Here is a 276,789-nt window from a genome sequence, read left to right on the forward strand (position 1 = left end):
CTTTTGGTGTTTCCCCGGGAATATAGACACGTGATTCACGATTAGAGGAAGAGAGAGTTTGATTTATCGAAGGTGGAACTTCCTTGGACAGAGACACGGACACACATGAGGAAAAAAAAATGAAGCTGTCAGAGATTATCTGGAAGTAAATGCAGTAATGATTGCAATGTGTATATATACATGATGTATTCTTTGTTTACATTCACAAAACTTTCTTTACTACCTAGAACTGTAACTGTAACGCCACTTTAGCCGTTTTCCCTTTAATGGATGTTAAATGTTGACCAAACCTGCAGTTCAGCCCATAAAACAGTCAGATTCAGCTCCGAAGATCCAAAGTGTTCAATAACAGATAAGAGAAAACTCCCATTTTAAATCTGCTCCTTTTTTATTTGTATTTCAAAATTCCCCCACCAAAGTCTGTTCCTATTTAGTTTTCAGGTTGAGCTCCATTTTTAAAGATTGTACATTTTGTCTGTATTTATTTGTAACATTAGTCATTTCATTCATGTTTTATTTATTTGATATTGAACACTTTGGGTCTCCATTTATGAAATCTCAGCAAATGGAGGGAAACTTTGTGTCCAAAGGCCAGTTGTTGTTGTTTTTTCTCCCCCAAATTTTTTATTTTTATATGTATATATATTTTTTAACTTCTGATCTCCTAAAATGAAGAACCGTCACAAAAATGACAGATCTCACTGTGAGCTGGTTGCGTCCATTCATTTCGACAAAAAAGATCCTATTTTTAACGCTCGTCTTTAGTTGTGCAGTGATGTTGTGTATTGAGTGTAGTATTAAATCATTCAGAAGAAATCTGTCTGAAATCTGAATTATCAGCCGTCGTTGTAAAAGGAGCAGCAGGGTGCATGTCTCTTCGGAGTAACCTCCAGCCTCCCCCTGCATGTAGAAATAAAACAGCAGGAATTCAGTTTTCCGCAGCAGAAATCCCTTTAACACTAGAGGGAGACATTCAACCACACGACGGAGTGTAAAACTGTTTTTAGGTTTGGGAATAGTGCCAAACAGCTAGAAACTGGACAGATGTTTGTTTCTGGCCTCTCCTGTCGTCGTACAGATTTCCCTTCATCGTGCTATTGTTGTATGTCTTAACCACAAACACAGAAGTTGCACAGTTACTGTTCTTCATTCTGGCAGGTGAATTTATCATCTGTACTTTTGGGTTCCTTGTGGAGAAAACAAGATGTATTTGCTTAGTTTTTTTTTTTTTTGTCAGTGAAACTTTTTCTATATCAAAGTGTGTAAACGACCTGAACCGGATGATGTATCTGCCGCCAATTAAATGTCAAATTCCCGCCACATCGTTGCTTGTTGTTGGATCTGCTTGGCGGGAGAAGGGATTAGGGAGTCAGTCATGACTTTTGGTCATACTTTTGGCATCTGAAAAGCGATAATGTGAGTCAGAGCAGATGATCTCATCCCGAGCACGAGATGCTGCAGAGTTAGTTTGGACTTTTACTCCAGACAAATCTGCAGAACTTAAATCTGCCTGTTTCCTTTTAGTAGGAAATGGTTTCAGCTAAATTGAAGCCCTTATCACAGCAAAAAGGACAGGAAAGGGAAAGGAAAGAAGACAACAGAAGTTTTCTTTCTGAATTTTTATTTTATTTCCATCATGGAGCCTCATCGTGTATGTCGAAGTGCCTCCCTCTGTCAGCCTGATTCTGATTGGCTCCTTTGAGATGATGTAAAGGAAATGAGGTCACTCAGGTGATTGGTGGTGTGATGACCAAATTTAACTGAGATTTGGAGGAGAAAAATGTGCCAAAAAAGAAATAATACCTCAAACTGAAAGACAAATGAAACAGCAGCAGAGACGAGATCGTTACCTCCATCTTCAAAACCAGGTCGTTTTATTTCAAACAGTTTGGACATCGTCAGAAACAGCCGTCGTTCCCAAACATCACATCTAAATGTATTCAGACTGAACTTCAGACAGCAGCTGCAGCCCCACAAATACAAACTTTGTCATCTGGATGTCTTCACAGCAAAGAAACTAAATTGAACCCAATTGTTATTTTTTTTCTCCCCCCCAAGTTCTTTCAAATTCAAACTTGAAACAATTTAAACTTGTTTCCTGAAGACATGCAGCTGTTTTGGTCTTTGGTGTAATTTCATGTAACTAAGTTGTTTGTGCACGTGAGGCTGCCGTCGCACACTAGTTTCAACAACAGAATGTTGGCGTGTCAAATGACGCATCGAGTCGCCTCTCGTCCATCCGTGATGTTCCAAACATTTACAGTCTTGGCGAGTCTTTAGTGTAGGTGACCGAAGCCCAGAAGGGACATAAGAGAGAATGTGAAAATCAAAACTGTTAAAGGAAAAATCCATCCAATTTAAAATGTTTCTTACACTTTCTCTGTAACCACAAAATGAATAATTTGTTTTGTCTTAATAATGATCACGCAGGACGATAAAGTTACTGCCAATGTTAAACTTTAACTTTATTTTCTGCAGTTTCTGGAGTGAATCGATTACTGTTGGTAGAAAACTAAAGCTGATTGCAGATGAAACCAAATTCTAGATCATAAAAACCTCAAAAGAAACCAGAGGTGAGTGTTTGACAAGTCGCCTCCAAGAAAAAGTGACATCAAATAACAAGTTACAAAACAAGCCGTGAGACAGAAAGAAAAACACCAACATTTGTGTAATTTAAAGTGGATTTTTTTCCTTTAACGCAGTGACACACAAGTTATTTTCTTGTTTTAAATAACCTCAATGAAACTAGACAGTTGCTTATGTGCGATACATTTGACCGGTCAGATTACATGTGTGCTTATTTACTTGGGGTTGTTTGGTTTAGGCTGCCTGTGATGCCAGATGGGCGGTGCGTCTTATTTTTTAAGCACTCGCTATATTGATTGACTATCAGAATGAAAGTACTGTTAAAGACATAATGGTCGCTAATATGTTGTTTTTTTTTGTTTTTTTTTTCTTTAATCTAGGTCTGCTGATTATTTCAAGCAAGCAATTATTTATATTCCAATAATAACATCTGTATTTATGTACACATCAGCATCTCTCATCACATACTCCCAAAAACAAACAAAATTAAACCAAAATAAATCCTCAAAAATCCAGAGTTGCCTACGCAAGAATGGTAGACTATTAAAATTAGTAAAATATATCAAAAACAAGTGAAACATCTAAGAAAAAGAAGTTAACATAAACATTCATAATAATAATATTAATAGTATTTAAATAGAAAAAGAGCCTTGTTTCAACATGAGTGTCCAAAGCGTCGTCCGGCCAAAAACTTTCAACCGACATTTTCGGCATTAAAGACTTAAATGAGATTAAAAACCAAGTCCAGGCTGAATCTGGGGACTTCCACCTCCCAAATGATGTCTTTTTGTGCTTGCTTTTCTTCATTTGTCCAAAGAGTGAAGGAAAATTTAGCTTAAACTATAATCTCATCATTGGGTAAGAACGGAGAGTGCCCAGATACAACCTGCATTTCAAGTCAGTGGCAAGCAACAATTTCTGTAAAATACAGAACAGGTGGAAACAAAAATGGGTGACCCGACCACCTCCACCCCCCCCTCACGCAAAAATACGTTGTTGAGTTTAAGAGCAGCACAGACAGGAGAGGGAAATAGTGTTGGCTGAACCGAGTTCAACCCAGTTGAAGTGTTTGGGGAGCGTCAACTGTCGTCGCCGCCTCTCCTTCCGTTTTGTTAAATTAAGACATTCAAGAGCTTCGCCACACTGTTCTGGTTGTGACAAGCGGAGTTTAACTGCTGGGATTAATTTGAGACGCTCCTGGAACCATAACTGTCATTTAGTGCTTGTTAAAAAAAAAAAAAAAGTTCCTGAAAAGTTCTTTTGTGGTCTTAAAAGGAGAGAGAGCGACTCGAGTCCTGAGACGCACCCAAATCCAAACGGAGCTTTAGAGGTCGAGCAGCAGCCATGTTTCTATTTTACTGTATTTTAACATTCAGATAATACTTGACGCAGCGCCCGGGCCACTCAACTACTGTAGAGTATAAACAAGCTAGGGAGCGCCTTTCCAGCCACTTTCCATCCGCTGCAGCTCTGCTACGAAGGAGCGACGGGGTGAGCTTGCTCTGGTAATCCCAGACAGCCCGATCAGGTGGAGTTTCGCGAGTGTGAAACAAACGTCAAAAATCGTACGTTAGGATTGTTTGTGCGTGTAACAATAGAGGAAGGAACGAGGCTTAAGCTGAAAGGAGCGAGTAAAAGGTTTTAAAGTGGCTTAAGGTTTAAAATGCTGATTTGTGACCAAATTTTCTTAAAGACACAAAAGAAGTCACAAAATAGATTTGAGTTAAATTTGTTTAACTAATTGTTACCAATTAATTTGTCTTTAAATTGACTGATTGATATCCTTGTTTTACTTTTTAACTAGTTTAGAAAAGCTACTCCATCCGTCCAACGTTAATAATGATAATGTGGCTCTTTCATATTACGGGTAACCGGATGAGTCTACACTGACTCAGATGTTCTTACAATCCTGAAGTCTTTCATAAATTACATTTTAAGAGATGTGGCGGAGGAGAAGCCATTTTAAACTGCTGAGGCCAGAACAGACGGAGAAGGTCGCGCTGCATTGAATGTGCCGCTGGATTAGCTCCACGTCAGCGGACCGTTAGCGTCACTCAGCCTTACTGAAGGCGCCGATTCAAGACGATTCTGGAGTGAAAAACATGTTATGTAAAAAGGTCTGAGCGCCTGCCAGAGCTGCAGCTGCAGGAAAAACACTTAAGCCAGAGCTGAAATTTGCCAGCCAATGTTACGAAGTGTACTGTACGAGCTGCAGCGAGACGTGTGTGTCCACGGAAGTGTTAAAGAGTTTGGAGTCCATAAATAAAGATTTACACAGGAACTAAGGAGAAGACACACTGAACATAAACATTCAGACAAGTTGTATGTAGTGCGACTGTTTGGATGTCAGAGCTGACTTCAAGACGGAGAACTAAGTCTTTACCGCTTTGTGTGTCCGTTTAAAACGATACAAATGTGCATGTCTGGCATAAAAACATGAGGAAGTCAAAAACACGAACCTTGAAAAGCAAAATGTACTTTCTGTCAAAAGCCCACTTCAATAAAAAGTTAGCTTATGTTGTTGAAATGTCTTCTCTTCTGGACTTTTTTTTGTTTGCTGTGGCACCGACACATGACCCGTAATGGCACGACACACCAGGAAATTGAGAACTAAAACTTTCGCCAAACGCTTTCACTGCTCTGCAAAATAGTTTCTTTAAGCCTCCCCTTCCACCAAAAATACAAAACCCAAACAAACAGGATTGTCAGATCTTTAAGCTCATAGTTTTTTGGGTTAATACCACTTTTAGTCTACTCATCCAGATCCAGTTTAGTAAAATCTATTAATAAAATATCCCTGCTAACACGGAGTGAAAAAAGAAAACTAAAAACAGTTGCTGCTAAAACAGTAAATGATTAAATTACAGATACTGCAGTCAAATTTTCACTCGTTTCCAATATTTCAAATAAGCTAATTGGTCTTTTTTTTTTTGTAAATAATGAGCCCTGTTTGTCCGTCAAAGAGCAATTTCTAAGATGCATGAACGCCTCTGCAGTGACCGCTGGTAAGTCCCCGTCCGTGTCTATAACACTGAATCTTATTAGCACCACCTCATAATATACACACTGCAAACTAGCAACTGCATCACTGTGCCGCGCTCAGAGAATGCACTTAAGTTAATCCGACAGCAAAAGGTAGTGTCTGCGGTTTTGTTGTGACGGGGGGGGGGGGGTATTGAGGAATATCAGGTGTTGGCGTAAAGCTAAGAAAACGCTCTACGGTCACTGTGAAAAGCTAATTTAGCACGGTATATTAAGCACACAAAGAACATTAAAGACAACTGCGACGTCACCGATGGTAACCATGACAAGGAGGCTCGCCATCTTCGGGCACGAGTTAATCATGCGTGTCATCCGAAACAGCTGATTGGTCAATGTGCATCATCATCGTCATCATGACAGTCCCAAACGAGTGCTTTCACCTCCAAAATGGACCGCTGCGCACACAGCGATGTCAGCCTCTTGGATTTTGTCGTTACTCTTAAGTCTTCCCAGCTGATGCCACAGTGCAAAGCGAGTGTTACACGATTCGGCCATCTTGTTTTGTAAGGTGCGTGTTGCAGTGTGGGCTCAGAGGATTAGAACGGTCGTAATCCAGGAGGCTGGCATGCAACGTGCGCACGTCTCAACCGATCCGAGCGGCGCTCCAGTGCAAATCTCCGCCTACAGGGAATAAAGCCTGGATACCTATGTGAGCGTACTGGGCAGAGCCGGTGGCAGCCATAAGCCCCTCCCCCTCTGTTGTGTGACAGTCTGTTTGGGGATTACCGCAGGCTGGTTCAGTCTCTGGACTGGTAGAACAGGATGTATCCCGACTCAGAGTTCTTGGAAATGTCCGACGTCAGACCGTAGAATTCCTCGATCGCCTGTGCGTCAATTTTCTGCAACAGAAGGAGACAGAGTTGTGTTTTCATCCGAGCAACAGCAGTGAGATGACTCAACAATGACACATCGGTGAAGTCTTATTTGTTTTCTTGGGACTTGGGACACATAGTGGAGGCTGCTTAGGCAATTAGCTCAGCTTAGCATAAAGACGTAGATAAAGGGGTAAACAGCTAGCCTGGCTCTGTCCACAGCGCCGTTACACCTGCCAACACCTGCCAACACCTGCCAACACCTCAATTTGTGGTTTGTGGCTTTCTCATAATGGTAATAGCACTTGCACAGGAGCTCTGGCTGTGGCACAGGCAGCTAACGACAGTCTGTCTGAGTGCAGGTAGAGTCTGATCACAGATCAGATCTAACGCTGGGGGGAAAAAAAAAAAAAAAAAAAAGATTTATAGAGTCCCTAAATTAAGGCTCAATAGATTATAAACCAAATTTACTTCCCACTTTACAGCTCACACTCTGCCTGAACTCTTTTTCTGATTATTTTTTATTTTGAACCAAAAACATGTATCATATAAAGTCGACTCTTTTTGCCTTTCAATGAATCGCTGTTTCCAGTTTCCTGCTCACAGAGTGCAGGAAACTGATGTTTTACCAAAAGTGAACATTTTGTTCATATTTTTTGGTTGGAGAGAGATTCTTGGATGAACCAGAGCTATTATTTCTGAGTTCATGATGTTTGAGGTGTTTTTTTTTTTTTTTTTCTTAAATAAAATTAAATATATCAGCTGGCAGCTTAGCTTAACCCCCACAGAAAATAATATAACTCTACATATTTCAGATAATTTATCTCCACCGACGGGCCAGACACAAAAACAAGAAACACATTTCTCATCGGGAGATCGTTGAGCTCTCCGACCTTCAGTAAACCTATGCATAAAGATGACAGCTCTTTCAGGAAATCTGTCTTAGCACAGTATAAAACCCCTTCCCGAAGCACAGCTGTAACTTGTTGTGCAACTGTTTCACTGCGGCTTTTAATTTGCCACGCAAATCTCCATTTAAAATCTGGCATGTTGACGAGTAAGTGCTAATGTCTGTTTCTCATTCTGTCCAAAGAGGGAAGGTAGAATGGAACTTTGAATGAATATGCTTTAGTGGTTGAGAAGAAGTGGCCAAACTTGACCAAACAAAAGGAGATGGATATAACCTGTAAGATAAAGTTGCTGAAGTTAAGCAGTGAAGCAGATGGGACGGCTGAATCTACGCAAACCATAAGAGAGAAATGAATGTTTCAGCTCTGCAAACTCGGTGGAATCTTCCACAACTCATCCAGTTTCTGTCTGCCAGACCAGATGTTCCAGCAGGCATCTGTCCCATCATAGTGGAAAAATACACCGCCGCTGTGTTCAGAATAAAACATTAGCCCTCGATGACTGTGACTGGGCAGTTGTCTTTGTATTCAAACAGGGAGGGGTGGGGGGGTTTAAAGTCAAATAGACATCCAAACTTGTGCATCTGATTTCAACTTATGTAATTTATTACTTTAGACTATGGAGAGTGCTTATTAAGATTTGGAGATGTTGCTGTGGTGATTTACTAACATTTATCAATATATTGGATAAATGTACAATAGTACTAAGCAAATTCATATATCCAATATTAAGTGACTATAATGGTCATTTACTTCGGTTTAAACTCAAGTAAATTTCTCCATAATTGAGATAAAAATCACATAATTCTTTCCAGACGACTAAGAAAAGCCTGTATGTCTGCAGACACAGAATAAACTTGTATAGCAGTGCAGTGAGAGAAAATAGTTACATAACTTGAAAATCTCTAATTGCACTGCAAGACTGGCTCGCGAGACAGCGTGAACCCTGGATCATTTCACCACAGTCAGTTAATGGTTGATAGCTGGGTTGCTGCGACATGCTGATCTTTTTGGCTTGAAGGAAGAAAAATAAACTGAAAGCTTATTTGGCTGCAACACGCGGAGGCTTTGGGCTACTTACCGCTGTGCAAAAGACCAGCGTCATGCTAAGGAGCTACGAGTAAAGAAATACTTTTAACCTCGCATACTATACTTCAAAACGTTGCATAATATTATTCAATTGGATTGATTCATCATCACATTATCGCCAACTGTCTTTACGCAAAGCTGTGGAATCTGTCATTACGGCAGCAGCGTGCTGAGAGAGAAGCCGGGAAACCGTTCAACGAGCGGCTGAGCGCTATCACACATGTAGAGGGTCAGACTGTCAGACTGTGTTGTTTCTATGAAGGCTGCCATGTTCTATCCTGTCGCCACATCAGACGGGGAAGCAGATGGTTTTGTAACAGGAGCCATGGGGGAGATCAGCAGAGCAGCAATTTTATGACTATATATACAAGCACAAGTCTCAACATCAGCGCCACCTATTTGCAGATAGCGTAAATTAAAAGATGAAGAACGGTGGCTGAATCAGAGAAAGAGTGTCAGATTTAAAATCTGAACACAATGTGCCGACCCGGTTTTCCTCGTCGAAGAGCCCTAAGTTTATGATTGTGTAACTGAGATGAAAAATGTCTCAGGAGGTTCAAGCTGAGGGGAAAAGATCAGGAAAGAAGAGGTTGGTAATGCAGGTCCAGATCTCGTCTCTGGGCCTTCAGTCCAATCCTGCTTTATAATCTAAAGCAGGTCTCTGCTTCTTTCGTCTGATCTGGATGCTTCCACACAAACCTCCATTTTTTCTAACCGTATCCCGATCGCTCCTCATTATTTAGCAAAGGTTGAGGTATCTAGGTCGCAGGAAATCCAGACACAACATTCGAGGCGCCAGGCTCTAAAGTGATGCCTGGAAAGACGGCCGATTGACATTCCTGTCTGGTCAGAGTAGAGTTGCCTGCTTGTTCCCTAATTGAGTTTAAATCCAACACTCCAGACGAGAAAAGACCAAGAATCAAATTGAAATGTAAATATAAAAAGGCCTTTATCATCCTGATAGGCTTACTTTAAAAGATATGCAGATATACATGTTAGGTGAGGTGACAGAGGGCGAGGGCTGCTGCTCCCCGGACAGGCCACCGCTCTATCACAGGGCTGACATATAGAGATAAACCACTGACACTTATATTCATGCTCACCAACTGACCTACACAAACAAGAAGACGACAACAAACCCCAGACCTGGGGCTAAAACCCAAAACCTGATTTAACCAGAGTGGGAAGGCAACGAAAGAGGCTCTGCAATTAAAGAAATTAGCCCTTTTCCAGTTTAAAATCTAAAGATCAGGATTATGAGCGGCAGAATGATGTAAATAACAGCTTGTTGTGGCCCCATTTTAGGTACTTTTAATAAAGAAACTGTGGAACTAGAATAAATGTCAAGGCTTTCTCATCTTTGACAGCGTGTGTTCTCACCTCTACGATGTCGTCGTCAAAAAGCAGCCAGAAGCCGTGGCTCTTGACGATGGTGATGTAGTGTCCGCGGTTGGGACCACTGCAATGCAAATACGTCGGGGAGGCACGCAAGTTAGCGGTGCGCATGTAATTTTTACAATTTCAAAAGATACACCTGCACAGAAGCGGCTAAATGTGTACCTGAAGATATAGCATTACATTTTTTTGTGAAAAATAAAGAATCTACCTGCCACAGTGAACAACAACAGCCACCAGGTCGTACATGCGGTCAGGGTTGGTGGCGTCCCCGGATGTGTTGAAGAGGCGGAGCTCCAGGGGGAAGACAACGCGATAGGACAGTTTGGTGTAACGGTGCAGCTGGTCCATGTATTTAAAGCGCTTCAGGTGGAGGGCGAGGATCATAGGCAGCTTCTTCACCCTCATCCTGATAGAGAGACACAGGCAGGTTGGGGGGGGGTTACTGGTGCCATTCATTCTGAGATCGCTTTGTGTTTGCTCTCAATGCAAAATAACAGACAAGCATGAACTTTAATGGAAATAAAAATCATAATAAAGAGCACAGCTTGTAAAAAGTCAGTGGAAAAAGCACCAGGAGGGAGATAAAAATCATACAAAGGACAGGCAGCAAAAGTGTATAGAGGGCTAAAAGCCTTCCATGTTGGCTCCAGACCCCCACCAGGAACAAGATGTGACTTCTGGGTCACTTTGTGGCAGCGTGTCCCTTTAGAGCTAACGGATGTTACAGTCTCACTCATCGAAGATGGTAACAATACAGATGCTCCGTCCAGACAACGCTGTGTGGTGTCAGTTAATAATAGTTAGCCTCGCCTAGATGATACACTTCTCAGAACCAAACACAAACCCCTCCCAAGTAACAACAGATGTGGTCAGTTGAGAGGAAATGTAACTGCATTTGACCAATTGAAAAGAAAAAGAAAGAAACAAAAGCTTTCTACATTTCCTCTGAGCTTCGCACATATCTGTGTTACTGTCATGTAGAGGCACAGTTAGGAGCTTCTCTTTCCATGACAGCCAGAAGACTTGTGAAGCAGAAAGTTTAAAAGAGACAGTTTGGTGAGGAGCTGCAGATCGAGGTTTTTAACCGGAAACCTCAAACCTCCAATGATGACTGTCAGTCCTACAATAGAACGTACTTATTACTGATATTTAATGAAGCATTTTAAAACATATGTCCTTTATCACTGTTCATCTAGATGAGACAGCTGTGACTGTGCTCAGTTATTAACCAGCTTTGATTCAGTAACATTTAAATTTAGGTTGAGGCTACTGGAGCTGAATGGGAGCTCCCCTGTCCGACTAACAGTTTCCTGTCCTGTCACTCTGTATTACACTATCGATTAAAAAGTGTTACACAATTTTCCTCAGACAGTGTATTGGGCCAACGTCAGCAGCGCCCACTAAATACCGGTTTATGATCCCTTGCAGCAGTGAGCTGATGCAGAGGGAAGAAAGAGGAAAGCTTGACATTAACTTTGGGACTTTTTTTTGTTCAATGTGAATAACTGATAAGAAATAAAACAAGAATGAGTTTGTTCATCTATCTCTCTATCTTATCTCTGCGCTGCACTGAGCCAGTTTTTTATAAAAAAAACCCACAATCACATTTTGGAAAGATAGTTCAGTGCTAGCTGGTTTTAGTACCCTGAGAAATAGATTCAGAAATAAGGGAGAGGAACAAAAGAAAGAATAAAAACACTAAGAAAGTCAAAAAAATAAAGTAAAATAAAAAAAAAGGAAAAGTCAGAAAACAAAGGGCAGGAAATAAACAGTAGCTGAGGCCACCCACCTCTTCTGGGCTTCCTGTTTGCTGCGACACTGCTCACAGTAGTATTTGTATTCACTGCATAATGTCTCTGTGTTGCTGAAGCCCCTTTTCAAAAGAGACACACACATACACACATTACAAAACACAGCTCCACAACATAACACACTCCTGAGACAAACTGTGAGCGTGAGCTGTTCAGATTTCATCAGTCCTGATGTAATAATCGTCCACTTTCCTGTGATTTGAATATAAAGTGAGCATAAAAGACCTGATTACCTAAGACAGTGCGTGATGGAGGTGTTCTGCTCCACGTCCACAGACAGATCCAGGAAGTCCTCGTCTTTACTGCTCACCTGGAATAACAACAAGTGAACACACTCAAGGTCACATCTGCTCTTTTTGTACCTGATTCCTTTATACCCAGAAAAAGCTACGGGTAGGTTTAAAGGCCCACACTCACAGCTTCACAGTTGAGGCATCTGGTCTCGTTGGTCAGCGTTCCCTGGAAGATCTCGTGGACCCAAGTCTGTTGTGTCTCCTTGCCTCCTTCGCTTTCTCCTCCTCCCTCACTTCCTCCTCCACCTCCTCCACCTCCTGTACTTCCTCCTCCGTTCTGCACCAGTTTTCCATTCTGCTGCCGCTCCTGGCCCTTCTCTTCTTGGAGCAGGTCTGCGATGGTGTTGAGGAGGTAGTTGAGAAATTCGTGTGCATCCTGCTGCATGTAGTTGTCAAACAGCTCTGACGGGGGACACAGGTAGAAAGATGATATAGTAAGTATAAGATAAGATAAGATATAGTACAGAGAAGAAAATAGAACAGAAGAAAATAAAATAGAGTGGGAGAAGACGTCAGGGAAAAGGAGAACAGAAAATAAACATCATCAGCACATGCTGGCAAGAAGAAATAAGCCAATCAAGACCGCCTCTTTTACATCTGCTTTCCTCTCCAGCATTTGGCTGACAATTTTATTTCCTCCACACACGCATACTCTTCATCCATTTTTTCTTTTTCTATTCATCCAATATCTCAGCTGTGTCGCTCCAATGGTGCATTGAAGTCTGAATGCTAATAGAACTGATGAAACTACTGTTTTACCACCTGGTGTGGAAGGAGGGAGGGAAGGAAGGAAAGCAGGAAGCCATGCTTTAAAAAAAAGGTATTTGACAGGTGCAACAGCAGCACAAAAAAAAAAAAAAAAAAAAGCTTTCACATTGTGTCGTTACCATTCTCTTTTCTCAGCCGTGAGATGAATTTCTTGGGAGGAATGACGCCGACCTTCTTCTTCTGTGTGGCAATGCTGTTGAACAGGTCGGCCAGACAAGTGAGAAGGGACTCCTTACGGCGTGGCTGCACCTGGCGAGAGGACGACGACTTTTTATAAAGCTGTTTAATCATTTCAATCACATACAGATAGACGCACACAGGTGAGGTTATCCAGTCAGACTGAAACTTGAGATTTTATCTAATCTGAGAAAAACTATAAAATACCAGCACACCTAATTTGACACAGATGACCTCTGAAATGTATGATTTACTTATTAACCAGGATAAGAGGTAACATCTGGAGGGTTAGAAGACTCTTTGAAGACACTTGAAAGGTGGCTCTCCATGTGTTTCTGGTTTAGGTTCTGTATTAATGCAGTCCACAGAGAAATGCTCACAGCCAGGATTCAGAAACTGAATTGTTAGGATTTCTGTAACTTAGCCAATCAGAAGACAGGCTTCGATCCTTTATTCTGATTGGCCGACTGACCTGCTGCTGCAGCAGCTCCCAAGATAAGCCTGACAAAGGTAGATGTAAAACTGAACTGATGGTTGTTGTTTTTTTTTTCTTCTTCTTCTAAAAAACCACAAATATATCTTCATATAGATATCAGCACTAGAAAAGTTAGAATATCTGAACTTTAAAGGCTGCACAATAACAAGTTTTCCTCTCATTGACGTCAATAAAACAGGAAAACTGTAAAATATGGACCTTTAAAATCAGACTAATTCACTTTTCTCCTCAAGGGTGAACTCAACCTTCAAACAGCTGTGTTTCTTTTCCCTTTAAAAAAAGGAAAAAGAATCAGGTCACTACTGTTTGGAAATTTTGCCCATGATACTACGAGTCCAAAGATAAGATAGCCTTCTTCCGTTGAAGCCTGATCCTAATAAAAGAGAGATGTGAAATTCTTCCATTAAAGCGTAACATGCTGTGAAATCCACATTCGGGTGGAAGCTGTGTCATTGCTCTCTCACACTGTCTACTGTCACTCTGTTGAAGGAAACTGTAATAGCCTTTTTATTTATTTCTTTTTTTGCATTTTTGAGATGCTAATCATGACATGCAATGACACTAGTAACTCTTGGCTGCTTGACAGATGATTTGGTTCCTGTCAGTTTCAGCACTAAAGATGTCAGAGGTGCTTTGTCTGCGGAAATTTATTTCCTTTTGGCGACAAAACACATTACAGGAGCCACTGATTTCAAATATAGGACAAGCCCTCCAGAATAAAAATATTTTTGAGTGCTGCTGTCCTCTGTGAGAAACTAGATTAAAAAGGTTTATTATAACTCTGGTATTTTTGTTGCCTCTGCCATCAGTTCCATCTGTTAGGATAAAACTGTATCTGTCAACTTAATTCCTGAGGTCTTGTAATCTGGCTAAAAATAGGTCTGTCTGGGCAAGAAATAAGAGTCCGTCAGAATATGAGACCAAGTTGGTCAAAGTTACTTAAAAGAGAGAAAAAGGTCAAACTGTAAAAGATCCCGACAGGTCGTGTGTCACAGTCTGTTCAGCATCCCCCTCAGAGCTGAGGACGCAAAGGGGACTGTTCAGATTAGCATTGCTCTGCGATTAGCATCCCAAAAAAGTACAAATAAATGTTGGGGGGGTTGAACTACAGCGTGTTGTCAGGACCACGATCAGACTCTGTACGACAAAGGGGGGTGTGCTGAAACAGATTAGGCACCAATCCAGGATAGGATTACACTTGATTTGAGTTTCATTGAAGTAATGTGGTTGATCTGGTGGCTATTTTCAATATTCTTATTTAATCTAACAAACATCACCGTGATCCTACAATTTAGTGATGGAAGGGCTGAACAATTGGTTGGTGGTTTTCTGATATTTAAATCAAATACAACACAACAGATCAGAAATAAAGACCCAATCAACAACTTCTCTTCTAGGGTTGTATTGCTGTAATGAAATGAAAAATTTTGAGCCATTCTAATGAATGGCTGATTCAAAGACAGCACAAGATCTAAATGTCCTGTCCTGTCAAATATATAAAGTGCATCCAGCTTCTTCAAACCAATATCCAAAAAAATGTTGCCTCTCAGTCAGGCCAATGTGGTATTTAAGTGCATTCTTGAAGCATGTGCCGTCGGTCCAGCACACAAATCTGCTCTCCGTTACAGCTATGGGGTTTCGCCTGTCACTTACCTTGTATGCCAACACCTTCTCCCTGAACGGTCGACAGAAATACAGAGCCTGCAGCACTGAGTTACAGTAGCAGGTGTTGCCAAACTGGAAAAAAGAGGAGACAGGGAGAAAGGACTGAGTGGAGGGTGTAATCATGGGGTCAAATGAGAGGCCATGGCATCAGCTGAGCGGTCTCAGTGGTGATAAACATTGACATGAGCAGAAACTTCTTGGAAGGACGGTGCATGTCTCTACAACAGTAGTCTTAGTCTACATCGATACATGTTTGACGGACACTTACGTTGACCAACCCAAAGTAGTGTTCATTAACGGGAAACTGTTCCGGTCCAATCTCCTTTTCCAAGGCAGAGGCATTGGCGCCCTGGAGGAGGAAAAAGGAAGAAGTGATTGACTGTAAAATAATAACCATTTGCTTCATCAGCATCAATTTTCAAACATGTAAAATGATCCATTAGAAAACTTTGCCCTTCCCTTCCTCTACATTGTTTTCTGGCTTTCCTGTTCTATTTTTTCTCGCTCGGCTCTGAAATATTGTCGAGCATCTGTTTGCTGCAGCTGTGTCCTGCTTCGTGTCCTCTGGACCGACATGCACAATTCATTTTCTCTGTTTGTTTCATTAGTCATATCTAACATATTAAAAGGCACCTTTGTTATAGACTTTTATATTCTCTCCAGATAAACAATCATCCAGGTCTGCTGTATATTATTAAGATTATCATTATCAGGGATGTCTGACGTGATTGGCAGTCTACTTCAATGATTATGTGATCAACAGAATCAAACTTTCTGTTATGTATAACAGCCTGATATCTTCATCTGTTTAACATGCAGTTGGTGTTTTTGTCCTTAAAAGGTCACTTCTTGATTTGCTTTTTCATGTGACCCAATGGTGACAAAATTTCCCTCCATGATTCAGCAGAGCTGAGGAGAGTCAAAAAGTGCCTTGTTTTTAACTTGTCTGTTCTTTCCACAGAGTTTTTAAGATTTAAATGAGCACAAGATGTTTTGAGGCTAAAATTAAAGTAAAAGCTTGAACGAAATAAATGTCAATAAGAATCTGAGCTTTTCAAACATAGAACATCTGTTGTCTGTCATATCTGTTGTCGTATGTCTCCTGTAAAATTAAAAGAAAAATAAATATGATTTTTTCACAAATTATACTCCCAGTGAAGAGAAAAACTAAATGGATTGTTTATGAACAGAAAAAAACTAAAACTGTGTGAATTTGAGCCCTATAAATTCCCACACTGTGTTTGGCCCTGAAGCGACACATTTCAGCAACAGATCAGAAAACATACGAACAACTGAAGAGTGTGTGTGTGTGTGTGTGTGTGCGCAGATAGTGTTGTTTTAAAGACAAGCCTGTTAAAATGGAAATCCTGCTTCCATTGTGTAAACACTGTGTGTCAATATTAATTTAATATTTGTCTGACTTTCATGAATGTGAGTCTTTCTATTTGGGTTTGGCCCGAATTTCCAGAAATCAAATGTCACATTAAGTCAGCAGAGAGACACGGGGAGGGGATGTGGGGGTATGATGATGATGATGCAGCTTTTCCTTCTGACTATGTGTGAAGCCCCGCTGATGCTATGAAGTCAACAAGAGGCGATGCAGACGGAGGCTTGGTGGAGGTTATTTATCTAACAAACGCTGCCTCTGAACAGAACAGGGTTGTAAACAAAGCCAGCGCACACTAAAACACACTGTGTGGTATCAGAGCAAACACACACCCAGCAGGGGTGGCATTATCTGGGGAAAAAAAAAACAAAAAACAGATTAGCTCAGCATGGGCTGTAAATTTCATTGACGGTTTCAGCAGCAGTTTGATGTGGCAGCTTTGAAATGACTCGGCTTCCTGAAATGATGGAAATTAAAGTGAACTCTGAAAAACTTTACATACACCAAGGAAATGAGGTCAGAGACGGGGCGGGTTAAGTGGCTGCTGTGCTTTTTGAGTGTATAATATTTATTAATCATGACCAACACTCCAACAGATGTTGCAGAGAAAGGCATCTTGGACGTTTTCTCTGGCTGAGTTTGTATCGTCTTTGGATTTATTCTTTTATCACGCTACTAAATAAGTCAAAGGTCTCAACTGCGACCACATTATAAAAATTCTCAATAGCAAAATAAGCAGTCAATGCCACAACTAAGTGATGTGTTTTCCTTTGGAACTGCAATGATCCAACAGTCGGTGCAGTCTTATAAAAACAAAGGTTAAATAAAACAGAGGAGTTTTCATTAGCTCAACCATTAACGCTACATCAGCCGCTGCCTGTTACGACCTAACAAACTAAATGTTTACTAGCAGAGGATTTGCAAATCGTTTAAAACATGTCTGGAGGAATTTACTGCGAACTAAAGTAACATAATCAAATTAACCATGTGGTGAGTCTTTCGTGTCAGCCAGTGTTTCCAATGTCAAAGGTGAACTATCATTCTCATCCGATGTGGCAGAAAAAGAATAAATCTTCATCTCACACAAATTAGTTCTACTGTGAAGTTATATTGGAAAACACACAACCACACAAGACTTTTGTCTGAATAAAGGAATCGAAAACTGACTAAATGCTGACTAAACTGATGAAATACCAAATACACAAAAACAACAACATGAGAGACATTTGTACCATTTTGGTCACAGTCACAGCAGAACATCCTCCTAACAGTACTGACAACTGTCACCTGCAAAAGTCACCACATTACAGATTCTGGGTGATTTTATCAGCGCTGCCTCTGGTCTGCACTGCTTGAACAGCGACTTTCACATTTCTCCAGCCAAAATTGATTTTCAGAAAAACACAAATACCTTCCAGGCAGAAGCTGGTAGGCTGCCAGAGAGACTAATAGACTGAACAAACCAGCCAGCCACAGCTCATATTATGCCTTATTAGTGTTCGTCTAGTGGGTGCTGTTAGATGATGCTTAAATGGGTTACATGTCCCGGTGTGTGGTCTTTTAACGCCTTGCATGTGCCAGAAGTATAAAACACACACACACACACACAGCGGCCGACAAATTAAAAAGACTGCAGCAGCATCTGCTTTATCCGTCTGTCAGCTCTGAAAGGTGCAGGATAAGTTGGAGTCAGAAGTTAATCTTCTAACCGTCTGCCTGTGTGACTTCACCCAGACAAGAGACGTTTAATGCATCCAGAGCAGCTAAAGCAGGGTCACATCATTTGACCTTTTCACTCGCTCCAACAACCTGCCAGACAGGTTACGTCCTTCACCTGGAGAGATCCGCGTATTAACTGCTCATCCAGGTGTGTTCTTTGTTAGGTGGCACACCCTGACCTCTGTGCTTGCTGGATTACTGAGCAGAAAATTTAAATATTAGCTTGTCAAACTTATTTAAGTGGGGAGATGATTTCCTGCAGAAACACACAGCAAAAGGAGGGATTCCTCACATAACTGAATCACAGATTATTCTCTTATTTAACCCCAAAAATACTATAAAAAAGGCCCCTAAGAGTCTATAGGGTGTGTTGTAAAAAGAATAAATAAAAATCTGATGACTTTAGCTGAGAATAGAGGAGGAGGAAACACTCAGGGTGTATCCCATGACAGGAAATGCTAACATTTCTCCATCAGCTGGCTGGACTGTTTACATTCCCCCCCCATTACACATTTTATCTACTCGATTGGATTTTATTCCTTAACCTGTGTGTTTGTTTGTTCTTTTTTTTTTTTTTTTTGCTTGTTTGTTTGTTTTTTTTCCAGGGCAGCTGATAAAAGTAATAATAACCCAAAGTGGAGATTTCAGCCGGAGCTTCCAACCGAGTAAACTTTGTCCAAAAACAGACCGTTGGGCTAGCATGCTAAGCTAGCTAGTTTTTTTTTTCTGTTGTTGTTTTTTTGCCCTGCCCTTTTTGGATAAATAAACAAAAACAACCGACTAATAAACCGCCCCATCAGCTTGGTTAACGCCTAATAATGCCGTCTGTGCTGAAGTAAAGCCCGACTATCCAGCCTGCTGGCCGCTAACAGGCGGGGCTGCACAACTTTCTGTTATTATCACGCTGCTAGCCGCGCAGCTAGCTTTAGCGTCCAGCCCGGGCACCGGACCGGAGCCCCGGGGAGCCCCCCCCTCCCTCCTCCTCCTCCGCCGCCGCCGCCGCTTACCATCGTACAAATCGAGGCGATCTTTCGGACTGTCATCAGTATTTCCATCCGTAAGCCGCCATGGTGGACCGAACCCCGGTGGTGAAACGGTGAGAGCCCGACGTGCGGCTGCAGAGTTCCGGGAGAGCCGTCCGCCGCTGCTCGCTGCCCGCCGTCAATTCGGACACGACGGCGACGGAGACTTCCGGTGAGGTTTTTCAAAATAAATCATCACTACCGAGCTCTCCTCTTCATCATCAACGTTGCTGTTGTTGTTTTTAAGAAGAATACTAATTACAGTAATACTGATTATAATAATCTGAACCCGAAACATGACGGCAGGAACGACTTCCAGATTTATTCTCCCAAAGAAATAATTATTGTGAATGTTTCATTATTTTTATTGTCGTTGTTGTTTTTAAGAACAATTCTTATTATAGTAATAATCTACAAGCCATTTAATTCATCTTCTGGTAGGAGGTTAAGAAAAGGACATATAACAAATATATCGAATAAATTGATGTTGTGTAAAGTTATGTTTTTGTTTTGTTTGCACTGCAAATGAAGCTAAACACAATCTTTACACAAGAAATAAAATCATGATGGCTGAATAATGTTCAGAGCGTGCTAAAATAGATTAAAGATTCGGTATTTCGTTGCTGAAAGTTATTGTATAAACGTTTTTGTTGTCTGTCAGTAAATTAAACTGATTCTGATCAGTCTTACGTAACTACGACAAAAAAATATGCCTTTTTGTTTTACTTTGAAGTAGAAAGTCATGTGGCTTCCGGTAACACTCGTCATATTTCAGTCTGACTTGACGCAGCTTCCTGTCGTCCAGCCTGGAGAGTTAGTCAGTTCGATTGCTTAGGCGGTGACAGAAGAGGCGGGCGGTGCTTAGCGGCCCTGGTGGAGCAGAAGTTTCTCTAACTCTCGAATCACTTCCAGTTTCACAAAATGAACTAAAACAAATAATCTGGGGAATCTAGTCCCTCCGTTTGAGCTCGTTTTGGATAAAAACGGGTCGGGATTAAGAACCAACACCACCCGGATGAGTCGTAGCTGTTAAAATATCAAGTGTCTTTTTCAAAGACAAACGCTGAAGAAGGTCGAAATATTTTATTATTATTATTTAATATTTTATTTTATCTTCAGGATCAGAGGTCTCGGACACATCCTTAAAAAACAAATATATGACATAATATATATATTTTTTTAACTTTCTACATCAAAAAGTGAGAGTTTGTCTCAATTTGGATCTAAATTTGTTGAAAACACGTTTGAGGTTCAAAGTCTAAATTTCACTAAAAGGTCAAATACAACTTAATCTCGAAGTGTTCTCTTTTTGATTAAGACTTTGTTTTACATAAACTTTCTCGTAAGTGTGGCATTTTCAAATATTATTTCACTTCATATTTTCCCCTAATGAAGTTAAAAAGTCAAAAATTATTCGAACTCTTGATGAGTTCACTTCCAAAGTCACAATTTAGATTTCCATGATTGACTGTATAAATTCAAATCAATCATCATATTTATTTTGTGTGATACTCTTTGTCTGGCAGTTCTGGTCTTCCATACAGCGGATCCTGATCCTTGTTGATTTTATTACTATTATTTTTATTTATTTATTTATTTATTTATTTATTTATTTATTTATTTATTTATTTATTTATTTATTTATTTATTCATTTATTTATTTAGGCATTGACACCAAAATATCGTCTATTTATTACCAACTCCGTGTAGCTTGGTAGATGCATTATCACAAACCTCAATGCAAAACAGACTCCAGACTGGAAAGAGGATCCAGGTCCAGATCTGGTCTGACTTTTTAAGGGGATGGTTCAAAGTGTGCCTTCCTCCCTCTCCGGCTGTGCGCTCCGTGCGCAGTCAGTGCGCAGTCAGTGCGCACCAACGTCTCCGCTCCGCTCTGAGGCTCAAACTTTTCTCATCCAGGATTTGGGATATCTGATCCGGATTCCTCGGAGAGATCCAGAATCGTCTGTGCTGGGTCATAATGGGAATACTGGAGTGATCTTTTTCACCCCCCCCCCCCTCCACCATCCTCGCCGCAGAAGGCTGTTGTTTTTTCCCAGACCGAGCGGAGCCGATCCGGAGCCAGAGGGAGCTAAATGCGGCTGACTGGCGACCCTGCACCGGGAACCATGAACAGCAGCGGGTCTGGGAACTTTCTCCTGGTCCCCATACCGGAGTATCCCCTGCTGGACTGTGTGCCCAACAAGACCGTCAAGATTGTCGTCCTGGGAGCGAGCAACGTCGGGAAAACCGGTATGGAAGGAAATCCTTTAATCCTGTTTTTTTTATTGTGATATTCATGAAATGAATGAAAACAGTTGCTGTTGCTTTGTTGGGATGAAAAAGGAAAACAGAAGATCAGATTTAACTTGTCGCCGGGAAGCTTGTTCTGGTGAGGATGATGTTGGTGATATTCTCATTTATCTGCATCACAGAGGTGGAAATAAAACATCTGTGTTTGATGTAAAACAGTAAAAGTGATGGAGATAAATGCTGAACAGCAGGGGGAGACAGTTTACATCCTACATACACTCATTCTTCATTTTATCAGATTTCTACAAAGTGAACTGTGAAGCAGTCTTTCACTGTTTAGGTCGTTATTTTCTGTTAAATGTGGCTTTGTGAGATAAGATTGAGCTGTAAAAATAAAGATTAATGTGCTAAAGCACACGAATACACTTTAATAAATGTCATAAAATTGTTATTAAGAGAAACAAATTAAGGTCACAAACAAATAAATATGAAACATCAATAAATAAGGCCAAATACTTTCAGTTTCGATTGAACAAAACGACAAAGAGTACAAAAAAAGAGATCAAGGCAGAAGGAGAGATTTATATTTCTGTTAATTTCGATCACCGTAAAGTGTGTGGATTGAAACTTAAACACAACAACAGTGTGGTTGTTTGTTAAATCACAACTGTGAGTTTATGACAGAAAGTTTCTATTATCTTGTTGCATCGAGGTCATTGTTGGAGTTTGTGTCAAAAGTCTGTAAGTCATTAAAAGAACACACAATCCAGAAAAACAAATGACAAAGTTCTAGATTCGGCAATCATTTACAAGCACGAGGTGATTGTGACATCAGATTCAGAGGATTTGGTGGATCATTTTCTCAGCTCGGCTTTGTTTGTCTTTAAAATTAAAGGGAAATTCCGCTTATGGAGGTCATATTTTATACCATCCTACACAAATCTGTTTTCTCTAAACAATCACCAACCTCACGCTGATTATTTAGAGAAATGTGATCATGTTGCTCCTCCGGTTTGGCATTTCCTTCCACTCGTTGGGTTTTGTTTGTTTTTGTCAATTTTTTAAAATGTTTATATTCAGATTTTTCTCCTTTCCTTTCAGCTCTGATCGTCCGCTTTCTGACCAAGAGGTTTATTGGTGACTATGAAGCGAACACGGGTGAGTTTCTTTCTCTGGGAAAGTGACCGTCCACCCCCGGCTCTACAGAGGAACCCCACTATTGACCTCCTCATGTGTTCACTCATTCACCCCTCCACCTTCCTCTTTCGCTCTCCCCAGGAGCGCTCTATTCCAGAAAGGTCACGCTGGAGGGGGAGGAAGTGTCGCTTCAGATCCAGGACACTCCCTGCGTCGCTCTCCAGGTAACTGATGGAAACACAGAGAGGGCGGCCATGTTTCCGCCCCACAGCCTTCACCTGAGGCGCGGAATGATTCTTCTAACGTTTATGTTGAAATTTGCGCCTTTAGTTGATGAAATGTGTGAAGAGGCTCAAAAGTGAAGCATCTGCGTTACATCAAAGCTGCTTTCCTGTCTAGAGGTCGAACCAAAGCCTCGAGACAGCCGAGAAAAAACTCCATTTTTATCTCAAGGCAATTTCAGGAATGCATTTGAAGTGAGAGGAAGTGACCTTAAGGCCGTCTCCTCGCTCATGATGAGCATAATGAGCGCAACGTGCTCGACACCGGCGGTCTGTTTACCAAACCAGGCAGCAGAGCTGCTCATTTCCTACACCAGCTGTGTGTGTGTGTGTGTTGTGGGGAGGATGATGATGATGATAACAGAGAGGGTGAGGAAGTCGGCCCTGGCAGGATGGACCATGATGGAGATTAGAGGGAAATAATTGGTGTGCAGAGCAGAGAGGTCGAGGAGTTACTGAGCTTCTGGAAGCTGCAGCGTAAAACTCAAGTCACAAGATTGTCCGTAGTTACACAATTACAGGTTTTGATTACAGTAAACATGTTTTGCTTTTTAGTTACGATGAAGTGAGTGTCAGTCCTAATATTTCTTGTTATTTTAAGCCCAAAATGAATTTGTTAAAATGTAAAAAAAAAGAAAAAAAAAGTCAATAATAAGAATGATCAGTGATTGGCCAGTTTGCGACCTCCTCTTAGTGTTTGTGTGTCTGTCTGTGTGCAGGATGATCCAGAGGGCCTGTACTGTCAGGAACAGATCAACAGGTCAGACCGAATTCCGAATTCCTTCACACCAATTGGAATCTTTGCACTAAACTAATAATGGTCCCATAACTGGGCTTCCAGGTCGATCTACTGGGCCGACGGTTACGTGCTGGTTTTCTCCATCACCGACCACAACAGCTACCGAACCATCCAGCCGCTCTACCAGCACGTCAGACGGATCCACCCCTCCGGAAACATCCCCGTCATCCTGGTCAGTAATCTTCCTCGGATTGGTTCCTTTAGTTTATTCGGATTAATGATTACGGCGGGCCACTAACCCTAATCCCTGTTCATGTAATCTGCTCAATCATCTGTAATCTCATGCAGGTTGGAAACAAGAGCGACCTGCTCCGCGCCCGCCAGGTGCCCGCAAATGAAGGCGAGACGCTGGCAGCCTCCTTAGGTGGGGCGTCCTCCTCTCCCTCTAAACCTCTCATGTCGCTTTGCAGCCGTTAATACTTCAGAAATGACACCGAAGTACGGTGAGATGAGAGTCTCGCTCCACTTTGGAGAACTTGGCTGCTACCGCCACGAAAACACGAACCAACTTCCAGTGTGTTGTGGTTTTTGTTTGCACCGAGTTGAGCTCTCGGGGCCACCATACTTTTGTTTGACAGGAAATTTCACTCAAACATTTATGTTTCCCAGAAGATCAGAATCAGAAGTACTAATTAATCCCCAAAGGCAGATTGTGTTTGTTCCAGGTGATCCAGAACAGACCTACAAATGGAAAAAGAAATATTACAAGACTGAGTATACACATGAGCTATAACAAAAATAGATAGAATGAGGTTTACTGGCCAGGAAGTTTATCCTCAGAATAAACTTCTGTAGTAATTCAAAAGTTCACATTTGTGGTTCGTTGTGAAAAAGGCTGCAGTCACATCCGGCTTTCATTCAGTCGGTTAAATGTTCCTAAACTTCATCCTGCACGAAGGAGGAATGCTGACAGTTATCTGGAAGATAAATCTCGATCTAACTGCCGCCTCTTTTCACAGGAGGAGTTTACTTTGAGGCCTCGGCCAGAGAGAACCATGAAGGAGTCCACAATGCCTTCCTGCACCTTTGTCAAGAGGTGGGACTTCTTTTACTTCTTCTTTATGGGTTGTATGGTTGTCGAAGGGGGGTGAGGTTAGGGCTAGAGTTAGGGTTAGGGTTAGGGTTAGGAAGATGTCAGGACATCGGGCATTTTGAAGGCACCAAACATCAGGAGTTTCACTTCCTGTGAGATTTATATATATATAGATTTATATATAATATAAAGATTATTCCACCTTGAAAATGAGTTTATATCTACGTCGATCTCGTGTCATTTGGAGGACGGACCAGCTGAAGCCTCCAAACATTGCTTTGTGTTCACCGTGTTTCCTGTCCTGCAGGTGATCCGAGCGTTTGGAGGAGGTAACGGGGAGAAACGGAGGGGAGGGCTTCACTTGGCCCGGCCCAAATCTCCCAACATGCAGGAGCTGAAGAGGAGGTTCAGGCAGGTCCTCTCCTCCAAGGTCAAGTCGGCCACGACCCTCTGATTCGCAGGAAACGGGACCCAATGACACACGACGGCGATTCTTTGGAAAAAATAAAACATGGATTTGGGTTTTTGTTTTTGTTGAAAAACAACAAGAGGAAGTGTAAAATGTTGAACTTCTCTTCAAGTCGTCGTCGTCAGATCGTTGAGTGAAGACCAAATGGAGATTCCTTGCGGATGAGCTCAGTGTTCAGGGTCAACGAGACCTCTTATCGGGCTCAGGAAACCAAAAAGATGCGGCAGAAACTCACCATGTTTATCAGCATGGATTCTCAGCGTGTCAGGAAGTTAACCAACAGTGGATTCAATAATCAGTAAAGATTTATTGATTTCACCCAGTCAAAGAAAAAGCAGACGATACTCTCATGCAATATTTTGTCTCTTATTTCAGCTTTCTCATTTATCTCGGTTTTAGTTTTGTGTGTTTCAATATGGAACTATTTTTGCTATTTTTTGTGTTTGCTTTTTTTTTTTTTTCTTTGTACAATTCACGGATGCCATGTCTGAACGTTGCTGATCCAAATAAATGAAATGACTTCTCTTCTGCAGAGTTTTAATAAGAAAGTACCAAACAGGAAATGACCCCAAGATGCGAAGGTTGGAGCCTACACGCAGAGACAGCTGGAAATGAGGCCAAGTGTGACAGAAAACGAACCGGGAGGAATCCTGATATCCATGGAAGTAAAAGGTTGGAGCTATTTTCCATCGGATGGTGTACAATACGGAATAAAAAGTTTAAGCCAATTACGCTTTTATGCTTGAAAATGTAATGGCAAAAAAAAAGTAAATTTAAAATGCAACTTATATTGAATGAGAAATCAAATTCGGCTTTCATTTAAAATTTTTCTACTGAAGGAAAACGTCACTACAGCAGTGTGAAAAAGAGACATTTTAGTTTTAATATTTTCATGAACAAATAGAAAATTACATTAGAAGTCCCGTAACCTTCACATGAAGTCCATTAGTGCTTTCTGGAAATTAAAGATGTCATCATTATTGTTTTGAACTCCCAATTCCATCACCAAATAATTTCATCTGTTGGGACGAGCCAGAACTTGACTCAGTGTTTGAGAAATGATATGACAGCTCAGGCCGGAGCGTCCAAACTGAGGGTGGGACTCCTCCTTTAACGGTCTGGGGAATATTTCATTTCAGCTAAAGCTTCTTTTCCCAACTAGAAGACATTTTGGTTGCAGCTTTTTCACCCAGCACTCTGTTCAAGGGTCAAAATCCCAAACTGCCAGTGAAGCTAATGTTACTTTGTGTGTGTGTGTGTGTGTGTGTGTGTGCGTTTTCTGCTGTTCTCATGACCTCCCCTCTCATTGACACACAAAAATTCCCAGTAAAGACAAATTCCTCAGCATCTGGAATTTCTTTCCCGGCCACTGAACCACCACTCTCACCCTTCTACACACAGACACACACACACACTGCTGACCCCAACCTGTGACCTAATGCCCTTTGACCTTTAAAAGCAGCAGGGCTCCATCACAGTCTGGAAATAAGATGAGATAAAACCAGGCGAGACGCTTGCTGTGCATTGACACAAAAATCCTGTGATGGTATTTGACAATAGAGTGTGTGTGTGTGTGTGTGTGTGTGGTAACGGGGAGAAACACACACACACACACACACACATCTCTGTGCCTTCCCTCCTAAACTTCTCTTTCTTGTGTACCACTGGACAAACAAACCTTTCCTACATTATGAAATGAGCATTGAAGTCCTGTTTCCCTCGAGGCCAACTTTCATGTGAGAAACGTTAAACATGACTTTATTTGATAGATGACGAGTTAATGTGGCATTTATGAGACTCCATTTAGAAAACCGAGCTGCCGCTAAGTCTTCCCTTTTTCGGTCTGAACTTAGGAAGCCGATGTTAACTTGCAGGCTCGGCTCTAGAAGTTAGAAAAAAAAACACCTAAAAATCAAAATAACGTTCATGCTGTTAGCAAATCTGCAGCTTAATCGCACCCAACAGCGTGTCAGATTTTCCGAAATGGCCAAAAACATCAACTCTTCAGGAAGAACAGTTCAGCATAGAAAGTCATTTCACCAAAAAAACTACAGGCCTACAGGAAAATGTCCTCAATTCTCAAAAAGCATTAATGCTCTTAAGTGTTTTAACATTTCTCCTCAATTTGATTCAACCTGTAGTCATTTAATTACGTTTTGGGAATTATAGATGAATCGATGTAGATAAAAAAAAAAAAAAAAGATATTTAGGAAGCTACATTTTAATTTTCCTTTTTTAACTTCCTCAGAAAATTTACTGTCTATAGATTTTCCCTTCAGGCTCCTCCTTTTAATTTTTAACATGCTCACTTATTGTGATAACAAATCACAAATGACGGCTGCCTGGATGGATAACAAGAGAAAAACAAAAAGGAAAAAAAAACTCCAAAAAGTTTGACGACTGCTGGGAATTGATTTTATGTGAAAGTGCGTTGGAGATCAGAGTGCCTCTTTCTGATACGAGTTTGAGTTGGCAGCGTGCTGATTGTAGAGAAATATGAGCATTTAGGTCAGAGTTACAATTGTTTCCACATTACTGAAGACCGTGGAACAGACACACACAGACACACACACCGTCAGTGAACCAGTGTATGGAAGTCATTCATCTTTCCAGGTACAATAAATTCCTCAGGACTTTCCTCGGAGTCCCCACGCTGCAGTCAAATATTTACATTTCCGTGGCCATCAGAGCGTTTAAAGTATTCACAAGCAGCTGTTGGCACATCGATCCGCCAAAAAGTCAACAATGACAATATCTATTCTTGCCCTTCGTTGTTCTTCTTAGGTTCCTTTGCATGATAATAATAATCCCAAATAAGAAAACATGTCAAACTGAAGAATACAAACAAGCACGGTAAAAATGGGAAACAAAAATGTTCCCATCATGTGCCAACTTCTCCGATTTGTTTAGTCTGAGTTTGTGACTGCAGACGTGAACAAACTCAGTTTTTTCTTTGATATTGATGCGATGAATGATCTAATGACTGACAGCTAAAGATGAAATTGGTTTTGTGCCAACCCATGACGTCATCTCTGCACATTCAGGTTGTCAGCATCTCGCTCTGCTGCACCCCAAAGGAGGATGCGTAACAAAGCTCAGCCTGATTGCGGCGTCTGCTATTAAAAACAAACTGTGGCTCTTGCTAACGTGCTAAAGATGAAGCTGAAAGAAAACAGAGTGAAAGATTTTGACCCACGCGAAGGTTAATGACCTCACAGTCGTCTTATCAGCAGCGAAGCCAAATATAAGTGAGTGGGTGTTCTTGTTCTGGTGTCCGCTCTGGGAAAGCACTTCATCAGCAGCAAGCAGCACTGCTGAGGACATAAACCAGCTGTGTGTGCGCCTTCGAGCCTCCTTCTTCTTATCTGTAGATGGCGGCAGGAAGTCAAGGTCCCGTCTGGGATGAAGTCAAGACCCCTTAAACTCCAGAAAGAGGAGAAGAGAAATGTTCCAGGACGGGTCTGAGCGAGAAGGATAAAATAAAGAAAGAGATGCAGACAGCAGGTGCTGAAGGGAAACAAGCCGTACTGAACAACAAAGAAACAGCCCGTTTGTCCAAACACAACAGAAACAGCAGCTAAGTGTTGCTCTTTGATGACAGATATTGAGAACGCCCTTTCTTTCCTTAGGAAGGCCTCAATAAGGCGGAAAGAAGAAACGACTGAAAGCTCAAAACAAACACATTCAAGATCACAATCAGCTGGCGCCAACAATTCAAAACAAGGGCTTGCTTTTTTTTTTTGACCAGCGCTCATCTTTTAGCTCAACATGGATGCAAAGTGGCCAGAATCAGGGAAGTCTCACCTACTGAGAGATGTCAAAAGGTGGAAATGATCGTTAATACAACTTAAACAGAAACATGTTTCCGATCACTCATGATGCTCTTCATCAGTCAAGTTTGTGCAGTTGACGTGAGTCTTTAAATCCTCCCAGGCCTTTTGGGACATTTATCCAACGTTAGCGTCATGTTGGAACTTCCCAGTCCGTCTGTGACCGCCTGAGCTGCCGCTGCAAACTTCAAACGTGGTCAGTTTTGCTAAGAATCAACTCGTTTGAGGGGAAAGTTCAGCACCAACATGGACTGTTGGCAGGAAAAAAGGAAAATGATCTGGAAACAATGCCCAGCCACATCAAAGATCCGATCCCGTACCACAGCTTCCTCCGTCATGATGTTTTGCAGCGCTTTAACCACACCACCGTTTGACGGCCCGGTGAGGTAGAGATGTGGAATTCAAACTCCCACCAGAGCTGTTTTGGTAGTTTCTGGAGACCCACTTCCGTATAATTACCGTCAAATTATTTTCAGACCGTCGATGTGATGATGTTCAACCTCCGCTGACTTTTGAAGGATGAAATTTCAGCTCCTCTGTGATTTTTTATGCCTTTTCGGTCTCCCCGTCTACATGCCCGAAAATAGAGTTCATGCACGAACAATGTTTGAGGTCTGTTGTTTCTATTTTTGGCTCCGAAGCTCCCAGTGGGGGGCTCATTTACCCTCCCACCCCCCACCCTCTTCCTCACCCATCTGCAGACCTTCAGGCCGCAGACTGGACTTCGCTCTGCCCTTGCACTCTTCGTCCTGGCTTGCATCGCTTTAGCGAGATAAGCTAATGATTTTTGAAGAAAGCCCTGATTCATCACCGCAGATCCTTTCTGGTAATAAGTCACTGTAGCGCTCTGAGATTGGAGGCCGATCAGCTGATCCATTAATCACCTTAAGTAACCGTTGGAAAGCTGTCTGTTTCTGTTTACACTTGGATTAGTTACATCTCAGGAATAGTTTCATTAGAGGAGAGAACATTTTTGCTCTCCAAAATAACTCGTCATCATTACTGTAATAGGCGTGCTGTGTTCAGAAGCTTTTTATAGCGTTTCATAATCGTTTCCATTTGGAGTCCTCAAAAAAGAAACAAACTTACACTTGCTAGGTAGCTACGGTTAGCTGCATGGTAGCTAGCTTAGCATCAAAGTGGAACATGTTTTTTTTTATATTTTTTAAGGTATAAGTTGTATTAATGTCACTACTGGTGAGAAAAGAACATTTCTGGCCAAAATGTTGAACAAATTTTAAACTTGTTTATTAAATTAAAAGAAAAGCAGTTCAGCTAGATTACAGTATATTTGATGAGATGAGTTCCTCCAACTTATTTTCACCATGTTTTTAGATAAATAAATAAATGAGTGGAAACGCTGCCTAAACCGTCTTTCCAAAGCTGGATGTGTTTTCTTCTGTTTAGGTTTTTCTCCTCAACCTGGTGAGCTCATAAAACGAGCTGTGAGACATCTCGGTTTCAATGATGATATGTATCAGTGTTACAGCACAACTCTGAGATTAGACAAAAAGTTTTACAGCTCCTCCAGCCGCCATAACAAATAAACAGAAACTTTATTGGTTCATGCTCTCTGCCTGCTGGATGCCATCTGATGGAGCGATAGGCCGCTTAAAGAAAGACAACCGTCGCGAAAGAAAATAGGAATAAAAGCTACGAACGTTCGAGGAACAAACACAAACCAAAAGTTGTGTTAGCCCTTCTGCAGGCATGTCTGGTTGCACATTGGTGCGTGTTTTCCTGCCAGGCTATCAGCTCGACACGCCTCTGTCTCTGCAAGATAAACAGACAGATGGGAAGCAGAAAGGAGTCGGCTGGTGAGTTATCAACACCAAAACGCATCCTACAGCAAAAGAGGAAATTCTTCCTTTTTTTTGTGCTGCAGAGCCCAACTTCTGAAAACCTCAAGACGGCCTTAGTTTTTATTAATAAAGCTAATTTGAGGCCCTGTGGGGGTCGTTCTTTTACCACTCTCCTTCTTATTCTTCGTTCATGTCACTGTGCTTTTCTGCATTTCAGCCTTCCCTACTTTGATGTGCGGTCAAATTTCAAGAGCACATCAGATAAGAGGAAAATTTCTTCGACTGACAGAGGTGGGGCCGGAGAAAGAGAAGAGAGGCTCTGAATGGACATTTCAACGCACGTTGATGTGGAGTTGATTGCCATTAAATATGGTATGTACTTTAAAAGAAGTAAGGAAGGAGAGCGGTGTGTGTTGAGCTTGAAAGTTAAAGCCGGTCTTGGTTAAGTTCAGATGTGTTGCCTCTCACAGATTAGCAGAATATTATTAGTTAGTGAGTAAAGATGTGGCTGCCAGCTGAAAACTAGCTCATTAATATCAGAATAAATCCCACAGTCCAAAGACCAGCAGGCAGACTTGTAACGTAAAAACTGCCTGTTAGCTTGTAGATAACGGAGGGAACACAACACATACACAGCATTTACTGTTGTAAAGTCAACATGACAAACTTCACCCTTTAACTCCTGATAAATGTCAGGATTCTCTCTCCTTTTAGCTCCTTTTTTGTTCTCCACCAGCCCATGAGGAAAATCCACCACCACCCGCTGTGGTGCCGGCCAGTCTTGACAACGAGGCACCCTTCGTCGGGGACCGTTAAACGGCCGCTCCATGAAGGCGAGCACCATTCAGAAAAAAAAGAGAGAGGCCTTGTGATCAATTCAGAGAGACTGTCATCACCTGGACATAAGAGGAGCGCTGGGGTCGGTACAGTAACCTGAAGATGAACTCTGCTGTGGAGTCACAATCGACTCCATGGACAAAAAGAAGCTAAAAACATTTGGACAAATCTCAAAGTTTGAAAGGATCGATGGTTTTAGTCCAAACAAGTCCGATAGTCTCATAAGCTATGACTAAGTCAACCAAAAGGTAAAAGTCATGATGATGAACGTTATTTATTTAAAACTATTTACAGCAAAAACTGAAGGTTCATTCCATTGATGTGTTGTAACATTACAGTATCTCTCTGTGGCCATGATGCCCCCTCGGCTGCTGCCACCGAGTGCTGGGTCTCTGTAAATAATTTCATTTTGAGGATTTGGAAAGAGCTTTGAGGTAATTTAACCATAAAAAAATCTGACTTGACTTTGACTTTTAGTGAATCATTAGTCGGATGTTTTCTAACTCACTGCCGACCAAATGAAGTTCTTTGAATCAGTGAAGCTTCTAAAGGACGAGTTGGGAAATCCGAATTCAGAAGAAGTGAAACACTGGCATGATTCATTTTAAATGCTGGAACTCACATTTCATGACCTCAGCTACCGTCTCCACAAATATTCCCTGCCACGGATATTTCATTTTCTGTGCTTTGTTCTCCCCAAATGACTCGCACCTTTTAAAAAGTAAAAGGCTTCAGGTGTTAAGGTGTTACGGTAATCGAGTCAAAGGGTTCATCTGGCAGCATTGAGACTTCACATCTGGATTGATTCGTCTTGGTTTTGACATAATGTTGGCGTCTGAGTCAGATTCAGAGAGCGAGCACGAGGTGGAGGACATAAACTGGGATGCAACTTAAACAGCAGTTTATTCTCACGTGAATGCTCAGGAAGGTAAAATAAAAATGGCCTTGCTCTTGTAACAACTTCACTCCGGCATTAATCCATCAGCTCCCTGAAAAGACCAGCTGTGACGTTCACAAATGTGCAGTTTGCATTTTCTGCCACATTGTGTTACGCCTTGTAACTTTTTATGGCCTCACCAGCGGAGCGCTGGGACTCACAGGAGGCCAAACTGGGTTTCATAAAGGCCCCATTCAGAACAAAAAAAAAAAAAAAAAACACCTAAAATGGCTGGTTTTCTGTTCAGGACTGTGTTGTGCTGCCCTCTAGTCTTCAAACCAGCACCGTGCTGCTCCTTGGTGAAGAGGAAACACAAAACCTCAGCGTCTAACTTCTTATTTTTATCTCATCTTTGCTTATTATTTATTTTTTTCAAACAAAAGCATCTTTTTCTGATCATTGTTTCTAGTTATTTTAATAGATGGCGGTTTCATTTATTTAAACTTCCTGTCATTTGATGTTTGTGCAGTAGATATACATTTATGATCGATCTGTTTCAACACTTTCACTTCCACCTCTCAGTCAGCTACAAAGGTCCTGATTGGATTTGATATAATCTGACAGGACAGGTCGCACACTTGTTCTAGGTCATCACACACACACACACACACGGTCGAGCTGCAAACCTTCCTGCGATATACCTTCAGCTGCGCTGCATGGATGTTTTGTCACAATGTGAGGAAGCAGTTCAGGGATTTATTCTTCAGATATGAGCAAAAGTGGAAGCGATGAAAGTTTGTCTGCAGCGTTTGTGTGCCGAAGCAGAAAGAAGCTGCCCACCTCCTCGATGCATGGTAGGAAATCTTTGCTGGAAATATTAATAATATCAGAGCGCAGGCAACTGAAAACTATTTTGTTTCTGCACATTTGATTTCTTTTCAGTTTGGTGTTTTTCTTTAAATGTAAGAAATAAAATTGAGCTCATAAAAGGCTTCAAACTGTGTGTTTTAAAAGTTCCTTGAACAATCTTTAAAGTAAGTCCCAGTTTGATGTTTAATGCAGAGCTGCGTTGTCATCTTCAGACCGACACAGGTGAGATGCTTTGCTCATCAAAATCTGAATCAGACGTCTTTGGCCCGACCTTAGTCACAGTTGTAGTCGTCTCCCTCCAGGTTCTTGTGAGGTCTGGAGGCTTTGAGCCTTAAGATGCCGCAGCAGCAGCGTGCCTTCATCTTCGTACGTCGAAGATGGCAGCAGACGCCGCACAACGCTCCCCCTCCTTCCTCTGCTTTACGTCGGCCACATCCTTCTCCATCCCTTCGTGTCCTCCTCTGTGTTCTCCTTTGTTTGCTGCCCTGCCCGGCACAGGGAGCCTGGTTTCGGGTCGGCGTGGTGGGACCCTGGGGGTGCGACCCCCTGTTTGCCAAGGCCCTCCCCAGCGTGGCGGCACAGCTCGCTGTGAACCGCATCAACAAGGACGCATCATTGGCCTACGCTACTACGTTTGATTATGTTGTGCTGCAGGTAGGTGGCTGATTGGTTGATGGATGCTGCAGTTCAAGACGGGGTGGTTGGTTCATTACTGGAACTCTCTCCCCAGGAGCCATGTGAGACATCGAGGGCGCTGGAGGCTTTTGTGGGTCTCCATACAAAGGCCTCGGGCTACATCGGACCAGCCAACCCCGGCTACTGTGACGCTGCTTCGATGCTGAGCAAATCCTGGAACAAAGTAAGTGTAACGTCTGTGAAAGGTAGCTGCGTATTTTCCTGCTTTGACATGTTTCCCTCTTCCAGGCATTGTTTTCTTGGGGTTGTGTCGGCTACGAGTTGGACGACGTTCGAAGCCACCCGACTTTTGCCCGCTCCATGGCGAGGCCCACTTGGGTGCTGCTCAGTGTCCTGAACTACTTCAGGTGGGCCCACATCGCCATCATCGCTTCCAACGAAGCCATCTGGATGGAGACAGCCACGAAGGTTTGAATTTTCGTTGAGGAGGCGGATCTCTGCTGTGAAATGAAATACCAAAGAATGAAACCTTTTGCCAACCTCGTTCTGCTCAGGTAGCTGATTCCTTGAGAAGCCACGGTCTGCCGGTCAGACTGGTCAGTTTTATGGAGAACACACCTCACGGCATCAGACGAACTCTGGCCAGGGTTCGCAAGATGAGAGAATTACGGGGTACGAGGAAACCCATCCGACTCGTGTCACAAAAAAAAAAAAAATTAAAAACATATTTCAAACCGATCAATGTCTGGTCTCGCCCTAGTTGTGATCCTCTGCATGCACTCGGCTCTAATCGGCGGTGGAGTCCAGAAGCTCCTACTGGAGACGGCCTACGACATGCAGATGATTGACAGCTCCCTGGTCTTTGTGCCCTTTGACACTCTGCTCTACAGCCTTCCCTACCGCAACGTCTCCTACCCAGCTCTGAAGAGCAACAGCAAGCTGCTGCGGGCCTACGACGCCGTGCTGACCGTCACCATCGACTCGCCCCGGACGTCCTTCTATGACGCTTACAGGGAGGCCGTGGAGAGAGGGGAGGTGGCAAGGACGCTGAAGCCAGAGCAGGTGATGTATGGAACTAAGGAAGAATTATGAAGGTTTCCTTGAGATGCCCTTGTGCAAAGCTGTTTGAGATGAAATCCCTCTCCCACCCCCCCCATTAGGTGTCTCCTCTCTTCGGGACGATCTACAGCTCTGTCCTCTTCATGGCTCATGCAGTGCATCAAGTTCAGCAGTCTAGGGAGTGGATGTCTGGAGGGAACCTGGCAAGGCGCACCCACAACCTGGCCTTTCAGGTACGGAGAGGTCCGGGGGGATCAGTGATCGCTCAAGATATGATGGAAAAATAGTTTTTGACACCAATAAAGATAGTTCCAACTATAAATCTCATTAATCCTGCAGGGCTTCAGCCACCCAATCAAAACCAACAGCTCTGGAGCCGCTCTGCTGGACTACGTCATGCTGGACACAGACGGACTCCGCTGGGAACTGAAACCCGTGTACAGGTACACAAGAGACTTTGGTTTAAACACCGCCATCGTCGAAGAAACAGCGTCGTCTCAGATGTAACACTTGCATTAATATTGACAGGATCGACATGGAGGCCGGTATGGTCCGCTTCCTGGGTCGGGACATCCACTTTCCTCGAGGTTCTGGACCCTGGAAGGACTCTTCCTGCTGGTTTACTCCTGGAGTCATCTGCTCAGGAGGTGAGGACACACACAGACCCACAAATGTGCACGACACATCTGAGCTGAGGTCTTTTGAACTCTTGTATGAATAAACATTTTTGCGCACGCACTCAGAAAGCTGTTTACTTTGGGTTGTTTACATCAGTGCATGTAAATGAGCAGCTTAATCCATTTTGTCTAAACACTTCCTTTTGCTTTGTATCACACAGACGTTTATCCGTGTTATTTTTTTTTCCAGGTGTAGATCTGTTCACGACTATCGGCATGTTTCTCTGGGCTGTCGCCTTCTCTCTGTTTACCATCGCACTGATTTACTGCCTCAGGTAGAACGTCAGCAGGAAGTCTGTTCGTCCTCAAACATTTAGAACGTCATTGTAGATTAAAACTACTATTTAAGGATAAAGAGATAAAGAACATGCAGACCAATCACGTTGGAGGATGCCTTTTTTCATCCCTACCTGTCCCCTCGTCTTTTGTTGCCTAGGCGACGCATCAATCAGATTCGACTGGTCAAAGGTCCAGACAAGATCTTGCTGACACTGGCAGATGTCACATTTATAAATCCATCACTTAGCAACAAGGTGAGACAGCTACTCATGAAAAAAATCTAAACTAGCGATATTTGTTTGGAGGTTCCTTCCGCTGTTGTTTTTCTTGCGTGTTTCGCCGTCGTACATCCTGAAATTGACTCTCCACAGAAGCTGAGTCTGGAGGACAGCAGAGCCAGCGGCATGAGGAGCGTTTCAGATCGCAGCATCGCCTCTCCGGTCTCCACCCAATCCCCAGCCACCTACGAGAACACCAATGTTGTCATTTTTGTGGTGAGTCGAGTCAATTTAATACGTATAGCACCATCACCAAATGGTTTCCAGTTTGACCAGACTGACCAGTAACCAAAACAGAAGGTCCAGTAGCCCAAAGACCAAATGTTGAGCCAGTCGAAGTATGTGCTTCTCTGAAGGCAACCGCGTTCCCTCCAGGGTGACTGGGCGTGGCTGAAGAGACTTCCTTATGGCACGTTCGGCAGAGTCAACCCAAAAACCATCGATGTGTTTGAGCTGGTGTGTGATGTTGCTGTGAAACTACGTAGATTTTAATTTCATTTTTAACTTCTGAAAAATGTTATTTTATCAACTGTGTTATTTTTTTTTTTAATCGGCAGATGAAAGACATGCGTCACGAGAATGTTAACCCCTTCCTGGGCTTCTTCCACGACTGCGGTGTGTTCGCCATCATGACAGAGTTCTGCTCGAGAGGCAGCTTGGAGGACCTGCTGCTGAACGAAGACGTCAAACTGGACTGGATGTTCAAGTCCTCTCTGCTGCTGGATCTCATTAAGGTCCACCACCGGAGCGCTGAATACAACTCAACTCCAAATCTAAATAGGCCAAATCTTAAACATCTTCTCTAACAGGCACTTTCTGGCAAAATCTGAAAACAATTTGTGCCGTTCGTTTTTCGTTTGTCAGGGTATGAAGTACCTCCACCATCGCGGAGTCTCCCACAGCCGGTTGAAGTCCCGTAACTGTGTGGTTGATGGACGCTTTGTCCTGAAGGTCACAGATTACGGCTATAACGAGGTTCTGGAGTCTCAGAGGTTCCCTTATGTTGAACCGCCTGCAGATGGTGAGTGAGAACGGATCCGATTCTGAACCAGGGTAACCTCCGGTTTTTCCTGGTGGACTTTGTCACCTGGAATGTGTGTTCCAGAGTTGTTGTGGACGGCTCCTGAGATCCTGAGGAGCGGGCAGCCGGGGCTTCACGGGACTCTGCCTGGCGACGTGTTCAGCTTTTCCGTCATCATGCAGGAGGTGGTGATCAGAGGGCCTCCGTTCTGCATGCTGGACATCACTGCTGCAGGCAAGTGACATCAAATACCTCGAAACACATGCTAACAGACTTAGCATGGATGTTGTGCTTCAGTCCATATGATTCGTCCTCTGGGGACCATAAAGGTCATCTGAAGTCCTTCAGGGACATGAGATGTTTAAGTTTGGAACAAACTGATGTTCCAATCCCAGCAGCCAAACTGCCAGCATGGCTAAAACAATGGCAGGCATTGAGCACACAATAAAACCGCGGATGCTTCTCTGTGTTTTAGAGATCGTAGAGAGGCTCTGTAAGCCTCCTCCTCTGTGCCGGCCCGTGGTCAGTCCAGACTACGCTCCGTTAGAGTGCATCCAGCTAATGAAACAGTGCTGGAACGAACAACCGGAAAAGAGGCCCAGCTTTGACGAGATCTTTGACCAGGTACGTATGAAGTATGAAGAATGAAGTAATTGTTGTTCCGGAATAACGCGCTTATACTTTTCCAATCTCCTAAATAGCTACTTGATATTTCTTGTTCTATGTCTTAGTTTAAAAACATCAACAAGGGCAAGAAGACCAACATCATCGACTCCATGTTGAGGATGCTGGAGCAGTACTCATCCAACCTGGAGGAGCTGATCAGGGAGCGAACGGAGGAGCTGGAGATCGAGAAGCAGAAGACGGAGAAGCTGTTGACGCAGATGCTGCCGCAGTGCGTTAGCATGCAAGCATGAATTCAAAGCAGAACTGAGTGTCATTTTTTATTAAACCTTTTCTCCCTCTCAGGTCTGTGGCTGAGGCCTTGAAAGTGGGCGGCACAGTCGAACCAGAATATTTCGACCACGTGTCGCTTTATTTCAGTGACATCGTTGGTTTCACCACCATCTCTGCCAACAGCGAACCCATCGAAGTGGTCGACCTTCTCAACGACCTCTACACGCTCTTTGACGCCATCATAGGAAACCACGACGTCTACAAGGTGCCTGCAACCTCCATCCGTCTTTCAGTCGATGCAAATGTTGTTCCTCCAAGTGATAATTCTACACATCCGTCCTCTAGGTGGAGACCATCGGGGATGCTTACATGGTGGCGTCTGGGGTTCCCGTCCCTAATGGCAACAACCACGCTGCAGAAATAGCCAACATGTCCCTCGACATCCTTAGCGCTGTGGGGACTTTCAAAATGAGACACATGCCCGACGTTCCTGTCAGGATACGTATCGGACTTCACACAGGTCATTTCACTCCCATAAAGGTTTTAGCATGAGACCTGAAACCAGGGACATGGGGAGAGACAAAAAAAGGATTACAAAGAGGCAGATTTGGAGAATACCTTCAGCCCAACACCTTGATAAAACTGGGTTTGCGTGTGTGTTGTAGGTCCGTGTGTTGCTGGCGTTGTCGGTCTGACTATGCCTCGCTACTGCCTGTTTGGTGACACGGTGACCACCGCCTCTCGTATGGAGTCCACCGGGATGCGTGAGTTACTCACATTAGCATCGCTGTTTGTAACATGTTGTCTTATTTAGAAGTCTCACGCTGAGCCATTTTCTCATCTAGGTGAATGTTTTTAATTGGACCAAAATGATTTGAAACAATCGGATAATGTTCTTTGTTGCTAGCATACAGAATCCATGTCCACCAGAGTACAGTGAAGGTCCTGCGGGACTTAAATCTCGGTTACAAGCTAGAGTTACGAGGCAGGACAGAAGTCAAGGTAAGCTCCCCAAGATTTCAGCACAATGAACAGATGACAGCAGCGTGCATATTTACACTTTGTCTTTTTTCTCAGGGGAAGGGAATAGAGGAGACCTTCTGGCTCGTAGGGAAGGATGGATTTACCAAACCTCTCCCTGTTCCTCCTGAGCTCAAGTCCGGGTAGGAACGACCGTCATCCTTTTCTACTCTCCGCACTTAAGTAGATGATAGTGGTGAAACTTACTCTTTTTGGTTCCCCTTTGACATCAAAAAATAATGAGAACTTCACTGGAGTCATTTCTGCAGAATACAAGAAACTACGGAGATAACTGGTTGTTTTCTGTTGCTGGAGACGGTTTGACACGCGTTTAGCTCTTAATGCTGATGATGACATTATGACACACACTTTATGGGATAAACTGGCCTGCAGCTGGCCTGTTGCTAATTTTTTGCACTTCGTGGCCTTCAGGTCGGCTCTGACGCCGACATCTTAGGCTTCCTCCAGGATAAAATTGTAGAGCAGGATTGCAGAGAGCAAAAGTCTGGAGCCTTTGCAGGACTCCTGCGTCTTGGTGCGTGATGTGTTCATGCTCTTTACTTCGTCCCAACAGGCAAATGGCCCAGGGGCTGCAGATGGCCGAAATAGCCCAGTACAAGAAACGGAAAGCCGAGAAACAACAACAGGAACAAATTGCAAAGAAGAAAAACTGAGGTAATGTTATGCATTACAAAAAAAAAATGTATAACATTACTGACTTGGTTGACAACACAACTTGTCCTGAGGCAAACATCGTTCAACATGAACTGTTTTCAGGCGTTGCTGCAGTTTGTTTACATTTAGCTGCATCTTGAACGTGACTCATTTTGAGTTTAGGCAATAACACTGAATTTATGAGCAACCTGCAGATGATGCACTAAAGATTTTAAACGTGTCACGTTTCTGTTCAAGATTGCAACCAAATGCAAATAAAACTCTGCAACATCTACAGACCGTTCATGTGAGGGATTTCAGGAATTTCTTCATAAAATTAAAAACTTCTCTTTCCATCAGAGAGGCGGGGGGGACAAACTATCTTGATTTGATTGTCACTTACAAAACTCAGTTCTTCTACTTTACAAGTTTTCAAAGAAAAGATAAATATCACATGTGGACCTCTGGTGCCTGAAAACCTCAAAGATCTTTTTTTCTGGAACGTGTTTGTGTGTATCTTTATGTTTTAGATACAATTTTTAGATGTGAAAATTCCACCAAAACGAGCTTTTTGTCCAGAAGTGGCACAACGTGGGATGAGATGGAAAGTCCAAATGGTCATGGTTCTATGGTGACTTTGGCTTTTCATTCACGGGAACCTCTATTAGAACAGAAAACACACAAACGGATTGATATTGTTTGTTTTGTTTTTTTTGTCAGGCCATGAATGAGGGTATTTCCCAAAATCCAGAGCCGTAATGAATCCTTCCTATTCAAGTTTTAGGGTAGAACTTTTCTTTTCCCATCTTAATTCTCTTTCTGTCTTTCCTTCCCTGCTCTTCCCTCAGCTCTCTAATCACACCAGAGTCAAAGGTCATAAAGCAAGTGTTTCACAAAGCGGTGAAGAAGATCGCCCACATCCGTGTCGTGTCCCAGGCCTACGCCACCGAAGACGAGGACAACGTCATGATGTCGCACCACTGACGGCTCTGTGATCCACAGATTTTTCATGTCTGGCAGCACCAAGAACATATCGTGACGATCAGACGACAGTCCAACTCGTTCTGATATTTCCTGACGAAACCCAGAGAGATCATCCTCAGAGAAAACTTTAAGGAGAGCAGGAAGGGACGAGTGAAAACGTTGACTCAGATTAACGGCAGTCACCGAGCGTGTGTGTGTGTGTATCTGTGTGCATTAACGGCTTGAGCTGAGGAGATGAAGTCCAGCGTGGATCTATGTATAGAGGCTGTGAGATGGTGACTCAGCAAAGAGGGGATCTCCAGAAACAACGCCGTCAGCGGCCGAGTGGCGAAGCTAATCTGCGGTTGGTTTCCCCCGCCTTCCCTGCTCCTGAGGTGGGAGGAGAAGGAAAGAGGAGAGGAAACAGGAGAGGAAGGAGGAAAGAAAAAAGATGGCCACCTTTTGGATCTTAGCGCCCTCTTCTCTATTCTCTGTTCTTGTTGAGACAATTAGAAATATAACTAATCTTAGAGCTAATTGGATAATTTTATTTGTGACATTAAAATCAAGTGTCGCTCAGTTTTAATCTTTATTTGTACGTTTGGAGATTTGTATCTGTATCTTGTAGATCTGTTGCGATGATTACTTGTGTTTACTTGTGTTGATGTAAACATCAGTTCTCCTCAACATAGAAAACCTGAATGTAGACGGGCGACAGCAGTGTGTGTGGAGTTGTAATCGAACATTTTAATAAAGTCTGGCTGTCGTTTGCTCGTTTTATAAACAACCTCAAAGCGTTCTCTAGTGTTTATCATTTTAAATCCAGTTTGTTCAGGCTACAGATGGCATCCTGGAAGCTCTTGGGGATTATCCTCATTGATCCTCCGGGTGTGTGAGTGTGTGTCCATTTTAAAAACCATAAAACTGAACTGGGACTTAACACAGTCTATGACTGCAGAGATGTGTTTCAGAACTGACTCCTAATCCCACACAAACAGGTATCGGTGCAGGAAAAAGAAGTATGTTACATATTTTAAGGTCCATAAACTGTTTGCATCTCAACCTGAGTGATTCCATTCAATTCGTCTTTGTAGTTTTTAAAAAGATGAGTGAGAAAAAGTCTAAAAATGGACGAGATGTTGTGTTTGATTCTTTTTTATTGAAGTGATCATCCTATGATTCCTCAAAATTTATCTTGCCACCACAAGATTGAATCTGAAGTATCCATAAAAAATTCAATAAAATGTTGAAAATTGCCACATTTTTCAGCTCTGCGTCCAAATTCCCAGCAGAACTTAAGCTTCATTTATTTCAGGACGGGGAAAATGCTAAAAATGACAAAAAAGTATGACAACCAACTGTTGGCCTGGTCAGAAGAGCTAACTTGACTTAAAAACAAATGAATCATTCCTTAATTATCCCCAAAAATAAACGATTTTGAGGCAAAGTACATGAGTAATATTTAAAAATCTAAACTAATAACTAATAATGCCCACATAACTGTATAGTGGTCTGAAATGAATTTGTGAACTTTGTATTTTGTAATACTGCATATAATATATATATATATATGTTCTTATTTATTTGTTTTGAGGGCACGAAAATTGAGCAGAAATAACAAGTTTAATTCACTGATCACAACTGAAGTTACTTAATAAGTTGTAATAATTTAATACAAAATATTTTGTTGTGTCTCAGTATCACACCCAGTAATAAAGTCGAAGTTAAAACTGAAAACTACATTTTAAAAATGAAAATCAGTTTCATTTTTGAATGTGTGCTGATTTGAATAATTGGTCTTCAGCTGTATAAATGAACTGTCTGTGTTTAAACTGCGATGTCAACAGCAGTGTCGCAATAACAGACTGAGTGTGTAACAAAGGAAACCATGCCTTCCTTTGTGTTTCCTGTGTGTGTGGCTCAGCTTTGTTGGCTCTGCTCCTTTGTTGCAAGTACAATGTAATCATTTGTAATCCTGAATCCAGACCAGCAGATGGTGCTCCGCCACAGCGAAGGGGCACTGGGGGGGGAAGGAGCCGTAAAGATGATCAGAAAGACTCGGATATTAATTCAGTTTTTATTAAACTGACAATACAAGCAGCAGAGTTATAACCCATTTCAAAATAATTTCTTATTCTGAAGACACTTCTCCTCCTTTAAGCGAAGTTGGTGCCAGCATCACTTCCTGTGAACATGTGATATCAAAGCTCAGTTCAGCTGGAGTTACAGGTTGGAATCAGTCTGCATTAACTCCTTCGACAGCTGACGTCGATCACGGTCCAACCAAATGAACCTGCTGATGTGAAAACACAGGTGAAACATTTGCATCAGTAAGCACATCCAGTCGGCTGCTAGTTTTTGGAAATGATGCACACACACACAAACACACACCTGAGTGTGCGCCAAATGGATGCAAACAGTGTCTGAATCCCAGAATCATCAGAAAGCAGCTTGTTGCACTCAGAAGCTGATTATCTGTGAAATGACTCTGCAGAAATGCATCATAGGTTCACTATTTTCTGCAGAAAATAAACGGGGTAAAAGGTTAACAGCAGAGTGGGCGGACGAAGAGTTGAGGGGCTTTGGGGGGTCTGTGTCAGCAGAGCAGCTGATCTTTCCCCAGGGGAAGAGTTGGGTTGCCCGTTGGCTCCACTGGTAGCCGGCCTTCTTTGTGACTGAGCGTTTTGACCTTTTTGCTTTTAATCATATGATGACTCTTTGCTAATGTGCATTATTTTCTTTTCCATGTGTTTGCAGAAGATAAAGCCAAGAACAATTTTAGCCTTTCTTAGGGGAACACATTTAATCTCAATCAAAACTCATGAATTGGCTTCTCGTCCCACTGCAAACGTGTCTTATTTACGTCTTAAATGTAGTAAAATAATAAGCTAATTTAGCTAAAGAGCGGATATCAGCTTGATGCAGCCTGATTATCCGACAATTTGTCTGAGCCCATTTTCTTAAATTTATCTTTTTTAGTCACTGAATGACTCCAATATGATATTAGTGTGGGATGTTGTGTCAGTGGTACCCAGCCTTGGTGCTAAGAAATGCTATTTACTGGGTCATTTCTGTGCAAAATGTGCAAAGATTTAATTGTATTTGTTATATAAGATGTATATAAATAGAGAGGCGTGCTGTAAAGAACTGTGAATGACTTTTAAGGTCCTTCTTGTTGACGGTGACGGACTCAGAGGCTCACACAGCTCACACAGACAGGTGGTCCTGCATGCTGCATGGGTAAAACTCTGCCCGGGCCAGCTGCACTACACGTGATCCCACTCATGATACCGAAAGGTGTTTCGGATAAAAGGGTCCAGCAAATTGTTGCGTGCAAAATGTAGTAGAGGCTCGGAAAGCCAAGCGTTGCAATTCTCTGAGGCGTGGAAGGGCATGGATACCTCCCCGGAGCAAAGGGAAGGGGCGGGGGAGGGGGGTTCCACCTCGATTACTCCATCTAGGTTCTTGTGGAAACAGTTTAATACCACATAACATACCACAAAACAATTTAATATGACTCCCTGAGATTTGAGGGGGTGTGGTGGATGGTTAGATGAAACAATCCGAATCCACCACCTGTGCCAAAGCTTTAGGATGTAGGCCATCTGAGGTCACCCCAGCTGGCTTGACCCTTGCTGACGCTATAGTTGGCCAGTGCCCAAACTCACCAGTGGCTTCTCACATGACAGAAGCGGCAATGTATTTCCATAAACCTCCGGCCCTGCAGCTAAGAGGCCCAGAGAGCGGAGAGCCCCCAGCATCCCTTTTTATCCTAAGAGCCTCCACTGGCTTTGATCATCAGGTGGAAACGAGAGGAAAAGGGTTGATCATTTACTGATTAGCAGAGGAAGAGAGAGGATACAGCGTCTGATGAAGAGGCCGGGCAAAAAAAAAAAAAACAAACACATTTAGACCATCAACTCACAATTCTGAGGTACTTTCCTATTTTACAGCAAAATGCTTTTTTCGTATTTATCTGCGGTCAAAGCTGCAGAATATGGACAAGCTCATATATTATCATTATTTGGAATGAGACATGTTGATCGCATTACATTGAAATAGTTTCTGCAGGCTATTCAGATTTTATTTTGCACACTTTTAATATGCAAGGAATTATTTAGATCATTAACAAAAAAAAAAATAACAACCACATTTTGAATTTAATATTTGCAAAAGCTTTAACTTACTCTTATCTTTTCTCTCATTTTATTTTGGTTCTAATATTTGTGCATTTTTGAGACGCACTCTGCGTCACATCCCTCTGCTATTTAAAAAGACTGTATTATATAATATGAAAATACCCCAAAACAAGAGTTCACATTAAGGAGATGTGGCCCAGATCTGCAATTAAAAATAATTATTAACAATAGCAGCCTTAGTAGTTATAGTAGTAGCAGTATTTTATGAAAATGGAAATACACTATAATAATTAGTATGAATGTATTTCCACCACTGATAAAGAGCAGTTTACGGTGTGTGTGGAGTATATTTTAGATTTCGTGCCAGGTTAATGGCTCATGTAAAATTGCTTTTGGGGTTGGACTAAAGGTTTAATGTTAATAATAATAATAATAATAATAATAATAATGATAATGATATATGTATATATATATAAAAGTTAACCCAGGTCCAACAGCAGACTCCAGACATGCTGCTGCAGAGTCACCACCTATTTTTAACTTAAAAAATAAAATAAAAAATAAATATATATATATATATATATATATATATATATATATATATATATATAAATCTGGAGCGTGATTGGCTGGGGCTATTGACGCAGGCGGCTGATATCCGAACGCGGTTGGTCAGAACGCCTGCCAGTTACAAACACGCCGGGCCAATCGCAGCGCAGGACTCGGCTCTCGGGTCACGCCCCTCCGGCCGGTGACGCAGCGGGTCACGTGTTGTTTGTGCTCCGGCCCGTTGAGATGTGTACAGGCGGAGCAGCTAGCCGATGCTAACCGAGCTAGCTCCACCGGATCCTCCCGACTGTAACACGGCCGAGCGTGGTCATGTAGCACACGGTCGGCTCTGCTCCGTGAGAAGGCTGGAAAAAAAGGAAAAATACCGCAAATGAGATAAAACAAAACAAGGAAGGCGTCAAACAAAAAGGAGAAGGAGAAGAAAACTGGAATCCCAATTGGAATACCCGGACAGGAAAAAAGAGGATTTATCTGGTTTTTTGTTTTGTTTTTTCTTCTTCTCTCTTTTTCGGGTCTGTGTGGAGGAATAACAAAAGCCGGTGTTGTGAGCAGAGGAGGATCTTTTTATTTTTTATTTTCTATTTATTATTTTTTATTTTATTTTAATTTTTTCGTCTTCTTGCTTTGCAAAAAAAAAAAAAAAAAAAAAAAAAAAAAAATCTGAGCCCAACGCTAGCTGCTTGCTGGCTGGCCTAGCCGGACTCTGGAGCTCGTCTGCTTAGGAAAACAAAACACAAACAAACAAAAACAAGATCAACAACAACAAAAAAATAACCCAAAACAAAACAAGAATGGGGTCTAGCTCCAGCCGGATTAGCTTGCTAGTAAAGTGACCTTTGATTGTACTCTCTGATGGCAAATTTCACGAATTACCAGGAAGGAATGTTGATGGTGGAGACGCAGCAGAGGGACGTGGGGACGAAGTCTGCGGCCGCCGACGGAGACGGCCCGGTCGGGGAACCCCCTTCCCCGTTAATTAATGTCGGCGGCGGTGCTCGTTTCCATCAACATCTGCCGCCCTCCAACCACCTCCACCATCAGCCACCAAAGGATCAACAGCAGCACCATCACTACCAGCTGGCTCCCCAGCAGCAGCAGCAGCAGCAGCAGCAGCATCTTTCCGGGGAGAACATCGCAGAGTCCCCCGGTAGGAGAGCTCCAGCCGCCGCCACCGCCGCTTCGTCCCTCAGCCAGGCACCGACGGCCGAGGAGCCCTCCGCTTCCTCCGCCGCCGCGAGCGGCGGCCATGTATACGCGGCCGGCGCCTCGGACGTTGTGGAGGATATTCGCAAATGCGGCTACTTGAGGAAGCAGAAACACGGACACAAGAGGTTTTTTGTGCTCCGGGCTGCCAGCCACCTCGGGCCCAGCCGCCTGGAGTACTACGACAGCGAGAAGAAATTCAGGAACAGCCTGCGCTCCGCCGCCGCCGCAGCGGCAGCAGCGGCAGCCGTCGCTAGCGGCGGCGGTGGCGGCAGCAGCGGTGGTGGCAGCGGCGGCGGCGGCGGAGCGGCGGTCGCCCCTTCTCCCCCGAAGAGGGTTATTTACCTCTACCAGTGCTTCACGGTAAACAAAAGGGCAGACTCCAAAAACAAACACCTCATTGCCCTTTATACTAAGGACGAGTATTTTGCCATTGTGGCTGAAAATGAGCAGGAGCAGGAGGACTGGTATGTAGCTGTGAGTGAGCTGATGAGTGAGGGCAAAAAGGGGCACTTGGATTCTGATGATCTGGATGATGGATATGGTACAGTCACCCCCGGTACTGTGTTTAAGGAGGTGTGGCAGGTGAATGTGAAACCCAAAGGGCTGGGTCAAACTAAAAACCTCACAGGTGTTTACCGGCTATGCCTCTCTACTAAAACCATACACCTCGTTAAGTTGAACTCTGAGACCCCGTGTGTGAACCTTCAGCTGATGAACATCCGGCGCTGTGGACATTCGGAAAGCTTCTTTTTCATCGAGGTGGGCCGCTCCTCCTCCATTGGGCCCGGAGAGATATGGATGCAGGTGGATGATTCTGTTGTGGCCCAAAATATGCACGAGACCATCCTGGAGACAATGAAGGCCCTCAAAGCTTTTGCAGAGTTTCGGCCCAGGAGTAAGAGCCAGTCCTCGGGCTCCAACCCCATGCCGTTCATCACGACCCGGCGCCACCTGGGCAACTTGCCGCCAAGCCAAACTGGGCTACAGCGACGGTCGAGAACAGAGTCAGTCGTCGGCACGCTCCCCTCAAGTAAGACCTCTGCGGCTAGTGGCTATCGCTTCAGGACATCCAGCGAAGGTGAGGGAACAATGAATCGGCCGTTTCGCTCGGCCACAGGAAGTCTGGTCCACCTTAACTCAGCACGAGCCCATCATGGCCGCCAGGAAGGTGGTGGAGCTGGCAGTTGCAGTGGTGTTGCCACGGGAAATGCTGGCACGAGTACTGGAAGCGGGCGTTACATCAGAGCCATCCCAGGGTCGTCGTCCACCTACCACGCCCGCTCCGCCTCCCTCCCAGTCTCCCACTTCCCCTCCACCACCAGCCCCGTGAGCGTCTCTTCCAGCAGCGGCCACGGCTCCGTCTCTGACACGCTCACCCGCCCATCAAGCGCCTCAATCTGTGGCTCCCCTTCTGATGGCGGCTTCAACTCCTCAGATGAGTACGGCTCTAGCCCTGGTGATTTCCGCTACTTCCGGGTGCGGAGTAACACGCCAGACTCCCTTGGCAACACTCCGCCAATCCGAGAGGAGAATTGCCTAAATGATTACATGGCCATGGGCTGGAATCGAGAGGTTTTTGGCACCGGTGGGGGGTCTGGAAACAACAGCGGAGGTGACACACCACGAGATGATGGCACATCAACAATGGAGGACGATCGCTTTTCTTCATCATCGTCGCTGAGGAGGAGGACGCACTCTTTCTCCAGACCTGCTGGGGGAGCAACCGGCGGTTCTGGAGTAGCAGTTTACCAGAAAATGACGCAGACCAACTTTTCACTGGAGGAGGGGTCAGATGTGGTTTTGCCATTTGGGGGTGAGCTGCTCCGTGGCGGGCCGTCCTCCTCTTCTTCCTCGCTCCGTTCTGACTACAGCTCGTGCTCCGAGCACAGCCAGCAGAGCCGTCCCTCCACGCTCCCCCGGACGGAGGCTGGCGGTGAGCGCCCCTCCCTTTCCTCCTCCTCTTCTGCCAAGGAAGACAGCGGCTACATGCCCATGATGTGCGGCGTGGCTGCATCACCACGGGACACTCCCCCCGACTACATGCCTATGCAACCCAGCTCTTACGCCCATCACATCTCCCATTCCCCGCTATTCCACAGCCCGGCTTTAGGGGCCCGATCGGCTCACCCCCAGCTCCAGTCTCAATCCTCCACAGACTCCCATGGCTACATGATGATGCTCCCAGGGGGAAGCGGCACCTCCCCCTCCCCGGTGCAGGCTTCTCCCAGTCCTCACAGTAGCTCCAGTTTGGCAGGTGCCAGTGGGAGTGACAGTATAGCAGAGAGACCTGAGAATGGAGAATATATGGACATGTCGTACAGCAGCGGTGGGGGGCGCAAGCTGTCAAACGAAGCGAGCAGTAGCTATTATACCCCCGGCACACCTGAGAGCACCCCAAAGTCTTACAGCCCTTATTTCTCCCTCCCTCGCTCCTACAAGGCCCCCACCAGAGAGAGGGATGAGAAAGAATACGGGGAGTATGTTCCTATGAGTTCTCCTGCCAAGCCAGTGTATTCATCAGTTGCCACAACTTCAATGTCAACACCAGAGAGGAGGGTTGGCGGAGGGAGTAGCACCTCAACCCCGTCTCATCCACCCCCGCCTTATGGAGCTCATCACACGACTGCAGCCATGGCTGACAGACGCATCGTGAGGCCTAACCGACTCCCGTTGGGAAGGAGGAGTTTCCACGGTCCGCTGCGGGTTAGTGAGCCCTCCACAGAGTCAGCAGACACCTCAACTGCAGTCCCTGTCACTGGTATCTCATCTGAGGGGCCTTCCAGTCCTGGAGAGTATATTAACATTGAGTTTGGTGACCACTACCCCCGCCAACAACAGCCCCCCGCCTACCCTCTCTCTGCCCAAGATGAAGCACCTTCCCTGGGATCCAGTGACCACCGTCACTCCCCCCCGCAGCCCCAGGCTCATCAGGACTATATGAGCGTAGAGGTGGAGGCAGACCAGCAGGACAGCGCAGAGTGTCTGAGTAAAAACCAGTCACCGAGACCAAGCCTTGTTGCCCCATGGAACCCTCCCAGCTATATCAGACCCCTGGCTAGCAATCCTGGGGCACTGGGCTCCCCCGGAGTCTCTGCTGGAGGTCACTGGAGGTCAATGGGGGACGACTACACGGACATGACGTTTAACCTCAGCAGAGGTGAGAGGACGCAAAGGAGCCCCACATCCATGCTTCAACATCTTTGTGTAATAGAGGGACATTATGGCCACACTTCCTCTGCCTCCCCCTCATCCATATCCCCCCCTCTTCCTCCGTCAAGCCCAGTCAGAGCACCGACACAGCAGCTGGAGCCTAAGGTGGTTCGAGCTGACCCCCAAGGCAGGAGGAGACACAGCTCAGAGACATTCTCCTCCACTTCCTCCAATAATTCGACCCCCTCTGGAGGAGGACTTGGCCCATCATCCTCAGCCGCCCACACAGCACTGGCGAATCCCACTGCCCCTAACGGATCTTACCTGACGGAGGGTCAGACTTCCAGATGGGCCAGCTCAGCATCTTTTGACAGCGTGTGGATGTCCATGGAGGGTCTCGGGGACTCGCCAGCTCACCATGCTCCAACAAGAGCCGTGGAAATGGGTGGCGCCGCCATCGGGACCCCAGCATCCTCCTCCTCTTCGGGAGCTGGAGTAGGTAGAATGTGCAGAAACATGTCTGTGGGCTACCAGAATGGCCTGAACTACATTGCCTTGGAGCTGAGAGAGGATGGGAGTAACATGGGAGCCATGACGTCGGGCGCCGGTAGCAGCAACGGGAGCTCGGTGGCGGCGGCGGCGGCAGCAGCAGCAGCCATGGGGACGGTGCCTCTGCCGGAGAACGGCGCCTATGCCAGTATCAACTTCACCAAATCTGATGGAGTCACCACCACAACCAAGGGTGAGTTGATGCAGTTGCATGTTTGTATATCTGTGTGACAGGTTGGGCAATTGCTGCTCACAGATCATGGAAGTAAAATTCTGATACTGTTTAAACTTCCATAATCACATTATGCAAAAAAACCTTTCACACAGGCAGTCGGTGTACTAAAGATATTTTTTCTTGCTTTGTGCGTTTGCAGCTTTCATGTGTGAGTCGAAGTGTTGAGGGTATTTTTTCCTCTCTGAAATCCAAAATAACCCTATGTGCTGCGTGCTATTATTAGTGCCATTATATCAATTTGCAGCTCCTCTAGTGAATCTATTTTAGATCAAGTCTCTGTGATCTTGACAAGGCTGCGTTCAGGCGCGCTGAGCGGCCAACCATTGTCTTTTGAAGGCATCTGTCCAGGACGCTGAAGTCTTGGATATAACGGTGCCGGGGTATAGGAAGTGCTACTGATACCTGCTTCAGCTTGAGCTCTGTGTTGTGCATTTGCGTTGTGTGCCAGCAGGCTGGTAGACGATTAGCTCGCTGAATGAACTGAGGTTTATCTGAGGTCAAGTGTGGACTGAATTGCCCCCCCCCAACCCCTCCCCAAAGAAAAAGGCCCTGGCTTCGTTATAGTGTGTCTTTGTGCCTGTCTGAGCATGTGCCGTGTTTTCTTTGTGTCAGCATGTACCTGTAGGCAGAGTGTGTTAATGTGTGGGTGTTTGTGTGTTTCTGTTTTGTTTTTTTTAACTGCTAAGGCTGTCACTTGAGACACTTCTATGCACCTTTGGGGAAAAAAAAAATCTTTTTATTTACACCAAACATGGATGAACTCAGTGCCAGTAAGAGATTGTGAGATGTGATGGGAAAACACCTGGAACAGTTTTAATACCTGTAAAGATTATCTTAATTATTGATTATTCTGCAGATCATTTTCACATTTAATTCCTCAGTCCATAACATGTCAGTCTGTTTCCCAGAGTTGAGGTGATTGTGAGTGTTTCCAAAAAATCCCCAACCTCAAAACATATTATTTAACGTCAACTATGACAAACAAAGCATATCCTCACAATTGTTTATCAGACCCACAAATATTGTTTTATATTCTGGAGAATAATCGCAGATTAACTTCCTAAAACTCTTGTTAACCTGCTAACTATCTTTTTTTTTTTTTTTTTTTTTAACTTTGCCATGCTGCAAAAGCTGTAAAATTTCCATCTGATGAATCAGACTTGTCGTAAACATGCAGATATACTAGTGAATTTTCAGATAGATGTCAGATGTCAGGAACGACACAACCCTCCAACTTGCTCTCAGACTCAGTGATTGACTTCTTTAACTGCTTTGTAGTGTTGATTTACAGTCGGCACTGCCTGAACTTGTGCACCAGTCAGAAATGGTTTGGCTTCTGCTGCTAACCACACACAACAACGTTGTGACACCTTTTACCTTTCTCACAAAATAGCTCCTATGACTTGACAACCTGTGTGAATGAATGCAGCGTGTATTTCCGTCGAATTTCAGTCTGTCGTGTTCATGTTGCAATGAAAATGGAAACATGTCACCGAATCGATTAATTTGGTTGATGATTTCAGCTCCACTGTTGCTGCTGAGTGCTAAACCACCCAATGACTTGTGTGTAGAACAAACAGTCAGAAATTTGTAGAAGAAGATACGGCCTAGTCATCTGGATGTGATTTCACTTAAAGCCCTGAAGGTTTTGTCTCTAATTTCCTCTCTTTTATGCTGATTTGGTTTGACATTTGTTTTGTGGCACTGCCAAATTTAAATGGATATAAATGAGATTCTAATGATGGAAATTGTTCATCAAACCTGGTACCTTATTAAAAATAGGCTAATTTATGAAAGTATCCCAAAGATTGTTGCCTTGATATGCTTCCTGTTTAATATGACCAGTGTGCCATGAAACAATAGGTAGTTAATGTGTTAATGCGTGTTGCTAACGTAGGTAGTGTGTATAAACGACTACTTTTTTTTTAGCCCAGCCTTATTAGAAATAATGTGATAATAATGATGCAGGTCACAGATGCAGCAGGTGCAGTTTTCTGCAGCCGTAGCGTTTTCATGTGGTGATGTTGAGACGTTGGTCGGACGTGAATAAATGCGTCTGTGAGAGAAGGAGGCGGGGCATTGAGACTCTAATGCTGAGCTCAGGTCTGCAGACAGCGTGCATGAGGATCAAGGGGACAAGGAGAGGATGTTTTGACTCCGTTTTCAGTCTTTCACTTCCTCTTTCATCATCTCCTTCTCCCTTTCACCCACTCGCTCTCTTGTATTCAGTCCTCGCCACTCTTTCCCTCGCTTCCTCTCCAAATCGACTCTTTTCTTTCTCTGTGTGTGTGTGTGTGTGTGTGTGTGTGTGTGCGCGTGTGCATGAGCATGAGTCAGGAATATCTGCAAGCGCCGACTGACTCATTTGTTTATCGTTGCACTGAAGGGAGATGAAAGAGCGTGTGTGTGTGTGTGTGAAAATCTACATTGCTGAATCTGTGCCTGCTAGCACAGATCAACTGACACTCAAAGCGCTCAAGCACATCCTATTGTGTGTGTTTGTCCGTCTGTCTGTGTGTACTTTTGTTTTCAGCCGCTGCCAGCAGGTTCATTAAGCTTTTGTGTATGTGTGTGTCTGTGTGCGTGAGGTGTCAGCTCATGCAGTTCAAGGTTCGGTTCAGGAACGTTAATCCATACCAACACTCATCATCAGCCCGTGCATGTTTCTCCTCTGTTGCTGTGTGTGTGTTGAGTGAGAGTGTGTGTGTGCGTGTTCATATGCACTGAGTCACGGCAGGCTGCCTCTGATGTGGCGCTGTAATTGCGGCGGTGGTGGCGGCGGCATGTCAAGGCACACAGCGGGGCCGAAAGGAAACGCATCATCATCACTCAGGAATGCGCTTCCTCTCAGCTGCGGTGTCGAGCTAATAGAGGCACACCTGGATCCTTGACCTGGAGGAGAGGGAGGGAGGGACGAGCTTTCTGTCCAGCTGTCAAGGAAATGTTACGATGAAACGCTCCGAATGTGAGATCAAGGTTGAAGTAGGTGTAGTCACATCAGCCGGACTTCAAGAGATGAGCTCACCTCCTAAAACTGGAAGGAAAAAAGTGTCAAAAGTATAAAAATTTTATCATCACCTGAACACCGAGGCTCGTTGATTCTCCATCTTTGATATGCCAGCAGAGATTCTACAACTAATCAAGACGTTTTATAGACTTTGATTATGGACACATACAGAAAAACGCCACGTTGCAACCTCATAGTTTGTGATGATGACAGTTAACTCTCATTACATGACAAATAAAAGCAGCAAATCTTAACATTTTAGAAGCAGCTTGACAGAAATATGAATTTTTGACTTATAAATGTCATATACAGTTGGTTTTCTTAGTTGCCTTGATGCAGAGCTGAAGACTTTCTGTAATCAATAGGTGGATAAATTGATTGGTGCAGCGGTTCCCAATCTGTTGGCCACAAACATATTACAAATCATCTGCCAAAGAGTAAAATTACATAAAAATAGAGATAATGTCTTGCCAATGTAATAAAATTTAATGATCTCCCTCCACAGTGTTATTCGGGCTGAAGTGGGTTGAGAACATTTTTGAGATTTTTAAGTGAGTCACCAACAACCAACAGAAAACAAATCAATAAATTTACTTAATCGTGTTTCAGGAACATTTTTTGTCCTCTTAGTTTATATATTTTATAGTTAACGGGGTGAGTCCAGTTTAACATGGTATGATTTTAATTTAAAGTATGGCATTCAGTTTGTAGTTATATTTTTTCTAAACTGAATAAATCAGAGGTTATTTAGAGATTAGGAGCCATGCGTTGGGTGTTCCTTGGGAGGGGGGGGGTGGCTTTAATTTTGGGATTTCTCTGTTTTCAGTTGTTTTGAGTCCAGCTGACAGAATGAGGAACAGTTTGGAGAAGCGCCACGTCTCCATGTAGATGCACATTTATGGTGTGTGTTTGTCTCTCTGCTGCAGGCTTTTCTTATCACCCAGACAGTGACTAGTCAGTGACTCAGACGGCGAAGTCTGCTGTGTGTTTTGTTGTGTTTTGTTGTGGAGAGCTACTTGTGTCGATGCCATTGAGAACCCCCTCAGACTTTCCTCACACTCAAGGACATTTCCTCGTCTTGTAAATACCTCTGACAGAGACAGTTAGCTTTACAGCTAACATGTGTTCAACATTCGAGTCACACTAATGCTCCAGGACTCAGTGATCAAAGGAAAGCCAGTCATCAATAGCTCTGATAAATGATCGATTTATTGAATTTGATTCTGGCTTCAGTTTTGTGTTGTGTTGTTTGAGTTCTTTGTTACATAGAGAAACCTCGATCAGCATTTGATTTAATCAATAAAGTGATCAATTGGCTAATTGTGTTAATAAAAGTGATCAGAAGAAGGTGCGTGTTTTTGTTGATGTTGTGGACATTTCTGTGAAACAGAAAGTAGACGGCAAGCGGGGAAGTTCTGCATTTAAAGGCTGAAACTGACCGATCTTAGTTTGGGAACCTTTGGGCAACTGGAGGAGACAGGGACAGGGATGGAACCTCCAACCTTTAAATTAGCGGGTGACCTGCTCTACTCTCTTAACCACGACTGCCTCCGGCTGCCCGTATGGAGAGAGAAAAACCAAAAACCGAAACTGAAACGCATCAGTGTGGATGCAGCGTCGGTGTCACTCTGGTGTCGGGGGAGGAAGGTGTTTTAGAAGCGACGGCGGTGTGGGAACCTGCCCTTTTTGCCCCTCCCCCGCCGTTTCCTGGCCAAGTGGATATGAGGTGGTAAAGGGTTAGGCGAAGTGTGAGGCAGCGTTATCAGGCAGAGAGTGAAGAAGGGACGAGGCTGCCCTTTCCTCCCTCTCGTTCCCACCTCCACGGCCAGGCCCTTCTATATTTACAGGTCTATTTCCAGACTGACATGAATTTATGGGCCGATCTGAGGCATGCAGTGCCCGTAACAGGACCCCCGCCCCCCGAACACCATCTTTTTTTTTTCTTACAGTTGTGTGTGTGTGTGTGTGTGTGTGAGATGCATGTGCAGTCCCTCTCTCTTAAATAGACAGATATGTACGTCCACAGATGTTAGAATTATTAACCTTCCTGCATGCACGCAAAGCAATTTTGCCCAATCTGGCTGTCACAGGAGAGTATTTATAATCTTAGAAATAACTTTGGCTGTTCGATGAGCTCCTTGATTCTAAGCACTGATGTAGTAGACATGCTGCTAGCACCGAGACGCATGACAATCAATGAAACACGCCAGCGTCAGCATCCGTCCAGCTGAATGCAGAATTGAACCCCGGCGGGGGCTCCAGTGGGTCAATGGATTCTGGGACTATTACAGAATTTAAGGTGGTTTTTCCCACAGTGTTAAATTTCAGGTTTGAGCTCCTCTTTGTGATCAGTTCTCAGCTTTCCAAGGACATTGAGGGTGTTTGGTGACTTCTGTGATGAATTAAAGGATTAGAAGGAATTTGCTGAGTTACAGCACAAACAGTCAACGGATGGTTTTATATCGCCGTAACCTGGATTTGTTCAGCTTCCGGGGTGTTTATCAAGCTTTTTGAAGATGCCATCTTGAACCTAACAGGGGAGGAAAAAAGTAATAATTTAAAGACACCAGTCGTTGAGAAGCTTAAAAACTATTAGGGCTGTAAGTTTGTAAAGTCGGGGCAGTTTAAATAAAGTTACAGGCAGTGATTGAGCTTCACAAGACCAAAGGGCTGCGTGTCGGCCTCCCTGCGGCACTTAGTCAAAGGGAAATGTTATGTCTCACGGGTAATAAATGGGCCTTAAACGCAGCCAGCTATGTGGTCTCGCCGTTCCTGAGTTTTCAGTTACTCTAAGTGTAGATTTCATAGGTGGTCCTGAGCATTACTCAATCAGCAGAGCTCCTGTTTCAGCCCAAACATGCAGGGGCTCCCATTTCCTCTAGACAACTTTCTCCGCCTCTTCTTCTTCTTCCTCTTTTATTTTGTGTCTCCACGCCGCCCCTCTGACACAAGGTAATGACAAAGCAGGGCCCTTTTTTTTTTTTTTTACTAGAGCGCCCCTCGACTTACTGGAATGTGACGTTAGATAACTTTATTAGATATGTGTGTGTGTGTGTGTGTGTGTGTGGTGAAAAAGGTGTATCAAACACATCTTTGTTCATTTCAGTGACCTTTTCACATCCTTCTGAACAAAACAAATTGATATCTTGACGTGTTACAGGAAATCAGGGGCTTGAAGAAGAAATCTTAGATGTGCCGGACTTTTTCCTGCTCCACAGATGGCCATGAAATAATCAGATTAAGTTATAAATGCCATATGTAGAATTCCTTCAGTCCTGCTTTATTTTGACAGGAATTTTTATTTACGCTTTTGTCTTCTTATTTCTTTTGTCTGTTCTCAGAGTTGTATAGATCTTGGAAAGTAACAAAAACGGTCTGTACTTAAATAACCACTTAAATAACTTGTTTGAATGCTTTATAGATATATTTATTCTTCAGTCAGTGATTATGCAGAACTAAACATAGTTTAGGTGCACTATAGATATTTTACATTATTTTAATCAGTGGTAGTGGCACTACTGAGTTTACAGCGATTTACAGCAGCGAGGAGGAAATCAGATGTCCGATCGGCACTTAAAAGGCCGTCATCCCAGCTGTCACACCAGCCCGGTGTCAGGTCAACACGTTACGCTCGCAGTTCACTCCCATGATGCCTTTCATCTGTTGTCCCAGCTGGGTGAACGAGGTTTAGGGACACAGAGAGAGAGAGAGGGAGGGAGGGAGGGACTCTGAACATCTGCCTGTGTTGCAATGACACAACAAGCTGTTAGCTAATGCAGGTGTTTGGTGTTTGTATAACCCGATTTTTGTGGTGAGTGTGTCTGTGTGTTTAACCGAGGTCGGCTCGGGTCGGTCCTAAGAGCGTTGTTTTGATCAAAGTCCACGCCTGGGCTGCAGAGAAACCCAGAGACCTCAGACTCCCCCTACCTCGGCCCCCCACACACGCACACACACACACACACACATTCAAATTCAACCCTGTTGTCGTTGTTGTGACCACAATTTTAGCACAGTTTTACCAGGGCTTGTTGTTTACAGTGTAAAGTGTAATGACTCAAGGTGCCAGAAAAACAAATATGACTCAGTTGTCGATATTGAAAAGCTGACAGTTGAACCATTTTGCGTCCTTTTTCCTCAGGTAAATATTAAATTTTGTTTGAATTTTGAGTTCTGAACTCCTGTTGCTTGACTTTTATTTTAGTAAAGAACTTGGTTCCTCTGTGTTAATCCAGGCTGCAGTGCAACAGGAAGTAGGCCGCCATCTTTTAGTTGATTAATGGTGTGGATGTAATTTGATGGTCGTTTGAGTCACGAGTGTGATGATTTTGATGATTAATCTGTGTTGTCTGAGTTGGACAGTGTCAGCTTCCCGGTCGTGCTTTCTCACTCTGTCTCGGTCTCCGGTCACCCACGTTGACCTGGTGAGTTCACTTTGAGAGCCGTCCTGCGTTTCTTTGTCTGGACTGCATCGTGTTGGAGTCCCCCCCCCCTTCTTTCCATCGTCCGTCCGTCCCTCTATCCCCGCGGCCGACAAACAGACGAGCAGCATTCCAGCAGTGCCCCCTGTCAAAGCATCTGTATTGTGGCGTGCTGCTCACATTGTTGTGTCAGACAAAGCCCTGCTCTCAGTGGAATAACCCAGCTGGACGGCGGCCATTGCCGGGTTCATTTGGGGCCATTTTGGCTGCACCAAAACAGCCGACACCAGGGCAGCAAGAAAACTTTATATTTGTGTCTGCAGGAAACAAGCTGGCTCCAAAGTTCACCAGCCACGCTCACTTATTTACCAGACAGATTTTTTTTTTTTTTTTTTTTTGGTACCAGTAGTTTGAGCCAAGCCGCCCACTCAGTCGGAGATGTCTTACATCTGTGCTGCTTCTTTGAAAAAGCTCTGACACAGTCAACATACCTCAGTAACTGTTGTGCAAAGGCCAAAACGCTCTGGATATCCCTGTGATTAGACATTTATTGCTGCCAAGGACCTGCGGCTTGACTCCATAGTTTCACCCTCTGTCATATTGATGCTGCCTTAAATCTCCTTTAACGAAAAAGGTCAAAAAGATTTTTGATGTTGTTCACCTAAGCCAAATTAAAGCTGTCACTTATCACATATTACAGATTTTTGTAAAGCAACCGTGGAGTTTTATTTATGAGGTTTCACAATTTGGGGTGAGGGCGGGGGGGGCTTTGTAGCCCCCTTCAGAAAACTCCTGACGTTGGCCGAGCCGAGCCCAAAGCCAGACAGATTCCAGGCAAAATTAGTCAGTACCACTAAGCTAGAAAATGTCCAAAAACAACTAATATTGTCAGCCCAAAACCACCGTTAGCAAAGCAGTCACATTCCAGCTGCTTTGTGTGTCTGTGTGTGGGTCACATCAGGCAAATAAAAAAAACCAAGCTGTTTTTTTTGTTTGTTTTTTATATATATATCCGCCACAGTTGCTGTCACCTCTGTGTTTCCTACCTTTACTGCAGCAACCTCGAGATTTCATCAGCTGCCTATCTGTTTATTGGTGCCATTAAAAAAAAAAAAAAAAATCTTAAAATCACTTTTTTTTTGGGAGGGGGGGTGTTCAACCTCAAGAAGCTGAGTTTGCTGTAACACGAGCACCAAAGTAGTAGTTTTGAAGTTAAATCAAACAGTCTTTGACTACTTCAGCTGTTTTCTTTTTACTTCACTGGAGAAAGAACATTTATGTGTTGGATGATAGAAAAAATCCAAATCTGAGCAGATTTATCTCCAGCAAAAGTTAAATTGTGTTGACTTATTCCTGATAAAAGCAGATACAAGGAGTGGGGTGGTGTTTATTGTTATTCATTGTTGCAGCACAAACAATGATGATTTATTTGAGTCTTTTTATTTTTCTTTATGCTAACGACAAGTGGAGACGCAGATCTTAAATAAGATTGTTTTTTGTTTTTACTTTATTGTCCTGCTTCAGTCATTTGTGCATCACAATAAGTGATCAGTATTTTTTCACAGCTGATAGATGAGCAGTTTTTGCATTGACGTTTGTCATGATGTTGTCACCGGTTTGGTTAATTCAGGGGATCTAATATCCGGCTCTGACGACCCAACATGACCTTTGTGTTTTCATTTTGGTAATGAAAGCTTTTAACGTGGATGTACTCACTCTGTTTCTCTCTTTGTTTCTCAGACTAAGTGAGGACAACAGAGGCTTCCCACCCTCTTCCTCTTCCTCCTCTTCCACATCATCTCTCTGCTCCCGGCACTTGACTCTGCCTGTGACCTTTGGCCTCCCGCAGCCGGTGACCTCCGACCTTCCCCCTAGACTGAGAAGCCGCTCCCCTCTGGATGCAGAAAACAACATCACCACAACAGATGACAAAAATGCTTGCAGTTTTTTTTTTTAAGTGTATTTCATCTTTTATTTTTCTTGTGTTTTATATGCAAAACTTGTCCTTCTTTTTGTTTGTTTGTTTTAAATCATTACCCCCCCCCCCACTCAGCAGACAGCGGTCAGTGAACACCAACAGAGGCGTAGAAAGTCTGATCAGATTCTTCTGCTTCTCTGTGTGGTGTTTCAGAAAAAAAGGGAGGCCAGAATACAAAGCAAAGGCATTATGGTACAGACTTGGAAGCTTTTACGTTTCATTGAATTTAAATATTCATTTTTTATCTTTTACTATTATAATTTCTTCTTTTATTTTATTTTTATTTTTTTACTCCTCTATTTAATCCATCCTCAACACGGTACCGTACAGTTATTACGTTGTGGACAAAGTTGTGGTAGAAACATTTTTTTTTTTTTTTTTTTTTTTTATATATGGCAACGCCCTTAAATGATTCAAGCTACGTTAGCCCGGCATTGTACCAGTACCGTAGTTGTTCTCACGCCTCCCCACATCAGGTACCAGCGGCCTTTTGGATTACAGTAGCACCCCCTCGCCGCTCCATTCGCCTCAGTGGTTTACCTGGGGAACAATACTGTGCCAGTATGGCTTACTTACTCAACGGGACGACCTTCGAGCATTACTCTCCTCATATTGTGTAGCACGTGTTATTTATTTGTTGCAATAGGTACAGATTCTCCGGCGACACTTCGTTTGTTCTCATGGCGCAGGCAGTACTCAAGCGCCCGCCAATCGAATGCTGGAACATTAGTCTGTTAAACTTGTCACCTCTTACGAGCCACCACGCAGACGAATCGAACTTTTATAGGAATTGTTCCGATATTTTAGAAAATATACACGGTTTCCGAGAGTAGCTTAGCTGAGTGCAAAGCATGGAAACGAGGGGAAACTGCTAGCTTAGCTTTGTCTGAATGAATGAGACAAACGCTGCTCATTTATCAACACATTTTATCTGTATCTTCTTAAAAAAACAGCTTTACACTTGAGAGATGATAATAATCAGTGAGCTTCAGAGGCGCCTGACCCGTTTCCACACTTTATGCTAAGCTAAGCAATGCTAACCCGCTGTTTGCTACATTTAACCCTACAAATCAGCATGTTTTCAAAAATACGGAACTATTCCTTTAAAAAAAAAAGGTGGTGGATGGAAACAGTGGTTTTCCCGCCCTGCTGCTCCTGCCGCTGCCGCCGCTCGGCTCAGCTTAGGGGAGCTGTTGAGTGAACCGGAGCGGGTGTTTGTGATTTGTTTTACATTTTCAGTTTTACCTCATATGGTCCGTAGCACAGTTCAGAGTGGCGCCTACACAAAGACACACTAACGCACGCAAACACACTCAAAACGCTGTGAAAGGTAAAAGCACAAAGTACAGACGTTGACACTGGGAAGAAAAACACAATGATGCACATATGAAATCTCTGCAAGTGAACCGTGTACTGTACTTTAGAGGCCATGGCATACACACAAATACACACTGACGTACATCATGAGGACACATGTCACAGTCATGTGGCAGCTTCCTGCTCTGATAATGCAGACGCACACACAGTAGTAATGCGGCCATTTTTAGGCCCGACCCTCGGGCCCTGGTGCTCTTTGTCAGCGGCTCTTGATGACGTCCGGGATTTTTCGACGCGCGCACGGCAACACACACACACACACACACACACACGTGTCGGGTCGGGGTGTTCGTCACTGGCTGCGGGTGACGTAAAGAGGTTTCCAGTAACCTGAGCTCCAGTCCCAGGTGCAGCGCGCTGGACATACTTGCCCCGTTACAACCTCACACACACACAGTGGGACCGGCAGCGAACACCCACATCAATCACAGTCTTAGCTGGAGCTTTCTGCCTCTTCCCTCTCACGCTTTAACAGACTGATACGCCCATATTTAGCACTTCTACTCTCCCATGACTATTACCCACACGACTGTTCCTGTGCAGAGAAATCTGCTTCAACGCGAAGACTGACAGCTAACGTAGGCCCGCAGAATTTCAACGTTTTGTTCAGTATTCGCTCATCTGATTCTATATTCACCCCTTTTCTTATTTTTTGTTACCCCCCCACCCCTTCTCTCTTTTCTTTTTTTTTTATTTAAAATCAGCCCACTCTTTTTTTTTGTTGTTTTTAATGTGCGTGGACCGATAAAGGCCTGTCACTCTTCAGTTTGCCTTTGTGTAAGATGCGTCATTGTCGTCCTCACAGCGTCCCGCACAGCAGGGATGCTGAACGAGGGGGGAGTTTGGGGGGGGGGGGCGGAGGTATTTCCAAATAAGTGTTAAAGTCCGGTTGAATTCATTTCAAGAGCAGCATGTCGGAGTGAATGTGGGTTAACTGGGACTAAGATGCCGTAAACTCTGAACATCTGGATCAAACAAACTCTGTTTGACACCATGTAAACATTTTTTGGAAAATTGGCGCTGATGTTCTATATGAAATTCAAAACTGGAAGAAAAAAAAAAAAAGCAGTTCAGAGATACTCCATCTGTGACGCTTCAGTGGTTGTTTATTTTACCAGATGTGGCCTAAAATATTGCCTAATATTGTATCTTAAGAGCCAAACAAGCTAATTACAACTTGATTTGTAGTTCTGACACTAACATGTATTCTCAGTATTAATTAACCTGATTATTATTTCTACATTTCATCAGTGCCAGAAAACTGTGAAAACCTTAATGCATATGATATGTTGGCCATAACAGTCCAAATCCCAAAGTAGGACAGTGACATAAAAGCATCATCATCACGATGCCAACGATTATTTGTAAATGATTTGCCATTTAACGGGCTAACCTTGGCTTGAAATCACCAGACGGTCAGAGTTTACTGTATCGGGACATTTCAGTTAATTCCTCCCATTGAAAACTGACCCATTAACCAACATGTAGCAGTTTCTTGTAATCACTGAAACTTGGCGCCCATGAGGTACTTTTCTTATTTTAAATTTTTTTTTTTAAGACATCTTCACCCCCCTCCTCCTCCTCCCGCTTTAAATTCCACTGCTGGCAGAGCCAAAAAGAAAAAGGCGTCTTTAGGAGAGCTCTCTGTAGGGCTGGAGAGATAAAAGGTAAAGAAAGTGAAGTTCTCTTTTAGAGATCAGATCAGAACCGGAGAAGAACCCCCTTTTTACCCCCCGAAATCCCTCCGGAGGGTTCAGATAGTTCAGCCAGCCTTCCTCTTCGGCAGGTTCATGTTTTAAACGGTCCGATTTAAAAGTGAGTATCCACAAAAACGATGCTTAGCGATTTTAAGCCTGTGATGTATCTTATTTCTTATTATCTTATGTGTACGTTATGAGATCTTTTCATTTCCCCCTTTTTTGCATTCTTGAATGAACAAAGAATTTGCATATGAGACTATTTAGACAAAAAGATTTTGTTTCTTAAATTTGGGAACTGTTTTGTGTACTTACGCTACAGCGATGTGTCGATTCGGGTTTTTAACGCTGCAGCGAAATAATAAAACAGTAGGACTAGACTTTCTTTTTCTTTTTGGGAAGTTTCCGGCCTTAATTTATTTGAAACATACATTTAAAAAAAAAAAGAAAAAAAAAAAGTGGATATGTCTGATTGCCTTCATGATAAACTTTAACCCCCCCATGTTTAATTCTTTGTCATATCTAAATGGATTCGCACAGAATCTGTATTTATTTTGGCAACAATTCAACCTCAAAACTGTCCTCAATGTTACTGATTCTGATGTTGAAAATCAGCTGTTCTGAATTTTTCTTGTTGGGGCAGAGAATTGAGAAAGAAATTAGACCTACGTAATTTATATATATATAAAAGTATATATAATCCTCGCAGAGAAGACTTAGGGTACTGCATCCTTATGCAAACTTTTGTTTCTTTTTTTGCTCTAATCTAATCTTTTGATTTATTTTGTATTCTAGTTTAGAGAGGGGAAAATAATCATCTTATTTTTGGTTGGTTTTGTTGTATCGGGGCAATCTTGTTTCTCTGAAAACAAAGCGATACAAGGGTAGTATTTTTTTTAAGAGTACATAGGCATTTTGCAGTTATTTGTATAAAGAAATGGATTACAACCTCTGCCTAATGTTTATTTTTTTGTAACTATATTACAGTTTATTTGCTGCTGTGTAGTACAGTTTAACAGTTGGAAAATGCTGCCGATGGCGAGCATAACGAAGGCGAGGATGAGGTTCATTGCTATCAGGCGCGGGTCCGAATTTTTCTTTTTCCTCCCCCTCAAGGAATCGTTCTGAAACTCCGACCGGAGGGGGGAAAGAAAAGCAAATCCCACTGTACCCTGCCACCTGTGTTCTTATTTTCCGAGTTGAATGCTGTTGTTTATTAGCTTTACAGGAAAGAGAAAGAGTTCAGAAAAAAAAAATACTGTGGAGGTGTGTATCCTTCGTATGTGCATTATTTTTCAGCGACGTACGTCCTATATACGAAAAGGAAGGAAAAAAAAGAGAAAACTGGTGGAAATGGAAAATCCTGTAAATAAGGAAAACTCAAGTTGTCGCTTTTTTCATGTTATGATCGGTGCCTCGCAAGGTACCCCCCCTTTTTTTGTTTTTGTTTTTATTTCCTTTCTTTCTCTCTCTTTTTGTTTCCTTGTGGAGGGAAAGGGGGGTAGGAGGGGTACTCAGAGGCGATTCGAGCATCGGCATAGTGTTTATATTTATCAAAACTTTTTTGCTTTCGATAGAGCTATTGCAATAAAAATGTGTTCATGTAACCGCTGCGGTCCTGGCTGTCTGTTTGTCTTCTTTATTTAAACCATCTTCACAGACTTCATTGAACTAACACTAGACAACAGCTCAGTTTTTCCCAACATGACCAATATTTCCAGTCAATGGAATTTTTCTACGATCATTCTGAAAGAACACAGAGTTCTTCTGTAGGTTGAGAAATTCCCCAGATAACATGCTAAGTTTCACAAAAAGCCTTTTCCCAAAATATCTGATTCATTTCTTTGTCTTTTTTGTTTTACTAAAGTGTTGATGAAGCTTCCAGCTCGTCGCTCCTCCTCCCTGCTTGGCCACACTATGATTTAACATTTAGCACATTATCATGTACATAGTTTGACATTTTGGCTTATTTGGAATTTTTCAACGAGATGTTGGTCACCATTTAAAGGGGAACCCAGGAGATGTAGCTATCCTGATGGAGAATCCATCATTGGGCATAAAACGTTGATGCTTACGTACAGTTGGATCATATTAGATGTCTTAAGTCTGATTTTAAAGGTTTGGAAGGTGGATTTAGTTTCTTAAGATTCAAAACTGTCACATTAAAGCCGCAGCGACAATCAAAGTAACTCCTTCGACTGTTCAGTAGTTCAGCAGTTCAGATAAATGTGCTATGAATGAATGAATGAAAGACCTACACACACATATGTGCCGTCATGGAGCCACACAACTGCAGATTTGCTGTTTTGCTAAACTGACCTGATATGCCTTCATGTGTTTTATTGAGTTTTTGACCCTTTGGCCCTCGAAGAAAAAAAAAAAAAGATGGCTGTCAACCAGAAAACACTTATTTCCTCATTCCTGAAGCGCTTTTTTTTTTTTACAGATGAGGGCTTTTCGGGCGATGTCACGCGGTGTTTATCCGACTCAGGTGACCGGGCCAACTATCCCAAAGTCCAACTGTCAAAACAATCCAAAGTCCGACCGCAGCAGTCTGATGAGACACAGTCATATTGTTTGTCTGGTTTCTGCTTGTAAGTCGATAAATAAACAGCTTTTCTCTGTTCCACGGCCGTCAAGGAACTCTGATACGATACACAACTTGTTTGCCGTAAAAACAACATCCTGATATTACTGAGTGTCTTTTTAAGCTTATAAACTTGAGACAGAACCAAATGAGAACAACATGATTTCCAGCTCCGCTCAGAAGTTTGTTTTCACCCGTGTCCCTTTCTTGGTTTCTTTGTTTGTCAGCAGGATTATGTAGTGATGTACTGACCGGGACGAGGAAGGACCCATCTGATCCTGATGTGGATCCAGCAATGAATTTATGATTTCACCTTCCCCAGCGTTGCAAGATTTTGACATATTTTTCATCTATTGCTCAGGAAGTAAGGTCTTCCAGCCTGACGAGCTCAAACAAAAACACCACATGTATGAAAAAAATGAAAAACTGATGTATAGCAGCTCGTCTCTACCTGACTTCTCAATAAAAAGCCCTAAAATGACTTTAAGCCCTCAGCAGAGAGCTGAGTGATCAGTCGTAAGAAACTGAGAAAATTAGTTTTAATGTCGAAGAAGCTTGTCCAGATCACAGAACTTCTATCCATCAATCATCAAGAAAAACCTGATTGTCATCTCCAAGCGCCAATTAAATCACGTCCTGGAACAGTGACAGGAAACGTTTACTGGTGCATAAAAGATTCACAGCAGTTTAAGGAAGATAAACCCGTATCAGGTCACCATAACGCTGACTGTCACCAGCTGATAAGCGGGAACAGAAAGTCAATAGTTCAATCCTCTTACTGCCCTTCTTGTTATTTCACGGGCAAATTTGGCCGCCAGGCAGAAGAAGATATAAATAAGTTTTTGATTTTGTTTTATTTCGCCGTTCACGAGGACGTCAGGGCTGACCCTTAGTTCGCCTCTCGGAGGTTTTCAGCCAGTTTCTGATACCCTCTGGGTCTGTTTTTGTTATTTAGCAACACGCTGCCAAGGCGGAGTGAATTACTATTTGGCGAAATAGCAAGTTAGACGTCAATTAGTGCTGGGAGTTCCCCGCACGACTGAAGGGCTGCTGTTCAGCTTCAGGGCTAATGACGCTGGCCGCAAAAAAACTTATCAGCAATCAGATCATCCAATACGACCTGATATCATCTCTGACTAACAGGACTTGTGAAATGTGGGCCTTTTTTAAACACGAAGGTCAAACGGTGGTCAGACTCATCGGCCTAAATCTAAATTGATCATCTGAGCTGCCACATCTGGTCTTTGTACGTAATATCAAGCATCGCTCACTTTACTTAAAGTTTGATTTCTCTGTTTCAGTTGATGTATTGCGCTGTTTGTTCAACTGCCCTGCTGATTGCACCGTGCCGCCACATCAGCGTCTTTCTTTCAGCATATCTGTTTTGAGGACAGAAATCATGAAGTAAAACCTTAAATATGTGTGTCGAAGTGTCTGAAAGGCTTTTCAATTAAAGGTGATGGTGGTCGGTATCCATGCGGTCTGGGTTCCGTACCAAAGCTCTGCTCGCAGCCTTTAAACGAGACGCTCCACCTTCTCTTTAAGTCCAGTCTGAAGACGTGTCCTCATCGTCCCTGAGGATCTGCACCCGTCGACAGCTTAGGTCCCCCCAGTGATGGCCACTTTAGGGTGAGTTTCTAATTAAGCGGCTGAAATATTATCATTCATGTCGTTCAGGAAAAGGTTTGGCCGTCTCACGGACTGTGAACTTTGACCTTTGGGTGACGGGATGTCCTCTAACATAGAATCTGTCCTACAGATGGATCCCTGGATGTTTTCACCCCCACTGCAGGCTGAAGTCGAGGGGGGGGAGAGCAGAGCGTCCACGGCTTCCCTGCTGAGTGACAGACCTTCGCAGTGGAGAGATGGTGATGTATAGAAGTGTGTGTGTGTGTGTGTGAGGTCCAGGCCTCTGGACCAAGCAGGGGGCATTTCAACACCGGCATGTGACCCGCTGGAGTTTCATTACTGATGGACAAACCAGCGGGCCCAACGGGGATGTAGACCGCTGCTAGAGTTTCAAAACAACACACGGTGTGCGTCTGTTTGTGCGTGCGCTCCAGGAGGCGTATGTGTTTGGATTCCACTTGGCTGGCATATTGAGTGGATCCGATGTACGCGCCTTTTCAACTATTAGTGTCGTCAGTGAGCGCGGCGTCGGATGCCTCTGGACAACCCCTAACCCACAAACACACAAACACACAGACGGTTTACACAACCGCAGAGGATCCGTCAGTTTCGGTTAATTTTCAAGTGCTCCTTCCTGTGAAGACACTGCCTCCCTCAGGTGTCACCACTTCCTCTAATTATAAGCTCTAAATTTTCCCCTCTTCCTTTGTGCGTGCCCTTTGACCTCAGTCTGTGTGTGACACGCTTAACGACTCTTGGCAGGACACCTCGGCCTTCGGGCTCAGGGAACGTGTAATCCGTTTTTTGGTAATGGGATAGGCTCCCTAAGCACCAGGATGTTGGTGGGGGGGGGGACCTCCCAGCCAGTGTGATGCAGCACTTTGTGTTTTGTTGTGTGCGTCCCAAACTTACCTTTTGTGTGTACAGAGCGGAAGCTGGGGGGTTGGAAAACGCACTCAGACAAAAGATCAGCACGTCTGTCCAGGAACCAGCAAGCAGCGGCGGCCCGGGTACAAACGGAGACCCCCTCACCTCCGAGCCGCTCCTGCCTCAGGAAGTAGATTAGCTGAGGAAGCCTGCGGCCTCGAACAGCTTAGAAAACTGAGACAATAGCTGCAGACAAAAGAGAGAACACCTCCGCTTTTACGTTTGGCTCCATAGTTTGAATTTCCCACGAATACCATAAAAACTGTTATTCGTTCCCCTGGTGGACGGATGGAAACAGGAAATGTGCGGGAATCATTTTCTCCATCGTTGTGTGTTTGCTCCGTTTTAATGAGCTGAAGACAAAACGGGAATCACTGTTTGAATCGACAACAATCTTGGCATCTTATTTATCTATTTATTGGCCTTAAGCTATTTATTATAGGTTTAGTTTTTATCTGATTGTTTTTATTGTTTAATTCTTTTGTACATTAGTAGCGTACAATATTGGCCATTTGTTTTAACTGAATGAATATTATTTAGTCTGTATGTGATGAAAGCTGATAAACTTCAGGATATTAACTGCCTGTGGGATCATAAAATGTCTTCTAAACTAATAGGAGGTAAATATTAAAGCAGGATTTGATCAGATTCTGTGCTGCTCTCTGCTGGCCGCTGAGCAGAACAGCACCGTCTGCACTTGAAATTATTTTTGTTGTTCAGAAATCAGGAGCAGACGACTCCTGATCTTCATCCGCTACTTCAGCACATCTTTTCCAGTTTGAAAATGCTTTACTGACGAGCTGCTTTATATCTAACGGTCACGTAACTGCAGTTGCTCTAGTTATTGTTCACTTATTTTTAGATCAGGAGAAGTTTCATTTGGCCATTTGTATCGAAACCTGTGATTATTTTCAGACTTAGTTTTGATACGTAAAGGAAACATAAAATCTCTTATTTAATCTGAAGCATAATCCAAATTCATTCAAATGTTGGAATAAAAACTTAACATAGAAGATTGCACTATTCATTCCCAGGAGACGACACTTTGGACATATTATTTATTTCAGTCTTAAAAGTTTATAACAACTTCTGGATAACATGACATGAAAATAAAACACACAAAAAAAAAAGAAAAAAAATAGAACAAGTTTTAATCGCACCCCACTTTTGACAAAATTGGATTCATAAAAGCAGTTTTGAAAAAATAAAAATAACAATAAAATCACAGGAAAATATTTCTCCTCGCCCCCCCCCCCCCCCCCCCCCCCTTGCCCTTGAACAGCGCTTGCAGACTTACAGTACATCAGGAGTCTGTTTGGATGTTCAGACTCCTGCGTGAATACTTGAACTGGACTCAAATTCGAGCCAGCCAAAGTGGATTTTGAAGGTTTTGGGTGCAAACGGGTGCTGCCTGCCAGAAACAGAGCCCCTCTAATTTATTTATTCTTTTTTTTTTTTTTACAGCAAAGCCCAGCACCTGGAAATGTTAAAAAAAAAAAGAAGAAGAAGAACAATAACAACACACAAAACATATTTTGTGGTTTTCTAATCAACGAGCCAAAATTTAATTCAAATCTCACTTTTTTCTCCCCCCAACAAATATCCGTGACATTCCCCAATCATTAGACTACCTACAAGCAAATCCCCCTTTAATTCAGTTCAACATTTATTAATTCTACACATCGAATACAAAAAGGTTTAGGCGATCGGCATCGTTAATCTGATACAAAACTGTTACGTTCTAGGGAAAATGGCTCTGTCTGTGCTCAGTAGTTAGCGTTATTGTTCGGTGAAGTGCGTGACCAGTTTGTGGTTGAAAACAGCGAACAATCTCCCCACAGCCAAATAAAGTTTATATACCTTTAATCCTCTTTTTTTCAAATATATATTTATTACATATAAAATACTGTTTCATTCATAAAAGCCTTACTTTGTACAACGTCTGAGTTGATGTGTCAGTGAGCGATGAAGTGGATGAATGTGTGCGTTTGTGTGGTTCTTTTTTGGTGTGCGAACGTGTGAGTGTGTGGAAAAGTCGTCTCAAACAGCTGGTACTGACTCAAGACCTAATACACTAAAAAACAAAAAGGTGTTTTACACAATATACACATTTTATTTCTTACAAAAAATAAAACAAAAAAGGAAAGCAAAGAAGGTGTAGGCGGGCTATAGCAGGGTTAGTACCGACAGAAAAATGACAGCGAGGGAAACAGAACGAGTGCTGAAGTAAAGTCTCACTAAGGAAAGCTCGGCGTCAGTGCATCTCATCGTGGATGTTCCGAAGTCAAAGTGCCGGTTTGGTAACCATCCAGTCCTCACCAATAAGACCGAAAAAACAAACAAACGTCAAAAGTGATTTCAAAATAAAAAAAGAGAGAAAAGGAAAGCGTGATCCTTTTGGGGGGAAAAGGAGGAAGATTTTTTTTTTTTTTTTTTTTTAAAAGCACTTTTGTTGTCACACATCCATCATGGCACCATTTAGTAGGTATTTTTCTGCTTTCGTTTTGAGGTACTTCTCAGAAAAAGACTAAAAGTAAGATTCATGTACGTCAGGTTTTTTTTTTTTCTTTTTTCTTTTTTCTTAAGCTGTGTAGCACAGTAGCACCATTGAGTTGTTTTTTGTTTAGTTTTTTTTTATATTGCCGGAAGACAATGCACCATTGGAATTCCACCTTGTCAACATGGCGACCATTGCCCCCCTGCCCCCCCCCCCCCCGCCCCGCCACCTTTACTCGTCCCCATCCAATCATCTCGTGTTATCAAGCGGGCGTCCCCAGCAACAACTGGTTCTCTCATAGTCGTGTGCTGTTACGTCCTCTTCATGCAAACCACGCAACGGCTGACGCGCGTCCGTAGGTTACCCGCCTTGAGAGTCTCCGACTGCGGCTTCCTGTGAGGGTCAAAGGTTAAAGGTTAACTTGTGTATATACGAGCCGCTTGTGGGCAGCAGAGAGATAAAACTTTCTGAATGGTTTGTGTTTTGGCCGTTGCTATCTTGGTTTTTTGAATTTAGAGGGTTAGGGTTAAAGACTGCGAGACTGAGACCGTAAACTTATCAGGAAAATGTTTACTGAGCTGATGAATAAAGTGAGTGTGGAAGTTGACTTCCACACAATGTGGTGTTGCCCCCTGATGGTTATTGGATAGATTGCAGGTTTGAGGCTTCACTTCAGACATCCACATCTATGCTAAATACAAGCGGAGTGTCTTATTATTTATTTATTTTTGCTCACTTTTTGGTCTCTGCCAACTCAAATGTGCCTCCAATATCTGGTTCTCGAGCACCTGCTGTGTGAATCTGTCTTTGTTGACTGTAATATTCAAATACAACAGGTCTGTACCTGAACATCTCACTGGGCTCCACGGTGGCCAGCCAGAAGCTGTAGGAGTTGCCGTAGTAGTTGCAGGTCCCCCTGCCGTGGCACTCGATGAAGGGAGCACTGCGGAACTCCTCCAGGCAGGAACCCGGAGAGGCCAAGGCCTGGCCAGAGCCCTCTGCGCCAGCGCTGGTGTGCTGGGGAGGGAAGGGAAGATTAGTTCTGCAGAACACATGCACATCAAAAATGTGTGAATTGTGTTGCATGCTGTGGGACAGAGTGGGGGAGAATTGGTTTAAGACTATTTTCAGTTTTGGACCATGAAAGTTTGGGCTGGTCTTCGTTGGGTGGTTGGATTGTTCCGACGTGGTTTTTGCCGTTAAACTATAATGGATTGTGTTACTGTGCGTATGTATTTCGTCCTACCATCATGAAGGAGTAACCAATCCACAGAGCTTCCCAGTTTGCAGGGCACGAAGGAATCTGGATGGTCTGACTGTGCACCGCAATCACCATGGCCGGGGCTTCGCACACCGCGCACCTAGGAGGAAGGAAACATGACAGTGAACACTACACCTCCAAGTCTTCTTCTACTGCGTACTCTTCGTCCCTCCCGGTCCCCACCTGCTGATGAAAGGCTTGATGCTCTCTCCAGTGATGGGGGCCATGGACATGGGCATGGGCTCCGGAGTGGACAGCCAGTAGGAGTAGTCGTTACGGGAGGCGAAGTTGCAGACGTTGTTGATGTTGCAGAACATGAAGGGCATGGTGCTGAACCGGCGCAGACAGCTGCCGGCCGTGCCTTGAAAAGAGAAGCGGATGATATTATGAGGCTTCAACGACTTCCCCTTTTTGGTCTGATGCAATCTTGCGGTGAAATGATGATGTGCTTGTTACCGAGGTCCTGTCCGTGCGCCCGTTCATTGCCCTGCACATACAGCAGGGAGTATCCGTCGTAGATGGGGTTTGTTCCATCTGGACAGAAGGGAACGTCTTGACCCTGGCTATGTCGGGTGATGAGGAAGCCATGGGCTGCAGACGCCGTCCCCGGCAGTCCAGGAGGACCCTGAGGACCGTCTGAACCGGGGGGACCAGGGTAACCACGCTGACCTGAATTAGAGGATTTGAAATGTTACAGTTCAAGTCTAAGATCCACAAGGTGAGTCCTGACAGTCTCAGGTCCAGGTCCAGTTTTACGTACCTGGCTGCCCAGCAGGCCCGGGGTCTCCCTTCCTGCCGGGTGGGCCGCTGAAACCAGGAGGACCCTCTGCACCAGGATCTCCAGGATTACCAGGTTGACCTGAGAACGGGGTGGAGAGTTTTAATTCTGAAACCCTGAAGTTTGTGAGGGAAGAACTTTTGAGCGTTGTTCCTCAAAATTTATAAAAGACAAAAAAAAAAACAAAAAGGAAACCGAGACATTTGAAGTAAAATTATATGGAAAATTTAATGATATATTTCCAGAATAAAATTTACGTGTACTTTTCTTAAATCATTAAAGGCAAAGGCTCATTAGATTCACCCACCTGGGGCTCCACCGCCTCCAGGAGGACCAGGTAGTCCCGGACCACCACGCAAACCCGGAGGACCAGGTGGTCCTCTCTCTCCCTTATACACAATTGGAGACGGGGAAATACCGGGATCACCAGGAGGGCCTGGGGGTCAAAAGTTTCAGATCAAATCATTTAAAGAAGCTCGTTATTCCCTGGAGGTAAAAGGCCAGCGTGTTAACCCACCAGTAGGTCCGATGTCTCCTGGATCTCCAGGAATACCGCTGGCACCGGGGAGTCCCGGGTCTCCCTTAGGTCCTGGCAAAAATACAAACAAGACAAACCGTAAAACACTCCGGGTTGAAAAAAAATTTTTGAAGGAAGGAGGAATAAGGAGATTCTGGACTAACCAGGAAATCCAGGAACGCCAGGCAGGCCGACGTCTCCCTTAATACCAGGGGAACCAGGAAGACCGCTGGTACCCTGGTGAGAAGGAAGTGAAGACACAAGACGGTTTATTGGATCCTTCAAGTTGACAGTAAAACTAATTTCTCAAATATTTAAATCTCAGCTTACTGGGAATCCCGGATTTCCAGCATCTCCCTTCTGTCCGAGGAAGCCGGGCTGGCCTGGAGCGCCGGGAATACCCTTCTCGCCTTTAATGCCGCCACTCCCTGGGGGCCCACGAGGACCCTGCAGGCCGGGTGCACCTTCACACGTCAAAGGTTGAAATGTCAGATACAGTACAACAGAGGAATAACACAACAACATCACACATACAGGTTTTTACTATAATATGTTGCTGCCATTAATTGTTTCATCTGGAAAAATGTGTTAAATTCCAGAAATATTTTGGTGTCCTTTTGATAAAAGATGGTGCATGTCTGAGGAACAGACTGTTTTGTGACTCATCATCATGAACTCTTAATATTTATATTTTCGGAGAAGTTTTAAAAGCAGCGCTGAAGTTCGTCAGACTTCCATTTTTGTTTTTCATGTTAGTTGTTTACCAATACTGGAGTTGTATGTTAGTCTATGTTTGTGTGTGTGTGTGTTTATGTGAGGTGTTCAGCCTTTCCTGTGGGGACAAGAGCAAAATCAACAACAACAACACAACACAAAACCTTTTCCAGGGATCAAAGCAACAAATGGGCACTCTTGAATTTCACTGACTGGAATTCTTTAACTCCGATCATGAAATCTGATTAAATTTCATGTTTTAACATTTGAAACAAACTGACTCCAACCCTGAAAAGAGACGCACACAAAACCAAAACCACCAAAGCCCTGGGGTCTAACCTGGAGGACCTACGGTTCCCAGAATTCCCGGATAAAGCGGAGCCGGGGTTGGAGGCGTGGGCGAAAAAGAAGAGGAAGTTTAGACAGAAGCAAGCATCTGCACAGAAACAGACTGAATTAATAAAAACAAGTAGCCGAAATAGATATTAAACAAAAAAGACTACCGGGCCAAGAATTTATGGACTCTGTCAACCTTAAATAGAATTAAATATAATTGAATTTGATTTCGTCTAATGAATCTGAATTTAATTCCACCAACAGAAGGAAAACTTTTTGTGTATCAGCCAACAAAAAGGCCAGATCAGCTTATTTCTGTTCAGATTATCGGAACAGAAACAACAACAATTGGAAGCTGTTTCATTTTGCCGTGCTCTCTTTGGTGCAGGCTGCACTGAGCTTTGCTGATCAGGGCTCAGCGGTGGCAGCTGTGAATTTGCCCCCAGCTGGGGCAAATCATCCTGATGGGAGGCTGCTGCAGAAGCTTGTGAGACTGAATGGGAGCTCAGTTGAACTTTTGGTTTTTGGCACAAAACAAAGATTTGGAAAGTTTGTTTTACTGTAATTATCCTTTTGTACAGACATTTAAATAATATCCAGGAAAACACTGATATTACAGCATGAGACACAAACTGAAATCACACATTTAATGTTGCAAGTGAGGTAGTTATAGTGCGTTTTGTGCACAAGCTGTAAAAAATTGTGCATGACTCATCCAGACTGTAAAAACCTACATCTGACTCAAAACAACGTGCTGATTGTACGAGGAAATTATTGTGAGTTTTAAAATCTGGGGTGTGTTATTTATTTCATTATGAAATGGGGGGAAATAAAAGTGCTTACTTTGTTAAAAGTGCGTTAAACTACCGTCAGCGTGCATGAAAAGTGACAGGAGACAGAAAGGAGGAAGGAAAAGGCGGGAAATGAGAAAATGCAAATAGTTTTCAGGTGAAATTTGTTCTCGTTGGATCAGAGTTGAGTCAGAGTTTCTGTAAAGAACGTGCAGGAGAAGTCCGGACGCCGTCCGTCTGACCTGAGGGACCTGCGACAGCCGGATGCAAAGGTCATCGCGCCAAGAGGCGGGGCCACACCACAGTGGGTGGGGCCAGGCCACGGGAAACAAGAAGCAAGCATTTATTACCCCAACAACTCTTTGTGTAGCCACACACAGGGATCACAGATCATAGTGTGCGTTTGTGTCCATGCAGATGACTTGATTGGTGGGACGAAACACACTCAGCCAGGTACAAACCCACAAAGAACGCACAACTAGACTCAGTTTGAGATTTAGAGAAAAATTCAGACACTGAAATACGCAACGCACTTCAACAAATACTCACAAATGTGTATTAATCCGAACATTTAGCTGTATTTGGATTCTACTTAGATACAGTTGTGAGTTTTGGGAGTTTGTCTCAGGCTCAGCTGTTTAACACCAACATTTACTCAAAATGCCTTTATGACAACAAACAGACACACACAGGACATCAGGGCTGTGGAGAGATGAACACATTAAAGCCGCGCCCCCCCCGACTAACCAACCAACCAACCAACCAAACCCACCCCAATTATGAGATCAGGAGAAAAAGGTGAAGTGTGTGAGGAGACACAAGGACGGATGGATTTAAAATGGTGACAAACAATGAATGAAAAACTCATGCTCTTTTTTTGGTTGTGGTGTTCAACCCCCCCCCCCCCACCTCAGTGACAAACAGTGATTGGTGTGTGAGGGACACTTCCACATGTCCTGGTGAGAAGGAGTGAAAGGAGTGTGGGGAGGGGGGTGTTTTGCTGGAACGACTGGACGGGTGCATTGGTGCTCAAACTGTGATGTCGAAAACGTCCCATGCAAAATCGAAAGGACATGAAGATGAAGTGCTGCTTTTGTGTCATTTTGCTGCCTGGTTTTTGTTGATTAGCAGAAATTATTTGTGTTGTAAATTCAGACAGCCACAGGTTTTAGTTTGACGGTTTTCTGGTGTCTTCAGCTTCAGTATGGATCCTGATCATGTCTGTTGGGACGGTTGTCCACCATTTTGTATCAGACTCCAGTTTGTGGGGCCTGACCCAGTCTATAAAAACAACCAGGCAGCAGTTTCTGACAGCACACGTGGTGACAAATACAAAACCTGAGTGCTTTACCTGCTCGTCCGGGTGGTCCAGGGGGACCTTGGAGTCCTTTAGGGCCCTGGAGAGCCAGTCCTGGAGGGCCAGGAGGGCCAATGCTTCCTGGAGAACCAGGATTACCAGGGAAGCCAGCGTCTCCTTTCGGACCAGGGTAACCAGGACTGCCAGGGGCTCCAGGAAGACCTGGGTCTCCTTTAGCACCTGAACAGGCAGCAAGGAGCGGAGGGCATTATATGAGCACGGAGACAACAACCGCAACATCACAGAAACGTTGTGAAGGTCCAACTCACCTGGCAACCCTGGAAGCCCACTGGGACCTGGTCCACCAAAACCAGGAGGCCCTGCAGAAAAAGAGAAGCAGGAGTGAAATTAGTCAAATGAAAAACATGAATAAAACTTATCCTTGTGAGCCAGAAGAGCAGCGGCTCACCTGGTTCTCCTTTGATTCCAGCCGGTCCTGGGATCCCGTCTCGCCCTGCTTGGCCCTTCTCTCCTGGCGATCCTGCTGGGCCTGATCGGCCAGGCTCCCCCGGTCTACCTGGCGCTCCAGGGAGACCTGGGGCACCGGGTCCACCGTCAAGACCCTTAGGACCTGGGATACCAGGAGGCCCTGAACAGAAGTACACAAATGGTTTTGTGTGATTAGATTTTGGTTGTATGATTCCTCCCTCCTAAGAAGACATCACATTCCTTTTGGAGCTCACCTTGGAATCCCGGGAGACCGGGATCACCTTTGATGCCTGGTCCTCCAGGCAAACCTGGCAGACCAGGTGATCCTGGAGTTCCTTTGAGTCCTGGATTTCCTGGGAATCCTGGCTGACCTGGCTCACCCTTAAGAAATGTAAAAGAGAAGGGTGAACCTTCGTTTGTACTCTGACTTTCTTCTAAACTACAAAACTCCAGCGGTTGACTTGTGCACCTTGGGTCCAGATATTCCAGGTGGCCCCACTCCAGCAGAACCTGGTTCACCTTTGGCTCCAGAGAAACCAGGGGCTCCTGGCTGTCCTGGAGAACCTGGCCGTCCTGGTGAACCTGGGAGACCCTTCAGTCCTGCTGGTCCTGTGATATGACCACAGTGCAGCAGCATTTATGACATTCAGCAAGTGACTAGCAACTAATTACGAAAAAATAAATAAATAAATTAATTAATTAATAAAAATAAACACTCAGACAATCTATGAGACATTCAAACACACCTGGAAATCCCATTTCTCCCATGCTTCCTTTTTGTCCTTGACCTCCAGGGCCACCAGGGCCTCCTGGGATGCCAGAATCTCCCTTTGGACCTGCACAAAAATGAAGCAGTACATTAGAGATCTCCGTATAATGATTTATGGATCTATGTACAAATGGAAAGGTAGACCTTTACCTGGTGGTCCGGGGAGTCCAGGGCGACCATCTGATCCTGGCAGGCCAGGGTCTCCTGGGAGACCGGAGACACCTTTTTGACCCGGGAAACCGGGCGCTCCTGTAGAACAGAGCCAAATGATGTAAATCATTTATATGTGTACGTGTACAAGATTTTTTTTTTTATTTTTTTTTTTTAAACCAGATATAAATCATCTGTACCTGGTAGTCCTGGATCCCCTTTGGCTCCCTTTGCTGTTTCTGGTGGCAGTGAGATTCCTGGGGGTCCCTGGAGACCAGGGTCACCCCTCTCTCCTTTAATGCCAGGAGCACCAGGTCCACCATCTCTACCTGGGAATCCAGGTTCACCTGAGAAGGAGAAGTTGAGATTTAGAGTTTGGTTTGGAACAATACGTTTGAGAGTTTGAAGAGCTTTTTTTGTTGTGTTTCTTTGCACAAATACCTTTAAGTCCAGGAGCACCAGGTCCTCCCGGGCCTCCTGGTCCTCCAGAAGGTCCTGGAGGTCCCACTGGACCCATGTCTCCTTTCTGACCTGCATCCAGTCAAACGACGAGTAAGAAAAAGAAAACATCCTTAATGCTGTCATCTAATTTTTATTTTCACCAGATAAGTTTTTACAGACTCAGAAACAAACGAAGGGAAACTTAGCTGGACTTTTTATGACAACAGGTGACATCAGTATCAAATTCATTTAGCTATAACTAAAGTTTATCCATGTCAGAGCTGTATTTCACCTGGAAGTCCAGGCAGGCCGTCCCGTCCAGGTCCTCCAGGGGCACCTGGTGGTCCGATTTGTCCAGGGGAACCTGGGAAACCAGGACTTCCTCTGTCGCCTGGCAGACCTGGGATATCTAAACCTGGAGGTCCAGGGTCTCCTTTGCCTCCGTTTGATCCAGGTAATCCTGGAATGATGACGAAAGATTTCAGCACCTCCTTATAGGAGTATTCCCTAAACTCCAGCTTTCCACTTTATTCCCCTAAAGATGAATCCCTCGGACAAATCAGATGTAAAATTTCAGTGTTTCTGATCTGACAAAGCACACTGAAAACAGCCAAGAATCGGGATATTGCGTGTTGGAAACAGACAAACAGAAAGCACAAAACATAATGCACACAGCGACATCTAAATCTGATTTGAGAAGCAATAGTTGCAGAAAATGAAGCCCATCCAAATTTGTAGCTCTTACCTGGGGGTCCCATTGGGCCTGGAGGGCCAGGGAGTCCTTGGGGTCCCACTGAGCCAATGGTGGGGGATCCAGGTGGACCACGAGCTCCAGGGATGCCAGGTGAACCGGAATCACCTGGATAGGGAGAAGAGGATGTTACTCTCAGTCCGGAGGACTTACTTTACACACAAACACAGAACATTTATCGTGTCTGTTCAAGAACTACAAAATACCTTTGGGTCCTGGGGAACCGTCAAATCCAGGCCGACCAGGTGAACCAGGGCTGCCGGGGAAACCAGGATCTCCCTTTGGTCCTGGGAAACCTTTAGATCCAGGTACTCCAGGTAAACCAGGTGGCCCAGGAAGTCCAAAGCCAGGTTCACCCTGTCAGGTTTATTAAAAAGATCCAGATTTTTTAAATAGTCTGAACCATTTTGGTGTAATTTTGGGTGGTGGTTTACCGACCTTGGCTCCAGGAAATCCAGGCTGGCCTGGAAGTCCATCAACTCCTGGTCTACCTGGTCCTCCAGGAGCTCCTGGCTGACCAGGGATACCTGGGAATCCTGGAGAATTTGTGCAGAAACAAAAAAATCAGGAAAAACAATGTTGATTTAAGGATTGGACGGAAATAGGGGGATATAAGGAGAGCCCTGTCTTTACCTTTAACTCCGGGGGGTCCAGGGAGTCCGATGCCTGGGAGTCCAGGATCCCCCTTCACTCCAGGTAAACCAGGGAAACCAGGTTGTCCTGGTTGACCTGGACTACCTGAAAACAGAAGACAAAAATTAACGAAAGACATCGATGGACAGGTGTGAACTCACCTATGCATGAGCACTAGATGGGAAACTTGACTTCATCATGATTGTGTACCTGGTCCACCAGGCTGTCCAGGCTCGCCATCCTGTCCTCTGGGTCCTGGTAAGCCTTTCTCTGCTACTGTAAGTCCTGGTTCACCTTTAGCACCTGCAGGCAGAAGGTCACAGAATTGGGAAGTGAGTGTTTTGAATGGGGAAAAAGAGAGCGCATGGAGGGCTGGTTGGGCAGAAAGAGAGAGGAATCATTCCGGCCAACATCCGGTAGTCGGGCTAAAAGAAACCTCTTTGCTGTTATCTGGCTTGTAAATAAGATTGTTGGTAAAAATTACTGAATAAAGTTTTGTGGGTCCTCTTACCAGGAAGACCAGGAGCTCCAGGTCTGCCTGAGACGCCCTGGACTCCCTTCTCTCCTGAAGGCCCTTGAGGTCCAAAGCCAGGCGCACCTGGGGGACCCCTGTCCCCTGGGAGACCTGGGGCACCTGGCTCACCAGGGAGTCCACGTTCTCCTTTCACCTGCAGAGAGCCCTGCCAAGCACAGTGCCAAACTGTGTTGAGAAATGAACCATGGATGGATCAAGATGTCCATGTACTGTAGATTTGAGTAAAACCACCCACAGGAGCTCCTTTGGGCCCAGGTGCTCCAGGCTGTCCGTCACGTCCGGGGCGACCGTCCAGACCAGGCAGACCGGGTGATCCAGGGAAACCGGTGTCACCCTTCTCTCCCCTTATACCACCGACTGTGATGGCCTCACCCGGGTCACCCTTCTCTCCAGGGAATCCTGGGGCACCTTGAGGACCGGGGGCACCCTGGAAACCAAAGGATCGAGGGTTGCTTGTACTTCAGATTTTAAATTTTGCCATAAAAAGAAATCAAGATCTGCCTCATGACCAAAGATGATGTCTTGTTCGGGAAGTGGAAAGAAAAACTACTCACAGGGGGGCCGATAGAGCCAGGGGTTCCCGGAAATCCTCTATCTCCTTTAGCACCAAGGCTGCCAGGAGGTCCTGAGGATGGAGGGGAATGGAAGTTATATTCTATGTCAGTCACATCTGGACACACTGAAAACGGGAATGCCAAGCAGCACTAATTTGCATAATTTGGGATATTATATTTGCATGATAAGGGATATTACCTGGGAATCCGGGCGTTCCTGGAGATCCTGGGGGGCCTGGGATGGGGCTGGTGCCACCAAAGCAGTTCACGCAGGTGTCACCCTTTTCTCCTACAACACGTCAGACCAGAGCAGATCGTTAAAACTGGATTTTTCTGATGGTGGTGCAGATGGGTGGACCACCGCTGCACTTGCTTCTTGTCATTTAATGATATTTTGGAAATCAGGATGATCAGAAATCTTAAAATAACACTCAGAGCTGTATCTATATATTCACTCGCCTTTCTGGCCTGTTTCTCCGGGGTAACCTCGCTCTCCCTGCACGCCAGGACGCCCGGGCTCTCCAGGGAGGCAGTTTCCTCCTCCAGAGGAAAAGCCTGGGGGACCAGGGGGCCCCTGTGGACCCTGAAGCCCAGGGGGTCCTGTACGTCCTGGGGGGCCTGGCAAAGACAATCCAGGAGCACCAACGTCTCCCTTCTGACCTCGCTCTCCTGGGAAACCTGGAGGTCCTGGCTGACCGCTACCACCAGTGGCTGGACGTCCTGGTTGTCCGGGCGGTCCCGTTAAACCTGAAAAGGAAACAAGGACAATTTTTAATAATAATAAAAAAATTACAAATATTCCAAATATTGCAGCTGTGTGAGCATCTTTACCTGGCGGTCCTCGATCTCCCTTGAGCCCAGGTGATCCGGGGTATCCGGGCTCACCTTTAGGACCAACACGACCTCCAGTTTGCGAGCCGATCACCTGAGGGATAAAAAACATTTTTTAATAGACATAAAATAAATAAATAACTAAATAAAATAAATTCAGAAAAGAGAGAAAGATATAGCGACATCTAGTGGCCAAGAGAATGTCATGCACGGGACAATTTTTTCTTCAGTACAAGTGCAAACATTTTTACAGATATCTACAAAAAATAGAAGAACCGCATTCATTTGTATGTTAATGTGGCAGCTGGTGAATGTGGGGAAACGAACAATTATAATTAGTTTTTATTATTTGTTTAATTTATTAAAGTTTTATATTAAAATGTATCAAATGAAAATGTTAGCCTATGAATTATGGTACATTACCTAAAAAAAGTACAGTACATGAGAAAATAATTTATTCTTAATTTTATATATTTTCATTTTTAGGCACATAAATTCCAGCGTGTTGGCTGAAAGTCTTTGAATGATTTTAATTTATTAATAAACAAAAGAAAAGGAAAACTGCTCAGAGACAAATGTCGCCATCCGGTGGTCAGAAGAATGTCGTGCACTTGAGAAATTTCCAAGACAGCTGAGACAAAAAGCTGCTGTTGAACGTAAATACAACAATAAATGGATTTATTTATTTTATTTTGTTGTAAAATGCAACAAGTAGGGATTACGCACCACTCCTGGCGGTCCTGGGAATCCAGGCTCTCCTTTCTGTCCCTAAAAATAAAGGTAAAAGCGAAGGTGTTTTTTAAAACAGCAATGACTTGTTGAACAAAATCTTTAAAATACTAAATATCTGGAGAAAACCTACTCTCTCTCCGTCCCTTCCTGGAGGACCCGGAAACCCTGGTTCTCCTTTGCTTCCCTGATAGCGAGAAAAGAGAGAAAGGAAAGTTATTGAGGACATTTAAAAAAGGACGTAATATACGACTTGTGTCATATGCTGACAGAACTCACGGGGTAGCCCGGAGAACCGGGATCTCCATCTTTGCCTGGTTTTCCCTGTAAGGAGAAGGATATACTGATCATGGTTATGTCTTAAGGGACCAGTTTGAGCTTAAGAGCTTAAAAAGATGAACAGTTTTGAAAAATCGGGACATTTAGGGGTCCATCTCCACTCGATTTTAGGAAATGAGGCTGCTAGTTTTCTTAGATGGTCTGACAGGCACTTAAAAACATTTAGACCTCTAATATCAGGTGTGGGCTTTAAGTATCTGACTGATGTTGATCTGTCGATGTCCTTACTCGTTTTCCTGCCTCTCCTGGTTCACCCTTGTCTCCTTTGGGGCCGCCCGAGGGACCCTACGAACAACCAACACACATGAACCAAACACTGAACTTTGCCCACGTTGGATCAATTAACATTTACTGATGATAACAGAAACTCACAGGAGGTCCTGGGAAGCCTGGATCACCTGGGGGGCCGGGAAGTCCTGGGTCACCCTTCAGATAAAAGACAAAACAGTAAATTCATCATGGTGGTCACAAAAAGTTTATACCACAACCCGAAAACATGACTCTAAATATGCTGAAGTCCAGCGGTGAAAGCACAATAAAGAACAACTCCAAACACGGAGGAGTGACACGCTCAGCTTACCTTGTCTCCTCTCTGAATTTCAGTCACAATTGGCCGGATCTGTTCTCCCACCTGTCCCGGAGGACCAGGAGGTCCTGGCAGACCTGGTTCACCCTGCGTTCAAACCCAGAAATGGACAAAGTGAGACCAAGCAGCAGATTAAGAGTGCCGGTCATAAAGATGCTCTAAATTTTGGTACCTTCTCTCCTTTGGGTCCCTGGAAGTTCAAACCCATGTTTCCCTGAAAAGACGAGACAGAAAAATTGTGTCACTTTAATTCTTCATGAGGAGTCTGAACACGATGGGAAAAGGATGAAGATGTGAACTCACCTTCGGTCCAGGAGGACCAGGAGGACCAGGACGACCCTGAAAGCCAACACCAGAAACAAGTCACCACAAATGACATTAATTTAAAATTCAAGATCTTATTCTTTCTTTCTTTCTTTTTTTTTTTTTTTTACCTCAGTTCCTCTGGGCCCTGGAGGGCCAAGTGGACCAGGCAAACCAGGAGGACCAGAGGAGCCCTGATAAACCAACACAGCAAAATAGTTATAGCAGATTTCATCTTTAATCTCATGGGGAACTTTAACAGCAGTTTTCTGAACAAAATTTGGCGTCATCTCATGAGCTTGCGTCGGAAAATACACAGAGGAGAACTATTTTCAAGAGTCTTGTGTTTGTCCAGAAAAACTTACAGGAAGTCCCGGCAATCCAGGCAATCCCACTGCTCCTTTCTCTCCAAAACGATTTGTGGAAATCACATCACCGGGGTCTCCCTGTAGACGGAGGAAAGTTAAAGAGAAGCTTAGAAAACACTGTTGTGAATGACGTTACTTTAAAGTGGCCGGAGTGAAGGAGAACCAAAGGAGAACCGAGTTAGATCTTTGTGTTTCACTTACCTTTGGTCCTGGCAGACCAGGTGGACCCTGCAGAGGAAACCAGGAGGGAGAAAAACGTTCAGGGATCAGATCAGAGCTGGAGAAGATGCTGATTAATATGTTAAAAACAGGAAACGAGGACAAATCTCTTCAGGGACTCACCGGTAGTCCTTGTTGTCCAGGAATTCCTGAACTTCCTGGAAAGCCTCTTTCACCCTGTGGAGCAGAGCTCGACTCTTTACTTTGGCGACACCAAGTCAACGAAACAAAGAGATCTATTTTGCAGCATTGCGGATGTTGTTATAGGTTTTTGCAAATCTGGTGCTGAAATTTTGTTTTAGGTACTTTGGAGACTTTATCTGACAAATAAAAAGTTTTATGGGAAAACAGAGATGCCAGGATCATTCTCCGAATACACGTTTCAGGGATACTTGTTTTTAGAGAGGATTATACCTTCGTCCCGTTGCAACCTGGCACTCCTCTTGGGCCTGGAGGTCCATCCTGCCCTGGCAGACCCTGGGAAACAGAAAGTAAACGGAAAATGATATCAAACCTGCTCGTTTTGGCCAAAGTCATATAAAATAATTATTCCGGTGGGATTTCAGATGATGGGAAACTCACAGGAAGGCCTGATCTTCCTGGAAATCCTGGCAGTCCTGGAGGCCCCTGTTAGAGAAGACATCGTAAAAGTCAGCCATCTGAAGTGTAAAGACTTTTCAAACAGAACTCTTCTTCACCGTTTAAGAAAAGAGGAAACAGGGACATCTGGTGGCCAGAGGAGGGAAGTTCAACGCTGCAGCATTTAATGCTGCAGAAAATTCATCAATCAGCAGCGAGGTTATCTGTGTTGTTCCTGAACCCTCGAAATGTTAGAAATCAAGAGCAACTAAATAATATAAACTTGGAGAGGAAATCCCAGAAATTGATGTGAGGAACTTACTCTAATTCCTTTTGGGCCGGGCGGTCCTGAGGGGCCATCGCTACCCTGAGAAGACGAACAACACAGAAACATTATTAACTGCATCATCATTTATTCTTGATGAAGTCATGGAAAAAAAAAAGTTAACATGGATATTTCTTTCTTTACTTTTAGAGATTAAACATTAAAACAATTATCCAGGAAAATAATTTAGTTGGGTTAGTTGAGAAATAATGACATCACATTAGGACAACCATGTTGTAGACTTTGGGCCTTTTCATTACTTGGTACTGAATAAAACTCAATTTCGGTGGTATCTTCAAACCGCAGTTCATAATTTCATCGGTGTCGCCCCCCACAAGCCCACCTTCTCTCCTCTGGGTCCGATGGGCCCTTCAGGTCCAGGGAATCCTGGGACTCCTGGCTGTCCGGTGAGACCCGGGAAACCCCGCTCACCCTGCACATGAGCACACAGACACAGATGTCTCTTTAACCTTTTTTGGGAAACATCTCAGGTCACATTTCGAAATGGATATTATCGTGAAAATGTTTTTCTAAACAGTCCAGCTTGAAACAACATTTGTGTTTGTATGTCGTGTCATTTTTCCTACTTTGGCTCCTTTCACTCCACTGCAGTCACATTTGGATCCCACACATCCTTGGCAAGCCTGCAGAGGAAACAAACGATTACAGCTAAAGCATAAAAAACAACTTATCTAAAAAACTGCCCAGAATCATCCAAGGTGTTTATATGGACTTCATATGGGACCGTGCATTGTAATTGTGTGTTGAACCATAAGGGGGCGCTGCATCATCACTCACTGCCCCCCCGACAGGCAGCATTAGTTCCCATGAAGAGGAGAAAAGTTGAAATGATCTTCCAGCATGTTTGATGATAAGAAAATGGGTGGAAGGTCAGGGAGAGCCAAAGTTTAAATAAAACGCTTTCTACCTAAAACAAAGCCAGCGAATCTCCCAGCATGCCTCAGAAGAGACAACCGTGGAGAAGCTGGCTAGAGGAAAGTGGAGAAGGGAGGGAGGGAGGGATGGAGTGATGGACGGAGTGGGAGTGCCAAGCCGCTGATTAACTTTTCCCATGCTTGTTGACACGGCGGATGCCAGGCGGGCATCGATTGCACGCATGCCAGGCAGTCAGGTTGGGAAAAAGACAGACAGACAGGCAGCATTCTTCCGTGTCTGCAGAGACCTTTTGTGTGTCCACGTTTGTGTGGATGCTTTTCCTGGTGTCTCTTTTCTACCCCGCCTCTCATCACCCAGTTTATCCAGCAAACTGTTGGTCTCACAGATGATCCCAAACGAAAAGACAGCTCAGTTCATGATGGAAAAACCCAAATCAGCAACATGTTGGAGGGCTATTTTCTGCTGATTGAATAAATCAGACAGAAATAGAGATGAATCAGTGAACTTATGGATCACAGTGACCCCAAAAAATGTCACCGCCAGTCTGCAGAACCTGAGACTGAATGAAGACGTGAGAATTTTTCAGTTGATCAGCTGCTCTTCAGTAAAAAATGCCAAAGGTGTGTTTTTAATTCTGAATCTGAATGCATCAATCATTTTTCATCATTGATTTTTTTAAAACCTGTTGACGGCCCGGTCTCATGTGTGTGTCTTCCTGCTTTAAGTTACACCACATGCCTGTGTGTGCGTTTTAACACTTACTGGATACAATATCCGGTTCCCTGAAGGCATCCCCACAACACTTCCTCTGACCTCAGAGAGTCAAAGGTCAACGCCGGCCAAATCACGGCCGGCTTATTCGGGAAAAAATGATCATTATCAACTGATTCCAGCTTCGTGTCCTTGTTGATTCGACATATACACATTAAAGACGACATGCTGAGGCTCTGTCACTCTTTTATGGCCGGTTTTCAGACTTTATGGTTAATTGGAAAAGCAACAGAGAGATTCATCCACATCTGTTCCTCGTGGGTTCAGATCAGAAGCTGCAGATTACACGTTCTCAGCCTATAAACTGCTTTGATTTACGACCGTGTGTGTGTGGCTCCTGTTTGTACACATATAGAGTGTGTACATTACATACATCCCATCCCGCGGCAGAGGCAAGGTTGGCGGTTTGACTCCCGTGGCAGAAGACAAAGGATCTACAGAAGGCTGCATGTTGGCAGTAAACTGGAAACATGTGTAAACTGTTATCTGGACACACACGCTTGACTACATCTGCATGGGTAGTCATGGTTGTGTGTGTGTGTGTGGAGCTGTTTTTACAAGCCCTGGATCTCCAGATTAGTCTCTGGTCTAGTTCAGTTCAATGCGGTCTGCTCTCCCACGCCCAGGCCTGCAGCTCATGCCTCTTTTCTCCTCCATCTCTCTCTCTTTTTCCACTTTCTCTTCATCCACCTGCCTCCATCCACCCAACCATCCCTCGTTCCCCGCCCGACCTGTATTTACCCAGAAAAGCACGACAAGGCTTGTTTGCATTTATAAAACGCTCTGCATTGTTCAGACGCTCCCCGACGTGGATCGCTGCAGGGCTGCTCATCGGCAGCTGTGGTTAAAGGGGTCACGGACACCCCCACCATTTTGTGCTCATATTGATGAGTGTTCAGGGCGTTGGAGGAGACCCCCCCTTCCCAGTGTGTGGATGGTAATGATATAATTATTGGGTTAATATGATCTTATTTTCCATTCACCACCATTTGTTTAAAATAATCTACCTAACCGCAGCATTAAGAACGTATCTCTTCCTCTCGCTCCATGCTGCCCCCCCCCCAATGCACTGACGGGGCATGTAATCCACTTAGAGAGGTCAGTGAGCTGCAGATATTTGCTCCACTCCCTCGGCATGTACGGGTTCTCTCACTTTCTCTCTCTGATCGTCATCCACCGTCCCATTTTAAAAATCGGGCCAGAGGGGAAGCAGCACCAAGCTCGGACTCTGAAGGCCGGCCCCCGGAGGTCTGCAGAGGTCTGTGACAAGTGATCAGCAAACTGAGGTCAAGATGATGATAAAATCATTACACATCACCATCTCTGACACACACTTCAATCTTTTGTCCCCTTGTGTCAGATGTTCTTTTGTGTTCTTCGCACAAACATCAAAATATCTCCCAAAAAAATCTGATAATCTTTGGGTCAGGATCATAAAGAAAGAACATTTCCCAAATCACAGTGATCCAACTTGTTGTTACAAAAAATATATTTTCCAACATTTAATGCAGCGCCCGTGTTTTGAAAGCTAACATGCTAACTTCAACAGTACTGAAGCATGACAGGATGCTAACCGCCTGAACATGCAGCTGGATGACAGGAAGTGTGTCTAAGTGCATATCACTAACTGTCTGTGCAACAGAAGACTGAGTGTGAGGTGGGGGGGGGGGATTATTTTTCTGGGTGCAAAAGAAGAAGAAGAGACAAAGAGGAGGGAGGTTTGTGGAGCGATGGGGGACGTGAACCAGGTGAGGATGGATGAGGCGAGGACGGGGAGGGAGGGCGAGCGGAAGGCATGCACCCGGGGATTAGACTGGCGAGACTGGAATTCCCCCGCTCATCACAGACTGATGATTAGACACCTATACACACTGCCCTGCCCTCGACAACACACACACCACCTAGCAAAGACAAACACGTGCATAGATACACACATTCCCTAATAAACGGTACACTCAGCTGCAGGGATCGACAATCTAATAGTGTGTTTCTCCGTTGAACATCATCAATACGCACAAACGCGCAATCGCACACATGCAGAGATTTGTCAAACCCCCCGATTTAACCGCAGCACCACGACTAATAACTTCCGTGTTGCAACACTGATCACAGCTCAGCACTCTGCGACCGCAACCAGAAACTAAAGCCAGCATGTTCACATCAGTTTGTGGCGGGGGACACACACACAGACACACACAAATACAGTCAGATGAAAACCCTAACCCAATATTAAATGTAGAAGATGGCCACGTTATTGTAATGCTTTAATTTCACCACTCAGGCTGCACGTGTGCGTCTTTGTGTGTTAAATAACTTTGTGACAAAGAGTGTGTGTGCATGTGTGTGTTTATCCTGTTCTGGAGAGTGGCACTCCAGGCTCCGAGCCGCTGCGTTAAACTGCTGATCCCTTTCATCGCTGCTGGACTTTAACTGCTTCAAGGTGCTGCCGCCCCGAGAGTCGCGACCAGACCAAATATTTTCACACCAACAGAAACATTTTTTGAAATCTGGCATTGTGTGTTTGGACTCTTTGGACGAGGAAGACCCCCCGACTCGTGAAACAACCCACAAGTCCCCACATTCACACACTCAGCGCCGGTCCAGGAATTCCATTGATATTCCCGGGAATTCTCTTTCTTCTCAGCACAATTTTCTCTGCTCTCGTTTCTTTTCATTTGGTCTAATGAATGTTGACCCCTGTGACCTCCCGCTGAGTGATACCTGCAGGGAGAGCCCCGAGAGCACCGCCTCCAAACCTGAACTCGGGATTGTATGTGTTCTTTATCGCTCTCTGGATTTGGATAACACAACCGTAGCCTTGTTATTACACCTTTTCACAGCTGAAATGTTTGTGCAGGATGTATTCTGCATCATCAACTGAGATCACTAAAGCTCCAGATGAAGCGTTCACGATGAGCAAACACGCACTCACCCTCTTTTTCCATGCATCTGTAAAAACACACCTCGCCCTTTTATCTCATTAAATTTTCCCTCGACTTGTCCTGAACTGGGAACCGAGCGTGCGGCTACAAGTTTAACAGAGTTTAATATGAAATGAGTAAGCCTTGCTCGAGCGCACTTTGACGGCATCACAGTTTGACATTTCTCTGTCAAACTGACCAAATGTGATGTTTATGTCTCTCTGGAGAAAAAGAGTGCGGGGAATTCCTGAACGTTGGACGTCCAGATGGGACTTCATCTAAACAAGCCCAGCTGGGGGCGAAGTAAACACCCATCTGAGCACTGAAAGTGGGGATGTGACTCCCTATCTGCTCCGCATTCTGAACCCGGGATGAAAAACGTGTTTTTTCTTGAGTTGACTGAATTACGTCTGCAGGGGAGGAGAAGCTAAGCTGTAATTAACGTCTATTTTGTTATTATAAGCAGTCAGAAGATTTCTGGACACTATCCAATCACTGCGTGACTCAAATGGTTCCTCGAGATTCTTACAGTGAAACAAATTACTCAGTTCCCTGCAAATCTCATATTAAGGTTTGCATGCTTTCTGATACGTTTCAGTTCCTCTGAGCTATTCCGCTTGTATATATTGTTCCAGAAGATGTCCTCAGGTGGCTCTTGTATGCAGGAGATTTGCTTCCCCTCAGAGACAGGGCGGCCCACCGCAGTCCTGGCCGGCCTAACCTGGACCCACCTGACTCGGCCCTGCCTAGCGCAGGTTTGAGCACGCCCCGCTAGCGCTCCCTTGCAATGCTCCGCATACATCACCGCTTGGCACGCATGCGGCTGTAGCTGCAGGCAACGAGAAATTAGAGAGGGGAGCTGTAGCATGCCAGCTGAATACCAGGATATGTGTAGCCTGGGGACAGACTTAGATGAGGCAGGTAGGTGAGGGAGGAGGCAGGAGGAGGAAAATGGGTGACGGAAACAAAGCATTAAGGCAAGTAAAAGCAGATAAGAGGTGATGTTTTAGCAATTTGTTTTTGAAGATTTACAGATGAGTTCAGGTCCAAAGAGCGAACACCAAAACTGTGAAGTCCAAATGGTTGCAGTTCAACCCTTGAACAAGTGTGTGGCTGATTTTATCGCACAACCACGAACCTCTGCAGCCACGACATGAAGCTCTGCAGAGGAACAATGAATCCTTTTCTTTTATGTCTGTCTGGTGAGGATGTGTCTCAATCTGCAAACGCTGCAGAAATAACAGGAAGAGAAGCCATGTTCTCGCTCTGAATCACTCTCCCCATGCAACCCAAAAAATACATCACACTCACAAACACACTCCAAGAAAATAAACCCCAATCCAAACACACCAGACTTCTCCAGCTGCACAAACCTCCTGACAACGGCAAACCGCTCCATGCTTCCATAAACCAAACATCACAACCTGCATGCTGGAGGTGTATCACTATTTAGACGGTCGGCAGCCTAGCCTTAATATTTACACAGGAGCTTCGGCGGTAAACAAAACAAGATCACACTGAACATCCTGATACTGTATCTGTGAGATAGTGACACATGGAGGAGGAGAAGACAAAGCTGCTCCGCTCTCAAAACTCTGGATGCTCATTTTCAACTAACATTTGAGGTAATACTGCAGCGGCCTCTGAAAGGCTTTCTGCTACTTTTACGCTTCTTCTCGGCCACAAGAGCGTCAGTGCGACTTTCTTCATTTCAATATCTCCCTTTTAAGGAAGTATTACTGAAGTTAATTGATGACATTTTGTGTCCACATACCTGTAATCCCACCTCTTTGCCACATGAGGGTGGCAGCAGGAGTGAAAACTTTGCAGGGAAATTATGAAAAGCACAAAATGAATGTGAAATGACGAGGCTGCTTTTAGCAAACCTGGTCATGATGAAAAGCCAGAATTTGACTCGGTTGGTAAATCGGTTACATTTACATTTTTGCTGCTGACTGTTTTTCAATGTGCAGCTTGATCCTGAACATGCTCTCTCATGCTCTCGAAGCCCCCGTCGGTGTCTGATCTGATCTTTCAAAGAGGCAGGTCGCAGCAGGCTGCAGCTCTGCCTCCATTTTCTCCTGAATATTCTCTCTAAGAAACAGCCATCGATACCTGAAGGACACACGAATGACCGCCTCGGGAAAATGCTCCACGTTTGCTGAATGTGAAAAATTTAGCTTTTAGCAGACAGAACGAGCCGATGCACCTTTGGGGTGACTTAAATGAGTGTTTATGCTCTTTGTTTGAAAAAACATATATCTCATTAAAGCTCCTTACATCTAGACATGAGCCAGTTTCTCACAAACTATTTCAAAATATCTTTTGATTTTGTTCTTGGGACGTGAATGGCCCTCGATGGTCTATGGGGCTATGGGCTGTTGAGTTTTGCTCGTGATCAAAAATCAATCATCAATCTTTGTGCGTCTCTGAATTCCTTCATGTCTATTTTATATTTATATTTCCAATATACGGCTTGATCTTTGTGTATCAAAGTCCACCCCCACCCCGCTGACCCTCTCTCTTCTTCTTCTTCTTCTTTGTCGTGTCTCTGACAGATGTCTGATATTTTCTTTTGTCAAGACCAGCAGGGGTCTGTTTGTCTAGAGGAGATGAGGAATGCCATGCATTCAGTGTTGACATGCACAAACACACTGAAGTGAGCTAACGTACAATCCAAGATGACAAAGACAAAACAACGAAAAAATAAGCCACCGCCTGTCCTTGCGCTACAAATTTCACACTGAATTGCTGCATCTCTACAACGAGGAAGGGAAAACACACACACACGTCTGAGGACGCAATCTGACTGACAAACTAAAACAAAATGACCCCTTTCAAAAACCAGTAGGTGGCCTTCACTGAGATGGAAAGACAGAGACAGTGAGTGTGCATCTCCTTTTGCATCAACACCATATCATTCATCTGAAAGGAAAACTTCTGGACTGATTTGGAGAGCTGGGTCACAGCTCAGAGAAGAAACTGGACCGTTTCCCAAAAGTGACCACGTATTTCTGAGATTGGCTCTCGTGGAGTTCTTGAGTTTTGCTTTTTCTTTAGAAAGAGAGAAAATGTGGCAAAGACTGATGGGACACTGATGAATCAAAGGACAAACAATTCATGGACTAATTTAACAAACTGATTTCCTGTGTGTCACTTAGAAATGTGAAAAATAGTCACACACACACACACACACACACACACACACACCTTCCTCAGAGCTGCTGAATTATCCACTGACTACTTGCTGAAGGCTTAGCTGCATACCAGCCGGCACATTGACCTGGGATTAACTAAGACCAGGCTTCACCTGAGGAACACACACAGCTTAGTATAAAGTATAAACACGACTGTACGCACAGTACAAGATAGCAGGATGACACTCTGATCTGAAGGAGAGGACAAGGAGGAAAGGAAGGAAGGAGGAGACGAACACTAGAAGGTGTAAGAAGGGAAAGAGGAGGCGAAGCAGACGGAGGGTACCAAAGTGAAAGAAAGTCTCCAGTGAGAACGTGATGTTTATATTTTAAGTGATGGATTAGGGGGCGTGGCTACTGTGATTCAAATCAATGAACAGAGAAATACGGTTTCCAAAAAAGCCAAGATGGAAGACGGCTGAGCGACAAAAATTTCGGGCTTCGAACTGATGGGGGTTGGATATTTCTCTCACACACACACACACACACACACACTTGGCCCAGTGTCTCTCCCTTGTGGTTGTTTGGGAAGCCGCATTTCCTCCTCTGTGGTGTGATGAAGGAAACAGGTGCTAAAGATGGAAGATCGAGCATTAGAATTAATGCAGTAAGAAGTGAGAAAGAGAGAGAGAGTGATGGAACCAGATGGGAAAAACAGCGAAGAAGAGAGAACCAGACGTCCTCCCACCGAGCAGGAGACTCCTTTCTGCTTTAGTCTGTGTGTGTTAAGATGGTGAAACAAAACGCAGTCAAAACAGCGTTCTGCCTCTGTGAAGCAGCTGATAAGTTTTGTCGTCGTCCATGAGGCGCTGCAGACTCCGTAACGCCTCATCTGCGTGCGTCGCTCCCCGCCAGCCGTCTCACGTCTGAGGAGCAGGAAGGGGCAACAAAAACTTTGTTTCCTTACTCGTATTCCTGCTGACTGCCAGTCAATACATTGATTGATCCTGTTCAATGATGGATACAGAAGACGATCCTGCTGTTTTATTAACTATTATTGGATGTTATTTTGTTGTAACGTGTCATGAGACCTTGTAAATGAATCACAGATCACACTGAAAGCTGATTAATTGTGTTAATTGATTACAGTATGATTGACAGTTTGTGGTGGTCACTTTTTTTTTTTTTTTTTTTTCAGATTATTCATCAAATCCTCCTGAAAAACAAAGTGACCTACTACTTTTGTTTTTCACATTTGGGTTCTTTCAGCACAGACGTTGCCTCCGAGGATGGTTACATTTTGTGATGCTTCTGTTTGAGCTCAAAAAAATTTAACATCAGAGCAGATCACTTGAACTAACTGTGAGTTTTATTCACAATTCAAAAGTCTTTGACATGCAGACCGGATATCAAAGTGGAGGAAAGTTAAGAAGTTCTTGTTCATAAGTGAAACATTAAAATCTTCAGGGAGAGTTAAAGGTGAAATGAAGACCAAAGAACCGGCTGAGTTTTTTTTTTTTTTTTCTTTTAGAGCTTTAAAATATAAAAGCTGCAGCGGTAACAGAAGATGTTACTTTAGTTTGTGGGCGCGTAGTTTATGCAGGTAAGAAGAAGACATCTGCAGATCAAGGTTACCAGCTGATCTCAGACAGATTAAAAACCCTCCTCCTCCCTTCGTCCCCTCAAACAGAAAGAATGCAAAACAATTCACGTTCCCACCTAGAAAGGAAATTCATTCTCCTGTTCCTCCTGTTCTTTATTTCATCGCTCTCCGCTGCTGGTATTTTTCAATAACTGTCCTGAATGGCTACGTCTGTTTATTGCCTCCTCCTACACAGTATTATTTTTTGGATTTTTCACTTTGTCCTTGAACAGAGCTCAGGGAAAAAGGAGGAGGGAGAAGGTGGGCGATAAGGAGGACAGCATGTCTTGTGACTGGTGTGTAGGTGGAGCTGTCAGGTAGCCCGCTGGACTGCAGCCGCACACATGAACACACAGCGACAACAGGGAAACACAACTCCAACCACCGCAAAGACAAAAAGAGAGTGTTCCTTTTACTAAATGACAAAAAAGCTGTTTTAATGGGTTTTATGTTGACGTCTAACTTTCTCATCAGTACCTGAATGCAACATAACAGAGGATCAAAACCAAATATAAATAAATGCTATAAAATGATCGAATGCCAACATCTGTAGGTCCAATGGCTAACTGTCACTTTAAAGACATAATCAGCAGTAAGTAAGAAAATGTGGCGTGAAAGTCAAACAGGCCAACCAGGATTTACTTCGGCCCAAACTTCAGATCTTTATGTGACCGCACTTTGACCCCCGCAGATGGAGGCTTTCTGACTTTTATAAACCTGAGGAGATTTTTAAGAATCTGAAAAGTCTCACACGGAGCTCAGGCATTGCCTTTAATCAGGTGGGGGCTCATAACGATGTGAAGAGTTTAGACTTCTCGATCTCGGTCTGGTGGGACAGTTAGAGGTGACAGAGTGGGTTGACCTTTAAAGCTTCAGAGCAAACGCGGAGAAGATGGAGTAAATAAAGAGGTCCCTAATAAATATGGTGCTGTTTGCCCTCAGCTTAACGCGGAATGGAGGCGGGTGACAGGGGAAGCTTGAGCGTCAGCGACAGAAATAGATAGCTTGTACAAAAGGAAGATGAGCTGAAACTTAAACAGATTAAACAGAATCAGTGTTGACGCCAGAACGACTGTCGCTGTTGGAGCTGCTATTATTTCAAACAACTACAACTTTAGCACAGAAGCTAATACTGCGACACTACCGCTAATGCTAGCGCTGCTGCAACTACTGCCGCTTCTGATGCTAAGCTGCTGCAGCCACTGCTAGTCACCATCTTCAGTGTCTACACTGAGCAGCTCGACCTAAAGCTAATGCTACCACTACTATTGTTCCAATACTGCTAATGCTAAGCTACTGTAGCCACCGCTAATCATCCTCCTAACACAAGTGAGTGGGTAACCCGTCATCCACGTCTGAGCCTACAGCTGCGACAGGTATCGCGTCCTCCTCCTCCCACGGCAGCTAACACTTGCTATATTCCACTTGTTATGATACAGAAACGCTGCTGCGCTAACCGACACCCCTGGACGTTTGGCCAACAGGCTGCTACTGTTGCATCTTTTTCCATGTCTACCTTAGCGCTTCCTGTTTCTTCCAGCAGTAAACGGAGAGAATGAGTGCGGGGTATGTAGCGGATTGGGGGTAATTAGCTGTCTAAACATTTGCCATTAGCTCTCCTTAGCTTTTGTCCTCCCGCTAATCCTGACGGCATCGTCAGCTCATTGACACCGCACTGGTGAGTTTAACACATAAACAAGCACGCACAAAAAAAAAAAACACACCAAATTCAGATATGTTCTTTTGAACGCTGGAGGCAAATATGACCTTCGTGTTGGGTTTCATGTCTCCAGAGCTGCCTGTTTAAGACCCGAGATAAAGTTGGAATTTAGCTTTGAGAACAGATACAGAGGAAATATAGATGGTGACAAAAAGAAGCAGATAGAGGAACATAAGCACATTTCAGGCTCACCTCTCTTTTCAGACTCTCTCCGGTGGTGGTTTTGTGATCACTGTGGTCAGAGTGCTTGAATTTTAATGCAGGTTTGGCAGTAACTTTAAACTTGGTCAACTGAAGAGCTTTGGACTGCAGGCGCTGAGGTCTCTCTGACAGATTATAGCTGGATTTCTTTATTTTTGGCTCATGAGACTGCTGCTAAACTGGATTATTTCTGCAACACATAGCAGAAAGCTCCGAAGCGATATTTTAAAAGATCTCATGGACTCTGAATCTGCATTTTCACACCTTTTAAAGAAAAAAGCTAATTATTACTTCTCTGTGTTTGTCTAAAAAGGGATGCAAAAGAAAGAAAAGGAAGAGTCAGAAGCAAACAGAAGAAGGAATCCTCAAAAGCAAAGACGAGAGAAACACAACCGACCTTTCACTGGAAGATTTAGCTATGTGGTGCTCGTTAACATCCCAGATTTATCTCAGATATCGGAGGATGTTATGGCTAAAACCTCCCTCCCTATCACACACACAGATTCCTCAGCACAACTCCACCTGGGATGTGGGTCACGTGAAAGGTTAGGAAACCCACAAACCCATGTGGGTGGTTGGCAATCATGCATGCATGTGTCTGTCTATTTGTGTGTGTGTGTGTGTGTGTGTGTGTGTGTGTGTGTACCTGCACAGGAAAGCATGCATCAAATTAAGTGCGTGTTTGTGGTCATGCTGTGTTACAGGTTCAAAGGAAAACCTCCAGGTTTACATTACCATTGCACTCCCTCACCTGGCTGAGGGGAGATTCATATCTGGGCACAGAGTGACACACACACACACACACACACAACTGAAGTATTAGAGCCTCTGTTGATAACGTGGTTAAAAATCTAAACCTGTCATCCTAAACCATCTATGCCCCAAATATCAACTTCAGCATGAAGCAATTCAGTGGAGCTGTGAAGAAAGATTTTACACTTTAGTAGCATAAAAAAACAAACAAACGCACACATTTGTGATGATAAGTCAGAGTTAGTTAAAAGCTTGTGGAATTCCTGCAGAGCATTTTGTGTCATATACATTTAATCCACTGGGGGGCCTCGGTGAGAGCGCGAGAGAGAGTCAGGTGTGAGGCAATTGTTGTATATGTTGTGTGAGTGTGTGTGTGTGTAACAGCCTGAGCAAACAGCGCACTGTCTGATGAAGTCCAGAGGGGGAAAGTGGTCGAAAGCTCCTCGTCCTCATCCTCTCTTCCGCCACATCCTTAACTTTACGTCTCCGTGGCAACCAAACTGACAGCCAACCCCTCCTCTCGCTCACCTCCAAAACATCTTCATTTTTTTTTGTTTATCGTGATCTGACCTCTCTCATCACTTGTCTTTGCCCTAATGTGTTGTCAGGCAACTTCACATGTTCAATTTTCTACATGAGATGCTGAAACTCAGAAGAGGCCGATGTGCACACTTTTTAATTTCTGCAAACAGGAAGTGGCTCAAAGTCCGAAAAACTTTTATTCTCTAAATAAAACAAACCTGAAGTCCTGAAACACTTTGACTCACTCCTGTGTTATAAACCTGATGACCTTTGTGTACAGACTTGATTGGACACGCCCCTCGCCTCTAAATGGGCGTGGCCACGTCACTGGGCTCATGAATTATTAATGAATATCTGAATATTCTGTCGGAATATTACATGAGGAAATCTTCCACTGACACTTTGCAAAAGATGTCAGAGGCGTTAAGATGGAGGGGAGAGTGAAGACAGGTGAAGCATGCACAAACACAAACACAAACACAAACACACAAAACGCGCGCATCCCTTCAAAGAGACTTTCACCAACATGCAGGTGGATGATTTCATTCATACGTCAACAGGAAACACACCTGCCAGGTACAGACAGGCGACAACTGAGCACAATCTGAGTGAACGACACAAACACACCGACAATGAGGAACCCTGAGGGCTTCCACAGGCAGCAGATCTGAACTTTTCTGTGCCCTGGAGGAGGAGGAGGGGGGGGGGCGATGCGTAAGGAGAGGAAGCGGGGGGTGGACAGAAACACCGTCCGAGCTTCCGTGGAACGACAAAGCAGAAGGTGGAAAAGTAATAAATAACACTCAGCAGAGTAACTACACGGTTGTTAACTGTTAACTGTTAACTGTTAACTGTTACAGGTTATCCTTCTCTATTTAGAAACTTTACACAACGGGGGACAGCCGGTGGTGTCCCGGCGCCGGCTGGGAGAGAGCGGCAGGTCTCTGCGCTTCTCCATGCAGGCATGTTTGAGTTAAAAGGTGGTGGTGGTGGGAGGGGGGGGGGGGAGAGAGAGAGAGAGAGAGAGAGAGAGAGAGAGGAAGGGGGGGTAAATCTCTACAGGTGCAAAATAAATAAGACACAATAAAATGAAGACGCACTTACCGCGGAGTCGGAGCGCTGCACGGCGGCGCACAGGGCGAGGAGGAGCAGCGGCACCGCCAGGTCTCTGCTCATCTTGGACGGGGGGGTTGTGGTGTGGGGTGGGGGGTGGGGGGTGAGGGGGGGGAAGGTAAAACAAGGATCCTGCCTGCGTTAACACTGACAAACTCTGCGGTCCCTTACTCGCATGTCACAGCCCTGCTCGTCCCCCCCCCGCCCACCCGGTGCACAGTCGGCCTCAGTAGGAATAGAAATAATGGAGGGGGGGAAAAAAGAAAAGCGCTTCTTCTTCTTCTTCCTCTGCTTCCTCCTCTCCTGCTTGTCCTCCTTGTTGTTGCCGTGCTGGCTGTGGCTGTGCTCGCAGAGGCTTCTCTCTGGTCCTGGCTGTGGGACCGTGCGCCTCTCTGGTTCCCCCCTCTCTAAACTTTTTCCTCCTCTCGACTCGCAAACCTGCCCAGCCGGATCTACTTCCCGCACCCAGGGGCGCACCGACGTCTGCCCCCACCGTGCAACCTGAAAAACCGAGGGCTGCTCAATTCATCCCATAATATTCATAATAATAATAATAATAACAAGAAGAAGAATTTGGAGGAAAATGTTTAAAAAAAAAAAAGTCTTTGTGTGCGTTTTACGCACGGAAAAGCAGCTCCTCTGCTCCAGTCCGGCTCTTTCCAAAGCTTTCCAATTTCTCCTCCAATTAAAGAGAAGTCAGAAATGTTAGAGCCTCCGCACAGGGCGGAGGGATACTGCCGTCCTCCTGCGTGCCTATCCAATCCTCGACGCCTGAGGCTGCACAAAAAAAAGAAAAGACAGAAAAAAAAAGGAGAAAAGGTTTGGCATTAAATCTTTAATTGACATTTTCTATACGCCCGGGCACGTTGCATTCCTGTCGGTTTATTAAAGGTCAAATAGTCTCTTTTGACTCCTAACTGAAGGATATAAACTTTTTCTTTTATATACAAAAGTGCAACATCTTCTCAGTCAGTGTTTTAGTGAGGAATAAAACCAAAGTTTTATGGATGACATCAAAAGCTAAAAAAGAAAAGGTGATAAGCTGAAGCTAAAAACGAAACACTTGGAAACATTAAAAGTTTGATAGAACATTTAAATTATGTTAAATTATTGTTGTCTCAACAGGTGGAGATGAGACAGCCCTGTAAATTATTTCTCCTTCTATTGATGTGTTGTAAGTTGCCACCCGGATCAGAAATTCAACCCCTTTGTTGGAGCAGCTGGGATTATTTGTCAGGATTGGTTGTCCAGCTTTGGGGAAGTCATTTATTTGATTCAGTCTGCAGTGAAAATAGAGAAACCAAAGATGCCCCAGGTAGGATCTCTGGGGCGTCTTTAGGGGATCCCTCAGGCACCACAAGGATTGGACAAATGTCTTCATCTAAAACTCAACGTGCAACTCAGATAAAATCAATTTCAGACAAAATCTATCATCCCAAAAATGAACCTGCTGGGTTAGACAGCAGGAGGAGGTTTCGCTCAGCTCCTGCTGAAACTAAAATAGAAACCATCAGCAGCTAAAACTGGACTGTTTGCAACTTGAGTAAGTCGGTGTCTGCGCCGTGTTTAGAGCAGAGATCAGGACAGAGAAGTTGAGGCAAAGCTTTTTTATTTTTGCCTCCTTATAATAGACACAACCCCCTGCAACACAAAGGCCTGCAAATGTGTGGCATATAAAAATAAAAATAAATGTCAGGCTGACTGAATGGATGTCAATTTACTGACTGTTTTATTTTTATATTTCACAGTGAAAACGGTGAAGACGTGATTCTATAAACTCACAACTGGGTGACATCAACTTCAACATCCAATAATTTCTTTATTCTTGGAGTGAATTTTCTCAGAGCTGATGCGCACAGGTTCTGGTTGGTGTGCACGGCTTTAAAACAACCCCCCCTCCTCCAAAGAAAAAAAAAAAATAATAAAAAAAAACCCCCTTCCTGTTCCAAAGGTACGGAGGCATGAATGACATGTGCTGGCCCCTCCTCCGCCGGAGCTGTGGTGCGCTGCTGAGTTTGACGCGCAGCAGCCCGGAGAGCGCAGCAGCGATCACCGCCGCAACTTCGGTGAGTTGGAAAACTGCTCCAATGTTTAGGACAGAAATGCGCCACAAAGGCACCGGGTGGGTTGGCTGCGTGTTGGCTGCGTGTTGGCGGTGTCTGGATGGCGGTGGTTTGAGTGTCTGGCGGCGGGACTACTTTATCTCTGTGTGTGTGTGTGTGTGTGTGTGTGTCTGTGTGTGTGTGTGTTTAGATGACGGGGATTTTTGGAGCCGTGGATGAGCGTGTTTGAAGTGCTTTGCTGGTGAAGACAAGCGGGGATCGAGCCTCCACCCGCGGTTCTCCCTCTGCAGCCAGTGGGACCGGAAAATGAAATTACTGTAAGCGTTAAATGTTTTTTCTTTCGTCATTATTATCATTATTATTGGGGGGGGGGGGTCACTGCGGCAGCTCAGGCCAGGAGCCGGCTCCGTTTACCTGCCGGAGGAAACGCACTAACCCACCGTGTTTGTTTCTGCTGGCAGGCTTTGGGTCGTCGCAGTCGCCCTGGCTGTGAGATCTGCGCACTCAGTAAGTCCCCATTTCATTATTTCTGCACTTCTGCAGGCGAAGTGCACTCCGCTGAGTATATTCATAACGTGGATGTAAACTTTGAACACCCCCCCCCCCCCCCGCCTCACCTCCACCTCCTCTTTTTTTATTTTTTTTTTGGGGGGGGGGGGGTTGTTTGCTATCTGGTTTGTCACCGGCTAATTGCTGGCAAATGTCCACATTTCGCGCATGTGATTGTGTGCAAAAGTCACTCAGCTTAAAGCTGCAGCAGCTTCTTAGTGCTTTAACAACAACAACAACAACAACAACAACAACAGACCAACAACACACCTTTATACATCCACGGTGGCCACTGTTGCAGACACCTGTTTTCCATGGGTTTGTTGTTGATGAGCACAGCTCTGACTATCTTTTGAAATGAATGGGAAATTAAAGTTCCAGATGTCTCCAATTTGTGCCAAAGGTTGTTTGACCCATGTGGAAGTTGTTTTTTTTTTTTTTTTTTTTTTTTTTTCTTTTTTGTTGGCTCCGGCTAGTAAGTCTGCAGGCCTACTTATTTTATTTGCACCTCGGGGGAGTGTCTGTGTGAAAGCAGTTCATATTTGAGTAGGCCCGCTCTCAGTCATTTGCACTCCAAGCACCGCCCTGCTGAATATTTAGGATATGGAGATTATTGGGGCAAAAGGCCACACCTTTCCTGTGCAAGTAGGGGCACACGTGCTGCAGAGCTCATGTGCAGCTTTTGCCTTTTTAAACCACTTATGTTTTACATATTTTAAAAAACATTATCCTCATTATGTTAAAAGCTGTTTCAAAGTTTATCCCCTGTGTGGCAGACGCTTCAGCCCAAAGCTGAAATGTACAAAAGGGTGAAAGGTCGGGTTGGTTTTGACGTGACAGTGATGATTCAGTGATGAGTGTGAGGGGTCGGGCCAGGCTGGGGGGCAGAAGGGTCACCAAAGGGTGGAGGATGTGATCGGTGATGAGACGGTGCTGGATATTGTTCGTTCTCAGCCGTAGTCGAACGTCGTCACCACATCCCCGCTCTGTCAGAGGGAATCGAACCGGCAGGAAGTGTTAGTGAGGTTGTCATCATGACAGGGAGGGAGGGAAAGGTGGGGGGGTTGGAGCAAATTGCCATCAAAAAGCTTCCTGCGTCTCAATAGGGCTCAGCTGATGGAGCCGCATTGACTTTGAATCGACTCCTCCACCCACTTTCCCACCTCCCCATTCTTCTGAGCTGTATGAGTGTGGGTGGCTGAGCCGACAGATGACTGACAGATGGGTGGTCCGGTTTGTTGTCGCCTTGGAAACAGTGTTTTCAGTTGTCGCTCCGGTGTGACAGCGGTCCGGCCCGAAGTTAGTGTGAGATCTGGACCAGATTATGAAGTCCATCTCCTTCCTCTGTCGCTAATGGCCGTACTTTCCTTTTAAACATTCACACAGACGCAAGTTGTTTGGAAATATATTATTTCCGTCATCAAAGGTGCCATTTTTAAGTTTAGCAACTGCATTGTTACCATCGTAATGCACGATATTTCATTCTTGAGGTCGACTGGTCGCCGCAGTGACTCTGTATCGGTAAGGGAGGAGGCGGTCCAGCTGGACAGGGCGGAGCTGGTTCCTCCAAAACGAGGTGACTGGTGTCACAAGGAAAAATGTAAAAATGGCCCACAACCGCCATTTTACTAAACCTCAGTACAAAATACAACATGGCTTTCAACACTGAAATGGAAAGATGTGCTTTTGTGTTAGCCGCTGTGTACTTTGGTTAACTTTGGTTTTGTTTGTTTCGTTGTGAGTTTGTCAGCTAAACAAGAAGCCTTCTTCAGCCACGAGGAGTTAAAAATACAAATACAAAGCACCGGAAACACAATTTCTTATAGCCTTATACAGATTTCAGTCTTCAGGGTCTGCGAGGGCTGACACAGCTGTTGGCGAAGGGAAAACATCGCACTCAGGTGAGGAGAGGGGAAGAGGATTCTGCACCAGAATGCTCCCTTTACTTTCGTTTGGGCCCGGTTAGAATCTGAGGCGGGCGGACGTGCCCGTATTGTGAGTTACACACTCTGACAGATGACGGCTGTAAGAAAATATTTAAACAAAGTTTGACCTCTCGGATATGTTTCAGGAATGGCCGTGTTTGATTTTCCTCCAACCTTACGGGACTTCGCCAAGCTTTTACCTCCAGTATGTCGTTATATAATATAGCTGCGCGTTGTCCGCACCAATCCACACATTTATTCCTGGACAACAGCCGCATCATTTTCTTTATTCACCGCTGAATCCTAACCCTAACCCTAACCCTCTAGTTTCAGCATCTGGGCTTAAAGATGGTCCATTAAACCCCCAAACCTGTGAGGTTGGGGGGTATTACTCTCCTCCCTCCCTCCCTCCTCTGGTTAAATTCCTCCAGAGCTTGGCAGGACTTGTCGATCTGCGCCCCCTCCCCGCAGGTGCTATAGACTGAAACATTCCAGGCACTCTAAGTGAGGCGACTGATGGGTACTTGATTTGTGGTTGCATTATTAGCCCCCTTTGCAACCCCCCCTCCCTTTTACCCGATCACTTTTTTTGCCCCAGCTGCTTCCACAAGTCAGTTAATTCATTACAGGTTGATTTATGGTGAGATTTGAAAGCGGTGGTCCCTCACCCCCTCCCCGTGTATTGACATCCCCCTTTTCTTTTTCTCTGGCTCTTCCCTCCACAGAAGGAACAGAAACTTTTGGTTAATTAGTCGAGCAGAACTGTTTGTCAATGCCCAATTTGTGATTCTGATCCACTCTAAAACAAAAAAACCAAAAGCTTCAGTCTCTGGATGCTGACTCAGTACTTTTATCAGTCATGTAATTAAACGTTTTCAAGTCTTTAATAGATCTTAAGCTGAAATGAACAAATTTTATATATCCATATATCCACAGATTATCAGGATAATGTTAACAGAATAATTTTAATGAAATAATCATTAGTTTCCTTATGTGCATGATTTCTTGTTTCTTCTTAATCTTTCCTTTTCTATTCAGAGTTGAGACTTAGTTTAAACAAAATGCCTTCAGGGCAGAAATAAACACATTTTTGTTCAGTCACACCTCATTGAAGTGACAAAGGCAAAGAGCTGCAGGTTGTCAGAGCAGCTGTGAGTCAACTTGTGCCAACATGACTGTAAAGCTCAGAGTGAAAGGTGACAAAATAATATTAATCACTCTTTACTTTCTCTCTACTTTAAACAACAACAGATACACGCTAACCGCTCTTTGCAAGCTTGTAGAGGTTTTAATAGAAAATTTCAGTTTTATGAGTTTGATAAATCAAAATTCAGGGTTAATTGTTTCAATGAAAAGATGAGACCAAAAAAAAAAAAAAACACAATCAAACTAAATGAAACCGGATTTATGACTTAGCTGTCAGATACAAACTATTTCAGAGGTGTTGGTTTAAATGGCGGCTCCTTCCTGGATGTTCAGTGATGGCAGCAGATCCGTGCCGGTTCATGTTCCCTGAAGGCTTTTAGCTGAAATCAAGAATCTGGGTTGATGATCTGAGTCCAGATGAGAATATTCAAGTTTATAAGAAAGTCTGATTGTTTCCCGTTCCTCTCCCACGCTGCAGCGCTAAAAAGCTCTGCTACCTGTGTGGTGCTCGAATGCACTGATGCATGTTTCCACATCCCCAGTAAAAAAAAAAAAAGACTGTCTCCCCATGTTTGTGTATGTTACCCGGACAGGTGGGATAAAAGACGTCCTGAGCTTGGTTTTCCTTTTGGGAAATACCCTCGCCGAGCTACATGAGAAGACACTGGCTTTGGGGCTATTTATTGCCACAGCAGCTCAGACAAAGAGAGTCAAATCTAGAAGGCAGGGGACTCCCATGTGTGCAACCAAATATCAGTTACGCATGAAGAGATGTTCAGGTTTGCTCCTCTGAGTTTTACAAGATTCCCGAAACAGCATAAGCGAGCATAAGAGCAAAAGTGTTACGAGCTTTCCATATTAAAACAAAAACCACCATCAAGAACGACAGTACCCTTTGTGATAGTTAGTCGGGGCCTTGCGCGGGCCTGTCCTGTAGCTTCAGCTCCCAGGAATGTTATGCAACCTTTGCAACGCTTCGGAACAATTACACTTTTGTGAATGCATCCAAAAATAATCGGAACAGAGGTGCACTGGGCGTGTTGACTGATAACGGCGATAACATCCATCTGTGACATACCTGTTTCTTCATCGGCTCATCTTTTTGGCATTTTTCCCATAAATTTAAAATACATTTAAATTTCTTCTTTTCAATTTTCTTCTGCGCGGTTATAGTTGTAGTCTTTCTCCACCTGGTTGTATTAAAGGTAAAGGAGAGGTGTTGACGTGAGGCAGTTTGAGCGAAATGATTGATAATTAGGTGAATTAGCTCGACTTTTCGCCTGCTTTCAGTCTGTGTTTGACTTTTATTACCGTGTTTGTGTGTTATTACGCTTCGGCCTTCCCGCCACATGTCACCCCATCATCGCCTTCCATCTGCCGAGCCGCGGCACATATCAAACCCCCCAACCTTCCCCTCTGCGCGCTGTCAGTTCGTCCCCCGATTGGTTGCGGTGAACTCCAGAGGTCGGAGGTCGTCCGAGCACAAAGGCGACAGGGGGGTGGGGTGGGCTCGCGACTAGCGCCCGATGGCTTCACATTCCAATCGCCCCACTCTCTACATCTGACTATCACACTTTGTCTTTTTTGCTTTTCTTTGCCCCTCGCTAGAAGAAAGACAAGCGAATAAACACAGAAGATTTGGAGGAAAAAAAGACATGAGAAGGGAGTTAAAGGGGGGGTTACTCTATATCTGCAGGCCTTTGAGGGGGGTGTTTATGAAGGTCTTTAGGTTTGGCAGAGAACAGCTGAGGTGGGGCAGTGTTTGGCTGGTCTTAGCTTGTTCGACGTGCCCGGTCCCTTCTCCTTAATGCCATCACTCCCCTCAGGGCTGTTTGCACTTCAGAGGGATTAGACCTCCAACCTGCTTCTCCTCATTTGCTGGGTTTTCTTTTCTGTCTGTCTTCCACACTTCCTTTTCTTTCTTCATTTGGTGTGTTTGGCCCCTTTCAAACTTGTTGCTCCTCTCTTTACTTTTCATCTAACGGATCAGTTTCACCTCTTTCAGGCCCCACAAGTCCTTCATGTTTAGTTAGAGTTTAGGTAAAATGTCCAACTTAAACCTGCAACAATCAATATTTGCATTTCATCAGCTCTTTAAATGACACTGTAGCGTGAAAGGTACCGCTCTAAGCTCTGCTATCATCTTTTTATGCTATTGTTTTGGTTTCCAGGCCAGTGGTAAACTGCAAACAGGCAAAGTTAGCAATTAGCCAGAGAGACAAAATGATCCCTCAAGAGTTGGCAAAAACTGAAACTGAGCGATGAACAGAGTGAGTATTTCATTAGATAGATACGACATCAAATGGATGCATTAGAGTGAAACCTTAAAAATGTTTTGTTCACGCTTTTTCTGTCTATTCGCTTTTGAGGCTCACTGAGGATTTACTGAACTGATAGTTTTTATCCTGATTTCTGGAAGCATAGAAACCTTTTGTTTTCCTGAAGTCAATTTTAAAAACGAAGCGTGGAAACCGAATGCCTCTGAGGACTTTCCACTTGTTTTTGAAGTCAGGAAGCCTGACGGGTTCAGTTCTTTCTTCCTTTTGATGCTCCACTTTTCCCCCCCTTGCAGCATCATTACTTTGGCATTAGACACCGACATCAGCCCTTTAAGTCAAGCATTTTTGCCTCTTCACTACAATTATCATATGCATGCCTGTGCAGGGGAAAACATCTCCTTTTGTTTGTTGGTTTACCCAGGCAATGGTCTGAACAGCCGACCCTGCTGGGGCAAGGTGTGTGTTTATACGATCGAGCGGTTGTCTAATTACCATTAAGGACCTTAAATCAAGACTTTAATTACATGCCTGAAGCCACATTAATGTCATTGTTGTGGGCAGAAAAGCCGCAGGTGCAGGAATTTGGCCTGCTTTGCAGCAACCTGGTCTATCAGGCCGACAGCTGACGTAAACCAAACCGAAACAAACGTGTGCATTGCAGCTTTTATGTCCTGTTTAACTTTACCTTTAGCGTGGTGGCGTTAACTTTGAGGCGGAGAGTGAGGCTAACTGTCTGTCTTTGCTTCCAGTGAAAGCTTTACAGAACCAAAGTTAGTTAGCCCGTTAGCATCAGGGTGACGTGTGACGGCACTTTTGTTTTATTGCAGTTTTGCATCAGAGCTGGAAAAGGCAACGAAACTTGAGCTTTCAGGATGAGACTGTGGCGGCCATGTTTGAGAGCGTTTGGGAAATCATCTTTTATTTATGTCTAAATCTTTTCAGCCTAAAACTACTTTCCTGTATCAGGCCAAGTTTCTAGCTTCGGTATCCATGGTAACTGCATCTGTGGTGAGGTAACGCTGTGATAGGAACACTATCATTGGCACATCAGATGTGTCAGTTATTGTGTGCTATTACTGCCTGACTGTGTCTCTGCCTGTCCCTGTAATTACGGATACCTGCGCTCTGTTTTTCCACCTCTTTGTCTCACACTCATCCTTCGCTCCCTCGTCTGTGCCCAGCCAGGTAATCCTCGCAGCGAGGTAACACACACACACCTCTCTACTTCCATTCATTCCTATTTTTGATAAATGACATAACTCCGCCACATCGGGGCCGTTTCGTTTCTTGGAATTTCTTTGCCTAGCTTCCCTTCGCTGCCAAAGGTGGAGATGCCGCAGCTGTGAGGAAACAGAACAGCCTCTGGTTATGGAAGTGCTTATTTCTTTATAAGCAGATTCTGTATTATCATAAAACACTTTTTTTTTTTGACCACAAGATAAAGATAAAACCCAAAATGCTTTTTTGCTGGAATGCAATTTGTGCTTCTTCAGTTTTCTGTAGGAGTTTAGTCTAGAACTGCTGTGTTTATAAACTACCTTGATTTGGCGCTTTATAAATAAATTCGTAACGCAGGTTTGCAGAAATTTGATGATGGTTTGTCGGCCTCACGTTAACACACGTCCTCTGTGGATCCTGTCCGGGTGGCCAATCCAAAGAGGAGGATGTTTGTTTCACTCAGCACTCACTGATGAACTTTTTGTCAATCAGCCTCGTCCTACGAATGGTCATAAATCAGCGGGACTCCCCAATTTGTCTTTCAGGCCTGTCCAGAGGGGAAAATACCGCATCAATCAGGTGTAATTTACTGTGTTTTGTGGCTGCGTGTGAAGCTTTCACCCCTGCCCCCCAGCTGAACCCCTACCGTCGCTGATGAGCAGCAGCCGCTCTTTAGTCTTTGAATCCAAACTCCCAGGTCGTGATTGATTCTCTCGGAGTGTCAGCTCTTTCATCTAGTCTCCTGCGCTGCTGCTGTTTCATAAGTGAAAGTCTCAAATCTCCGTTGAGCAACTCTCATCCCGCTGAAGACAGTTTAGCTCTTTTTCCCACTGCGATACGGAATCTTGTTTACAAGAGAGTCGTGGCTGCTGTTTAAGACATCGGAGGGGATATTTTCAGCGACCAGGTCACTCTGTCCTCTGGCAAACGCCCATAAAACATCCTGAGCTCGATGCCTTGAACTGCCTTTGGTGGGTGGGACTCGCACCTCGCCATCCCTGGTCCGGTTTCTCCTGCGTTAACCCCACGCCTGGCCCAGTGGAAGACGGTTGTTGGCAGGGTTTCGCCCCCGCAGAGTCTCATGTAACCAAGAGCTCTTGTTAGCCCTTGTTGTGCCCGGTCTTCTGTTCAGAGAGCTGAAGAAGTTCAACTAAGCTTGACGGCAGCTATTATCTGCTAATGAGCTACATTCACTTTCCACAATGGAAGAAATTGACCACTAGCGTTTGAAATTGAAAGAACAATCAAAAGTTGTTTGTTTTGTTTAGTTTTTTTTGTTGTTGTTTTGTTTTTTGATGAAAATGTAATAAAACAGCCACATTTGACGATGATACAGAATACAGAATACAGTTTTTGCCTCCTCTGAATCATCCCTGCACGCTGCCGTCATCTTGACTGAAGAGCCCTGCAGCTGAGTGCTACCTGGCACCGTTCCCTCCAACTTCACCCCGAGCCTCGCGCTCTTTGCTTTAACTCCATTCATTACGGAGCGAAGGGCCTCAGCGAGCGTGCTGGCTCCGTTCCCCCGCTTGCCCGTGTTGGCCCCCAAATGGCCGCTAATGAGGGGGGGACAGATGACCATTGTGCCAAAACGGCGACGCACCGTCGCGCCCGTGGGGGCATTTCTGATCTCACGTTTCGTCTTGCTTGCGGTTCCAGATTTGTGGCTCTCTTTGGTGGGTGCGGTCATCATCTTTCCGTGCTCTAAGCTGGAAGTGTCATGTAACTGGGGGAGTGTGTTTGTCAACAGAGCACAGTTGCCCCCCCCCCGTCCACATCCCCACATATTTATTTAGCCGGCTCCTCTTGTTCTGAAAATAGCTTGGCACTCATTAGCTGGCCAGAGAGCAGCTTCTGCTGTGTGTGTGTGTGTGTGTGTGTGTGTGTGTGTGTGTGTGTGTGTGTGAGGCAAGGTTTCATTATTTCTGTGAATGGTCACTGTGTTGCAGTGCGAGTTGTGCGTCTTTGTGGCACAGAAAAGAGAAAACAAACACCCAGGAAAGATCAGGAAAATTTTTCCTGAATCATGCGTAAATCTAAATCTGACGACGTATTCTTTATTCTCTGCAGACATTTAGTAGTTCCACCTTTTCTGAGAGTTTGAGCTCTGGTGATGCTTAAACCTCCACCTGCAGAGTACAGTGACCTGGTACCACTCAGATTTTTGCCAGTGACACGTCTCTCAGCTGCAGGTGCGACTGACAGCGAGTAATTTAGAAAATTTGAATTTCTCCATTTGACATTTACTGTAGCAAACCGAGCCTCTTACCTGACGCTAACGGGGATCTGCTGCCAAATGTGTTTGACCTCATTAGCTGTTTGACACGGCCTGAACTTCGCTCTGCAAACACACGCACACCTGATGTGTGCTGAGTTTGAGTGGCAGGGCTGACAGCTTCAGAGATTGATAATTTCAATTGCCAACTTTTTTTCTGCCAAAAACCTCTGTAGGTTTAAAAACCCTGCCGGCGTCGTATCTGTCTCTGTCATACCTGAAACTGTAAATCCCACGTGCAGCACATTTCAGCCTGTGTGATGGAATCAGCAGGTATTTGTAATATTTTGGACACAGTATAATCTTATTAACTGCATATTTCCAAACAACCTCTGCTCCCGTTGTAAAGGAAATCTCCTCACGGCCACGTTGACCTTCAAACTGTGTGTCCAAATCCTCTTAGATAGAAGTGAGGTCAGCCAAACAAAAAATATTTTGATAATTATAATCAATTATCTTACGTTTACATTTAAGGGGAAACAAAATCCAAATCCAGACATGCAACAGATTTAAAACAGGGAAATAAGTGATTCAGATTCTTTTGTGTCGATTACGGATTATTTTGTCAATTAACTTTTTTTCTTTTTCCTGAAACTCTTACTGAAAATACACAAGTCTCTGGTTGCTGCCGATTTGTTAGAATCGGAAAAATCGGCTCCAGATTCCGACCTATTTTCCAGATTTCAGCCTTCTGGTTGTATTCTGTGACGAAGAGAAGCGAGCTGTCATCAGGACTCTTGTTGACATTTCAGCACTCTTTCCTAGGGCGTTGCTGTTTGGCGGGGCAGCCCCCGTTGGCGAGCGTCACAGCTCTTCCTTCTGGAATGTCCAAGCAACCCCCCCCCCTCGCCTTTCCTCCGATCCCTACCGGCATTCCAGATGACATTTTGGATCTTGGAATCCGTGACAGACAGCAGGGGAACAGGTCTAGGCCTAGGACCCTTCAGCCCGCCACAGCTAATAGCTAATGAACCGTTGCCAGGGGCAACGTGAGCATTCCATGTCATCGCCATAGCTACCTCCCTCCAACCCACCATCACCGCCCCCTCGTGCCCTACAGCCCCTTGAAGAGGTCACACACCTGTCTGCACCTCTCTTTCCTTTCCTCACCTTCGCCCTCTTATCCCCCTCCCCCGTTCTCATTTGAACTCTGTGACTCTACAGTTTGAAAGTTGAGTGAAAGTTGAAAGTTTAATTTTTTTATTCCTGCCAGGTCAAAGGTCAGCGGACTTTTCAAACATTTTTTGAGGCCTTTCCTGACTTCCTACAAGATTTCAAGCAGCATAGCTGACACAGACTCCTCATAGGTATTTCCCAGCATCCCCTCTACTCCACCACTCCGCCACAAGCAGATGGTCGCCTGTTTTTCGTAGGTGGGTTCTCCCCCCGGAGCAGAGAAAGGAACCATATTTTTTAAATGACTACAATACCCATAAATCCCTCAGTGTGGGAACCTAATTCCTGGGTCACTGAAAAAAGCTGCGAGGGGTCAGAGTGGTAGCTGGAGGTCAGAGGTCACTGAGCACCAGCAGGTAGGCTGGTAGGTTTTCTGACTAACGTTGTACTTTTAAAAAGGGGCTGCACCGAAATGACAAAATGTTACGTGTTACCTCCAGGAATTTGTGACAAGAGCACACGTGTTTTTGGAATTGAATTTATACGCAGGCCGCGCCATAAAAGGAAGCAGCGTGTCCTTATCAGGTCTTCGTGTCATTTATTGACTCGGAAGTGTGTTTTCTTAGTGTTGTAGCTGATAAGAGGAGGCAACAGGAAATTATCCCGGATTCACCTTTTGACCAGACCGATAAGAGAGAGCCAAATTTGTCAAAAAGTGCCGATTTCTACATGTTGAATCCCAAAATGAGCTGCCTGTTATTGAAAGGGACAGTTCCTGGCTCTTTAAGGGGCCGTATTAGTGCGAACAAAAGGCCTAAATTACCCAGCATTCTTTCAGAAGCACCATCATTTGTTTTAGCACCGTGATTTTCAGTTGTCAGTCTCTGTTTCTGCCAGGTTGAAGTTAGAGGAGGAGTTCTTGTCCAGACTTGAGCCTCAGTCTCAGCTCAAGAAAGTTCAGATTTAAAAAAGAGAAAAGCAAACCTACTGTGCGTTTAATCGACTGTGGATGACCTCAAAATGGAAAGGTAACTCCGAGGCCAAGGCGTGTCACAGCGCAGAGGACGAAACGCCTCCAGGACGTCTGCTGACCTGCTCAGATTTGGTTCAGTGGCCATTGACTGACCTTTAGTTGGCGTTAGGATCAGCTGGAGAGGACAATGACCTTAAGGAGTAATGACTCAGCAGAAAACACTAACTGACTGAGGAGCGTCTTCAGAGCTTGATGTCGAGGTCACAAGAAATAACCTTGACGTGCACGTCTAGTTAGAGCCTGTTTTCTCAAGACAGTTTAAATGTGGTAATTTTATGTCGATCCATCACAGCTGAGAGAAAAACCAGACTCAAGATGTTCGACGGCAAGCTGAGCTTGAACAGTGAAAGAGCGAGACAGAAAGCTTGTGTGGCTGTTAAGAGGTGAAGTTAAAATAAAAACGTGTCCCAGATGTTGTTTGTGACCCCTCGTTCTTTAAACACAGTAACCTTGCCAATAGAAAAGACCCAAAAAAGAAGCATAATGGGAGCGGGGCCTCTTCCCCATAACTCAGACGCTATTTACGACCAAATTAAACCAACGCGCTGCGTCGCCTCCTCTTAACAGACTTTCCCATGACGCCCTTTCACATCATAAGGTCATCGTTTATCTCTGCGCAATCCAAGATGGCCGCCAAACATTCCCGCTTCCTGATGATGTTGGTTTTTAGATTGTGTGTTCGGTGGTTGGAGCAGAAGAGTCATGTGTTTGTTGTTGAGCCTAAATGTTAACCAAGTTTTTTTTTTTTTTTTTTAAACATCTCTTAGTCAGCTGATGGTCACCAATCGGCGTAGGCGGCTGACTGCATCGTTTCTTCCTAACGATGAGAGACAAAAAACTTTGAGTGTGCAGCTTATGCACGTTATTTCCACAAAGGAAAAGGAGAGGTCGCTCACAGCTAAGGAAAAAAAAAAATCTGAAATCTGAATCCGAGCAGAAATGAAACTAAACAATCTGTTGAAATAAAACAGGGAGGAGATTCCACACAGAGGAGACCCCCCCCCCCCCCCTTTTCTAACCGAATGACGAACGTCCACAGAACATTTCTTTCCTTTCCATCCACTTGTCCCAACCTCTCCACAGATAAGGTCAAAGGTCACCCAGAAGAGGAGCAGGGCAGGGGGTGGTTGGGGTGTGTTGTGTTAGCTCGCAGGTTCCTCTGCTAGTTTCGCCTTCAAAGGCTGCTTAGTTTTCACAGAGTGAAGGAGGGTGGGGGGGGGGTCGTTGGGATGTTTTTCTTTTTCTGAACTCCCCGAGCATGTGAGTGCACTGACATGCAGCGTCCGTGAGTAGTGAACCCGAGCAGGTGCGTTACTGATTGGCTCGCAGTCGAGGCGTTCATGGAACATCTGTGTTATTAGCTAACCGAGTTAAACGGACCTTTGAGCCTCAGCGGGAGTTTCAGTTTGTCAATAAAACATCAGAAAATTGTTCATTTCTCATCAGAACGGCGCGGGAAACGATCGATTGGTCGAAGATCTGCTCGTTTACGTAAAGCGCTGTTAACGCCCGAGAAGAGCGAAGTAAAGCATTAACGTGTTTGATCCTGTTGATCAAACCCTTTCCTGTATCTCCACCTTACCCCCCGCCTGCTTTGTGACTGAAACACTTAACCCTCCGTGCGGCTGAACCCAAAATGTCTCCTATCTGGACGTCAAACGCTGATCTGCTGCGTTACTGTAACGGCCTCTCGACGGGGCTGCGGCCGCTGAATATTGTCTCAGTAATGAACAATATTGTTTCAGTGTCTATACGTCTATCCGTCATGTGTAAGAGGCTCAGCTCCTCGCTGTGATGATGAGCGAGCTGTAACGCCTCCCCAGCGGGACACTTAACCCCGAGTTGACCCGCATTATTTCAGTTTCAGTCTGATCCAAAATGTGTCCGTCGCCTCTCCCGGCAGGTTTCAGTGGCGAAGATGGGAGTCTGGGGGTCGACGGCTTGTCCAGGCAGGAATCCTGCTGTGTGTGAACGCCAGCTGTGTAAAACTCAGCCAAGTCCTCTGCATTTCTTTACAGGAGGAAAAAAAACAACAAAACTAAATTCTTTAATTTCACAACCTAAACCAAGTCAGATGTCAGAACTTATCACACAACGAGGAGTTCCTCAGAAATAAACTGAGATTGATCATGACTAATGGGGTCAATCAGCAGTTCTTATAATTTTGTCAAACACCATGTCAGTGTTTACTTTCACATCTGGATTCCATCAGAGCGTCGCACTCATCGCCTCGTCGATGTTTCGCATCCCAGCTGAGTCTTTCTACAAGTGAACAGCTCTTTTCTTTTTTCCTGATGATCTGACACACTCACCTACATTTAAATAGTAACACCGAGTATTTCTTTACTCCTCCATGATGCACCAGGCGGGTGGAGTTTAATACATTAAATATAAAGTAAAAACAAATAAATAAATAAATAAAAGTCAAGTTAGTAGTTGACTCGAAGGTTAATTTTCAACAGTCTGGATTTTTTTTTTTTTTCTTTACACGTTTATTTTGAAGTGTTGATATTTGCAGAGTGAAAGTTAATGAATAATTTCCAACTTGACTAGAATTCGTCCAACACGTGTTTTTTTTTTTTTTTTTGAAAGAAGAGACAAGTTTCTGGAAGACAACCGTTTTTAAATAAACTGGAAGTTTCCAAGTCGCAGAGACGGACTTAAACATTTCGTCTGTGCAGGTTTCTTCTGTCTTCCTCTCTGCCGGACGCCTCATGTCATCGATGTGTCTAACTCGCTGAGACAAATGAGAAATAGCTTGGTGGATTAAACGGATCATAGAGCAGGAGATGATGTTTGTGTGTCTGTGTGCGTTTTGAGCGACAAAAAGCTGCTTCTGCTTTGTCTGTCTGACTTTCTGATTCTCTGATTCTCCACCTTGTCCTGTTAAAGACCCACAATAAGGCCTCTTCCGCATACTTACCTGATGGCTTCTTGGCACAGTGTGTGTCTGTGGGTGTGTGTGTGTGTGTGTGTGTGTGCGTCCGGGGACTAAAAGTGGACTGTTTTGTTTTAAAGAAAAAAGGGATTTGTTTAATTGCTCCTGTTTAACCGTTCGCCAGGACGACTCTGCGTCTGCGAGGTCTCGTTAGCAGGACGCCTCGGCTGCGTGTGCACGGTTGCCATGCCAACCCCTGCCCATCACAAGACGAATGAGCAAAGATGATGTTTGTGTGGGGAGGGGGGGGGGGGCGGCCAGCTGTCCTTCACGCACACACATTTGATTGGATGAAACACGTCCACCGGCCGTTCGGCGTCGCCGGCCGTCCTCTTCCTTGACACGCTGCTGTCACATTGCGGTGGCTTTTCATGTCCGGCCTTCGCACCGCCCAGCCAACTTCCACAGCACATAACTCAGCGTTTGTGTGTCAGTGTGCGTACGTGTTATAGTAAGATGACCAACAATCTGTGGCAGTGAATGGCTGCTATTTTTAACCTCCCAGAGTTTATCAGTCTGACAGAGTGAGACAGACAAAACTGGCATCGTCTTTCACGTCTTTCAATACATTTGTGGGATCAAAATAATAATTAAAAAAAAAATTCCCAAAAAGACTTGATTTGCAGCTTGTGAAATGAACCTCCCGTTCCTCTTCAAAGCTCCGGTCGTTTCTCTGAATGCACTCCTGCACATAAATGCCGCCGCTGGCTCACGTTGGTGGTCCGGTCTGTCAGTTCAGATGTATTTTTGCTTTATGTCGCTGCAGCGGAAGTTTCCAGAGAAACAAGCGGGACTGTGACACAGAGAGACATTTAAAGATTACACAAACCAAAGAGAGAAAGAGGCCGAGTGCGCCGAGGGTTTGTATACACTGTAAGTTTACCTGAGATCTGCAGTGTTGTGAAGCTTTAGGTCTGAGGAATGCCATTATGTTGTACGGTGATGGATGGCTGTGTAAACAGAGGCGTACAAACAGCAGGACTGAAGCCAGGTGGAGGACGGAGCAGCAAGATCTCAATTTCTGCAGCCGCCATTTCAAAACATGAATTCGGGTTAGGGTTAGTCCTGATGAATGTAGAAGTACCCAAGTTTCTAAAAATGTGCTTTAAGCAGCCTGGGACTGAGCCAAGAGCCATCTTGTATCTCCGACAGTATCTTAACAGTAGATAGTGTTGTCTTGAGCAGGCCATCAGATATCGCCGCTGTAGCGCTGGGGGCCACTTTAAAAACACCGCCAACTCGATTCAAACATTTCAACTGCTGCCATCTTATGCTTGTGCTCACATGTTCAGTCATGTGTAAACTGAGTTTCTGTTTCTGTTGTTTTAAAAGCTTTCTCAATCCTATCTGCATAAATAGTATATTTCTACTATTAAAATAATGGCGGTATTTCTATTCTATATGTGACTTCATCATTTATCATTTATATTAACTTTAACTTATAGAAAGTTTGTGTTTTTCCGTCTGTAACCAAGACCTGGATGTGTTTTTAGTTACATTGAACCCAAAATAACTTCATTTGACTTAATAGTTTGTTCCAATTTAAAACCTTGTCCTGGCTCTTTAGCTTCACTGTCCGCCGGCTCTCGTCTCTTTCACAGCTATTTGTAAATTTTGCTCAGCCAACATTAGCACCAACAGCTGTTTACCCAACACTTTTGCCAAGCGCTTCAGCTGTTGTTGTGTTTACAACACCGGAGCTTATAATGAGCGCTCTGTCTTCCACGTTGGACCGCACTGACTCAGTATTGGAAATGGTCCGCCGGGGCCGGATGAAGCCGGTTAGCATGACTCAGGTTGACGCTGAAGTTGTTCTCCATCTTCAGTAAACTCACAGACAGCTCCTTTAATATTTTCTTTTATATAATAATTTAGCTTCCTTAGCTAATTGGGTTTCTTGCATATTGTCTCTCTCTGCGGATGAAAAAAAGAGCAGCTCTGAATGAAAACGCGTGGATAGATTCTTGACGACAAATGAAATTTCATGTCCAAAGCGCCATCCTTCCTTTTTGTTTGTGTCTCCTTCGCTGAGGCCGGTCTTAGTCCTGAGGACAGAGGTGCAGCGTTGGGTTGGGTGGTGTAGGAGGGGAAGGACGGCCTGTGTTTTGGTCTCGGTTCTGGCCCGGGTGGCCGTGAACTGACAGCAGTACCTGGAAGGGAAGGAATTAAGGTAAGAAGGAGATAAACAGTGAATCTTATTATTTCAGTCCCCTTTTTTTAAATTCTCTCATCCCTCCCATCACTTCCTCCCTCCATCCGTCCATCCCAGACTGTCATTTCTGACCGGGGAACAGGTTGTGGATTGCTTTGCCCCGTAGACTACAAACATTCCTCAGCTTTCCAAACAGACCACCTCCACACCGCCGTGTCCCAACCTGGCGATTGTCGGCGTGCGCTCCCCCGAGCATAGCAGAGTCTTTTTATTGCCAACAAAGGATGTTTAATGAATTTCGCCCCCTTTTTCTCGAGGTAAACACGCCGCTTTTACAGTTTCTTGTAACTGCAGTCAAAGGCTGCAAATGACCCAAGACAGGAATTCATCAGGAGGAGGGAGGATTGATGAGAAGGGCAAGGAGGGAACCGAGGGAGTGGAGATGGATGACAAGGAAGAAGGAGGACAAGGAAACAGGAAGTGGGGGGGGGGACGTTTCACCTGTTGTCTTCCACCCAAACCTTCGTTGTGTGTCAGACAGACTGAGAGACAGCTAAACGGAACGAGCCACAAACTTTTACGTTTCGTCTGATGCAGGCGCAGGCTGCTTTTACCGTCCCAGAACTATTTATAACCCCAGATTTTCATTTTCATACTTCCTCGTACTCCTTCCACGCAGCCTGTCAAAAAAGAAATTGATCATTAAACTCAAGTGTCCTCATGTTTAGGCTGAAGTTTGGCCTTTTTTGATGATGTTGAAGTCCAGCTTTTAGCATGTAAACATCTGATTCCAGTAACACATTAAAAGACAGTAAATCTGTAACCTCCAGTGTTTTCACGTCGTCATGTGGAAAATCAAAAGTTCAGTAATTTCTCAAATAAAATGACGCCTCGGGTCTGAAATAGCAAACACTCACAATGAGTCAGGACTGAAGGAGCAGGCTGCCACTTTGACCCCTGACCTCTGTCTGATTTTAGATTCTGGACACAGACACACCCATGAGGGGGGGGGACACTTAGACATGAATCCAAACACACAAACCGTTTGGCCGAAGCAGACATTCCTGTCTCGTCACAGACGTATTAGGCCTCTTCTCTCTGTGTAGATAACAACTAATGAGAAAAGCCAACACGGGAGCATTAGTCAGTCCTCCTGGCTGCATCCCAGACTCATTAAAACCTATTTTGATAATCTTGTCATGGAGGATCTTCGGCTTGAAGTAGCCGCGTGACTTGAGTTAAAAAAAAAAAAAAAACTGACCTCATCTGTTCCTCAAGCGCGTATCGTTTATAGAAAGAGTCGGAACGCAGCACAGGATAAATATATTCCTTAAATTTATATTTGAGGCGCCCGCTCGCTCCTCTGCTGGCTCTGGGTGATTCAGACGGGGGACGTGAACTCGACACCCCCCACCCCCTCCGGAGCCGGCCATCTTTCCATCCCTCGGTTATTTTAAACCGAGAGCAGCAATTACATCGAGCGGGGTCGTCACCACCGTTAAAATAGTGCCTCCTTCAGCGTTGTAAGCTCGTATGTTTATGGGATTTACGTAATCCGCACCCCTGCTCCCATCAGCGCCTGTCACCTCACAACCCCCCAACCCCAACGCCACCCTGAAAGGTGGTGTTTAACTGAAAGACCAGAGAGCGTGTGCGACAGCGTCACAACGTGTGCGACAGCTCCGCAGCGAAGACAAGAAAACTTTTAAGTGCCTTTTGGTGTTATTGGTAAAAAAAAAATAAACGAAGTCAATGACAGAATTAAAACAGAGATGTTTCCATTTCCTCACTGAAATATCCAGAAAATGGACCACATCGTGATATCAGAGCAGCCTGAGGCTCCGACTGTCGAGCTGCTTGTGAGTGTTTCAAAGATCTGATATTTAGTGGAAGGACAGCTGAAGAGCATTAATTGCGCCGTCTCCGGAGGGCATCCACAGAAATATGGAGGACGGGTGACTGAATCGCTTCTCATTACATTGAATTGGACACACAGACGCACACACTTGTATACACTAAGGGGCTAATTTGATAATTGCCTGCGCAGCATGCCTGTGCAGCATCTTGCATAGCTCCCCTGTTGGTCTCTCTCTCACACACACACACACACACACACACACAAACAGGCCTTTGCTATTCTATTACCTTCCAACGAATCCCATCAGCTCCCGTCGGTGTCATCACAGTGGCGCTGGGCGTTGAACCTGCGCTTTTGCTCTCGGCACATGTTGCACTTACGATGATGCGTGATGACTTTGTTGTTGTTGCTGTTGTTGTTTTGTTTTGTTTTAACAAACTTTGTCTGTCTTTAAAGCTGCTGTTACTCTCCACATCCTCCTGTCACTCACATGTAGTGGAGGAAGTTTTGGTTTAAAGTCAGTATTTGGTTTCTCACCCTTTTTTTTTTTTTTTTTTTTTTTTTTTTTTGCCGGTGTTGTTATTTTTTCTTAATCCTCTTACACTCGACACACAACCTCAGGAGTCTGAATGTGCAGTCGAGGACGGAACTCGAGGTGTGTATGTTTTAGCTTTCGTTTTTTTTTTTTTTTTTGTGTGTGTGTGTGTCCCAGCTTGCATCCCTCGGCCAGCTGTACAGCTGTACTAAATAAATAAATGTCCTCACCACCATCGTCCTTTTGGGACACAAGTGTCAGCTGAACTTTTGCACTGTCTTGGTGGTGAACTTGAAGGGACGGAGAAGGTGGATCTGTCTTTTTTCAAATTAAAATGCATCATCGTGTTTGTGTATCGTAAACCAACGACACACAAATCTCCATTCACAGCTGCCAGTTGTCAGTCAGTGTTGTTGTAAAAACCCCACAATCCACCTCAGGGACACCACTGACCCCCCCCAAACTGCTTTCGATAGATTTGCTCACTTTCTGCTTCTGGACAAGCGACGTGAAGCTGTTTGGAGATTATTTAGGGTTTGTTGAATTCCACATGTGCAGCGTGCCACTTCAGCCAGGCGGGAGGAGACAGAGACAACAGCAGTTGGGTAACACATAAACAAACATCCCTGAAGCAACTTGTACTTTAAACAGAACTACACAATATTTGATGGCCCCACCCTCTAAAATATCTTGCTTTTTCTCATCTTACTGAATATCTTTTGAATATCTTTTGGATTCCTCTCCTCCTTGTGAAAAGCCCTTCGGCCTGATTTTGAGGAGGATTCGCCTCCAGATACGTAACGAGCAGACTCCAACGGAATTTCTGCATGTTGTGTAGCTGCTAGCTAAACATGCACAGCAGACACACACACATCTATACAGGGTCTGTAACCTGTCAATACATCAGCATCCGCAGGGCCCCCTTAAATTGTTGACCGCAGGTTTATACAAGCCATAAAGGTAGCTAAAGGGAGATTAAACTCCTTCTTCGGGTGTCTTTCTCTTTTTTATGACTTTCTCACGCCCTTCCTCCCATTTATTTTTATTTTTGCATATTACAGTGTTTGTTCCAAGCCTGTAATGTTTTCTGTCATGTTTTATTGCTGGATTTGACTGTGGTGATTTACGCTTTGGACCATCGCAGCTTGCAGAGCGAGCGAGCATGTGTGGCTCAGAAAATGAACGGTGGGTAACATGTTGCAGCAGGTCTGTGGTGTGTGTGTGTGTGTGTGTGTGTGTGTGTGTGCAGATGTACAGTGTGTTTTTGGATGTGCGTGCATCACACTGAGGTTCCAGCAAAGAAGGAAAAGCAGGCTTCTTCCACTGATGCTGTTTATGCTGCTTGCCCACGCACTGATTGTGAACATGTTCCGGTCTCTTCATACCAGACTGGTTTCGACTCTGCATCCCTCTTTTGCACACATCTGGTCTTGAAAAACAGATTTGGACTTCACAATCTACCAAAAGCTTTCTTTTTTTTTTGTTTTTCTGTTTTCCATTTTCACTTCAATGTCTTGTAAAGCAGAAGAAAATCACAACAAAGAACCAACAAGTTTACAACTTGAAATACTATTGTATGCATTAGTTCCTCTCAGAAGCGTTAAAAAAACAAAAAAACAAAAACATATTTCAAAACTTCGTTTATGACCTTTGACATCTTTTTCTTGTCCGATAATTTTCCAGAGAGATAAATGATTTTGTCACAACAGTGTCAAGATGACTGATTCATTCAAATTGCCCACAATTTATTTGGATGGTTCATCTTGCATGGGCGACATTTCTCACACTCTGTTGAGAAAAGCTGTGAGAAAACTGCAGAGTGAGTGATTTGGCTTTATATGCACACACACACGTGCTTGTTTGTGTGTCTCTTCTTGGTGTTTTGGAGAAGAATACCTACATTTTGGACTGCAAACCGTCTTTCAGCTCCAGATGTGCAGAATTGTTTGCTGGTAAATGGATGCAAAGTGTCTGCCTGCCATGTTGACAATGAACCTGATAACCCAGCAGGGAAGAATATCTTCCTGGCAAGAGACTCATTGTTCTCCAGAACTCCAACACCTAAATGATTTATTACCAATTTTAGCTGGAGGTGTCACAGGCCTTGGGAAACCTTTCCCAATTTTCTTTTTGCCACACACTTAATGATGTGATACCACTTCTTCTTCTGGAATTTATAAGAACAGCAGTAATAACCAGGCAGATGTTGAAACACAACCGTTTCCAAGTTGGTGGGGAAAGGAGTGGAATGGCTTTGAACATCTGCACGAATATGTTGGTGCACACTGATAAAATGTCATTCTAAAGCAAGCCGTCAGTATGTGACCTGCACCGGCTTGTCTCTGCAGAGTTTTACTGGATCTGATGATATCGGTGCTGCCAGGTCAAGCCAATTGTCTTTATTTAATGCCAAATCGAAAGTATCTCTGGGCACGTTTCAAAAAAAGCACATCTGCACAAAACACAAATTCTTCCCCCGTGATAGAAGCACTTGGCGGAGTCGCAGTGTGGGTGTGCGTCCGTCCGTCATGAACGATAACGCAGCACAACGCGAGTTCCAAGTAGCAAGTGCACACAAATAATTATCCTCAGTTAGCAGCAGCAGCTTTTTTTTTTTTATTTCAAATGCATCCAAAATACAGGGAGGGGACTCATATTTGTCTCCGTTCCAGCAGCCTGTTTATGTGGATTTTCTTTACACGCTGCTGTTCATTTGAATCAATCAATCAATCCACAAAATCAAACTAGACAGATGAACCAGCAGTACTTTTTTTTTTTTTTTAAGGAGTCAAAAAGGGCACTGCTGCATTTCAGAGAGATCACGGATGCTGTTGTGAAATCGCGTGAGTGCAATCTGCTGGTGGCAAGAAAGGAAAAGTGAGGGGCTCACCAAACAGGTGACGTGAAGAAAAATAAGGTGTCCTTCACGAAGACAGTGCTTTTATTTGTTTGTTTAGTTTTTGGCACATCCCTCCTCTGCGTGACATCCACGATCGCATGCATGAGCCTCCGCACATGCGATGGCTCAGTCACGCATCCCTCCACCGACCGCCGCCCCTTTTCCTCGCTCGCTGTGAAGTCCGTTAGTGACCCCGTTCACGCAGAGAGGGCACGCACACACAAACATGCAAAACTCACATAGAGAGGCTTCACGCCGGCTCGTCCTTCCTCACATGCACGCATCCCCTCTGCATTTCCTGCGTGCATTCTGGATTTGGAAAAGCCCAGAGATTTATCAGACATACATCTGTTACTGCAATGTTCGGGAAAAGGAAGTAAATTGTTAGATTGTTTTGGTGCCCTTGTTTGTATGTTTGTGCAACAGCAGAGGCGATTGCACAAGTTTAGGCGATGTTAAGCGATGAAGCAGCCAGGAACGAGCTATATGATTTGCGATGGGATAAATGATTTATAGATAATTTCCCAACCTCGATCTAGACACACACTCACGCTAAACCTGGCAGATGTCCTGTTGCCACCTGGGTGGCCTCGATGTATCCACCTACAGCAGGGAGCTTAGCTGTTAAGGCATCAAACGTACACACATGTTAACACTGCTTTACTCTCACGCTGCTTGTAAATCACTCAAAGTACCAATTTATATCATCCCTATATGTGAAGCATGTTCTTCGCTTGCTCCCATTGAGCGTTTGTAAATATTTTTCCATTTGGTGTTTTAGTTACATTATTCCGTGGGGGGGGGGGTTGAAAGGAAATGAGAAAAAGGGGCTCTTGCTTTAAACTGGGATATAAACTGTGTAAATCCTCTTACTGAGGTATGTTGGGGGCTTTTTTTTTTTCTTCAAAAGATCTATGAAGCTAGCCTCACAAAGCTCTTTATGGTCTACGTGAAAAAAAAAGATTTAAGGCAACCTGACACCGACTAGGTCATAGGTAGCACACTTTGTGAAAAAAGGAGCCAATTAACTATTTTCTGCCCTCGTATGTTAAATCCCTCACAACGGCTGAGCCTCCTTCATGTCCACAATACCACCATTCAACGCCTCTTAGTTAAGTTAAGCCAGCAGATGGGCCTACCTGTTACCTGACCTGTACTGCTAACGCTAAGTCAGCCGAGCGACTGATCTGTTAAACAAACTGTAAAGCCGGGAAGATTTGGGACAGAAATGTCCAGAGGCGTGAAGCGGAAGCTCCGTTGAGGGAAGTTGGACTGACAGATGACTGCGACTCGTCCTAGTTTGAAACTAGTCCTGAAGAAGTAGATGTTCAAAAAGAGTCAGGCCACCGACGGGTCTCTGACCTACAAAGTCACCGGGTCTTAACCGTTCCCCGGGGGCCCCTTAAGCCCCTCACATGGAGCAAAGTGGTATCTGGGGACTGTTCTGTTTAAAGCCTCAAAGGCCACCACTGTCCGTGTCTGTGTGTGTGTGTGTGTGTGTGTGTGTGTGTGTGTCAGGGAAAAGACAATGTGTTTGGGTGTGTGTGGCCTGCATCCTTTAAAAAAAACAAAAAAAAAAACCTGCAACAGGTTCCAATCCATCTCATTTTGTTGTTGCCGACATGCTTCTGCTCCTTTCGCTAGAAACCCACCCGTCCTTTTGTTGTGTGTCTGTGTGTGTGTGTGTGTGTTTGAGAGAGAGACCCCCTGTTGTGTAAACTGTGGTGGAGAAGATGAGCAGTGCATTGTGATGTGGTGTTTTTACCGTAGCTAAGGAGAGAATAGCATTACCATTCAAAAGGCCTGCTGTCGTGGGGGGGGCTGCACTTTCTGCTCCTCTGTTACGAGCTGCTTTTATCCACAGTGTGTGTGTCTGTGTGTGTGCGTGTGTGTGTGTGTGTTGCTTCGTATAGATTTTAAGAATAAAACCATGTAAATGAAAGTTTAAATAAGTGGAATTATTCTTCATCCCAACATGACCAAGCTGTTCGCCGCAGATCCTTCAGCATTGGAATGTATTAATATTTGTCTTGACATGAAGAGAGAGAGTCAAAGAAGGTTTCACGTCCCCCCCTCGTCGCTTTCATCCGAAGGGTCATCGCCTTCTTTCAGGCGACGGCCTGATGAGAGAGAGAAATGTAACTGGACAAGAAAAGGAGCGAAATATTTAAAGATGACAGAAGTGGAGCGGAGGAACAGGAAGTAGAGGCCGAAGAGACAGAGTGTTATTGTTAGATCGGAGACAAAAAAAGATATAAAGCTGCCGCCGTATATCTGTCAGTGATGTGTCGAGGTCTTTATGTGCAAAGGTCGTGGACTGACACACACACACACACACACAGATAGATGACCTCGCTGTGCTCAGTAACTTTTTTTTGTCTTTATTTAAACATCTCTCTTTTATCTCTGTGTGCGTGAGACTCAATGGCCTCGCATCGACTCGATTTACTGACTTTTTTTTTTTTTTGCATCACTATGAAAAGGCGTAAATTATGGGGAAGACTCCAATCACCCCCCCCCCCCCACACCCCCACCCCCCACCACCCCTCCCTCCCTCCCTCTCGCTCTCTCTTTTCTTACCCCGCTGGGGGGGCACTGGGGCAGAGGGCTCTGACAGCAGGGTGAAAGGGGCCAAAATTAAAGTGAGGAAGGAGGGAGGACACTGATGATGGGGGGGGGGGGGGGGGGATGCACATAAAAAGTAACGGGACTTATTTATCCAAGGTGAGAATTTCCCGCTCAGTGTTTGGGCGTAATTGTCGGGCAGATGTTTGGCTGATTTGAATCTGCTCCTTTCATTTTGTACGATGATAAGAAGAAATATTTTATATGATATGATAGAAACGACAGCTAATGAAATACCTCTGCAGATACGCTCTCTCACTCCGGTAGGGACTATTGGAATGATCTTAAAGAGTGTGTGTGTGTGTGTGTGTGTGTGACACACACATCCATAAGCCTGTGCTGAGTGTTGACAGACAAAACTGTTCTTCTTGGTGATTCCTCTGAGAGTGAGTACACAACACAGTGCTGTTTATGAAGCCTTGGGTTAAAATACCAACAACACAAACACACACTGATTACCGCTGTAATTACACACGTTCAGGAGGAGCCACATTTTTTAACCAAATGGTACAAATTAATGTTTTTTTTTTTTTTTCCTTTCGTTATTAAAAATCACAAAATTTAAGATTCATCTGAAGTGAATTCTTCTCCATTTCTTTGTCTCCTCCTTTGGAGCATCATCTTCTTCATTCCTTCACTCTCCTTTGTTGTTGTTGTTCCAGGCCGAGAACAAAAGCAGAACGCGTGTCGAACGTCCCACGCCACATTTACGTCTCATCATCGAACTTTGTCCTCGGTGTGTGTGCCGCGTTCTGCTTCAGATCCACACCGCTCAGCGCTCGTGCTCGCACACGTGTGACATTATTAGGTTGCGGCGGTGCAGAACTGCAAATTCAGGCTAACAGGCGGCTCGGCCCCATGCAGGCATGTCCGTGCAGCACCGAGGCGGCCGAGCGGCCGAGCGGCCTCCTTTCTGACATCATTTTGGTGTTTGTTTGTAACCTGCCTGGAGCTCCAGATGGTCTCCGGGGAAATTCAGATACCGTCGGTGGAGGAGTTGACTCCTCAACGCGTTTGTGATCGCATTGTTAGATGAAAGAAAGCGTGAAAAGGTTATTTGCAGATGGCGTCTGACCTGCGTGAGAGCAGACGTTAAAGAGAAACGGACAGGAAATTTTAAACACAAATGCGTCTCATTCTTGCTTTGATAGGACGCACGCCAACGTTACACTGTACGGGAGGAAATTGACTGAATGTTCGCCTCATTCCCCTTTTTATACGTCCAAGCCTTAAACAAACACTCGGATGCACCTGCGTAAAGGAACGTCCAGGTGAACATCCAGACAGGATATGATCCGCCGTCTGTCCTGCTTCGGCTTAATCTGCAGAAGGCTGATACCGTCCTGCCGTCTGTGTAATGAGCTGCACGCTTGTTTGGCTTCCGCTGGCGAAATAAAATGTTTCTCCGTATTAATCATGATCCAGACTTCAATGGCTCCTGCTCCGGATCAAGTCCAGATCCTTTATATGAGCTCATTCCTGACCTCCTGGATCCGCTGTGATCCCGTCTCATTCCTCACCTTCCTCCCCAGATCCCTGCTCCGTTTCGGGGACAGGTGGAAGACATGAAAAGGTAAATTTTTTTCATCTTCAGTTGGACATCTCTGAGATTTTGAGGAGGTCGGACGGACAAACAATCTCACTTGATCGAAAAGTAGTTTGAATAGAAAAATGAGATTGTGGATTTAATTTGTCATTATTGAGTGGTCAGGTCTTTTTTTTGAGGTTTGGACATAAAGACATAAAATCTGAGAACTCCACACAACGATAAAAACTTTACGTCTTTTCCAGCACTTCCAAAAACATCCAAGGACTTTCAGGGCTGGTCCAAACCTCAGACGGAAGAGAAAGTAATAATCCGGCTGATTTCTGAAGGGAAAGTGGGTCAGGAAAAGCAGCTGTGTGTTTGGAGTCAAGCTGCTCCCCTGCTGACCGACACACACACACACAGACAGACACACAAGCCTGCACACACTCCTTCCATACACTTAGACAGTGTTGAGGGATGACTATGTCGCTCTGTTGTCTTGTTGTGTAGCTCTGAAGATGGAAAAGACCTACAAGGTCGAGGAATGTATGTCACGCATACACAAACAGACACACACGCAGACACACACTGCTTGGCAGCAGGTGAGGTGATGATTACTCCACGTGTAGCTTGATGTCTTCAGTTTTAGGGCTTGTTTGCTGAAGTCTCTGTGTACTTTGCAGGAATGCCCCCCCCCCGGGCACCAACTTCTATTTTATGAGCTGCTTCATCACTTCATGTTTGTCTCATTCACTCATAACCCCCCCCCCCCCCCCACCTCCGACCCAGTTATTGTCCCGTCACTGTCCAGACTCACTAAGACACAACAGTTTGATGAAGCTGCCAAAAGATGAATGCGTCTGGGCGTCCGGAGTTCAACCGTTCAGATCCGTCTTCTTAAACACAGTGTGGGAGAAGAGGAGTCACCTGAGGGGGTGGGGGGGGGCACACCTGGTTTGGAGCTGCCCTTCGTTTCCGGGGGGGTCGCATCATCCATTAGTTTCTGCGCTTACGGGCGTCTTCCGTCCGCTAACCTTTGGCCGCCTCACAGGAGGAAAAACATCTGGATCCTGATCTGACTGAAATCAGACTGAAGCTACACTTAGCTGGTCTTCACTTCTCATTTTTCCATTTGAAGCTCCGTCAGTTTGTTGTGAACGTCCCCGTTATTGAATCTGTTGTCGTTCTGAATAATAGAAATCAAACCATCTGTGTTTTAATAAGAGATCAGACCCATTTAGGTGAAGTATTTTAAATATTTGGAGGTTAAACTGCATTTTCTGACGTTAGTCCTGCATGGAGACGTAAGATAGAAAAGTCGGGCCTCTCTAAGAACAAGAAATGAAATCGCTAATGTGCCTTTTTGTTTTGATCATGCAGATGATTGAGGATGAAAGTAAATCTGATAGCACGTCTCACCACAGAGACAGGGACTCCCTGAGTGCGGGTTCAGTATCTTGATCAAAGACAGATAAACAGCAGTCAAACGGAGCTACGAGCTGAAAACTTCCTCGCCATCCGACACGCCTGCCTATAAAACAGCATGTTTCTCATCTTATATTTAATATTTATGTCGTGTCTGATACGAGCTGCCGCAGTTTTCCTGTGATCCTTCCTGACATCTTCTGGATGCGGATGAGAGGAATAAACCTGATCTAACACAAATAATGTAGCAGACACCGAAGAAAGGGAAGTAAAGTAATAAATTGCAGGTATCAGTTAAAGAGATAAAACAGACGCAGACCAGAAAACAAAAAGGAAAAAAAAAAACAAAAAACAAACACAAAACAACGAATGTCCTAAAGTAACAAATCTTGTTGCTTCAATTTATCTCTTAACAGCAAATCCGCATTAATCTCGAGCAAGACACTCATCTCTGTAATTATAAAAATTACATCCACAAATCTGATGACAACGTCTAATTACAGCTCCTGGAAACATTTCACTTGTGTACCAACTTTAAGTGTGTCAACATGTGTACGTCGAGTGTTTTCCCACATAAGTTCAGGAGGAAGTCGGCGTCTATAGGGAGCTCATGTGTTCGTAGCACACGCCGGTGCTCCTGACATGGAAACGACAGACTGAGGCTCAGTATGTGGCAGGATGGCCTCCACTGGCTCGGATTCCGGTTCACCTGGATACCAAAAAGATAAATCCTGGTCCGATAAAGGAGGCCCTGACGGCTGAATTCCTTTTTTCCTGTACATTAACACAAACTGGCATTTGGGAGGAGAACGTGACGGACAGCTTGGCCCTCAGCGTTGACTCACAGGCTTAAATGCTCTACTGTATGTTATAAAGAAGAAATGTCAAGTTACATAACTAAATCTGCATTCTTCTTTGTGCTCACATTGCGTACATCGCTGTCGTACATGAGAAGTCGCTTCGACGTGCCAAAGGGTCTTATTATTACGACATTACTGCGGGCCAGTCGTTGTCTACGGGATCCAGATTGATGTTATTTTAATAATAAAAGTATGTCAACGCCGTCTCGCCTCCAGCTACCCGGCGGGTGGATGGGTGGTTACTGCAGCTGTGTTGGAACATGCTAAAATATGGATACACACTGCGGTGTGCATGTATTTGTCACTGAGATTTAAAAAAAAGCACATCTGCACTTTTACAGAAGAAGTACAAGAAGACTTTTACTCTGAAATCACGCTGAAAAGAGTGATTTTTAAACAATCCAATTGAGATCGGAGACACGGGAGTAAAACCTTTCCTTTTGATTCCTCCTCTCGTCCGTGTAAAACACCATTTTCGCTGTAAAGTCAGGACGTGTGAAGGAGTTTAGTTTTAATCCGAGATAAAGCGCACAGAGAGGTTTTGGTTTTCTTTTCCTCGGAGAGATGCTAAAATAATCCAGTTAAAGAAGCTCTGACTGTGAGGAGTCTCCACCAGCGGCGTATTTGGCTCTGGTCAGCACGCCGAAATCGTCGAGCTGCAAACACGACGTGGAAAAACAGATTGCAGTGTTTGTTTAAGGCAGCTAGTTCTTTAATCCGTCACTTCCTCTCCCATTGTCAGCCCTACCAGCTTAAGGTGGAAGTCTCAGGAAGGAGCAGCATCTGCAGTTTAGACCGCCTTAAACGTTGTCACCTATATAGATTTACTTTCATCGTGTCTAACCACAACCACAACCGCAGACGCACACACAGACACACAAACATCGCCTCAGGACCCCCAACAGGAAAGACAGACACCAACCCCCCCCCGCTCTCTGTTTTTGTGTAGATGTCAACAAGTTTGTGCGTCAGTGAGGGGGATCTTTATGTTTTTGGATATCCCATCTTGTAAAGAGATCAACTAAATCTTCCTTTTTTCTCCGACGTATACGTTTCCTCGGCTTTTCCCTTCTTTCCTTTCTCGCCTTTTCATCAACAACCTGAGGGCGAGCTTTCTCCACAGAAATCACCGCAATCCGCCTTTCAGTCACGCCAATGCAGGCTATTCAAATTACCGACCTGAACTTTTGTGTGCATACAATCGGCCATAAAGTTCTCCCCGAGGAGCCGAGATGAAGCTGGAAGGGCTTAATTTCACATTAATTGTGAAGCCCATTAGCTTTAAAATGTAGGATGTTATATTCAATTTAAAGCATCCAGAATAAATATAAGAAGAAAATAAAGATTTTTTTAAAAAGCATTGACCTTTATATTGATTATTGTTCTGTGTAAATGTCATTTATCATGAACTTCAGGTGGATTTCTAAATAAAAGTGTCCAAATAATTGAGTTCCCTTTCTTCGATGTCACTGAAAAATTCCCGCTCCTTTCTGTCCGACCCATTCACGGCTTCACGCTGTATTTTACTGCCTCCCATCAAAGTCTAATGGTCTGTAGGTAACTCTGTTGTTCTCCTCCTCTCCCACCATGCACACACTGTTTCACATTCACACAGACGCACACAAAGTTCGTGCACGCCCGACTGTGTGTTTTAGAGGAAGAGAAAGAGTCGGATCGGATCACAAAAGAAGGAGCGTCAGGGTGATATTTTAACCTCACCATGCTGCTTTAGGAGCCGCTGAAAAGCTGATTGACTGGAGGGGCGGGGGGGGAGGAGGGGGGGTGTCTATAGCATAGCTGGGAGTTTTTTTCTGCCCGCAGGCTGCTTATATGTCGGCATTCTTCAGCCCTGGTTACACACTGTTAGTGTTTTTTTTATGTGTGTGTTTGTTCGGATCCTTCGCCGCACATTCCCACACAAACGCTGCTGCAGATCAGAGACGTCATGCTTCAGACCGTCTGCAGGTTTCTTTTTGAATCGTAAAGCAAAAGGGGATGAACTCAAACGGGCTTCTTTGGGTGTGATCACCGGGTGCATCACTTTTGAATGGGGGCGTCGAGCGAAAAGCACAAATTTGTGTGTTGCTGTTTGTTAAAATATTTAGACATCGTTTCCAGCAGAGTAAGAAGAGGTGGAGCCAGAGACGGCCCTGAGTCCCATCCTGAAGAGACTCAAGGTCTTTCTGACAGTGCTGACCAGTTTAAAGCAGATTTACTTTTCTCTATCTCAGGTTCCCATTTCTCTGAGATCTCAGAGCTCCCAGACGACCTTGAGACATGTCGGGCCGAGACCGATTCACAGTGAAGCAGATCAGGAAGGTCAGAAATGGCATCGCGGCACTTCGTTTAACACGCCAGAACTCCACGCTGCGTCTCCTCGTGTCCACGTGAGGGCTTATATCAGAGTGTGTCAGATTTTCTGATGCAATCCAGACCCCCCCCCCACCTGTCTGGTCCTCTGAGCTGGTTAAAACAAACACAGAGAATTATCTGAAGCGCTCCCTGACCCACGTTTCCACGTTCAGAGGAGTTAATGCTGTTACTAAGGCAGGAGGGGAAAAGTGAAATTTAATGGTCTGGTTGTGGCGCTGCAGGCTCTCCCAGGTGTGGCGGTGTGTTTTGGGTCAGCCAGAGGAATTTCCCCTCCGTTTCGGGGCGGGGGCAGATGCACTTGTCCGCCCCCTGTGGTCAGGCGGCGAGGGCTTCTGTTGTTTTTGGACTCGCGCTCGGATTCTTTGTCCCCTCGATGAATCACAGCTCTGCGGTTTTGATGTATCTGTCTGGTTGACTTTTGGGGCCGACGGCGGCCACACCAGCCAGACTGTGGTGGCGGGGGAAATGCACATTCGGCCATTTATGTGGGCTCAAGTGTTTGCACAGGCAGTTTGACTTCAATCAGCAAAAGCAAGACCAAGCTGGAGTCAGACACAGCTGAGGCTGTAATGGAGAATGAGTCAGCAGAAGGAGAACGCTGTCTGCTTCATCAAAAAAAAAAAAAAAAAAACACTGATTGAACTTGTTGTAAAGGCAGAGAAAGACTTTTTGATGACCAATAAATTTCAGCCACAACTGAGGCGTCCTCAGGTGTGCGGTTGCTGCTGCGTGCCGGCGTGACCTGACTCACCGAGGAATTAAAAGAGGGCGAGTTCGGACGAAGTGGAGGAAGACGAGGCAACAATAATGAATTATGTCTTATTACTAAACAGGTCTGTAAATTGTCTTAGCTTCTGTTTTATTTTTAATTATAATTTAAAGTCCCATTTGGTAAAAGTCTTATCATTTATATGCCAACATTAAAACCACACATCATCAGTTTTACGCTTTTTATATACAGATGTGGATGGTGTAGCGTGAATGCTAGCTGTTTCCCTCCGCTTCCATTCATTATGCTAAGCTAACGCCTCAGTTTTCTGCATGTAGTGAACTCTACAGTTTATTAAAATTCATTCTAAATAAAAGTCAGAAAACCTGAAGTACGAACAGCAGAACGAAGAGTGAAAGAAAAAGGTGATGATGATAAACGGGTGTGTGTGTGTGTGTGTTTCTCCAGAGCCTGAGTTGTGTTTACTTTCAGCTTGCAGGTGTGGAATTCAACAGTGTGCACACGTGGGAGGCAACACACACACACACAAACGCACAGACACACTCTTTTATTGGAAGTGTCCAGTAGACGCTCTCAACATGTACACACTTACCTTGTTCAGGAATAGACACACACAGAGACACACCAACACATGGACACACTGCGGTGGAGTTTGTCCAGATTCCCAGCGACCGTCTGTTCTCACCACCTCGACAAGCTGCGCCTCTGTTTGGGGAAACTTCCGCTGCTAAAAATAGGTCCTGGTTGGCAGAGGGGGGAGACGCACAGCTAGGCGTTGTTTGGCACGGCGACAGGATGTGGCGAGGTAACCTGAGGTCAGCTCGGCGGATTTTACAACTATGGCGACGGGAGTGTTTAAAGGAAAAGTCTGCACACCGGCAGACTTTTGTCTTTTGCGGGAAATTTTGTGCATTTTGTCGTAAACATGAGGAGCAAAAAATGTGATTTCAGAAATCAGAAATACAAAGTTCAGGGAGCTGAAACTAATTCTCTGCTCCTGATGTGATGTCATAACGTTCTCCCTCCTCAGTTCGGATGGGAGCTGATCTGCCCCCCGGCCCGAACTGATATTATCACCCAACTGTGGCGATGGTGATGCTCATCCTCAGTCATCCTGACAACTGTAGCCTGCAGCCACTCCTTCGTTTCTTTTGCTCTCTCTTTCGACACACGTACGTGCGCACACAGAGCGGTGCTCACGTTGATCCATAGGGACACACTGATCCGTTTACACTTGTTGTTCAGATGAAACCGTACACCGCGTACTGAGGCATTTTGTGTGTGTGCGTTTGTGTGTGATTGTGTGTCGGGCCTTGGGGAAGGAAAAAGCTATGCGACAGGTTTTTTTTTTGCTCTTCTGGGGCACATTAGCTGAATCTCAGGTTCCCGCCTTCCAAAGTAGAAGAACATCTCCTCTATTGTGGTGGACACACACACAAATCCCACAGATCTCGTTTTCTTTCCTCTGTCCTTCTGACATTCCTTCCCCCCTCTATCATCCCATCATTCCTGAGCCGCTTCCACGCCGTTGTTTTCCCGCCATCCGCCCCATCTGTCCGCCATTACGGCCCACTTTTTCATCCCGCAGCTTCCTACCTGCCATTACGTCACTTTTTCCCCCCCAAACTGTGGCTCCTTCTGTTTAATGTACTCCCTCCAGCCCCCCATCTCTCCTTTCACCTCCCCTCCCCAGGCTGGGGGGCATTTAGTCGACTTCAAAGGGGGCGATTATCAGAGCAGTTATCAAGAGGGGTGGCCGCTGTCACCTCACGTGTGGGTTGTTGCTTTCAGGTTGAGACTTTAAATTAGAGAGTTGGATTATAGATTAAACTATATAATCACTGATTAAAGGTCCCGTTCAATCTGTGTTTGGTTCATAAACTTCTGCAGGAACAAAACTGAGCCTTCAAATCAGCTGTTTAAAGTGGATACCTGTTCCTTTTGTCATCTGTAGCAGAGGTTTTTTTTTATTTATTTTTTTATTCTGGACAATACAAGTTGAAAATATGTGTGCTTTGAGATACAGACTCAGAAATAAATGATAAATTTGCCTCGGTTTGACGTGTCCGTGTGTGGTATGTTATCAAAGTGCGGCAGGATTTGAGGTGGAGCCATTTGTAAAGACGCCAACTGGAAGCGCGGCGGAGCATCACAGCTATGTATTGTTTGTCATTTTCAGGTGCAAACATGTCATAAAAGCCACCTTCACTACTCAACATTATGTTCCATTAATGCATCGTCCCTCATCGCGGCCTGAGAGAGAGAGTGTGATGATATAAATACTTTCTTTTGCGTTGCGTGTCATTGCCGATGTTTTGTGCTGTGATGTTATTTTTCCCCTCATCGATTCAGCAAAGCCTCTGCGAACATCGTGTGGCCAGATTTCAAGTCTTTTCCTGTCAACATTCGGAGGGGAAGGCGATTCATCAGATAATTATAATCCCTTCACTGAGACGAGACGACCTAACCAAAGCCAGATGGGATGTTTACTTGATGCTTACAGTGAAAGAGAGCATGAACTCAGAGATTGTGAGTCGACTGCCAAAACACAATGAGCCAACTGAAGGACGGAGAGACAAACCGCTGCTCTTAATGAAGCGACGAGGATTAGAGGCTGTCCTTTCTAATTTGCCTTTATAGAGACAATATGTGTGGATGGAGGCTTCAGGCGCAGTTTTGTACATCAGCCACATGTTTGTCTTTTTGGTGAATCTAAAATAAACACAACAAATCTTGTCCAACCATGAAGAAAATAGAACTGGTAATGTGGACAGTTTTACTTAATACCTTGATATGTGCATGGGTGGTGAGATTTATCATCCAAACTATTTTAAATTAGCCAAACCTGGTGTCTTTCTCAAAAAAAAACAAAAAAACAAGATGGCGACATTGAAATTACAAACTTCAGAATAGCAAAAAGGTAGCTAAGATTATCTGTCAGTCTAACGAGCCTTCTCCTTCTGTAGAGGAAGTGCTGCTGTCGCCGCTGATTTTTGTAGCATGCATCGTCTCGGAACCTTTTTTTTTTTTTTTTTTATTTCCATCGGATGACATAATCCAAGCTGCTGCGAAGCCGCCTGTATTTGGTTGTTTGTGCCTTCGGGTGTGCTCAGAGTTAATCGGCGTTTATCTGTGCGTGCTAAAGAGCAGAAGATGTACAAATAAGTTTAGACCTCAGCTGGAGTCTGCATTTTGTGATGATTAATCTTTTCCACCGGCAATAAAGGAGGTGACTGAGACAATGGAAAGACGTTTCGTAACATGAAGGAATCCTAATTTTATTGTTGCATGGGTGAAAGAATTATGGCTGTCATTTTTCCACAGTTCTCTTTTGTTTTGTCTGAGGAAATTATTACCTGTGCAGTGAAGTTTAAAAAGAAACTACTCCTCCTTCTGTGAGATAAGGTTTTAAAAAGAACGAAACAGATCATTGCAATGGCTGCCGACCCTGCATGAACTTTACACCTGATCCGCCACTGCAGGTTTGGCGGCCTGCGTCTATTTTCGTGGGCTGTTTTGCTAACAGAGTTGATTTATAGCCCCAATTTGCACGGCAGGGAGAGAGAGAAATGAAACCCAGACCGGAAGCTCATGTTCCAGCGATGTGGACGGTTGGATCCGTCCGTCAGGTCTCGGCTGATTCAGGACGGGAAGTCTAAACTTGGAACATTCGTGGGATCATGGGACACCTCGGTGTTCCCCCACCCCGCCGGCGCTGATGCTGGTTTGTCAGAGCAGATGAGGTGACATCTCCAAACAAGTCATAACATTTGTCTCAATTTACTCCACAATAAGAGAATAATTACCTTGAACCTGATTCTCTAAGACGTATTTTTGTATTTACTGAAATATATTCTTTCTAAATTGGCTCCTTAAGTTCTTGAATATTTCTTTCTTACTGTCAACGAACCCCAAACAAGGGCAAAGTAGTTTTCAGGCGATGGTGCTCAGTGGATTTGGCTTTTAATCAGTATGCTGCATAGATTGCAAAGATTAATATCCTTGTCCATTTTGGTGTTCTGAAAGACAAATATGAGGGCTGAATTCGATAAAAACAAACGTTTGATAAAGCATTATCAGAAATCTGTTAAAAAAAAAAAAAACAAGACAAGTGAAGCTCTGATTAATCTGTTTGGCTACAAAAGAAGGATTTTGCTCTCATTAATCACAACAGTTTCACGATTCAGAACATTTTTGTTTTCCAGATCAATCTTCCTCTCACTGATAACATCTTCCTCCAGATATGTTTGTGCATTTCGAAGATCTGGGCACGGCTGCAGTGCTCAGGCACAAGACCTGAGGATATACTGCCTAAACCGGTACAAGACGTATTAGCCGAAACATGTAGCCTAGCTTTTTTTGTTTCTCCTCCTGCGTGCCCGTTCTCGTCCTTTGTCCTTAAAAAACATTATAAAACTGCTAAATTCCCTTCCCTTAAGTCTCTAATTATGTCGATGAAGGAGCCCGGTACAGAGGCAGGGAGAGAGAGAGAGAGAGAGACGACAAGGTGAGGCAGGTACAGTCCTAATCCTGTCTAATAGCAACGTCTCTGTTCCATCATGACTGCAAACTCTTTAGCCAGAGGAAAGAGAGAGAGGGATCTGTGTACACACTGCAGGTTTTTGCATGCGTGCAACCAAGTAGAGATTTATAGGTTCGTAGGTTTATCAGTAGTCCAACTAAAAGGTACAATCTGAAGCAGTCTTTCATTTAAACGTTCGTATTTTTTCGCTTCGTGTCATTAGAGTTTGATGTGGCGAGCCTGTTGGTTGGGTAAAATATGCATTCAAATTTTTTTAAATAAATTCAGCATACATAAAAATAAAAAGATAAAAAGTTTGGGATCATACAAAGTTAATTTTGATACCATGCTAAACTGAGTGGGAGCCAACAACTTTTAAAAATTTCATTTGGGATGTCAAATATTCCTCAGACTTTTTTTTTTTTTTTTTTTTTTTTAAAAGCCTCCTCTCTGAATTTTCTTCTTCCGTCTTTCATCAGCGGCAGTTTACTCTGTTTACGTTCGCAGCCATCGGCCATGACAGCTGGCTCTGAGCGGCGTCCTGTTTGGGTCCCTTTCAGCATCACAAATTTCCGCCGTCTGTGCCGAGTTCTAGATGACCTGGCTCCGCGATGGGTGGCCCTGTCGGGGCACACGTGCTGTTGTGTGAAAGTACACGATGTGAGGATGCATAAATCTGAAGTCCTCATCTGTCGCTCGTGCACATATTCCGTACGTTTGTGCTCGTATGCAGCTCATACTGCTCACATGCACACACTCTGAGGAATAAACAGAAGAAAAATGAGGACGGCTGGTTTGTCTCCTGTGGTGGATGTCGGGGGTCACAGATGGACCAGGAACAGAGGAGAGAGGAAGAGGAAGGAGGAGAAAGGGAGGGCAGATGTCGGCTCAAATGATTTTAAAGAATGGGACATCTCGGCCTCGTCTGTCTTTTGTTTGCAGAAGCCGTCACAACTTCCTGTTCGTTTCTCGTGTTTTCTTTTTTTTTTTTTTTTTCTTTCCCCCATTCCTTCGCTCCTCAACGTCAAGTTCAGACAAAGGTGAAATTTAAAGAGGTCCCCCGGAGTCAAACGGCATTTCCAAATACATTTTTCACCATTCTCGCTGTCAATCAGCGGCTCTCGGTCGGGCACTCCTCGTGAAGGATCGGCGTGCTCATCAGTGACACTTTGAGTGACGGCTGTTGGCGTAAACTCTGCTCTCTCGCTGCTCGGCGCACACGATCATTGACAGGCTGTGGATTAAACGGATTCCTGCGCAGCTCTTTATAGGGAAAAGCATGAAGGGTCAATTTTGGGTTTTAAGGCGGTATGTTCTTTTAAATACCTAAAGCAATTGGTGGGAACGTGCTGACAGATGTGACATATCACACAGAACAGTCCACGAATACCCAGATTTCAGAGGACTGTGCCTCTCTGACGTTTAACAGAGCCACCTGAAACATGTCCAACGATGCCGAGCATCTATCCATCATGCTGTATCTTAATATCTGTCACGTATGAAGCAAGCCAGGCTTTATCACTTTGAAAAGGAACAGGCTATCCTGTCCCATCATGCATGTTGTCTCCGCCGTATAGCTCAGAAAACACAGCTTTATACTGTATTCTGGGTAACTATAGACTTAACAGCCACCCAGATAACATCAGTAGACTATATAGGAATGAACAGGCAAGTCCAGACGTCGGCCATCACGCACGAGCTGCAGGAGGTAGTTTTTCAGCAGGCAGGCTTCACAGACAAAGTGTTTGGACAGTCAAGTATGAGCAAACAGGAGAGATTGATCGGGGAGAGATGGCATAGCTGAGTAATGCCGCGGTGACAAGGTGGAGAACACGTCGAATTCATCCGCCTGTTCCATCGTGTTATTTTTGTGAACATATGTAAATGTCAGTGTGAGTGTGATGAAAAGGAAGCTGAGCAGCCAAATATTTATGATCAAGGTTAAAACCAGTTCAATAAATTCCCGTAGTGTTTTTTTTTTTCACCTGGACAGGTGGATCCATCTCTCCTTCATAGTTTCAATGTAAATCTGTAAATCTGTAAATTTCAAGTCGTGGATCAAGAATAAAACCTTTATCGCGGTTTCTTTTTCTCTTTTTGTCATCAGTTTGACAATTTAGTCCAGACGCACACAGACACACACAGGTTGTGCTTGATGATCAACTGTTCTCCCGCTCCTGCTTTGAGGATAAATGGATGATTGCTCTTTCCTTTTTCATCAGCAGACGGAGTCACATGTCCTCGTCCGCGTGTTTCTCTTTAACCTTTAGTAACTTTTCATGTTTTTGTCATTGTTCTTCCTCCGTGGTATTTTAACACCACATCACACGTCCTCCACTGCGGGGTTGAATGCGCTGCCCTCGGGCGCTGGCTTAGCATCTGTTTGCCCGTATCATCCTTCACTTTTAACTCTTGGGTGTGGACGGTGCCAATTGAGCGAGGATCAGCGCCCGAGCACATCTCCGCCCTGCTGCAGGTGGAGGCTGGATTATATCTCTGTACAATGGATGTCAGTGGCATTAACAGTCTGAACCCGGCTGCTCTGATTAGACAGAACTCAGGGAAGCATTCATGCTTCGACAAAAAGGCGGCTTGTGTGACAAAATAATGAGAGTAACACAATACACAGATGGGAGCTAAAATAGCACAAGACCTTTAGCTTTGTTGTCCATCTTTTGTATTATCTATCTATCCTCTATTTTTCTTACCTCCATAGAATTAATTAAATTCCCACCTTGTTTAGTTTTTTATTCCATTTTTACCAGCACTAATGAGCGAGCTTCTATTTTTAGCTTCAGGTCTCGTCACCAAAGGTCTAGTTGGATCTCTTCCCTCGTTCTCAGCACGTCTTTCACAGCGCCTATCCTCGCTCCCCTCCCTCGTCCATCCCAAATTTCCCCGTTTCCCTGCTTCGCTTTCTCCCTCTCTTCTGCCCTCCTTCTGTCACTGTGATTAGAAGAGTCGAGGAGATCAGAAGGAGGACCAGCACCGCTGACCTTTCCCCTCCTTCTCCTTCCTCTCTCTCTCTTTGCTCTGTGCCAAGCTCACTTTCTCCTTGTTGTGCGTTTTCCTCTTTCTTTTCTTTCTCCGCCAGTTGTCTTGTCGTTGTTTAAGAAGTGGCTGCTGTTAGATTTTAGTCTCCACTTATGGTGCTTATAGTGTAAAAGTGTCCATCTCTAATCAACACAGAATATAAATAATTAGTTCTTACCCAAGTCAACAGGTTTTAGTTCGAAATGCAATTTTATCATAAAATTGTTCACAAAAAACAGCTCAAAGTTGTTTGTGGAAGATCATTGGAGGGGCGACATTCAGGTGTGATCTGTAAATAGTTGTTCTGTTGTGCGATCATGTGGCAATGAGCCCGTGAAGACACACCGCACGCACTTTTGTTTACTCATAAATCTTCAAATCATGCAGAACTGAACTTAACAAACAAGTTGATCTCGACATGTTTGGAGTGCTGTGAAATTCCTGTGGTTTGAGGATTTGATAACAGCGATAGGTGCAACTCAAGAAACCCAGCTGTCGTGTTTTCAGCATTAAAATCCAGCTCAGATCTGCCTTTATCACAATCGACATACAGACTTTCCCAGGCAGGCCCAGTCGAGACCAGCTGATCGGGTCTTTGCGGGTCCTTGACCTCTGTTGTTGTGGGTCAGTTCATATGCACATATATGAACCTGCACACTTGCTCCTCATCCTCTCCTCTCCTCTTAATCTCCATCAGACCCCCAGTCACCACCCTTTTGTCCCTCATCTCGTCCCACCCTCCCCCCTGTCCCCGTCTCACCGCCCTGCCAGCGCCCTTTCATCCACTAATCATGTTGAGACGCCAGTCGTGACCTCTGGAGTTTAACGCCAAATCACGAGACGCTCGCTCAGAAGAACTCCAGCATGTTGATTAATTATCTGTGTACATGCGTGTGTCGTATTTTGTGCGCAGATTAGATTTGACTTGTGTAAACACACACGATAAGAAAACGCATTTCCACTCAGCATGTGGTCGGTCGCCTCGTGCCCCCCCCAGACCCGACATGTGAATAGGCGGCATTTGGTGCGCCGAAGTTTCGGGGAGCTCTGGTTTTATGAGCTTATGCCACTCATATGTCAGCTTATAAAGGCTCTAAAAGCACTGCGTGATGTTTTCGGAGGTATCTGAGGAATGCCGCTCGGTGAGCTGAAGGTCAATCTGCGGTTCACTCCGAGTTTACGCACCACAAGGTTTGTTTGTCACACATGAAAACAGTTCATGGAAAACTTTATCTAAAATAAAAATGCTAAGTTGTCCTGATTGTGTTTGTATGAAGTATGCTGGGATCGTCGTGGCAGCTGCTGGCAGCAGCTGTCCAAAAAGACGCTCCTCAGCTCAGCTTTAGTTACATTTCTGTTCGGTGTTTTAAGCCCCCCGGTCGGCCTGGCTGAGGAAACAAACGTCCCACAGGTCACAGTAGCCTCATGAATGGAGTCACGGGGAAGTAAAAGCTTCCTCGGGGCTCCTCTTGGTATCACTGGCTCTATTCTTTCAGGTAGCGAGCTGATCTGGTTGTAGTTAAGGCCGGCTTGCATTTCTGGTACTAATAAGAGCACAGGAGGGGACAGTGAAGGGCCACACATTCAAGTCATCTGTTCCCTGTTGGAAGGAAAACAGCAGGAAAAGAAAAATAAAGGCTGAAATCCACACCGAAGGGGATATTTCTTTGTTTACGACTTGAAAAACACGATGCCACATGTTGCGTTAGGACACTTAATTAGGGTTTGTCCTTTTAAAAGAAGTGGAGTTCTTTATCTTTCAACACCCAGAATTAACCTTGACTGGATCTGATCCTCTACAAAATCCGGTTTTAATCCTTTTTCTTTTTTCGAATTACTGTAAATCTGCCAAATTCCAGTTGACGCAGCTGTTGGGATTCCTCCTCCTCGTGACTTGAGATGCTCCTGTACCTGTTTTGTTTTCGTCACGAGGGGATTTTAACAAAGACTGCAGCAACATGCTGTCCCAAAGGCCTCAGTCTAAACGGAAGGGGAGATTGTGACATGGTTGTTTTTGCCGACCTGAGTGTCGTGTCTGTGAAGCTTTACCTCACAGGAATACTTATTAATATCTCCTTCTTCTGTTTTTTTCCTTTTTTTTCCTGCAGGGTGCGAAGTTTGACGAGCCGTGTGCAGGCCTGGACTGTAGCAGAGGATGTCGGTGCAACCCAGAGAAAGGCAGCAGGGTGAGTCATGGCTCTTGTGAATCCCCTTTTATTGTTTTGCTGCAAACTCAAAAATCACCGTCTGTCAATACGGAGACGTGCACAGTAGCAGAGCTTGAAAAAAAAAAAATCCCAAAGGTGGAAGCGAACTGAAAAGTTTAAATGATCAGCCTCTGTGTTGTTGAAGTAGCTAATAGCTACAATAAAAACAGCTGCTGTTAACTAATATGGAAATGAAAAGCTCAGCAGTGACGATTACATAAATGGAATTATTATGTATAATTAAACTGACAAAATATGAAACATCCGTAAACAATCCAAACGGTGTGTTTCAGCGAAGTTAATTTAGTTAATTGTGCCATTTTGGGCCGTAAAACTTTCCCACAACACACTTTACTTTGTTGAACATTTATTCAGGTTGAGGTTTTTGCTGTTTTTTGAGTGCAAGTGAGTTAATTACCTTTTTGGTTGGTGAAGAAAGCTCAGGGCGGCAATTAAAATTTTTTTATCTCTTCCATCACATCTGTACACATTACCGCCCGCGAGCATTATCAATATTTGCCTAAAATCAAAGGGAGCTCATAGTTGGGTTGTGTAATGCAGGGCGTCTGACTTAGACACACAAACCCAGAGCAGATCATGTCTTCAGGCGAGGAATTCATTTTTCTTGTCTTGGCTTTCATGTGAAGGAATCTTTTCCTCCTGTACAGATTTAGGCGGCATTAAGACGTTTCCATGAAGGATCGCGCTGCAAGGTCGCGACGATGCGATGGACCGACAGTCATAACACACATAAGATACAACATCTTACCCTGACAAAGGTCGATGTGGTTTGCTGTTTAGGATTTGTTTCAGACGAAGGGAATTCTTATTTGGTTTAAAGGCCCCATATTATCTAAAGTGAGATTCCCACAAGTGTCAAAGCTGTCAGGACTTCTTTAACTTTCTTTGACTTTCTTTCTGACTGTTTCCTTGAAATCTGCTGTATTTCTATTAGATCTAAATTAGAAAAGTGGCACAATCAGAAGAGAGGATTTGAGTGTGACCTGCCTTTAATTCCAGTAAGAGTCCCAAAGAGAAACCGGTCTAAAATATAAGACTTTTGAATTGAATCTTTCCTCCTCAATTGTCTCAGGCAAAAATTTCCATCACCATCAATACCAGCATGTCAACGAATGCCGATGAAAGTCCGCTCTGCACGCCGTATACAGATATATAAACACGCTCTCCGCCTGCCAGCTGCTCACACTTGATTAGCAACAAGCAGAGCAGCTCCACCTCCTGATTTATGGCTGCAGCGTGGAGGGAAACCTCTGCCGGTGTTCCGTATGTCGGAATGAACCTTCCCATAATTTGACAAGCTGTAAATTCTGCAGCATCATCGGGTCAGAGGTGACGGCCGTAAATATCAACGCAAGCGGAAGTTGCAGGTTCAAATTTGGCTGGCGGTCATGTGGTGAAAGTGAAAGCGCAGCCTGGTCGTTCTTTGAATTCTGCCATAAAACCTGATCCACGTCGGCAGTAGAAGCTGCTGACCGCCTACCGTAGAATCAAACCAGGAATCTGGTCCTCGTGGTCAAATTTAAATATAAGAAACCGATCTTCACCTTCTCTTAACTCTCATCCTGTATATTATCAACAGAGAAAACCTGAAAATTGTGTTTTTCCTTGTTGTGTAAAAAGGCTGAGACTGATACAACACTGTACTTATCCCCCACCAACCGCAAAGCACCAAGTAAAATCAAACCAAAGTCGGACGGATTACGGTAAAAGCATAAATTAATGCTCAGACACAGCAGCTTCTGATTACATATTATCAGTTCTCAGTCCTGATATTAAAGATCATTTGAATGAGGAGCAGTCAGTTGGAACTATCATAATATTTGACAGCATCAACGTGGAGAAGCTCTACCAAGCGCCTGAGAGACAAAACCCAGGATTGCAAATTAAAACTGAAGTTGATGTTTCAGCATTTTGATTTCAAATTATTTCATTTTGATCAAACTTCATTTGATCAACAACTGATTTCCTGATTTCTTCCGCCCTGGGTTCTGCCTCTCAGGCCAAGTGGTGGTTGAAGCTTTTTTTGGGTTAAATAAAAAAAAAAAAAAAATATATATATATATATATATATATATTGGTACTAATCAAATATTTCATATTTAATGAGGAAAAACAGCAGATTCTTTTCTTTTTGTGAAGATGATAAAAGACTTTCGTCACTTCTGGAGATTATATATTCTTGAATTAAAGACGTTTTTAATCTTTTTTTAATCAACACCTTGCAGCACCATTTGGCCTTTTATTGTCGTGCTTTACCCCCAGCATGGAAAGAAAATGCAAAAAATTGTTGCTGAAACCTTTTTGTGTGTGTGTGTGTGTGTGTGTGTGTTCACCTCTGGCTAAAAACCAGACTAACTCTAAGCTTCACACTGTAGCTCGGTCTCTTTCAGCCTGTATCCAAACATCAATTACTGTCTGACACAGAAGCCTACACTTACTGCCTACCGTACGCCACTTTGGGTAAATAATATAGTGACGAGTGCCACATTGCAGCCAGGTACTTGTAGGTAAATGATATAGCTCAGGTAATAGCAGCTACCCGGGATGGGTCCTCTCTGCGTGGCCTAAATGACACAGCCAGCAGCTCTGTTACCTTATTTAACTGTTACAGTTGTGAGCTGTTTAGTTTCAAAGGTGCTATTTGTCTTTTTTCAGTTTTACTTTTGTACTCACGAGTCGGCGAGGCGACGCGTGTCCTCGATCATAGCTGTTAACGGGCCCCGACCTTCACAGGTAGAAAGCAGCTCGCCATCGTGTTTGGAGTGTCTGCAGAGGCGTTTTTAAGACTATTGGCTGCAGTATTTGAGGTGAAAATGTAGGCAGGTGTTAAAGATGGATCCTTCATTCATACAATTTTTTGTCAGTTAATTCATTTCATGGAAATGGAACCTCTTTTACAAACGAAATGATTCATTGATAAAAATGAGTGAAAATGACGGCTTCGAGTTTCATGTTTTGTCCAACCAGCTTTCAAAAAACCAATATATTCAGTTTTATATAATATAAAGCAAAAAAAAAACTCCAATTGGAACCGGTTAAGATGTTTTATGACACCACACGCATAAACAAAAATATTAAATTACATTCAAGGAAGCCAGAAAAATGAGAAATAAAAAGCTGAATTGGCTCTGGACCAAAATAAATCAATTTTCTGTCAACCGTGTGATTCACATGGTTGTGAAATCTGTTGAAGTCATGCAGGAGCTGTGCCTGCAAGAAACTTTGGCACCTTCTTCTGGAAAAAAAAAAAAAAAAAATACAGGTAATGAGCAGCTGATGCTAACTGATGTCATGTATGATTTTCCTCATGCACTGCTGGGATCTTTTTGTGTGTTTAAAACCAAAACAGCCCTCATTTTGCCGACGGATGTGCCAAAAGCTGTGGAGGCCAAAGGAACAATGCGCCTCATAGGGGAGGGCCGACGTGCTAAGACAGAGAAATGTGACATGAAGATGGTTGAGATGCAGCAGCCAATAAACGTGGCATGAAAAAACCTCTGCTATGAGGGGGAGGAACAAACACGCCCCTTGTCAGATTTATTTCTTTAAAAAAATAAAGCTGAGACGGACCCTCCGCTTCAGATGATGTCATGTCCGACCCCGACTCAAGCAACCCAGACGTTGTGTGTTGGTTTTCATTGTTAACAGCCGAAGGGCCTCAGTTTTACTTCACTTAAAGAGCCGTGTCTCTTTACTTTGGTCTTTCCTGGCTTTAATAGCTCTGTCATACTGGATCCATTAAGACCAATAACATCCGCTCCCATTGGGTAAACCGCAAAGGTCAGAGGTCGGCGTTCAGGATGACAGGAGGCTTTTTTCTGCATCTGTGTGTGTGTGTGTGTGTGTGTGTGTGTTCGAGTGACAGTTAGGTCAACACACTGGAGCTTTTCATGTGGAGGAGCGGCCAGGAAGCCGGAGCTTTATTCCATTTTGTCGGACCTCCGTCTGTGTCGATCAGAACCGGATTTTGACGGGGGGGGCTTGGCAGAGTCCGTCCTCCAATCAGGGTGATTGTTGTGCTAGTTTTAAAGCTGTGATTGGCCGAAAGAGGATCCAGTGAGTCATTTAATACTGACATGAAGCCTGCAAGATAAGTGGGTAACGCAATAAAACAAACACACATCTCAGACAACAGAGGGATGGAGGATGAATAGAAGGGAAAAGAGAGAGTGCAGCACCCGACCCTAAAAAAAAACATGACGGTAAAGTGATAGTGGGAACCGTCTCGGTGGGATGGGAAGATAAGAAGAGCCGTCTGCGGGGCCCCTCGATGAAAGGCCGTCGCTCTCCATCCCTCCCCTGGATTCCTCCACTTTAATCCCCGAGCTGGTAGAGATGCACAATCTTTTTTGCGTCAGATCAGATGAGAGAGTGACAGTCGAAGAGAAAGACGAGGTCCATGTTTGGTAGATGAAAGGAAAAGAGAAAAGAGAGAAGGTGCCAAGAGACGAAGGTATAAAAATCTGATTTAACTCAAGAGGAAAGCAGCAAAAACAAAGATGGTACATCCACCAGGGGCCACCAGGGGCCAACAGGGTCAGCGTCAAGTGTCGGCCCTCCGATGATTTACACGGAGGCAACGGAGGTTTGGTAACACAAAAGTGACGAAAAAATAAGACACAAAATGAAAACGAGAGGGAGCCGGTTCGGGGCTCAACAAGCTGCAGGTGCAGCGCTTCATTGAACTCTCTCTCAACTTTCTGGAACGTTAAAGTGTGTGAACGTCGGCACCAGCTGGAGGAACAGTGTCGGTTCAGATCGCACACAGATAATCGGCAGCAGCGCGAAAACAGACGAGCGTGAATGATGACTTTGATCCTTATCTCCTCGCCCTCTCTCTCTCATGCGTTGTCTAATTTGTTGTGTTTGTGATTATTAAGCTCGTCTGGGTTTTGCTGAGTGAGCATGGGCGCGTGTGTGTCTGTGTGTGTCTGTGTGTGTACCTACAGACCAGACTCATGTACAGGACAGTCTTATCAGTCGTGTCCTGTCATTCATTTCTCTACACACACACACAGACACACACTCTCCTGGGCCCCTGCATGGTATTTTATCAGGCTCTCCCTCCAGTCTAAAAATGGGGGTGATTTGTTTTGGCTTCATCTTCACAAACACACACACACACACACACACACACACACACAGACATACACACCGCTTGTAAAATGGCAGTAGAGCTGCCATTTTGCCTCCTTTTGTTAAAAATACACTGATATAATGTCGGAAAGCAGTTCAACTTTAAGTTTCAACCTCTCTGCTGTCTCTTTTGAACACACACACACACACACACACACACACACACACACACACACACCTGACACTCACAGTCGGCTCATCCCTTCAGCCGACACAAAGTCTAGGAAAGGTTAAAGGTCACAGGCAACACAAAGGCCACAGTAGCCCAGAAGGTCAGGGGTACCAGGATCACAGACTCGCACACAGACAGGGTGTTTGTGTGTGTGTGTGTGTGTGTGTGTGTGTGTGTGTTACTCTATAACTTCTGTCTGTTTCTTATTTCTCATCCCTCTGAAGTGAAGAAAAAAAAAAGTTGGAAAAGAGACATCAAACAGTAGAAGACGACTTTTCAGGTAAAACTAAAACAAAGCAATAAGAGAAAAGGAAGAAGGGATTTATATGGAATATATTTATATATGAAACCTGTTTCCTGCTCAGGTTGATGAAAAAGTGCTGTCGGGCTCCAACCTGTTGCTGCTCTACTGCCCTCACATGGCAGCTGCAGGACTTGCAGTCACCCTCAGCTGGTTGGTTGTGTTTCTCAGCAGATTGTGTGTCTAAATTCATGCTCTGTTCCAGGATGTCGGGTGTTTTCTCGCAGCATTGCTCAGTTTGTACGAGCAAATTTCAACATTGGCAAAACTCTTTTTGGCGCACGTTGAAACGTTGGTTTCATTTTTGGCGCCCTCACGTCAGCCGCAGTCTTCAGCTCCTGCAGCTCAGATTGGAAGGATGAGCTCAGAAAGTCAGAGTGGGTGAAGAATGAAATGGAAAAATGCCACGGGGACGTTCTCATTAGTATTTTTCTTCCTCACAGACACACACTTCTGTACAAAAAGGCCACAAACACGTGCAGGAATGTACAGAAGTGCTTATTAGTGATTTTACAGGCTCTTGTGATTTGATGTGATGATGACGGCACGAGTTTTTATGACATTTCCGCACACACAGTTAACACAAACTGTCATTTCAGGCATTTTTTCTTTTCAGCACAGTTGCCCTGCCCTGCTCGTTGCTGAAGCTTAAAGTCGGTGAAATGCAGTTAAACATGTAGATGCTCATCACCTTTTTAAACCCGACGGAGAGGACTTCTTTTTTGTGTGTGTGGTACGTCCTAAATCTCAAACTCTGCCAAAGCACAATCAAACTGTTGCAAGATGTCGCTTTCTGCGGCTTTTGATCTGGACCGTATTGTCAGTCTGACTGCTGCAGGTTGGGTGGGCGTCTGATGGTATCTGGAGGGAGTGACAGGGGCCGGCCCTGAGAAGAAAACTCCCCCGTCTGCTGTATTGTCTACCTCCGGACTATTGTTTTGAACCAGATAAGTGGAGGAGCAGGAGTCCCACGCTGCTGATGCGGACACTCGCACGCTGATACGAAAAATATGCACATTAGCCGAGCGCTAACAATCTCTGCAGGAATCCCAGTCCTCCGGTTAACTAAACACAGCTGGACGGAGCTCGTCTTCGCACATGTCTCTTTTCTCTTGTCAGGATAGCGTGACCCCCTCCTTATAAACACAGAACCAGGAGGGTCCTTCTTCAAAACCATCAAATCTGAAAACACCTCTCATTTGTCGCATTCTTGGCCGTCTCTGCTGTTTGTAACCAAGAGTCCGACCCAGACGGCGCATATTTTTGGATTAGTGGGGGGCTGGAGTTGATCCCAGGTGACATTTAAGGGGGGGTGATAAACCTGGACAGGTCGCCGGTCTACCACAGAACTGACACTTAGAAACTGTTGAAGTTAATGGGAAAATGTCTCTACTTTTCAGCTGATTTGTTAGCGTAGTCTCACGTTTCAAGTCTTCTTGAAAATATGATGTGAATAGAAGCCTTGAAGAATAATTCCCACGACCGCTCGATGTTTCAGAGCTACAGTCATCTGTAGCGTTCCCACTCGCGTCACATTATTTTGTCGTTTGTGATGTGATCTGAAACTTTCTTTCACAGCTCCCTGTCTGCTAACTCCACTCCTCTTTTACTCACGCCGCGACCAAACCTTGCTGGTTCTTACCCAAAACACACTGCGTCATGGTTTAAAAAAAAAAAGATAAATAAAAATAGTTTGAAGCAAGAAAGCCAAGATGGTATCTGAGGTGCAGAGTGTAACTGGTCTGTTTGCCTCAACCGCTGATTTAAATGTCTGCGTCAGCTGCCTTGTAATTGTTTTTTTTTTTTAGCTGTTAGCCAAAAGCTCTTACGTGCCAATTGCGTCTGTTGTTTGGACCTCAGACCTCAAGTTTTAGCCCCGACGACACTAAGACTCGGGAGGAAAAAATTATATTCATGTCTCATCTTAAATACGGACGTAGTAACTTCAGTTTGACCTCCATCTCAGCTGAAAAAAGAAAACACCGCGACTTTATGACATCATCACCGTGGGACAGCGGGACCCGCTCACCGCTAATGGGGTTTTTATTGGACAGGAAAGCACCTGGATGAAAAGAGAGAACAGGTTGTTTGTTTAATGGTAGCCATCACGGCAAACAGAAGAGGCAGATGGACATAAGAAGGCTGGGAAGCACACAGGCAGAGAAAACAGTCAGTCCGTGGAAGACGGAGAGAAAAGAAGAGAAGCCGGCGCTGCTGGGAAACCACGCCGAGAATGTAGCTGTGGTTGTCGGTCTTCAGATTGATTTTCCCTTAATGGCAGTTTGACCGGCTCCGTCCTTTCATCCACAGACAGTTATTTAATCCGTTGATAAAACTCAAGTCAGAGTGCGTTCGGGTTGCGTTGTTGGCTTCTTAGCTTTTTAGAGTTTAAATTCAAAAAATAATGAAGTCATTAAGCTTTTGTATCACATTTCCTCTCTTCCATCTGGTTTTACTAACACAGGAAAACAGACACCATCCACTTGATGTGCTATAAAAGACCAGCATTAAGGCTTTCAAGGTTTCGTGCTATATTTCATCTTATTCAAGGTATCAAATGTTCTTGTTGTTGAGACACATCCAGTCTGATGGCAGAGAAATCTGAAGAACATCACATCCTGTGAAAGCTTTTATTTTATTTTTTTTTAGTTGACCACCAACCCAAAACTCGATTTTCTCCATTTTCCTGTGTAGAAGCCAATAATGCTGATGCTTTGTTGTGCCATTCTGGCTTACAATGTAGTCAAAATGAAGTTAAAAAAAAAAAAAAAAAAGATTTTCAAACGGGAAGCTGATCCTTTGCACAAATTTTATGCTATTCTTCACTATCTGAGTATCTAAGAAGACGTGTCCTCCATTCTTATGATAAAATCTCAGACAAGGTGTTATCTCAGGTATCCAAGTATCTCAGATACTGAGACTTTTTTTTTTTTTTTCTTTCGCTCTCCTGTTTTCGGTCTCATCACTCAGCCTGAGCAGGACAAACATGTCTGAGATAAACAAAGGTGTTTAGGTTGGCTGTGTGATCGCTGGAGGAAGAGAAGTCGACACAAGCTAAACATTCCCATCTAGAGAGGATATCCCTCTTTCTCCTGTCTGTGCATGTGTGGACGGGCGAGGGAGCTGCCGTCGTCTCAGCTGTTTCACGGCATCAGATGCCGCCTTTCTGCCGAGGTCCGATGTTCTGCTGATTCATGTGTGGCTCAAACTGTAACCAGGTTCTGAAGCTGCTTTGCTGATCAAACTCTCACCCAAACGTCCAAACATTTGCCAACCCGTCCCCCCACTTCGCTCCCATCAGCGTCCCCCAGTGAGCATGCGGTGTGACAGCTAAAATCTTCCCCCTGGCCCGCCCAGCCGTCAGAACAATACGTCCCGATAAACCCTCGGAGAGCCTCGGAAGGGGGGGATGTGTTCATGAACGCTGAATCTGTCTGTCCAAGCACTCTCCTCTATCAGGAAGTGAGGTCGGCCCGACGGGAGCAGTTAGTCCGCAGAGCTTAGCGCCCCAGAATGGGATCCATTGTGTCCTTTGTGCTGGGGGGGATTTGGACCTACAAACTGACCAGTCTGCTGGAAGGTGATGAGGATGGAAGGTCTGGAAGAGCCGGGCGGAGACACGCTGGGCTGGCATGAAAACAGACGAGAGTGCCAACTGGCGAGGACGTGATAGTGTTGAGACACTGGCATGGGGGGCAGACTGATGGCTGATAAAATGTGTCTCTGTGTGCGTCAAAAGCAAAACTCAACTAAAACTTATTTTTATTGCTTGTGCCAACTTAAGACGTAGGCTGTTGGAAATCATGCCAGTGCAGCTGATAGAGGTCTCTATCACTGGTGAAGAGCAAAACAGGCTAATGAAGTGAATATTAGACAGCCAAAGGCGTGACAGCGGGTAGCTGTTAGCTTTAGCGGCATTACAAGGCCGCGATGATGCATCCGGGCTGTCGAGATGCTTTTCAATGGCAGAAAAAAAGGATCAACATTTGGATTTCATCCACCGTCATCCTCTAAGCTGTCTGGATGCCGAGTTAGTTTCTTTATTCCTTGTTCTGCCGAGTTTTGTTCCCTTTCATCCTTTCCCTCTTATCTCCTCTCCCTCTGTGATCTTCTGCAGACTGCATTCTTAATTCCATGCCATGTTAGGAAATTGGGAAAGTTTTCAGCACGTTTCCTGCGTCACACACTCAAAGATGCAGACTAACAAAGATAAGAATTTAAGCAGCTTTTACATGAGTTTCCTGTTTCACTCAACATGTCACCTCAGAGCAGACGACCCCCCCGACCCTGTGAACTATCTCTTCTCCTGGATGAGTTGAATGAACACAGATAGACACGGAGAGGCTGCGAAACGACGAGCAAAGAAATCAGGAGGTGCAGTCAAAGTGAAGCTGTGACGGAGAAGGAGAGGGACGGAAGGCGAGGCGTGAGAGAAAGTGGCTCCCTGTGGGACTCCTGCATATTTTCCCCGGGTGAAACCAGGTGTGAGCCAGACAGCTCCGGCAGGCCGCCTTTACCGGGCACAGCCCTGTCATTACTGCTCCCCGGCTGCCTCGAGGCCACATGGAGCTGCTGCAGCCTCCACGTTACGCACGGCGTGGTCGAGGATAATCCGGGATCACCAAGTGCAGCAAGCGGACAGGAACTTTGTTTTAGTGGCATCACGGCAGTCACAACCATGAAGTTTGGTTTGACTGACAAATTTAAAGAAAGTCTTTTATATATTTTATATTTATCCGTCACTAAACTTCTATCTTGTCCCAGAAGACTTTACAGTCTGTGTTATAATTGACGTTAAATACTCTTCACTGTGTAGGATTAGAAATAAAGTTTAGACTTTGATGTACATAATCCAGATGCTGTAAAACAAACACTGAAGATAGTTTATAACTGCCTTTGGTGTTCGATTTGTTATTTCAGAATCTGGTGGAGTTAAATTTCTGTCTGCAGGCAGAGCAGTTATGAATGAAAGAGTGGCACCGAGTGGGGCGCCTTCTCTCTTTTTGTGCGTCTGCCTCCGTGTGTGAGTGGACCTCACAGAATGAAGTGTGTTTATGTGGCCTTGTGATGTCTCATCCACTCACGTGTGCATGCATGCAGGCGTTTACGTGCACCTCAGCTCTATAAATGTGTCTGTAAATGTTAAACGTACATCTGCAACGGCGGCTCGACACGCCCAGTTGGCTTTACTGGGAGGAATCTTTTGAAATGAATTCATATTGTTAAAAAAAAAAAATGTTGTTAAAACTATTTAAAACAGATTAGAGACGGGCTGCCGTAGCTCTGACTTTCCTTTGACCCAAACGGACCTCCTCCCTCTCCTTCCCCTGTTATCCTGCCTAGAAGATGAGCTAATGGCAGGTTGTCAGCAGCTGAGGCCGCACTGTGAAAGCGTTTTGTCAAACCCAGAAGGATTCCTCCACACATCCGTCTGTTAGCGTTGGCTCGCCGTTTCTTTGCTGCCCTCAGATGGCTGGAAGTCCGTACTGCAGCCTGTCCTCCTCAGCAGAGAACTGGGACTTTATCTCATCCGTTGTCTTTCTGTCTGAAACAAACAAAGGAGGGGCTAAAAGTATCTTTAAAGAAAAATGGAAACTACAGAATCTACATTTCCATCAGAAGTGGAGAAACTTTGGCCATAAGATCAGAATCAGGAGCAAACTTTGGTCTTGTAGATAAAAAAAAAAAAAAACAAAAACAAATGCAGAGAAACAGAAAACGAATGAACCTAACTGATGGAATAAACCATTTCTCAGGACCGGTTTGTCACCTGGTTGGTTGTTCTTCCTTCGTCTCTCAGGGTCGTCCGGGGCCTCTCGGAGAAGTTGGTCCAAGTGGACCAGAAGGGCCCCGCGGCAACGTGGGGCCTTCAGGGCCTAAAGGAGAAAAGGGCCACATGGGACTGCAAGGACCGTCTGGGCCCAAAGGAGACAAAGTGAGTACAGTTTGATGTGCCGCGTTAGTTGTAACACAAAAAGTGTCCTCACGCAGTAACACACCTTTGCCACCAGGTGTTGCTGTTAAACCTGATTAACTTTTAGTGATGATATTGATTGTTTGCTCTCGCAGGGTCCGATGGGAGTTCCAGGGTTTCAGGGATCTGACGGAGTGCCTGTAAGCCAACCACGACATTTTCCCTCAAACATGTTCCCCGTATAAGAACAGATCACGAAGAGTCCGGCCTCCTCTTCCTCTCTCCTGTCCGTAGGGTCACCCCGGTGCAGACGGCGGCAGAGGCTCACCGGGATTCGACGGCTGTAATGGGACCAGAGGAGAACCGGGAGAGCCGGGATACGGTGTAGGATCACCCGGATACCCCGGACCTACAGTGAGGACGGACTCTTTTTTTTCAAAGTGTATATATATTTTATTTATTATCAAATACAGCTTAGCACTGATGGTGCTGCTTCCTTTAACAGGGGCCTATTGGGCCAAAGGGTCAGAAAGGAGAACCGCGATACATCTCTGATAACAGCATCACGGTAAGGTCCGATCTGTCCTGCTGCTGCAGAACCAATTCTGCTCATCTGAAGCTCATTCATTTTATTTTTTTTTTCTTTTGTAGAGTTACCCAGGCGTTCCCGGACCGGACGGCACACCTGTAGGATTTAAACTTTTTTTTCTCTCTCTCTCTTTCCTGTAAAATGTAAAAGTGTTATGAAACAATCTATTCAATACATGTGATCATGTGACATTTCTTTTTGCCAGAGAAAAGCTGCGGCTGTAAATGATTAAATGAAATTTAGATTGTGTTTTTTGTATGTGATGCTCTGATGTGGCTTTTCTTGTCAATGCAGGGAATCAGAGGTCCTGATGGCCCGGCTGGTTATCCAGGTCCAAGAGGCCCTGAGGGATACCCCGTATGTAAACAAATTCATATCTCTGCAGCTTTACAGCACGCAGATTTATGTAAAACATGTAATTACCAGTAAAAGGATATAATTCTATGTATCTTATATTATATATTACAAATTGAGCTTCGTGTGAATCTGGGTTTTGTCGTCTGTGTTTAGGGCCCTCCTGGTCCTCCCGGTCCTCCAGGACTGATGGTAGGTGAAGCAGTAAAAACGACGGTTGATCAGGAGTTTTCCCTTTTTGGATCTTTTCCCGTGTTGACCTTTGTTGTTTTCAGGGGAGCCGTAGTGACGGATATCAAGGAGAAAAAGGAGACAAGGTATGAAACGTGACCCGAAGAGCTCATTTATCTGCGGAGATTTATTTCCACATCAGATTCAGAAAGTAGCATACGCAAGGCAGAGAAAAGAGGAAAAACAGTTTTAGCATCTTTATCGGGGCAGAAATGGTGTTTGTGGTCATGTTTAATCTGGTTAAATAATAAATAAGGACTTCTTTATGTTCCTCCTCTCTCTGCTCTGCCCGTCACAGTCAGGCGCTGTGTATTTTTACAGATTAGTGGTTTTTAACAGCAGGCTAAGAGTGCTCGAGTTGTGTCTTCAGTATGTGTGTGTTTGTGTGTGGTGGAGAATATTAATCATGTGCATGTTGAAGTTTTTTGGTGGAGGCTTGACAACCTGCACGTCTTCCGTCCAACACATTCATTTTCTCTCCATCCTTCCTCCCCCTACATCCATCCATCCATCCATCCATCCTCCCTCCTCCTCTCTCCATCCCCGGATTGACACAACTACCGAACTCTCAGAGGACTGACTGTCTCTCTTTTCCCCAATCAGAGTTGGCGTTGGCGTCACAAACTCATTTCCCTTCATGTTGGATGACAGTTCAGAAATTTTACACAACTCCCAAATAAAAAAAAACAAAAAACATTAAATTTAAGATGTACCTCTTATAGCAGTAGTATTTAAAAAAAATCTGATTAAAATAAGTAAAAAAAAAAGTGTCAAACTTCTGAGCTGTCTCCTGAGGACGATCTGTGGACTGTAATGGTTGCTGGAATCACTCGCTCCTACTTCCTGTTTTGCACGACCACCGCTCCTCCCTCCTTCTTTATTCCCCTTTGGGAATCTTCTGGGGTGTTTTTTTTTTTTTTTTTTTTTTTTTTACTGCCTGCTCCTTGACTCCTCACCTCCCATCCACTCACCAAACCAACCCTCCACCATCGCCATCACTCGGACAGTCGCACACGAGTACTAACAGTCACTGCATGCAGCACCAAACAGAGTCGGGTCAGGGCCGAGCTGAGCACCGAAACAGCTGGATTCACTGTCAGCCTGTTGAAATAGCTTTAATTCAGGATCCAGTCGAGAAGGCAGCTTAAATTTTCTTCATTAGTCCAGAAAAAAAAAGAATAATAATGATAATGGGAGTAAGTCTTTTCTTCTTCTTCTTCTTCTTTCTTTGTGCCTGTTCAACTATTTTCCATCTTTGGATTCACTTGCTGTTCTTTTCTCTTCTTCTTCTTCTTCTTCTTTTTTTTTTTTTTTTTTACCTATTTTAATTTAAAAATAAACCTGAACCCAAAAGCTTTTCCGGAGCTTTCAACAGCATCTGGTGGTTCTTCCTCAGCGAATTTTGTTTTTAATTGGCTCACTTTTTCTTACTTTTCTCATTTCCTCCTCCTTTTTTTTTTTTTTTTTATATCCTCCTCTCCTCTTCACTTCCCATCATGCCCTGCTTCCGCTCCTTCACTCCCCCTTCTGATTGGCTAACGGTGTGTTGTGTGTATCTCGGACTTCAGGGCGACGTGGGTCTTCCCGGACCCAGCGGTACTCCCGGCGACGGGTCGCTGAGAAGCGAACAACCTCTCACTATCTACAAAGGAGATAAGGTAACACAGCAAGAGAGGGTAGGAGCTGAGGTTGTAGCGCTTCCACGCGCACACACACACACACACACACACACACACACACACGGATGTGGTGGGGTTGAATTATTAAAGCGCGAAAAAGGTCAGGACGCGGCAGGAAGCAGGATGACACAAACAGGAAGTGGAGCAGTGATCGCGGCAAACTTTGCAGCCACGGAGGGAAGGATGTGTTGCCATAGAAACGTGAGGAGGAGGAGGAAGTTTAAGGATGATGGAGGAGCATCAGCCCTTTTGCCCCTCTCCAAACAGCCAGATCATTTCTGCCAGAAATAAAACGAACAAAGGTTCGGTAACGTAAAGTCGAAGCCTCTCATCATCATCGTCATCATCAACGCAAACTCCTCCCTCTTCTCCACGTTCCCGCCAACAGTCCGTCCATCTTCCCTCAAGCGCCCCCAAAATTCTGCCAATGTCCCCGACAGCTTTTCCCTCTCCTCTTCCCACCTCCACCAAATGGCCGCCGTTGCCGTTTTTAAACAGCTCTCTCTTCCTCGATTACGGCATCCAGGGCGACGTGGGCTTGCCCGGCGACCCCGGCCAGCCGATGATCAATGGCGTTGTGGAGTTTGTGGGTTTGCCCAAAGGAGACAAAGGAATGCAGGTTTGTTGCGGCCGACAGTGTGTCGATGAGCGACGTGGTTTTAATGTCTGTAAACATCAGGCCAGTTAGGTACGCTGGAATCAGCTTTTCCCTCAACTTCTAAAATTATTTTTAAAACTTTGAATTTACTTCACTTAAAACGGAGAGTACATACATGAGTTGTATTTAAAAAAAACAAACCTGTCAGAACACATGCAAAGGTAAGTTTTAATCGAACAAATGTGTTAATGATGCAAGAACCCAGAAGTCTGAATACAATCCGTCCATCTGACAACATCATGCAGCTCATGGCTTCACATTTCTGCCTCTTTGTTCGCTCTCTGTGTGTCACAGGGTGAACCGGGCCCAAAGGGATTCAGAGGATTCCCCGGCAGTCCTGGCCAGCCTGTACGTATTTATTTCTCGAAATATTCAATGAACATTTCATTTTAGTAAAAATTTCGTGTCGAAGCTTTAAAAAAATGAAAGAAACCTGTTTGCAGCATCTGACATTTTCCCCCCCGTTTGATTCCAGGGACCTTTTGGTTACCGCGGCGAATACGGAGAAAAGGGCATTCCTGGATACCCCGGGGCAAGAGTAAGAGCTCACATCTGACTGCATGACAGAAAAACTCAGTGGAAGGAAGTAGAAATGTTGTCTTCTGTCTTCCTCTGTGATTAAACGTGTCTCTGACCGGTCCGCTGTGATTCCACCAAACAGGGTCCTCCAGGTTTTAATGGCCCACCTGGACCGCCCGGACAACAGGTACGCTTTAAAAAAAAAAAAAAAAAAAAAAAAGTTATCAGACACTACAGTCAGTGCCACAATTTAATGACATCTCTTTAAAAACTGTCACAAAGTGGGTTTTTTTGTTCTTTTTTTCCGGTGCAGGGATTCAGCGGTAATCCAGGTTTTCCCGGGCAGCCAGGATACATCGGAGCAAAGGTAAGCAGAGTTTGTTTGTGTTTTTGTGTTTCCTTTTGTTACAGTAGAGCAGTCGGACGTGAATGAAGCCTATTGAAGCCTGAATGAACTATTTAGGCTCCTGACGTGACGGGAAGCTTTCATTTTGTTACTTTGTTACAAATATTCTACAAAAGCACAAATAAAAATGTTTTTGTGGGGCAAATATAAACGTGACATCGCTCTGAGGATCGATGTTTGCAGTTTCTTGCACTTCCAGTATCCGACCAGCAGGTGGAGTGTGCAGTGTTTCTTCTTCTTCTTGGACATCCCACATATTTAGATTTTGTGTTTCTATCGGGTACAAACAGGTTTAACGGAACAGTTTGAGTTGATGAAAGAAATGCTGACTCACTTTTGGCGGTGTGTCTCTTCAGGGGGACCAGGGAGAACCCGGACTACCAGGACCTCCTGCCTACACAAACGAGCTGGGCCTGTCTGTTCAAGGTTGCACAGACTTACTGCCGACTTCATGGGATTTGGCTTTGACCTACCTTTGACCATGCGTCACCATCTTCTCTCTGATTGGCTGCAGGAACCCAAGGTGATCCAGGTCTCGGCGGCCTGCCCGGTGCCCCGGGCGACCAGGGAGCTCCAGGTTTCCCAGGACCACCCGGCCAGCCGGGAACAGTGTTGGGCAAGTAGCTTTAAACTCACCCTCAGTTCGAGATTTCTTTTATTTTGATGTCAGAAGTTAAATGAAATATATCTGTCAATCATCGGCACCATCCAGATCCCTCATACGGAAGTCGACCAGGTTCTCCAGGTTTCCCCGGGACCCAAGGCCCAAAAGGAGAGAAGGGAAACCCCGGCGCGCTTGGATACAGTATCGAAGGCAACCCAGGCGCCCCTGGATTACCCGGACCCGCCGGACCTCCCGGACCTCCAGGACCTTCTAGTATGTTCACAGAGAATCACCTAATGAGGGCTCTCTGGTCCCTCCCAGGCCCTTCATGAACGGGGCCGATGTTTTTTGCATTTGGGAGTTGAGTCGAGAAATGATTTGACTTTGTAACATTTGAAGTCCTTTTTCCTTTACATGTGTTTTGAATGTTGTCGAAGTTTTCTTCTGTTTTAGGTGTCTAACTTGTGCGAAAGCAGGTTGTTATTATTATTTTTATGGATAAGATCATGCAACAATGAGCAACTCCAAGTTGGAGAAGCCGCATCGTTCTGCGTTTGGCATCAGAAACTTTTGCAACGGAAAAATGGGTTTTCTAAAAAAAAAAAAAAAAAATCCAGCTCATTGGTAAAAGACAAGGTAGAAGCAGACTATAAAGCATAATGGCTGACTGACTTTACTGTCCTCCAAGGCTCGACCGGCCCCTGCGTCATCTATCCACCGTTCCCAGGTCAGTCACGTACGGGTGTCGTAGGCTGACGTAACACGACTCACGTTCAGCCTGCCAAAGACAAAAACAATCAAAACAAAATCAAAAATCAGAGCAACAAACACATCTCTTCAGCAGGCAGTACCTCGCTGCCAAAGTGCTTTTTATTTTCCCCACGCTGTGCTCTCTGCAGGGCGCTGCGGTAAGTACAGCTGATGAGAGCTGGCTCTCCGCTGGGAAGGTCTCTCTGCTCCAAAGCTGCTTTCAGCTCTGTGTCGCCTGCTCTGGTCTGAATTCACTGATTTTACATGGACATTAATGCTTGGCAGCGTTTGCAACAGGGATGTCTTTTTTTTTTTTTTTTTTTTATTGTTGGCACAAACACATTGAAAGAAGGAAAAGAGAGAATTGAGATGCAAACTGAAAGAAAGTAATATTAACAATGACAGTGACTGTTACCAAATGCTTCCTTTCAGTTTCTTTTATTTCGTTGCTGAATCAAACATGACAAATAACAAATATAAGAATCTGAGCTGAGTTTTACTTATTATTTTAGTATTTTAGGGAGTGGACGTTTGTCCTCACAGTAGATTCTCTTCACAGTTAAAGTCTCGACTGGATGGTTTTTACTCAAATGTTTGTGCCAAACCTCAACACTGCTGTGCATGCTGCTTGCAGCCAAAAGCTCTTAGCCATTATAGTCGATGTGAAATCAGTGAGTTCAAGCTAAAGACACTGCTGTTTTATATTCTACAATGATATAAACATTTCAATGCTTTAAATAAAATAAGCGTCTGTCATCTTGCAGCAGCAGCAGCGGCTCAAATCTTCATGAACAAACTGGGCAAACTAACCCTGATTTCACACTGTGACACCGAGCTGTTGGTTATTATTATTATTTTTTTTATTACAGAACATAAATATTTCAGTGAAAATGGGACAAAAGCTAAGACAGGAAGTTGCATTGTCTTATACAAGTCAGTGCAACTCAGCTGAAGATGAAACAGTGTGAAATCTGAAAATCACAGAACTGACACCAACATGGCCGTGAATTTACCCTGAATTTATCTTAACGTGTGTGTGTGGATGCTTTTTTGTGTGTGTGTGTGTGTGCAGATGATGGCACCAGCTTCCCAGGACCACCTGGTCCTCCTGGCCCCAGAGGACCGCCGGGTAACATCGGATACAAAGGGTTCAGAGGTACACAAACGCACACAAACTTTATAGCACTGCAGCGATACTATCGATTATCTCACCTCCTTCCTTCGCTCTGTTTCCTCCAGGTGATCCAGGCGACTGCGCCTGCGCAGGCGGCAGCGGTGCACTTCTGCCTGGACTACCTGGAGTCCCCGGAGCCAACGGCAGCCCCGGCTTTCCCGGACAAAAGGGTGAGCAGGGCGACTCCGGTTCGCCCGGTTTTAACGGCGTCCAGGGACCTCCTGTGAGTAAAAGTCGGATTCTGTTGTTTGGACCGGAAGAGTCTGGACGAGGAAACGCTGACACTCTTTGCCCAAGAGCTTTCTGATTTAATCCAATCTTCGTCCAGGGTCGACGTGGGGAGACGGGATTCTTTGGTCGGAAGGGAGAGAAGGGAGCCTCTTACTACTCCAACTTCGGTGCTGGGGTAAAAGGAGAGCCGGGAGCTCCCGGGCCCAGGGGCCCCACGGGGGAAACCGGGAAACCTGGCAGAGACGGACTGCCTGGCTTCCCTGGAGCTCCAGGGCCCCCAGTGAGTGTTTCAGAGGATTGGCCTCAATCCACACACAAGAAGAAATCCAGACGAGGGTTTTGATGCATCCTCTCGTCTTGCCTCGTCTCCAGGGCGACGCTGGCTTCGGCACAGTTGGGGAGAAAGGTTTCCCAGGGTTCCCGGGAGCCAAGGGTCGTCCCGGCATCGCTGGCGAGCCCGGCATCGGCTACGTCGGAACCCCGGGCTTCCGAGGAGAGCCCGGAGACCCCGGCGTGTTTGGGTTGCCAGGGCAACCAGGTTTACCCGGACTGAGAGGTAAGTGGTGACGGGGTGGGGGGGGGGGCGAGCAGGAGCAGAACAAAGCAGAAGACGTGTCAGGTGTTGTTGTGTTCAGTGTGTGTCTGTCCTCATGGATGTCGTACGTGTCATACATCCATCTCATCCCATCATTGCCCATCCTCCATGTGCTGTAGTTGCCACGGCAACGCCACCTTAACACCCTAAACCATTAGAGGGCCTCCGTAGGGGACAGTCAGATCCCGGTTCATCTGCCTCGCTGTAGCAGTCCAGCTCTGCAGCACCTGACGGGACGACGCGGTGCTTGTTAGATTCTCTCTACCAAAGCAGCTTCCTGCCCTTCATGCCTCGGCTGCGGCGGCACACTGTTAACTTCATGATTAATGGTCTCCATTAATGTGCTTACACACCTCTTCTGCAGCCAATAATCTATAATCCATCGACTGCTTTGTTAGATGACTGATTGGCGCACATGGACCAGATTTTTTTTTTTTTTTATGCTGATTGTGCAACAGCTACTGTGTTTCTTTAGTCTCAGAGAAGCTGAGAGGATCTTAAATTATTAATTCCACCAAGTCTGCTTTTTCACCTCCAGCCTACTGGAATCTGCACACATCATTTATATGCGTTGACTCCCAACATCCCAAAAAGCGTTCACAAGATGTAAACCAACGAAGGGGTTGAACGTCCAGAAGGTTGGGAGCTTTTGGTTCAATTTCATCTGGTCCTGAAAGTTTAAAGGAAGTTGTTCTCCGATCTCTGAGACTAAATGGCGCAGCTGGCCGCTCATCCTCAGTATGACCGTGTGTGCTCTCGCACTACGACGCTTGTGCTCAATGATTCATTTTGCTGTTTTGCTTTTCATATGAAGGTTATTGTCGCTCGCGGGCGCCAAGAGAGAGAGAGAAAGGAAGAGAGAGTCGGTTTTGGTAACATCTCCTCTCTCTCTCTCTCTCCTCCCGTCGAGGGAAATAATCTGCCTTTAAGCACTTTTACATGGAAGCATTTAAATATGCCTTTGCCTTAACTGAATGAGCCCTCAATTGAACTGATTTGCTGATGATCTGATGAAAAACAATTTAATTGCTTTATTGGCGCATGCAAATGACCCTGACTGGCTTTGTATGCTGCCATCTTCTACCTCTGTCTCTCTCTCCCTCTCTCTCTCTCTCTCTCTCTCTGTCTCTCTCTCTCTCTCCCTCTCCCTCTCCTCCTCTCTCTCTCTCTCTCTCTCTCTCTCCTCTCTCTCTCTCTCTCTCTCTCCCTCTCCTCTCTCTCTCTCTCTCTCTCTCTCTCTCTCTCTCTCTCCCATCCCTCCATCTGTCTGACCTTCCTTGTGCATGTTTATCTATCCAGGTGAAAACAGCTGTGGAGGGGTTAATGACGTCGGAGAGGGAACGGGTGGGTAACTAACTTTTTCATCCACCAGCCAGCAGGGTAATGATCCCGGGACAGGAAGGGTAGCTTCAGTTTTAGGCAGTCCGGCCGTTGGTGGATCCTTCAGCTCCCCCCCTCGAGTAAAAGCTGAATGATTAGCAGAAAGAATAACTCACACTGGAGAGACCAGGAAGTTATTTCAATAACAACACGTCTGGAGGATTCAAAAAATGTGATGGTTTCTCCTCCAATATAATTTTTTTTTTAATGTTTCAGACTTCTCTTGTTTTGAAGTGCTTATATTCATAAGAAAATATAATTTGTAGGTAAGAAGCAAAAAAAAAAAAAAAAAAATCTCCCCAATCTTCCAATCTGATTGGCTCACCATTTTTTGAGCGATTGAGTAAAAATGTGGATGTTTTTTAGTTTGAAAGTTGGATTTCCACATTATGAATATTGAACCTAGATGTGATTTAGAATTAAATCTCACTTTATCTTTTGGTGTAGGTGGTCCCAACATATAAGACCATTATAGCAAGTCATTCTGGGAAATGTAGTCTTTGTTTCCTTCTGAAACCAGCCGGCTTCCCGTCAATCATCTGTTCATGGCGGAGCCGATGGAAGCGTCTCGCTCCCTGAGGCTCAGGGACTCCATCTGGGCGGAGCCAGTGGATGATTGATGGACGGGTTTTGGGTTTTTGTTTTTTGTTTTTTTTTTGGGGGCCAAGCGTGAGGCCACATCCTTGAAACATGCACCACATTCCTCTCCAATCATTGGACAGCTGCGGTTGTTCGTACTCTCCTCTTCCTCCAATCAAAGCTGCTGAAACCTAGCGCATGTTTTCAAGCCCTGCCTCTGCTAAGTGCTTTTAACCAGTGAGGGGTCGGAGAGGGAAGGAGGGCGGGAAATAATGGCACTGATCCCCAAACTCAGAATCCACACTGACTTTATAACGTCCTAATTTTGGAGCCGCCCTTTAATATGAGAAATTTATTACTAACCACATTCAACACACAATAATTCTCATGATCGGACTCAAGATTAACCTGAGTAGAAAGCTTTTACTTTGAAAACTGTAGTGGCATGAATGGAGGCGACAGACAATCAACAATTTGGAAGACATTTTTAATTATTATTATTATTATTATTATTCATAGTAAATGTATTTTTGTGTTTAACAACATAAACATGTAGCAGATTTGAGGTTAGCGCTGATGTTTATGGCCTGCATGTTTCAGATTTTTTATTTATTTTTTATTTATTTTTCAAACACCTACATGCAGTAATGTACATTTGTGTGTCCACATATGTGTTCGTTAGTGTGCACAAAGTGTGTTTGCTAACCTGTATGTGACTGCTGCCAGGCCAAGTGCTACCTTGCACCATACCTGGAGACCCCGGTAACCCCGGAATACCTGGACTACCTGGACGACCAGGTAATCTTATTTTGTTGTTGTTGTTGTTGACTTTATATTTGATCATTTTGAAGTCAAATGCAACCGCTCTGTGTTTCATTCTGCATTTATTTCAGTGCTTTAAAAACAGCGTGAAGGACACGAAATATATTATAAATATATAGAATTATAATATTGATTTTATTGATTCACTTGCAGATTCAAATCAAATCTGATATTAATCTGCTTTTTCTGAATGAATGAATGAATTAAAGTCGTACCTGTCTGCACCTGCCAGGCTCTAAAGGTCAGCCAGGTATGCCAGGAGGGCCAGGACGTCCAGGATTTGATGGCGCCAAAGGAGAGAGAGGAGATCCTGGTTCTGGAGGTCAACCTGGACCACAAGGTAAACTGCTGTGGTTCGGTACCACGCGAATCCCGGCTGCCATTATGTTGGAAAAAAACCCAAAGTGGAGCGACGGTGCGGTACCCCTCTCTCTTTAGGTTTCCCTGGACCCAGAGGGGATTCTGGAGTTCCGGGTATCCCAGGTCAGGGTTTTGATGGCAGCAAGGGGAAGGATGGTGTTCCAGGGCGTCCTGGAGCCAAAGGCCAGCCTGGAGAGGTCCTGGGAGCCACACCTGGTCCTCCGGGGCAGAACGGCTTACCGGGACTCCCTGGAGACAAAGGGCAACCAGGAACATCAGGAGGACCCGGATCACCTGGTGCGTCTGGAACAGAAGGACTCCCACTTTTAAATCATCAGTAAGGCCCCTCTATTATTTTGTCCATCTTATTTACGTCGGCGTTTTCCGTCTCTCAGGTTTTGACGCACGTTCTGGTGTTCCTGGACGGAAGGGAGAGCGCGGCGTTGACGGTCTCCCTGGTTTCCCCGGCCTGCCTGGACCTCCTGGCGACCCAACCGGCGGCATTCCCGGTCGACCTGGAGCTCCCGGCGCCAAAGGGCTGAGCGGATCGCCAGGTGAGGGGAAAGATTCAGCAACCGCCCGTCGTGGCTGACCAGACTTCTGCTGAGCTTTGTAGGATTTTATAAAAATGTGGAATTCATTTTCTATATTTGACAGGTCACGTGTTGTTTGTAGCTTTATTTATAAATAATGTGATCCAGTCCAGCCATCACTGATGTCTTTCACCACTTAGTCCTTCACTTTTTACCAGCGTTGGTTCATCCCTGTCTTTTTTTCTTTCTATTTTTCTCCTTCTTGTCTTCTTGTCCTGTTTCCTCCTCCTTCCTACACAACCCCACCACCATCCTCATCATCATCCTCATCATCATCATCATCATCTTCTCCATCCTCTCACCTCTCCATCTTTTTGTTTTTGTTTTGTTTTGTTTTTGGTGTTGGGTCATTCGTTATAGGCTGCCAAGGTGAGATATTCTCTCCCCCATCCATCCATCCCTTCTGCCATTTGCTCCATCCTTTGCTTCCATCCCTCCGTCCTCCCGCTCTTCACGCATAAGACCAAACGCTTTAAGCGCTGCCTCCTTCAAAGTGTCTGCCGACTCTTCATCTGTGCAGCAAAACAAATGTCCGGCTCTGTAATTCAATCAATCTTGGGAGTCAATGCTGGGGTGTGAAACAGGAGAAGGAATCGGATAGAAATACATGGAATAATTCAGAATTTTCCTGGAATCAAATAATCACGATGATCATATTTTTCCCTCCCTTAGAGGCACCTTAGAGGTTAGTCATAAAAGGTTTGCTCCTTTTAATTCACTTTAGAGCTGAGGTTTTATTGAAATCTATGGGATAACGTCCCTTACTAGCCCAGTAAAAACTTTTGCTCAGGAGTTTATGATTTCAATCACTAGTTTCAAAGCTTCTTGAATTAAAAATCTGATTGAGGTTGATGTGGTTACTTCTGGTTAAAAAAAAAACTAGGTCACACCTTCCTTTATATGCATCATATCACTGATGTAGTGTGTTATCACACCCCACTCAAACTTTGGCCCAACTTTGGCTTACGATGGACATTTTAGACTCAGAAACAAAACATTTTCTTGGGAAACATGACTACCAATGTTTGTTTTTGCAGCCAGAACTAACCCTTCCAGTCCGATTACACTCTCATCTTTAATCTCTGCCGGATGTGTATAATGTATTTATTGTAATAAGTTTGTGTGACAACACATGGTTTTTTTGTTGTTGTTTTTTTTTTTTTTTTTTTTTGGTGCAAGCTTTGTTTAACATTGCTGCTCCTGCATCGAGACTAGAGGCTTTTTCTACACTCTTAAAAGGGCTTTTTATTTTCAGCACATCCCCGTCTCGTCCCAGATTTGTGACAAATTAGTGAAATGAAAAGACCAGATGTGTTGAAAACGGGCTTTTCTTTTTAAGAATGTAGACTCGTAGTGATTAGTTCGCAATCCCGTCAAACAAACCGACTTTAGGCAGTAGATCCTCACTAATTTAGTTTGAAATTGCACTTGAGCTTTTTTGTCCTCATGAAATTGAACATAATTACAGGTTTGATCCAGCAAACATTCAAAATCCCTCCGAATCGATCTGAAATCAGCTACGTCATGCTTGTATATGTTCAATCTCAGTGCAATTACATCCTAACCAAGGTCATAAACAATGTAATGGGACGTGTATATTTACATTGTTGTCTGCTTTTTGCAGTTGTGTCCATGTGCTGGTGTGTATAATAAGCTTAAACAATTGTGATTGTGTATTGATTTAATACTTATTGATAAACTTAATGAAGGTAAGTTAATTTTTAATAAAAAAGAAAGGTAAGTTTATTTTTGTTACCCAATATTAATATGACAGAAACCAAATGACTGACATTTATTTTTCTACTGTTGTGTTTTAATGTTAATATTCTTTTTAGAGTCATGTGTAAATTATTGTTTTCATTTAAAACTAAAACTCTTCCCACCTGTCGCGTCACCATCCGTCCTCCAACAGGTTTCCCCGGTCGGAAGGGAGACAGAGGAGACCCAGGGTTCCCAGGGCCGGCTGGAATGAAGGGAACCCCAGGACTGCCCGGCACCCCTGGGTCACCAGGGCCAAGAGGACCCATCGGACCTCCAGGACCAGGAATTAGAGACGGGGTCCCAGGAACACCAGGAGCAAAGGGTAAGCTGGAGCTGAAAGGTTCCTAACTTTAATGAGCAGCACTCATATTTGGCTTCTATGTCTTTCCACAGGAGAGAGAGGTTTCCCCGGACTGATGGGTTTCCCCGGACTTCCGGGACGTCCTGGATCTTCAGGATTTCCTGGAGGAAAAGGGCTCTCTGGAGGCCCTGGGAGAAATGGAATCCCTGGTGGATCGGGATACCCTGGATCAAAAGGTAACACATCAGCTCCAGGAAGGAGTGTTAAAGTCCTCTGCAGCCTCGGAGTCGCACTAAAATCAGTTTTTTGTTTTTGTTTTTTTTTTTTTTTTGGTTTTTTGTTTTTGTTTTTTTGTTTTTTTTTTGTCAGGGGAACGAGGATTCCCTGGTTCTCCCGGCTTGCCTGCTCCTCCCATTCCATCACGAGGTTTGGAGAAAGGAGACCCTGGAAACCCCGGAGGCAGTGGCATTCCTGGCTTTCCCGGACCCAGAGGTAAAATGAGCCTCTGCCCTGAATACATAAAACCATCCTGGACAGCATCCTTGGTTTCCCTGCGTTTCAATGACTTCCTTCCATGTTGCACTTGTCAAACCTTTCCACTTCCAATCTGATTTCAGGTGACAAGGGTTTCCCAGGTCTGCCTGGTCGTCAGGGTCTGCCTGGACTTCCTGGTTTTGCTGATCAGAGTAAAGGACAGCCGGGACAGCCCGGGTTTCCGGGATCTCCAGGACTTCCGGGTTTCCCTGGTCCAAAGGGAGAGGGTGGAATTGTGGGATTCCCCGGCGTAACTGGATCAAGGGTAAGACAAATACACACAGATATAGAATTCATCAACAAGTTCCAGGCGGTCAACGTCTGACGGCTTCTTTCAGGGTGATGATGGTGCACCAGGTTTACCTGGAAATCCTGGAGAACCTGGCCGGCCTGGTACCAAAGGTGAGTCCAAAGATCAGGCAGAGAAATCAGCTCACAACTGCATCCCTGTTTATAGACGCTCTGATATCAATCATTGGCTTGTTGTTTAGGAATACCCGGAGATTCCTACAGTTATCCTGGAGCACCAGGAGCTAAAGGCCAGCCAGGAGATCCAGGCTTCCCAGGTGAGAAGCAGTTTAAGTCTTTTTGTTGTACAGGTCGATGTGGATCTGGTTTTTCCTTTGTTCTTCTCGCTTTCCTGTTTGTTTCTGTTTTACCAGGTTTTAAAAGTAGTAAATATACATGAATATTTGGTGATCTCCAGACTGCGGTGAGGAATATACCTCAGGATCTGTTACAGATTTCTTTGGTTATCTCTCATCAGGTGGTCGGGGTCTTGATGGCAACCCTGGTGACAGCGGCTTTTCAGGAAGTTCGGGATTCCCTGGAGCAAAGGGAGCTCCTGGTGAACCGGGGCGGACCGGAATAATGGGTGAGGGACCAAAGCAACTTTCAGCCTGAAAAAGTGCGTCAGTAAGATGATAGTAACATTTATCTCTTTGAAGGTTCCCCTGGTTTCCCCGGACCAAAGGGTGCATTCGGCTTCCCAGGGAGAAGAGGATCCGATGGGAGTCCTGGTTTCCCTGGTGGTCCTGGAGGACCTGGAGCCAAAGGTGACACAGAAACGTCAAATCCATTTTGACTTTTTCCTTCAAAATAAGACCAGGTAACACTATAATAAAGAGGTTTCGGACAAATCCACTTTTTGTGTTGTTTTTGTAGGTTTGCCTGGATCTCCTGGTTTGGATGGGCTCAATGGTCTTGGTGGACCTAAAGGTCTATCTGGAAACCCAGGCAAGGACCTCATTATAAAGTTGTTTTTTTTATTATTATTATTATTATTATTGTCTTAAAATGAAAGTAATTGACCAAAATGAAACTCTTATTCACATGCCGATGTTGGAGATAAACATTTTGTTGCTTTGGTGTCCAGGAGGAAGTCTAGGAGGACGTCCAGGCACCCCAGGAATTCCAGGGCAGAAGGGAGAGAGAGGCATCTCCTATCCAGGATCTCCAGGATACTCTGGAGCAAAGGGAGAGAGAGGACAGTCAGGTGAGATGGACTTCAAGGACGTCTTTGTTGAATATGGATGAAGACATACAACATTAAAATCGCTGCTTTCTTCTTTTGCTGTCGTATGTCAGGTGCACCTGGACTCACAGGATTCCCCGGCCGGCCTGGACTTCCTGGTGAGACCGTCGGGTCAAATGTTCCCGGACCTCTGGGAGATCCTGGCCTCCCTGGTCTGGATGGAGAATATGGTAAATACATCTTTCGAGTTCATGAGCTTTCCTTTCCTCTCTGCTCCCCCTTCCTTCTTACTCTTATCTGCTTTCTCATTCAGGTTTCCAAGGTCCCCCAGGCCCACCTGGACCACCTGGCCCCGGGACGGCCCAAGGAGACAGAGGTGATTCTGGACTCCCAGGCTTCCCTGGCTCCCCAGGAAGGAAAGGAGAACCAGGGTTCCCTGGAGGCCCAGGAAGCAACGGCTTCCCTGGCGCTAAAGGTGAAGTGGAAGAACCAAAAACACACTTTGGGTTCCTGTTTGTTTCTGAAACGTATCTCTATAGCCAAGTGTAACATTGTGTTTTTGCTTTTCAGGCTCTCGTGGTGAGACTGGTTTCAGCGGAGGTGCTGGTCTGAAGGGTTTCACCGGTGATCCTGGTTACTATGGAAACAAAGGACCCAAGGGATTACAAGGTAGGTGGACTTTGGTCTTCCTACGAGTAGTAAGCACCTTTAGGTGGAACAGGAAGTTGAATTTGTTTATGAACTTTCTCTAACCTTGTCCTCCTCTGCTGCCCTTCTGCCCAGGACGTCCCGGTCGGAAGGGTATCCCTGGAATCATGCTGCCTGTTCCGCCTGGTGACTACACACGACCTCCTGGAGAAGTTGGTTACCCGGGTGACAACGGGGGCCCTGGGGATGGCGGAGAGTCCGGCCGACCTGGAAACCCTGGACGCCCCGGTGAGTGAAGAACTAGTCCAGTTCTGTGTATATGCTGAAAATATGCATGCTCCTGATTGAAAAACTCCTCCGCTGCTACAGGTCCCAAAGGTCCTCCTGGCTCTTTGGGTAAACTGGGCAGGACTGGCTCTCCTGGTTTGTCTGGACCTACTGGTGATGCTGGACCCCCTGGTTTCCCCGGACCCACTGGAGAGCAAGGTCAGTTCTGTGTGTGTTTTACCTCAACAAGCCTAAAAAGACTGTAAAGGTCAGCATTTCAATACAATAATAATAAATAATACCATTTAATTAGGAAAAGAATTATCCAACAGTAAGTGTAATTTCTATAAAATTTCGAGTATTAAAAAAACGCATGGCGTGGCCGTTTCAAATTGGGGACAGAAACCCACAGAAAATACTTAAGTACCTGAACTATCTTAACACGAACGCCATCAAAAGACAATTTCAAGCCTCCTCCGGGTTCTAGCATCTGTCCCAAACTTTTTCTCGCTCCTCCTACTCAGGTTCTCCTGGAACAGTCGGCCTTCCTGGAATTCCCGGCGGCGTCGGCCGCAGCTTCAGCATCGGCTACACTTTGGTGAAACACAGCCAGAACTCCCAGGTTCCCATGTGTCCTCAGGGAATGGCCAAACTGTGGGACGGATACAGCCTGCTGTATGTGGAGGGACAAGAGAAGGCGCACAATCAGGATCTTGGTACGGAAATGAACTTCCTTTTGATGAAAGTTTCAGGAGTTACATTGTAACCGGTTGAACACGCCTAATATGCGGAGATACTCTCCGTCTCTCCAGGCCAACCTGGTTCTTGCCTCCCCCGGTTCAGCACCATTCCCTTCCTCTACTGCTCCCCCAACGAGGTCTGCTACTACGCCAGCCGCAACGACAAATCCTACTGGCTGTCCACGACCGCACCCATCCCCATGATGCCTGTGGCTGAGCAGCAGATCCAGCCTTACATCAGCAGGTAAAGATCTCGGTCCAGGCCGGCTCGGCTCTTTTTTTTTTCTCTTTTTTTTTTCATAAGTGTTTGCTTTCTGTCTCGTCCAGATGTTCGGTTTGTGAGGCTCCGTCTCAGGCCGTGGCGATGCACAGTCAGGACATGAACATCCCCAACTGCCCCCCCGGCTGGAGGAGTCTCTGGATCGGATACTCCTTCCTGATGGTAGTAGATGTTTTCATTAAGTTATTTCGTCTGTAAAATGCAAATAATTACCAGCTGGCAACATCAGCCAGGTCAGATTGTCCACAAAGCAGCTAATCATATTCAACAAATCTGACGTTACTCTAATCTGAGACATTCAGGTTTTTGGGTGCTGCAGAGACTCGTATTTCAATCTTGCGGGGTTTTTCATCTGTCATTGGCTTTTTCTCCACCACAGCACACAGCAGCCGGCGCTGAAGGTGGCGGTCAGTCCTTGGTGTCTCCCGGCTCCTGTCTGGAGGATTTCCGTGCGACGCCATTCATCGAGTGCAACGGTGCCAAGGGCACCTGCCACTACTTTGCCAACAAATACAGCTTCTGGCTGACCACCGTGGAGCCCAGCCAGGAGTTCCTGTTCTCACCGGCGCAGGAAACCCTGAAGGGAGGCCAGGAGCGCTCCAAAGTCAGCCGCTGCCAAGTCTGCAGCAAGATCCTGTAGTAGCAGGAGGTGAAGGATGGAGGAGGAACGGAGGGGGGAAACATCAGAAGGTGATGTAATATCACTTCGAGGGAAAAAAGGAGGATGAGATGGTTGGAAAGCAGGAACATGTGACTGACTGAAAATGAACCCCTCTGCTGCTTCACTGATGGTTTCACAACCGAGTCGAGCAACGGCTGCTTGTTTTCAAAGTGTTTGTTTGTTTTACCCCATTTAGGAAAAAAAAATCTTATTAAAAAAAAAAAAAAGAGGAGGAGGTGTTGGAGGCAAGAAATGGGAAGAGAAGGCTTCTTCCCTTGATTATCACTGACAATGGTGCTATTGTTCATATTCTTTTTGTCGTTTATTTTGTGTCTGTTTTTCTCGTTATGGTTTTGGCGAGAATCATTCTCGGCTACCTCGGAGCGTGCCACCCCTTTGGAAAGCACTGCCCCGCTCAAACATCAGGGTGGACATCTGCTCCAGATAAGTCAGGTCAGAGAGTCAAGTCTGATTTTGGTGGAATCAAAAGTCTTAACGGTCGGTTTCTGAGCTGGTTTAACTGAAGTAGATGCTATAAAAAAACACACATATTTTTACCGCCAGAAATGGCCGCTACAAAATGTTGGATCTTTTTGTATTCACCGCCGGCTACAACCAATGTAGGTGCTGTTACTTTACAGATTGCATTACATTTTAAAAGCTGACAACACATTTGACTGTAAGACTAAACCATAAGTGTATTTTATAAAACACTGTGATCTCTGCACATTTCACAGCGTGACTCTGGTGTTCCAAAGCGACGCACACAATAAACACTTCCTCAAAACCGCCAAACCAGGACCTCTGCAACAGCTAATACCAGAACGAGACCACCCATTCATTTATATTGCACTGATGATCTCATGTGGGTTAGAACAATAAACAAGTCAAATAATAAAAGGGGGCACATACACTTATCTCCATTTTCACTATCCTTCATTATATTGTGACCAAACAAGTGTTTTTAAATATCAATAAATCTACAACAGGAAACCAAACACACTCTGATTGTTAATTATTGCTGTACATAGTAATGCTTCCTGTATTTCCCAGCAAAGTGTGTTAGAACAAAGGTCCTGCTCCTGATTTTATTTTTCTTTCTTTCTCTTTTCTTCTCTCTTTTAATACTGTCTGTATCTTTTCACTGTCTTCAGATAATAAACAGGAAGAAATTACGTCTTTCTTTTTTTAAAAAAAAAAAAAAAGAATGTATTTTTACGTTGACTTGGGTTTGCATTGTAAATTGAAAATCTAAAACGAGTGTTCTTCTCTGGTGATTATTATGTTTGGACAGTGAAGGCTACAGGTTGACTTTTAACCACTATGACCACTGTGTCTATCTCTCTGCTGGTAGCCCTGATTTTATTCAAATGTCACGTTTTAGTTTTTCTTTTATTTTCCTCTCTTTTTTTTTTTTTTTTGCTTTGTTTTTTGGTCTGCATTTGTTGTTTTGTAATCTAGAATGTAATTATTTTACTTATCCCTTGGTTTTATTTACTGGGTTGGGAGGGAACGGGGAGATGATGATGTGTACATTAAATAATATGGAGATAAAAAAAAATGCCTTAAGGATGTTTTTATATGAAAAAGTATATTCACAGCTAATGGTTTAACAGACTTAACAATAGATTTTATTATCTGATTGGTCTTTTCCCCATGTTCACATCCAAAAGCAAATTACTGAATGTGGCTGGAGTGACAGAAAAAAAATGCAGTTTTTCCTCAAAGAGGATCTTTAATGGGAAATAAAAGGTCACATACATGTCTGTTACTGTTGTGTATTTCTGTGCTCACACTTTGAAATAAAGTTTAAGATTTAATAGAGAAACGCCAGATGACTATTCTATGTGATGTCTCAGCTCGGTGTGCAGAATATAAAATAAGTCCAAGCTGTATTTTAAATCGCTTCACATGTAGCTCTTTGATGTGGTGCAGTCGGTGTGAAGATAACGTTTCTGGCCGTATTAATTTGATAAAATCAGACTTTCCAAAAAGCTGTTACAGCATTTAAGAATCAAAAGGAGGGGAGAAAACAGGCCGGTAAGAGATAATAATAATGCTCATCTAGAATTTGGACTTTCTTTTGGTTAGCTATAGATCTGTGTAGTATTTTTTAAGTAAAGTCAAACTAATCAGCTTCCAAATCAAAATAACCCCAAAACGTAGAAACATTTTGGGGTTTTTAACTGTTATTATTCTTTCTCTCATTGTTCAATTTCATAAAAGAAATTATATGAAAGTTTTATTAATTTAGAAACACAGCGATTTAAATTAGCCTTAAAATAAATAACGAGGTGTCCAGTCAGCTTTATTTAGATCAGAATTCTCCACAAATATAAATATGTATTAGTTAATTTGGTGAATTTAAGAATACTTTTAAGATAGTTGGGTTTTTTTTATGTTTTTTTTTAATACTCCCCAACGCTAGGTGGCGACAATTGAAGCGGCGCTAACCGGAAGTAGAGGAACACAACGACAACAACAACAACAGCACGGCTAGCGACGTTAGCTCCGAGGAAAGCGAGTTTTGTTTTTTTCCTGCTGGTTTGGCTCTTATCAACAGGTGAGCACTGAAGTGGATGGGCGACAGAGAAGACTTAATTAATACCAAACGCACTCGTTTGCTGCCGAAGTTGTCAAATCGCGTTTTAATCCGTTTCGTTCGGGTTTTGAACGTTAGCTTCCGAGCTAACATTAGCTCCGCTAGCCTCTTAGCTTTCCTCGGCTAACAGAAAAAGCTGATGTTTTATTTTAATAAGAATCATGTTTCGCCCTCTAAATCTCGTCACTGTTAGTCATCTTCATGTAGATAGTTAAAATTATAATTCATTGCCATTTTAATCAATTTGGGTCGATGCTATAGCTAGCTAGTAGCAGGCTACTGCTCACTGTAATCTGCTTCTTTGCTGCACAAAAATAAAAATGTACAGAAATATTCACCTAAAATGAGTCACTGCAAGTAGGTTTTGAATCTTTGTCCCATGATAACGGAATTTTTAGGAGCTTTCCTTTGCAGAGATTAGAGCTTTTGCTCTAATGCGAATTATTTAATATATGAATGTACAATGATAAATAATAAAACATGTAAAATTGTTGTGTTAGATTTTAAAGGCCATAAATAGTATTTAATCGTTATTTGCACACTGAATTCTAAATGTAAATGACACCGTGGGGTGAATTCAGGAAGGCACAAATCAGGACAGTTGACTTAAAGGTTGTTGTTGTGTGTTCAGCGGTAACCTGGTGAAGCTTTGATTAGTTTTTTTATTGTGTGTTTTAATCTCGGATATTATCTCCAGAGTTAAAGATTAAACATGTAATGAATGAATGAGCTGTTGGATGACGCTGTGCTTCTGTTTGACCTGGCTTGACCTCTTTTTTTTTTTTTTGTACCATGGATGAAACTGAAAGCCCTGGTGTGGCAGGTTAGGCAGCATTTTTAAACACTGCTTCGCCATTTTGGCAGCAGTCGGCCATTACGGAGTCTTGTGGAGCAAATCGACATTTTGCACATTGTAGGTGATTCGTTTTACTGCCTGGCATCACCTTAAATCAATGGTGCGAGTGTTTGTGTTGATGTGGAGTTGTTCCAGAACCTAAATAACCACTAGATGGCGAAATGTGCTAGTTTTGTGTACCAGTCAGTCCTACCACAGCCTACCAAGTTTGTTTTGGTTGATTTCCTAATCTGAACTAATCTTTATACGGCAGAAGGAAAACAGAAAACCCTCTCAATCTTTAATCTCAGCGGTGTCATATGTTCTTCTCTGCAGGTACGCTGGAATTTTCTGACACCCACTCGGACATGTCCTATGTCTTCATCAACGACTCGTCGCAGACAAACGTGCCTCTGCTGCAGGCCTGCATCGATGGAGACCTGCCCTTCGCCAAGAGGCTCCTGGAGACGGGATGTGACCCCAACATCCGCGACAACCGGGGTCGCACAGGCCTCCACTTAGCTGCAGCCCGCGGAAACGTGGACATATGCCGCCTCCTGCACAAGTTCGGGGCCGACCTGTTGGCCACGGATTACCAAGGAAATACAGCTCTGCATCTGTGTGGGCACGTGGATACGATACAGTTCTTGGTGTCTAATGGGCTGAAGATTGATATCTGGTAATGCTCTGATTTACTGATCTACTTTTTTTTTTTTTTTGATGGTCCCCGCTGCATACATTCACCGCAGTGTTGTGGGACCTTTAATATTTCCTTCCTCCAGGAGTCTGACTTCCTTCTGTCTGTCAATTTTCCCCCATGACAGTAACCACAACGGCTCAACTCCCCTGGTGCTGGCAAAGAGACGTGGCGTTAACAAGGATGCCATTCGTCTGCTGGAGGGGCTGGAGGAGCAGGAAGTGAAGGGCTTTAACAGAGGGCCCCACTCCAAACTGGAGACCATGCAAATGGCAGACAGTGAGAGGTAAGCAGCTGCGTCTTCATACTTGCATGTAAAAAAAAAAAAAAAAAAAGTGGGGAGAAAACCCAACTTCTTTTCACTGAGAACAAAGTATGTTTCTCTGATATGCTTGTCACACTTAAGTTCTGCTTGTGAAAGGGATTCCTCTCACCGCACACTCCAGCTCATCTAATCAATCCCATTCGTTTTCAAAACAGTCTGACAATGTTGAAAATGTTGATATGGCTATTTTGTCTTTGTCTGACAATCCTGTAAACAGGAGTTATATATTCACCACGGGTTCAGTTGTGTTGAATCAAAGCTGGGAGATACAACTTCATTGGTCTTAGGCTTTGAGGCATATGTGTGAATTTTATCAGGTTTTATCAGGCCACTTAAAAAAGCTTATTTATCTGGATTTACAGACGAGAGCTGGGGGGGGGCTTGTTAGTGATTGAGTTCAGAGATAACTGAAATCTGCGGGTTGTGTCATTATTGAGATTTGGTTGATTGAAGAGGAAGAACTTGCCCACAGTTGAGTGACTGTGGCCAACAAGTAACAACATGTGGTCTCTAGGGTAAGCAAAGTAGTCTGAGCTACTTAACAAGCCCTAAAGCTGTGTAGAAAGTGGAATCACATGATCGAAACACAGCTCAAACTGTATCCTTAAGGATTATGACAAAGCAGGTGACAAGTGTGACAAGGGACGCTACGACTAAAACAGGATGGTTGACGTTGATTGACACTCATTTAAAGAGCAGCACCTTGAAACCAGTTTTCCTCTCAGGTGACATCGCAATGTAAACAGTCTTCAAATCCAGACCTGACACCTTTCAGAGAAATCTTTACCCTAATAGCATGTAGGCTAATTCAGAAGATGACTTTGTAGGTGTTAAATCAGACTGTAGTTGTTGTCACTTTGACTGTTGGTGTGTTCAAGAGCAAAGACATGTGGGAATATTAGCATCTATGTTCAGGATGCTATTTTCAGATTTGATGTCTTCATCTCAGCCTTCCAGTATTTCTGTCGTCCACACTTGCTGTAATATTGACCATGTGTCAGAAGTTGTTAAAGGTCAGTACAGTAAGTGAAGATCGTGGCATGATGGGAAAAGGGAAAAAGTGTCATTTGTTCTGAAACTGCTTTGCTCTTATTATTTCCTGTCAGATTTCTGGCACTGTTGTTTTAGACATCACATGTTGCCACACACAGTTTTCATTAAGTGTTGAGAGTCCTTTGTGGTGAGGAGTTTCTTTTCATTTCTTCTTTTTGCGCGTTCTGTTAACGCCTCCTCCCACCCAGTGCGATGGAGAGTCACTCCTTACTCAACCCCAACCTGCAGAGCAGCGAGGGCGTCCTGTCCAGCTTCAGGACCACCTGGCAGGAGTTTGTGGAGGACCTGGGCTTCTGGAGGGTCCTGCTGCTGCTGGTGGTGATCGCCCTGCTCTCCCTCGGCATCGCCTACTACGTCAGCGGAGTCTTGCCCTTCTCCACCAGCCAGCTGGAGCTGGTGCACTGAGCAGAGGAGATGGGGGCGGGGTTGAAGTTCTGCTCTCCATTTTGCTTGTACACAACAGAAACTCTGGTTTGTTTGTTTTGGTTTTTTTTTGTTTTTGATTCGCAGCCCCGAGCTCTTTTGTTTTGTTAGATTCTTCATGAAACTGCATTTTTCAAAAGCAGTGATCCAACACAACAAAGGCCATGTTCAATTTAAAAAAAAAAAAAAAAAGGGAAGAAAGCTGCTTAAACAGGCACGTTGTATCTTTGACTTTGTGAGAATGGAAAAGTACCAGGACTAAATCTAAGAACACGCTGTTTTAAAATTGCGCAACATATCACCTTTAAGTTTAACAGATAAAAGTGGGAGCATATAATTCTTTCTCTTTCACTTAATCTATTAAAAAAACAAACACACAAACAATGCTACTTATAAACTTGAGATGTGTGTTGCTTTTTTTTTTTTATTGTTGGTTTAACAAGACAAAAACTCTTCGGATCTGTAAAGCAACAGTTCAAACCTGCTTTTAAAAATGTGACGACTTGCTGATGCTTGTTGTGTTCAGCGCAGGCATATGATGATATTCCCTCGTTTCAGTTCCCTGTTACACGCTGTACATTGCCAATGTTTTCTATCTTTCATTTTCTGTGTTTGTTCGTCGTGTTATTTATCAAATATATCCTCCATCAATGTCAGTATAATTTCTTATATTGTATGTTTTGTTAAGATACAGCACCGGCCCCTTGCTGTCTTAAACTCCTGAAAGCATTCATCACGCTGGCGGTCTGCCTGCTATAAGAAACTGGGTGCCTTTAGAGAGAACGCTTCACATCCCACAGCCAATTTTTTTGACATTCCCACCTGAAGCACGCCGATGTGTTGTTGCAACTATCACTACAGCCACGATGCTTCTAAAACAAAGATCTGTGGAAGCAGATGGATGTTTTTGTTGTATATTCTTTAATGTCTGTGGAAACCATGTAGATTTTATTCACTGTTGATTATCTGTGAACAATAACCCCTTTCAATTAAATGCAAATTTAAATGTGGGAAATAAAACATGTACGAATGAATGCTGGGATTTCGAAATATTTCCTGGAGATCTGCCATTATCACATCAGAGAAACCGTACAGAAATAGGACTCAGACTGAAATCTCAGTCTTTGCTTTAGAAACTGTGATGATGACAAACGTTCGTGCAGCTTTGGATTATATTATATGATGATTCAGAAGATGCATATATAGCAATCGTGACTAAAAACAAACCTGCTGTGGGAAATATGTGAATCTGCTGGACACCTGCAGCCTGTTTTTTAAAAGTTTAAACTGAAGATTTATGTCCTTTATTTTTCCTTCAACACCAACAATGCATTTCCAAGCAATCTTAAGATGATACTTTCCTGATTCCACTTCAGGAATTCACAAATCAAAGAAAGAACACAGAGATTCTTTGTACAGGAAGCAGCCTGGAGCTGATCCTAAAGTCTCTCTGCAGGTTCACTAACTCTCTAAGATTAGAGACATTTTCTAATGTTCATTTCAAAACCATCCAAGGCAGAGAGTCAGTAAGTGTGTTGTCATGTATATTTCAACTTCCAGAACAGCTGATCTGAGTTGGCTCACTTTGAGTTGAGCGCGTGCACAACCTCTATAAAAAGCCATCATTAATGGAGCCCCGATACCATGAGTCACCATGACCAGGTCTGAATGCAGGCCGATGGAGAGGTTTCACCGTAAATGTAAACCGCTGCAGGAGAAAGAATTACCACCCGAGTCAAAGCGTAAGTTTGGATGTACTCTTCCATTGATTTTACTTTTAAGATTGTAGCTTACAGTTATAAATATAGATGGAAATAAAATCAGATTTTCATTTAGGTGCAGTCCATCAGGAGAGAAGGGAAGTATCAAGACATCATTCAGAAAGGTAAGGGATATTTTGGTGGGCTACGATTGTACCTCACTTTGACTTTCATTTTATTTTTTTAAATTGACTTGAGCTATTAAACAAAGTAAATATTAATTAAAACCCCTAACAAAATGGTTTAACGTCATCTCATTTAATAGCCCGCTGATTAGATGAACACTTCATACAATGTTTAACCATTTTTATTGAAGTCATTCAAAAAGTGACGATGTGTACACGAACAAAATAAAATCTCATTTAAAAAAAGAGATGAACATTTGAATTCTGCGGAGCCGCCACCACCACCTCTGATAGAGGCTGAGGAGCTGAGGTCACCCGGGGTCACCCCCCAGGACACAAGTGCCTACATCAGACAAAAAACTAAACTTAGCATTACGCATAAAATGTGCTGTGATGTTTGGCCGGAGAAAGTTAGTGAGATAAATGACTTGGATTGTCCAACAGCTGTCTTTGTGTGAGGGTGAAAATACTTAGTTACACATAACCTGCTTTTTATTATACACCTCTGAAGCCACAATTGTTCTGCAGGAAACAGCAACAAATCTTATTCAGGAAAAAACCTCAAACCACAAAAGCAATAAAAGCAATATCACCTCACAACACACTTTCCCCTGACACACCCTTTCTCAGTCCTCCTTCACCTCAGCAGAAGACGTCAGAGCGTCTTGTGAATACATATCATTTGACAGCCAATCAGTGTGTTACTAACTTCCTGATATGGTTCAAGGAGGGCTGGGCTTTAAACTCAGCTGTGTCCCTCCTCCTGAAAGAGGCAGATCATTAACACAACCTGAGTTTTACAACACAAGTCGGACTTCCACATTTGCTCACTTTTGCCCATTTCCAACATGTTCCGAAGTCTGCTGCTGACAAGCTTCGTCCTCTTCTGTGCAGGTATGTCTGAGAGCACAAACTGGCGTTGTTTTTGTTGTCGTTGTCGTTGTTGTCGTTGTTGTTGTTGAGTTGTCTCGGTTGGATGGGTCGTCACAACAGACAGAAAACTGCAGGCGTGTGTTGATGTTTTTCTGATGTTTTATCTGTGGAGGCTTTCGATACAAAGAAGTGAAACACAGAGTTTCACAACTTTTGATTTTTCCTCACAGTAACTGTTTAAACTAAAAAGTTAGAACTACAGCACCGTGCAAAATAAACTTCATTAAAAACAGAAAGGTTTGTCAGGTTTGTGTCGGATGGGTGCGGTCTGTTGGGAATGGAGGAAAAACGTGGTAATGTGAACTAACGTGGTGATGCAATTACAAAGTGTATCTGAAATATCAAAGAGATGTGGGGGACGTTTCCTGAACTGGTGCTGTGCTTTACAGTGAAATGTGTGCGTCGTCTTTGTCAGCAGCTGTTTGGGTTTTTCAGATGCAGATCCACTTTTCAGTAAAAACCAAATGTGGAAACGTGTATTCAGGAACAGAAGCAGAGATTGTGGGAAAGTCAAAGGCATCCACGATCATGATCATGTGCAGATGTAGTGCAGCAGCTGTCTGACTGTGACCTGTAACGTATTCGTTCAGTCAGAAGTGGCAGTAGTTCCGATGCAGCTGTAACCTGATCCAATGACAATAAAACTCTCAGTTTGTGTAAAGAGGAATTTGGGAAATAACAAATGCTCCAGCTTTTGCGGACACCGGCTCATTAGAGCTGATTCAGCATCCTTAAATGGAGCGATTCCTCCGTCACAGTGAGTAACTGTAAATCCTGAGATTTCATCATTCAGCAGCTCAGACAATAATAACGTGCGGTCAGCTGACCACCTTCACACAGCGGCATGTTTTGGAGTTGACTTCCAGTTAGTCCAGATTTCTTCAGAACGTCGAAGGTGTTTTTGGGAAATGCCATCACATGGTGTTGTGTTAGTGTTCCTGGATGTCTAGACGTCACAAAAGAAGAAACTTGTGCGACAAAAAATGGACCAGACTCAGTGATCACCTTCCTAGCAACAAACTTTCACCCTGCTCTGTGTTCCCTACAGATAATAAACTTAAAAACAAGCTATAAAGCTTTTGATGCATGAACACAGTTCATGCAAAGATGTGTGTGCTTGTATGCCGGACTGAGTGTGTCGATGGTTGAAGTCCACACATGCTGAGGGTTCATCCTCTGGGGATCACACCCAGGCTGATTTGTGTTGTAAATGTTTCCATTCTTCATCAAAATAACGTGATATGATATTCATTTACTGTTTCTACTGAAGACTTAACGTGAAAAAACAGCTCTGTAGGAAATACTTCCTCTTTTTCAATTCTTAGAACGAACTTCTGGCAGCGAGGCCGAGCAGATCTGGGCCGCCGCCGGCGACACCGCCATTCTTCCCTGCAAAATCACCAGCCGCACTGACGACACGATAGAGTGGACAAAGGACAGTGACAAGGTCAAAGGTCAATATGCCTTCGTCTACCGGGAAGGTTGTGAAACCTTCGACATGAAGGACGAGGGCTTCCAATTCAGAACAAACCTCTTCCTGAAGGAGATGAAGACCGGAAACATCTCTCTGAGGATTTCCAACGTGCGGCCTTCCGATGAAGGAACATACCAGTGCAGGCTTATCAAGGGGAAACCTGGGAAACCTGTTGTCATCAAAACACTACAGCTTTTCGTCTGTACGTCCGTTAAGAAAGAGTTACCCAAATACTTCTGACGCATTTCCGACATTAACAGATCAGATTATTTAAAGGCCTCACCTTGTTCTTTCTTTTTTTTTTATAGTTACTGTCTCTGAGCCAAAGCTCTCGTTGGTCACACTTGCTGGAGATGAGGTGACCATACAGTGTGAGGCCCAATGTTGGATGCCGGAGCCTCAGATTGCCTTTCTTGATGACGAAGGAAACAACGTCTCACCTGAAAACCCAAAAAGGCAACAAGAGTCCAGCGGCTGCTTCACCGTCAAAAGCACTGCAACTCTACGGGCTGCCGAAAGGTTTTATTTAGCTTCAGAGCTCAAGGTCACAAAGGGGTTTTATTTCTTTTATTGACACAAAGCTACATAAACCCATGTGGTGTGTTCTGGTCACAGGATCACCTGCAGAGTCAACCAGCCTCAGACCAACCAGACCAGGGACACAAAAGTTGAGATACCAGGTACAAACAATCCAGATTAATCAGACGGGTTCACTCAATCCAAAAGTGGTCAGAGAAGGAGACTCAAATGATTTGAACATCACAGTATTCACGTCCTTTTTGTTTGTTTGTTTTTCAGCGACCAACACCAGTTCCTGTCTTGTCCCCTGGATCATCCTCGGTGTCGCCTTTTTTGGTGTGCTGGTTTTCTTTTTTTGGAAATGTTTCAGCTGGGGTAAGTCAGACACACTTTAACACTGTGATGGAAGTTAAATTTTATTTCCTTAACTCCTCAAAATGAGGGCGTATCAATTTTAACAGCAGCCAAATGCGTATTCCTAAATTATGTTGCTTTGTTTAAGAGTTTATCAGAAGAACAGAAATGATAACATAATTTTTCTGCTCAGGCATAAATTGTCCAGAGCGCAAGCAGCCACCCGACCAAAGTACGACAAACACAGTGCCTGAAAATCACAACCCGCCAAACAGGACCGACAGCCGTGACGAAGTCGCCGCCGAACATCAGAGGGAACTCGATCGGCTGAAGTCGACTCTTCAGGATAAAGAGGCGATCATCAATCAGAAGAATGAAGAGCTGAAACAACTGAGAGCCCAGATGTCTCCTGTGGTCTGCCAGCATGGACACCCTTTGATGGTAAATAATCCATCTGAAGGCAGCGATCAAGATCTAACATCATCACCCAGCAGCATCGGTCGGAACACTACCACGTCCCCAAAGAAGAAGGCTTTGAAACAAACTGCTCCAGGAGATCTCCCGAGGTGCCAGTCCGAATGCAGGCCTCGTCCAAATATTCCAAACAAGATCCTACGCAGATACTCTACAAGCAGCAAGGACTCAAACCGCTTCAGCGTCCGCGCAGAGTCACGTGACGACGTTGAGCCGCTGATGGAGACCCCGACAGATCCACAACAATAGCATTTTTTTTTTTTTAAAGCTGTAATTTAATCTTTAGTGTGCCACACCCAGGAAACATTCTTGTGTCCTGAATTTAATGTAAGACGAACAAACACTGTGGGGGAAACAGTGAGTGAGCTCAGGTATAATGAAAACATGTGACTGACTCAGGGAAGGGCATTTATCAGAGATAGTTTTTAAAAGTTTAACAGGGAAAGAAACATTGAAAAGGCTAGTTGTTTGACCTTTTAAGCAGCCAAAGCTAAACTGTGACTCAGACTACAGGTTATTGAAGGTCAAATGATTTTAGAGGAAGCGCTTTCCCTCAGCATGATGTAACATGTTTGGAATGTGAAAATGTAAATTCAGCAAGTATTGCTGATGCACAAGAATGAATGAACAAACATCACTTTGGCCTGCCTCGTCTCCATCGAGGCCCTTTTCTACTAAAATGTGTGTTGGTTTCATGACACTAAGAGATAACGCATTACAAGGACAATGAAATGCATTCACAGCAGGAGGAGGAGGAGGAGTCAGGAGGAAATGGGGCCGGGGTTTAGCAATCTGACCCGTCAAACTCAGACTGTTGGGGTTGAATGAAATTTATTTATGTAGCATCAAATCATGAGGCCCTTGGCGTAGTTTTAAAGAGAGCCGACATATTCCTCCAAGAGATGGTGGCAAGGAAAAGTTCAGAAACCTCAGAGGCATCTTCCTGCCTGACCATGTTTCCATCGAATGTACGCTGCAACTTTGCTCTGCTTAAAGATGATTAAACGGAAAGACCTTCTGCTGACTCGGCGTCTTGTCGTCTGTCTGCATTCGTCATTGGACCTGAACAACAAAATAAATCGTTGGTCAGTTTCATGTGAGCGATGGTGAGCTGTGGTCGACATGCTAAAGTCTCTCCTGACATTTTAAAGGCAAGGCAAGTTTATTTGTATCGCACAATTCAAAGTGCTTTACAGAGAGATCAAAATGTAGAATGATTTTAAATTTGAGCAAAGAACAATAGATAAAATCTGTAGTTAAAATATGATCAGATTTTAAAACTCAGGCTTAAAAGTAGCAGTAGATTTGTAGCTTTATTCAAATGCAGCTGAAAATAGGTGCCTTCAACCTGGATTTAAAAACACCAAGTGTTTCAGCTGATCGGAGGCTTTCTGGGAGTTTGTTCCAGACATGTGGAGCGTAGAAGCTGAATGCAGCTCCTCCATGTCTGGTTCTGACTCTGGAGACTGATTAAAAACCCAGATCAAGATGACCTGAGGGGTCTGAGGGTTCTTACTGGGTCAGGAGGTCACTGCTGCACTCTACAGACCAGCATCAGAACTTTAAAGTCTCAGGGTTAGGGTTCGGCCTCAGAGCTGGGCTGATGTGGTCCAGTTCTTTGGTCTTAGTGAGGACCGGAGCAGCAGACTAACCTGTAAAGATGAATGCATGGAGTAGTTTTTCCAGGTCCTGCTGAGAACCTCCATATAGTCTGGCTGACTTTGTTATGCCGTAATGTGTTTTTCCACATTTCACCCAGATTTCTGGCCTGGTTGGTGTTTTCAGGCGTGTAGATTGAAATGGTTTCTCTTTGGCTCCAAAGACTGTGACCTCAGTTTTGTTTTTGTTTAGCTGGAGAAAGTTGCGGCACAAAGATGACGAGGAAGCCGCTGCTTAGAGAGCCTACATCACTTCCTTCTTCTGTCTAATCAGTCACACTACGTCATTTAGCATTCGTGGCGATGGAATAAAAACTTTAAATTCCAACTTACATTTACATCTTCGGCACTTAAACCACACCACGATGGCGATAATCCCAATGGTGCCAACTAGGAGGCCAAAGACGGGGCCGTAGTTCGGGCCAGTGCTCGGAGGAAGAGTCGGGCTCATCCATGGACCTGAGGGAGTCCAGAGTTGTGTTGTTTTGTTGTCATCCAAGATAATATGAAATATTCTCTTAGTTTAGTTTTTTTTAATTTACTCACTTGGCTTTTTCACCTCCTGATGGGCTGCTGAAAAATTCAAATACATGATAAATCACCCAGAAAATATTTCATACAGGATCAATTCCAGTCAGAGGCGGCTGCACCGACCATCATCTCATGGTGGAACAGAGAGGCTCTGTTTGTAAACTTCTCATCCACACCTGGAGCTTTTCATCAGGTGATGTGTTTCAGAGGTCAGACTTTCAGGACATGGCAGCCTTTTTCTACATGTTCAGTTAACTGAGTTATAAAGGGGGAGGGGGTTTACCTTTTGTTGTTCATCCTGTTTATTGTGCTTTAACAACCCAAATGTCAGCAAAGGATGTCGACTCTTAACCCTGCAGTGTTGGTGACTTGACCTTCGATGCATTGCTGATAATAATAACAATAATGCAGTAGAGCTCTCACACTGTCTCACACTGGTTAAAGACGAAGCCACTGATCCACCACATGAAGCAGAAACAATCTAGGATTTAGAAATATAAAAGAGTTTACCTGCAACTGTCACCACACAGCAAAGCAGCAGCAGCAGGAAGGTGAAAGTGGGTCTCCCCATTTGTAAACTAAGAAACACTGACGACAGAAAAAGATCAGCTTGAGCAGCTTTCAAAGCTTCTGTTGCTTTACTTTCATTCTCTCCTGCACACATACAGAAAACCTGCTCTCGATGTGAATGACTTTGAAAACATCAACAAGTATGTGCAAGAACTTTACCTCAAGTTATGTGTCAGCCGTTTGCATTAATTGTAAACTCTTTGTGTCCGGTGTGTCAGTGATAGCAGGAAACTCAGGTTTTGCCGGGACTGAAGTTATGCACATAATGAAAAAGGGTGCAGTGTCACTTCCTGTTTTTGTACTTGTAATTTTTGAGGTGCAACTTATCGAGCTTTCAGGAATACTGTAGGAAAGTGATGAATTAGGCTCAGCCGTAAAGTAGAAGATCGTCAACAAACTGCAACACATTTCTTATATAAACTAAATAACTTTAAAAAAGATTTACTTTAGTTAATGTTGCTCCATCTTATTTTATAAAGATGAAATCAAGTGATTTGACTTTTTTGGGGGGGGTTCTTCAGTAAAGTCAGGATGTGGGCCACACTGATCTGTGTTTTAGTTCGAGTGAAGAGCAAGAAGACAAACATGAAGAATGTAAATCACTTCACACGACTGATCAGAGCCAACGATTTATTCCCCTTTAAAGCGCCACTGTCTCACATCCCTAATATGTGAGGAACTTATCTTTGTGTTTTCTTTGGTCACTTCTGTGCAGGTTGAGCTCAGTAGAAGCAGCAATGGGAAATGAGTAGGAAGGTGATCAGTGACATAAAGTAGAAGATCATCTGAAACTGCAGCACACTTCTTATATTAACTCCGATAATTGAAAAGTGCTTTGTTGCTTTAGTCACATTGTTTTAGGACTTCATGTGAGGTGCTTTTAAATGGAACAAGTGTTGAAGCTCGCTGTGGGTGTTTGTTCTATAAAATCAGGATGTGGTGAGACAGTTACAGTTAAAGAAAGCACCAAGTGGAGGAACACGGACATTAGCAGAAGAATGGGGATCGCTTCAGTCTGTCTGATGCTTTGTAAGAACTTTTACTTATATTTCTTTTATATATATATTATATATACTGTATATATATATATATATATATATATATATATATACAGTATATATATATATTCTATTTTCTCCTGCTTTCTGTCATTTCCTTCCTTCTGTGAAATTCAGATTTAATGTAATTATTATAATGTAATAATCCGAATTAACAATTGGAATGAATGCATTTGCTGCTCACAGCTAAAGATTTATTTCCCTTTAAAGGGTGACTATCTCATATCTTCATGAACATATAAAGCCTGTAATGAGCATGAAGCCTTCAGTTTTGTGCTCATGCTGTGCTTGTTGAGCGCTGCAGCAGCTTCAGTATATTAACCACAACATAATGGAAACTTTTTTTTTCACATCACTGCAGCCATTTCAGCTCGGTGTTAAAAAAATGATCTGGTAAATCTTCCTGAAGTGAATGTGCTTAGCTTCATTCATCAGGTGCAACCTTAGAAATGATCATTCTTTTTTTCTCGTAATTTGTGAGATAATTGCTGATCCAGCTGTCTTCTCTCTGCATCAGTGACAAGCTGCGACTCATTTTTTTACTCACTGGCTGAACCATCAACGGCCACGCTGAACATCCATCCCAACAAACTTCAGTTCTTTAAGTACGAAACCATCATTCTGACCTGCCATGTCCCAGAAGACTCCACTGGCTGGAGAGTGATGAGAAACACTTCTATTCGGGTTCTTCAGCCGTGCAGCGAAATCTGGAAGTCACAACATTTGTCCTGCAGCACCGAGGATACCTTCCCATCAGACACTGGGGCGTACTGGTGCCAGTCTGACCGTGGAGAACGTAGCAACGCCATCCACATCAGAGTTATCGGTAAAATTGTTCTAGTCACAGCTGGCTTTGTTGGAAATTAACTGAATGTTGTCTTTTTAGCTTTGATTCACTAAAACAGCTTTTTGTTTTCCAGATAAAGGTGTGATTCTGCAGAGTCCCTCTCTTCCTGTGATGGAGGGAGATCCAGTGACCTTTCTCTGCCTCTACAAAGAAAAAGATCAAGATACGCCCACTTCTAATTTCCAGACTAGTTACTTCAGAAATGGAGCTTTCATTGGCCGCCACTCCAAAGGAAACATGACCTTACCATCAGTGTCCATGTCTGATGAAGGTCTCTACAAGTGTGAGCACCCAACAAAGGGTCAGTCAGCAGAGAGCAAGCTGACAGTCTCCAGACGAGGTTTGTGTCATCTTAACAATTACCAGTCTATGATTACAAAAGGTCCAGTATTTTACATTAGAGCAGCGTTGATATTCATAAGATCAATCCATCTTTGATTTAAAGCACCAAAAACCAACACAGGGTGGTTTTACATCTGAAAACAGGTCAGCCATCAATCACACTGACGTTTTTCAGGAACTCTGGCTGATAGTTGACTCAGATCTAATGTTTGTTTTTAATCATGTATGCAGACAGAACTCCTTCTTCTCCTCCTCCATCTCCTTCTCCTCACGTCGTGTCGCTGCCCAGGCTGCTGTGCAGCATCGTGCTGATCAGCCTCAACCTCCTGCTGCTGGCAGTTTGTGTCAGAGTCCACATTAAGTGGAGTAAAGGTTGGACTTCTTCTGGAAGTGTTGTTCTTTTCACAAATATGGAAATGATGGTCAACAGAGTCATTGTGTGTTTTCTGTTTTTATTCCTGCAGCTCGAGCTGAGCGAGAACGAGCCTCGTCATCTTTGTGACCTCTTTTCCTGCTGATGGAGAATCGGCTGACTTGTTTCCACGCTGACACACTGTATGTGAATCTGACTTTAAAATTCTCTTCTATTTTTATATATTCTGTGTTATGTTCATAAAAATGTGTTATTCTGGTTTAAAGCTTTATATTTTTATAGACTTTTTGATCTTATGATGGTTAAAATCCAGCATTCATTAAACAGCTTTCTGTATTTCTTTAAAAATCTTTATGTTTGTATACACACTGATTTCTACGTCCATCTGGTGGACATTTTCTTTACCCCAGTTTAGTTTAAGCACACAACTCTTTTACACACAAAAGAGTAAAATATGGAATAAAAAAGATTTTAATGATAAAGAATAAATCAGAGCTGATGACTGGTTGATGTTTGATGGTAGAATCACTTTGAAGTTACTAAGTATTCAGCTTCCAACAAACTTCTGCACTTTTTACGTCTAAATGCATCTGTTGAATCTCCAGATGTATCTGACTGAAATTTGTTTTCACTGGAAGCTGTTTTTAAATGAATATGAACTAAATAATGATCCAAAAAGGAGACCAAGGAGAAAAAAGGTGCATTTATTCACAGGCAGATAGATTGATAAACAGATTTAATTTACAGATCCCAAGCTGTGAAATTGTCTCCAGTGAATACAAAAGAAGCGTGCAGAATATTTACAAATCAAATACTCAACAATAAGATGAATGTTTAAAGTCTCTGTTAGTGATCTGGGATCCAGGTAGTTGATGGGGGAGAGCTGACCTCAGGGAAATAAAGCTGCCAGCTCTGACGGGATTTAACACCCGATAAAGCCTCTAAACAGAATCAGTTCATATTCAGAATATAAGTTAGAGCTTAATGTTATATCAGAAACACCGTCACCACATTGTATTGAATTCATGGTAACAGTTGTATTTGATCTTCAGTTCAGAGTCTTTCATTCCAAAGAAATAAATAATCCTGCACCAGATCTAAAATGAAATTCATTAATTCAATGTTAAAAATGATTTCAAACATAAAAACTTTCCATTTTTGTAACATCCCCAGAGAAAAATTGCCAATATTCAACTGTCATGTTCATTAATTTGTTCCTGAGGACGAATATTCAATTCCACTCGTTCTGTTGGAGCAGCATCTTCTTGTCTGTCTGCTTTCCTCCTGCAAGCTGAACAACAAAAAGATTCATTTGTCAGTTTCATGTCAGTGATGGTGAACTGTGGTCGACATGTTAAAGTGTCTCTCCAAACATTTTAAAGATGAGGAGGAACCAGCTGGTTAGAGATCAAACTGAAAGTCTAGATAACGTCCTCGTTCTGTCTAATCAGAGTAACATCGTTCAACAATCCAAGAAACAACATCATTTAGCATTCATGGCAAGAGAAGGAAAACTTTCAGTGCAAATTCACAGTGAGGAAGAATGAGAAACTTACATTTACGTTTTTTATACAACACCGGGCCTGTAATAATGACAACAAGGATGATGACAGAGACAGAGCTGAGGACAATGCAGAGGACAGAGTGAGGGCCTTTGGTAGTGTCGTTGGAAAGGCCGGACCTGAAGGAGTCAAAAGTTGTGTTATTCTGTTGTCATCCAAAATAATATCTATTATTCATTATTAACAGAACTCAGCTGGATTTTAAAGAGGAGAAAATTATTTGCTCACTCATTTTGTTGTTGTTCTGGTTTCTTTCTGGCTGCTGGAAAAATAAGATGACTGATTACAGAAAGAACCTTTGATAGAAGCTGACTTTAACTGTTTGAAAGCTAATTAATTTCAGTCAGAAGCGTCTGTATTTAGTTTGTTTTCAGCAGCTAAAACAAATAATAATAACCCACATTCTGATCCTGTTCAAACAAAAACACATTTGATATGGACTGAACAATCTGTTGTGTAGAAAATGACAGTGACACAAATAATTTCTTTGGATTTGTTACTATATTGACTGTACTTACTGACGAAGAGCTGAATTTGTCCTCTCCTGTCTGAACCGTTCAACTTTTTAACAATACATGTGTAGTTTCCTTCATCATTCAGGTTTACTGAGAGGAGTTTCAGTGAAAGGTTTCCTTCCTTCAACTGATCGTGGAACAGAGAGGTCCTGTTTTTAAACTTGTCGTCCTGTGAAGAGGGATCATCCCTCTCATTTCTGAACACATGAACAAGGAACTCATCATTTGATGTGTTAAAGTATTTCCACTCCACAGTTTTCTCAGTCAGGTTAAAGGGGGGTTCCACTTCACAGTTCAGGATCACATCTTCACCAGCTGATACTCTGACTGGGTTAGTTGGGAAGGTCACTTTATATTCTCCTGAAGAAAAACAGACTTTGCATCACATGAGGATATTTTTCTACATGACATGTTGAATAAACTGAAACCACACCGACAGAGGAACTGCTTAAATACTTCCACACATTTTCCAAAGTCTGAATATCACATAAGAACTATAATGGTACATGTTTTATCTCCTCCACTCAAACAAAGTACATTTAGGAGAAACTCATCAGATGACACCAAAGCGACAGAGACAGACTGATCACAGAAACAATCTGTGATGAAGGAATGTAAATGAAGTTACCTGTTAGTGTTAACACACAGACAAAGATCAGCAGGACGATGAAGCTGAATTTCAAATTTGCCATTTGGTTAAAATCTGAAGTAGCTCGAATTCACAAAGATCGACGGAAAAGTCAAGCCGGCTTTTCACAGAGACGTGTTTGCAGCTTTAACTTATAAATTTTACTTTCATTCTACATTATTTCCTGGTTTGGGGGTGGAGCTACTGATGAGTCACTGACTGTTGTGAAGTGCTATAAAGTCATTAACTTTGTGCGTTTGTTATTTAATCACAGCACACTTATACTGATGTAAAGAAGGTTAATGTGAGTTAGTAAATAATAGTTAGAGGTGACACTTGACCATTTTTCCTCCTTCTAACACATCAAAAAGTTCCCCACCTGCCCAGCCCCGTAAAGGTGACCTGATCACCACATGTGATAATACAGATCTTGAATCTTGAGTGAGAGATATGCTGTTTCCTGCCTCCATCTAGTGGAGATTTAAACAGGAAACTAATTTACAAACGGGAGAGTGAAAATGATTAGAAGGACATGATGGTAAAAAGGTCATAGGTTTTTTTTAGCTCAGATGAAATGCAACATTACAATTCAGGCTGATAACACAAAAGTTATTTGTAAAAGTACTAAACAGAAAAAGAATGATATGTTTGATATGTGTGTGTATTTTTAAACTGGGACAATACTTGTGATGGAAAAGAAGAGAAAAGAGAAATGAGAGTCGTTGAGGAATGTTTGCAGCCTGAAGCTCCTTCTGTCATTTATGATATCACGTTGTTGCTGCTTTCCAAAATGCTCCATTTGGAAGGTACTGAGCTCCCCTGAATGATCTGGGTCTGCTAAAACCCAGATGAGGGTCAACAGGTCTGCATGAGTTATGTGAAGTAAATAACACCAACCTCAGCTGCTGCCAGGACGTCTGACTGGGACGAATGTTGAAGAATGACCAGAGGACTCCTTCTCCTGTCGTGTTGCTGCCCAGGCTGCTGTGCAGCTTCGTTCTGATCAGCCTCAACCTGCTGCTGCTGGCAGTTTGTGTCAGAGTCCACAAAAAGGGACGTTAAGGTTTGACTTCTTCTGAAAACCACAGAACATGTCTATTCACATCATCAACTGCCGCCGTTTAACTTGTCTGTCCTCAACTGGGGCGCCAAAAAGGGAGAAGGATTCTGGGGGCCGCTGACCAACAGGGGTCCTAATGAAATTATAACACTGACCAAAATGAACAATTGACTTCTAATAAATATATTAAGTTACAGTGTACTGTAACAACAATATGTTTGTTTGGAAACGTTTCTCACCCCCCCTACTTATGTAAAATGGTTCAGTCCTGATGGCTCCGCTCCAGGTGTGTTACCTGAACACACCTGACAGATCATGGAGTCAAAAGGAAAGGAAAGAAAGAGGCCAAAGGAGACAGCAGGTATAACCTGTCTTACTTTCCTCCCCAGATTAGCTCGTGTTTTTAAAGGAAAGTCTGGATTTATTTTACATTTCATTGGCGTTTTCGTTAAATATCAGTTGAGGGTCAGTGTGGCTATCAGATCAGTGTTCAGTGTTTCCCCTACAAACAGCTGTTGTGTTGTTCTTTTCACAAATATTGAAATGATGGTCAACAAAGACATTAAGATGCAGTTTGATGGAAAACAGTCTCAGAATGTAAAGGGCTCAGTCAGAGTCCCTGATGGTGGCCCTGAACCTGAACCTGATCTAAAGTCAGAGAGAAGTTGTAATTCTTCACGTTCATGAAGGCTCATTGTGTGTTTTCTGTTTTTATTCCTGCAGCTCGAGCTGAGCGAGAACGAGCCTCGTCATCTTTGTGACCTCTTTTCCTGCTGATGGAGAATCGGCTGACTTGTTTCCACGCTGACACACTGTATGTGAATCTGACTTCAAAATTCTCTTCTATTTCTATATATTCTGTGTTATGTTCATAAAAATGTGTTATTCTGGTTTAAAGCTTTATATTTTTATAGACTTTTTGATCTTATGATGGTTAAAATCCAGCATTCATTAAACAGCTTTCTGTATTTCTTTAAAAATCTTTATGTTTGTATACACACTGATTTCTATGTCCATCTGGTGGACATTTTCTTTACCCCAGTTTAGTTTAAGCACACAACTCTTTTACACACAAAAGAGTAAAATATGGAATAAAAAAGATTTTAATGATAAAGAATAAATCAGAGCTGATGACTGGTTGATGTTTGATGGTAGAATCACTTTGAAGTCACTAAGTATTCAGCTTCCAACAAACTTCTGGACTTTTTACGTCTAAATGCATCTGTTGAATCTCCAGATGTATCTGACTGACATTTGTTTTCACTGGAAGCTGTTTTTAAATGAATATGAACAAAATAATGATCCAAAAAGGAGACCAAGGAGAAAAAAGGTGCATTTATTCACAGGCAGATAGATTGATAAACAGAACAGTATCCGATAAAACAGTGAATACAAAAGAAGTGTGCAGAATATTTACAAATCAAATACTCAACAATAAGATGAATGTTTAAAGTCTCTGTTAGTGATCTGGGATCCAGGTAGTTGATGTGGGAGAGCTGACCTCAGGGAAATAAAGCTGCCATAAAGCTGCCATCCTCTGACGGGATTTAACACCCGATAAAGCCTCTAAACAGAATTAGTTCATATTCAGAATATAAGTTACAGCTTAATGTTATATCAGAAACACCATCACCACATTGTATTGAATTCATGGTAACAGTTGTATTTGATCTTCAGTTCAGAGCCTTTCATTCCAAAGAAATAAGTAATCCTGCACCAGATCTAGAATTAAATATTCAAGTGTCATGTTCATTAACTTGTTCCTGAGGACGAGTATTCAATTCCACTTGTTCTGTGGAGCAGCGTATTGATGTCCGTCTGCTTTCCTCCTGCGAGCTGAACAACAAAAAGAGTCATTTGTCAGTTTCATGTCAGTGATGGTGAACTGTGGTCGACATGTTAAAGTGTCTCTCCAAACATTTTAAAGATGAGGAGGAACCAGCTGGTTAGAGATCAAACTGAAAGTCTACCCTCGTTCTGTCTAATCAGAGTAACATCGTTCAACAATCCAAGAAACGACATCATTTAGCATTAATGGCAAGAGAAGGAAAACTTTCAGTGCAAATTCACAGTGAGGAAGAATGAGGAACTTACATTTACATTTTAGATATCACACCAGGCCTGTAATAATGACAACAAGGATGATGACAGAGACAGAGCTGAGGACAAGGCCGAGGACACCGAGGAGAGCGTTAGAGTCAGAGTCAGACCTGAAGGAGTCAAGAGTTGTGTTATTCTGTTGTCATCCAAAATAATATCTATTATTCATTATTAACAGAACTCAGCTGGATTTTAAAGAGTAGAAAATCATTTGCTCACTCATTTTGTTGTTGTTCTTGTTTCTTTCTGGCTGCTGGAAAAATAAGATGACTGATTACAGAAAGAACCTTTGATAGAAGCTGACTTTAACTGTTTGAAAGCTGATTAATTTCAGTCAGAAGCGTCTGTATTTAGTTTGTTTTCAGCAGCTAAAACAAATAATAATAACCCACATTCTGATCCTGTTCAAACAAAAACACATTTGATATGGACTGAACAATCTGTTGTGTAGAAAATGACAGTGACACAAATAATTTCATTGGATTTGTTACTATATTGACTGTACTTACTGACGATGAGCTGAATTTGTCCTCTCCTGATTGAACCATCCAACTTATTAACAATACATGTGTAGATTCCTTCATCACTCAGGTTTACTGAGAGGAGTTTCAGTGAAAGGTTTCCTTCCTTCAACTTATCGTGGAACAGAAAGGTCCTTTTTTTAAACTTGTCGTCCTGTGAATCAGGATCATCCTTTCCATTTCTGAACATGTGAACCCAGAGCTCTTTTTTAGTTGATGTGTCAAAGTATTTCCACTCCACAGTTTTCTTAGTCAGGTCAATGTCTGGTTCCACTTCACAGTTCAGGATCACATCTTCACCAGCTGATACTCTGACTTGGTTAGTTGGGACGGTCACTTTATATTCTCCTGAAGAAAACAGACTTTGCATCACATGAGGATATTTTTCTACATGACATGTTGAATAAACTGAAACCACACCGACAGAGGAACTGCTTAAATACTTCCACACATTTTCCAAATGTCTGAATATCACATAAGAACTATAATGGTACATGTTTTATCTCCTCCACTCAAACAAAGTACATTTAGGAGAAACTCATCAGATGAAACCAAAGCGACAGAGACAGACTGATCACAGAAAAAATCTGTGCTGAAGGAATGTAAATGAAGTTACCTGTTAGTGTTAACACACAGACAAAGATCAGCAGGACGATGAAGCTGAATTTCAAATTTGCCATTTGGTTAAAATCTGAAGTAGCTCGAATTCACAAAGATCGACAGAAAAGTCAAGGCAGCTTTTCACAGAGAAGTGTTTTCAGCTTTAACTTATAAATTTTACTTTCATTCTACATTATTTCCTGGTTTGGGGGTGGAACTAATGATGAGTCACTGACTGTTGTGAAGTGCTATAAAGTTATTAACTTTGTGCGTTTGTTATTTAATCACAGCACACTTATACTGATGTAAAGAAGGTTAATGTGAGTCAGTAAATAATAGTTAGAGGTGACACTTGACCATTTTTCCTCCTTCTAACACATCAAAAAGTTCCCCACCTGCCCAGCCCCGTAAAGGTGACCTGATCACCACATGTGATAATACAGATCTTGAATCTTGAGTGAGAGATATGCTGTTTCCTGCCTCCATCTAGTGGAGATTTAAACAGGAAACTAATTTACAAACGGGAGAGTGAAAATGATTAGAAGGACATGATGGTAAAAAGGTCATAGGTTTTTTAGCTCAGATGAAATGCAACATTACAATTCAGGCTGATAACACAAAAGTTATTTGTAAAAGTACTAAACAGAAAAAGAATGATATGTTTGATATGTGTGTGTATTTTTAAACTGGGACAATACTTGTGATGGAAAAGAAGAGAAAAGAGAAATGAGAGTTGTTGAGGAATGTTTGCAGCCTGAAGCTCCTTCTGTCATTTATGATATCACGTTGTTGCTGCTTTCCAAAATGCTCCATTTGGAAGGTACTGAGCTCCCCTGAATGATCTGGGTCTGCTAAAACCCAGATGAGGGTCAACAGGTCTGCATGAGTTATGTGAAGTAAATAACACCAACCTCAGCTCCTGCCAGGACGTCTGACTGGGACGAATGTTGAAGAATGACCAGAGGACTCCTTCTCCTGTCGTGTTGCTGCCCAGGCTGCTGTGCAGCTTCGTTCTGATCAGCCTCAACCTGCTGCTGCTGGCAGTTTGTGTCAGAGTCCACAAAAAGGGACGTTAAGGTTTGACTTCTTCTGAAAACCACAGAACATGTCTATTCACATCATCAACTGCCGCCGTTTAACTTGTCTGTCCTCAACTGGGGCGCCAAAAAGGGAGAAGGATTCTGGGGGCCGCTGACCAACAGGTGTCCTAATGAAATTATAACACTGACCAAAATGAACGATTGACTTATAATAAATATATTAAGTTACAGTGTACTGTAACAACAATATGTTTGTTTGGAAACGTTTCTCACCCCCCCTACTTATGTAAAATGGTTCAGTCCTGATGGCTCCGCTCCAGGTGTGTTACCTGAACACACCTGACAGATCATGGAGTCAAAAGGAAAGGAAAGAAAGAGGCCAAAGGAGACAGCAGGTATAACCTGTCTTACTTTCCTCCCCAGATTAGCTCGTGTTTAAAGGAAAGTCTGGATTTATTTTACATTTCATTGGCGTTTTCGTTAAATATCAGCTGAGGGTCAGTGTGGCTATCAGATCAGTGTTCAGTGTTTCCCCTACAAACAGCTGTTGTGTTGTTCTTTTCACAAATATTGAAATGATGGTCAACAAAGACATTAAGATGCAGTTTGATGGAAAACAGTCTCAGAATGTAAAGGGCTCAGTCAGAGTCCCTGAACCTGAACCTGAACCTGAACCTGATCTAAAGTCAGAGAGAAGTTGTAATTCTTCACGTTCATGAAGGCTCATTGTGTGCTTTCTGTTTTTATTCCTGCAGCTCGAGCTGAGCGAGAACGAGCCTCGTCATCTTTGTGACCTCTTTTCCTGCTGATGGAGAATCGGCTGACTTGTTTCCACGCTGACGCACTGTATGTGAATCTGACTTCAAAATTCTCTTCTATTTTTATATATTCTGTGTTATGTTCATAAAAATGTGTTATTCTGGTTTAAAGCTTTATATTTTTATAGACTTTTTGATCTTATGATGGTTAAAATCCAGCATTCATTAAACAGCTTTCTGTATTTCTTTAAAAATCTTTATGTTTGTATACACACTGATTTCTACGTCCATCTGGTGGACATTTTCTTTACCCCAGTTTAGTTTAAGCACACAACTCTTTTACACACAAAAGAGTAAAATATGGAATAAAAAAGATTTTAATGATAAAGAATAAATCAGAGCTGATGATTGGTTGATGTTTGATGGTAGAATCACTTTGAAGTCACTAAGTATTCAGCTTCCAACAAACTTCTGGACTTTTTACGTCTAAATGCATCTGTTGAATCTCCAGATGTATCTGACTGACATTTGTTTTCACTGGAAGCTGTTTTTAAATGAATATGAACAAAATAATGATCCAAAAAGGAGACCAAGGAGAAAAAAGGTGCATTTATTCACAGGCAGATAGATTGATAAACAGAACAGTATCTGATAAAACAGTGAATACAAAAGAAGTGTGCAGAATATTTACAAATCAAATACTCAACAATAAGACGAATGTTTAAAGTCTCTGTTAATGATCTGGGATCCAGGTAGTTGATGGGGGAGAGCTGACCTCAGGGAAATAAAGCTGCCAGCTCTGACGGGATTTAACACCCGATAAAGCCTCTAAACAGAATTAGTTCATATTCAGAATATAAGTTAGAGCTTAATGTTATATCAGAAACACCATCACCACATTGTATTGAATTCATGGTAACAGTTGTATTTGATCTTCAGTTCAGAGTCTTTCATTCCAAAGAAAGAAATAATCCTGCACCAGATCTAAAATTAAATATTCAAGTGTCATTTTCATGAACTTGTTCCTGAGGACGAGTATTCAATTCCACTTGTTCTGTGGAGCAGCGTATTGTTGTCCGTCTGCTGTCATCCTGTGAGCTAAATAACAAAAAGAGTCATTTGTCAGTTTCATGTCAGTGATGGTGAACTGTGGTCGACCTGTTAAAGTGTCTCTCCAAACATTTTAAAGATGAGGAGGAACCAGCTGGTTAGAGATCAAACTGAAAGTCTAGATAACGTCCTCGTTCTGTCTAATCAGAGTAACATCGTTCAACAATCCAAGAAACGACATCATTTAGCATTCATGGCAAGAGAAGGAAAACTTTCAGTGCAAATTCACAGTGAGGAAGAATGAGGAACTTACATTTACATTTCAGATACAACACCAGGCCTGTAATAATGACAGCAATGATGATGAGGACACCAAAGACAGAGCCGAGGACAGCGAGGACAGAGTGAGGGCCTTTGGTAGGGTCGTTGGAAAGGCCGGACCTGAAGGAGTCAAAAGTTGTGTTATTCTGTTGTCATCCAAAATAATATCTATTATTCATTATTACCAGAACTCAGCTGGATTTTAAAGAGGAGAAAATCATTTGCTCACTCATTTTGTTGTTGTTCTTGTTCCTGTCTGGCTGTTGGAAAAATAAGATGACTGATTACAGAAAGAACCTTTGATAGAAGCTGACTTTAACTGTTTGAAAGCTAATTAATTTCAGTCAGAAGCGTCTGTATTTAGTTTGTTTTCAGCAGCTAAAACAAATAATAATAACCCACATTCTGATCCTGTTCAAACAAAAACACATTTGATATGGACTGAACAATCTGTTGTGTAGAAAATGACAGTGACACAAATAATTTCTTTGGATTTGTTACTATATTGACTGTACTTACTGACGATGAGCTGAATTTGTCCTCTCCTGATTGAACCGTCCAACTTATTAACAATACATGTGTAGTTTCCTTCATCATTCAGGTTTACTGAGAGGAGTTTCAGTGAAAGGTTTCCTTCCTTCAACTGATCGTGGAACAGAAAGGTCCTGTTTTTAAACTTGTCGTCCTGTAAATCAGGTTCATCCTCCCCATTTCTGAACACGTGAACCCGGAGCCCTTTTTTAGTTGATGTGTCAAAGTATTTCCACTCCACAGTTTTCTTAGTCAGGTCAATGTCTGGTTCCACTGTACAGTTCAGGATCACATCTTCACCAGCTGATACTCTGACTTGGTTAGTTGGGAAGGTCACTTTAAATGTTCCTGAAGAAAACAGACTTTGCGTCACATGAGGATATTTTTCTACATGACATGTTGAATAAACTGAAAAACACACCGACAGAGGAACTGCTTAAATACTTCCACACATTTTCCAAAGTCTGAATATCACATAAGAACTATAATGGTACATGTTTTATCTCCTCCACTCAAACAAAGTACATTTAGGAGAAACTCATCAGATGAAACCAAAGCGACAGAGACAGACTGATCACAGAAACAATCTGTGATGAAGGAATGTAAATGAATTTACCTGTTTGTGCCTCCTCACAGACGAAGATCAGCAGGACAATGAAGCTGAATTTCAAATTTGCCATTTGGTTAAAATCTGAAGTAGCTCGAATTCACAAAGATCGACGGAAAAGTCAAGCCAGCTTTTCACAGAGACGTGTTTTCAGCTTCAACATTTTACTTTCATTCTACATTATTTCCTGGTTTGGGGGTGGAACTACTGATGAGACACTGACTGACTGATCGATTTAAAGAAGGTTAATGTGAGAATAATAGTTAGAGGTGACACTTGACCATTTTTCCTCCTTCTAACACATGAAAAAGTTCGCCACCTGCCCAGCCCCGTAAAGGTGACCTGATTAGGAGATAATAATAATGTTGTGTTGTCATCATGTTATGTCTGACGGGTGTAACTCCCCAATAAGTGACAAACGAGCAGCACATGTAATTTAACAGAAAATGTTAAACAGGAACTCACTCATTGTTGGAAATATAACCAAGAAAGGATTAGACTTGAACAGAGAAAAATATGTTATATTTTAATATAATTTAGAGACAGACTGATCACGGAAACGATCTGTGACGAACAAATGTAAATGAAGTTAACTGTTAGTATTAACACACAGACAAAGATCAGCAGGACGATGAAGCTGAATTTCAAATTTGCCATTTGGTTAAAATCTGAAGTAGCTCGAATTCACAAAAATCGACGGAAGATTTACTTTCACTTTGGACCAGTTTCCTGGTTTGGGGGTGGAACTACTGATGAGTCACTGACTGTTATGAAATGTTATAAAGTTATGAACTTTGTGTGTTTGTTATTTAATCACTGCACACTTATACTGATGTAAAGAAGGTTAATGTGAGTTAGTAAATAATAGTTAGAGGTGACACTAGAGGTGAATATCGTTCATCACACATTCGTTTGATGAACGATATTCTGAGACGTCCACTTCAGTTTCATACATTTTATTTGAACAGTTCACGAAGTGTGATGCTCTCTCTTTCCCTGGCTGGGGTTATGTTATGGTTACACAAAGGAAATGAGGTATTTGTGTGTAGTCCTCTTCATATTCTCTGACTTCTTTCCTGCGATCGGCCCCTAGTGGCTGTTTTCTGTGGAAGAGAAAGGAAAACAGACACAAACCACAAAGTCCACAACCCCAGTGTCTCTCCTTCATCCAGCAATAAAAAGGCCACAATTATAATATACAGTATATACATATTTCATAAAAAGGATATATTATCCTTATTACATTGTGCAGTAGCTACTTCGTTTGTGTGTGTGTCACTCTTTACTCTATCATAAGTAGTTAGTTAAATCCAAACAGCATAATAAAAGTATAAAAACATGTAAGAGGTATAAACTCAGATATTAAAACAATATGTGATTCATTAGGTTAAAACAGCCTGATTATCAACAGTACAAAATATGTAAATAGCATGAGGTCAGACATCCCAACAAGTTGTTACTTTCTTTATTCATATAAATGTCACTCTTTACTTCATCGTGAGTAGTTCATTAGGTTCAAACAATATAATCATCAAAGAGTATAAAAGCATGTAAGAAGCATAAAATCAGATATTCCAACATAACACATGAAAAAGTTCGCCACCTGCCCAGCCCCGTAAAGGTGACCTGATTAGGAGATAATAATAATGTTGTGTTGTCATGATGTTATGTCTGACGGGTGTAACTCCCCAATAAGTGACAAACGAGCAGCACATGTAATGTAACAGAAAATGTTAAACAGGAACTCACTCATTGTTGGAACTATAACCAAGAAAGGATTAGACTTAAACAGAGAAAAATATGTTATATATACTTTATAATCTCGTGTTGGTCAAAATATGAACTTGACTAAACAGCTTTCTGTATTTGTTTAAAAATGTACATTTCCATTCTTCTCTTACATGCACGGTGTGCACAGGGTTGCTGTACACATTAACATTTCACTGTGGGTGCACCATGTGATAATACAGATCTTGATTCTTGAGTGAGAGATATGCTGTTTCCTACCTCCATCTAGTGGAGATTTAAACAGGAAACTAATTTACAAACGGGAGAGTGAAAATGATTGTAAAAAGGTCATAGGTTTTTTTTTAGCTCAGATGAAATGCAACATTACAATTCAGGCTGAACATCTGAATTCTCAACAGGATGTCTGACTGGGATGAATGTTGAAGAATGACCAGAGGACGGCATATATTTGTTCCTTCATATCATGCTAACATTTTTAGTGCTTCCATTCAGTAAATCTGTTTCCATGTCAAAACTAATCCCAGTTTAAAAAAATCATCAAAGATTTATATTGTTCCGGGATCAATATGAAGCTGTAAAACTGCACAACTAGGTGAAGAGAAGTGTGTTTTAGGTGGAGGTGGGCGTTGGGTTGCTGCTCTGTGGGAATAATAGAGAAAACAGCTGTCAAAGAAATGAAGAATCTGCCTTTTTTAGGGAAGCGAGGGAGTGCATTCTTCTGCAGTGACCCAGATTGAGGAAAAGTGGACTTTGGGGGAATGAAAGGGGAGCTGGAGGGGGGAGAAGAAAGATTGAAGACAAAGCAAGATAGAGACTTAAGAATGACGGGGCAATCAAATAGAAATGTCTGCCCTATCACTGCAAACAAACAAAGAACGTGAATGAGTTTGCATCTGGACAAACAGAACCACTCGGGCCAAAAAACCCCACAGGAGGCAGGGTTAGGGTGGAGGGGCGTTAACGCTGGGCATCAGGGAGCGGAGGAAGAGAAGCAGATGGATGAGGGGGATGTGTGCAGAAAGAAACAAGATATCAGGGGAATTAATGAAGCAAGACGCTTTAATTAATCTGAGCTGGACAGACATAAACCATGCTGTGTGCGCACACATAAATTGTGACTCTGGGGATTGTGTCCTCATAAATATCCCACATTTATTTCTACTAGTGACCACAAGGTGTCATCCTTTAGGAGACTGTCAACTATTAAAGGAACCCACAGGAACTTTCAGCTGTTCAGCTACTTTAAAGACCATAAAGTCAATTCAATGGAAATAGAATAGAAATATTCACAGAAAATAGTAAAAGGAGTATACACAACTATACACAACTTGTCCAGAAGCTCTGCTCGTGCAAAAAGAGCTCTTTTCATTATTTAACCCGCCTCCCACACAAAGTATGTAACTTTATTTTACTAATAAACATTTTTGTTGAGAAGATGGAAAAAAGCACATTAAGGAAGTCTGCAGTATAAACTGGAGGGAAACGAGGGGAAAGTATATCAATCAATATTCATCTTTTATTGCATTTTTATTTCATAATCTAGCTTACAAGAGCAACAAGAGGACCTAAAGCAGCAGAGTGTAGAAATGTAGATATTCCCGTAAATTAAACTCACATTATTTAAACCCAACATGCACATTTATTTTCCTGTAGTGGAATTACTACCACTGTCATTGTTTTTATTTTTCAATAAAATGGGCAGTGTCATGTAATAATGTTTGATTTAAATGTGGCTTTAATCAAACTGGCTTGACTTAATTACATTAAAACAACACTGCAGTCACTGCAGATATTATTACTGATAATCGATTAGTCGAACTGCTCCACTGACCCAGTTGGACTCGATTCCTTTGATGAACCCGGAAGTCGGGTGCTGTGGACTTCAAATTAAAACACCAAAATCGGGAAAAATATTTAATTCACTCCAAATAAAAATCTTTTTTTTTGTTGATGGGGTTGAATTAAACACAATTAAATAAAGATTGCGTTATAAAAAGTGTTGAGATATAGATTTTTTTTAATAAAAACCCGTGAACGGAAGTAGTTGCTAATGAATTTTAGCTTTCCGTCGTTTTCTGCTGTAATAACAAAAACAGCGGATTACAGTCGGACTCTGTTTATCCGCAGTTTATTTCTTTGCAGACAAAAAGACAATTGGCTGTGCTTCTTTCTTTTTTTCTGTGTTTACACCTTTTATCAGGGAGCATGACTCAGGGTTTTCTCGGAGGTTCCGCCGGGGAGCTTTAAGTTTTTCTCCCCCCGGCTGCTGCTGACTTTAAGCAGCCGACGGAAGACTTCAGACGTCGGCGTCGGTTCGAGACTTCCCCACCGGGGCTCCACGGCTGTTTCCTGCCTGTCCTTCACAGGTAAAAACAAAACACGCTTCTCGTAAATAAAACGCCAAACTTCACATTTAAAACGAAGAAGCTTGATTTTCTCTCAACGGCCGGAGCTCGTTCGCCGGCTAACGGCTAAAGCAGGCTAAGCTAATAACAGGCTGCTCCTCCAAACCGCCGCTTCGTGTTGCTGCTGGTTTGGTTTTGTGGTTTTGAGTTGGAGGAAGAGTGACACATATATATATTTAAAAAAAATGGAGGCGGAGATGATCGTGAAGAAAAACTTCCCCTGTAACCGGAGATGTGTTGTCACTACCCGTCCGCGGTGACACCCGGCGGCGTCCCGGACGAGCAGAGCCCCTTTTCCGGGGGAAGCGTTGAGCGTTTGGCGGTCGGAGGTTGGAGCTGTGCTTCGACTTTTTATTTTTTTTAAATGTCTCAGTTTTGGTCCAGCTGGTTTCGGGAATACCCAGGTGACAGTCACAGCTGACTTTACTTCACCCGTCCTGCAGCCTGGCTCCGGAGTCTGACTGCTCCTGCTTCCTTGTTGTTCCTGTCCTTCAGATTTCGGAGGGATGGAGAACCCCGGGTATCGAACCGGCAGCTTCGATGGTGATGATGATGATGATGAGATGGTGGACATCGCCGGAGTCACGCTGGATTTCTCCACAACAGACGACGCCCCCCCCCTCAGCTCAGGTAAAGCTCTGAGGCTGTCACCCTGTTTTATTTCAGTCAGTCCTTCTGATTTTGTAAGGATCGCAGGAAAAACCCAAATCAGACACCAAATAATCGATGAGATGGCTTGTTTTTGCTTCCCACAGAACAAAGCTGCATCTTCACGTTTTCTCTTTTTGTCTTAAAATCCACTTTGATTCAGTTTGCTATCATTCACTAACCAGAAGCGCTTCAAACTCTTATTTCATTTTGTAGTCGCTACTGTAAAGTTGAGTCAAACTCAAATTCCCTGATTGAAACACTTAAAGAGTCAAATGTGGTGACACTCGCTGTGTAATCTTAAAATCAAGCTCATTTTCCTGTCAGCTCTCTATGAAAATGTGTCAGTGTTATTTCTAATCCTTGCTTTGGCGGTTTTGTCTGTTTTCAGGGTTTAAGGGGTGGCATCTATCATGTGACCAACTATCTATATAATAATGTTTGAATAACATGTATTGTTGTTAAAGAGCACTAAACATTTCTCCAGCAGTCTGATGCCCCTTTTGAATGAAAAAAAGACGTCAACACTTTACAAGACACAGCTACACATTATCAGCTTTATGTCCTGTTGGAAAGTATTTACAAAGCAGAAACTTCAGCTTGAATGACATGTGACCACATGTGAGATTAGCTAATTTCCAGAGTCCTGTGTGTGTCGGTTAGTGCCCTGAAATAAAGTTATCTCAAGATAAGATGTATCTGTAGCAGCAGAGTACTGTTGTGGGTGTCACATGCTCTTAGTAAGTCATAGTCACACATCTGAATAATCAGTTGGTATATGCTCTCTTTAGATCGGGCTATACTGCAGCTCCAGTGTGCAAGCTTTAGATAAGCATTCCTGGATCAGAGTCTTAATGTCGTTCTCTGCCCGGCCATCTCTGTCTCAAATTGTTGATTTGTTCCATGATAGTCTATGGAGTGCTGACGTAAACATGGAATAACATACCCCCGCACACACTGCAACCTTGAACAGGCTGTGTTAAACATACCGAATCCTTATTTACTGCGTCACAGTGGTACAGAGAAACAACAATTAAAGTGAGTAATAGTATCAGCTGTGTTTGTGTTAGCTGCTGGGTGGCTTTTTCGAATCTGTGACATTTGGCCCCTCTGCGTCTGCATCAGAGCCTCCTGGTCATTAATGAAGTCATCACTTACAGCACCTGGAGTTACATATGTTCGATTGATTATTGGTGAAGACTGCTCTGCTGTCATCTGTGACGTTATTCCAAGACCTCAGTAGGTCACTGTGGAGAGGCTTGAAGTTGTGTTATGAGAGAAGAAACGTAACAGAAACATCTGGAGTAGGCAGAAAAATATTAATACAAAGTTGAAGTGCATTTGAGTTGCACCTTTGGCTCCAGAAAGAGGTTTTTAGCATTTGTTTGCCAAGCTTGCAGCTCTTGGCAAAGTTAGCGCTGAGTCATTGATATCGATTAACAACCTTATTAACCTCCTCCTACTACAGATGAATGATAGCCCGTTTGTACTGTGGTGAAGTTTTAATCATGCTTTAGTTCCTCCCAAAAGTTAGTGAGGATCCAGAGACAGCAGTGAACTAATGATAACTTAATTTTTTTGGCACTTTTCTAAATAATGACTCTAATTTAGAGAAACGTATGGGTAAACAGTTATGATCTCACAAGAAGAATTAAAGGTGCAGTTCAGAACATAACTGGAATACAAATATAGTAAGAAAATGCTTTAATGATTGACTACAGAGTTGGTTAACCTGAGATACACAATCTGGAGAGTATCTCACACCAAGTAACATCACCAGTGTTTGGAGTTGCATCAGACAGATCTGTTGCTCATTATGTCAGCAATAAAACCGGGGACCTCACAGGGAGCCAGTGCACCAACACAGTAACAGGACTAAGGGGGTCTTATTTTCTGACGTTTGTTAAAATCTGCCAACAGCTTAACAGAAATAAACATTGACCAGTGGCCTGCTCTGGTCTGCTTCATGCAAACAGAATACAGTCGGGATTGTTTCTTAAATTGAAAAGCTGCTTCAATTTGCAGCATAAACTGTGGCCTTATTTAATAAAACTACAACAGTAGAACCCTTTTTCTTTCCTCCCCTTCTGCTAGCTGTTAAACTAGTTATTGGAGATATTGTTACACAGCTCTAAGTCTGTCTGACAAGATCATGGCCAAAATAAGCCTCTAATTGTGTTTACTGTTAAGACAAGAGAGTAGCAAAGCCAGTCAGTGATCTCAGCTCTGACTGGTTACTACTGATGTCACAGTGACACCCCCCTAATCATCTCCTCCCCCATTTGAAACTGACAGAGATAAGACTGAGCCAACAGGAAGGAGGTCTGGGGATGAGATTTTCTTTTGGTGGATGTAATTGCTGCCGCTGAGCTGCACTGGAATTTTGTTTTACCAAGTGAAGAAATGCAGAAACTGTTAGCCATTTATTTTTTTAAATTATACAGTGGGTTGTGAAAAAAAAAAATAGAAACGAGGCCGCAGAGTGAGTCTGTTGTGATTCAGCTCAGGAAGAAACTCAACAATCAGCACAATCAGTAGTAACCTCTCTGTCAGACAGCAGGGCTTTGCTTCGTTGCCTCAGTCTGAAGTTATAATTATGTGCCAGGCCCCGGGGAAATCGGGTTTTCAGTTGAAAGGTCTGCTTAATTTCACCCGCCACGGTGCAGAATTGATCATTAAAGTCTCTCTGTCGCCGTCTTATCTCTGATGTCAGAAGGCAGCTCGTGCAGGCCACCCAGATTTTAGAAACAAACATTCATTCTGAGTTGTATCTCGAACAACATGAAGCCATTTATGATCGTTTAGGTTTAAATAATCAGAACTTCAACATTATTTCCTGCCCTCCACCTCTGTGTGGTTTTTTTTTTTTCTTTTTTTTTTTTCTAAGCATTTCAGTTCACACTTCCTCCTTTACTTTCTCTATTTGACGTAAGTCTTTTTGAGTTCCCTAACTGCTCATTAGCATGCACTTAACTCTGTTGCCAGTGCAGCCGCGACCGTTTAGCTGTGTGGAACCTGTCGCTCTGGGACTCATTAGCCTCCAGCGTTTCCAGAAGAGAGTTTGGGCTCAGGAGGGATTAATATATAGTCCTGCTGATCCCTCTGTGGACCACTTGGGTGTACGGGTGCTGTTCTGGAGCAAAGCAGCTGATCTGTAAATGCCCCAGTTGCAGAGTATTAACAGTTTGACTCAGGTTTCTCTACACTCTCTGGCTAAACTAACTGTTTGAAAATGTCCTTAAACTCCTTACAGCAACCTTTTTGCATGAAATCTTCTGCTTTCTACACAAAGTGAACATGTTGCAGCTTGCCCCTGCTGTTTGACCCCCCCTCCAACACGTGTTGTTATGAAGAACACCAAGAAAGAAACTATGTGATAATAGCACTTTAACAACAACAAAAAAACCAGCACATAGACCAGACTTGCAACTGAGACAACATCCAGGGACAGCAGTTAACTGATGGACTGTAATTAGCGTGGACGTTTATTAGTGTTAAAACACTCAACGCTTCACCTCATAGTTATCCATGGTGATTTTTTTTTTCCTGTGTTAAACCTACACTGTAACAGTTAAGTCCGATAACAGTTAAGTGCTCAACATTTACAAGCATGACACCAAATGACCCCCGTCATATGAGTAATGTTTTATTGAAAGGAGGGAACAGGTGGAGAGATGGCACAAGAGCTTCAGCGTTGACCTTGAAATACACATCTCATTTCCAGCCTCTCTCTGGAGAGAAAACTGTCAGCCAATCAGAAGTCAGACGCTTGAGTCATTTTTTCGACTCTCTGGCTGTTTTCTGAGCGCTCATTTTACGCTCAGTTTCTCAGGACAGCTTGTCCAAATTTCACTGTGGACTGAGAGCTTTGACACTTTCACCGAGACCTGCTCAGTAATGAAAACAGACGTGCATCTCATTCTATACAAAATGTGAATTTTAAAAAGTGCGTCAGGATTTCATAAAATCATTACCAAGGGCAAGAAGTAGTTTATAGCTAAAACAGAAAATGATCCAGCTTTCAGGAGGAACGACATTAACTTAAAAATCAGATTTGGAAGAACACTATGAGGAACTTGTGGCAGGGAAATCATTGCCAAGATGACAAAGCAGTGTTGAACACACAACAGTTTGTATCTAAGGTTAACTGGCTTCACTTGCAATCCGTGAATTGACTTCCATGTTTTTTCATGATTTGCTTTTATATTTATTTGCTTCCACTGTTCTTTTTTTGTTGTTGTTCTTTACTACCATCATTTGGTTTAAATGCAGTCCACTGGATGAGGATTATCGTTTATGACGATAACCTTTTTATTGCTGGGTATATTGACATTGGCACTGTTGTTTTAGGCAGCAGACTTTGTTCCCTGTGGCTGTCAGTACTTTGGAACTACTGCTGCTCACATTGTGTTGATTGACAGGGAATGAGTCACAGTTCTGGGTACAGTGTGTCTGACTGTGTGGAAAGGGTGGAACAGGAAAGAGGGAAAGATTCAAAAACTGAAGAGAGATGAGTGTAAGTTTGGACAAATGAAAGGAAAGGTTTTGATATATGGAACGTTGAGCGGATTTTTAAAAGACCAACAAGCATTAAACATTGCACTGTTATTATCACAGCAATTTTTATAATTATTATTGGATGTTTCACAATGTAGTCCATGACGCTGGTTCCTGCAGAATGTGGTTTTAGTAACATTGAACATTTTTAAAGGCATGACTGGTGTAACAGCTGTCTAATCAGTCATGGCTTTGTTTCTTATATCCAACCAAGGAGGAAGGGATTCACATTTATAGTTAGTTACACCCCAAGAAGCTTCACTGGGTTAATTAAAAGTTAAGTCTTCTTGAAGTGCATTTATACGCAGTGACAGCATCTAATAATAATAATAATAAAAAAAAAGGTTATTCACCTCAAACAGGCAACTGTGCATTGACAAAAGGTTTTCCTTTATAGGAAATTAAAAAATTGTGCCATAAAATCCGGCCAAGCACTTGCATCATTCCAGATTTTTTAAACTTAATGCTACACTCACATTTTGGCAGGTCTTCAAAAAGTAGTTTGTTTTTTTTTTACACCCAGTATTTTAAAAGCTACTTGGATGCATAGAGTGAAGGGTTTTCTCAGACATTATTACCAAATCTGTCCAACAAAAAAACATTGGTGCAATTCCTCAGAACTTCCTCTGTTTCCCTTTATCTGAGGCTGATTCCTATGAAGCCACCACTGGGTTTTTAAAATCTCTTTCCAGCATGTGGAAAACTTTATGAAAATTAATCGAATCAACTGCAGAGACGCACATTCCCTTCTTTATTCAATTTCCTCTGGCCCAGTAAATAGGATTTTAAGATATGATAGCAGAATGTCCCTGAGATGCTCATTTGTCGTCGCCAAGTGTCACGGCGGTCACGGTATGCCGATTCCCATGGCAACCGGACCTCAGAAGTTCGAAGTTCAAACCCTAGCTGGAGACTGTGTGTGCGTGTGACTGTCTTGATGTTGACCCTTTTTATGCCCTTGTGTGTTTATGTGCTTGTGTGTGCAAAGTCCTGTGCAATAGATGACGCATCGTGTAGTTTTGGAAGATAACACTGTGGTCATATGACAAAGTGTGTAGCAAAATTAGCTTGTTTTCTGTAAGGAATTAAGGATGTGGATGTGCTGCATCTTCTGGGGAAAATGTAAGATTGTAGATGAACTCACACAGACCCAGCGAATGCAACGCTCAGTATGACATCTCTGTGTCGTTGACCCATTTTGTGAAAAGTGCTGCTCATGCTCGGTCTGCACGCTGGTTCTTTTTGCAGTTTAAATTGTCGACATGACTCTTGTCTCGTGTCTTTTTGGTTGGAGCTGTAACAACTTCAGCAGACTCTCTCCTTGCAGCACAGTTTGCTCAATAGTTAACACACGTGTGTGAACTTTGTGTTGGAGTGATAACACATCCTGTGCCTAGCTGGACGTACTGATTCTCCACAACTTCCTGCATGCTTGAATGAAATACAAGGAAACTCATCGTCATAACTGCATGGCTCAAATGACATTACCCCTTTTGACCTCCTCCTCAGTATCTCCTTGAGAAAAGCACATTTTGTCTCGTGGCTTTTCATCAGAGTTTACTACAAAGTTGAAAATGCCACGGTTAAGCTCTTCTCCTTACAAGTGTTGCATGAGTCACGACTTTCAGACTATTTCCCCTCTTTGTAGGTGACGCTGTGTCAGCTACGCGTCTTGTTCTTTCTGCAGCCCACAGAAACAATCTGTTTCATTCATTTCAGCATCTCAAATGGACAAATAGATGTGTTTTTCCCTCCTCTGTCTCAAATCACATCATTCTTGCTTTGCAGAAATGCCACTCTTACAGTAAAATTGTCTTTGTCTTAAGCTTTGCTCACCAAAGAAAACCAAAGCATCAGATGGAAAGTAAAGAGTAGAATAACTGCCAGAGTCTAGCGCCAATTTCCAATTGCAAGCAGTCACCACTGTCAGAGGAATTTGACTGTGGTCTCGCTCTATCTACTTAAAATATACAGCATAGTATATCACGGTGACTCAGACTTTTGTGTGTGACGCTGAGGTCACGGCTCTTTGAGTGTTACTGGGCTAATGGAATATAACTGTTATTTTTTTTAATAATACATCAGCTTTTTTCTGATTTTTTTTTTTTTTTTTTTCCCCCAGCTCTACTTATCAGAATCAGAGTCTTTCAGAGTTTGATATTTAAAAAGGTTTTGCTCCCTGAATGGTACTGAATGGAAAGCAGAATGGATTCAGCCTGGTGCTGTCACCACAGGATTCAAAAGGTCAAAGACCTCATAATCTCATTACCTAATTTTCACACAAGAATATCCAGGCCAAACAGGAAGCTCTCATAAATGCTCTCGGCCTATGAAAACACGCTGCCATCAGCACAGCAAGCCGCCATCAGTTTCCCAGACAAATCAGCCAATCATTACTCACCTTCAAAGCTATGTGGGAGGACCCGGCTGAAGTTCACTTCCTAGAAAAGTTTGGGAGAAGGAGAAGAAATTCCTAGTTTGATTTATAGCCTTGACTGTGGATACTGAGGGGAAGGGTGGGGGTTTGGGTCCAGGGCTGAAAAGATGGTCTGGCAGTTCTGGACTGTGCAGCTGGATGAGGAGCAGCTGGTTGAAAACGGTGAGTTTGAAACTGAGGTGGAGCACGAAGACGAGCCTCAACTGTACTTTGCTTGGAGTTAAAGTTGGTGTTAAAAGGATCTGAGGGAAGACGAATCTCATCTTCAACAACCGTTACTGCAGCTGCCTGGGTTTGTGTTACGCATCGCATGTGTTTAAATTGTGTGAAATGTTATTGTAGACAGTGGCTCGACTGTGTTGTTTGTGTCCAGTTTAATCATTAAGGACATTACCCGTCCATCAGGCTCCCACCTGTGTGGTTAATGTTTGTGTGGATGAGCTTTTTTTTTTTTTTTTTTTAAAACACCTACTTGCCTGTGTAAGTCTGTGTTTTGTGTTTCAGTTGCCAGATTTGACACTGAGCTCACCAGCAAACAGATACACGGTGAAGTCCAAACACACCTATCTCCGTATGGGAGTCTGTGTATTTCACGTCAAAAGTCTTTTTTCCCCCTCATTCAATTGTGACCTCATAGCTGAGGTCAAACTCATAATCGCTCCATTTTCCTTTTTTGTGTTTTTTCATACCAGTTAAAAGGGTGAATATCAACAGCTGTGCGGTTGCTTTCGTCTGGCATCTCGTCAAACACACGCACACGGTTTTTCATTGGTGTGTCTCCTTGCATCATTTGCAACCAGGCCTTTTATCATCACAGCCGTTGTGTTATTCTTTTAAAGTGTGTCTGGCTTGTTCCTCTTGGCCTTGCTCAGTCTTTATTGTGGCTGTCATTAAGAAGGTGAGAAGGTCAGTCACAGCTGTTGAGTATTTAAGTGCACAGACCAAGACTAGTGTCACACCATGTGCATCAGACCTCAGAGAAAACAAAACGACAAAAAAATGTAATTTATGGTAAATGAACCGCGATGGACTGGACTGGGTTCATCGCGGTCCCATGACCCCCTTCCTCCACAAAGTTCAATACAAATCAGCTCAGTCCTTTTTGTGTAATACTGCTGGTAAACAAAACATTATGAAAACATGACCTTGTTGGGTGAGGTAAAAAGGACACAAACATTTTTGAGAGAAGTGACTTCTGGCCCTTTTAGAAGAGTCTCATGTAAAGCATGTTGTTGTTATCTTTCAGTAAAGCTGCACACAACTCCTTCAGTTCACAGAAGGACGAGGTAAAGGAAAATTATTTAAGGCATCAAGTGAAAAGGTATATGCCAAACTTGTTCTGTTAAACTTCTGTGGCTGATATTTCCTCCATGCAGGTTTACAGTTCCAAGCTGTTCAAGATAACTCTCTGTATCTGTATCTGTATCTGTATAGTGTATGCTGAGTTGTGTTACATTATGTGTTCTGACTCATTTTTAATCGAAAGTGATGTGTTGTTACTTGAGACAATTTTATAACCTAAAGACCGAATGACCTGCCAAAAAGATAAACAGGAACCATGTTTTGTCTCATGAGATACTGCCAATGGACCTGTGAGCAAGGCACTTTAACATTCAGCAACTCCATCGATACAGTAGTTTGTAGTTCTAATCCACAGAAGTAAAAAATTTTAAGTTGTGCTTCCAAATTCACAAACGGATATCGTATATTCGTTCTAGAAACCTTTTATTTTTCTGTTGTGGAAATATCATGGAGCTTTTGTTAATCCAAGCGTAAGAAAAAAAAAACCTTGGACCTTTTCACTGAGGCATTTCAGGGGGAATGTATTTAAAAATGTTTTAACTTTGAGGTGATTAGTGTAGACAAAGGTTTATTTTATGAGACAGGTTTTCCTGGGAGAGTGATGGAGCTATTTATTTATTCACTCAGGGCATTCTTGGAGCCAGTTCATGTTTAAAACACGTTTACCTTGTCGGGTCAGGTTTGCAAATAGCATGGCAACTATCTCCTCCCTCAGTGTCGAGTTAGAAATGTTTGTGAGTGAGGATGGAGGAGTCCTGAATGAGAGCTACAAGTGAGCGAGGTGTAAAGCACCAGACAGGACGGGACACCTCCATCACCAATACTTACCCTTATATTCAGATGAAAACTGCTTTATTTCTGCGTTCATGGATGTTCCTTCACCACAGTGACTCATCTCAAGCTTCAACTTTGAGGTTGATTGCTGTTTCCTGTTTCTGTCGAATGCTGCTCCTTTTGCCTGTTGCTCTCTGGTATTTTATATTTACTAGCGCTCAGACTTTGCCACATACCAAAGCTCTTTTATTGTGGGCCACTTGGAAGAAAGCAGCTGGAGACAATCTCAGTTTTTTTTTTTTTTTCCTTCTGCTTCTTCCTTTGTGGCTTTGCCTAGAAATGCTCATCGATACACTGTCGTATATCGCAGAATTGCTACAGCTAGCACTTTCTGAAGGCTTGTGTGAGTGCGCATACTGGCTGGGGTCTGGATGCCATATTTCTCCTGCTGACATTTTCTGGAGAACAGCGCCTGCTCTTGTAAATCTCTTTCCCTCTCATGAACACTCATACTGTTTAAGTGTTTGAAATGAAGGTGCATTAAAATATGAACTTCGTGTTGTTCCACTTTCGAGAGTATATTTTTTACACTGGATGCAGATATCTTGACAACTGCTGTCTCCATTCAAATGAATTTGACCATTGGTGATCCAATTTGAAATGTAATGGCTGCATAGATGCCTGCTTCTCCTGTTACTCAAAGAAATGCTCTGATGGTGCATCTGGTCCCGTCTCTGTCTGATTGCCTTAAACTCCTCACCCTCCTGCGGCTGCATGCTGGCCATGCCCATCCCCACAGTGCCTATCTTTGATATCAGATGAAAATAACCACAGTATACGGGTAGGAAAGAGACCGTGTGTGGTGCTAATCTAAAACTGTGTTCTAACAGCACGAATAAATAAACGAAACAGAAAGCAACATCAAAGTTAAAAAACGTGATTTAAATTAGAGAATTTCAGTTGAACTCTGAAACAATTAAATACGAAGTGCAAAATGACAGGGGAAGAACAGTGTGCCGGCAAATAAGAGGCTTGTGTCCCTGTGTGACGATGTTATTGTGCGTCCTTCTCCTTATCCCTCCCTCTCTTTCCTCTCTCTCCACCCCTTCCTCTTTCCCAGGAGGTTATGAGGAGTACAGCCGCAACAGCAGCAGCAGCAGCAGAGCAGCCAGCATGAACGGCAACGGGCCCACTAAGCTTGTGGACCCCCTGGAGGACCCGGTGCCCGGAGTGGGCACCTATGAAGACTTCAACACCATCGACTGGGTGAGGGAGAAGAGCAAGGACCGCGACCGACACAGAGAGGTATGAGGAAGAGCGCTGTGTATTCCAACAGATTGCCAAATATTCATTACTCAGCAAAAAGAGGTCACAATCATGAAGCTCTTGTTGTGGAACTTTATGTGTGGATTAAAACACTACACAGTTATGAAAGGAATGAATTTGTGGTTACTTGTACACGAAGTAAGCGAAAATTTTATGTGGAATGTTTTTCTTCAAACTGCTGGTTTTATTTTACGTGTTGCACAACATGTTTTGAACATGGAAACTGGAGAGCTAATGATCTGTCTTATTAAAGTAGAGGATGTTTTTGGACTACGTGTTCCACTTTCACATCCTGATGGATGAGACACTTTACAGAGTCTGCTGGGGGGAATTAAAATCTAACAGCAGCACTGGAAACAGCTGAAAGGCCATTAAAAAAAATTACTAAACAAAACTAAACTTATGAATTATAAAACATGAGACCAATGTACTTGAATATGAAGCAACATTATATGATATGATATAATACATATATAATGTATATGAACAACAGGAGCAGCATAATGGTGGTGATGGAGATCACTCTCCAAACTTGATCACCTCATTTGTGTGTCTGAGCAGATCACCAATAAGAGCAGACAGTCGACGGTGAATCTTCTGCACAGTGTCAGTGATGCCTTCTCTGGGTGGCTGCTCATGCTGCTGGTGGGACTCCTGTCAGGTAGCTCACACACACACACACACACACACACACACACACACGATATGTCTTTAACCTATATTTTGGTGGACTATAGCTCCTTCCACAGCTAATAGGTGAATAGTAACTTTATAGTAACTTAGTCAAAGGCAGTTGAGTTTATGTTTATAAGATCATATGTTTTATAATATGTATTTAAGCAGCTACATCTCACTTTTATTTGGCACAAAAATTATGTACGATGATATTTCTGCGCTGGCCCAGATCAATAAAAATTTACCATATGAAAGCCCTCCTCTTTATCTTATGAATTCTCAAACAAAAAGTGACAAAATGTCAGTGCTGTTTCTACCTTTCCTCTTGTTTCTGTGCTGCCTGAATCAGCTCAAAGTTAATTCCCATGTGTTAACAGACAGCAGGTGTAGACCTACAAAACAGCACCAGCATGGCACTGAAAATAAGCAGGGTGACATATTTATAAAGAAAATCACTGTAACTTATACTAGCTATGAGCCTGGCTGGTGATGATCTTTCTTTTTTAGTTCTTTTTTTCAAAGGAATCCAAAAAATTTAGACTTTGGACATAATACAAGGGGAAACACATTTACAAGCTATTAACCTAAAAAAAAAAATCAGCTTCTGTTGTTTTTTGACTCAAGTGAAGAATTTCTCACTCTATTCCCCCGGCCGTCCAGGCGCCTTGGCTGGCGGCATTGACATTGCAGCCCACTGGATGACGGCCATGAAAGAAGGCGTGTGCGTTGTTCACTTTTGGTACAACCACGAGCACTGCTGCTGGGCATCCAACGAGACGACGTTCCAGGAGAGACACCATTGTCCGCAGTGGCAGAGCTGGGCTGAACTCATAACGGGGACGTCAGAGGTAGTAGAACATGATCAAACTGTTACAACAGATTTATATAGCCCACCTCATCACCTCTTGGAATTTAAGTAGTTGCGCACTTCTTGTGAATAAATTGAAAAAAACAAAAGTATCATGCACATTAAACAGATGCTTAAAGCCTGTAAAGAGCTGTCATGGTGCTTTGGCCCCGTCTACTGGTTATCAACGGTCATGACACAGTAAAAACTAAAAAGATCTTTTTGATTTCTAACAATATGTATGGAATTTTTTTTTTTTATATTGAGCAATCGTACATCTCCTCTTTGTTTGTGTGTGTCTTTGTGTCCCCTACAGGGTGCGTTCGCCTACATAGTGAACTTCCTGATGTACATCTTCTGGGCTCTGCTCTTCTCCTTCCTGGCCGTCGCACTGGTCAGAGCCTTCGCTCCGTATGCATGTGGCTCAGGAATCCCAGAGGTGAGCCCCCCTCTTGTTTTTTCTTTTATTTATTTATTTATTTTTGTGCTGCACATTTGTACAGGATTTCAACAAGATCTCTATTTTCATGCAATTCTACATCATCAATATAGCAAGTCATTGAATGAAAAGGGTGTTTAAAGGAAAATCAAAGGTGTAAAAGACAGAAGTTAGTTCAGTTAAGCGTTTCCCCATCTATTTCCATGGACTTATTAACATCCAGCTCTTCGCCATCTGTCCATCAGTGTTTACTTTTTCTTGTCCTCTGTTTCTGTTACTCATTTTCTGAGGAAGTTAAAAGCTCAGGATTTGTTTTACGCTTGGGAAATGCGAGGGGGGAAAAAAAACCTGTGCACAAACACATCCAAACGGATTCACTCATTTCATATATACAGATTCAAACACACAAACACAGCCCCTTCCTGCACACACAAGCGCTCTCGGTCTCAGTCTTGCCTCCAGGTTAAGAGCTTCATTCATTTCGTGGAACTTGAGTCCTGTCTGCTCCCTGTCAGGCCAGACAGTGGTCAGCAGCCTCACACCAGATAAACCGCTTATTTTAAAGAAAAATATCCAAAGCGCCAACCTCACTTTCGTTCCTTCACTCGTATTAGTGTTTACACTTTCTCTCCCTTGGTTATACGCTCACACAGGCATATCTAAACCAACCCCCCCCCCCACCATAAACAGACACATGAGTGCAAACACATCCTGATCCCCTCTACACACACAAACTAATCCCTGTGCACACAAACGCCTTCTCATATTTTTTTTGCCTTCTCTCGCTTTTCCTCTCAGATTAAAACCATCCTGAGCGGTTTCATTATCCGAGGCTATCTGGGGAAGTGGACTCTTATGATCAAGATCATCACCTTGGTCTTAGCCGTCTCCTCCGGGCTCAGTTTGGGAAAGGAGGGTCCGCTGGTGCACGTGGCATGCTGCTGCGCTAACATACTCTGTCATCTGTTCACCAAGTACCGCAAGAACGAAGCCAAGCGGCGAGAGGTAGGTTCTTTAGTGAGGTGACGTTACTGCTTCAATATCCAAGAATTAAAATAATCACGCCGTTGTTTACATCTTCATCGTCTCTGGCTGCTTTTCTTGTTTTCCTCTGTAAATATTAAGATCTCCTTCATCATCTAACTGACTCAACTGGAGGCTGAAGCACATAAGAGATGCCAAAAAAGGATTTAAACAAATATAATCAATTTAGAATTTTACTTCAAAAGAAAAAAGAGAAATGAAGAAAAAAAAAATCCTAACCTGAACCTAACTGGACTATAAGTGACATTCAAAACTAAAATAACAGACAAAAAGAATCTAAACAACTGGGCTTAAGTACCATTTGGTGGAGGAGTTCTGCTTCTGTCGTTCTGCCAGCTGTGCAAAAGCTCCTCCAGTTTTTATTATTTTCTGGCATTCATTTTGAGCCTCTTATTTTATCCAGACTGGCCTGTTGTGACTCAAATATGAATATAATTTAAATAAATGCTCATACAGCAGTAAAGAGAATGTGGTGCCTTTGATTCTGCTTGTAGAAGCCACACAAATGAAAAATGAGCTGCCAACCGATAATAAGTTTCATTCTTTCTAATCAATTGTGTGTAACTTAAATCTTTAGCTGATGAAAATCAAATGTTTCTACATTGAGACGGAAATAAGATAATAAACTCCTGCCATAGAAACATGTTTCAGTTTATTGCAAGAAGTTAAATCTCATGTTCCTTCTCTGTTGCGTAGGTGTTGTCGGCGGCAGCAGCCGTTGGTGTGTCTGTGGCTTTCGGTGCTCCCATCGGAGGAGTCCTGTTCAGTCTCGAAGAAGTGAGTGCAGTGCTTAACCTTACCAACATCACACAGTATCAGCTGCGACATGAGACCCAAAACATACGTCACTTAAACGCTAAAAAGATCTGATCCAGTAGAATCGGATTTGTGAGTGCCATTTACTCTAAACACTAACTGATCACAAAATAAATCAGAGCAGATTTTAATTGCTCTCCAGCCTTTTTATTGTTTTGTTTTAAAGATGTGATTTGGTGCTGGAAACTGCACAGTGCTGGCGCCTGACTTATAGGAAACTATGAAGAAGTGTTTATGCTTTGGCAGTTTTTTTTTTTTAATTCATCTTATGTATAATTCCCAAACTTTTATAGTGCCTCTTTGTCATGTTGTGAATATTCTGATTGGTGGAACTGTGTCCATGTTTTCATCAGTTCTTTTTCTCCTCCAGGTGAGTTATTACTTCCCTCTGAAGACTCTGTGGCGCTCGTTCTTCGCCGCCCTGGTAGCTGCCTTCACCCTGCGCTCCATCAACCCGTTCGGAAACAGCCAGCTAGTTCTGTTTTACGTGGAGTTTCATGCCCCGTGGCACCTGGTGGAGCTGGCCCCTTTCATCCTGCTGGGGATCTTTGGAGGCCTCTGGGGGGCGCTGTTCATCAAGGCCAACATTGCCTGGTGCAGGAGGCGTGAGTGCTGAAATCACTGCAGAAGACTTCACATGTTGAGTGAGGTCAGATCTGTCTGCCTGACCCAGCTTCACACTTTTTTTTCACCTCCAGGTAAAACCACTCGACTTGGTCACTACCCTGTCATGGAGGTGCTGGTGGTCACGGCTCTGACCGCCCTGATCGCCTACCCAAACATTTACACCAGAATGAGCGGAGCCGAGCTCATCTCCGAGCTGTTTAACGACTGCTCCCGGCTCGACTCCTCTCAACTCTGTGGCTACCAGCAGGTCAGCTTGTGTGCCGAGTCTGTAGAGTTGTTTTTGTAGAAAAAAGGGTCATGATGTTCAGCTCACGATCATTATTTTATTTATTTCTCTACCTTTCTGCCCTTACCCATTTTCTAATCTTCTATTCATCTATCTGTCTGTGTTCATCTTTAATCTCTACACACACACATCTCCAGCCAGCCAACAACACCGACACAGGTGTAGGCAACACCCTCCCAGATCGGCCCGCGGGACCAGGCCTTTACACCGCTCTGTGGCAGCTGGCCCTGGCTTTAGTCTTCAAGATGATGATCACCGTGATTACCTTTGGCATGAAGGTTGGTTGAGGCAAAAGCACTGCTCAGATGTTTCGGGCCGATGTCGGTTTTTGGTTACAATCGCACTGCTCACTGTGAACTTTGAGTGTGAAGTTACTGCACAAGCAGCTGTTTCAAATGTGACGGGAACCAGACTTGGAACTGCTGTCTTTTCCTGCCCGATTCCTTGTCCAGATGGCGAGTGAATGAACCTTTTGCATGTTTTCATGCACTGAGTCACAGCAACATGACTCACGATCACATGGCTTGCTGGAAGATCAAGTTACGTGGAAAAATTAATGTCTGCAGGCTTCATGAGGCAATTGAAAAGGACAGAACCATAAGTCACTTTATTAACTGAGTCATGGTGGACTGCATTTGGGCTGAACAAGCATCTGGACAATGATATTAGCGAGAATGGTCTCCATCCAAACATGACTTGACAGCATGACGACATCTTTGTCTCTGTAATGATGACGGAAATACAAAAAGGGTTTTTGGATTAAAGCTTCATCAATACTGTTCAGCTGATGTGAAAGGCAAGGGGACACAGGCAGTTCACTTTTCTCCAGAGTAATAACATCCACACAATTTCCTTAGCTTTATTTTTCAGACTTTGACACACATTAAGGCCAGTTAGCTTCACTGCCAGCAACCCTCCCGCCCCCCCATCCCCCTACAGTAAGAGTCCTAATCAGTATTATCTTGCAGTACATCCACTGTAGGCCAAGGCCAGACCTAGTATTAACATCTGTCCTCAGTGATCTGATCTCATGCCTCTGTATTAATCAGGTATAAGACGTTATTAATGTTCCAAGCAGCCCTCTCTCATACTTCATCTCAATCTTGTTGTGTTTTCCTCTCTGTCCTTTTCTCCCTCCAGGTTCCCTCGGGCCTCTTCATCCCCAGCATGGCCGTCGGAGCCATCACCGGCAGACTGCTGGGTGTCGGCATGGAGCAGCTGGCCTACTACAACCATGACTCAATCATCTTTAAGGGATGGTGCTCTCAGGGAGCAGACTGCATCACTCCGGGGCTCTATGCCATGGTGGGAGCCGCCGCATGTTTGGGTGAGACATGAAATGCAAGGATCTGAGCTTGTTTTCATTTTATTTATTTATTTTTTGGGGGAGAGCTTGGTGGTGTTGGGAAGCTCATCAGAGAGGTCATGGCAAACATTCAAGAGCTCAGAAGCAGCTTGGAGCAGATGAAAGGACTCGGACAGTTGTTTGGACATTTTCATCAGGATATTTCATGCATGCCTCTTTCGTGGTGTTAATCTTAGAACATACAAATAGAAACATGCCAGAGGGATCGAGATTGCATGTTCAGTCTGACCGAGGAATGTTCTGGGGTGCTCAGGGAGCAGATGGATGTGGGTGGGCAGAAGAATGTCTGCTTCATCGGCTCCCAGCCTCAGTTAAGTGGTCTCAGATTGCTGGACGAAGGCAGACCTTACGCTCGTTTTCAATTGTGGTAATTAAATTTAAATTGATTGAAACTCTTCAAAATGAGTTAATCTCTATTGGGAACTGATCTTTCCTCACATTTGTTGAAGGGAGATTGGGATTTTTACTTTTTAAAAAATACTTGTTGAACCAATCCCTTCTTTATATTCTGGATGAAATTATGTTTATACATTTTTTTTTATAGTTTTTTTGCACCTGACTCTAGTTTGTTTATATTTTTACATCAATCAGTATCTGGATGTGATCATCGTTTATTTAAAAAGTGAAATCCTTCGCTCTAAAGTCAAATACTCCATTTAACACTGATCAGGTAAACGTTTTAGCTCTGAGAAGAATGGGAAACCCTGTGGAGAGCAAACAGCTCAAAGATGTTATACATCTGCATGAAATGGACACATTGTTGGAAAAGCTGTGTCAAATTAACCATCAATCACGTCCAACTCCTTGTTATGGGTAGCAGTCCCTTGAAGTTTTGAAGGACGATGAAGTGTCCAGCTCTACCTGCATGTTCCTTTGTTATAGCGCAGAAACCGGACAGCTGGAGTTTGGTGTAAGAACACATGGCTGTTAAATCCCTAGCATGAGGAGAGATTTTAAAGTCCAAGAAACCATCAGAGTAACAAGCCAAATTCATCCGCCCTGTACATCTGGTTGATCTTTTACTTCTGAAATATGCAACCGATATATCTGTCTTAACCGGCGCCTGTTTAAATTCACAATGTGCTTTACAATAATCTCCATGAATAGCTTTTAGTGGCCAAAAAATTCACTTCCAGAAATGAGTAGATCTCATGTGATTTAGCAAAAGCTGGATATCTTATCCTGTTTATTAGAGTATGTGTTTCTCTGTAAGTAATTTCTTCAAAAAAAAGAAAACAGTATTCTCCCAAAGGCCATCTGTGCTCCTAAATAATGTGCTCTTATTATTTTTGTGCCTCACACACTGTAGTGTTGTGTGTATGATACATCATGACTGCTGACAGCAACCCTGTGGGAATGCTTGCTTTTTATACTTTTCCATTTGATGTTACACCCTGACATTTTTGCAATGCGTGAGCTCACCAAAGCCAATTCTGGTCTCAGACTGAGTTAATCATCTCTTTTTCTGTCACGCAATCTCACGTTAGTGTCAAGATATACCAAAATATGCAATATATACATATTTTTATATTTTACATTGATGAACATTGTGAACTTCTTTCTCTCGTCTCTGATGAAGGTACCTCTTATTGTACAGCATCAGGGAGAAAACAATACAGTTTACATCGTAACAGATGAACCAGATCTTCCTTTGAATCATGTTCAAGTCACCTGTGTCTTCTCAAACGATATTCTGATCTTTAATCTCTCCAGGTGGAGTGACTCGTATGACGGTGTCGCTGGTCGTCATCATGTTCGAGCTGACTGGCGGTCTGGAGTACATTGTCCCCCTCATGGCCGCCACCATGACCAGCAAATGGGTGGCGGATGCTTTCGGGCGAGAGGGAATATATGAGGTGTGACATGATATGTCTCTGTTAAACCCTCCCGAGCTGAGGCGCTTTGGTTTTTCTCCAGCTGAACAGATCGATGACGTAACTCTTATGTGTGTTCTGCAGGCTCACATCCGGCTGAACGGGTACCCGTTCCTGGAGCCGAAAGAGGAGTTTGAGCACAGCAGCCTGGCCGTGGATGTGATGAGGCCCCGCCGGTCGGACCCAGCGCTGGCCGTGCTCACACAGGAGGGCATGACTGTAGGCGAGGTGGAGGTACGCACATACACACTAACATAAGAGAGAGCAGAGCAGACAGGGCGTTTACTGTGACAGTGAGTGGTGACCTTGTTCTTTTTCTCCCATAAGGAGAGTATCAAACTGTTTTTATAGCCAATGTTCAGCTCTTGTCCTTCATTGGACTTTTGCACGTACACTGTAATCAAAAAAGTCCACACTGCACAATATTATAGAGAAATGTTTTCAGTTGGCCCAAAATATACAGACGTACGGTCTAAAAGAAGAAAGACAACAATAACTGTAGATAGAATTACCTCAAGATGGGGGCAGATTTGGTTTATTTTAAGTCAGCACTGAACCTTTTGTTATGTAGGAATTTTGCTCATAATGTGTATTTGTCTCCAGGCCTTGGTGGAGAGCACACACTACAGCGGCTTCCCCGTCGTCGTGTCTCAGCAGTCCCAGAGACTCGTGGGATTCGTACTCAGAAGAGACCTGCTCATATCAATAGGTCAGACTTTTCTCTTTCATTTTATAAAAGTATTTTCTTGACATTAACTGTCCATTTGAGATGAGAAGACACTATTGTCCCAAAGAGGGACGTTTGTTTTCATTTGTAGTCTTTTGTTTGCTCTTTGTCACCATAACTCACTAATTCACCCTCCTCTCCTCACAGACAACGGCCGCAAGCGTCAGGAAGGTGTTGTCAGCTCTTCTCAGGTAGTCTTCACAGAGCACACTCCGTCCCAAGCTCCCGATGCCCCACCACCCCTCCGCCTCAGAGGGATCATGGACCTGAGCCCCTTCACAGTTACTGACCACACGCCCATGGATATCACTGTGGATATTTTCAGGAAACTGGGACTACGCCAGTGTTTAGTAACACATAACGGGTGAGAGCAAATAAAACAAAGAAAACAAAACATTTTCCCACTTCGTGATAAAAGGTTCCCTAAAAGAGAAACATACTCACAATTTACACCCTGAAATGTAAGTGGTGGAGAAGAGAAGATAGATGGAGGAATACATGAACTCGACCACACTCCCACTCCTGAGGACAGTACAATGGGAAGTCTGCAGGAAGCAGAGTCAATGTTGATGTGTAGGAGAGCCTTGGTAACGGATTAACAGAGAAGCAAGGAGGCAGAGGAGTAAGAGATGGACGGTTAATGGAGGGAGGGAGATTATGAGAACTTTACAGTGGACATTTTTTAGTGCCCTTCTCAGATGCAGTATCTGTGAAGGGTTCATCAGTCTGTTTATGTAATGGCTTTTGGGCTTTTGTAGATACGTCCTGGTAATGGAAAACACGCATGTTGACATCATGGAGTGGTTACAGCAAGGCGTGCATCATATTTAGCCCAGCTGTCTTATGATATCAGGACACACAGGAAGGAGGAAGCAGTTCAATAGTTTTATGAAGAAAAGGAATATTCACGTTGGACCACTGCTGGAAAAATAAAGATTTCCGCCCATCAACACTCGTTTGCACACCACAAAAGTTAATACAGTGTGATGGGATAAAATCGTCCCATGGAGACAAAGTTGAGTAGTTGGACAGAAACCTAGTGAGTCATTTAAAAACAAGGTCTCTAAAATATTTACTCAAACTCTCTCCTCTCCATTTGTTTAAATCATCTCCATGCTGAGAACCATCTCCTGCTCAACCAAGGCCAAACACAGTCAGATTTCATATTTCTCTCTGGTAAAGACAAAGGATGATGTTGGTGCAGAGAATTGAATTCAGACAGGCCAGAAGAACAGATGAGCCCACTGAGAGTAAAGCATTGGTTTTTCATTTACCTGCCCTGTGTAATGCAAGCAGTTGTTTAGATGAATTCAAACGTCTATAATTCCCCTTCCAAACGCCTAAAATCTGTTTATTTTCTGAAGTGCACAGAAATAGTGTATCCAACAATATCCAACATGGAGTGTGTGTGCCCTTGATATGAAGTAACTTGTTGGATCAGTAATAATGTAATCTAAGTCTCAGCAAAGAAAGAAAATTCTGAGACAGGAGCCTTTCAGTCCAGCTCTCTGTTTGCCCTCTGGGACATTTGGAGGCCCGAACAATTAAAAAGAAAACAGGACAGACGGTAAATGGGAGCAAGGAAACTAAAGAAAGCTACATAAAGTTAAAGTTAAATCTGCCTGATCACGTTCAGTGTTTCACTTGATGCTTTAAAACCGGTGAATAACTCACTGTCTGGGAAATACACACTGAGAGAGAGAAGAGGCCTTGAGGCTACATGAAGTGTGGCCTCTGCGGTCGTCCTGTAAGACAGATACTGTTTATTTCATCCTCTGACTTGGAGCAAAGGTATTTTCCCAGACACGGACTGCCGACTGGCAGGAGTCTTCTTGATAACAACTCTCTGAAGTTACATCTCATTTTGTTAGAGGAGTGAAGTTCCAAAGTCATAAGAGATCAAACATCCTGAAAACATCTATTTTTTTTTTTTTTTAAAGTTTGTTTTTGTCCTCTTTCACATGCTCTCTCACTCTCTCGCCCCGTCCACACGTCTCGAACATTTTTCAGCCTGACGTGTGTGAACAAGCATCTGCTGAGTCTCAGTCTGGATTCGTCAGCAGATGATCGAAGGAGGAGAATCAAGTGTCTTTGTCTGACACGCTCCACCTGGCTGAAGTGTCTCTTTTGAGGGATGAGCATGGTGTTACTCCTACGTTTTGTTATTTCGCCACAAAGAGCCAAAATGCCCGAGTGTTACTCTCCCAAAGCCATCAATCTTTAAAAACTCTTATTTTATTTTTTTTAAGAGCGCAGCTCTTTTATAAAACATCTGGGGACTGAAGTTAATAGATGTTTTTTGTTTTTTTACGGGGACTCTTTACTGCAGCAGATGGGGATAGCGCAGCAGGACAGTTCTATATATATATACACACCAAACTGAAGCTGCGCTGCCTTCGCTGACTCCCAGCCAGAGGCAGTAACAGCATGATCATGGTGTGTGGTTATGAGTCGTTTTTAGGGTTAAGAGTGCTCCTATAACCCACATCTCCTGTGTTGAAATGTCAACACTTCCTCTTATGTCCCAGCATTTCTTCTTGGAATTTCTTGGACACTGTTCCAGCATCTGACCGCGTTGTGCCGCCAGCTGCCAAGCAAATCAATCGCTTAATAACCGTACGTCACACCTTCTGATCTCTAGAGGAAGGAAATCTGGCTTGGTTTACCTGGACGTGCTTTTTTTGTTGTTGTTGTATGTGAACATGTTATTGTCTCTTTTTTTGTTTCCTTTGTTCTTAACGCTCTGCGAGCCAGGCTCTCTCTGGGACTAACTTTTTACTGACGTGTCAAATATGAGGCGAGACTTTGGCCTGATGTACACGTTTCTGCTTTCTGTCAGCTTTCTTTCTGTGACAGAGCAAAGCAGGTATGATATGAAGTGATCTCACTTTTCTTCTCCTTTCTGTGTATCTGTCACCAGGAGGCTGCTGGGAATCATCACTAAAAAGGACATACTGAAACACATGGCACAGATCACCAACCGAGACCCCGACTCCATCCTATTCAACTGAACTTCTCCTCCATCCTTCCTTTCTTCCTTCCTTCCTTCCTCCTCGTCCCTCCCTCCATCGTCTCCTCTGTAGACCAGGGGAGAAGAAGACACCAGCTCGTGCAGTCGGACGAAAAATGCACCTTTACCTCTTGGAGTTTAAAAAGTAAGTCGAGCGCCATTTGCACAGGCGACGATAGATCGTTGGATTTTCTTTTTTTTTTGTTTTTTGTTTTTTGTGATTTTGAGATGTTTTTGGCTCTCCATAAGGAAGTGCACCACTGAAAATCCAACGCTCAGAAACAATGACTCATCCTTACTGACACCGCTGGCCCCAATTTCATGTTTGATACACGTGAGAAACGAGCCAATGGAACTTTTTTTTTGTATGTTTTTCTCTTTCCAAAAGAGGAAAAGAGAAATCTTCAATCCAAAGGAGTGAAAATTCGCCGTCTCCTTCCCCCATTTGTCACCTCGTTTTCTTTGCAACACCTGAGAGAGGGAAATATTTGAAAGGAGGTGGGAACAGATAATCCTCTGTTATACGCACTGACAAGAGGAGATGAAGTGGAGCAGAAGATAAAGAGAGGTTTGGTGAGCTCTGTGCCTGCCCTCCGGCCGTCTCAGCGAGCCCAGACAGAACGCTCTGAGCTGGGCTGATGGATGCTTTTCCACCGTCCCTCCTTCCTCCCCTCCTCTTGCCCCTCAGGGGTGACAGAGAGTGTGAGAGGAGGCTCTAACACAAACCTACTTACACTCCATAAAGACTTGGTGACAGCCTGGGAACCGTCCAGAGACGATTTAGATTTGTGATGCGGCATGAAGCTCCAGCCTGGGGACTATGCAGTGATGTGTTGCCATACGCACGCTGAGATCGGCAACACGACAATCGCACTCTCATACAAGTTCACACACTTTGACAGACAATGCTGCGAAAAAACCATGTCATGCCTTAAGGAACGATTCAGGCATTTCTTTGCTGAGCAGGGGAAGGGCTACAAAATACGAGACAGAATCAAGACACATAAATTAATTTATGTAAATGTAAAATTGTTTGTCTCACTAAATTATTTCACTGACATAAATGGATCTTTTGGTTTTGTTTTGTTTTTTTTTTGTTTGTTTGTTTGTTTTTTCCCTTCATCTTCTGAATTTATTTTAGGGGGGATTTGGGTAGCATGATGATCCAGATTCATAAACAAACAGCTTCCATCCAAATAATAAATCACACTAAATGAGCAAAAGGGCCGGGCGCAAATTTCTACCTGCACAATCGATCAAAATTGGATGGCACTCCTATAATCCATCATAATCCAGTGAGCTCACGGTTATTTCTGTTTATGAACAGTTTATCTATAAAAGGTAATAATGGAGGCATGTTAAATTCACCGTCTCTTTATTTCGCTTGTTCACTTCAGGGTTTCTGAGCGGACTCTAAAGAGCATGTGTTTACTCGTGGCCAAAAGAATGTGAGAGGGGATTGCAGTTTCGCCGCCTGTGCAGGAAAGGGCGGGCACATGGTTTTTGTGTGTACGCATTATTTACACATCTGGCCCCTAGTTTTATTAAACCCTTAATCCTATAATAAATATTTTACTGTTGTGAATCAAAAGACTCTTTTGAGTTTTCCCTCTCAAATATTCTCTGTTCAGCTGCAGTTGAAACAATCGGCAGAAAATGAAATGACAGATATTTCATTATTCGTGAATTAAAAACGTTGCCTGGATTCAATTCAAATGGGAAATGGAAATGTTGGGTTATTAATCCAAACTGAAGTTTCTGCTCTATTTTCTTACACTTAATAAAAAATAACAAATAACGGTTAAACAGGAAAACATGATTCGCAGTGAAAATGAAAGTTTTGGGCCCTGATGTGAGTGGTTTCAAACAAAGTCTGGAAATGCTGATCAGATTAGAGACAAGCGAGTGAGACCTATTGCCTGATATGGTATTAAACTAATCAGATTGAGAAAAAAGTAAACTGATGGATTCTTTATTCTGCTCATGGAGCCTTTTGCATTGAGACAGGAAACGTCCTGCTATTTCAGAACTTCATTGCAGCCGAATAATATTATTCTAGACTATTTTTAACCCTTTCAAAAGTTCATCTGGGAAACATGTCTGGGCCTCATCTGCTACCGGCGGGGGGGGAGCTGATCCTTTTTTTAATTCCCCTCCACCCACATCTCTTAAATTTTATCTCCTTGTTTGACTCGGCCACACCTCACAGCTGAAAAACTAAACAAACAAGCAACCTGACAAATTAATTGAGATTTTTTTTTTTTCCCCTCTTTCTTGCTTTTTCTGACCCCCAGAGCAGCGTGGATGGACCAGTTAGGGCAGAAGAGGGTCATGAGTCGTGAGAACCGGCACCTAAAGTAACAGGGCGGAGCGCTGTTAGCATCTTGAAGCTACGCGTTCAGCTCTGGTGGTCCTTCAGGAGTCGGCATAGAACGATTTAAAAAAAAAAAAAAAAAAAAAAAGGGTGTCTCCATTTTGATGGGGATTTTATGGATTTACACAGAAATAATTTTTCTTTTCGACTTTGGCACAGAGACTTTTTAACCTGACTGAAGATTTATCAGCACTGGCCAGCTGGCAGGCACTCCAAAGAAGAGTCAACCTCCCAAACTGGCCATTACTTTGATTTTTCTTGCATGACATTGAATTCAGCAACACGGGCCGCCTCCTCTCAGCACACCGCATGCCAACGTGATGTCATGTCTCTATCGGTGCAACTGTTTCCAGTTATTGGCTGTTAGAAGACAAACCCACTGTATGAAACCGTTTCACGTCTCATTGATGTGATTAACTGCGTTACGTTTCTGCCGGGGAGGTGAAGCTTTCAAAGCTGCCCTCATTCGTTGCAGATAGCCGCCCGCTGATTATTAGATTCAGTTTAGTAAATGACGGCCACAAACGGGTATTTTCTCAATAAAATGACTCATTGGGGAACATGTGAAAATGATTTTGATTTAGTTTTTTAAACACAGACCCGCCCATCGCTCTTCTCTCTTCTTTTCTGTCAGTTGTTTACAAAGTGACACATAAAAAAGGTATTACACTGCATGAAACATGGAGCATGCATCTTAATCATGGGGGGGACTTTAACCCCCATTTTACCCCCCGCAGGGATAAGTACGTGTGAATGATGGATGGCTGTGGAGGGCAGGAACACTACATGTGTATTTCCTTACATACTTAACCAGCTGAGGCAAACCTCAGTGATCTCACCCAGCTGTCTTAGTTTTATGAAACTGGAGGAAGGCTGAAGGTGGATCTGACCTGCTGTGGAGTCTATCCTGATTGGTTGGTACAGTCTGCCAGTCACACAGTAGCCACGCCCACAAATCCATCTCCTGCTTTAGTGGTTTATTCCCTCCTAAATAGGGACAACCATTAAAAAAAAAAAAAAAAAAATTAACATCATGTTGTATTGAAGAATTGAACCTTGAGACTGAGACCATAAACTCATAAACTGAGCTGATAAATCAAGTACAGCCATCTTCCTATAGATTTCAACACAGTTAAAGGCCCAGAACTAATTTAGCAGATAACTATATGACACAACAATTGTGCCTTACATCTTGATAAACATAATATCTGTACTAATCTGACTCGGTGGGACCTTTAAGAGCTTCAGCTCCGACTCTGATGTGATCTGATCTGGATTTGACTGCTTTGTGACATTTTATAGAAATGAAAGATGAACTGCTAATGAAGAAGCTGGAGTTGTTGTGTGCTGGACTGCAGCTCGTCGGTGGGTGGTGGGCGGCGGCCTTGGCTCGGCGTGTCCGTCGGCGAGTCGCAGCCCGTTTCAGGCCACATAATCTCTGTGAGAAGGAATCCAAGACGAAGAGCGTCTCAGTCAGCGTGTGGGTGTTTTACATATGGGTTCACTTTTTGTGGGCGGCTGACTTCTCTGTGGGTGTGTGTGAGGCTGGACTTGATTAGAAGTGTGTCTGTGTGTGTGTTGGGGAATGTGAGTGCATTGTTGCTGCTTAGTAATGATTCCGTGTACTCCTGAGCTCAGTTCCTGCGGCTCAGTCTTCACATGGGGCTCGAGTTACCGACCCACTCGTGGCTCCTTCTTCATTCTCACACTTCAAATACACAACAAGTTGTGTTTTTCATACAACACACTTGGCTTTTTTTCCCCCACTAAATGTTAATGCAGCCCTGATTTTTGTTGTTTTTACCTCCTCCTCTTCTCTGTGGACACCTTGCCTCCTTCGCTTCGCTCCCACATCAGTCATCCTGTTCCCAGGCCTGCCATTGTGTCGGTGCACATTACAGAGCAGCAGAAACATTTCGATGTGGTAATAGGCCGATCGGAGGTGTCATCCTACACCCCGAAGTGTCAAATCTCTTTTCTGAAGCTGCGCAGGGAAAAGAGAAAGCACGACAAAACATGCAAAGAGATGATGATGATGTGTGTGTTTGTGTGCGTTTCTCCCTGAGGCTCTGGCAAATATTTAGGAGCAACCTAAATGCCTGTGTGTGTGTGTGTGTGTGTGTGTGTGTGTCTGTGTGCGCAGTGCAATCCAATCTGCTCCACAGTGTTACATCTCTGCCCTCTTGGCCTCACCTGAGGTTGTAGGGCGGCGGTTCCCACAGCTTCAGTCGCAGCTGGCTGTCTCTGCCGCCGCTCAACCAACGCACAGTCTGAGTGAGTTGTGGTTTGTTTTTTTTTTGACCTGCTTTGTTTAGTCAATCTGTCGGGTGTCGCTGCGGCAACAAGTCTGATTTCTGTTGGGAACAACCACATTTCACATACAGCTCATTGAGACACATCTCGGAGAATTAATCTCTCCCACTCGGCTACATCTCACGAGTAATCAAACAGTCTGAACCGTTTCTGAACGCAGCATTTTAGGGGGAAGGTCAAGAAAGGTGGGCATGTTACACTGGACCCCCCCAGTACATGAAACTTCTTAAACTGTAAATGGGTGGAGAAAAAAAAAGGTTCGAGTCTTAGTGAACTGGTGATCAAACTCTCAGTTTAAAGAGGTGAAAAGAGCGTGATTGAATCCAGAGAGGTAGGAAATGGAAAGAAAAGCTTTTTATATGGCCAACACATACTCTGGGAGTAATCTAGGTTATGTAAGTCCCACATGAATCCATATATTCTCTGTGGTGGTTTTGGTTTGACACTAGAAATATACGGTGCGGGGCCAGATGCTGAGCTCAGACCACCCCTCGACGACGACCACGACCACGACGACGAACACACCGAAGGGGGGAAAAAAAAAAGGATCTGCGGTTGCAATCAGATTGGTTTTCGTTCAGCCTGCACGTTGGGGTTGCAGTTGGAAACTCGCTTGAGGTCACAGAGTGTGACAGAGCCAATTTATGTCCCTGAACTGCGTATGATTGTGTTCCTCTTTCTGGGGCTCCGTGGAAAACGTGCCAGACGTTTAACACACTCCACCGCATCCATGCTGCAAATCAAGCTCAGTTTTCTTCTCGTCACTTTTCAGCATCGCAGGTTGTTAGATGGCAGTAAACATTGTAAACGTTTTCTCTGTGTCCAGCAGCTACGTAAACACCGAAAAACAGTCAGAATGAAGCGTGACCTCACTTTTTATCAGAGGAAACCAAAAACCGGGCAGTTTAAATAGGAAGGCCGAATCTAAATGAACCTTTTTTTTCTGGCTGCATACAGTGTGTGTGTGTGTGTGTGTGTGTCAGGTCAGCAATGATTTGTGGACTTTTAAATTGGTAAAACAAGAGACCCAACTTTAAATGACTCAAACTTTGTACAGTTCAGCGGCACTTCTGACGTTTCAGTTCTTTGAAGGCTTATCTAACACTAAAACTCCCCAACGAGCAGGTTGGCTGTGGACAGTTTGACCCCGTTCTGTAATAAATCCAAAAGGTTTGACGGGATGATTTGATGTGCGAGTGATTAAATTCAGCTCCCCGCTGAGCCGCCCGGTGGCTTCTGTAGTCCAAACAGTGTTTCTCAGGCCGATCGACGTCGGCACACTTTCCACCTCCCTCACGTTGGTACCGATAGACAAGAATTTAAAATAATTTTTCTGCACTTCATAGTTTTCATGTTTTTGACTTTCCATAACGTGTCCCAGATTGCTATCGCAGTAAGCTCCAGTCCAGTTTATTTTCAGACCCAATGAAAATTTACATGCAGCCCACATGTTGATCCCATTCCCAGTTTGGACGTTGTTTAGCCTGCAGATGTGATGTGGTTTTAGCAACCAGGAGTGGATTTTTAATAGAGCTTTATTGTTCTTGTCGTTGATTTATTGAGCCTGTGTGGCTGGTTAACTGAAGCCACGTCTCCATTCCAAGTTTCCACCTGAATAAAACTTTGCTGCTCAGAACTCCGTCACGTCCGTCCAAATCATGTTTCACTCGCTGATAAATGAGTTTCTCCATTTTGTCCGACAAACTGGGAATTCCGAGCTTCTGTTCATTTTGGGAAAGGAAAGAGAAAACATCCCCAATGGCAGATTTATTTATTTTTTTATGTAGTTTCCACTTTTCCACTGATTTATTTAAATCATTAGCTTTTATGTATCACATAAATAATACTGCTTATATATTTTCTTTGAATGTAACGTGAAGGCATTAAAACAAACTATAAACATAACGCTGATGTGTCACCACCTTGTTATGTTTATATGTTTATACATCAAAACGGTTACATTACATTACATTTTTATACTCCAGAGCAACGTTAGCATTTGCTCCGTTTTGGTCTCCTCCAGCTCCTGAAAGACGCGAACGTTCAGGTTTTATCTAGCAGACGGACGGATCATCACGCTCCTCTTTCTTTATTCTTCGATTCTCACTTCTTTTTCCGGGTAATGTTCTTTGAGTCGTTGCTCTCCAAGCATTTCTCAACACGTTAATGAGCTGCTCCACAGGCTGACGGACGGCCGTGTTGTCCTTGGACTGGGACGCATCCTGTCGAGGGAAATGGACATTTTTCTGAGGGAATATTTGTTTTCAATTGTTCTGTTCCCGACGGATGGATTGAATTGGATGGATCCTTGGCGTGTTCTCATCCGCCGTTTGTTGAAATTGGGCGCCGCCACGTTAAATTGGCTGTGACGTTTCACTTCTGGGACAAAACCTCGTTGGTGGTGTGTGAAAGAAAAGCTGGCTTTTTCATTTTCTCACTCTCTGCAGGCCGTTTCCTTCGGCTTCCTGCGACAAACCCTCCGTGTACCAAGCAGAGCTGCTTTAAAGACCTTATCAAAGGCCTAACGGTGTTTTGTTATTTTATTGCAGGAATAACTACATTGTTTAGGTGCCCTGCAAGGTATTCTGACAGCACCACTCCCTCCGATCCTGAAATTCCCATTTCCAATGACCGGTAGTTGGGGCAGCCGGGTTGAAACAGTCGTATTGTTCTTCTAAAAAAGCGACTGTGTGTCAGGTTGAGCGCTTGTCTGGCCCCACTTAGTCTCTTCAGGATGTTTTGGGCTTTCTGTGTGTGTGTGTGAGCGAGCGTTTGCTTTCCAGCTTTATAAAACTCATTTCCTGGCTGGCTCTTAGGAAAACAGAGAGCATGTTGGGTAATAATACAGGAGAAACAGCAGCACTGTTGATATGCAGGGTGTGTGGCAGCGCTGTGTGTGTGTGTGTGTGTGTGTGTGTGTGTGTGAGGCAGTAGTATGAGGAGAATGCTGATTATGGAGATACTGTAACTGTTGAATGTAGGTGACTGAGGGCTGTGTGTGTCAGGAAGGGTGTTGTTATATGGAGAGGCCAGGTTAAAAAAACCAATAGGCCTTTTGTTAACGCTCCTATGAAAACACGGCAGGTCAGAGAAAGCAGATAAAGTGTTAAATATGGCCGAGGGCCTCCATCAGTCAGCCTGGAATCCACTTCATGTTCGGAGCCTCGTTTGTGGAGGCGATGATTCAAAAGAAACAACTTTACCAAGATGTTGTGGAGCTAATACAAAACTTCTTTGTGTGTGTGTGTGCGCATTTCTTCAGGTTTTACAGAAAATGAAAATCATGAGTGATATTTTGCGTTATTGGATGTGAGGTTGTGTAACGTCTTCGGTGTGTTTGCTGCAGCGGGAAAAACCAGTGTCCTCCTCCTTCAGTGAATTCTGTCATTGTTCGCTCTTCTTCATGTGGCTTCCCCTTCGGTTCATCTGCTGGTTCTGGTTTATCTAATGCCCGCTCAAACATCAGCAAGACATTAAGTGGAGCCGAAACAAAGGTGGATCTCATCTGCTGTGTAATGCAGTTTTTCTGGAGCCGTCGGCAGGATTTGTTGATGTGAAACCGGTGAGGTGCTGATGATGATGTATTAGCAGCAGGTGTTACTGAAATGTAACCTAATGTGGCTTACGTTTGGAAACCGGGTTTCCCTGCTGGTTTCCATCTGAAATTTTATTTTCCTTGTCTGTTCTCGCTGCTGAACTTAGATTTATTCCCTCCAATCCTCACACAGCCACCGAAATCACGCAAATTCATCTTGTTTTTCCAGCTTCAGATTATCGGGAACGTCTCCAAAACGCAGACATTTATGCTTTCCTCAGTTGTGTTTTTCTCCCTTTTACGGGTTTCCATGTTGTCTGCACTCCGCGCTGCGTCCATATGAAACTGGATGAGGGCTGAAATGTGCTGCCAAGAGCGGTTACTGTGAGCTCAGTGTCACCAGGGGGCCTCGGCCTGGTGTGCAATTTGCGTTGGAATTTCTACTCGACAAATTACAGAAACTGTAGATCCACGTTGGGTCAAAATCACTGACAGCCTCACAGCAGTTACTGCGACTAAATGGAAGTCCCCGGATAATCAAATTCCCGCATGAACGACCTGTAACCTTTAGACGGGGCGACTTGATTAAAAGGATCTTTGTTGTTATACAGGCCGCCTGAGGTGAGACGGCTGCTCTCCCCAATGACTAGATTTAGACTTTAAGGTTGTTTTAGAGCAAATATTCGTCAAATGTGGGCTTTTTGCTCACAGCCTGCATTCAGAAACTGTGATGTCACAACAAAGCAGTCACCATCCGGCTGCTTGCTCAGGGTGAAAGGAGATGAAAATAAATTAATTAATTGGTTATTGATGCTTAATAATACAAATATAACTTCGTATGGATCTGAACCCTTCAAAATAAAAGTAGCGTTTGATGAATGACTAGACAAGCAGGTTCGTTTGACAACAGGCACTTTATTTGAGCACAAAATTAAAAACAAAGGAGCATCATCTTAAAAAGGCACAAGGCAATCAACAAGAAAGGCAAAAGGTACATAATGAACAATATCTACATTCATAGACAGTGTTTTTAAAGGAGTGGAGCGTGCTCGCCGTGTTTAAAGTACAAAGATGTGGAAAATCTAACGCAGTCAGCAGAATAAAGGCTGCAGGTGAAGTCAAGATGAGGAAATAAATTAAGTGAGTGAATGTCGGACGATGAGCAGGAACAGCTGGGAAAGTCGGGGACAGTTTGCCTTTAATTTATTTTATTTATTTCTGTGTGTGTCAGACATGAACCCCCCCGGAGAATAGCAGAACAGCACAAAGTCGCTCCTGATTCTCTAAACTCGCCCTGAAATAAAAAGTCATGGAGAAAAGTGGAGGTCTGGATTTCATTAAGCTTCCTCCAGCTGCTGCATTTTGAAAAAGTTTACAAACTGTGATTTTAGATAGGAATTTTTTTGTCATTGGCCCCGACGAGCCGATGCTGCGTCGTTCTTACCTCGGCGCCGGCGGCCGTGATGTCACAGGGGCTGATTTCAAAATGGCCGTAAATTTTATTGAACAACCATAAATTTTAGATTTCTCTCAGGCAATTATTTTGAAAAGGCACAGATGTTTTTTTTTTTTTTTATTGTGAAGCTGCAGAAATAATCTCATTGGTTCGGTTGCACCTGGAAGAATCAGACCGTGAAGGAAATCGGCTTAATGGGCAACAAACCAACCGAGCAGGTGTGATTAAATGACCTTTGACCTCCGATCCGAACCCAAATTAATTAAAGCTGTAGCTGTGATGGGGCTTTTAAGAGAGGTTGAGAGAAAAGCTGAATGTAAGGTGCTCTTTTTTTCAGGGACGCTCAGCGGTTTGACCACGTTACACAAACCTTTTCCTTCCAGCTACATTTCCACCAGCATCTTAAACGGTGGCTTTTTTGGTGGTGTTTGTCCATCAGCAGGGTTGTTTTTTTTGTTTTTCCACCCCGTTAAAAGCCCCGGGAACTGTTGCTTTTGGACTAAGTGGTCTGACGAGCTGAAACGAGGCTTGTAATGAAATATATATAATTATGTCCAGCGAGCCACATTGTTTTTTAAAAACAGAGACTGGAAACTGGATCAGGAGTCTGAAACAGAACCGAGATGGATCTGGATTTGAAAAGGCACTTTGGTTCAAAATTTTCTTTTAGTGCAAACCTACATGTCAAATAAAAAAAAAACACACAAGACATCATAACAGAATAGAAACAGTGACACACACTGAATCTCAGGGTTCATTATTCAATAATACAACCTGAACAGCCAAGTCCAACAGCACCGGGCCGCGCCGCGCTGCTCTCTGCTTTGAGAATATAATTGATTAACCTGACCTTGTGTCGGATTCAGATCCGACCGCTGACAAAATGTTGGTTTCAAATGTCACACACACACAGACCCACAAAGGCTGTTTGTCCAGCCAGACGATCTGACTTTAATTGCCTGGTTAGTCATTTTCCTTTGAGACGTGGATTTGATTCTCTTGGGCCGTTATTTATTTTTTTGAATGTGGACGGTTCTGCGGTTGGTTCTGGTAGTTCTGGATTTGGAGCCGGTTCAAATGACATTTTGCATCGGGCCTTATGTGGACTTTGGATTTAGACGGCAATCAGAAAAGACACTGATGCAGCCACGCTCAAGGCAGCAGAAAGAAAACTGCCTCTGCTTTTAATCTGACCGAATTGGTGTCCACATGTGTTGAGCAAAGTTTGAGTTCTTCCTTTTGTTTCCAGAGCTTGTTGACCTCAGTTAGCTTAGAAGTTATCGATTTTGATGACAGAGCAAAAAATCTCGACTAGTTTCTTTGCTGCGCTGTAACTTCTGTTGGATTCTTTCGCGTTTGCGTTTGATTTAGCCATCAACTTTTCCTGACTTTGATTTGCGATGACAGAGCTTTTTGGACAAACAGAGGCATGTGCACACATGGCTTATTTATCCAGCAGGGAAAAAAAAAAAAAAAAAAGCTGTTGGGAAAGTTCTGAGAGACGAGCGAGCGAGTTCTGAAATAAAAACCGCTGAAACTGAGCTTTTGGTTCTTGATGTTTGAGTTCGATCGAAACACGACTCATGTCAGTGATTTGAGAATAGCAGTGGTGCGGCTGGATTTCCTGGAGGTCAAAGGTCGAGGGATCAGCTGCTGCTGTGCATGCCGTGAACATCTCGCCAGGAAACGTTGTCTCATGTCACTGAAATAAAGAGCAGAGCTGCACGCCATCATGGCAGGTTTCAAATGTCTGTGAGTTTTAGGCAATTTACATCAATCTAACCAAATTATACTCCTAAAAATAAATTCAATTATTTCAGAAAATCCCCTAAAACGAACACGCATTCTTGTATTTTTTCTTCTGACTGTTCCAATTTATCATCTTTTGAGGCCTGTCTGACATTTTGGAGGGTTCAACACAGTAAAGCTCCCAAATATGATCCGACATGTTGATCCTGTTCATTTTTAATAACGTCACCAAGTTCAGGTGTTTGTTTATTTCATGTTCACAGCTCCAAAAAACGTCCAGTACAAACACTTCGATGCGTCCCAGCTGTTCCAGGGATTTGTGCCGATACGGTGTGTGTGTGTGTGTGTGTGTGTGTGTGTGTCTGTGTGTGTGTTGTTTCGCATGGAGTGCAAGAAAAAGTGAAAGTTGTTACCCTCGGATAATGAACAGGTTTAGGCTCAAGTTCGCAGAGAGCGTTGGTGTGTGTGATGATGCAGCAGCGTAGAGCCCAAAACCAGAAATGTGACCAGATGCACGCCACCTGGTTTGTGAAAACAACAACAACAACAACAAAGCAGCCGAAACAGCAATCAAATACAGAATGAAACTTGACTTCAGTTTTGTTCTTTGTGCAGAAAAATAAACGGCAAATGTAATTGTGTTTTCATAACTTCCCTAACAAACCTACAGAATAACGTAACCTTGCGTAGAATATAAACACAGGTATGAGAGAACGACAGTGTCGGCCCCCTTTTCTCTTTGTTGGGGGGTTCAACAAAGAAAGTTGTGTGTCTGTTAGTGTGAACACAGCCCTTTGCTATAGACGCACACTCCCGCTGATGGCTGACGACTCCCAGATGGCGAGACGGTGCCGATAAATAAATGGCCACACGTGTGACACTTGTATGATGTATGTGTCTGCGGCGCGCAGGCAGCAGTCTGATGTGATGATGTGTGTGTGTCTGCTGTGTGTGCGTGTCAGGGTTTGTGGTTTCTATCTGCAAACATCATCAGTTATCACAAAATCTTCACTGTTTTTGTGTTTGCTCGACAAACTTTTTCTTTTCTTTTTTTTTTTTTGTTGGTGTGTTTTCACCACATTTGGTGGGAATGTTATCAGCGTTTCCAGCCGACTGGCAGCTTCAGCTTTGATTTTAAGGCCTCTGGTTTTTGGCAACTTCAATCCGGTAGAATAATGACTACAATTCAGTTGGCACATCATAAGATGCTGGTAGTTGTCGTTTCTCCTTTATGCTAAGCTAGGCTAGCTCTCGCTTGGTTTTCCTCACAGATTGATAGAAAAGTGTTCTCGAAACCAAACAGTTGAACTTTTGCCGGGCGTTTCAATAAAGGTTTGATGATTATATTTCAATGTGAAACAAGCGCTACCAAACAGATTCTTTAAAAGTTCTGTCGAAACAACAGCTTTGTGTAAACCTCACTTTTCTCTCTCTCTGTTTTCTGATGTGTTGCTTAAGCTGATCCCTAAAATAAGTCTGAATGTGGCTCCACGAGTTCGACAAGATGGATAAAATTCTTGGCAATGAGAAAGAGAAAGAAGAGCACAACAACAACCGCAGACCGGTCGGGCTGCATGCCGACTCGGCCTCCAGCTCTTTGCTTTAATCTTCCACCGTTGGCCTCGTTCTCCCTCTTCGTCATCCTCCGTGTTTTCTTTGCAGACTTTTTATTTTTTCCTCACAGTCTCATTTCTGCACAGTATCCAGCACGAAGAGACCGCCATTTATCTTCCAATCCCCGGCGTAAAAATCCACATTTTTCAGGCTGCGTGTGGCTAATCTTCCACAATTTCCAAGTGGTTTAAAGTCTAGTACATAAGAATCAGTTTTAGAAGCACCACAGTTCATTTATCTGAAGCTCATTATGTACAGTACTCTCATGGCACGCTTTAAAAAAAAAAAAAAAGAAGTTATATTCCACAATTTTTTTGCTTTGGTTTGCTCGTTTGATTTTTGTTACAGTTCCATAGTCCTTCCTCACATGATCAAGTTTTTGTTGTGTGTACATTCTTCGGTCTGCAATCCAAAATGTAAGAGTCCGATTGCTTCCCATGAAAAGTTGCTGAATGAGAGATGTGTTGGGATTCATGTGGCCTAATTTCTTTCTGGGCGGTTCTGATCCAAGCAAAAGATCTTGAATGTTTTTTTTTTGTTTTCTGTGACTTCTGTTTTTGATCTGAATATTGAATTTCCCTCCTCAACAATAACAACAACAACAAAAAAAAAAAAAATCATCAGTAAATCAAAGAAATCCTCACATTAATTTTTGCGTGATTGCACATCAATCTTACGTCTAAGGTTTCTCTTAATGGAGAGTAAGGAAGACAAACTGACTCTTTCTTTTCCTCGTCACCCAAAAGAGGCCTTCGATTCCAAATCCGTCCTTCGCCGTATCCGTCCAAGCAAACATTTCGGATCCGCAAGATACGCAAAGGCCGACTGACGGATATTCAAAAGGACTCTTGCTCGATGTCTGAAGCCCACCCTGTTTATCCCTCCGTCGTCCCATCTCTTCTTTCTTTCTGCTGTTGCCCCCTCTCAGAGGTCCAGCCGGAAGGCGCCAAAGTAGCTGGAGGAATCGTCGGCGTTGACCATGGTCGGGGAGGAGACGGACACAAAGAGCTCGTCGCCGGCCCGCAGCTCGAACAGCCCCCCCTGGTAGACGGAGTGGAGGGCGTACTCGGCGTCCGGAGCCCAGCACTTGGTTCCCACCCCCTTCAGGAGCTGGACAACGAGAGAGACGCGTCAGTGAAGGTAAGACAGACGCTGGACGTGGTTGGAGGTGATAAGTCATGGCGTACCTGGATGGGGCTCGGGTAGGAGGTCTTCTTGTAGACGCACTGCACCAGCTGGTGGCTGACGCTGCGCTGGTCTCCGTCACTGGCCGCTGGGGAGGGATAACGAAAATACACCTGGAAACAGAAATATTATTTCATTACCGCCAAGTTCTGCTGTTTGGCTCAACGGTAGATTTCTGGAAAACGGCTGATCACCTGTGAGTACAGGTAGTAGCGGCCGTCCTGAGGCACCCGCAGTTTCCCGTTGGCAAGCGTCATGTTGTGCAGGTGAGCCCCGAAGCTCTGATTGGCCCACGTGCGGACCACGTGCCGACAGGACTGGTGGAGACCCGCCGTGGGTATCGGATAGGGAGCGAACCCTGTCGGTGGGAGGGAGAGACCGTCAGGGACGTAGGAAGGAGACGAGGTTGCGTTATTCTGCCTATTCCACTATTTTATCTCCATGAAATTGAAGCACGCGGCGGGAAATCTACGTTTGTTGTCATAACCTCCCAAATGACTTTACGACTCGACAGCTGACGCCTTCTTTTCCTCGTCATGTGGAGTTTTCGTGTTCGTGTGATGGGCGCATTTTCTGCTTCAATGGAACTAAGATGTTCAGTCTGTCCGCCACGTGTCTCCGATAACGGCACGTCTGACATTGTTGTCATCTTTTCTTGCATGTTCGATGTGTATATTTTCCTGTGCATCACTTCCTGCTCAGCGCGTTTGTAGCTCGGGTGTGCTTATTGTGCGACAACACAACGGGAATGGCATTAAAGTGTAGTTGCATAAATTCAAGGTCATTCTGAGAAGTTACTTTAGATGAGGATGTGACAGTTGGTCTGATAATGATTTATTCAGAATGACTTCAAAGGTCAAAACTCAAAGTTCCTCTCACTGCTGAGCTTCCTTACGAGAACTCAAGGCCAACTCCAACACACACACAACACTTTCCCTGCCCTTTGTCAGCTCAGGGGAAATAACACCAGGCAGCCTTTGCCAGATTGTCAACACCCTGTGGTTTGCACGCCAGTTTCAGATGAAACACATACATACACACACACATTCCAACTTGCATGCAATGCAACACACATACACTCCATTATTATTATCTACGAGGCTGCCAGTTGGCACGAGGACGAGGAATCCTAAACATTTAAGATTTCAGATTCGGAGATTAAAAATCAACGTCCTCCTTAATCCAGCTAATCCAAAGGCCTGCGGTTGTTTATGCTCTCCAGCTTGTTCTTTACATTCAGGCCTAAAAGGCTTTGTCCTCCTCATCAAGGTGTGGTGAAGCACCTGAGCTTCCACACTGAGGACGGACGGGCTGGTTTAGGAAGGAAATGAAGGAAATGTGAGGGACATTTGAGGGAAAGGCCAGCTGCAGAATCTTTCAGATAAAAAAAACATGTCATTCATTTTATTCTGATGAACGGTCCAAACGACTCACCCTGCGAGTTGACATCTCTGAGGGTCAAGTGGGCCGACGGCCTCTGGGCCACCGAGGTCATGAACTTTGACCCCGAGTTGTTGAAAGAGCGATGCATGGTTCTGGCCTCTGAGGGAAGGAGGAGACACAAGAATGTGAGAAATTCAGATTTCAGATGGATGGGATTTTAATCTGTGTGTGTGATGCTCACCCATGAAGGTTTGTTTGGAGATGATGTTCTCTGTCACCTGAAAGAAAATGTGCAAACATGAAGTTCAGTCCATTCATAACGCATTATTTTTGTTATCAGCTTTGTTGTTGTGATGATTGTTGTATTCCCACGTCACCCACTTTACAAACACCTTTTTGCTCAGAGTAAGATTTTCTGATCAGACTCAGAGTTTGGCTGCAGCATCCCTCCCTCCCTCCTCCTCCTGCCTCCTTCCATCATGGCGGTAATAAACCATCGCCTCGCTGTCCCGTCTCTGCTTTATTTCTCCCGCTCCTCCGTGTCGTCCCTCGCTCTCAGTACGAGTGACCTCGGCTTAATCCTGGCCAGATGAGCGCGTGCAGTCGAGCCGTGGAAAAGTGTATCTGCTGTGTGTTTTTCTCTTTCTCACTTTCTAAATCACCCTCAGCCGCCCTTTTTTTTCATGTATATTTCCATAGATATCTTTAATTCCACGTCTTTCTCTTTTCCGTCCTATTTCATCTCCATGCCAGATCAGCTCTCTCCTCGTAAATCCAAACCCTCACAGCTCATATATCCTTCGGTCACTCTGTCTATATAAACCTCTTCTTCCATTCATTTACGTTTGAGCGTCTTCTCCTCCGTCTTTCCTTTATTATGTCCCCCTTCCCCTCCACCGTCGCCAGAATTACACACGTTTCATCACCTGTTATAAGTGATGTGGCCTGTCTAAAGTGCCCTGAAGCAAGGCACAGAGCTCCTGCCGGTATAAATCTCCCTGATTCATTCGCTGAAATGCCTCTAAATCCTGAATATGATTAATTTCACCACAGTTTTTAACGGCTACAACTGTGGTGTTATTCTTGGCAGCCGGTCGGTTCCTCCTGCACCGAACCCTCAGTTCAACCTGCAAATTGGACATGATCGCTCTGGGGTTTGCTGTGTGTGTGTGTGTGTGTGTGTGTGTGTGTGTGTGTGTGTGTGTGTACAGTCAGGGGGCCCCAGCTTGTGTATATTCTATATACTCCAAAGATGTGGCTCGCTCGCCGCCGTCGGCGTAGCGTGCACTTCTGTTTCACGTTCCTTGTGTCCTACAAGCAGAAAATTAATGCCCCCACCCCCTGAAACACACACACACACACACACTTAAGAGAAAATTGCCAACAGACTTTCTGCCCTGCTTGTGGCTGAAGTTGAACAAAACAAAGCAAACAACAAGAGGAAGAAACGCTGCTGCGAGTTTTCAGCGTGCTTTTCAGTGGAGGTGTTCAACATGTCGGCTGCATGGATAACCGATGTTTCACGGTGGATGCCGATGTCTTGCAGAGATACAACATTTAAAGTCTTTTCTCACTTCCTGTGCAGCTGGTTCATATTTAGTATTCTCTGAGGGGATCCAGATATTGACGGTTAGAGGGTTTGAACCAAACCTGTGTGAATGTGAAGCGACCAAACTGAGCTCAATAAAACGTGGCTTGAACTGAAGTGAAAAATCAAGACGGAGTTAAGTCTGACTTTGTAATAAGCTTCATCACTGACACCTCCATTTGGCTGAGGGAGGTCCCAGCGTGTCAGCCGTTGGAGTGACTGCACAGATAACACGTTAAAGCTGCACATCCTTTCATGCTTTCCGTGCCAATGTTAAGCAGAGGTTGCTTTTTTTTGGGAGAGCGGTGTTCTGGGACTTGTAATAAGGTTTTAATGATGCCTTCTCATGTTTGATGGAGGTCTGGAAGACTTGGATGAGCTCTTTGTTCCTGTCCTCAGAGGTCAGACCTCCTTCAGGCCTTGTTACTTCAGATCACCATCAAAATGACAAAAGCAGACGGTCAGCCTGGCTGGACATTTCGGACTAGCACCCTCTGATATCTGCTCCTCTGGGTGAGCGGTATGGTTTAACAAAGTGGCAGAAATGCTCGGCACCATGGAGGAGGGGAAAAGCTGAGGACCCTTCAGGATTCTTCCTCTTTACTCATCCAAGCATGGCAGACATGCCTTCAGGCACCAAGATGACCTCTGATAAAATTATCGCAGCTCCTGCAGCTTTATTTGCCCTTTAAAAGACGGTTGTGTTTGGCATTTAGTGCGTCTTCAGAGAGCAGCAGAAAGCCTTTTGCCTATTTTTATATTTCCGATTTGATACGAGCCGTGAATGCCGTTAAATTTGGTTAAAGTGGAATCCGGCAACATCCAGCGTGCTCCTGTTGGAAAGTCTAACGGGTTTGGCTGAAGGAAAGGTTCTTGTGACATTAATGTGACCCTGCAGCAGCAGCCGGCTGAACGCTCTGTGATTAGGTCTTTTAAAGCAGTAAATTCTCTGCAGTGCTGACCCAGCAGGAAGGTTAATCACGTCCTCCTTTACTCCATGTGGAGCAAAGACTTCTGGGCTGAGTTCTGTCACCAGGAAGTAAGTCATGTTTATGTGTCTGTGGGTTCTGCCCTTAATGAGGGGTTTTCAGGGTCGTCATGTGCTGCTTCACCACGAGGGACGAAACTGCCGTCCTCGTTCAGGGCGCCACTTTTGTTTCCAGTAAATCAGCCTGCAGGCCTCGAACATAAAGTTCACCAGCAGCGCCACCCCAACCTCGGCTTCTTAGGGCTCACGGATTGTGTGGTTGTTGTATGTGTGTGTGTCTTTAGGGCCGTCAGTCTAAGTCTGAAACTCCTGACAAGCTGCAATAGCAGCTGCAAAAGAAACACAGGGAGAAAGGAGAAGTTACTGACGGCAGCGCCTTATAAAAAACAAAAAAACAAACCTGCTGGTATTATAGTTGGTGTTTGACTACATCTCCCACAATTCCTCAGTGTGTTCCTCCGCTTGGTGCTGCCCATTTCTCCTTTACGAATCCAGAAAGACCGAATGCAAAGTGCAGCTGAGGCTGATGGGACTATTGTCAGTGTATCAATAAATTACGTTTTGGACCAGATGATGGCGCTAAATGGAAATTCAGTCTGCTTCCAAAGGCTGCTCACTCATCACTCAGTGTTTGTGTGTGTGTCGTCCAGTTTTGTGCGCACAAATATGTGATATCAGGGAAGTGCAATGTAACGTACACTTGCACCAAAGACTAAACACCTGATTTGTTTGTCCACTGCCTCTTAAAGCCACACCAGAGATTAATAAGTAACTCAGACTTTGTTTAAAATGAGGTCAGCATTGTGTTATGGTGACGACAATCAAATCGCATTTTATCTGCAGTCTTTTCAGGACCTGAAATAAAGTGAGCAAATAAGTTACAGAAGTTGGTGGTTTGGGGGGGGGGGTAGAGAGAAATCCAGTGAGTGGAAGATGATGGACAATTATGGGAAACAGGAGACGCAGAGGAATGAGGACAGAAAAAAAAGTGAGCAGTCGGACTGGACAAGTATGGACGGACTGAAAGAGAGACGGCGGAGGGAGGAAGAGGGACAAGTATGCACATGAAGGAGCGTTTCTCCTGCAGATTCGCAGTAGCTGCAACCCAATACTTTAATATGCTGCTCCACTCTGACAGGCCTGGGCTGGCTGTGTGCGTTTGTGTGTCTGCAGTGTGTAGTCCTCCGAGCTACTGCGACAAACTCTTATCAGCCCTAATCTGCTTTAAGACGCTGCTCTTTCCTGTGAATGTGCGTCGTCCAGTTTTGCCGAGCGTGTCGATGCGTTATCTGGGAAATGTAGCTCGGTGAAACCGCAGCACTCAGTCCGGTCCCTGCGTCTCCGAAGACGGACCCTAAATATTTGTGTGGCTGATGACTAATTCTACTTTTTAAAGCCGTTTATAAGTAACTCTGTGTAGATTTTAGGGGGGGAGAAAGGAATGTAAACAAAGCGATAGGATCAGAAATTAAAGCTTCACACTCGGCTGTTTTCTCTGAATATGTGGTTTAATTCAAACTAAACACTCGTGTGTCACCGACCTGTCTCCTTCCTTTGCCTTTTCCACCATGCCTTCCCTCTCTGGGCCTGATGGGTTAAACTCCGTGGAAAACGTGGCCTCGGGTAATTCTCCACACACTTCTGCGCTGATAAGGTTTGTTGTGTTGAACTCAGAGTCGGCCTTAAAACAATATTCCTCCGTTAGAGTCCCTTCAGGCTCCGCATCACACGGCTGATCGTTTTCATCTCGATTTGATGTTAACTAATTCATTATGTCAGGAACAAAAGGACCACCAGTTTCCCAGAACTTGGTGTGTTGCCGATGGATAAATATTCTATTTAAAATGACAGGAAATGGACGAGATCAGTAAACAGCGAAACAACTTAAGAAACAGTTCAGTTGGCACTTTAAACACCACGACACTGAGACCATAAACTCATTAGGAAACGTTTACTGAACTAATAAATCCTGAGAAAAGCAGAGACCTTTTCCCATAGACTTCAGTAGAACCTGACCTTTTCACCCCCTGATGGTGTAAGAGCTTCACTTCACAGATCCAGACAGCAGTGACAGAATAATCAGGCCATCAGATGGCACATTTCAGCCTCATTGCTACGTATTTTAGCATTAGCATCGAAAGCCGCCAAGATAAAACACAACGAAAGTTCAGCATCAAACGTCGCCGCTTCGCTTTCTGAGAGTCGTTGGAAAAGTTAGAAGTTAGCGTGCTCACGTGCTCACAGGACTGAAATAAAAGAGTCTGAAAGAAGTTGGAAATATAAGAAATATAAAGCTCTGGATGATTTTTATTTCCCGTCAATACATCTGACACACAAATGAAGAGCAAAAATAAAAGTACATTAATGACAACTAAAATAAAGATTTAGGAAAAAGAAACTTTTAGCCACATCTCAGATATGAATCTGGGATTAAAAAATGCACGTATCGCTGCTCAGCGTCCGTCGTGGTCGTCTCCGAACAGAAGGCGGCCATTAGTGGTTTATTGTGGGTTTTTGTATGGCAGGTAACGCACCACTGGCTAAATGGATGCCAGCCGCTGATAGCCGACCTGTTTGCTGTGGGAGTTTCCTGCCAGACAAACGTTGTGTACAGTTGAGGAAGCAGTTTGCTTCGCACTCACACCGAGCAACAATCTGATATCGACGAGAGGCCTCCGCTTATTAACTCACAAATCAGTGACTGGAAAAGCGCCTCTCCTCCCTCCCTGTGTGTCTTTATGTCTCTCTCTCTCTCTCTCTCTGTCACACTTAATCTGTTTCACAATGCGGCTTTAACTCCTGAGGACACAAACAGCATGGAAGTAGGCCAGGGGTGGGGTTGTTTTACAGCCTCAGTCTGTCTCTGTCGGACTCTCACTGTTTTAAGTTTCATTTCACAAAAGCAAACATTAATATCAACAGCAGAGCTTTGTCACAATCGACACCATGATGTCATGGCATGTGATTTCTCAGCGTCTAACTTCTAATCTCTCCTGATATTTTGATCATTTCAAGAAACTAAGAAGAAAAAATGGATTTGTTGGCTTAAATTCTGATCCACTATGTTGACTTTAACTTTATAGAATGAAAAATATAGTAGAGTTGATACTTCTGATGACATGAAAGCACAAAAACAAGCCCAGCCTCGACAACAGCGTCCTGGGGAGGTAAACACAGCCTCATATCGCCGATCGTGCCCAATTTTATTGTTCCAACGAAGACTCTGACCTTGTCAGTTTCTTGCTGACACAACAGAAGAGACACACACTGATTGCAGTTCTCGTGTTAATACAAAACAAAACCAATCACAGGCCCAACGCGCAGAAAAGTCTCACCGCCAATACGGCGTGTGAAAACGTTTGAGGTCAGCGTTTGAAGATCAGCAGTAAAAATGTCAACAGGCTCAGAATAACATACGAGCGCTGTATGTTCACGCCACACGGTGCAAACTTCACATTCACTTTCAGGTCCTCGTGCGAGAGCGAGAGCGTTCACGCGCAGCAGTGTCCGCCTGGCAGGTCGGAAGTAAATACGACTCAGACAGACATGGGAATTCGTCTCCAGCTGAAAATAGTAAAATAAGCGAGGCCCTTTGGACGTATATTTCATATAATACAAATCTGGGGAGTGTTTCAAAACTCGCAAGGTGGTGAGACTCAAGCTCTTCGTGTTTAGACTGTCAGAACGGGCCCATTTATCAAACATACGGCGAGGTTTGGACTGTCTGCTTACACTCTGATGACTTCATCAGGGTGATGTATTTTTTCTTTTATCTCACAGTCCCAGTTGTGTCCATTTTCCATCTTATTTTTCATGCTGACAGCAGAAACAGAAACAGACCGTGGTCCAGGAAGTCCGTGTAGATGTAGAGGACGGTTATAAATAAAAGATAAAAAAAAGAAAGAAAAGCCTTCCCAATTCGTATTCATCGTCACTTTTCTTACAGCCGGGGATTTTTTTTTTTTTTTAAATAATCTTTTTCCCCCCAGAAGGAAAAATATAATAAAACCAACTCAACAAAAACATCCTTGAGTGCGGTAATGACACCATGACTTCATCAGACGCGAAGATGTCACATTTTCAAGGTTGCAAAAAGGCCCTCAGTGTGTTTTTAACCGAGACAATGTCGGGCCTGTTTATCTTAATAGACCTGCTGTTGAGTTTGGGTTTCTGTTGCTGAGGCTAGAAGCCAAAGAGCCCAATCTGGCAGTTGTGACAATGTTTGGTCTATAAACGGTTTAAAAATGTCCAAATATGTAAAAAGCTGGGAGGCTTCCTCAGCATTTCCATGAGCTTTTACATCCTTATTGGGTTTCATTGAGCTGCTGTCAGTTCGGACCTCCAGGGTATACTAAATTAAGGATGCTGTGGACAAAAACATTAGGAGACAAAAATAAATTAAATCAAGAAAAGAGTTCAATCTTCACAAGAACTCCCGGAGCTGCTTTCTTTTTTTTCTTTAAACGGTTTGTGGAGTTTCAAGCTCAAGCTGTCAATACCAAAGACCAATGTCTTACCAAATGAACACTTAAATAATATAATCTAATCCTGCTGTCTTATTTAAGTAGAAAATTGCTTCAAGCGCACTGAAGTCTCCAACAGTTGCACAAGAAGAAGAGGAAGAGATCAGCGTTGTTTTTGTGCAGCAGGTGTCGGCTGAGTGTTGCAATCGTCGTTCACACATGTGCCGTCATGTCAGATCAAAACAATCTCTGGTTGTGTGCTTCTCTGGTAATAATTGATCCACCCGCCGCATTCCCTTCAACTTTCACTTGTTTTCAAATCGAGTCTGACTTTTTAACCGCCCGTTTATCCGTTGCTTGTCTTTCATGATCCTTGAGAGCCGTGATAATAGTTCAATAACTTCTGCTGTGTATCAGGAAGGAGGGAAGCCAGCAGATTGTAGTCAACATACATGATTTTTTTTTTTTTTTTTAGATCAGTGGCTCAGATTTTCAACCTGTTCGTGGCTCTGAAAGATAAACTGCAGAAAGGAAATGGGTTTGAGGCAAAATAGCTCATTCCACGTTTCCTGTGATCTCCTAGATAAAAGCCTTTCAATAATTATGAAAGACCTGAAGGTTTCGGTCCTTTTGGTCAGCGAGATGAAGATCAAAGACTCCGAGTTGGTACGAGACCTGGAGAGGAAGCTGTAAATCTCATAGGAAGATAATAAACGGAGGCTGGCTTCTGTTAGTGCGTTTCCTGAAGCAGAAAACCTTTTTTGTTGTTGGATGGCGCACAATTTTGCGTTGGAATCGACGTTAATCGTAGGTAGGAAATCGATTTGGTCTGTTTTTCAGCAGCACATGGGGAAACAGGCTCGCAGAGACTGAGCTTCATTATATGAAGTTTTGAAATGCTCCAGGAATGTCGTTACACAAGCGAAGACATTGTTCACACTGAGGGAGATTCCCCAAAGATGGTGCGACTCCGGATTTCTAATTTGGTGTCGTGACGGCACTGAAGCTTCTCGGCTGTTAAAGACAGCGTCTCGGTGAAGGAGGTAAAGATGGAGGCAGAGCAGGACTTTCAGGAGCTCTGAGCCTGGAGGCGGAGGTGGTCGACGCCAGACACAGGGGTCTTTTGTGTTTGTGTATCAGATGGAAATCACTAACAACACTACGGCCCTCCACCCCTCCCTGTGTGTGTCGGTGACTGACATTTGTTTCTCAAAAGCCGACTGTAGAGCTGAAGAAGATAAGGAACTGCTGCTTTGGTTTGGTCTGGGGTTCGTTTCCAGTCAAAGAAACGAATGAATAACATCATCACAAACTCAGATGACCTCGTTTGTTCAGCCAAATGTGGATGAAGCCACAAAATTTGGGTCCAACTGTGGAATCGTTTGGATTCTAATATAGAAATGTGAAATGAAATGGCACATAAACTTTAACTATAGTTGTGAAAAGTTGAGACGTCAAACTGAGGACCTTTTTTAACCCCGAGTCATTCAGTGAAAACTCTTTTTTTTACACAGATACAGAGTGACACGAGTCATTAACTCGTGTTTGAAATGAAACTCATGAGCTTTTAGAATCCATAAAGATAATTAAACGGTCATGCCTGATGAATTGCTACGTCATGTGCCTCGCGTTGGCGTTGGAGTTTCGGGGTCATCTCGGCACGACTTCAGCGAAATGATGGTTTTAACAGTGCGCTTTCACAGCATGAGGTCTTTGATATGGCCAACGAGTCAAAACCCGAGGGAGAGGTGAAAAGGCGCCTCCTGTGTGAGGTCAATGTAAAATAGAAGCAGACTCCGAAAGACGGACAGTCCATGAAAACCTCGACGCATCCGAATGCCTCTTTCGTTACAGAAACAAAAACAATCCTGCCGCGTGTCTGTTCACACCCCGAGCCGAGACCGAGACAGCTGCTCTGCATCAGGAGTCAAAGGCCAAATATTCGCTATGACTTCAGCCAGAGCTGATTTACAGATACAGCACCTACAATACGACAGCGTCGGACAAAGAGAGGCCGGAGGGGCATTGTTCCCCGACAGAGAGCGACCTCTGATAAGAAATGATTCACCGCAGCGTGGCGGGGTCAACAGCCGGCACAAAGCTGTTATTATGATAGAATCCGAGCAACAAGCCCCAACTTTTATTATTTCCTGCAGCAATTTGACAGAACGAGCTCGACTCAATCCTCATCACGGGGCCACCATGAGCCGCGAGGTCCCGACCTGTAGATATGGTTGCTGATGAAGACCTTGTTTAATGGCTGAAAGGTCTGGGGGGGAGGGGGGGCGCTTTAGTAGCGAGCTCAAGGTCTGCTGAGCGTCCATGCAGAGGCGCACCGCCAGGAGAGGAAAACCAGGCCCCGGTATTCCCCATGTGGTGGGGGCAATAAAACCCCTCAAACCTCCCATACAGCCCCCCCCCCCCCAAAAAAAAAAACCCTCAGAGGGGCCCTGATGATGTGTGCCGTGGCGAACCTCTCCTGGTCCGCCAGGGAACGTCTGTGATTTGTAGCTTCCACTGATAGTCTGCGTGTGAGGCGTTTAAGGGGACATCTGTAAATTGTAAGTTATAGCTGCAGAAGTTACCTGGGATGGAGTCTCTGGGTGCACGCTGATCAGCGCCACCCACCTCGATTAGTGATGCCTGACCGTGTGAGAACCGCTGCTGACCCCCCCCCCACACAACAATCAACCATGAAACTTATCTATTCTTCCAGATTTCTTTTAATCCACCTATTAGCTACATCACTTATCCTTCTGAGGGCCACGGTGGGGGGGGGTGGGGTCGGGGGGAGTCTGACTAAATATACGACAGAGGGGTGTGTTGGGTTTCAGTTGCTATTTCTGAGCCTCGTCTAACCCGAGCCTCCCTAAAAAAAAAAAAAAAGAAAAAAAAATAACAAAAAACTCTCCTGTAATTGGCTGAAGGTGGAAAAAATGCGGGGGAGGCGGTTGTGACCATTTGACCCCGACCAGGGGAAGGGAAAGCAGAAATAACCGCTGCCCCCGCCACACCGACGGCTAATAAACAAGCAGACGCGCCTGCAGCCTGCTGATCTGTAAGCAGGAGCAGCACAGCTGAGTCCTGGATGTGATAACCCCAACCGATTGGCCTCCGACGGGGGGGGGGGGCCTAACGTCCTTACGTCTCCTGTAGCTAAAAAAAAAAAAAAAGCTAAAAAAAAATCCAGAGGCGTGTAAATCAGAAACCCAACTGCATGATGGGATACTGAGATGTGATGAGATAAACAGCTCTGGGCTTTTATTTTGACCTTTTGGATTATTTTGCGGTTTAATAAACAAATGCTTCTTGATGTTTAACTCAGTCAACATGTTTCTGTCTCCGGCTCGGACCGTATAATCAAAATCTCATTGTGACATTTTTCGCTCGCCACAATTATTTTTTTTCTGTCGTCTTTCGCCTGCGTCACCTTCCTCATCTTTCCCTGCATGTCTCTCATCTCCTGCCTCCTTTATTTGTTCCCGTCCAGCTGGATTTGTTCCCTCCACCTTTTTTTTTTTTCCTTCCCATTCTTCATCCCTCCGACGTGGATGTCTTTCACGCCAGCACCTACGCCGCCGCCATCATCGTTTTCACCATGTTGCTCACTCACTGGTTCCATTAAATGCACTTCTCATGCATGTGTCACCCACACACGATTTAATAAGTTCCAGGAGATAAATGGCAGCCAGAGCTGTTGTAATGGACCCCTTTTTATGACTTTTCCATTCTTTTCCGTCCATCTCATTTCGGTTCTCGGCCCTTCTCGCGCTCATTGTTTGTCATTCTCTGCGTGAGCGGGCGACACCGAGCGCAGAGCCCAAACCGCAGAGTTTAAATTTAAAAGCGAAACAATCTGAGCAGCTGTTCTGGGCTTGTTGGGCTGCTGGTTTTGTGCCAGAAGCTGAGGAGAACGTGTGTTAGTTTTAGGGAACGGTGCGGAACAGTTAAACCTTATATATGTGACAGCTTGATCCAGAATCAGTTAAAGCGCCGGTCGTTCCGCCGGGAAACTGAGCTTTCTGGCAACGAAACAACGAAGGTGGAGGGAGGGAACCAGAAAAAAGACAAGAAGAAGAAGTTTGGTTTGACTTCATTTTGAACTCTCTCATTTGTCAAACAAGCGTCACTGCACAGCCCAAACGTTTCACGGCGGTGCATTTAACGGTTTAACGGCGCCCAGCATGTGTCTGGAATGTTTTCAGCACAAACAGCACAGCTGCTGATGCCCGTGAAGTCAGCGAATGAACATTCGAACGGCAGATTTCAGCAGAAAACTTTAAATAAACAGCGTTATTGCAGCTAGAGTAATAAAATAATAATATATTTGAATTTCTTTAATTGTTTGTTCTGTGAACGTTGCCCAGAGCTGACTACAGGCCTAAAACACTAACTGCCGCCATCTGCACCTGTTAGCCGCGACAGCTGCGCCGCCTGACGCGCCGGACAAGCTGCTGCTACGAGCCTGGAATAGTTTTCAGATTGTGCAGATAGAGATCGGATCCAGATCAGCTGTGACCTGCTGCCCTGCAGGTGAATCACTCAGCTACGTACGCTGGTCGCTTTGGCTTGAGGGCATGAACTCAGACAAACCTTTTAGCTGCTGCCGTTCTGATGTTACTTCCCACCAAGAAGTTTATTTATTTATATATTTTTTTGTAAATTAGCAAATTGAATAAGCATTTTTGGCTTTGAATGTCCTTGAAGGTGGCCTACTAAAGAACCCGGTAGCCTTGCGGTTGTAAAAACAGCCAGCCTTCATCTGGGGTCAAACTTTCTGGCCATTCTTCACAGTCACGGTTAAAAATCCTGACTTCCAGTATTTTCGCTGAAGCCTTTTCGGAAAGAGATGGTGCCTGTTTGTTCTGCCAGATCCGTCTAACCACCATTTTGGGTCGGACTCAACGGTTCAAAAACATTCGCCAATCGATGCGGTTGAAGAAGTCTGGTGTACGAGATCAGAGACTTAAATAATTCCTTCTTCTTCTTCCTCTTTTTGACGGGAATTTATGTTCGCTGTGTCCGGCGTTGTTTGGAAACAAACATACGGCATGTAAGTCCGTCCGGACGCACACTTGTTCCCTCTGATTGTAGAAGCTGTTTATACAGGAGAGAAAAACTAGACATTCCTGTTCCCGTCCACTGGAGACCACGGCGTGGAGCAGCTCTCTCCGATTGTATCATACAAGTCGAGCAGAAAGAGAGAGTGAGGAGGAGGAGGAGGAGGAAGAGGAGGGGGTGGCGAGGACGAAGGAGAAAAAAAAAAAAGCTAGGTTGACTTGAAGTAAAAGGACAAAAGCAGACGGCGGTTGTTTGTGCAGCAGCTTTACGTCCGGATATTTTGGGCTAAGGAGGGAAAAGCCCTTCTGGTTGTGTCTCCTAGCAGATGACTTACATCCCTGGAGCGTCTCTGTGGGTTTATGAATGAGTCTGTGTGTGTGTGTGTGTGGTTGGGGGGGGTTCTCCGACCACAGCTTCCTGGAGTCGTCTGTATTTTCATGCTGATTCAGACGAGTCTGACCTGAACGTGTGTCAGTGTGTTTACTGACCCGTGTTGCATTTGTGTATGTTTGTGTGAACGTTTGCTCACATATGCACACAGGAAACCACACACACACACACACACACAAGCTTTTGCTATGAGCGGCTAATGTGCGTTAATTCAAAAATACAACATAAATGGCGTTTGATGTCTCACTAAAGGACATTTTGACGTATAAATATAAATAGACAGATTTCCTGTTTTTATTCTCCCTTTTTTCTAATCTGTGACTTTAATAAATTCCCCTCAACTGCTTCCATGTGATGAACTGACTGACGGAGCACGCAGCGCCAATAAGAGGCCCACGTCCCCTTTAGCTTCTCTGATTTATAGTTCAATAAATGAGATTTATTTCTGTTATTTTTCAATGCTTCTATTGAAGCCGTAGAAATCAATGACTTGATTAGTTGTGAGAAACAAAGTAAATATAGTTTTGATGAGTCGTCACGCTGAATTCAGTTATTAGTTCTGCAGTGAATATTAAACTTGAGCCAGCTGGGTGTTAGCTCAGCTTTTTGTCTATTTCAATCCTGAAATAGACAAAAACAGAAAGTGGAACTAAACTTTGTCAGCAGAATGACTCGATGTGTCTCACACCGGTGGAATGATTTCTTAAGAAATCGTCGTCACCTTTCAGGTACCTGCAGATGTTTGTTATGTGAACCTGGAGCCGATGAAAGTCGAGCTAGTTCAATCCAAATTTCCTGGTTCGCGTCGGGAAGCATGTAAACACACGCAGCCAGAGGTGCGATCACCGCGGGCGATCAACCTCTCAAGCACAGACTCATCGATGTGGCACGGCCTTAACGGCAACAAACGGACGAGGAGCCTCAGACACACGCCCCATTTTTCTTTTTTAGCCACCACGATGCTGAAAAATAAATTCACCTGCAAACGTTCGAATCGTCAGCTACAAACTGAAACTCATTTCTCAGTCGTTTCCAGGACGGGTTCGCTGGTCTTATTAGTGTTTGTGTTATTTTAAGGAATTAGTCTCTATTATTATACAGCAAGCAAGAAACATTATTATTATTATTATTATTTTTATTGAGTTTATAGGGATATTAACAACAAAACAATGTCTGTGGTGTTTTCAGTCATAAAAAAACGGCACCAGCTGCCAAAGACTTTCTGTGAGAGCTCAGTGGAAAAAAGTCTGAAACAGCCGCCCTCTGCGTAAAAGACGGAGTATAATGAGCGTTATTGCCTCACAGATAAATGTTTCTGCATTGCGATGACAAATAACGGCTAATCGGTCCCATACTGAGGTTCAGATGTTTCTCTGCTCACTGTGACTGACCAGATTTCATCTGCTGATTCACCCCAGGTCAGCGACGCCAAGGCTTTATACCCAAATGGATTTTATTACCGTTATTATAATTGTTGTTATTTTTATTCTTAACAATTTGGTGATATAAATGGGATAAATGAGAAGAGTTTAATAAACCTAATGTGTTTAATATATTATAATGTTTCTTTGATATTAAAACCAATATTTCCAACCACCAAATGAGAGTTTCGCTTGAAAATGACCTGGAAAACTTTTCTAATGGAGACGGGCTTCAAACCAAATCTGAATCTGAGCTCACGGTTTTCCTACCTTGGAGATGTACGCTTTGATGCCTTCGGCCAGTTTGATGCAGGGTTCTCCGAAGAGCTGGGCCAGCTGGTCCGGGATGTCCTGGTCTTTATCCAGAGCGTTCAGCAAACTCAGACACTTCAGCTCCTCCGTGACGCCCTGGCTACGCACCTACAGGACGAAACACACACCGATTACATTTCTCATTCAATAATGAATAAAGTTATTAGCTCTTCCTCAGCTCCCACACACTCATATTAATTTCATTCACTTTTATTGCTCTCGTGGGGAATTCAACCAGACGCTCTTCTGTTGAGCTTTTTTTTTTTTTTTTTAATACTTTATTGACGTGTTCCTCGTTACTCCTCAACCTTATCTTGCCAAAAAAAAAAAAACCCTTTCAGTGCTTGTCCTTTTACGTGTTTTGACATGTGCAGCTTTCGGGTGCATGTTTTCCCCTAAATGAGCACTCACTCTTGAAATATAACCGCCCTGGGGTCTGAGAGGGAGAGAGCGACTGAAAGAAAGAAAACACGCTGTGGATGTTACATGACGGCTCAGAAATGGGGGCTGATAACTCAACCGTACCGGGCCCACACAGGCGGTTTTGCTTACGTAACATCACTGAACGCCTGTTTAGTTCTCCTGGAGTGAACCAAGCTGGCACACTTATGTATCCCATGAGTTCCGGACTGTATCTAATAAGAGCTGATTAGACAAACGTTTCCCGCCTCGGCAGCCACTTCACCTAAATAAATAATGGGTTGTGGTTTTTTTGGTAATTTTTGGTCGGCACGGGTCAAAAGAGACGTGTTTGGGAACTGGAACGCACCGAGTGGCTCTCAGGCTTCGGAGTGAAAATGCATTCAAGTGTGTGTTTGTGTGTGTGTGTGTCCTTCGGGGAGGTTGTCAGCGTCACGGTCTGAGAGAGCCGCTAATGATTCTATAACAAGCGCTGATGAGCAGAGTGAGATTACAGAGCTGCACTCCTTCACTCCTGTTCTTTATTTTTATTCAGTCTTTTCAGCTTGGCCTCCATTTTCCATTGAAATATCTTTGGCTTCCTTCCCGCCAATCAGCCTCTTCACTGTTCATGTTGCTGCATGAGCAGAGCTCCCTGCTAGTTAAGATACCAACGTGTGTGTGTGTGTGTGTGTAAATTACTGGAATCATGCAGGAAGGAGTGGACATTTACTGAGAGAAAAAAAATGGGGTCACATCTCAACCGACAACCAGTCGCCTCGTCCTGAAAAGGATGAGTCAGGTTGTTTAATAGCTCCAAAATTAGAGATGAATCATAATGTGTTTAGTTGGCAGCATCTGTCATCGCTCCTGTGGCTCCACATTCCAGGTTAAAGGTTAGTAGGTCACCTTTAATATCGAGTCGGATGCATGAAGCTGCACACGCTGCAGCTCCTACAGAAACTGTATTTGATGCAGAAATGTCCACACACTGTCTGTTAGAGCTGCGACCTGAGAGGAGGAAAGGCGGCCGGCCGCCGTAGATCATCAGCGTGCAACCGGGACACATCGGGACAAAAACCGCTGACAGCAAAGTCCTGGGCAGAGACAGCTCGACCGTTGGACGGGGAGCTTGTGATGACAGCTTCCACCGTCAGAGGTGTCGATGAGGGTTCACGCCACGCATGGCTGGATCTGGGCCCGCTGGGTGAAAGCCGGCATGGCTTCTTCCTGGCGCCTCTGGCAAAACACACTCCCTGCTTTTGCGGTTCTGGTCGAAGGATTAATTGCTATTGAGGAGTGTCGTTTGTGTATGGGAATAAAAGGGTGGATTTGTGTGTGTGTCCATTAGGTTTTGACAGGGCTGGTAGGGAGTGTCTGATCCATTATGGGAAACAGTGAGCAGATAAAGCTAAAAACAAGATTAAAAAATGATCTCCTGTTCCATTAGTGCACGGAGACGAGGCCGGAGGCGAGGTTGGACGACGTGCTCATGCATCACCGCCACTCTCTTCTCCACAGGTCTAAAGATCACGGGGAAAAGTTCTCCATAGCGAGGGAAAATAATTCAATTTTCCAGATTTTGAGAGTTCTACCCGGATATCGTGCAACATACAGTTTCCACTTCCAGCTCTCTTTGGATGAAACGCTCCCCCTGAAATTTGATTTGGTACTTCTGCAGCTTTTCCAGGCAGTTTTGGTGCGAGTCATCCAAATAAGTCAAATCTCCATAATCTCACTCACAGATCTGTGACTGAGCTGGGTTTGAGTCGTTTCACATCCTCACGGGATCGTCCACAACTCGACCAAAGACTCTGGCTTGGCTGTGAGACGAGGTCGCGCTTTGACCCCATGATGCTGCTGTCGAGGAAGTGTTGAGGGGTCATGAACCTGAAACTAATTTCATAAATCCAAGACCAACTACTGAGAGACTTAAAGGTCAGAGGAACGTGATTCCTGGCTGGCCCTTTCAGCCGCGGTGCTGTCGGAGCCAAGCTGGTTCTTCCTCGTTCCAAGTTTGGTGATCTATCCCTTCATTGTTCATTCACTTCCCTCATCCGTCCAACTGCTGCGAGCCAAACCGTGCAGCCTTGACGTTTCTTTGATTCCCCTCACATGACTATTCTGTTACATCTCGTTGTCGTCGATTTGCATCACAGCAATATTCTTTTCTCCTTTTGGGGCCAAAGAGCTGAAATCAGATCTTCATTGAAGTGATTTTTATCTTTTTTTTTCTTCCCCCTGCACTCATTGTTGTGTTGCGTCTGCTTTAGTGGAGTATACAACTCGGACCGTCCTGAACATTCAGCAGAAGATCCTTCCCTCCTTCTCCGGACTGCTCCTCTGACGGTAGTTTGTCTTTGGTCCTTTGTGCCAAATCTCAAAATTGTAAAACCATTAGCTTTCATTTAAGGAACCAGAACTTAGCTGTGAGTTTTGGGTCTCACATCGACTTGATTAATATCTCGCTCAGCTTCTTGGCAATAATCTGTGTTGTTCTCGTGTGCTGTTCTTTATATATAAACACATTTTTCTCCCCCAAAAGGGATTATTTCCATTTTTGGCCAGTGGCTCTTAAATCCCGGTCCCAGAGCACTCATCAGTGCCCCTCCTCCCAGAACGACACATTTTCTCAGTGTGTTGACATCGATGACTCGTCCTTCCAGAGAAAATGAGTCCCACTCCGCCGCCAAACGCCGGCTAACACACGCTAAAAACGCTCCTGACACGCCAGATCTGATGCTATTCTCCGCTGCATTGTTAAAACTTGGCTTGGGTGTGAAAGGAAAAAGGAGGAGTGGGTGAGAGCGTCTGTAAATCTGATCTTCACTGGACGTCATCCGCAGCAGATGTTTGGTCACGACACCTCCACATCTCCTCGACAAAGACTTCATCATTCGGTTTGTCCAGTGACAGACACATGAAGCTGAAGCTAAGCAGAAGTTAACTGTCATGAGCTGGGAATTCTGGGTAATCACATTTAACCTCCACTTTAAAGACTGAAAAACTAAATAAACAGCTACAGCAGGAGTATAAGTGACTTTTCTTTTCTTATTTTCTTAAATAAACGAGATCTTCAAGAGCTTAATCCGTGAATAACATCAGTGATACCAGAGAAAATGTAGTATTTACATAAAAAACTGAATCCCAGACCAGAGCTAAAGACAATTATCTGCAGACTGTTTCTATAAATGTGAAACAAATCCAACTTCAAATGGACCGAACTCAAGTTCAGACTGGAATTTGTCGCCTCAAATGCCCTTTTTAGCTTCTCAGTGGCTTAAATAATCACTTAAAGCAACATTCTTGCCCTTCTTTTTGTGTTTGGGTAAGTCATTTGAACCTGTATCGAAACATTTCTAATATAATAAATTCAGCAAACTGCACATTTGTCTCCTCGACATCTGCTTATCTTATCTTGTCAGATTAGTGATGAAACGACACAATAATAATAATAATAATAAAAACAGATTAGAAAATCCTTCCCAGACTGTCAGAAAGTTATTTCGGGGATTTGAACCTGAACTTGAATAATTTACAGCCAACTACTGTTCTCTCAAGATACAAGAGCTAAACTGGGGTAATCCCTGTAGGTCTGTTTTGTTGGAAACCGTCATCGGCACACCGAGAGGAAGCTGCACGCACACACATATTTTACGAGTGATCAATGTGCGTTTTATTCCCGCTCAGCCAGAGGACATGTGGTCTCTCGTGGACTTGGATGATTCGGCTCCAGTGAGAGAGAGAGAGAGAGGGGAAGGGTCCGGGCTGACATAGCTCCTGTGATCCTGATTCCGACTCTCTCAGGAAGCAGCGAACAATGCTTCACTGTTCCCTCCCTGCATGTGTGTGTGTGTGTGTGTGTATGTGTGCATGTATTATATGTATTGCATGTGTGTGTGTGTGTCTTTTGCTGGCCATCGGTAGACACCAAACCCGGAAAAGAATATCTCAGAGGTCCACTTGGCCACGATCGTGTGTGTGTGTGTGTGTGTGTTGGTCTGGGAGTTCCTTGGCAGCCCAAATCTCTCATTTGAAGGGATTAGGAAGAGGAGAAGGAGGCCACGTAACTCAAATCCAACAGGGCCGGGGATCTGTACCTAGATTTTGTGCGTTTTTGTGTGTCTGTGTGGGGAAATGAGCGGTGAAGCAAAGACGGGGGAGAGAAACGTCTCTATCTCAGCAAGCTTTCTCCGCTTCGCTGCGATAACACACGAGACAGAAAGCGGCGTCGGCTATCAGCTGAAACCTCGGCGGCTTCAGCGCTGTACATAAATCACCTTACCCAAACACAGAGGCAGCGAGGTACAAAAGGTCAGAGGTCACACAGCTTCACCACAGCCAGTTAGGAGTGAAGCGTTTTTAGCAGGTTTAAGGAGGAACTGTCTTTGATGTGTCCAGGAAGTAGAGAAGGACGAAGACAAAAGAGTTTTTGATTTATGGATCACTCTGTCAGCTACCTTTATGGCACCTCTGCTCAAATAATAACTGAAAACTTATCTGCAGTTGAAATTGTGGCAGATTGATTTACTTGCTGAAGATGTGAAGCCCCTTAAAAGCTTTTTCTTTTAATCTTTAGTGGCTAAAAGTTTATTATTGCACCTTAGCATCCTCCTGTGTCACAATAAAAGCCCCCTGCTGCTTTCAAATGAAAATACATTCCTGCAGGAAGTGATGCAAAGTCTTCAGAGCAGCTCAACTTTTTATCAACTACGTGTCTAAAAGACTGGACTGCAGGTGAATTAAAGAAAAGGAAACCAACCGAAACACAAACCTGGTGCCGCACTGACTGAACAAACAAATATCACAACCTGACAAACACTGGAGCCCAAACGTGGAAAATTTAAACAAATTGTATCATAACTGTACAAAACACCTCATAATGTTATTTATCAATTTGTGCCGATTTGGAAAAGGCTTAATAATTTCCCTGAACACAGAAGTGTTGTATTTATTATGAGGTAGTGTGCGTTGGGGATTAACTTTTTCTGCCTCACAGCGTAGCCTGAACTCAGAGGGTTGTCTTTTATGTGCACAAGTGTGTTTATGGACTTGCTGTTTAAGGGTGTGCACATGTGCATGGGTTTGTGTTGGTGTTTAATGTGAAAGCATGTGTGTGCATGTTTTTTTTGGACAACTGAATCATCCCTTCAGGGTTTCGGTGTATCTGGCAGATGGCCACGGCGGCGTTGACATTGGTTTACGCGTTAAAGCGATCTGAGTTCAAGCTTTACGTTTAATGACCGAGAGCCTTCTCAGAGATCAGGAGTGCCAGCCGTGCACGAGGGCATTTACGAGGAAGAAATAAAGCCTATTTTCATAATGAACAGCGAGGGAACTGTGAGTTTCTACCTCACAGGCCAAGTTTTTGTCTGCAGTGAAAAGACGGGACACTCCCCCAGCTGGAGCTCCGCCAGAGAGCAGCAAACATACAGAACAACTCTGAGCAAAGCGGAGCCAAAGGCACGCTCATTAGTGGGCCGCACAACAGAAACCAGCCGTCCGGCGAAGGTTCGCCTCAGCGAGACGACGACCTTTTAAACGTGTCGAACGAAAACGTGGATCAACAGAGAGAATAAGAGTGGATACTGAGTCAGTCCCCGGAGACTCGTTTGCTAAAGCTTTACAGCAGAAATAAACACGTTTACAGCCCGGTACACAAAACTGGTCTAGTCTGACAAGCTGCTTTTCGTTTTGCAATGACAGCCGTGTGGGAAAGAATTTTATAACTCGCATATTAATTTTATCAAGGCTTAAAGTGACGACGTGGCCTTTTCCGTCAAACTCTGCAGGCTCCGCCTCCTCGCCTTCAGACGCTGCCAAGCTGCGTCCATCTTTGTTTACAAAAGAACAATTCGGGCGCTAACTGTGCTCCTCCCTTTCTTGATCGTCTTTCCTTGAAATGCTGGTCTAATGGGAACGTTTATTTGGTCTTGGTAAAAAGATGAGCTGGCTTTGTCGAGGTCAAGAAATAGAAATAAAAAAAAAGTCTAAAAGCAAAATAAGGTCCTGACTCATGGGCTGTGGTGATAGGGGGGATTATTTTCCACCACATTTTAGACATTTTGTCAACCGTCTCACTGAAACAGCCTCAATTATGAACAATGGCTTATTATAACTATCGTATCTGATTGCTTTCATCTTCCCTCTGACAGAGTCAGCCAAATCAGAATCCAATCAGGGATCAATAAGATATCATGGCAGCCTTTCCTTTGCTCATAACTTCATCTTCAAACCGCGTCTCTCTTTGAACTCCGGCTTTAATCAGCGTACATTCGGCCGATAGCGTTGGTGCAACTTTGAAATCTGCTCTGATTGCAGCTTTCAGGCTAATCGTGAAATAATGAGGGAGGCCTTTCTCCTTTTTAATCACCCATCCGATGAGCTGAGCGGCGTCGTATGTCATCTGCAGAGCATGTTTAACGCTCGCTGTATTCACACTGTCAGCGTTTGTATGATTCACCTGTTTGAGTTGTGGTATGAATTGCACATGAAACATAAGAAAGCAAGCATTAATTACCAGAGATGCCACTTTGCTGATCTGTTGGACCAAAGGAATTCCTCGTGTCGAAGCTTTGACACGCTGTGATTTCTGGGTATTTAAGAGCTTTAGATCTGAGCTGAATTAAACGGAGGATAGAAAGTATTTGATAATGAGGTTCCAGTTAGAGATTCTTCCTTGTAAAAAGGAAATGAAAACTCTCCACATGGTCCACATGTTTTAAAACTCAATGCTGCCTGCTTCTGCTCAGAGACGTGAATGGTGGTCGCTTCCTTCGCGTCCTGTTCAGCAGGTAATCTGTGGAGTTCGTGCTCTCGCTGCCGCCACGTGCTCGCAGGTTAATCGTTTTACCCGCTGGCAACAAAGAAAACCTCCTTTCTGCCTGTGTGTGGGTGTGTTTGCACGATGGTGTACACAGCCCCACAGCGAGCCGGCAGATCGCCACTCCCAGTCTTTGCGTGTGCAACTTTGACCTCTCTTTGTCAATTTTGCTGTTTTGGATTCAGTCCAGTTTAAATAAAGTTTAAGGGCATACAAAAGCTGGGTGGACCTGCCTGCAGATTCTGCTTGTTTCTTTCTTTCTTTTTTTTTGAAGGAAGTTGAGTTGAGAATGTTTCTGCCTGGATTTTATTTTATTTCGTTAAAGCTGTAAAGATTAGCTGCAGTAAAGAGACTTTATTGGAGTGTGTTGTTGAAAAAAATGATGGGCCATAAAACTTCTGCTCTCAGTACGTTTCTGGTTTTTGTCCTCTGGTCTGAGAACGGAGGGGGAGTGGGAGGAGAGAGGAGAGAGAGAAGAGGACTCGGGATGAGGGACACGAAGAGGTCAGGACTTTCCAGTTCCAGTGTGGTTGCGTCACCTGTGCACACATGCTGATGTTAGCGCTGCAGGTGGCGGCACGCTAACGTAATGCTGGCGGAGTGAGAGAGAAATTCAAAAGCAAGAAGCTGTGCACAGATACTGGATCAGACGAAGCATGCAGACTATGAAGATTCACAGAAAACAAAACCGAGGGTGCGTTCAGGCGAGTCAATCATTTCCAAGTTTATCTCCAGGAAGTTGCTCTCAAATAGCCAGACGTGAACTTTAACTTCAGATTAATTTTCACTTACCGTCATGTGAAATTCAACATCCAGGACGCTATCAGAGTGTTCACATGATACTTCCTGACTCTACAAATGCACAAATCTACTGGCGACACAGTGCATTGTGGGACACGAACAGAAACGTGGACCTGGGCTTCATGACAACTGGACAAAATTAGGCAAAACATTTGTAGGTGGTTGTGCAAACCTGATGCCACATAAAGATTATTTTAGATAAACAGCCACTTCAGCAAAACCTGTTTCATATAATCAGGGCTGAAGTGGAGATGAAATTAAAGCGAAGGAAATGATGGAGATGCAAAACAAGTCGGGCCGAATTACAGACCTGCAGGATGCACAGTGTTGATGCATTTTGGTCCATTTGTGCTGCTGTGGGGTCCGCCGGGCGGCCGTGGGTGGGCAAGTCCAGCTCCAGCATGGGTGGGCAACCAAGTCTGCCAATGTTTTTGTCTGACTCAAGTGAGTGGGGCCCTTTTATAAGTGCCAGTGAAACTGTAGCTGAGCCGCGTTTTCTCCGGTGGGGACGGAAAAACAAGTGGACGGCCGAAAAGGTTATTATTAGCTGACAGGAGAAAGAAGACAAACTCTGAGTGATGTTGTGGGTTTTTTTTCTTTCTGAGCTCTAAATCTCCAGAGCGCGTTCTTCTTGATTCATGCAATTTCAGTTTAATCGTATAAATCACGTTTTTCCACGAGGTGGTTTGGACTAAAAACACGTTATTCCCTTCTGTTATGTAGAATAAATACTGATTCCACTTCTTCAGAAAAGACAACACAACCTGGTTAGTTGTCATTATCCTGCAGCAAAAGGTTTAAACATTCATGAGAGATGCCAATCCAGCAGCCAACAGTCGAGACATTCACATGCTAACCCGCTGAGATGAGGTCAAAGGTTATCATCGGCTGTCACTACCTCTGTGACGGATCGCAAGGCTGGAAATCTGCCGAATGGGAGCAGACCAAAGGTTTGGATTGTTTACTGAGACACGATTACAGGGCAGAAACAGAGAGCAGGAATGTGAAACTATAACAGAGAATCCAAACGAATGTATACAAATACAAGCTGCTAAGTGGGAGCGCTTGGTTTAGTCTTCATTAGCGTCTGCTGAAACGATCTCAGCATTTAAAAAAGCTCATTGTTGCATCATTTGTAATGTGGTTCTCATTTTCACGGCGACTTGGACCATTTTCAAAGCGACACCATTGTGACCACAGTTAACGGCCTTTTGTCTTTGCTGACTTTTTTTTTTTTTTTTTTTGGTATTTAACTGAAACCTTCCTCATCATCTGTGCAGCGAGTTCAGAAGTGTCAGATGCTGGCAACGCTGCCAACTTGTGCGTTTGCCAAACCAGAGAACCTGTTTGCGGGATTCCTTCTCACATTTAGGTCGCTTGTGAGAATGTGAACGAGGAGTGCGGAGTCATACCAGTTCTTCCTGACAACGCTCTCATTTCTTCCTGAGAATAACTTGAGCTGAGGAAGGAAGCCCTCGAATGTTTGACACGTCACTTCTGTAACTTCCCTCACCTGGGAAAAACCCCGGCGCCAGCTCTGACGTTTGGCAGATTTGTCATCCCAGAAGTGTCGCTCTGAGAAAAGACGATGTCAGATCGTGTTAAATTCACTTCCTCGGCCCAGAAAAAAGTCTTAGCAGCTGTACGAGGCAGACCTCCATGCGGTCTTTGGTTAGAAATCAGGTCGAGGCTCCACATTAATAGTGTGAAAGCCTCAAAGCTCAGCCTCACAGCCTGTGTTCAGAAACTCAACCTTAACGTGAGCCTTTAGGACTTTGGGACGTCACAACAAAGCAGTCGCAGTAGGATTTCCCAGAAATCTTCTCCTTTAATGACAATTCTCTGAAGTATTTGGCCGGATTCGTGCTTCCAGAGGCTGAATTGTAATCACCATCTGGTCAATATTGTCCAAAACTTTATCACTGAGAGCACGCTGACTTCAGCATTCAGCTCCACGTCTCTGACAGCAAAGTCTCTGAATCTCGCCCCAAGAAGTTTCTGGATGTATTTTTTTGTCCTGTATAAAACACGGAGGGGAAAGTCCCACTCTGTGCCGTTGGTCTACAAAGGTTTTATCAGTCTATCAGTCTAAATATCTGGATGCTTTTCTCAAATGTCCCATGCTGGTGATAATATTTTTGGAGCACCAAGGCCTGGAATTCCTTTTTTTAAATACTGACAGAGAAACACAATCCCAGATTGGACATGTGTTTTCATAATATTCAGGCATGATTTGTATCTGCTCAACAAGAAGCCAAAACAAGAATTCTCTCTTCTTTCAAAACAAATACAGTGTGTTGGATTTACATGCCTGCAAAAGACAGCTGAGCCTTAAATGAGGCCATTAGGTGCTTGTTTTAAAGCGACGGCTCGCTGCGGTGCAGATCTCGGTGCAATCAGCTCGGCGATTCGGCCGTCCAAAGTCCAATTTCCTCGAGAGCTGAAATGTCGGCGTTAACGTGCCAGAATCTGGCATCCCTGCCAACATCTGCTTTCTTAAAGTTTGCTCAGCTCGAGGCCAAAAGTCTTTGAAAAATTACAACATTATTCAAATGGCACGGGCCGAAGGGAAGCTTGAGCCTGACAGGTTCAGTCCCAGAGCTGTTCTTATGAAAGCGTTTCCAGTCAGCGCTTTTGCAGACAAAGCCAAGTTCGATTCGTCGGTTTGTGGACACCGCACTTAGGAGATTTTAACGAGGCAGTGTTATGCTGTGCGCCTCAAAGCCAGAACTTTACCTCGGTCTGGTGCTTGGAGAACGAGCGATGGGGGGACATCACCGATGTTGTTTTTTGTTTTTCTCAGCTGAGGAAAGCATCCACGGCGGGCCGCAGCGCCAAAACCAGTGTTGGGCAGTCAATGACACATGAACAAAACAAAAGTGTCTGTGTGTGTGTGTGTGTGTGTGTGTGTGTGTGGGGGGGGGGGGGGGGGGGTAAAAATACAAATACAAAATTTAGGGAGAGATTAGAAGACAGAGAGAAAGAGAGTTATCTGGTCGTGTATTTGTGGCAGAAATGAGAGCTGACAGAAGGACGGCCCTGTTAGCGTGTTCAGAGGAAAAATACTGATATCAGAGAGACAACCAGTGTGTGTGTGTCTGTGTGTCTGTGTGTGTGTGTGTGTGTCTGTGTAAAACACTGAACTGGGCAAATTTCAGCTGACAGTAACGAGCACTGCTTGTTGTGCCCGGACGGAGATGTCGGCCCATTTTCCCAGAATTAGATGATGTTAGACCGACTAAAACCTTTCCATCCAATCAACCGCTGCCCGACCAGGTGACACACACGCACACACACACACAAGGACAAAGGCTTTCATTTGCACACATCACTGTATATCACTGAATATCTACCATTGGACAAACACACCGTCTTTGCAGTGTAACGGCCTACTGTTGACTTTTTTTCATTCGATTTTGGACAGCAGCCATTCCATCTCAGCACATTTTTAATAAAATCACTATATATGGAATAAATCTGTTGTCTTTACTGGATTTAGTAACAGCACACTGAAATCAGCTGCCAGCTTTCATTTTCCACGCTGATGAAACAATTTGCTTCATTTTACTGAAAAGATGTCAGAGATAAAGAAAAACGTCCGTCACCAGCAAATATATCAAACAATAAGGATCAGATATCATCCACATCCTGGACCTACTGTTTGGAAGCTACTGACTGAGAGCGCAGCACCAGAAAACCTCTGTCCTGTTATATGATGATAATTATGACATTTAAGAAACAGCATCTGTCAGTGACAGCTCTTTCTTCTTATTATTTTCCTAAACCAGTGCATCTGGTGCAACACAAGAAACGAGCAGAATTCCTGTTCACTAACTCTTTTCCTTGGTTTTCTCCTCCTTATCCATTTTTTGCCACTTCCCAAAAAACCACTGTTGCTGTGCTGTGACTGGATTTGGTCCGACAGAGCGAAGCAGCTTCTTTTCCTGCCCCCTCCTTTGATATGATACGTGTTTGGAGAGAATTGGGAAGCATGGCTTTGGTTACCATGTGATGGGAAGCACATGGGGCATTTTGGAGCAGAGAATGGAAATGAAGGAAGATGGATAGGCGAGAAGAAGGAGGACAAGTTGTTGGTGGACTACCATGCATTACGTCCTCGCCCATCTGTTCCCTGGAAACAATATAAATCTAAAAAAAAAAACAAAACTTTAATTTATGTCCGCTGGGAAATTTTACACACGGCCCGGCATCCTTTATTGATTATCAGCTCGTGCGTGGACGTACGAGCTGGAACGTGGACTCCATTACTCTGCAGTCTGTAAAGTAAACATTGACCCAAATCTGATGCCAGCAGGCTCGCTTTCAGGTGAACAGGAGAAAACTGCAGCTTCTTTCCGGCTTAAACGTGACGGACTGATTCAAGAAATGTCAGAATGATTCGATACTGAGCCTGAAAAAAGGCTTTGTGATGTCACAACAAAACAGTCGCTGCCCTTTGGCCACGCCCCTGGTGGTTATCAATACCTGGAATATGGGACCTTTCATTAACCTTCATTGGAGCTGAGAAAAACCGACTGAATCACATCTGTATCAGCTGTGGGGATTATCAGGGCGAAGTCAAAACGTCCCCCTCCCTTGAGTCCTTTAAGTGGACTCCCGCTGGCCGTGAAGGCCTGAAGCGCTGCGCGAGCCACTCGGCTACCAGGTTTACTGAGAGCCTGGCGACGCGGTATCAGTTAGCAGATGTGTCGGGAGTTTACTGGGAGCTTCAATGCCTCCAAATCATTTATCAGCACTTTATAGCCATGTTGACTGAGCAAACAATGTGATAACCCACGGCGACGCACCAGCTGTTGGCACACACACACAGCTGCAGCCACATCCTAATGAGCATTCCAACGTGGGAACGTAAATATCCTGTTTTCACGTATCGAGCTGTTAAACCAAGGTCGTGTGTGTGTGCTGCACGATGGCTCTCTCATCCTCCTTCTCTTTCAGCTCCTCTCCTTCCTCTTTTCTGACGTATGATGCTGGAGTTGGGTGTTGTTGTTTTGTTTTTGCTCCACATGCCCGTCTTGTTTTATGACGACTCCCGGCTTAAGTTTACGTCGCAGTAAAGCGCTGCGCTGCATTTCGCAGTCACTTTGCTGTGCATTTCTTTTATATGCAGCGATAAACAGGAAGGGCCAGAGCGTGAAACATCGCTAATAAACACGCAATGAGTGCAAAATGTACACAGATTTTCTTTACTCCTGAAACATCTGCAGTGATCCCATTTGCACGTTGATATTTATAACCATGTGTAAAACAAAAATAGACTTTTTTTGTTAAAGGTTAAATCATCTGAGTATTTGGTGTTTTTGAAGCTTTGTGGGTTTGATTTTGGTGCAGCTGCACATCAGAGCTCCATGGGAAAAGTTTGAGATACTGTCATTCAGAGGGCTTTTTTTTTTTTTTTCAGTTTGCTGCGGATTCATCATTTTAAGGAACCGTTTCAGCGTACAGTCTGGATGTCTCTCTTTGACTGGAGTCCATATCCGACTGTGCGGCTGATTAAACCGAATATTTTCTTTTATGTGCATGGCTCATCCCCGTCACCATCATCGCCTCCTGCCCCCTTCGCTCTCTTCTCTTTCAACTCTCAGACCTGCACTCTCATCTTACCTTTCCCCTGATCCCCGTTTTCCCTTTTCATCTCCGTCCAAACAACCTGCTCCTGACAGCAGCAGAGCGTGCGAGCAAAGGTACGCTGTTTTCACGGTAAAAGCGAATCAGGAAGCACACGCAAAAAAAAAAACAAAAAACAATTGGTAACAGAAAAAGAGCTGAATCTGGTTCTGTTTGGATGAATCAGCCGACAGAAATTTCAAGATACTTCTGAGCTGACTTCATTCTGGCTTTGTCATCTTTACTTAACTGTAGAGTCACCAGACAAAAAGCAAGCGTCATGTTGATTTTACGCGATGCAGGTTTAAGCCTCCTGTTTTATCACTATTCTGCTTTCAGCACGTTAAACCTGCATAAACACTTTATGCAACTTTACAAATATGACCAGGGCCTGTTTTAACACACACACACAAATCCAGAGAATCATTTAACTTCTCAACTTCTGTCTCATAAAAGGAAAAAGGAAAAACTGCTTCTGTCACTCCTGAAACATTTGTCCACCTCCCTTGAGCCCTAAAACTGACTGTAACCCGACTCTAACGTGGACTTCAACCATAACACTCAAAGACTGCAGGGGGGAGCGAGGTGAAACGACAGACAGAGAGAGAGAGAGAGAGAGAGAGAGAGAGAGTGGGGGGGTGGCGGAGGGAGAATTGTGTATTTTGGCAGCACAGTCCTGATGTGGGAGGTTTATATTAGTAGCCTCAAATTAAATGTAAATATTTGAAGTAATGGGTTTGATTTTCCTCAAAATGGGTTAGCATTGATAAATATGGATGCACCTGTATGAAATAATATCCAAACACACACTAACAGTTGTCCTTGTATGGAGATCACACTGGCTTTGGCTGCAGTCCCCTTAATGACTGCCGGTCCTGGCGAGGTTGGTGTTTGTGCCAGAAAATGGCCCCAAAGTGGCAACACACACACACACACACACACACTCGATGACACCAAACCCTTTGTGATGCACACATCAGAAACACATACCTCTCTAACGCTGACGTTAACCTCGACCCTTTCCAATAAAACCTGACTCAGCGCGAAAGTCCGGATCACACTTTTCCATATTCATGCTCAAGGAAACATCTTGGCCACACAGGGAGGCCGGCCCGGTCCACGTCTTAAACCGCTGAGACCTGGACCAAGCTCCCAGCTGGAATTTGGTTCTTGTTTAACAAACTACCAACCGAGTCTCAAGAGCTGACAAACAAAAGCCTGTTTGACATTTCAGGCTTCAATGTGTACCGTCAACGTCACCATGGAAACACAGCAGAAAACAGAAAGAACCCAGATATCGCCGATTAATAGACTAAATGTGGCAGCTCTGCGTCCTCTGTCCAGATCTAGCTGTCCGTTTTTGGCGGCATCGGGGGAAACTACGATCTGTGTGAGTTACAAAATGAAACGAGACGGAGGCCTCCTGTTACAGCAGGTAGAGAGCGCTTTTTATTCTGCAGCAGCAGTGAGACCTCATCTGACACCAAATCAGATTCTGCAGTTGAAGACCTGACTCTGAGCCAGAGCCATAAAAACTACTGTCGGTCCCTCGTGGGCTGGAAAATGTTCCACTTCAGGAGGGATTTTCCTCCGTTCAGAGGTCAGCTCATCATCACGCAGATAGAAAATTCATCAGGACGCCAACAAAGAGACAGTTAAATCACAAAAACACACTGACCAGACAAAACTGGTGGCTTCCCTGGCAAAGTGGACCACACACACCTAACAAACATCCACATTCCCTGTGAATCAGCCCACACACACACACTGACTGGGAGTATTGTTGCATGTGAGGGTGAATCAGAGCCCTTCAGTGAACTCAAACAATAATAAAGTGGGCCAGTGAAGTGTAAGGAATGGAATCTCAATCGCACACACAAGGACATTAAATGATTAAAATTTCAGCCACGCAACAGTCGCCAGAGTCACCGAGTGCAGGGAGTGTCAGAGATCTGGAGACTCGTGCAAAACAGATCAGAAAGTCGTAAAGTACACGGGCGTAAATCGAAGTTTAATCCAAACACATGATGGAAGATAAAGATGTTTTCTTCATCGCTGCAGCTGAAACACAGCCAGAGAAAAGTGATATTTCAAACAGCCAACAGTGTAACTAACTGTTAGTTGCTGATTATCTTTCTAGACATCAATTCACTACTGTGCTCATTCTTCAGCTGCTGGCAGGTGACTTAAACAATAGAAAGTCCATGTTTGTGTGGAGCTGGAACAGAAAAGCCAGACCTTCTGTATTCACGTCGGGGTGTTTGTTTGTGGGAGAAAATGCGGCAGCGCTGAGGCAACACTGGAGCGTTCCTCATTGTTCCCGGTATCTTTTGTCTTAGCCAGGCTGGCATGGGGTGTAAAACTCCGCTGCCGTTCAAAGGAGGGCCTGTTTCCAGATTAAAAATAGCTGGCCTTCACATGAGAACCAGGGGATCCCCCACACGCAGACACAAAGCTCCAGCTTTCCATTTCGACGCCGTCCACTATCAACCCTTAAACTATTCCTTATGTGACTTCCTGCCACCTCCAATGTGCTGCAGAGGAAAAACTGAACTCTAAACACCTTCGAAGTTGGAAAATAGCTTTTTACTTCGCTAATAAAAGTCTAGATTCACCATGATATCATCTTTTATTTCTTTTTTCTTTTTTTTTTTTTACTTTGCTGGCTGCTGCTTTCATGCCAACACCTCAATTGGAAACAGACACAACCCGAGTCTGATGAAGCTGCCTTTGTGTTTTATGTTTAACTGAAGCTAGCATCAACACAAACCGCTGACGCTGCATTAATGTCAGTCAAGCTGGTGTTTCTGGTTTACAGCGACCTTTGACCCCTCTGTCTTCACACACTCATTTCTCTGTCTCCCTGATTATCCCGCCGCTTCACTCGGAGCACACAGCAGAATATCGGGGTGAAGTTAACCTCCGTCCTGGTGGACAGACAGATGCTCCGCACAAGCGCACACCTTGTGTGATTTACAGCCTACAGTTTCTACATCTGCTCTCGTGTGGCAGAGGCGCCGCATGTGGCTGAAGCCGGTTTCCTCTCTCTGACAGATTTTAGTTACACTTTAAACAGGCCTCTTGCTGGTCCTCATCAGTTTCCAACTTCACCCCTGCAAACGTTTCAAATGAGCATGAGATGCCGTTCCTCCTCTGAGTGTGGACCTTCCCCTTGGCGCACACTTTGTGTGAGGAAGCAACAGATGCAGCCTCGCACCTTTATCCTTTTTATTGCGCTCCTCGGCCTCCCTAAGCTGAGCTCAGATGTTCGCTTGTCATCACACGCTCTCCCCTGCTGGGGCTCAGTGAGTCACATCTCTCATTTGGACAACCCTTGTCCTTCTCCAAAGGGGCACATTAAACTCCAGGACAAACAAAACCGTCCCAGTCTGGACTTTGCAGCAAAGACTCCAACCTCAAAGTTTCTGCCATCACAGATCTTTATTTCAAGCAGCGGAGGACTCACTTGAAGGGTGATCCCGCTCCTGACTAGTTCTTACCCACATCAAATGGCTCCAGTATGTTGCTTTACAAGTGAACCCATTTGTTTTAATAAAAGCCTCCTGGGCAGACAGACATGTTTATTTGCCCTCCCTTAATGCCTCTGCTTCTTGCAGATTACGGAGCACATTCTTGGAAGAATCCAGAGAGTGGGGTACAAATAAAAATGCCATTCCAGCTTCTTGGACCAGAAATTTCCCTAAAAACATTTATTTAACTTGCAGCAGCTGCGATTTATTTATCTACCCAACAGCTTCATTTAGCCCCAAATGAGTGCTCATTTGTTCCTATTTCTCAACCACTGGGATTGCATACGAGGCTTTCAATATTCAGTTTAAACTCTGAGCTGATGTTTCTTGGCAGCATTAGTGCGCAGCAGAGTTTCTCCACATTTCTGGCGACAGTCCGCCCCCTCCCACCGCGCGGGGCCCGAAGCGCAGCGCGCAGAAAAAAATGGAGCAGAAGGCGGCGGCTCTTACCTCCGATATGGACATGTTCAGGTAGACAAAGAGCCCCGTGGTGGAGGCGATCTGCAGCACCACCACGACGATCACCACCATCGCCACCCACATCTTGGACGGCGCCTCCTTGCGCCTCGTCCCGCTCGGCCCGCCGGCCGGGACCATCATGTAGGTGGTGGACTCGCTGCTCACCGATCTGAAATAATCCTGGTGCTGCTGCTGTGCGTTCGGAGTGGCCATGGCATTCCTGACGCATGGGTGACCTCCTAAACACCCCCACTTCCCAAGCAAGAAAAAACAAAAAGCGACCGACTGACCAAAAGCTGGAGACCGGAGTTAGATCCCCATGCGTCCGCGTCCGGAGCGTGTCCCGTCCGGAGGATTTGGGCAGTGTTTGGAGAGAGAGGAGGTGAAGGCGGGCTGGAAGAGGACTGTGAGTGTCTGACAAAAGAGACTGCAGGCTGGAAGTTAAAGTCCGGACGCGTCCATGTCTGCGGAGCTGTGTGCGTAAAGTGGGAGCTGCTGAAGGAGGCACTGCCGGACCGACGGGATGGGAGGGGGCCTTCCCTCCCCATCACCCTGGAGCTGTGCAGGAATGCTCTCTCCACCTCTCTCTCTCTCTCTCTCTTGTCTTTCTAGGAAAAACCATAAAAACAGATGTTGCATGTTTAAAAAGTTATTTTTCCTTATTTGACACTTCCTCCTTATTAAGTCACCAAAAAAAAAGGAAAAAAAAGAAAATGTCATGTAAGTTTAAGCTAAAAGTTTCATCTTCTGAGGGCTTCACATGTTTTAAAATATATTATATATGATCTTATTAATAATCTGTGGAGGTCTGCAGACAAACTGTGCAGTCTAAGGTTAATTATTTATTGCTCTCTCGGCCTCGTGTGTTTTCAGACAGGATCGGTGAGGTGGCACTGAGCTGACAGAGGGCGCTGTCTCTCACCACAGAACTGCTTACTCAGTTAATAATTGATTCATTATTTAGCTTATTTCCTGCCAACCTTTCAGGTCGCAGCTTCTGAAATTGGATATTTATAGTTTTGTTGAGAGAAACAAGCCTACCTCACAATATTTCACAATGTACAACGTGGCAAAAGCACAATAATCAAAATAATCATTTGCTGCAGCTGTAGTTTGGAAAAAATGTGTTCTGCTAATAATTTTAAAAAGTAGGTGCAAGCGATTTCCTTCTTCTTCGCCTTCAATTGTCCGTAAATCTCTGAGCTGTGTGTGTGTCTGCGGTCTCTTCTACAGCCTGACAGTGTTTGAGAGCAAATGTTTGCCCAACGCCCTCCAGTTTATCACTGTGAAACAAGTGCAGTCCTGATTAAATATTTAAACTTCAGCTTCCAAACACACCACAAAAGCTGCCGTCGGAGGAGAAACGCTCACACATGAAGCCGAGAAAAGGCGGCTTCGTCAGCTGACCTTGTTTCTGGATGCAGCTCATATTTTTGCCCCCTTAAAAAAGCCAAGTCAGACTTTATAGGAAAGAGACGGGAAGGAGCTGTGTTTACAGCTGAGCTCTAAACAACGCAGACAGCTGGAAATCAGAGTGTGTGACGATGGGATTGGGGGTTTGAAACCTAATCATGACAGCAGAGAAAAGGTCTTCTGATTTTGAAAGCTGTCACGGTTCGGATAGGATCCAGAAAAACTGTCCAAAGGCAACTTCTCTTGTAGCAGACTTTGGAATAGCCACAGCCACAGCCTTCAGTTTTTAAAACAGATGTGAAAGCCGTAATTTTGGCCAACCGGGCCTTGACATGCCCCGTCCTCACAGTACGAGTAGCCCAGCAAGATGGAATAAAATCTGGACTGGACATGGAAGCACATCTCCGTTTTACGAAAATGATAAGACAGAGGAGTGAAATGCTTTTTGTTAGTGCTGCTTTAAAGGCCGCATGTCTCAGTGATCAAGAGCTTGACCTGCGAAACAACCAAATCTCAACATCTTCCATGTGAAATATCCCTGAGAGATCTGGAAACGATTAAATTATCCAGTTTTGTAACACTGCGGCCATAAAATCTGCTTCAACTTGTACTTTCCCATTGTGTTAGCAAATCACGCCACCTTTTGTTTGTGTAGTCTGAGTCAAAAATCTCACCGCAGGCTTCTCCTCCTTCTTCTTCTTCTGGGAGGACCTCCAGAACGCAGAAGCCAAAGCCTGTCCTCACGTCGTGACACAGTTTCAGAGCAGAAAAGGTCCAAACGATGACACAAGCTGTCGTCAACATGGAAATCCATCTAATCCGTGACGTTCCCTGAAGCAGTCAGATGTGCTTTGTTCCCATATTTTGTTATGCTAACACGTGAAAGAGGCTACTTCCCCTCATTGCATATTTAAATCAGCCTCAGCTGTGCTTTGAGTTCGGC

The 276,789-nt window shown here is 43.9% G+C and overlaps 13 protein-coding genes and 1 long non-coding RNA gene across 25 annotated transcripts in view; 10 read left to right on the top strand and 4 right to left on the bottom strand.

The window, feature by feature from the left end:
- The window catches only part of arhgap36 (Rho GTPase activating protein 36), a 31,591-nt gene extending 31,481 nt beyond the window's left edge, over positions 1-110 (top strand). For all 3 annotated transcript variants that reach the window (XM_029526842.1, XM_029526843.1, XM_029526844.1), the window contains exon 12: positions 1-110. This exon is cut by the window's left edge and continues 385 nt beyond it. The gene's annotated coding sequence lies outside the window, so the exon portion shown is untranslated.
- Positions 111-1,857: 1,747 nt separating this feature from the next.
- On the bottom strand, positions 1,858-19,308 carry usp12b (ubiquitin specific peptidase 12b). Of its 5 annotated transcripts, none has more exons than XM_029526850.1 (11): positions 19,159-19,308; positions 15,314-15,394; positions 15,034-15,081; positions 12,827-12,956; positions 12,204-12,341; positions 12,064-12,161; positions 11,880-11,956; positions 11,625-11,708; positions 10,044-10,241; positions 9,818-9,896; positions 1,858-6,467 (listed from the first exon to the last, which is right to left on the bottom strand). In XM_029526850.1, exons 1-11 carry the CDS (start codon positions 19,204-19,206, stop codon positions 6,366-6,368), a joined length of 1,083 nt encoding a protein of 360 aa, XP_029382710.1. In that variant the 5' UTR covers positions 19,207-19,308; the 3' UTR covers positions 1,858-6,365. The 5 variants fall into 5 exon arrangements, with proteins under 5 accessions (XP_029382710.1, XP_029382709.1, XP_029382708.1 ...); XM_029526849.1 differs by having other exon boundaries at positions 12,064-12,172; positions 12,221-12,341; positions 15,034-15,117; XM_029526848.1 differs by having other exon boundaries at positions 15,034-15,117.
- A 1,729-nt stretch (positions 19,309-21,037) lies between these two features.
- On the top strand, positions 21,038-25,609 carry rasl11a (RAS-like, family 11, member A). Its single transcript, XM_029526565.1, has 8 exons — positions 21,038-21,426; positions 22,528-22,584; positions 22,705-22,787; positions 23,564-23,604; positions 23,686-23,815; positions 23,932-24,007; positions 24,603-24,679; positions 24,984-25,609. Exons 1-8 carry the CDS (start codon positions 21,270-21,272, stop codon positions 25,128-25,130), a joined length of 768 nt encoding a protein of 255 aa, XP_029382425.1. The 5' UTR covers positions 21,038-21,269; the 3' UTR covers positions 25,131-25,609.
- Positions 25,610-30,730: 5,121 nt separating this feature from the next.
- Positions 30,731-33,423, top strand: LOC115059107 (uncharacterized). Its single transcript, XR_003842151.1, has 3 exons — positions 30,731-30,792; positions 30,995-31,149; positions 31,492-33,423. It is a non-coding gene; the product is annotated as an uncharacterized LOC115059107 (long non-coding RNA).
- A 274-nt stretch (positions 33,424-33,697) lies between these two features.
- Positions 33,698-41,577, top strand: gc2 (guanylyl cyclase 2). Its single transcript, XM_029526919.1, has 23 exons — positions 33,698-34,015; positions 34,092-34,220; positions 34,286-34,465; positions 34,552-34,669; positions 34,758-35,059; positions 35,158-35,289; positions 35,396-35,499; positions 35,585-35,703; positions 35,924-36,008; positions 36,170-36,266; positions 36,384-36,506; positions 36,666-36,746; positions 36,848-37,024; positions 37,155-37,311; positions 37,396-37,545; positions 37,787-37,935; positions 38,043-38,206; positions 38,281-38,473; positions 38,554-38,728; positions 38,874-38,972; positions 39,116-39,210; positions 39,286-39,371; positions 40,731-41,577. Exons 1-23 carry the CDS (start codon positions 33,698-33,700, stop codon positions 40,864-40,866), a joined length of 3,369 nt encoding a protein of 1,122 aa, XP_029382779.1. The 3' UTR covers positions 40,867-41,577.
- A 4,202-nt stretch (positions 41,578-45,779) lies between these two features.
- Positions 45,780-64,778, top strand: irs4b (insulin receptor substrate 4b). Its single transcript, XM_029525843.1, has 2 exons — positions 45,780-50,652; positions 59,860-64,778. Exons 1-2 carry the CDS (start codon positions 46,407-46,409, stop codon positions 59,862-59,864), a joined length of 4,251 nt encoding a protein of 1,416 aa, XP_029381703.1. The 5' UTR covers positions 45,780-46,406; the 3' UTR covers positions 59,865-64,778.
- Positions 64,779-70,709: 5,931 nt separating this feature from the next.
- On the bottom strand, positions 70,710-99,447 carry col4a5 (collagen, type IV, alpha 5 (Alport syndrome)). The gene is made up of 49 exons (XM_029525832.1): positions 98,775-99,447; positions 85,694-85,750; positions 85,450-85,539; positions 85,104-85,148; positions 84,785-84,829; positions 84,617-84,679; positions 84,326-84,379; positions 84,185-84,211; positions 83,981-84,061; positions 83,747-83,809; positions 83,616-83,651; positions 83,485-83,526; positions 83,307-83,399; positions 83,099-83,152; positions 82,955-83,011; positions 82,667-82,711; positions 82,521-82,574; positions 82,385-82,426; positions 81,659-81,752; positions 81,287-81,574; positions 81,027-81,116; positions 80,828-80,898; positions 80,509-80,700; positions 80,250-80,418; positions 79,949-80,041; positions 79,739-79,843; positions 79,544-79,641; positions 79,312-79,462; positions 79,100-79,213; positions 78,647-78,814; positions 78,355-78,444; positions 78,114-78,260; positions 77,914-78,012; positions 77,741-77,830; positions 77,464-77,603; positions 77,249-77,375; positions 76,975-77,154; positions 76,835-76,885; positions 76,560-76,745; positions 73,698-73,831; positions 73,532-73,604; positions 73,368-73,439; positions 73,158-73,286; positions 72,833-72,931; positions 72,529-72,741; positions 72,256-72,433; positions 72,058-72,172; positions 71,656-71,828; positions 70,710-71,204 (listed from the first exon to the last, which is right to left on the bottom strand). The coding sequence occupies exons 1-49, from the start codon at positions 98,844-98,846 to the stop codon at positions 71,123-71,125; spliced, it is 5,031 nt and encodes a 1,676-aa protein (XP_029381692.1). The 5' UTR covers positions 98,847-99,447; the 3' UTR covers positions 70,710-71,122.
- Positions 99,448-100,745: 1,298 nt separating this feature from the next.
- col4a6 (collagen, type IV, alpha 6) lies at positions 100,746-173,567 on the top strand. 2 transcript variants are annotated; one of them, XM_029525830.1, is made up of 49 exons: positions 100,746-100,849; positions 101,037-101,163; positions 101,308-101,353; positions 141,974-142,051; positions 153,503-153,637; positions 153,772-153,816; positions 153,911-154,030; positions 154,122-154,184; positions 154,268-154,303; positions 154,500-154,562; positions 154,716-154,751; positions 154,835-154,876; positions 156,359-156,448; positions 157,422-157,475; positions 157,603-157,665; positions 157,789-157,833; positions 157,960-158,013; positions 158,409-158,478; positions 158,567-158,668; positions 158,765-158,929; positions 159,345-159,383; positions 160,479-160,562; positions 160,646-160,803; positions 160,909-161,091; positions 161,184-161,367; positions 164,092-164,163; positions 164,420-164,527; positions 164,626-164,844; positions 164,943-165,101; positions 165,501-165,509; positions 167,053-167,223; positions 167,295-167,438; positions 167,572-167,694; positions 167,820-168,001; positions 168,075-168,138; positions 168,228-168,302; positions 168,503-168,610; positions 168,684-168,791; positions 168,901-168,972; positions 169,112-169,231; positions 169,324-169,440; positions 169,524-169,685; positions 169,781-169,879; positions 169,994-170,146; positions 170,228-170,344; positions 170,650-170,841; positions 170,938-171,109; positions 171,193-171,307; positions 171,525-173,567. In XM_029525830.1, the coding sequence occupies exons 2-49, from the start codon at positions 101,153-101,155 to the stop codon at positions 171,783-171,785; spliced, it is 5,088 nt and encodes a 1,695-aa protein (XP_029381690.1). In that variant the 5' UTR covers positions 100,746-100,849; positions 101,037-101,152; the 3' UTR covers positions 171,786-173,567. The 2 variants fall into 2 exon arrangements, with proteins under 2 accessions (XP_029381690.1, XP_029381691.1); XM_029525831.1 differs by lacking the exon at positions 165,501-165,509.
- A 709-nt stretch (positions 173,568-174,276) lies between these two features.
- On the top strand, positions 174,277-177,975 carry ankrd46b (ankyrin repeat domain 46b). 2 transcript variants are annotated; one of them, XM_029526477.1, is made up of 4 exons: positions 174,277-174,369; positions 175,580-175,922; positions 176,068-176,226; positions 177,507-177,975. In XM_029526477.1, exons 2-4 carry the CDS (start codon positions 175,612-175,614, stop codon positions 177,721-177,723), a joined length of 687 nt encoding a protein of 228 aa, XP_029382337.1. In that variant the 5' UTR covers positions 174,277-174,369; positions 175,580-175,611; the 3' UTR covers positions 177,724-177,975. The 2 variants fall into 2 exon arrangements, with proteins under 2 accessions (XP_029382337.1, XP_029382338.1); XM_029526478.1 differs by lacking the exon at positions 174,277-174,369 and adding an exon at positions 175,284-175,321.
- Positions 177,976-180,362: 2,387 nt separating this feature from the next.
- LOC115058489 (butyrophilin subfamily 1 member A1-like) lies at positions 180,363-184,419 on the top strand. The gene is made up of 6 exons (XM_029525821.1): positions 180,363-180,520; positions 181,885-182,235; positions 182,342-182,552; positions 182,649-182,713; positions 182,832-182,927; positions 183,100-184,419. The coding sequence occupies exons 1-6, from the start codon at positions 180,475-180,477 to the stop codon at positions 183,627-183,629; spliced, it is 1,299 nt and encodes a 432-aa protein (XP_029381681.1). The 5' UTR covers positions 180,363-180,474; the 3' UTR covers positions 183,630-184,419.
- Positions 184,420-186,184: 1,765 nt separating this feature from the next.
- LOC115058490 (low affinity immunoglobulin gamma Fc region receptor II-a-like) lies at positions 186,185-193,602 on the top strand. Of its 2 annotated transcripts, XM_029525823.1 has the most exons (6): positions 186,185-186,279; positions 187,073-187,168; positions 187,715-188,023; positions 188,118-188,384; positions 188,618-188,758; positions 188,851-193,602. In XM_029525823.1, the coding sequence occupies exons 1-6, from the start codon at positions 186,258-186,260 to the stop codon at positions 188,886-188,888; spliced, it is 873 nt and encodes a 290-aa protein (XP_029381683.1). In that variant the 5' UTR covers positions 186,185-186,257; the 3' UTR covers positions 188,889-193,602. The 2 variants fall into 2 exon arrangements, with proteins under 2 accessions (XP_029381683.1, XP_029381682.1); XM_029525822.1 differs by lacking the exon at positions 186,185-186,279 and having other exon boundaries at positions 186,894-187,168.
- Positions 189,448-191,624, bottom strand: LOC115058491 (CD276 antigen-like). Of its 2 annotated transcripts, none has more exons than XM_029525825.1 (5): positions 191,465-191,624; positions 190,840-191,196; positions 190,550-190,580; positions 190,316-190,440; positions 189,448-190,050 (listed from the first exon to the last, which is right to left on the bottom strand). In XM_029525825.1, exons 1-5 carry the CDS (start codon positions 191,526-191,528, stop codon positions 189,950-189,952), a joined length of 678 nt encoding a protein of 225 aa, XP_029381685.1. In that variant the 5' UTR covers positions 191,529-191,624; the 3' UTR covers positions 189,448-189,949. The 2 variants fall into 2 exon arrangements, with proteins under 2 accessions (XP_029381685.1, XP_029381684.1); XM_029525824.1 differs by having other exon boundaries at positions 190,550-190,583.
- A 10,273-nt stretch (positions 193,603-203,875) lies between the features above and the next one.
- clcn5b (chloride channel, voltage-sensitive 5b) lies at positions 203,876-228,029 on the top strand. 2 transcript variants are annotated; one of them, XM_029526573.1, is made up of 17 exons: positions 203,876-204,167; positions 204,702-204,836; positions 215,045-215,229; positions 215,812-215,911; positions 216,586-216,773; positions 217,089-217,211; positions 218,010-218,216; positions 218,952-219,032; positions 219,442-219,676; positions 219,770-219,945; positions 220,122-220,262; positions 221,125-221,311; positions 223,064-223,206; positions 223,309-223,458; positions 223,828-223,933; positions 224,099-224,315; positions 226,872-228,029. In XM_029526573.1, the coding sequence occupies exons 2-17, from the start codon at positions 204,713-204,715 to the stop codon at positions 226,960-226,962; spliced, it is 2,454 nt and encodes an 817-aa protein (XP_029382433.1). In that variant the 5' UTR covers positions 203,876-204,167; positions 204,702-204,712; the 3' UTR covers positions 226,963-228,029. The 2 variants fall into 2 exon arrangements, with proteins under 2 accessions (XP_029382433.1, XP_029382432.1); XM_029526572.1 differs by lacking the exon at positions 203,876-204,167 and adding an exon at positions 204,355-204,610.
- An 8,695-nt stretch (positions 228,030-236,724) lies between these two features.
- tnfsf10l (TNF superfamily member 10, like) lies at positions 236,725-274,965 on the bottom strand. Its single transcript, XM_029526874.1, has 7 exons — positions 274,425-274,965; positions 256,752-256,901; positions 242,812-242,848; positions 242,622-242,729; positions 241,382-241,545; positions 241,190-241,300; positions 236,725-241,112 (listed from the first exon to the last, which is right to left on the bottom strand). The coding sequence occupies exons 1-7, from the start codon at positions 274,644-274,646 to the stop codon at positions 240,927-240,929; spliced, it is 978 nt and encodes a 325-aa protein (XP_029382734.1). The 5' UTR covers positions 274,647-274,965; the 3' UTR covers positions 236,725-240,926.
- Between the last annotated feature and the right edge of the window lie 1,824 nt (positions 274,966-276,789).

Source organism: Echeneis naucrates, chromosome 18 (assembly GCF_900963305.1).
Source record: "Echeneis naucrates chromosome 18, fEcheNa1.1, whole genome shotgun sequence".
NCBI classification, from domain to species: Eukaryota; Metazoa; Chordata; class Actinopteri; order Carangiformes; family Echeneidae; genus Echeneis; species Echeneis naucrates.

Coding starts and splice junctions, on each gene's coding strand:
- usp12b (XM_029526845.1), bottom strand. CDS start 19,206: ATGGAAATACTGATGACAGTCCGAAAGATCGCCTCGATTTGTACGATG. Junction 11,957..12,063: donor GATGCCTCAACTGTGAAGCT/GTGAGTGTGGGC, acceptor TTGTTATTCCAG/GTGAGCAGTAAAGACGAGGA. Junction 10,242..11,624: donor AAACAGGAAGCCCAGAAGAG/GTGGGTGGCCTC, acceptor TCTCTCTATCAG/GATGAGGGTGAAGAAGCTGC.
- rasl11a (XM_029526565.1), top strand. CDS start 21,270: ATGCGGCTGACTGGCGACCCTGCACCGGGAACCATGAACAGCAGCGGG. Junction 21,427..22,527: donor GAGCAACGTCGGGAAAACCG/GTATGGAAGGAA, acceptor CTTTCCTTTCAG/CTCTGATCGTCCGCTTTCTG. Junction 22,788..23,563: donor CTCCCTGCGTCGCTCTCCAG/GTAACTGATGGA, acceptor GTCTGTGTGCAG/GATGATCCAGAGGGCCTGTA.
- gc2 (XM_029526919.1), top strand. CDS start 33,698: ATGCCGCAGCAGCAGCGTGCCTTCATCTTCGTACGTCGAAGATGGCAG. Junction 37,025..37,154: donor TGCTGCTGGATCTCATTAAG/GTCCACCACCGG, acceptor TTCGTTTGTCAG/GGTATGAAGTACCTCCACCA. Junction 37,936..38,042: donor TTGACGAGATCTTTGACCAG/GTACGTATGAAG, acceptor TCTATGTCTTAG/TTTAAAAACATCAACAAGGG.
- irs4b (XM_029525843.1), top strand. CDS start 46,407: ATGGCAAATTTCACGAATTACCAGGAAGGAATGTTGATGGTGGAGACG.
- col4a5 (XM_029525832.1), bottom strand. CDS start 98,846: ATGAGCAGAGACCTGGCGGTGCCGCTGCTCCTCCTCGCCCTGTGCGCC. Junction 84,062..84,184: donor CTGGTCTGCCAGGACCAAAG/GTAAGTGAAACA, acceptor CTCCGTCTACAG/GGAGACCCCGGTGATGTGAT. Junction 83,527..83,615: donor CTGGTCCTCCTGGACCGAAG/GTGAGTTCACAT, acceptor TCGTCTTTTCAG/GGAAACATGGGTTTGAACTT.
- col4a6 (XM_029525830.1), top strand. Junction 157,476..157,602: donor CCGGCAGTCCTGGCCAGCCT/GTACGTATTTAT, acceptor GTTTGATTCCAG/GGACCTTTTGGTTACCGCGG. Junction 158,479..158,566: donor GCTGGGCCTGTCTGTTCAAG/GTTGCACAGACT, acceptor GATTGGCTGCAG/GAACCCAAGGTGATCCAGGT.
- ankrd46b (XM_029526477.1), top strand. CDS start 175,612: ATGTCCTATGTCTTCATCAACGACTCGTCGCAGACAAACGTGCCTCTG. Junction 175,923..176,067: donor GGGCTGAAGATTGATATCTG/GTAATGCTCTGA, acceptor CCCCCATGACAG/TAACCACAACGGCTCAACTC. Junction 176,227..177,506: donor CAAATGGCAGACAGTGAGAG/GTAAGCAGCTGC, acceptor CCTCCCACCCAG/TGCGATGGAGAGTCACTCCT.
- LOC115058489 (XM_029525821.1), top strand. CDS start 180,475: ATGTTCCGAAGTCTGCTGCTGACAAGCTTCGTCCTCTTCTGTGCAG. Junction 182,236..182,341: donor AACACTACAGCTTTTCGTCT/GTACGTCCGTTA, acceptor TTTTTTTTATAG/TTACTGTCTCTGAGCCAAAG. Junction 182,553..182,648: donor ACTCTACGGGCTGCCGAAAG/GTTTTATTTAGC, acceptor TTCTGGTCACAG/GATCACCTGCAGAGTCAACC.
- LOC115058490 (XM_029525822.1), top strand. CDS start 187,024: ATGGAACAAGTGTTGAAGCTCGCTGTGGGTGTTTGTTCTATAAAATCA. Junction 188,024..188,117: donor CATCCACATCAGAGTTATCG/GTAAAATTGTTC, acceptor TTTGTTTTCCAG/ATAAAGGTGTGATTCTGCAG. Junction 188,759..188,850: donor CCACATTAAGTGGAGTAAAG/GTTGGACTTCTT, acceptor TTATTCCTGCAG/CTCGAGCTGAGCGAGAACGA.
- LOC115058491 (XM_029525824.1), bottom strand. CDS start 191,528: ATGGCAAATTTGAAATTCAGCTTCATCGTCCTGCTGATCTTTGTCTGT. Junction 191,197..191,464: donor CTGTGTGTTAACACTAACAG/GTAACTTCATTT, acceptor GTTTTTCTTCAG/GAGAATATAAAGTGACCTTC. Junction 190,051..190,315: donor GTTGTATAAAAAACGTAAAT/GTAAGTTTCTCA, acceptor TTTGTTGTTCAG/CTTGCAGGAGGAAAGCAGAC.
- clcn5b (XM_029526572.1), top strand. CDS start 204,571: ATGTCTCAGTTTTGGTCCAGCTGGTTTCGGGAATACCCAG. Junction 223,459..223,827: donor TGACTGTAGGCGAGGTGGAG/GTACGCACATAC, acceptor ATTTGTCTCCAG/GCCTTGGTGGAGAGCACACA. Junction 223,934..224,098: donor AGACCTGCTCATATCAATAG/GTCAGACTTTTC, acceptor CTCTCCTCACAG/ACAACGGCCGCAAGCGTCAG.
- tnfsf10l (XM_029526874.1), bottom strand. CDS start 274,646: ATGGCCACTCCGAACGCACAGCAGCAGCACCAGGATTATTTCAGATCG. Junction 242,730..242,811: donor CTCCAAACAAACCTTCATGG/GTGAGCATCACA, acceptor TCCTTCCCTCAG/AGGCCAGAACCATGCATCGC. Junction 241,546..242,621: donor CAGAGATGTCAACTCGCAGG/GTGAGTCGTTTG, acceptor TCCCACCGACAG/GGTTCGCTCCCTATCCGATA.